This window comes from Carcharhinus amblyrhynchos, chromosome 4 (assembly GCF_965287045.1).
Source record: "Carcharhinus amblyrhynchos chromosome 4, sCarAmb.v2.hapA, whole genome shotgun sequence".
NCBI lineage: Eukaryota > Metazoa > Chordata > Chondrichthyes > Carcharhiniformes > Carcharhinidae > Carcharhinus > Carcharhinus amblyrhynchos.
In genome coordinates this window covers 99,389,905-99,678,262 of record NC_137327.1, presented here as the reverse complement: position 1 = coordinate 99,678,262, position 288,358 = coordinate 99,389,905, and the positions used below count along the sequence as shown (strand labels likewise).

Here is a 288,358-nt window from a genome sequence, read left to right as displayed (position 1 = left end):
CTAACCTGCTGGGCTGCATGTTGAGCACAGGCCTCTCCTGCCACCCATTACACCAGAGTGGCTTCAGAATGAGGCCCTAAAGTGTGGGAATTGAGAGCCTCAATTGGGCCATAGGTGGGTGACCCATTTAACACCTCTGCTATCACTCATAAAACCAGGGTAGGAGTAAGGTCAGGCAGGCATGCCATTGATGGCATGTGACTTAATTTACGGGTCCACATATCTGCTTTCCCATTCAAAGGTAGCCTGTAAAATTTAGTCCAAAATTTATTAGGCTGAATCTGTGGTCTGCTGGTGCAATTTCACAGAATTATTAAATGTTAGTACAACCATTGAAGGCCAAAGTTGACACTAGAGTTTTAACAGCCCAAAGTCGGGACGCTCATCCACTCCAATGACCCTAGCATACACCTACAATACCTCAGCCCAACATCACAATCATGACGGATGCACACATTCTAAAAATGCAAAGACTGTATGAAGGGAGGCTGTGCAGAAACTTGAGTGTTACTTTACAAGTAGAAAACTTTGAAGAACTCAGACCATGGAAATTCTGCCCAGGAACTTCTCGGGTCTATACCCTCTTCCCACTTATACAAGTGAATTGTCAAGGGGAATGCAATCCTTTATATGGAAAGAGAGAGCGAGATTTTGTTTTGCCACACAAGGGAAGAAGGTTAAGCTTTTTTCTCTTTCATTCATTATTGCCAGAAATGTCAAATTTTCTCACCATAAATGTGTGATTTGTTATTTTGAATATATTGAATTACTTTTAAAGTCTTTATTGGTTTACACACTTACATGCAGTTTTTAGAGAGCAGTAACAGAGCCATTCAAGATAAGACGGGGCATCACAATGAACCAATATTTTCACTCTGCTACAACATCAATATTTAACTGGACTGAGGATACCAGAGGCACATCTTAGCAAGGAACTGCCACTCACTCACATGCTGTACTGTAATATCAAACAACGAACAGACGAGTCTGTCCAATACTTCAGCCTCAGGCTAACAACAAACGTTTTGCTTCCAGCGGCATTTCAATGCTAGCCTGCGTTCTGTTTCCTAGAGAAACAAAGATCAAAGATGGGATATATTTGGTGGATGTGTAGGAAATAAAAGCTGCCTGACAAAAACTGTAATCATCACTCATTGTTCTTCAATTGCTACAGAACTGTCTTACTCTCAGAGAAATGAAAAGTGCACTGCACTGTCTAACAGTTTCTGCTAAGATAAAAGTATCAGCCACAAAACAACCTGCAGCTAACAGTAGGAGGTAAAAACAAGTTTGAGATCCAAGAGGATTTCTGACACTCACAGCAAAAATACAGACTTAAACAAGCTGATGACAATGAGATTTAAAGACTTGAATAGTATTTTTAACTTTTAACTGGTTTTATTCTGATGTTGCAAACAACACAAGACAACTGTGTTCTACTAAGTATATATGTCTTCGTGATTCTGTGATTCTGAGGTTCTATACCCAATCATTTTCCATTCACTTTCACTGAAGGGGTATAAACAGGAAACCTAGCACTGTGTACATTCAATCTTGGTACAGCTACATGTCTTACCCATGCAAGTAAATACGAAAGACACAGAATGTGCACACCTACACATAGACTTATGGTATATTTTAGAAATGTAAATGGACATGTTCAGAAAATATGTAAATGTATATTTAGGTATATAATTGTTTAATCATATGTAAATGTAATCTACTTGAATGCAATAATGAAAGTAGTATATCTGATTAATTTTAGAACATAATTTTTCATCTAGAAATGTACAGGAAAATGTGATTCCACTTGTATTTATCCATATTAAACAGACCAACCATACCATTGTTCCCCTAAATGCTGCCTGAACAGATATTCTTTCTCCCCATCACAGAAACAGCATCAATTTTTACAGAATCTTTAACATTGTTCCAATTGTTCCAACTCATTCCACAGAATAAGGTAAGGAATCACCCTGAACTGTTATGGAAAAGGAGGCCAAAGGATTGGTTGATAAATTGTTTTAAAGAAGGAGACCAAAGTACTGAGTCATATATTTTTAGAAAAGAGGCCTCAGAAAGTAAGTCCACGACAGACAAAGGCTCTACCACCAATGACGGACAAAGAACGGAACACACAGAAATGGTTAAGAGGCCAGAGGTCACAGGGGAAACCTTGAAGTTGGAGATAGTGGGGTGCAATGAGAGAGATTTGTAGATGAGAGGATTGTAAGGGGATTTTCAATCCTATGTATTTTGGGATAGGGAACCAATGTGAGTCTGCAAGGATTAGTGAACAGGATTTCTTACAGGCCTGAATCTGCAAGTGATAAAAGCGGGGACCAGGAGTTCAGCAGCAATCAATCTGAGACTGTGAGGCAAGTCATGTTGCAGCAATGGTGACAAGTTAGGAGATGCATTGTGAAGGTCAGCTCTGGCTCAGCAAAAACCAAGAATGGAATATCCTTCCTACACTTCTCTACTTCATTTTTTTCCTTTCAGATATTTATTAAAGTCTGCCTCTTTGATTGAGCTTTCCATCATCTGACCTAGCATCATCTCATATGACTCAATATCATAACGCTCACGTGAAGTGTCTTGGGATATCTTATTACATTAAAAATGCTATATGAATATAAGTTGTGATTGTTGTTGTTGGAGGTCTAGTAGCACAGTGGTGATGTCCCTACTTCTAGATTAGGAAGCCCAAGGTTCAAATCCAAAACCAGGACTTGTTGACCAGGGAAGGAGAGTTCATAATACAGTTCAACTGTTCAACATATTCAGCTCAGGAATCCTTCCCCACTATTTCCCAAAGGGAAAAAAAGTATACAAGTGAAGGTATGCTTTAAGAAAATTGATGTTGGTGTTTTAGTTTTGGAGTCGAGTCAAGCATCAGCAAGCAGTGATCGAGGGGAACTGAATCAATACTGAGAGAACAGAGAATAAAGAACAAAGAGCAAAAAAATTACAGAACAGGAACAGGCCCTTCGGCCCTCCAAGCCCATGCTGATCCTGATCACAGGGGGGCAAGGGGGGGTGCGACTCACTGTCAGTCTGCCAGCAGATCGGAAAGGGAGGGAGGGAGGAAGTGATTGGCCATCAGGGGGAGGAGGAAAGCTGGAGAAAGTCAGGGAAATCAAGGCTGACCAGGTTGGGGGGGAGACAGGGGGAGGCGGGATATAGGAGATGCCCTGGGGAGGTCCAGGAAGCCAGTGATGGGCACTGCGAGGTGGCTAGCGATCGAACTGACCAGCGATCTGGAGGCCATCAGTGGGGGGGCTATTGCTCATGCACTGACAGATCGGCACACCCGCTCAGCACCATGCTGCCAGCCTTTAGGGTGGGGAATAGGCCACACCCCCAGATTTTCTGAGTGAACCACACTAAGGCATTCTATGATACACAGAGTGTTGGAGATTCATTCTGGAAATCACATTAAAAAACCAATGGAATTTACTCCCATTTTCCCACACATTCAGAACTTAGAACTTCTTGGGAGAATCATGGCCATGGCCCTTGACGGAGTGAGGGCAGTGGGTGATTGCCTTGTGATATTATCACTAGAGTATTAATCCAGAAACTTAAGCTGATGTTTTGGGGACCAATGTTCGAATCATGCCACGGCAAATGGTGGGATTTGAATTTAATAAGAACAACTGGAAGTAAAAGTCTGATGATGATCATGCAACCATTGTTGTCATTTGTAGGAAAAACCCATCTGGTTCTCTAATGTCCTTTAGAAAAGGAAATCTGCCGTCTTTACCTAGTCTGGCCTACACGTGACTCCAGAGCCACAGCAATGTGGGTGATTCTCAACTACCCTTGGGCAACTAGGGATGGTCAATAAATGCTGGCCCACCAGTGATGGCCATACCCCATGAAGGAATAAAAAACATCTTATCACTTCCTATTCACTCACTCCAACACTTTGGTGTTTAACTGTATACAATAACTACAAACTGATTTGTAGAATTCTAGTGCTCTAAACTGTTTTCTGCTTATCATGCTCTACAACATTCCACTGTACCTTATAAGGCCCCATTCATTCCCCCCGTTCAACCTGTTACAGTTCCTTCCAATTTCTTATTGAATATCATTCAGTTGAACTAATCACTTTCCATCCATTCTTACTGTACAGAGCACTGTAGCAACAAACTGCTTTCCATCATACAGAACTATAATTTCCCAGTTGTCTCACTGCTAGAGTTGTGTTCCAACCAAACGTTTCCCACATCTGGAATTGCTATTTCAATTTTTAAATTATACATGTTTACTGTTCAGCAAACAGTGAATCCAATGGAAAACTAATTTCTCAGACAAATTGCTTAACTTTCCTGAAAGTAAAATATATTTGCTGACAATATCCTTAAACTGTCCTGGAACAACTATCATTGGAAACCCTGCTAGCTCTAATAGCTTCATACAAATCAGAATCCTAACTTTTAAATCAATGTCCACTGTCATGTTTCAAAGTTCGCCCCTCATTATCTGGGCAAAATCCATAATCTGTCAATTCAATTGCCCAGATTTGGGCCACAATTTCATGGCATAAAATGAGTGATAAGGAAAGAACATTTGGTCCGTCCAATGCATTACCGACATTAAACAGCCACATGTACCACTGACAGAACCCTGGGAGAGGCAAAAGAACATTCCATGCTTTTAATTCTCTTTAACTCTGTTTTACAGAATAGTGAATACTTAACAAAAACACACTATGAGGACAGGATGAAATTGGTATGTAAGTTTGTCTTTTACCTGGCTTTACCTCCTTATTGCAACATGGAGTCATAAGATAGTCTTTTAACCTGTTGCCTTAGCTTCAGTTCTTAGATGAGATCGGATTGCCAGGCTCCTAACAGTCCAGTCCTTCAGCATACTCACCTTCAAGCCTCAGCTGCAGCTCAGATAATTATGTAGTGATTAGGTTTCTTCTCCCTGCAGAGGTTGAGGGCATCCAAGTTGGGATTTAAGGCTATGGTTCATTATGTAGTAGTCCCAGTAGGAGTTGGCTTATTATTTATAACCCGAGCATACACTCTATCAGATATCTAAGAGGAGAGGCCAATTCTGAATTTATATCTTAATTATCATTTCTGCTTTCTTGGACAATCCTTCCTAATCTAGACTTAGTGGGGGGAAAAGCTGATGTTTCAGAAATGTTAATCTTTGAGAGTTTGTGTCATGGTGTCACAGTTGTCAATTAATGTCCTTGAACAAAATAACTATCCTGTTTAATTTGCTTTCAAAACTGTTGGGGCTGTTAGGTTGGATATTAATTTATTTACTGCAGCTGGCCTGAGCAAAGTTAAAATCATGACTTGAGATGAAGTCTTAACCTGTTATTATTTGGATATTTTCTCTGCCATGGTTCAATCTTTATGTCCAACCCAGCATATCAATGTAAACAATCACAGATGTGTGAACTGAAGATGACTGGAGGTCTGACTGGTAAAATGCATTATTTGAATGTGATTATGTGAATATTTTTGATGCACAGTAGAGCAAACATCAGCTCCTTTACTGAAAATGTGCCCCAATCACAATTCTGTTCGAGTTGTTGGTACTTCCATCAGCCTGAGGACTGTTATCCAGGTAGAAGATCTATGTTGTCTATGAGATGATAACTATCCAGGAATTTCAATAGAAATCATTGTTTTTAATGTTCTTGGGGAGTTTGTTAGGGATATAGGTTAATGTGGCTTTTTAATTAGCCCCAACAGACACTCAACGAACTGATTCCTACCTGTCTTGGGCTCTTTCAAGGCCTTATATCGCTTACCCTGACCTCCACAATCCTCTAACCTCCAGAGAATATTTTGCATTCTACTGAATTCTCCTTTCTCATTTTACTTATCTTTTGTTCTGACACTTTAGCTTAGAAATTATTGTCGGTGATTATTCACAGATATGATTAACTTAATCTGTATTCCTTTGTGCATTATTTTGATGAAATAACAGATGGAGGAACGTTAGGCAAATGTGTAAAGCATGCGACCACGATTATTACTAACAGTAATTTCTAAACTCGCCCTTATTTTCTAAACAGGAAAATCCTCTGAGAGCTTGTGTTGGTGATGGCTCTTGTGCAGATGTAGATACATGGGAGGCATAAGACCAAGGTGATCAGGACGTTAAAAATGGTTTAGTGATATTAAGTGCATCAGCCACTAATTTGCAAATGGATTCCAATTTTAATTAATTTTATATTTATGCTGATTTAGTTTCCACATAATATGTCCTATTTTACCACTTTGATTCGAAGTGCTGGGTGGGCTTAAAACTGGGACTGTTTCAGATTCGACTTTTAGACCTGTTCTGAGGTGCCTCCATACACACTCTCTCTGCAAAAATATCAGCGAGTCCAAATCACACTGCACAAACCTGTGGATGGGGCTTAATGCGCCCGAAACCGTGCAGCTCTGATCGGTACCTCCAACTGCGCATGCGCATACAAAAATATAATAGAATGTACCTCCCCTACAACTTCATTCCGGGTAATGTTTCCCCCAGCTGCCACAGACATTGCCCTACCCCCATAACATTACTGACCCCCTTATACCCTGATCCACCCACCACACAGAACAATCCCGGGACCCTCCCACCTTCCCCGCACCAGTCAGAGGCAGATTGGCACAGACTCCACTTCCCTCCCACTGATCTCAGGCACATTGGCAGCAGAGCCCCCCCTCTTTCCCCCACTGATCTCAGACAGAGTGGCAATGGACTCCCCTTCCTTCCCCCAATGATCTCCGTCAGAGTGGCAGTGAAGCTGTCCCCGCTTCCCCTTCACTGATCTTAGGCAGAGACATCCACCCTCCCCCCTCCAGCCAGAGTGATCCCCCTCACCCTCACCCCAAACCCTCCCATACAAGGCCCCCATCTCCTCCGGACTCCGATGGCTGTGTGACACCCCCCTTTCTCTCCCCTGTCTTCAATCATTAAGGTACTGATCCACAGTCCCCAATCCCCATCAGCGTAGCTGCAATTATTTACTTGCCTTCCCCTCAATGCTAACAAGAAAATTGCATGTTACTTGCTGGAATGCTCTGCCAAATTGCCTGCAGTTGATCTGCCCTAACGAGGGGCAGTTCCATTAAAAACCCAAGGATTGACAGGCAGGCAGGCATTCCTGCTCAAAATGTGCGCACAACCAGCCCCCTGATTTTTTTGAGGGCAACCTGGGGAAGCTGCTGGATGCAGCAGCAGTGAGGTGGGACACCCTCTTCCTCCCAGGAGGATACAGAAGTGGGGGGAGGGGGGCAGTCTAACAGAAATATGGCCTAGGAGGAAGTTGCCACCTCAGTCAGTGTCAGGGCACTGGCCCTGTGAACCGTGAAGCAGTGCTTCACGATGACCTCATCCATGCAGCAAGGGTGAGTGTTGAACCCCATCTTGCGCCTTTGCCAAATTTCTCCCAGATCCTCCTATCCCAAGTACCCTGCATGCTTCGAGCTCCTGATCCCCAAGAACCTCCTTCCTATCCCCCCCCAGGAGCCCTACTGCACTTGTCATCTAAGGGCCACCACCTGATTCTCTGAAGAAGTCATGCCATCATTTCTTTCATGGCTCCTTCTGTCTCCACAGGAGAAGACTAACCATAATACCCATGAGCGGACAAAGACAGGGGGTGGTGAGCCAGACCTCAGGATCCTCACTCCCTTTGAGGAGCAGGAGTGGCCTTCATGGAAGGCTTGACCACCATGGGTAGGACGCAGGTGGTCCTCCAGGGCTGACAGTGCCAGGTGATACCGCAGCTTCTGGAGTTCACTGCAGAAGCACTGCCATCCCATGGAGTGACTCAGGGGCTCACAGGAACCCCAAGGGAGGAGGAAGGGCTCAAGCCCACGCCAGGGACCTCCAGCCAGGCGACTGTGACTATGGCTACACATTCTGATTCCCCTCTTCCTGACATCAGGGAATCTCAGGGGCAGCGGGATGAAGAGGCTGTCATGGAAACATCCCAGACACCCGGAAGCAGGCCAGGGCCCTCAGGGTCCAAGGCCTCCAGAGGTCATCTGTCACATGCATTGCAGGCCACAGGATAAGTTAGACAGCTGACCCCTTCCACCTCCAATGTTCATTCTGGGGAGTCACAGTCGTAGTGGTAGGCCATGTAAAGTTAGGGAGTTATAGTTGCACTGAGATGGCACTGGTGAAGGACTGCATTAGTTTGAACAGAAACCATTAAGGTTCTTAAATATGTTTCTCAATACTTTACATTAGAACATCTTATTAAAAACCTTTATTGTAACTAAATGTTCTTTCATCACCCACCTGTGACTAATTTGTCTTGAATTGGAATCCTTTTCCATTGATGATCGCCGGAGGGGTGTTTTATGTTGATGTCAGTTGGGGAGGCCCTTCAGTGCTGTGTCACTGACAAAAGGCAGACATTGGCTCCCCAGAACACATGAGTGACTCCTCCCAGACCCCATCCCACCCACCGCAGAGCCCTGTATGGCGGTTTCAGATCCCTTACCTGCTACACAGACATGCGCCCAGGTGCCAGCGTGCATGTGGAGCTCAGATAGGAGTCAAACTAGTTTGCATCACAGCATCATCATCATGGTGCTTAGCGAGTTGTCATCACTAACATAGAGTACCCTGGGCCACCACCCTGGTGTAACAATGTTACAGGATACAGAAGGAATTTGGTGGGGGGGCGGGCGGAGGGGCAGGGGAGCAGATGGAACCCACAGCACAAACCCTAGCAACTGAACCGCATGGTGATCAGAGCCCTTGCTGCCCTTGCATGCCTCATTTGGGCTGCCAGCCCTCCAGCTCCTGGGTGGTGTTCCTCGGCGTGCTCTTCCTCATATTCATCCTCCTCCTCTTCCTCCTCCTGCTGGTCATCCTCCCCAGTGACGCCCAGGTGGTCAGCTTTCATGAGCTCCTCCTCCTCCAATATGTCACCTCTCTGTAGAGCTGGGTTGTGCAAGGCATAGCACATCACCACAATGTGGGAAGAGATCACTGGGTTGTATTGTAAGGCCCTGCCAGAGTGGTCCAGGCACCAGAATCGCATTTTAAGGAGCCCAATGCACCTCTCCACTGTCATACAGGTGGCCACATGGGCTCATTATAGCCGACCTCCGCCTCAGTCACAGGCACCATCACAGGCATCAATCAGCCATGCCCAAAGCGGATAATCCATATCACCCACGCAGCCTGGTCTCCTCCTCAACTGACTCCAAGATCCAGTATAATGAGGCCCATGTAGCCACGAGCTCCTGATAATGAAGCTGTCATGCACACTACCTGGATGTCTTGCACAAATGTGCATAATGTTCATATTGTTGCACACGAGTTGATCATTCAGAGAGTGGAACCCCTTTCTGTTGATGAATCTCCACGGATTCTGTAGGGGGGCCTTGAGAGTAATGTGTGTCCAGTCGACGGCCCCCTGTATGTTAGGCTGCGAACCCTGCAGCCTGGGTTTTCTGATGGGTCTGGTCCAGGTTAAATTTGATGTGCTGCCCAGCCCGGGCATACAGGCTTCTATGATCTCCTTGACACAGGAATGCACAACTGATTGGGAGATGCCACAGACATCTCTGTGACGGGTCTGGAAGGAGCCAATTACATAAAAATTCAGAACGCCCATCAATTTGACATCCACTGTGAGTGGGTACCCCCCCCCCCCACCCCCCTTCACCTCGAGGTGCTGAGTCCTGCAACAGGGGCATAGGTATTGCACTGTCTCCTTTTGGAGTTGGAGATGTCGGCGGCACACAGTGTCTGACATCTGTTCAAATGCCATTTGTGCACAAAACTGCTGGGGTCTCTCCTCCCTCCCTCTCATGCACGCCCCCTCCTGCAAGTGGTAAGGCCCGGGCCTCCTGTACCCACAATTCTTCCTCCAGCTCCTCCTCCTCAGCTCCAGCAGCCACCAAAAGAACAGCTAGATCTATTGATTGCATCGCAAAAGCCACTTTGTCACTTTGAAAGGGGAGGGGGAAGATGGAGAAGAACGCATGCAGAGTTAAGGAACAAGATTCATCGACAGGGGCACAAAAGGAGAGGCAGGAGGGCCAGAATGACTTAGAGGGACAGAAGGGGGCTGGCAAGGTGATAGTGGTAGGGGATGGGAGGGTCCAAGGCATTGATAGGAGGTTCTGTGGGCAGAGGCGTGACTCCAGGATGGTGGTCTGCCTCCCTAGAGCAGGGGTACAGGGCGTAACAGAAAGGGTAGAGGGAATTTTGAAAGGGGAGGGGACCCAGGCAGAGGTAATAATACACAGAGGGGAGGGGGACATAGGAAGGAGGAGTAGGGTAGATGTCCATAGGCAATTTAGGGAGTTGGGGTCCAAACTGAAGAGCAGGACCTCCAGGGTAGCATTCTCTGGGTTGCTGCCTAGTACCAGCAGGGCTAGGAATGACGAGATCATTCAGCTGAATGCATGGTTGAGGGCTTGGTGTAGGGTAGAGGGCTTTACTTTTGTAGACCACTGGGAGGTATTTATGAGAGAAGGGCAACTGTACAGGAGGGGTGGGGAGAATTTGAATGGGAGGGGAACTAGTGTCTTAGCAGGGAGGTTAGCTGGTGTGTTTAGGAATGGTTTAAACTAATAGGGAGGGGGGGTGGGGATGTGGCTGGGAGAGAGTTGGGTGAAAGGAAAATTGTCAGGGAGAAGGAGATTCCGAGGGACACTGGTGGGTTGGACTGTGTCTGTTTCAATGCGAGGAGTGTGACAGGAAAAACGGATGAGCTTAGGGCCTTGATGTTTGTGAGGCAGTTAGATGTGATGGCTGTAACGGAGACGTGGTTACGTGAAGGGCAGGACTGGCAGCTGAATGTTCCTGGGTATAAGTGTTTTAGGCGTGACAGAAGAGGGTTGAAGAGAGGTGGAGGGGTGGCACTGTTAGTAAAGGAAAACATCACAGTAGTGCAGAGGGAGGACAATATGGAAGAGATAGGGATTGAGTCACTGTGGGTGGAGTTGAGGAATAAGAAGGGAGAGATTACGATGCTAGGGGTATACTATAGGCCACCCAACAGCCCGAGGTCAGTGGAGGAAGGCATTTGCAGGGGCATTTTGGATAGGTGCAGGAAGAATAGGGTGGTTGTAGTGGGTGACTTTAATCTTCCTGGAGTGGATTGGAGGGGGCCTAGAGCTGGGGGTACGGAGGGAGAGGAGTTTGTAAAATGTGTTTTGGAAGGGTCCCTAGAGCAGTATGTAACTAGCCCGACTAGGGAAGGGGCTATACTGGATTTAGTGTTGGGTAATGAGCCGGGGCAGGTGGTTGAGGTTGAGGTAGGCGAACATGTGGCTAATAGTGACCACAAGTCCGTCTACTTTAGGATAAAAATGGAAGGGGATGAGTGCCAGCCAAATGGGAGGGTGCTGAACTGGGGGAAGGCGCGCTATAGCCGGATTAGGAGGGAGCTGAAGGACACTGATTGGGAGGGACTGTTAGCTGGCAAGTCCACGGTTGGCAAGTGGGAGGCTTTTAAGGGCAAACTGAAAATGTTGCAGGAAAGGCATGTTCCGGTTAAGCGGAAGGATGGGAAAGGTAGGATTAGAGAGCCGTGGATTACAGGGGGCATCGAAGACTTGGTTAGGAAGAAGAGGGAGGCGTATGTTAGGTCGAAACAACTGGGTACGGAGAGTGCGCTGGAGGAATATAGAGAGAGTAGGAGGGAGCTAAAAAGGGGAGTTAGAAGGGTGAAGAGAGGGCATGAAATGGCTTTGGCTGATAGGATTAAGGAAAATCCAAAGTGCCCTATGCATTCCACAGTATAGGGAATCTGATTTGAATGGGTCATCTGGACACTGTGATTTGATTCTTACATTGAATTACATTGTCTAATAATCATGTAGCGAACTGGGCCAATTTCCAGTGAACATGGGTGGGCTTCTAATCAGCTTGCCATTGCATCTGGCCTCCTCCATTCCCATTGTGAGCCAGCTTTGGAGGGAGGTGACCATGACTCCAGCTCGCCCGACTCTGGAAGTTGAAAATTCCATTGAATGAGAAGTCAGGGATGTGATGTTGGAAAATTGCTTGTCTCTCCCCTCCCCATCCCCCTTCCCCACCACTCCCATCCAGCTTCTTGTTTTGAAGAGGAAATCCATCATGTTGTGCTGGTAACCTTTGGCACATGACACTGGCTTTTGTAACTATGTAGTCTTCATCCTGTCCAGATGTGATGAGAGCCAAATTTTGGATTTCTCCAGTCAGAATTCTGTACGCATTAACACAAACTCTGCACAGATATCAACACACACGAAGACAGGAGGACATATACATTAAGTGCACTGACAGAGACAGAATAAGAACATACATAAGAACATAAGAAATAGGAGCAGGAGTAGGCCATCTAGCCCTTCGAGCCTGCCCCGCCATTCAATAAGAATGCTGCAGACAAACACGAAAAAAATACATTAATGACAACACTAACCACATAGATATGACTATGTACACAATATTTTGCACATAGAAAATGCACTTTGAGAACAGGACATCTGGTGTCTTCCTTAGACAGCACCTTGTAACCAACGATCTCTACCATCTTGAAGGACAAGATCAGTAGATTAGTGAGAATACCACCATCTACAAGTTCTCCTCCAAGCCTCACGCTATCCTTATTTGGACATATATTACTGTTCCTTGACTGTTGCTGAGTCAAAATTCTGGAACTCATATCCTAACAGCACTGTGGGTGTACCTACACCACCTGGATCGTAGCAGTTCAAGAAGGCAGCTCACTGATACCTTCTCAAGGGATATTGGAGATGGGCAACAAATGGGCCTAGTAAGCAGCGCCCACACCCCATGAATGGATTTTTAAAAATCCCCTCTCACTATCTGACATAAACAAACTAGCAATGTCGCTGAGATTGAGAAAACAGATGAAATTATTTATAAAGAATATAAATAAAAGAAAAATGGAATCAGAATTACATGGGATGACGTTACCTGGCACAATGTGTGCAATTTTGCTGAAAACCTCACTATTTGAAAGCTGAAGGCTTTTTGCAAGGAACAGCCATGACTATTGACTGCCTTTACCATTTGAAAAATTACTTTTTAAATAATTTAGAAATGTAATGAAATTGAAATGACCTCTTCAACAAACTGGCTAAGGTCAAAATGTGTTACAACAATTAATAAAATGTATATTTAATAATACATTTAATTAATCGCCAAGCTGTTTTATGTATATTGCTGAGTGTGGTTATGATACTGTGGTGCATTTTAGCAATTTTAAAATAAAAATCTTATGCACTGCGGCTAATCCCTTAATTAGGCAGGAATTACCCAACAGGCTGCTTCCTTGTGTCAGCAGACCTCAGTACAGCTGAGGAGATTTGTACCTTGGCTTCCCCCATGAACCTGTTGTTAGCATTCAGTAGGCTGGATTCAGTCATATTATTGATTTGTTAAATTCATTTCCCTGGTGCTTGGAGACAAGGAGCAGATGTGCTCTTTAGTTCATTATTATGTAACTACAGTGAAGCACCAACAGAAAGAGTACATTAATTATTTTGTCAATTATTAATTAGTCATCACCACAATCAATTGCAGTTTTTTGGAAATGAATGTGATTTGTCTTGTTTGGTCAATGGGCTCATAACATTGCTTATTATTGCTCCAAAAAAGAGTAGGTGGTGACATAGAGTGGGTCTTAGATCTGAACCTAGCCAAGCCAGTGCATCTCAAATTCTGATGTCTCCATTCTTATATTTAGCAGACTTCTGTTTGCACGAATCAGCAATCACATTTGGTGAGAATGAGTTTGATTGATGTGGGGAATGGAAATGTCAAAACAAATCTGTAAAGTTTGTGATTAGGGTGCATTCAGACAATGGAAATGGAGCTTGACCCTTCATCTGTCTTGTGCTTTATACAACATGTATTTTCTTTCAGAGACAGATTAGAGGAATTTTATCTAATACCTAACCCACAGAAAACATGAGTCCCAGTACAATACATGGAAAGGCAGAGAGGGAACAAGGGGCAAATTGAAGAGGGCAAGAATCCCAAAAACCTGGATAACTTGCCCTGCCAAATTTTACAGTTGTACCTCATATTAAATAAGAATCCAGGAAACCAGATTGGATAGATTAGCGGTGAACTGAAAATCCCAGGGGGGAATTAGAAGGCCTATGAAATAAAGAGGAAAGGACGGGAGAGGAGGTCGGAATTGAAAGGCCTGCAGAGATTATAGACTGGAGGTCACGCTTGAGGATCACGGGTGAGTTTCTCATCATGGGAGTGGGGTGTAGGGATGGGAGACAGTACAATCGTGGGGAGGGAAGTAAGTTCACATGTAGGAAAGGTGGGAGGTGGGATGTACTTCTGCTCCTCTTGGTTTTGTGCAGGACTCGTAGGACTTGTGCCTACATGAGCAAGTTAGGTTAATTGGCCATGCTAAATTGACCCAAGTGTTTAGCAGGGGTTACAGGAATCGGGCCTGGGTGGGATTGTAGTTGGTGTAGACCCGATGGACCAAAAGACCTCCTTCTGCACTGTAGGGATTCTAATTTTAAAAATGTAGCACAACTGCAGGCATGCAGCCTCTTAAAAATAGTTATATTGAGAAGCAGTCTCTGGAGAACTGATTAATGGCCACTTCCATTCAAATCACAATGCACTGAAGTCGGGGTTGGGCATCTAATTTTTGAAACTTTAACCTCCAGCTTCCAATTTGTGACCAACTGACAGGGCTCCCCAATCAATAAAAGTAACAACTTGCATTTGTAAAGCACCTTTAAGATAATTAAACATCCAGAGATGCTTCAAAGGTACGATTAACAAATAAAATTTGACACCAAGCATACAAGGAGCTAATAGGACAAGCTCGCTAATCTTTTTGGACCTGTGAGTAGGAAAAAAGGGAAGTTCACCAACACACGCAATACCGATTGCAAAGCTACTAATAAAACCTACTGGAAACCTGACCAATGAAACCAAGCAGGGTGACAATGGATTCCATATGGCCACCAGGTGTGCTCCAAGAAAATATAGGCATACTGAAGTTAGGTTTTAGCAGTCTAGATAGGGCATCATGGCAGCACAATGGTGCCTCACAATGCCAGGAACCCAGGTTCAATTCCAGCCTGGGGTAACTTCCTGTGTGAAGCTAACACATTCTCCCCATGTCTTCACAGGTTTCCTCCAGTGCTCTAGTTTCCTCCTACAGTCCAAAGATGTGCAGGTTAGGTGGATTGGCCATGCTCAATGCCCCTTCATATCAAGGAGAATGGCAGGGTAAATACATGGGTTTATAGGTATAAGGCCTGAATGGCATGGATGTTGGTGCAGGCTCGATGAGCCAAATGTCTTCTTTCTGTACTGAAGGGATTATATGATAGATCTGGAGGTAACCTTTATAGTGCCGTAACCTGGGCTGCAAAATGTGTGCTATGCTTTGTACAACATTGTGAAGATAAATGCATAGCACCAAAATGATAGCATTTTTACCATTTTTATATCACCACTCACAGTCCAAAGATGTGCGGGTTAGGTTGATTGGCCATGCTAAGAAATTGCCCCTTTGTGTCCAGGCATGCATAGGTTAGAGGGATTAGTGAGTATAATATGTAGGGATATGGGGGTATGGCCTGGGTGGGATTGTGTTTAGTGTAGACTTGATGGGCCGAAGGGCCTCTTTCTGCACTGTAGGGTTCTATGATTCTATGATTCTTGATTCTATGATTCAAAGCCACACACTGCTCTTGAAGAAGAAACCCCCAATGCCAATTGGTCATTTATAACATTTTCAGTCATATTTAAATTGTTGAATATTAACACTGCACTATCACCTGCAGGCAGCTCAAATGCACCTCCTGCACATTTTGGACTCCATTGCACAAATAAGATGCTACATATACCTCAGCTCTTAACCAAATGACCAAAGTCTAGCTTCCTGTCCCAGGAATAAGATTAGCTTCTAACTAATCACCTCAGTGAGGAAGGAAATAAGATAAACTAACATGACTTTAGACTGGAGGGCACTGCATTCTTTTTTGTTGGACCTCCATAAAGGAATCAAGCACTGACAATTGGTAACTATTTCCATTATCCATTAGCTTCTGTTTGTTATAATACCATTTACTGCCAAGTGGAAAATCTACGCTGCAATGTTTGGCATTAATGAATAAATCTGTGGTTTTATAATTTGTAAAGAAAGCTCTACAAAATATATAACTTACTGATATCACAGTGATCAACATTTCGAAGGCATGAATTAACAGTTAAAGTGGCAGAACTCCAACAATTTCGACTTCCTACAGTAACACAGGAGACTGGGAGGAAGTCAGCTTTGATAAGAAACTTTTATTTGGCAGTTAAGAGTTACATAAATGCTAAATTTTCATCGTCTGTAGTTTAAATGAGGATGAGAGTCAGTTCCCTTTTCAGAAAGTCAGCTTTGATAACATCAGGAAGATGACAACTTTTATAAAATGCAAAGCAGGCTCTGCCGAGAAAGTCATGTGAATATGGTTGCTATACCAGTGACAAGTAATTAGAGGGCAGGGTCAATAAGGCTTTCTTTTTATATTAGGAACAATCTGAATAGCTTTCAAGGAGAGGGCAAGATTCACCTCAGCTTCCCTGGAAAGCAGTTCATTAATTTCTGTGTTAGAAAAGTCTTGAAATGGAAATGTGTTTAAATGTCATACCAGGGCTGGGCCTCATCAACCTTAACGGGCCTTTGTGCTCTGCATAATTTTATTGGCACCATGCATTAATGATAAGATCTAAAAACTAAGGGAAATTTACCCTCAAATGGATTTTGCCACTAAAATGATGAATATTAATGATTTTCATTATCTTGACATAATTTTGATCTACTCAATGTGTGTCTTTCAAAGCAGAGCAAGCATTTCTCAAAATGGCAACAGGCCTGAACTCAGCATTGCAATTCTGGAAGCTCTGTGGAGACCACGGGACATAATCTGTCAACTGTGAAGAGTAGATTTTTCTCTTTATACCACCTAATTTTTCAAGAACGCAGGAACGGAAAATGGGGCAACAGCCTGTTTTGCCATCTTATTATCCATAACATAATCCAGCATCACTTTTGCTGAACATTAGAAGTACCCACACAAATAGGAGAGAGTATTTTTTAAATGGTGTGAGGACATGTATCCCACTTTATGCCATTACTATCTCAGTAACGCTCAACATAACTCGGCCATATATATTGCAGTCCAGTGTTACTAGGAATCACAAAAATGGCGGTAGAAAATTTAAAAGGTTACACCTGATAATTTAAGCTCTGAAGAACACCTATTTTTGATTTTTAATCATTTTACTTTGTAAAAAAATTATTCAAGAGTGGGTTACAGCTTGGATGTTTGCCTTTTTCTTCCAAATTAGGGGAGACTTCTATTTGCTCAACTTCTAATGGCTCTACCGCCTCAGGATGGGGTGGGGGCCAGCTATCAGCCCCCACCACTGGCCGTGAATGCCGGCTCCAATCACCTGGGTGTTAATGCCAGCTCCGATCACCGGTGATGAATGCCAGTCTAATCGCCAGGGGTAAATGATGGCTTTGATTGCTTCAGGTGAATGCTAGTGTGTGTGTGTGTTTGGGGGGGGGGGTGGGGGGGGGGGAGGTCGAGGGGAGCCCATTTAACCTTCCAATCTGTTTATTCCTATGCCAATTGACACATGGCTGAGATAAGACTCCAAAGATGATTACTTTGGAGGTTCATAATATTTGATGTTTTTAATTTGGACCCTAATACCTCAAACAGAAGGCATCTTTTAGTTCTTCCCATGCTGTTGATTCCCATGCAATCTACAACAGCTGGGTCCTCTCCTTCTATTCCAAGTTTTTATCCAGCCACAAGGAGATGCCTCTAACTCTGGAACTGGGCAAGAAACACAACATTCAGAAATCCTGATTACAGCCGCAAAGAACAGTACTTATTCCCCTGTACTGTGCCTCTCTACCACCTTTCTTTTCATTCTTTCCGTTTGAATGACCTCCTTGCCAATGTTGCAATGGTCACTTTGTCCATTCACCCTGCAGTCCTTGTTCTCATCCACATAGGTCACTGTTGGTCAAAGGCAAGGGCTGAGGTGATACCATGGCTGGAGTTTTATTGTCCTGCCTGCCATGGAAATTGGAGCGGGCGAGGGGTGGACCATGGAAAGATCCATTGACCTCAGGCAGGATGTTACATTTTGGGATGAATGTGGCTGTAAGATCACACCCCATCACTATATCTTGGTTCCCAATATATGGTTGATTAACAGTCATACCCTCCTGTCCCTGAACTCTGGGCAATTTCAAAGTTCTATTTAACCTATGGAGCATGACTGCCTCCTGGAACAAAACCCTCCCCTGATGCCCTACAATGTCTACAGCTAGGACACCAACTCAGCAACTCTTGAGTTGAAGTCCCTTGAGCTTCAAACACATAGCACAGAAGTTGTCTAGGATTGCAATGCTGTCCGCAATTTCCCAGAGACTGTAGTTACAGCACACAACCTACTCTCCATATTTATCTGACCATATTCATTTGATTAGTTAATTTGTTTATTAATTTTTTTTAATTGTGACCCCAAATTTAGGATAAATACATACCCACCAACATGAGGGCATTTGCACCATTGGGGAGGAAATAGAATGAACCCTCTGAGGTTCCTTAGAAGTTGCCCAATTCTTTTTAACTGATTAGCTTATCTAATCAATTTATCTATTATAATTTAGCAAAGTAATAGCAACTTACTTTCCTAAATTGGATCCAAAAGAATAACACTTACACCATTGGAAGATTCAATTACTAGGGAGCACAGGTTTATGGTGCGAGGGGCAAGGTTTAAAAGAGATGTACGAGGCAGATTTTTTACACAGAGAGTAGTGGGTGCCTGGAACTCGTTGCCGGGGAAGGTAATGGAAGAAGATACGGTAGTGACTTTTAAGGGGTGTCTTGACAAATACATGAATAGGATAGGAATAGAGGGATATGGTGTCTGGACGGTTTGGGGGTTTTAGTTAAGTCGGGCAGTATGGTCGGTGCAGGCTTGTGTAGTAATTTTCTTTGTTCTCAGTACTGGAGAAACAGCACCCCCTTGCCCCTCCACACCAAATTCCCATTTAGACCAAATTCCCAGATTTAGCATCCTACTAATGAAATACTCTTTCATGATAGCATGCCTGTTCAGAAACACTCCAGTTTCCTTGTATAGCCCAGGCCCAACTATAAACACAGCAGCAATATCTCCATTGCTGATCTGCGGCCTATCTGAGTTCAACCCCATCACCCTGGTGCTGCCGAATGGCCTGGTTTCCAAGACCAGCTACCTTAGATTTATAAGTTTATTTATTACTCACAAGTAGGCTTACATTCACAATGCAATGAAGTTACTGTGAAAATCCCCCAGTCGTCACATTCCAGTGCCCGTTCGGGTACACTTAGGGAGAATTTAGCTAACAACTGTGCCACCATACTACCAAAAGACACTCAAACTGCAAGTATGCTGTCTCTTGATCAAGGTCCCCCATTACACCCCCCTCCCCTCAGCACCACCCCTCTCCCCCCATCCATTCAGGCACTCTTTCCCTGTCATACTCCCTCACTCAGTCTAATGGCCATTGGCCCTTTTGTTGATGCCAGGTTGCAGAGGAATGGATCCTGGGCGTCTCTCCTGATTTTCCATTGGGTATTTGAACAGCTCATTCCATTTTCCGCATCCGCTTCCACCATGATATGCGGTAAAATTATACCCTAAGAATTTCCACTGGGAGTTAGGGTGAGTGTTGTCTTTTTACCCAAAGATAGGTGAGCCTATTTTGCAATTAATTGCAGATGATGATAGTACATTATGTGACTGATATATTTCATGTAATTTGTGCAAGAAGAAATCGTTTGGTCTGAGACACAGTAGCATTAGAAGCCAGTGACTTAATATTTACAAGTACCAAGGAAATGTAATCAGTTTTGAGCCTGGGCCAATTCTTTTTGTGTCTGGTCAAAATCAAATTCCTGGAAAGGAGGTCAAATTTTAGTTGCCCAAAGCTAGCTAATCCAATTAAAGAATGGTACACATTCAAGGCCTGCCAGAACAATTTACCTCCCCTCTTCTTCCACTTAGCTAACTCTCCATCCACTTACACATACTACACTTGGTGTGGGCTCTGCGACGAAGGCAGGAGTTTTGCTGTGAGCCCACCAAAGATATACAAATGGCTTACATGATGGGAAGGTGCAGTCAAAGGTGGCTTGGTGAATTGCTGCACTGCATCTTGCAAACAATATAGGCTGATGTATTGGTGGTCATAGATCATAGATCATAGAACCCTACAGTGCAGAAAGAGGCCCTTCGGCCCATCGAGTCTGCACCGCACACAATCCCACCCAGGCCCTACCCCCATATCCCTACATATTATACCCACTAATCCCTCTAACCTACGCATCCCTGGACACTAAGGGGCAATTTCTTAGCATGGCCAATCAACCTAACCCGCACATCTTTGGACTGTGGGAGGAAACCGGAGTACCCTGAGGAAATCCATGCAGACACGAGGAGAATGTGCAAACTCCATTCTCAAAATGGTGGAGAGAGTGAATGTGGCTAGGTTGTCAGTCAAGTGGGCTGCTTTGTCTGGAATGGTGTCAAGCTTCTTGGATGTTGTTGGAGTTGCATTCGTCCAGACAAGCAGAGAGCATTCCATCCCATACTTGACTTGGGCCTTGTAGATGATGGGCAGGCTTTGGCAATTCAGCCGGTGTATTGCTCCCCACAGAATTCCCAGATCCTGACCTGTTCCAGTAGCCACAGTATTTATATGGCTGGTCCGGTTCAGTTTCTGGTCAATGGTAACCCCTCAGAATGTTGATTGTATTCAGTGGATTGAATGCACTTGCAAGATTTATCGGCAGCTGGGTCTTTAACATCGCCACCACCTCAATCACTTGTGTCCCTGACAGTTTTCATGTTTAGTTGTTTGTGGATGTTCTCTTGCTCCAGTAAGATTGATAACAGAGGAAATGGACATCCTGCAGACACTGGCTGGACGCAAGACATAAATAATAAAATGGAAATCACACAAGAGTGACACGCAGTTGCACATTTCACAAATTCTGTGAGAAATGAACTTGTGGGCTCTGAGGTGCCTGTGTTAACCTCATACTGAACTCTACCTCACTTTCAATGTTATCATGTTTTCATTCACACGTATCTACATCACCGAAAGTAGAGTATTGTCACGTAGTACTGAGAGCTTTCAGTGGCTATACCCAGCCAATAGTAATTATATTAACTCTTTGTATAACTTTGTTTATCTCTGGAATCATAGAATCCCTACAGTGCAGAAAGAGGCCATCAAGTCTGCACCGATCACGATCTCACCCTGGCCCTATTCCTGTAACCCCATTTATTAACATGGCTAATCCCCCTCATACTAAGGTCAATTTAGCATGTCCAATCAACTTAATCCGCACATCTTTGGAGTGTGGGAGGAAACCAGAGCACCGAAGGAAGCCTACATAGAAATGGGGGAAAGTGCAAACTCCATACAGTGAGCCAAGGCTGGAATTGAACCCGGGTCCCTGTCGGTATGAGCAGCAGTGCTAACCACTGTGCTACAGTGCCACCCCAGTCTGTTATATTTAACAGGTGCCTCCTTCTCTTAATACTGATAACTATAGTAAGGTTCAGGGAGAATTTCATGGCAGTGTTAACTATAATATTGTCCAGAAAACACTTGTGGCTTTCTTCCCCTCCACCGGTGGCCCTCAGCAGATGTGTTGCTCCCTATACCTCTGGTCATTGTCAGAGCTGAGGTTCAGCACAGGTCATTCGCCTTCTGCCACCCAGTGGGAGAAATCAAAGCAACAGCAAGAAAGCAAGAGAGGAGTAGGAAAATATCTGGTCTGTACATGCCAACCTTCAAACCTAGTCGAAACTACGCATAAACTTTAAATAAGCTTATTTTAGTGTTTCTTCACTCACACACTTTCTTCCCCTTGGGGAGTAGTGGGCAAGTGGTGGAAGGATTCCTGAGCTGATTATCAGCCCATTGAACAATCTAGGTGTGCTCCTACCTTATTCAACAAATCCCAGTGTTGGACCTGAACCCAGAGCTGCTGGTCCAGAGAGAGATAGGGGGCGCTACCAATGTGCCACAAGACCTTCTTTAAATAAGCTGGTGTAGGAGAAAAATATAGCAGCTCAAAAACAACACAAGCATAGGTCAGTGATGCAGTGAGACACAGGCTGATTCTAGTTAGTAAAAGTTGACATGTTGGACCTGGAAAACACTAATACTTGTTATGTAGACTATCTCAAAATTAATTTTGATGTTAAAACCCTTTGAAACAATAGGATGGGTAGATTTTGTAGATTTTTTTATTCTTACTGGGATGCTAGGATAAGGTCTCTGTAGAAATCAGTTGCTTTCTCTTGCTGTGCAATTAAAAAGGAAAGATCAGAAAATCCCTGGTTCCATTTGAATTAGATATGATCATAGGTTTGGATGACTGGAAGAAGCACCACATTTGGCCTCCAGAGCTAAGGATGGTTCACAGCTCTGATCAATATACAGCAACATCTATGGAAAGCAGCCTCGCTTCTTCCTTTCTCTTATCATCTGGTTCTCTTTCACACACTCTATTGTTACACCTGCAAGATTTTTGAATTTATGTATTTCAATGGCAGCTGTGAACATCCATGATCTCCAGTGTCAATGAAATACATCTAGGTTATTTTGTTTGCAATAATTTTGGAGTAGCCAGAGTGTGTGTATCTGCCATTGTCTCTGGACCCACATGGACATAAACATTATTGTATTATACAATAATAATAATAAACAAGTTGATAATATCAAAAAAGAAATTCAGAACTGGGGAGAGCTGCATTAAGTGGAACTCAGAGATGAGATTAAGGGGTCCACAGATTTACTGGAAGATCAGTTCAAAGTTGAGTTAAGGTTTTGGAACAGTTCTTTCCAACAAAGGGTGGATGCTTCCTTGATGTTCAAAGGTCTGAAAGCTGTACATCATACATTGGCTTGTGTACATAAGCTGCATTGGTCACTCTGAGGCAGCCTGGGGACACCCTGGGAGGTTTAAATCCTTTGCTGGCTTTTGTCAGCAAGCACCAAGTGTCAGTGTTAAACGTTGATATTTCCAAACAGATGGCAACAAATATAAAAGACTCTAGCACACCAATACTTACCAAGTGCCAACATTCAGAAACTAACCATTTGTTTCGGGAAAGCACACAAAAGGGGCAATCAGTTCAGCAGCTATTAGAAGTCCCTTGTTCATTTCATTTCTTGTTCAGCACCAGGATTGCATATAACAATCTAGGAAGGTTTAACCTTTAAAAGGAAGGGCTTTAGAAGCATTAATAAATCATTTCAGTCAGAAATTTCCCCCCTACTGTTAAAGTAGAAACCTATGTAAGAATAAACATGTCAGCCGCAATCCTTCCATCCCGCTGTGCTAAACAATTAACGGAGTGGGCCAGGAAAAACTCATGGCGGGCAATGCGCGGGATTTATGCATGCGTTCCCACCATGATAGCGTCTCGCAGTGCCAGATTGTTGGCGGCGTCTGCTCTGCACCAGAAATTGGCGGGGAGGTGCATAAGGAATGTTGATCTCATTTTCCACGTGATTTAAATGCAATTAGTAGGCCCAGGACTGAAGTCTCCAAGCTAGCTTGCTTCTCCTCCTGCCCATCAGGAGTGTTTCACTCCAATGGAGTTTGAAGTAGCTCCCACTTTTGGGGAATTAGCAACCCAGCCGACTGGAGTGAAGGGAGGCAATCGGGGCCCCACAGAGTGTCAGACACAGAGGGTTGTCCCCTGGGCATTGGTACCTTGCCAGTGTCAGCCTGTGTCCCCTGGCACTGCACAAAGGGTAAAATGCCAAATCCCGGGGGCACCTTGGGACTCCCCATCGGACATGAGGCAGTGCCAATGGGTGGGTCATATGGGGGTGGGGCCTGATTGGGCAGGGCTGGGGGTGGGGGGTGGGGGGGGGGAGGTGGGGGGGGGGAGATGTGGGGTGGGCGATCGATGGGGATGGGAGGCCCCACTGCTATTCTACAGTTGGAATGGGTGGGAGAGGGAGGGAGGCCAGCAATCGGGCGGGCTGGGGGAGGGGGGGAGAACTATGGAAGAGTGGGGGGGTCAGACTACTGGGGAGGTCGGCACTGTGGTAGGGGTTGGAACTGGGGGAAGGGGGGAAGGGACAGGTAACTGTCAGGGGGGTGCTGCTGGAGATCAAGGATGGGTGGGGGGGGTGCGTGGCTGGGCCTGGGAATGAAATGCCGGGGGGCCAACGATTGGGTTGTGGAGGGGACGCAAAGACCAGGCTTTGCAGGAGTCACAGGGCTGGTCACCGATCGAGTTGGCCAGAGATCAAGAGACCATCCCGTTCAGGGCCACTATGCATGCACTGATTTCAGCACAGTCAGATCAGCACATGCACCGTGGTCTGCTCACCACACTGATTTCAGCCTCTCCAGCAGGGATAGGCCCTGCCACCTAGTTTTTAATGATATTCATATTGGTGGCCTCTGCAGTGCACAGAGTGTGGGAGATTCTTCTCTGAACTGCCACCGAAAAGACTAACGTGAATTATTCCAGGTTTCATGCAAATTTGACACTTAGAAATTTCTTGGGCAAATTCCAGCTGTAATTTTTGGGAATTCCTCAAAGAAAATTCCCATGTATCCAGGATATTAAACCTGCAGTCTATACACAGATAACCTCTTACTCCTCAGGGATCACAAAAGAATAATTTTTAAAAAGTGCCCAGTTACAAGGAGGATAGGCTTGCACCCAAAGTACATGAAGACAAAATGTTTCTTCGTCACCAGAGTGTCAGGTTGAACCATTTCTTTGCACTCCTGCATGAGTGAAAATTCCAAAGACTTGCACAAATTGCCATCCCCATCCTGGCGATGGTAAATGAACAAGAGAGATAATGGGAAGCAATTTCTTCACTTGGGCGTTAAGATCTGAAACACACAGGATGGGATTTACTAAGCAGTCCATCATGTCTTCTCTGGCAGCAGAAGGTGGCTCACCATTGGCTGCCCAGCGGGATTGTCTGGTCCCGCCATCGTCACCAGAGTTTCCCATTGAATGAACCCCTCACAACTAGGAAACCCATGGTGGGGTACATTGTTGGCAAGACCAGAAGATCCAACCTGTCTGAACAGCCGGAAAGTTCCAGCCACTATCTTAACTGGTGGTGAAATCAGATTCCATAGAAACTTTCGATGGTGATCAGACATGTACAAAAAGAGGATTAATTTAAAGGGTTACTGGGGAAAAGGTTGGAGATTAAATTGGATAGTTTGTTCAAAGGACTGGTATAGACAAGATAGGCTGTACGGCCTCCTTCTGTCTATAAGATTCCATACTGAGGGGAAGGTTCTGTTTCTGTTTGTTTCGAGGTAGACGATGTGACTGTTTCATTAGGGGAGAGGCCCCTGGTTTATGTGGCTTTTTGGAAGGGTGAGGAGACCACTGTCTCTGAGAGGAAGATTTCCGTACCTTTAATAGGCCTCCAAAGGGATGAGAATGGTTTCCGTGATCCTCCATTTGACATGGGGACAGAGTTTCTATTTCTCTGCCAGATGGACACGACAATTTCTATGCCCTTCTCAAATGAACAGGTACAGTTTCATTTTATTCTGATGAACAACTTTGAGGAATTGTACATTTTTGGTACAGTTTCCATTCCATATTGTTATGGAGAGCAGGTTGAATGGGGCTGCGAAATGTTCTCAATTACCAGTGAGGCAGTTCACAATGTCACATACAATTATGGTTTTTAAAATATTTCCCTTTTTTTGTGGGATTTAATCAGGCAATCTAATTTGGTGCAGCCGAGGATCATTGACTTTAATACTGATCATTTCAGAACAGGCTGTTTTAGACCTTAAGCCCTCTTAAGAGTGCAGGGTTTGGGTATAATGAGCTCTGTAGGGATTTCTGACACTCAAGATATACCATGAAAAAAAAGTGAATCCAAAAAATAATCATTGGGTGATTTTCCTGGAAAAAAGCAATCATTGTATCCTGATTTTCTTTTCTGCAAATCAATACTGCATTCTCATCATCTTATTTTATTAAAGACAGGGTGCATGGCATGTGCAGTTAGAAGGCATCAAATCAAATGCATGGTACAGTACTATCGTACAGTTCCATCAGCACCATATCCATTGTCAGAGTGTTATATCATCAGGAGTCCATTGCATGTTCACTGTTTAATTGCATCAGGACTGTTTTGCATGCCTGGGTGTGATTGCACCTGGATTACGTAGTCCTGCACTTTGGGGCAGGTTTTATCTTAGTGGGGCATCAACCCTATCTGCCATCAATTAGATTTGCCCTTACACCGTTCAGCTCTGAGCACTTCTGTCCACTAAATGAGAGCGGCACGGTAGCACATTGGTTAGCACAATTCTTCACAGTGTCAGAGATCTGGGTTCGATTCCCGGCTTGGGTCACCGTCTGTGTGGAGTTTGCACATTCTCCCCATGTCTGTGTGGGTTTCTTCCCATATTCTGAAAGACATGTTGGTGTAGGTGCATTGACCCAAACAGCTCCAGAGTGTGGCAACTAGAGAATTTAATCTTCATTGCAGTGTTAATGTAAGCCTTACTTGTGATTAATAATAAACTCAAGTTGCTGGAAGTATGAGCTGATAATGCCACAGCGAGAGGGAAACAGCCTTCCAGGGCCCGAGTGCACAGGGTGAGCAACTGTGTATTCTCCTTAACCAGGAATGAATGAGTGAGAAGGAAGTATCAATTAGAATGACTGAGTTCAATGAGAAATCAGCTGCATAAAGGGTAGAGGGAGGAAACGAAAAGTTCAATTGAGAGAGAGAGAAAAGAGATGATCACATTGCTGCCTGTGGGAGCTTGCTGAACACAAATTGACTTCTGGGTTTTCTACAATGCAAAGGTGATTACACTTCAATAATACTTCATTGTCTATTCAAACTGATTTAGGATGACTGGTAGTCACAAAGAGTACTCTATAACTGCAACTAATTTTTTTTAACATTCTGCACCAAATTTAACTCTTATCTACTGAGCAATTTTTTAAAAAATCTTTAATGGGGTGTGGGCATGGCTGGCTAGGCCAGCATTTGTTGTCCTCCCCTATTTGCCCCGGAGAAGGTGATGGTGATCTGCCTTCTTGAACCACTGCAGTCCCTGTGATGCAGCTTTGCCCACTACGCTGTTCAGGAGGAAATTCCAGGACTTTGTTCTAGTGACAGTGAAGGGACAGTGGTGTCAGGAAATTTAAGTCATTCAATGTCCATTAATGATGAGGCAGGTAGCTATGTGCGATTTTTATGAAGCTTACATAGCAGCTCTGAGTTTTTGGCACTTAGCTGCGCATCTCCTCCTCACATCGAGTCGCTGTGCTATATATGTCTGAATAAAAATGACTTCCATTCACCTCGTCATTATTTTACTAATAAAATCTGGGCCAATTTGACTACATCCAGATTGTATTGCATTGCAATTTAAGTAACAGGATGGCATTGCTAGCAAGTGAAAAACTGTCAGGACTGCAAAGTTTGTCAGGGTGTCACTGCCTTCAAATTGCATTTTATGTTGTGATGCGATGGTCTCAGAACTATGTTCAGCATCATTTGTGGTGTTTCTTGTTAGGAAATCACTATATCAGGTCTGCAGTTGTGTGGCACAGGATCTCTAAGGTAAACATATCGGCCATATCATTTCTAAATAAAGTTTTTTTATTTGTCACAAGTAGTCTTACACTAACACTGCAATAAAGTTACTGTGAAAATCCTTTGGTTGCCACAGTCCAGTGCCTGTTTGGTTACAATGAGAGAGAATTTAGTATGGCCAGATTACCTAATCAGTACATCTTTCAGATTGTGGGAGAAACTGGAGGAAACCCACACCGATGCAGGGAGAACGTGCAAATTCCACACAGAAAGTGATCCAAGTTGGGAATCGAACCCAGGACCCTGGAGTTATGAAGCAGCAGTGCTAATCACTGCACCACTGTGCTACACCTGTCTACTATGATGTTATTGTCTAATGCATTAATCCCCAAATGTCATTAAAACCATGCTTTTCTCATTAAAATTATTGGTTCCAGTAGGCATTTTACTTTGAACCATGTGATATTTGAAAGATTAGTCTTTAGTACAGCTAAATTTCATTATGACGCAATTTGGGCGGCGCGGTAGCACAGTGGTTAGCACTGCTTCTTCGCAGCTCCAGGGACCTGTGTTCGATTCTTGGCCTGAGTCACTGTCTGTGTGGAGTTTGTACATTCTCCTCGTGTCTGCATGGGTTTCCTCCATGTGCTCTGGTTTCCTCCCACGTCTAAAGATGTGCCGGTTAGGTTGGCCATGCTAAAATTACCCCTTAGTGCCCTGAGATGCATAGGTTAGAGGGATTAGCGGATAAATATGTAGGGATAAGAGGGTATGGCCTGGGTGGGATTGTAATCGGTGCAGACTTGATGGGCCAAATGGCCTCTTTCTGCACTGTAGGGTTTCTGTGATTCTAATTTAATTCAAGCCTATTAACAGAAGGATTTCTGGAGACTTTACTTTCTTCTGACTGAGGGATGATATATGGAAGGATCACTGCTTTTCTTAATTTATCTTAATGACCTAGACCTGGGTTTATGAGACACAATTTTGAAATGTGAAGATGATGCAAGACTTGGAAAACTGTGAACTGTGAGGAGGAGAGTGATAGACTTCAAGAGGATACAGGCAGGCTGCTGGGATGGGCACACATGTGGCACATGAAATTTAGGGAATTGTGGAATGGTACATTTTGGTCAGGAGAACAAAGGGAAGTGACACAAAATAAAGGATACAACTCAAAAGGAAGTGCAGGAGCAGAGGGATCTGGGTGTAAATGTGAATAGATCATTGATGGTGGCCGGGCAGATTGGGAGAGCAGTTAATAAATTATACTGAATCCTTCCTTTTATACAAAGGGGTACAGAGCACAAGAGCAAGTAAATTATGAAGTAATAAAACACTAGCTCAGCCTCAGCTGGAAGGATGTGACGATTTTAGAAAGGGGACAGAAAACATTTACAAGAATGGTTCCAGGAATGAGAGATCTCAGTTATGAGGATAGGTTGCTGAAGCTAGGGCTGTTCTCCTTAGGGAAGAGAAGCTTGACAGGAGATTTGTTTGACCCATTCAAAATCATGAAGAACATAGACAGCATAAAGGGGGAAAAATAGGTCCCATCAGCAGAATGTCAAGAACCGTAAAATGATTAACAAAAGAGCCAGAGGCTTCATGAGGAAAAACCTTTTGACATAACTATTGGTTCAGATCTAGAATACACTGCCTGAGCATGTGGTGGAGACAGATTCAACTGTGATTTTCAAAAGTAAACTGGATAATTATCTGAAAGAGGATTTTACAATGCCAAGTGGGACTCTCTGGCTGGAATTTTATCAGCACGCCCACCCCAATTCCGGGGGCGGGTGAGGCTCGGAGAATGGCATTGTCTGTTGGCCTTGGGTGGGATTGTACAAAACTTAGGTGGATGTGCCAGTGAAATATCGCCCTCTGAGTTGCTGTTGCAAAAAACCAACACAGAGATAATGGTTGGAACTCTATCACCTCGCCCACATGGAATCGGCACGGGCAAGGGTCCGTCAACTAAAATATCTGCTGACCTCGAGCAGGAATTTCCAACCTCGCCGGTGAAAACCTGCCCAAAGTGCTGAATGGTCTCTTTCTGGCTGTAGACATTCTATGATTTTTGTATGGATACATTGAAGGAACTTGATAAGCACATGAGGAAAAAAGCAGCTGAAGGTTATCCAGATGTGACCAAGAAGGTTGGGAGGAGGCTTGTGTGGAACTTAAACACCAATGTCAATGAGCTGGGCCAAATGGCCAGTTTCTATGCTGAAAATTCCATGTAAAGTTGCTGCAAGGAATATGAATTGTGTACCACACCTCACGTCCTCATATCATAGCACAGACAAGGTATTAATGTGGATCATTCTCACCACCCCCTTCTCTTCCCGTCTCCACACTTTCCCTCTCTCTCTCTCTATCTCTCTCTCCCCCACCGCACCCCCCCACCCCTGTCACATTCTCTCTCCCTGCTACACACCTTCTCTCCCCATTCTCTCCCACAGTCTGCAGCCATTCACTTACCCAGGCGGCAATGAACTCCACAACCCCAGTTGCCTCCCTGGGCCCTGCCCTGTCCCTCCAGCTGCCTCACCCGGGCCCTGCCCTGCCCCTCCAGCTGCCTCACCCAGGGAGTGCCCTGTCCCTCCAGCTGCCTCACCCGGGCCCTGCCCTGTCCCTTCAGCTGCCTCACCCGGGGAGTGCCCTGTCCCTCCAGCTGCCTCACCCGGGCCCTGCCCTGCCCCTCCAGCTGCCTCACCCGGGCCCTGCCCTGCCCCTCCAGCTGCCTCACCCAGGGAGTGCCCTGTCCCTCCAGCTGCCTCACCCGGGCCCTGCCCTGCCCCTCCAGCTGCCTCACCCGGGGAGTGCCCTGTCCCTCCAGCTGCCTCACCCGGGCCCTGCCCTGCCACTCCTGTTGCCTCACCCGAGCACTGAATTATCCTTTCAATGCTTACCCTCTCTCTCTGTTTCTTGTCCTCTCACATGCTGCTTTCATTCGGATTAGCCTATCAGCAGCAAATGAAGGGAGGGCACAGCCTATAATTGGATCTGAGCAGTTTTACAACAATTTTCAAACAACAGTGACTCAAATGTTCAGGTTTGACAGTTTACACAACTGCTTGAAATCGAAGGTGTCTCCAACTGCACTAAGAACTGCGCAAATATATTTCTTGTCAGCAGCTAACTCCATCGTGAACAGTAGTTACTTTTAAAGCTGTTTTGGCACTGTTAAGGCTCTGGATTTTCACTGGAAAGTAAAATTAACCAGACATTTGTTTAGCACTTGAAGTACTTGGTTGCAGAGATATTTTATTTCCTATTATGACATTAATATTTAACAACTGAATAATTGCATGCAGACCAGGCTGCATTTCACCATGGATTTTAAAAGCAACATCCTCATTTAAGCTGCAACTTTTAGTCAGAAAATAAAATGCTCTTGATCCCATTTCTTCTCAAGGGAAAGGATTACACTGTTTATGACTTGGAGTCATAGAGATCATGTGATAGACTCATACTCTGACCGTTGCCTATGTGATATTGGTTCACTATGTTGTAAAAGATTTACTAATGTTGCAAGCACAAAGTAAAATTTACTTTGTCAGTGATCTGCCAGGGTGTTTGAAGATCTCACTTTTTGGAGTTTAGCATCATCACTTGAAGTGAAATGGGCTGAAAAACAAACAAAGGAAACGTATTATCAAGTGCAGCAAAAGTAACTACCATCTGCTCTCTGAGTATCTGGCTAATTTGCCTTTTCCTTGAACAACATGAATGATCTTGTGCACTTTACTATGATTCAGGGGCCTGAACCGTAGCCCTGTAACAGAGGCAGCTGCACGGAATTTAACACGTTGGCCTCTCTCAGGACAAAGGCACGTCTGGATCCTTGACATCCCCTCGACCATTGTGCACTCTAATGCCAAAATGCCAGCAGGGCAGGACTGCATTGGGAGATGCTGAGATGCTGCTGTCTGCAGCTGCGTCCCTTTGGTCAAACTCTCGTCTCAGCCACAGAAGCTTTCCACCTCCCATAGGACTACACATGTTGCATGAATTGCAGGGTAAATAAGGGTTCATCTGAGAGAGGATTCTGTGGGCTCACATTTGGGTGATGTTAGTTGGTGGATATTTGTATAAGTCAGTAAGATCATGAACAGTTCCAATATCTTTGCGTGCAAGTTCGCCTAGTCACTGCTGACTCTGTAACATCAGGTGAAATGTGCATCGGTTGAGTCAAAGTGGACTATTAGAGGGTGGAAGAGGCTGGGAGTGATATTGGACATGACAGTTCATGCACCAGAGAAGTGGCTTGTTCAGTTCAAATTGCTGGTCTTCATACCCTCCTTGCTTCCACACCATCCTTGATGTTTCACCTTTGTTCTCTGAGAGAAGGACCATGTGTTATTCCCATTGCAAAGCAATATTAGGCAGTAATCCACTGATGTCAAATGCACTCTCTCAGTTCTATTTGATAAATTGGACAGATCTGTTCAGCCAGAACTAGTGGCCCAAGTCTGAACCATTGACCCTGACTCTGATCTGAGAACTGCCCACTTACCTGTATACGACTTTTCCAGCCAAAACTCCAATCCATAAGGCAGTAAAACTCCCTCCCTGCAAGAATCCACTTCCAGACCTGTAATGAAGATTAGTGTAGGGTACACACCCGTTTTAACGATATTAGCTGCTGTATTCAAATAAAATGTAAGAATAAAAATTACTGCAGATGCTGGAAAAATGAAACAAAAGCAAGAGTCATTTTGGACTCAATATGTTAAGTTTGTTTCTGCCTCCACAACTGCTGCCATACCTGCTGAGTTTTTCTAATATCACAATACTGGAAGGGAAGTGTGTCACGTGCTCTAGCCTTAGATTCACTTTTGACCTTGAGCAGAACACACACGCACAGCTCTCATGTGATGTCTTCAATCATTCTCCCCAGTTATAAATGTCTTCAATCATTCTCCCCAGCCTCGTCTAAACATGATATGTTTACCCAATCCCTAATGAGTGATTGGTGCTTCTATATCATATCATTGTACTAACAAAACATGGTGCTGACCAGTGGTCAAAAAATCTGGCAGCAAGATTAAGGAGCGGTACATCATGGTTAACATTAGATTGTGTTACAAAAACAGGAAATGCTGGAAAATCTCAGCAAGTCTGACAGCATCTGTGGAGAGAGAATAGGATGACCCTTCGTCAGAGGTAGGCCCATCATATCAACCTGTTCCTATCCCACCGAACTCATTTGTTTCAGGTTCCGGTATCCACAGTATATTGCGTTCATCTTAGATTGTGCTTGATGGCATGAGATGGCCCTTGATGTTCTGGTCAAATTGCAATGGAGTTGCAGCATTGGAGAGTGCTGTAATTGGAGCATGGTGATTGCAGAGAAAAACTTTGAAGACATGGTACCAAGCTGATGCCCAAATAAAGAGCTGGTAAACAGTCAGATCTCTCATGGTGAGATTGAAGTGCATGGTCTGTCAGTTTGATGATTGGGACCACGTGTTGACAGGAGAAGCACAGGTTAGCTCAGTTTGGAAAAGGCGAGTAATCAGGCTGTGGGCCGAATCAATAGCAAGCGATTGGCCGATATCTTTTTGAGGTAAGAACCCCCCTCCCCTGCGTCCCCGAAGAGCGGGAATCCCACCTCCAACCTATTAACGGCCAATTGGCGGTTAAATGACAGCAGTGTAGCCATTCTTCCCATGGGCGGGTTCCCCAATGAACAAAATTCATCCCTAAAACACAGTTAATTAGTTTAGCAGCTGAGTTTTACTAGATTAATATAGCAAACAAGTTTAATTATTTAATCTTCAAGCGAATGAACTCCTAGTTGAAGTTTTACAGTAACACTGTCTCTGAATGATCTGCAGTGTGATCCCAACACTCCACTTCAAAGCAGTTCAAAAACCAAAACACATGCCTTTAATATTTTATCATCATTACATAAAATCTCTAATAATCCTTAGAGATATGTTAGTTTCTTTTAAGATCCTGCTCAGTCTGTATAAAATATGTGATTCCACCACATCTTCAACTTTCAGCTTGTTAAGAAACTAACTGACGGCTGGCTGAGACACAGGGCCCAATTTTACCATCGCGTTGCGCCCATTTTCGGGTGCAAAAACTTGATAAAGTCGGGCATGATGTGAGTAGCGCGATCCATGCCCACCTCCACGCAGGTTTCCTCTTTACCAAGACCTGAAAATGGCCATGATCAGGACAGCACCCAAAATGGGCGCGACAGCCATTTAAATGCATTGGCATGCATTTAAATTGACATAGTGGGCTGCGTACCCAACCTCCCCCTTTACAATCACGTTCACCCATCCAGATGCGACACAAGCCAGACATGCTCTACAAAAGTCTGATTCAGGCGCTCCAGTTGGTGAGGAGGTAGGTGACTAGCGTCTGGTGGCTCTCTGCTTGAGATCGGTTGGGGGGTGGTGGGGTGTGGGGAGGTGGGTCCGATGGCTCTGTGGTTGAGTTCGGTGGTGGGGGGGAAGGGGGGTCCGCTGCCACTCTGCCTGTGATCAGTGAGAGGGAAGGGGGGGTCTACTGCCACGCTGCCTGAGAAGGGGGAGGGGCCCGCAATCAGTGGCGGAGGAGGTGGGTGGATAAGGGAGTCAGTAATGTTGTAGGTTGGGGCAATGTCTGTGGGGGCCAGGGAGAGGCATTATCCGGCCCAGGAAGGATGTGACAGGGAAGCCGCATTCTTTCATATATTTTTCTGCGGATACGCAACTGGAGAAGCCGATCGGAGCTGCAGGATTTCAGGTGTGTTAACCCCTGACCACAAACCTGTGCAGCGCAATTCAGAATTGCTGATATTTTTTCGGGCAGAGTGCATATGGGGACGCAGGAGAACAGGTCTAAAAGTCAGGCCTGAAACACTCCCAGTTTCACGTCCGCCCAGAACGTAGAATCAAAATGGTAAAATAAGGTCTGCAGTGGGATTTTACTGTCTCGCTCGAGCAAGACCAGAAATTCCCGCCTGAGGTCAACAGACATTTTTGTTTTCCGCCCATTACCCACTCCCATTCCATGGCGGGCAGAGCTGTAGAGTTCCAGCAAAACTGTTAAAACAGTAAGGGCAGGGTATGAAAACACAAAGAAAAAGATATTACATCCTCCTGCTCAGTAAATCATAAAATCGTACAGTGCAGGAGGCTATTTGGTCCATCAAGTCCACACCAACCATAATCCCACCCAGGTCCTCACCCCATAACCCCATGCATTTATCCTAGTTAGTCCCCCTGATACTAAGGGGGCATTTTGCATGGCCAATCCACCTAATCTGCACATCTTTGGACGGTGGGAGAAAACCAGAGCAAGCGGAGGAAACCCATGCAGACACAGGGACAAAGTGCAAACTCTACACAGACAGTGACCTAAGCTGGGAGTTGAAGCCAGGTCCCTGGTGCTTTGAGGCAGCAGTTCTAACCACTGTGCCATTGTGCTGCCCCTAATGTAGAGCTCTGTTATTGCTTTTGTGTTTTCTCCCTTGAAAACAATAGTCGAAATGTTACCGGCACGCCCGCCCCAATTCTAGGGGTGGGCACGGCTTGGAGAACAATATTCTCCTTTGGCATCGGGTGGGATTGTATGAACCCAGGGTGGACATACTGGTAAAATACCTCCCAGTGACTCTTACTGGAGATACAATATCAAGGAAGCCTTTGGTCAGTCAGTACCTCATTTCACATTCCCATTCTTCGATTCTGAGTTGGGATCAAAGCTATTAACACCCAATATTCTCATAAGCACTCTTAAGTAAGAGTCACTGGAGGCTGAAATACACCCCAGCCCAATTATGCAGCGGCCAACTGCAATACTCAGACTTCACCTCTCTGAAATCAACCAACTCAGTCCAAAATCTTTGATTGAATCTGGATCTGTAACTAACTGTAACTTTAGTGCTTAAGTGCATTGAACTAAACATTCCTCTGAATCAGTTTCAACGTAAAGTAAATCGCACATATCTGTGTAGTGCATTTCAGAATCAACGCCATTCCATTGATTCTCTGAGCCAGTTTTGCAGTCACTCTGTAGACCTGTGCACAGTCACATGGTTATCCCATAGAGCTGGAACATAAAAACATGGAAGTTTACATTGAATGGAAGGCCATTCAGCTCAATGCATCTGTCATCATTCTGCTCGGAGTGCTAGTAACCTTGTAGGCAAAGTGTATTTCAACACACAGTGCTCATACAGTCACACGATTGTTGCACTTGCCCTCCACGCTGCCATATCAATTTATTATTGTACATTGTACATTACTCACTAACTGATCTTTAAATTTTTTTTTGCACTGTATTATGAGAGTTGAAATTCAGTGCAAAATGGCACAGGCAGCAGAATATATACCTCAGTCGTTAGATAAAATCTACTGGCAGCAGGCACAGATATCAATGCAACATCATGTTCGAAAGAAAAGAGCCTCTTACTTAGCCCCTAATACCTTATATACTTTACAAGGTATAATGTTAGTTGAAAAGGGGTGCATTTCATTCAGGTCTGATTTGCTGTATTCTCTCATCTCTTCAGCCATCAGGGTTGTGTGCCTCCATTGAACTACATTACACAACTTGGCTGCCATTACTGCTGTTCTTCTGCTCCAGGCAACCATATCCATTCTTTACTGAAACAAAAACAGAAAAAGGTTGGAAAATCTCAGCAGGTCTGATAGCATCTAAGAGAGAGAATAGAACCAACATTTCGTGTTTAGGAGACCCTTCTGTCAGAGATGGATTATTCACCCGCAAATTTTACCCTTGACATCCACTCCTTTAAACCTATTCAGGGGCCTTTCATCATAGAGTCCATACAGTGCAGAAAGAGGCCATTTGGCCCATCAAGCCTGCACTAACAACAATCCCACCCATGCTTTATTGCCATAATCCCTGCTAATGCTAAGGGGCAATTTAGCATGGCCGATCTACAGATATTTGGACTGTGGAAGGAAACCAGAGCAATGAGAGGAAACCCACACAGACAAGGGGAAAATGTGCAATTTCCACACAGGCAGTCACCCAAGGCCGGAACTGAACCTGGGTCCCTGAGCTGTGAGACAGCAGTGCTAACCACAGTGCCACCATGCCATGCTGAACTTTAATACCAGAGATTTTCTGTGAAATGGTGGTGCACCACAACACAGAACTTTCCCAAATATATTTGGGATGCTATTGCCTCAACAAAGTCAAGGACACAAGTCAATCAGGATATCCCTCTTGACAGGTGTTTACTACACCTGTCCCTCTTGACAGGTGTTTACTACATCATTGCCTCACAGTGTCAGGGAACCGGGTTCAATTCCCAGCTTGGGTCACTGCCTGTGCAGAGTTTGCAGGTTCTCCCCATATTTGTATGAGTTTCCTCCGGTTGCCCTAGTTTTCTCTCATAATCGAAAAGATGTGCATTGGCCATGCTGAATTCTCCCTAAGCTCCCAGACAGGTGCCGGACTATGGCAACTAGGCGATTTTCACAGTAATTTCATTGCAGTGTTAATGTAAGCCTATTTGTGACATAATAAGTAAACTTTAAAAAATTGCAGGCAATCTTTAAGGTGGACCAATTTTATTCTTTTGCCAATTATTTATTTAATGTACGTGAGACTGTGGTTACATGAGATATGTTGTTGCCTTTTCATGAAAACAGGCATCATGTTGGCATTTTTCCTATACAACAGGACTTCCCCTGAATTTATTTCATAGATTTTTGCCCTAGTCTCATCTACCCCTTAAGTTACATCCTATCCATGCATGAGATTTATTGTTTACAGGTCAGTAATGTTCAATATTTTTGGTCTCTTGTAGATCCCCAGTTGTTGTATCACAGGTGACCGTGCCTCCAAATAACTGAGCCCTCCCCACCTCTCTGGGTTTCTCTCCTCTTCAGGATACTCCTTAAAATCCACCACTTCGACCAACTTCTTGATTTCCTGTTCTAGTATTTTCTGGTATGGCTCAGTGTCAAATTTTGTTTGAAAATGTGAAGTGCCTTGGGATATTTTACTGCTTAATAATTACAACTTATTGTTTTGTTTTAGAAACCTCAGAAATTTAGAATAAACTGTATTTGGAATGAATCTGTTCTCCAAGTGGGAGACGACATATGTTAATAACATCTTCCTTCTGTATGCACATACAATATGCAAATATGCAATACACACATGCCTACCCATGTAATAAGAATTAATAAGATGAAAATAAAAACAGAAAGATCTGATCAGGTGGAATTCTGTGGCTGAGGTATGAAAAATGTTGTGAGGCCTTCCAGCAGCCCAGCTGGGTTTGCATGCCAGATCCTATACACTCACTGCGCAGGAATCTGTGGGTGTGCTTTTCACTGCCATGGTGGTAGGACAGAACAATGCCTACTCTGCAGAAATGCGCACTCCAATCTCCAATACAAAATAATACTTCCCCTCCACCCATCAAGAGACCTGCCCCCACAAGCACCAGGATAACCCCGCACAGCCCCCTCCCACCCCCCCTGGTCACAAAGACTGGGGCAACCTCCTGACCCCACACCCCCCTCCCCCAATATGCATTGGTGAAAGTACCCCCCAAAAGCGCTGGGGCACCTCCTACCACAAGCACCGGGGTAATCCCCACAAGATAACATGGTCTGACAGTGGTTAGCTCTGCTGCCTCACAGTGCCAGGGGCCCGGGCTCAATTCCAGCCTCGGGTCACTGTCTGTGTGGAGTTTGCACATTCTCCCCGTGTCTGCATGGGTTTCCTCTGGGTGTCTAGTTTTCTCCCACACTCCAAAGGTGTGCAGGTTAGGTGGATTGGCCATGCTAAATAGCCCCTTAATGTCAGGGGGACTGGCAGTGTAAATACTTGGGGTTACGGGGATACAGCCTCGGATGGGACTATTATCAGTGCAGGCCCAATGGGCTGAATGGCCTCCTTCTGCACTGCAGGGATTCAATGATTCCATGATTCTGAGAACCTTCCCCCACAAACATTGGGACAACACTATCCCCACCCCCACCTCCCCAACCCCCCCCACCCCCACAAACCCCCCACCACCCCCCCACCCCCACATAGATGCCAGGGCAGCCATCACAAGAATGGTGAAAACCCCTAGTGTCACCCTTTCTGGGCAGGAACCTTGTTATGTCACTAGTGAAAGGCAGGGAAAATGTGAGAATGAGACCTCACCTCTGAGATTCTCATTCGTGCGGTCTCCTGAATTTTACACTGGTGCCCACAACAAACATCAGCAGAAAATCCCCTCCTGTATTCTCTGTGGAGGTTCGAGTCTGATATGACTTCTTCAAAGCTTCGAACTTCAAAACTGTGTATAAAACAAGAGTCATAATAGACTCAAAACATTAATATTGTTTTTCTGTCCAAAGATGCTGCTGGACCTGAGCTTTTCCAGCATTTTCAGATTTTATTTTTCAGATCTCCAGCATTCATAGTATTTTGTTTTTATTAAGACTGAAGACAGTCCATTTTGCAATATGTGGTGATAGAGCAATTGCATGTGAGTGCTTTCTCCTGCCAACATCCAATTGTGCACCCTTACTAAAAATTGTTTACCAGAAAAGTCTTTTGGCAAAGGTCAGGTGCCTCTGTGGAATTTTGCGTGTAAAGAGTGAACCGGTTCCATGGAACTGTTAAACTGTCGAGTTATTTAAATCTCCTGCCCTTCAAATCTTGAAAAAAATGAGCAAAATCAGTGTTTGCAATTTCTAAATGAATAAGCCTGACTGCCATGTATAAGCCTGACTGCCATCCTCATAGGATGGTAAATGGAGATCTTGTGAGGAATGAGGCAGTGTGAGGGTAAGGGTTTGAGGGCTGTTTTTGATTTTATTGGGGTTTTTTTGCAAATAGGATGAAGTCTGCACTCACAACTCAGAAGCAAAAATTTGGCCAACGTTTCAGTTCGAGGACCTTTCTCCAAACTTAAAGGAAGGTAGAAAGAGGGGATGAGGGAGGGAACAAAAAGGAATATCTGTGATTGGATAGATGGAAGGCGATTAAATGACAAAAGCTGCCATGAGAAGGCCTTGGCAGGCAAGATTAAGGAAAACCCCAAGGCATTCTACAAGCGTGTGAAGAGCAAGAGGATAAGACGTGAAGGAATAGGACCTATCAAGTATGACGGTGGGAAAGTTTGTATGGAACAGGTAGAAATAGCACAGGTACTCAATGAATGTTTCAGTATTCACAGTGGGAAAGGATCTTGGTGGTTGTAGTGCAGACTTGCAGCGGTCTGAAAAGCTTGAGCATGAAGATATTAGGAAAGAGGATGTGTTGGAGCATTTGAAAAGCATCAAGTTAGATAAGTCACCAGGACTGGATGGGATGTACCCCAGGTTACCGTGGGAGGTGAAGGAGGAGATTGCTGAGCCTCTGGTGATGATCTTTGCATCGGGAGAGGTTCCGGAGGATTGGAGGATTGGAGGATTGGAGGATTGTTCCCTTATTCAAGAAAGGGAGTAAAGATAGCCCAGGAAATTATAGTCCAGTGAGTCTAAGTTGATGGAGGAGATCCTGAGAGGCAGGATTTATGAACATTTGGAGTGGTATCGTATGATCAAGAATAGTCAGCACAACTTTGTCAAAGGCAGATCATGCCCTACGAGTCTGATTGAATTTTTTGAGGATGTGTCTAAACACAATGATGAACGAAGAGCAGTAGATATAGTATATATAGACTTTAGCAAGGCATTTGATAAGGTTTCCCATGCAAGGCTTATTGAGAAAGTGAGGGGGCATGGGATCTAAGGGGACATTGCTTTGTAGATTCAGAACTGGCTTGCCCACAGAAGTCAAAGAGTGGTTGTAGATGGGTTTTTTTTCTGCATGGAAGTCGGTCACCAGTGAAGTGCCCCAGGGATCTGTTCTGGGACCCTTGCTCTTTGTGATTTTTATAAATGACCTGGATGAGGGAGTGGAGGGATGGGTTGGTAAGTTTGCTGCTGGTACAAAGGTTGGAGGTGTTGTGGATAGTGTGGAGGGATGTCAGAAGTTGCAGTGAGACATTGATAGGATGCAAGACTGGGCGCAGAAGTGGCAGATGGAGTTCAATCCAGATAAGTATGTGGTAATTCATTTTAGCAGGTCAAATAGGATGACAGGATATAATACTAAGGGTAAGACTCTTGGCAATGTGGAAGATCTTGGGGTCCAGGTTCATAGGACGCACAAAGTATCTTCGCAGGTAGAGGCTGTGGTTAAGAAGGCGTATGGTGCACTGGCCTTCATCAATCGAGGAATTGAGTTTAAAAGTCAGGAGATAATGTTGCAGCTAAAAAAGACCCTGGTCAGACCCCACTTGGAGTACTGTGCTCAGTTCTGGTCACCTCATTACAGGAAGGATGTGGAAGCCATAGAAAGGGTGCAGAGGAGATTTAGAAGGACGTTGCCTGGATGGGGTGGCATGTCTTATGAGGATAGGTTGAGAGAGCTCAGTCTTTTCTCCTTGGACAGACGAAGGATGAGGGGTGACCTGATAGAGGTGTATAAGATGATGAGAGGTATTGGTTGAGTGAATGCTAAGAGGCTTTTTTCCAGGGCTGAAACGGCTGCCACAAGAGGACACAGATTTAGGGTGCTGGGGAGTAGGTACAAAGGAGATGTCAGGGGTAAGTTTTTCACTCAGAGGGTGGTGGGTGCATGGAATCGGCTGCCAGCAGTGGTGGTGGAGGTGGATTCGATAGGGTCTTTTAAGAGACTCTTGGATAAGTACATGGAACTTGGTAAGATAGAGGGTTATAGGTAAGCCTAGTAGGTAGGGACAAGTTCGGCGCAACTTGTGGGTTGAAGGGCCTGTTTCGTGCTGTAGTTTTTTTATGTTTCTATGTTTTGATACAAAAGGCAGACAGAATGGTGATCGTTGTAATAAAGAAACAAAGGGTTTATCCTGAGTTGCTGTGAATGGCAGAATGGCTCCAAAGACAAACACTTTTTCAAGCAGCACACGTGAAAAGGAAACAAAATGGGGGTTTGTGGGAATAGGTGACAGTGTTTACAGTCTGTAATTCTTGAATTCAATGTTGAGTCCAGAAGGCTGTAAAGTGCCTACTCGAAATGTGATGTGTTGCTCTTCGCACTGAGGTTCACAGGAACAATGCAGCAGGCGGAGGACGGAGATGTCAGTTCAACAGCAAGATGGAGAAATAAAGTGGCGGGCACCTGGACGGTCGGGGTCATCCTTGCAGACTGTGCAGAGGAGTTCTGCACCCAAATAGTATTGTGTCTCTCCAATGTAGGGAAGAGTACATTGTGAGCAGTGAATACCGTAGACTAAGTTAAAAGGAGTAGATGTAAATCACTGATTCACCTGGAAGAGGGTATTTGGGGTTTGGACAGTGAGGAGAGAGGAGGTAAAGGGACAGCTGTGACAGCCTCTGCATTAGCAAGGGCAGGTACTGAGCAAAGGAGATGAGGTGTTAGAGGCGATTGAGGAAAGGACCAGGGTGTTGGGAGAGGACATTCACTTCAAAATGCTGACGGGGAGGGGAGATGTGTTTGATGGGAGCTTCACGCTGGAACTAGTGGGAATGACAGAGGATGATCCATTGGGCAGCGCAGGCTTGTAGGGCCAAAGGGCCTGTTTCTTGTGCTGTGTTGTTCTTTGTCCTTTGAATGCAGAGTTAGCATGCTATATATATTTCACCTCCCTCCAAAGTGAATGCACTTTGGATAGAGGAAATGTGTAGGCAACAGTCTTGTTTCACTGGTGCGCATTATCGACATGCTGAGCTCATAGCTTACCTGATACTGCCACCTATTGGTGCATTCAGCATTGCAGAGCTGTGGGACCAACACCAGTTCCCTAAATAAAACCATGCCAATCGATATGTATTCCTATCAAAGTACATGTTCAAATATTTCCGACAGCCCCACATGACAGCACTTAACAAATACATCCCAATCTACACTACACTACAGTGGTCCACATTAATATAACTCGTATAGTATCCAAATAAATATAGGTCAAAGCAATAGTTCCTTGTCAACGTAAGGAACACATTTTAGTGACTTGTTGACATAGCTAACTCTCTGATGGTTTTGGTGATGAGTGCACTGCCTAATGTGGGATTGAGTTCCACAGAGCAGGGATTAGCTGATCTCAGGCAGACTACCGGTCCCAGGGCTTGTGAGGCAAAATTAACCTTTGCTCCTGATCGGTGACCCCTGCTAAAAGGTCTGCGTAGATGAGACAACAAATCTTAATGAAAAAAGAGTTGTTAATTGTTCTGGCTGACGGATTTTATCAAGAATCAATTGTTTATATTCTTTCAGTATCCACTCCATGATCCTCGGACGTAATATTATCACAAAGTCAATGTGTTGGCAGCTTCCTGTTTGAACCTCTCCAAACAAATTTCTGCCCCTTCCAGACCACTATGTTGTCATATTCAATTCACAAGTAACTATGACCAGGGTGCATTATTCCATCTCATTCTCTCTGACCTTGTGGGAGTATTTCTGAGAGCTGTGGATTATGCTGGCTTCATGTTGGAGATTCCTCTTTCTTAATACATCTCAATAAATACAAAGGACTCATTGGAGACAATAGTTTCTGATTGAAGATGTATTTCTTTGACACAGACTTGGTTTCCACTACCGAGGGAGAATAATTTAAGACAGCTCAAATCACTCGAATTAAATTATCAAGACATTTTGTAATTATACTTCTTCAGAAATCATCTGCCCGCTTACTCTGTCCATCTTAGTAGGATGGACTAATCATGTTAATATGGATTATTTACCTTGGCCAATTACATCCTACTCTCTCTGGCAACAATAGAATTCATTTGTCCACAGAATCTGGACAACCCACTTGCCTCTTAGCAGCCTCTATTACATAAGTGATAGAGCTCAAAGGTAACTTTCTCATTGTCTCTCCGAGCAGTTCAAGACTTGCCATTCTCACCATCTGTTAAGCATCTCTTTTCAGTCAGAAATGAATTGTCCCATTCATTTGGTGTCTGGGATCTATACTGATAACAACTATGCTCTGTGGCCATATTGTTCTTAAAGAATGTGGTTCATCTCACTTAGCTTTCATCCCATTATGCCTTGGGGCAGACTATATTTGGCCAAGATGTACAGAATTCTTTCAAAACACATATTTAAATATCTAACAGTGGTTATATGTGTTTCTATGTATCTGTACCTTTGTAATTTCAGGTGCGACATAATATATTTATTTCTAAATAATTCCACCCTGATTTTATTTGCCTTTTAATGCCAGATTTTCCTTATTTCCTCTTGTTACCCTCCTCTAATCCTGCTCAATTGTTCAGTTGGGCTACGCTTGCTTGGTGTCGCTCTTCCAATCAATAGCTAGAATATTTTAAACAAACAGCTTCCCTTGCCACCCTGCATCATTAGCTGTAGTATCGAACAAGGATGCATCCTCGGCCCTCTCTTCTTCCATATATTGCTGTTTTATCCACATATTGCCCCTTTACAACATCATTGTAGGCCTGGAACCTGAGTTTAATTTCAGGGGCAGAAAGCAGATGTCAGGATGATTTGCAGTTCTTGATCCACCCTGAGGAGAAGCATAGGCTCCCGTCATAACAGGGATTGACCGCTAATTGACCAGAGGACATGGTTTATGACTGCAAGGGTGAGAATGAAGGTGAGTTTAAAGCCACCATTGAAGCTATAATTATGGTTGCCATGTCAATGCACTCTTCGCTTGAGTAAGGATGGTGCAGGAGAGGGAGAGGCCTGAATCCCAAGCCAGGACCTGAGGATGTTTTCCTCAAGGTGATGAGGGAAAGAAGGGAGGACCTCACCTGGAGGATGATGGAAGGAGGTCACACTCCCAGGCCAACTAGCCTAGACTGGAGGAACTGACATGTTGAACTGAAAGAGCGTGATGCACAGAAACTGGCTGAGGCACTGAAGTAGGTTCAATTACCTTATTCAGTCTACCAATGCTAAATCCTCAGGACAAGCCTCTGGGTATTCAACCTTCAGCAGACACACCAGCTGAGGAGCCTGAGGCCACATACTGCTCCTGAACATGGGAGAAGCAAATGCCTAGGTTACTGACTGGTCTCTCAGCAAGACTCAGAGCTGTGATACTGTGGAAGAGCTGCTCACACTGATGGATGCAACTTCTTACTGCAATGAGCCATTGGCATTGGTCAGAAAGGCTAGTGGTGCCTAATCTCTCTCTTCTTTGTAAAACATGATGTGGAGTTGCGGCGTTGGACTGGGGTAAGAAGTCTCACAACACCAGGTTAAAGTCCAACAGGTTTATTTGGTAAGCCTGAGCTTTTGGAGCGTTGCCCCTTCATCAGGTGAGTCATCTGATGAAGGGGCAGTGCTCTGAAAGCTCCTGCTATCAAATAAACCTGTTGGATTTTGGTTCTTTGTAAAAGGCACATAATGTCCACAAGAGCACCCAAACATGAAAATGGGTTCCTTACCTGCATTCAATCACCATTATCACTGCAGCCAAAGACATTGTAAGAAGCCTCACAAAACCAGGTTAAAGTCCAACAGGTTTATTTGGTAGCAAAAGCCACTAGCTTTCGGAGTGCTGCCCCTTCGTCAGGTGAGCACTCACCTGACGAAGGGGCAGCCAGCGCTCCAAAAGCTAGTGGCTTTTACTAGCTGTAAATAAACCTGTTAGACTTTAACCTGGTTTTGTGAGACTTCTTATTGTGTTTACCCCAGTCCAATGCCAGCATCATGCCATGGACATTGCGAAAGCTGCTGAATAACAGCAAATTGGGAAAGATGTGATGGGCATGCCTAGTGGAGATGATGAATACAGACATCAGTGTTCATTAAGGGGATGCATAGCACTGCAGCCTATCTGATAGCTAACCAAAGACTTAACAGCAGAAAACCTCCACTCTGCAGAAGCTTCTATTCTCCAAGGCTGGATCTCATGGTCGTTTCATGTGTCTCAAATTGGTGCGGATGTCAAGATGCTCCAACAGACATTTCACCCTCATTGGTCCAATCATTGCCAGTGCAGAGCTCAGACAAAGCACTGTCACACCTCAGAAATGCAGCCTTCATCAGTACAGGTACAGACACTCTGGCAGGTCCTTGGGCACAGGAGGAGGAGCCAGAGACAAACATGGGGCAACCCCTTAGAGGAGGAAGGACAACTCTGCCCAGAGGAATCGTGGGAGTCACAAGGAAGGAGGCTGTACTTAGATCATCAACAAATGTGCTTCCTGTGTGAGCTCTGTGAGGGAGTGTGCAATCATGGACTAGAATGGAGGAACTCAAATGTACCAAAATGGATGGTATCTTGTTGAGGTGTCAGGGTCTCACCTACCGGCCGGTGAATCAGCGAGAGACCTGAAATGCCTCTTTTCAAGAAGACCCATCAAATCAAACCAAGGGGCAGGGTCTGGCCTACCAAATAACCTACTGACCAATCAGAAAGGCAAGCACCAGAATATCAGGATCGGGTTACTACCCAGGTCACAGGTTAGTAATGTTGGGGAGTTGGGGTTTCAGGGGGTGAGGGTCTCAGGGAGAGGGGTGCAGAGAATCAGAAGCAAGGACAAGGGAGGGTGGTTCACGGTGGATTACCCACTTCCCGATGTCCAGTCCCCAGAGCAGACACTGAGTGCCTTTGATAGAGGGCCCCAGAGGGCCCCATTTCCTATCCCCAGAGGTCACAAGCCAGTTACACAGTTTTAGCTGCCATGCGTGTTACATGGCACCAGTCCTCCCAGCAGCTGGGTCAAAACTAGAGCCTCTTAAAATCATCATTAATTGGCCACTAGGAAACTCAATTGAAGGTGGGGCAGGAAGATGGATCATGTGAGGTGGCTGGGATCAGACATACCACCATCCTGCCTAATTAAATACCGCTCCTACCTCCAAGCTCACCAACAGAAAGAAGGAAGATTCCTCCCCTGGCCTCAGGGATTCAAATATATGAGCTTCTCCATTGAGAAAGTGGCCAACTCATGGACAGCCAAATGTGACTGCACTTGGAGGGCATGCAGGGACAATGCTCTGACAGACACAGGATGTACACCACACTAGGTATCCTTGACCAGTATGTGGCCACGATGGCGCAGAGATGTTTGGGACAGATACTGAACAGGACTCACTAATACTCTGGTCTCAAGATCAGGTCAGAGGCAGGGAATTAATGGAGAGTAACTCATCTTCTGACTCCCAAAAACCTGTCCACCATTCGCAAGGCACAAGTCAGGAATGTGATGGGATACTCCCCGCTTGCCTGGATGGGTGAAACTCCAACAACACTTAAGAAGTTCTACACCATCCAGGACAGAGCAACCCTCTTGATTGGCATCTCATACGCCACTCTAAACACTTATTCCTTCCACCAGTGACATAGAATGACAGCAATGTGTACAATCTTGTGAGGTTCCTTCAACAGCACCTTCCAAACACACAACCTCCATCATCTAGGACAAAGGCAGTGGTTTCATGGTAACTCCACCATCTTCAAATTCCCCTGCAAGCCACACACCATCTTGACTTAGGACTATGTTGCTGTTCGTTCACTGTCCCTGCGTGAAGATCCTGGAACTCCTTTCCTAAAAGGACTGTGGATGTACCTCGACTAGATGGTTTCCAGATGTTCAATAAGGTGGATCACCACCACCATCGCAAAGGCAATTATGGATGAACAAGAAATACCGGGCTTGCTAGTTTACCCACATCCCATGAAAGAATTTTTTAAAAGCCTCTGGCGCTACCCTCCTGGCCACTCCATGACAAGGATAATCACCGTGTACATCTCAGCCACAAGCCAAGAAAACTAAACAGGCTGCTCACATCTCCACCAGTGCCTGGTAGAAGTGGTTGAGTGGAGGCCACTGCATTGGGCAGAGCACTGCACGGACCATTTAAAGTCAGGCACTCTAACTGTGCACTTATTGTCTTTTCAAGTTCTTTGCAAACATTGATATATAAAGCCAAACGTGTGAACTTTCTCTCCATATAAGGTTCTCTCACTCTCTCTCCCTCTCCCTCCACAGGGATATCTCTCTCTCTCTCTCTCTTTCTCCGCAGAGGGATCTCTCTCGCTCTCTCTGTCTCTCTTTCTCTCCACAGAGGGGTCACTCTCGCACTCTCTTTCTCTCTCGGGGCAATATGGTAGAACTGCTGCTTCACAGCTCCGGGGACCTGGGTTCGATTCCCGGCTTGGGTCACAGTCTGTGTGGTATTTGCACATTCTCCCTGTGTCTGCGTGGGTTTCCTCTGATGCCCCAGTTTCCTTCCACACTCCGAAGATGTGCAGGTTAGGTTGATTGGTCATGCTAAATTGACCATACCGTCATGAGGTTACGGGAATAGGGCCTAGGTGGGATTGTGGTTGGTGCAGAAGCGATGGGCTGAATGACCTCCTTCTGTACTGTAGGAATTCTAGGATTCTTTGAAGTTGTAAATTCCTCAAACCTGTTGGACAATTACAAAGGCTGCATCTCCGCCATTTCTACCTTCTCGATCTCCTTACCTGCCTCACTCGCAGTCACACCCTCCTGCCCCTAACCTTTGACCAAAACAGAAGAGTCTATCATAAGCAGTGTGACCGCCTCCTCAAACACGTAACATTCCCCCTTCCTGGCGTATCGCAGTGTCTGAAACTCAGCCTCCAGCTCAATGGATCTGAGCCAAAGCTCCTCAAGCCACAAACACTTAACTGCAGACCTGTTTGCCCAGGATCACACTGGCATCCAAGAGTTTGCACATTTTTGCATTTATCCTTCTGTTTCTTTATTGCTTCTTCCAGCAGATCAATGATGTCTGTATGTATTTGCACATGTGTTGCTGTGGAATAGGGGAAGCAGGGTAGTGCTGGGTAGGGTCATGGTGTCGTGGGTTAACTATTTGATATGCCTGATGGACTGGGCTCTCATTTCATTTGACAAGCGATGTTTCATTAAGTACCAGGAGATGGCACCATATATAAAGAAAAATGGCACAGTTGATAACTCCTGTCAGGTTAATAACTGATTGCAATCCAGTGTACATTAAAATTTGGGCCGTACCATTGCAACAAAACTACAATGGCCTGCTCCTTTGGGCTAAATACCTATTGATATTCTACAGAAATGATATACATACAAATCCCCAATTTATCAGAGGTCAGGAATTCCCTCTGTCAAGTTTGATCCCAGATATTTTGATGCCAGTGAAATAGATTTCTCTGTTATCCGAGCAGGAACTAAGATGTCAATTGACAGTATCAAGGATAATGGTATTAAAATTGATCTGCGATCTTCCATCATAACAGATAAAACGTAAAGTGCTTCTAGCATGTGGTCCAAATAGTAAAAGTAATTTCCTTTTCGAACCAGCAGCCAAAATGCCCTTTACATATATCCTGTCTTAAAGTAAAGTCATAGAACAAAATACTCACATCTGGGGCTGAATTTTGTTGGGAAAGGGGACATCCCATCAATGGGTCCGATTGCTGGGACGAAACCGTCTGGCAGTTTGGGGGTTCCTCCCTGGTTTGTGTTTTGGGTCTATGAGGCAGCTAATTATCTGGCAACAGGGCTCCTGTTCCGTTAAAACACGGGTCAGTGTCACCAGGTGCAATGGGCACTGCTGGGAGTATATCCAGCCAAGAGGATACTGTTCTCACAACAGGTGAGTGGGGTTGAAGAAGTGGTTGGGGGGGGAGGGGGGGTGACCCCAGTAAGGAATTCGAAGGAATTGTTGAGGATGTAGAGGAAGCCCACCAGTCAGTCTCCTCAAATGACAGTGGGCCCAGTCAGGGCAATGGGAAGAGACCCTTAACTGGCCACTTAAGCGGCTCACCTGACCTTTCGACAGGGTAGCTGCTTTCCACCTTCCCCATCACTGATCAAATGCCACAGTGGCAGGAATTTGGGCCCTGCCTTCCTTCGCCATTTTATACCCCGGCCTATCTCTAGAGGGTTAGTAAAGTCCAGTCTTTGACATATGAATTGCACATGCAAATAATTTAGGGTGTAAAAGCTATGTGAATCTAGTCATTCCTGTCTGTGGAGGAGGTTTTCAAAAGGATAAGCAACCTTCCTGGCATAAATTCACAAATTTAACAAGCTGTAAAAATGCAATATCAAATCAAAGTAAAAACTAACAAAAGCACAAAAGTGAATTTGCATTCTAAGTGAGGTCTATTAATCCCGATATGATGGAAAAACGGGTTTCCCAGAACAAACATTCAACACTCTTGTTCATTCCATTTGGAAGGAAAACCATTTGATGTCACGTGCAGGGTTTGAGAATCAGAGAGTTAGTTATACAAAATCAAAACGCTGTATGTTCTGGAAATGTGAAATCAAAGCAAAACATGCTGCAAATACTCCGCAGATCTGGCAGCATCAGTGGGGAGAGAAACAGAGTTCAAAGCGTCATATTGATGACCTATCACCAGGACTCAATTACGCTGCCACCCATAGTATCTGAGAGGCAGTGAGTTACTGAACAATTGTACAACATGTCAGGAATCTGAAAATTAGTGAGTTGGCCTCCATTGATTATATATCTTTTTCAGAGTAAATACTGATTCTATCACATGATTGCATATCCATTTGTAAAATGTTTCACTGATCCACATCTGTACCCACCTTTTTCTAATAATTCCAAGGTGTCACTGGAAGTCCATCCTGTGTGCTTGATGGTGCCAGAAAAGTGGCTGGAATAATAGAAGGATCATGTGGAAACCCCGTCCCTCAGTGCTTCAGGAGGAAAAGCCATCCCGATGTCTTTACCTCAATCCACAAGCGTTTTATTATCAAACTGATAATATAGAATTAACCAGTCCCCTATCTCCCTTGTGACTGTTTTAACAGGCCATGCATGCTGTTATCTGGGGTATTTAATATATTTTTTTAATCATGGAGGGGAAGGGTAAACTGATTGCCCAATCCAGGCTGACTGATAACAAAAAACTGATTCATACTGAGGGATAAGAATCCTGACAGTATTCAGCATACCTCTTGATAATGGTCTGTAACTTATATTAACAAATATGTTGTTTGAATTAATTTGTTTGCTGGGAGTGAGCAGAGATAGACCCAAAGTTTGATGGCCCCAATGTTGGTACAATGGTTACCATTGTTAAATCCACAGCTCCGGGATCCTGGGTTGGATTCTGGCCTTGGGTGATTGTGTGGAGTTTGCACATTCATGTGGGGCAGAGGGGGAGTCGGTGAAATTCCGGCAATAATCGCATTAAAAGCAGTCCAGAGAAATTTCACTTAATTGATTCCTGGGATGAAGGGGTTATAAAATCTTATAAATAAAGTTTAGACAGGTTGGGGCTGCATCCATTTGGAGCTTAGAAAAATGAAATGTGATCTTATTGAAACACATAAGATCCTGAGGGGACTGCTGACAGAATGCTTCCCCTTGTGAGAGATACTAGAACAAGGAGCCTTGATTTCCAAATAAGAGGTCCCCATTTTAAATGGAGATGAGGATAATTCTTCTTCGCTTAGAGGGGCATTAGGATGTAAAAATTTATTACCCGGAGACAGAAAGACAGGCTCACTGAATATTTTTACGGCTGAGTTAGATAGATTCTTGATTGGCAAGAGAGTCAAAGATTATATTGGATAGACAAAGAAGTGAGGTTGAGGTCAGAAGCAGACGAGGCATAATCTTATCAAATAATGAAGCAGGCTCGAGGGATCAAATGGCCTATTCCTGCTGTTAATCTATTTCTTAAACATATTGTAGAGTATAAGTGTAATTGCTCAGACTGCAAAAAGATGGAAAATGGTATTCTACAAGAATAAGTCATGTTCGTCATTTACTAAACAATTTGGACTCAGAAATCAAAAGTGTAGTTTCAAAACTTGTGGATATCACCCAGCCGGAGACAGTTAGTCAACAGTGATCCTTCTCACTCCATATATTTTCACTTTGAAAGACAACCTTCGGACCAGCACTTAAGGATGCCTATTGCCAGAAAAAATCTGTTCAAGAGGCTTTTTGTTCCCAGTGCTTACTAAACAACATAATGTAAATTCAACTCACTGTTTTTATTTAATTTATTCAACTGCAGTAAATGCTTTAATGGCAGAGCACAATGTGTTATGTTTGCATGGTAATGATTGTATGTTATATATTCATAAATGTATGAATGTAGGTATATATGGAGTATTCAATGATTTTAAGCTGATGAATTTATGATCGTATGTTATTCTGGAGGTGAAGACAAAGACAAATTTTTTACTTTTGTGTGGACAATAAAGTTCTATTTTGTTCTACATTGATGAGGGCTGTGACAAGATAAAGCATTAATAAACTTTCAGAATGGGGTGTAATTGTCAAATTAACTCCAATTTAGATAAGTGCGAGCTGGTACATTTGATAGCCATACAATCGCAGTTAATGTTGTAACCAGACAGAAAGATCCCAGAATGTAACCCTAGCTCAAAAGACCATAACTTTTGTTTTTTTTATCAAATCCGGAGGTACAGAGTCACAGGACCACTAATTATTTTTAACAAAAAGGAAAAAACATTTACTAAGTATGTAAAAATTGGATTATAATACAATACTCCTTTGCTTCCTTCCCCTTAACTTAAGAAATACACACAGGTTTTAAGATCAACACGGATGGCAAAGTACATTTGAAGCTAATATCGTCTCATTAGCACACAAAGCTCCTTTTAAGTACGCAATATGGCTGTGGTCAAATACACACTCCTCTCTGAACCCAAGTTAGTGTCTGTGGATTTCTCCTCAGAATTCCCAGTTGGTTATCACATGAGAATTTCCAAACTCCATTCCCAAAAAGATGGTTTGAAACCTTCTCTCATTGTAATGCTTTCACTCAGCACTTTGCATTCTGAAAATCCATTCCACATTTTGATCAGAGCTTCTTCTCTACTTCTTCTAGTGAGTCCACTCCAGGTTTTACACCAACCCCTTTAGGATTTCATTATCTTGACTGTTTTTACACACACATTCTAATATCCAGCCATTGCTGCACATGTCAATTAGCACCTCATAAACTGTAGTAAGATATCACAAACCTAAGAACCACTTCAGATATTGTTCTGACTTTTCAATAGTTAGCCCTTTTTCAGTTTCTATGACTTGAAATAAACAGCACCTGGTTTTATTCCCAGTTCCTCTTTGTTCCTTTAACTTCAGGTTTCTGGAAAACGCCTCTCCGTTCCTATAGATTCCTTAAGTAGCCATTCTATAGATTTCTATACTGGCTTTCTTAACGTTTACTCCCTTGTAGGCTTTGCTTCTCGCTCTACTGGAGAAATGTTCTCTCCCTGTCTGCCTGTGACCAACTGCTCTGGCTTCCAACTAAAAAACTAAAGTACAAAGAAAAGATCTTTTTTTGACACGGACTCTAACTGCTAGGAAACTATGTTTATTCTCATACCATAGCCCCCTCTAAGCATAATAGCATCACAGTTGGAACTTAATCAATCCCATTCATACCTGTGTCCATCATAAATCTAACCACAGGTCCCTTCTACATACAGGAACGTTAAATTAAATCCACCTAAAACTATATCTTATTTCAAATGTTTACCCATATAAATATAAATCCCTTAAAACTACCTTTGGTTTCCTAACAATATGAAGAATCAGTTGCCCACATAGTTCTTGGACAATAAACCTAAATACCACAGAGGAGCAGAGGAATTTCTGAGTACAGATACACAAATCCCTAAATATAGCAATGCAGATCAATAAGGTCATTAAAAAGCACAAGCGTGAGCAGGGATTCAGTTCCAAAGGGATAGAACTGAAAAGTAGAGATATGGGGCCCTATTTTACTATTTTGATTCTAAGTGGGGTGGGGACTTGAAACTGGGAGTGTTTTAGAATCGACTTTTAAACCTGTTCTCAGGTGCCCCCATAAGCACTCTGCCTGAAAAAATATCAGCAATTCTGAATCATGCTGCACAAGCCTGTGGGTGGAGCTTAACACGTTCGAAACACTGTAGCTCCGATTGACACCTCCAACTGCACGCACATAGAAAAAGATTATAGAATGCTGCTCCCCTGCCACATCCCTCCCAAGCTGGATAATGCTTCCCCCTGGCCCCCACAGACATTGCCCCACCCCCCTGCCATCCAGGCCGATCGCGAATCTCTCCCCCCTTCCACCCCACTGATCTTAGGCAGAGTGGTAGCAGACCCCCCTTCCCTCCACTGATCTCAATCAGAGTGGCAGTGGACCACCCCTTTGCCCCTCACTGATCCCAGAAAGAGGGGCAGCGGACCCTCCTTCCCACCACTGATCTCAGGCAGAGTGGCAGCGGATTCCTCTCCCCACCACTGATCTCAAGCAGAGAGCTGTCAGACAATATGTTCCTACCTCCTCACTGACTGGAGCGCCCGAATCGGACTTTTGTGGAGCATGCCAATTTTGGATGGGCGAACTTGGTGGTAAGGGGGGAGTGTCTGTAAGGTTTAGTGTGCAGCTCATTAAGTCAATTTAAATGCATGCAAATGCATTTAAATGGTTGTCACGCCTGTTTTGTGTGCAGTCCCAATCATGGCCATTTTCGGGCCTTGGTAAAGGGGGAACCAGTGCAGAGACGGGCGCAGATCATGCTACTCACTTCACATCTGATTTTACCAAGTTTTCACGCCTGAAAACGGGAGCAATACGATAGTAAAATAAGGCTTGTGATGTTAAGCTTGTATAGAATCCTGGTTAGACAATACACTTGGTGTGGAGTGAACAATTTTGGTCCCCGTATTATAAAAAAGGGGCCATAGAAGGACTGGAGAAAGTGCAAGAAAAGTTGACTAAAAATCAACAAGAATTGAGTGGTTATACCTAGCAAGAAAGATTGAACAGACTGGAGCTCTTTTCTATAAAATAGAGAAGATTGAAGGGTTACATGAGATTGACCTCAAGATTATGAAAGGGATTTTCAGAGCAGATGTAGAGTAATGTTTCCATTCACAGGGGACAACATAATTTATATATCACTGATAAATTCAGTAGAAAATTCAGAAGCTGCTTCGTTACCCAAAGAGTGATTAGAATGTGGAACTTGCCACCACGAGAAGTATTTGAGGCAACTGACATGGATCCATCTGAGAGGAAGCCAGGAAAACAGATCAGAAAGAAAGGAATAGAAAGATATGTAGATGAGGTTAGATGAAGTAGGATCTGAAGAGTCTTCTGTGGAGCATAAATGTGGCACAGATCTGCTGGGCGAAATGGCTTGTCTCTGTTCTGTAAATGAGAAATAATGCTAAGTATCCACTAACTGCGCCAGAAAATAAGGATCTCAATTTTAGTCCCTTTTCTTTGATCTTCAAGAGTGGCTAAGATTAAAATAAAATAAAATGGATACCTTCTAATGTAACAACCAATAACAATAACTAATGTTATAACTTGATGATTAATGAAATTAAAACTCTGTATAATCTCAATAGTTTACAAACTTGTGATATAGTAAGCTCATTGGGTATAATGAAAGAACATTTTTCAGGTGTTGTTGCGAGTGTTTAAAAATGTAGGTGAACTCACCCTTAGTCTTCTTGGGAGATGATTACATCTCTACCTGGTCATGGTGGGTGGGGCAGAGAGATGAGTGAAAATGCCAGATGATGTTTCTGACAAAGAACTTCTCAGTCACCTCTATACAGGCCTTCAGGACATTGGCCTTGGTTTTCATCTTGCAAGTGTTGGGAAAAAGTCTTCCTCCCCTTCATCAGGATCTCCAAGGAAGTATCAGAAAACCTGGAACCATCTGGCTTATTCTGCTAATGATCCTTCTCCCATCAACTGAACAAACATTAGGGAATTCGATTTGCTTAAAAAGTTGCATTTCCACTTTATTTAGATTTTGGACAACCAGTTGGAAATCATGCCATAAAAGTAGACATTTCCCAATTCCTAATGCCACCTAAACTCATAATTTATCATGCGTATCACATTAATCTTTAACATTGACATGATGTCATTCAGTGCTGTTTGCCAAATCTCTTTTTATAACATAAGCGTGACATTTGACATTTCAGGCAGAAAAGGCACCACTGAGATAGGACGCACTTCTGTCGTCAAACAGACTGTTATCTAATGTTGTGAACATTGATCTAGCTGGGGCACGCGAAAGGAAATCAAGTTCATTCCCAGTTCAGTGGGGAGAAAATGTATACAGGATTGGAGCAGAGAAAAGAAAAACATGCAGATTGGGCAGCATGTTGGTAAGCACTGCTGCTTCACAGCACCAGGAACCTTGGTTCAATCCTACCCTTGGGTGACTGCCTGTGTGGAGTTTTCACTTTCTCCCCATGTCTGCCTGGATTTCCTCCAGGTTTCCTCCCACAGTCCAAAGATGTGTGGTTAGGTGGATTGGCCACAATAAATTGACCTTCAGTGTCAGGGGAACTATCATAGTAAATAGATGGATTATCAGGGTAAATACATGGTGTTATGGGGATAGGGCCTGAGTGAGATCGTTGTCGATGCAGGTTTGATGGGCCGAATGGCTTCCTCCTGCACTGTAGGAATTCTTTGATTCAATGAAATCCAGATCCTGAAGTATGAGTTGCATGGGTTAACTTGTAAGTACCAAAGAAGTATCGAAGTTTGTTACTGCTGCACAGGATGTTGCAAAAAGTATGTTAGTAGTCTTCATGTAACACCCACTATGCTGAAACTTAAAGTGAAATGTCCCTGGTGACAAGAGGGGCACTTTGGGTAAGGAGCCCCAGCAGTTTGAAAGTCCAGAGGCTTTTGAGCCCATTCCCTTTTTCCTAAGAAAACTTTGTAATTTCACATGCATCACTGTTTCCCTGAAAGTGTGAAGAGAGTTCCTTGCCAGTATCTTATCCATGTTCATAATCATTCAGGACAGGAATACACTCAGACTTGTGTTGCACATGGATCCCTCTCATGATGCTTGCTTGATTCTGCCTGAGAAAATGAACTTTCTGTTAACAAAGTATTAAAGGTCAGTCTGGAATATTTTTGAAAACTCTTTATTGTGTGACATTCTTACTCTGTTGGCCATATGGTTAATTGCTTCACTTGAGAAAAAGAATTACGAATCAGAATGTAAATTCATCTTTTCTTGTAAATTTTCCAAATTTGGCTTCATTTTTGTCATCACTAATATCTGAACAGGAAAGTCTGTGGGCTCTATTTAATGGGACACCCATGGGAGGAAAACAGATGAGCGGACATGGTAATTAGGACACCATGCCACTGGCAGTGTGCTCCTGACCCCACCATAATTTTATAGGTGACAGGGGAGGCATCTGCTAGCCCAAAGCCCCATTGAGTGAAATACAAACAGAAAATGCTGGGAAAACTTACTAAGCTAAATCTTAGCAAATAAAAATGGCAGTGCTGATCCGGTGGGAAAACCGGTCAGTTGTCTCTCCAGATCTTACAAGCTCTCTGGCATCGTGCCAACCTGACAGTCCCAACTTGTGTCAAGGGGCAATACCAGGGGGCATTGCCAGGGCACTGCCTGGCCTTGTGTCCCTTGTTCCTCAAAGGCTATACTTACCTTTATGTCTCTGAGGACTCCCCCTCAACAGGTCCATATCTGGGTGAACCTGTTACAAACCTTGTTGACGAGCTGTCACATCGGCATGGTTTAAAAATATGGTGAGGGGTCATGATACAGTGTGAAGAGATGTTTAATTATATTAAAATGCATGCAAATCACATTCACGCCCCTTATGGGTGTCAACCTAATGACACCACCAGCGAGGGGCAGGCAGATCTGAAATTGCATTCTCACCGGTGAGAACTGTGGCTTCTAGATCTTGAGCTCCGCCAGCATTTGCACAGATAGTGAAAGTAATCCCAAGATTTCCCCCAGCAGGTCAGGCAGAACCTGTGGAGAGAAAAATAGAGTTAACATTTCAAATCTGTATGACTTGTCCTCAGAGATATAGAGAGGGAGAAATGTGATCGATTGTAAACTGTATAAGAGCGGGTGGAGCAGCTAGGCCTATCTGGTAAGATCCTGGACTTAGCTAGGCCTGCCAAGTGAGATTGCAGAAATACATAGGTTTGGGGACCCATGGTTTCCCTTCCTCCCAAGTCTCTTGCAATACCAGCAGTGGCCACCAGTCCTATTGTGGCACAGAACTATTGGCCTCTGATTGGTTCTATGAGGTACATCTTCCTCCTGGAGATGAATATAAGTCGTGCCTTGCATGAATTACTATTTAACCTGGAGTGTGGAGAACTCGCCCTCAGTATTATTATGGTTCAGGTTAGAAAGTCCAAAGTGTTTTATGAAGCCCACCTGAATCAAAAATTTTGTATCTTGAATTTGGCGAGGATAAGCATAATATGTTTCACTTTAGGTATGATTTAAGTGACCCGCTAGAGAGCTTTTATCAAACAAAATTTATTTAAGGATATAGTTAATATGTATAATATGAAAATTAGCAAGACTTTTTATTATTACCAACAAGAAACATACAATCTTGATAATGTATAACCCTTAACAAAGATCTCTATAATATTTCAATCAAACCAATCCCACAGACAAAAGACCCTTTTCACAGGTTTAACACAGCATAGGCAAACGCTCACGTGATACAGAAATTTGGGTTAAAGTTTGCAGTTCTCTGGGTTCACTCCGAAACAGTTTGAGGCCAGGATAGCTTCTCAAAACACCAAAGAGAATCTGGTCCAGGCCCCAGCAACATCAGATTTTCACCCTTCAGGAAAACAAGATCTTGCTTTCAGCTAACCAACAGAATTTTCAAAACAACAAGGAGAGAGGGAAAACATTTCATTTTAACTTGTTCTCCTTTCTAAAACTGAACTGCAGCTCAGAACTCAAACTGAAATGTTAAACTCACTGAGAAAAAAACCTGTCCAAAAATACATGACCATCTTCCTAACAATGTAGGAACGTAAAACTAATCCCAGAATCAACACAAACAACTCCATTTAAACCACCTAAGTAACAATAAAAGGACTCATCACAGCCACCCTGACAACAATGATATCACTGAAGCTGTGTGTTGTAGAAATCATGAAAAAGCTTTTCTTAAAGATACACTAACACCACAGTATATAATCCAATTCCATGGCCTTCTGGATTAACACTGGTCCACCAACAAACATCCATTTGCTGGCTTGTAGCTTGCTGTGTAGAACATGTAGAATGGTGCATCTCAGTGGTGCACTGGGGGTGATTCTCCCAAAAGTGCTGAATTGCCAGGAAAACTGTCCTAAACCCCACGTGTTTTGTCAGTTCACCTGAATCTCCGCACTCTGTGCATTGCAGAGGTCCCACTCATGAATATCATTAAAAACCCTGGGGGAGGGCAGGGAGGGGAGGGGTGGCTATCCGGGCTGGAGTTTGACAGTTCTGGAACTGCGCGTGCACAATGGTCCCAATCTGTCAGACTCCCCATTTGCTAGCCAGCTCAATCACTGGCCAGTCTGGACCCCTGCAGTGCTGCCCCTCCAGCTGCCCCCACAGCCCCACCGTGGCAACAATTCCCAGGCCAGCCCTGATCCTTCCCCCTCCTGTCCTGGAGCGCCCCAGTGCACAGCCCACCCCACCCCCTCCCAGCAGTGGTGATCCCCACACCCTCCTTACCCTGACAGAACCCCCCTGCTGTCAGACCCCCTCCCCTGCCCCCTGCGGTCAGACCACCGCCCCCCTCCTCCCCCCAGAGGCAGGCCTCCTCCAGCAGACCACCCCCTAGCCCACTCCAATCGCCGCTCTCCCTCCATCCCAGACCGATCCTGTCTGCAGAATTTGAAATACATGCTGGTTAGGTGCCATGCTAAAATTCTCCCTCAGTCTAATTGAACAGGCTTTGGAATGTGATGACAGGGGAATTTTTACAGTAACTTCATTGCAGTGTTAATGCAAGCCTACTTGCGACACTAATAAATAAACTTTAAAACTAAATGCACTCTGGGTGTTCATACAACATATGGATTGCAATGCTTCAAGAAAGCAGCACATCACCAATTTTTCAAGGGCATTAAATTCTGGCCTAAACAGTGATACCTACATCCCATGAACAAAAACATTCTAAAAAGTAATCTGGAGTTCAGTAAAATCAAAAGGCTACACAGCTCTTGAAGGCTGGTGACTCAGCTGGTTTCAGACTTAACTTGGTCTTCTGCTGCTTCCAGGTTTATGACTTTTATCACCTTGAACACCTAGAAGGACATGGTTTAAAGATGTGAAAGGGTGTTTATTGTTTTCCTGGAGACAACTGTGCTGAACTGATTTTTTTTTCAGATCTCTGCAGCGCTGGGTAGTCAGGGTTCAGACAGGGTTTAAAACTTTCTGGATGGATTTAGAGGGAGAGGGGGCCAAAGGCAAGAAAGCCACTCAGGAATTTTTCCTTGAGCATCTCAGCTGATTATGCGGCTCTTCACAGAATGCTGGTGCTTAAAGCACACAAAGGGAGATCTTCACCCATGTCTATCTCTCTCAAACTATTCAGTGACCCAAAAATGGTCATGGTTAGTGTTTCTCAGTTACCTTGATTAGAACATGGCTGGAAATTCCTCTCCCAGTCAGGATTCATTGTTCAAGTGAGTATGTCTAATGTTTTGATACCATCCAGTTCAGTACTCAGGTGCTAATCTGGATGCTTTGTTTAGGAGATGGAAGGGGCCTCTGTTCAACCCTATCAAGGCAATTGCATCTTGCTGTGTCTTTGCAGACAGGTTGTCTCCACTTCAGTAGTTTTGAAATGTAGAAGGTAGAGTGCTGCAAAAGCGCAGCCATCTTAGACTGCAATCTCAAATCACTGGGATGTAGTTTTAGTCTTTTTTTAAAGTTAGGAGTTTCCAGCCAGTAAATTCAAAAATCATTTTTTTGATATAAAGTATGACCCCCCCCCAACCCCCACCTGCATCTCACACACACACACACACACACACGCCATAATGAGCCTGGTTTTATTCTGTTCTGGTTATAGAACTTCTGGTGAGGTCAGGCATCTCAAGTCATCATAACTGTGTGGGACTGGTTGGATGGGTCAGTAGGCATTTTCCTCTCCTCATATTTCTTCATCAAGGGGTATAATCTTAAGTTTTTATTAACATTAAAATCTACTGCCGTTCTTTCACCTACCCATATAATTCCTCTAGATCTTTTTGAGTACAACCATTCTGTGCTATATCTGTGAACTAACTGTGTGACTTGTTATTAATAGCAAACTTCTTTCCTATAATTAAACTGTGTCTGATGCTCTTTCTGGCTCTGATGTGCTGCATTGCAATAACTGCAATCAGGCAGGTGCCATAACATATATACTGTAGGTGATCTAGTAGCTTGGTCCCCACTGTCACTAAAGATATCTTAATTCAGGGTTTCCCAAACTTTTCCAGCTCCCCTTGGAACCCCTTGTGATCTCCCAAGAGCATTGGAGAACCCCTAACGTTATCATGTCAATGAGACATTTTAGCACCCGCAACCGCACGAATGTCACCCCATAGCCCTCCCCAACTTACTGAATCCCCTGTCAACCTCCGCCTCGTGAATATCCTCCCTAAGCTCCTCCATGAATTCCCTGTCTTAGGACCCACCGTAACCCCTCACATTAATCTTCTGCCAAGTTTCTCCGCCGCAGCCACCACACCTTTACTGCATAAGCCGAAGTTTAGCTCACTCAGCCACTTTTCTGCCCAGCAACAGAAAAAAACACAAAATCAGGTTGGCCAATCAGAACCCTACCTCTTCAAGCATTGGCTACTTTTCACCTTACTAGTCAGCCTATCAGAAGTTAATGCTCAGAGAGGGGGGACATTGATTGGTCAATTCGATTTCTTTGTTCTTCTTCTATTTGACTGTTGCCCTTTCTGGACTCATTGCATCCTCAGCTGACTTACAGGTGCAATATAGTTTGTGCATTATTTTTCAGATTGTTTCCAAAAACGTTTTGTCAGAAGTTCCACGGCGACCCTGAAATTAGTCCATCAACAAACGAACGCACTGTCACGGGAATAGAAGTAGACCATTCAGCCCCTTGAGCTTGTTACACCAATTGCTAAAGGAAAATCTCATTGAAAAGTTCAATGATGGCTCTTTTTTATTGGTCAGGCATAGAGTTCTGGGATAGTAGAGTATTACTGTCAAAAACCCTTTGAAATTGAGTTTGAACAGATTTGTTGCTATGTTTGATCATATTTGATGTGTACTTCATCTCCAGTTTGAACCATATTATGGTGGCACCTTAGCATAGTGGTTAACACTGCTACATCACAGCATCAGGGACCTGGGTTTGATTCCCAACTTGGGTCACAGTCTATGTAGAGTTTGTAGGTTTTCCCCATGGCTGCATGCGTTTCTTCCGGGTACTCTGGTTTCCTCCCATAGTCCAAAATGCGCGGGTTAGGTGCATTGGCCATGCAAAATTTCTCCTCAGTGTGCCCAAACAGGCGTCAGAGTGCGACGAGAAGGAGATTTGCACAGTAACTTCATTGCAGTGTTAACGTAAGCCTGCTTATGACACTAATAAACAAAATATCTTTACCTAATAAAAATCTGCCAATTTCAGTCTTGAAAATTATAATTGACCCTACATTCTCTGCCAACTGGCACTCTATCCTTCCACTGTACTTTCTTTAAAAATTACATCCTGATTTCAATTCTCAAATGCTGTGCTCTTAAGATTGTGCCCTCTTGTTCTCACACTGCCCCACCAGACGCAATAACTTCTCTATATCTTTCAAATCCCTCTGTCTTTTATTTACACATCAGTTAAGGGACTTTTCACTTATAACTTATCTAACTTATAACTCATATATTAACTTATGTTAAAGCAACTTATCCTCATAATGTAACCCTTTAAATCTGGATTGCACCATCAGTGTTCTCAATATTGCATTGCTTTTTTCTTTATATCAACGTTGATTGCTAAAATAATCCATCCACTTCTGTTCATTTTTGGAAACTGGATTCTATCCAAACAGTGGTGGTACATTGTAGCGGCCTAATCCCTTGTGACTGGAACTGTCTCCTGTGAGATACTTAGATAAGAAGTCTTTATGAAACAGTGCTATAGGGTTCTACATGAAGCGCGCTTGTTGAACAGACTAACCCTTAAGTCAGATAAGCCCACTTGACTCTGGAATCAGGCATTCAGTTTAGGTGAAATAGCTTCGGGCTACTCTGCAGAGTATCAGTGCTTAGGTATTAAATATATGATTCCCTTTCTTCAAAAATTATTGTATTCAGTGCCAAACAGCGGCATTTAAGAGCATGACCTCCATAACTGCTTTGAAATACAGCCTTTGAAGCCCTGCCCTGCACCCCACTGTGGATAACAAGCACCACAAGCTAGTGCTTCAAACAAATTGATTGTTTTCATTGTGCTTCTGCAGTTTCTCCTCAATTGCACTGGAATCAATTTTGCCGGCAGCATTCAGAATCTATGCTAGTTTTGGCAGGCTAGTGGCTTTTTTCACATTCATATGCAGATCGTTCCCTCATTTTGCAACCCCTACCAGTCTTAACTAAACTTGTTACCAATAAAAAATACAGAGGGACTCGTTTCAGCAGCATGTGTCATGGAGCTCTAAGAAAAGTAGCACAGGGGCATGGACAGAGCTGGATCATGTGGATGCCACCATCATCATACCTCGCACCTAGAAGCAGCATATGAAGAAGTTTTAACCAGATTTAGGTAGGTGAACTCATTATTAACTGTATCAATGCATTGTAGAGCCAGGTACAATTCTTAACTTACCATTCCTTCACATTGTAAAAATTACTTCCAATGCCTCTTATAAACACTTATTATTCAACAAGGTGTACATTGCACCCAAGCCTTTTTTTCACTCACATCCTAACATCCCTTGGATGACTGTGTGGAGTTTGCACATTCTCCCTGTGTCTGTGTGGGTTTTCTCTGGATGCTCTGGTTTCCTCCCTGTGTCCCTAGATTAGGAATTGGCAGGGGAAATAAATGGGCTAAACTTGAGTAAGAGTCAGTTCAGACTCGATGGGCCGCTTTCTGCACTGTAGGGAGTGTCTGATGATTCTATGAGTCTTGGTCTCACGGTGCTAATGCAGAATATTTACAAGTTTGCTCAAGTAAGATAAATACACACTTTACTGAGAAATATATTACTGTGGTTCTGAAACAAAAACAGAAAATGCTGGGAAATCTCCCAGCCTGGGACAGCATCCATGGAGAGAGAATTGAGCCAACGTTTCGAGTCTGGGTGACCCTTCGTCTGGAGTATTTTCCTTTTATCTTACTGCGATTCTGTCTTGCCTTGAGATCAACAAGAGAGTAAATTGTTGCATCACTTCCTGTGAGGATGTACTTTTTTATTCTTTCACAGGATATGAGCGACACTGGCTCAGCCAGCATCTGCTGCCCATCCCTAATTACCCCTTGAGCTGAATGTCTAACTCAGCCATTCTAGAAGGGGAGTTAAGAGTCAATCACATCCCATTTATGTCTCCCAGCATGGCTTATTGCCAGAATCCCAAAAGGATGTGAATGTTGGATCAGTCTTAATGTTCAAGACTGACATGTCATCTCAGCCACTATGGGCAGCATGTTGACACATTGCTATCAGTACATCACCTTGGCAATTGGCTTCAGGAGATAAAACACAAACCAAACACTTAATGAAGCAGAATCCCCTTTACCATATAACCCTTTATGAAAGTGAAACCTTACAAATACTGGTAAGAAAGAGCGATGAAATAAAGGAGGAAAACTTTCAGCATTCAAGGTTCATGAAAGCATTCTCCTACCCAAATTCATTTTATTTTTCATTAACTTGCAGACAGTAAAATACTTGCTGAACCATTTTACTGCATTACACCTTCTAAAATCTATAACTGAAAAATACTCACAACTTACTTTTCTTCCTCCTCAGTCAAGTCAAGTCACAATACTGTCAGCAATTCACATGTTATCACTTACTCTTTCTGCCCAAGCATGAACGCTCCCAGCAACATTCACAGCATCTGCTAACACAGCACAAGGTCAATAGATGTGAGAAAAGCAAGGTAGATAACAGGTTCTTGGCTGAAGCCCATCTTTCCTGCAAGGACTTGACTGCTACTGAGGAATGGAAAACATACATGCATATCTCCAGAAATAGACATTACTGGAGTATACCCGCTAAGAAAAGTCATTCAGCTTTAAACTCCACAGTGTCTTGCAGTGAAGAAATGTGTGACCCAGCTGTCCAATTTATGAAAACAGGCTAGGATGTTGAATTGGGAATTTTTCCAGTACATGATATAAGAAATAAGAACAGGAGTAGGCCATTCAGTCCTCTGGGCCTATTCTACCATTTAATAAGATCATGGCTGCTCAAACACTGACTAAATCCACTTTCCTGCCTTATCTCCTTAACACTAAATTCCATTACTGATTAAACACCTATCAATCTGGGTCTTGAAAATATTCAAGGACTTGGCTTCCACAGCTTCCTGAGGTAAGGATTGAAATGGATCACATCCTCAAATTCTGAAGGCGTTAAATGTGAGACACCAATGTTCAGGAACCTATTAAACCTGGCATTAACTCATTGGAGAAATTAATAGAAAGCTTCGCTGAGGGTCAACAGAATGATCACTAGCTTCTTACAAGCAGCCAATGGACAAAGGTCAGTTCTACCACCATGACTGCTAGGGAAAGTGGCATAATGCTTAGCACTGCTGCCTCACAGTGCCAGGGAACCAGGTTTGATTCCAGCCTCGGGTGACTATTTGCGTGGAGTTTGCACATTCTCCCCGTGTCTGTGTAGATTTCCTGTGGCTGCTCAGGTTTCCTCTCACTTTCCAAAGATGTGCAGCTTAGATTGATTGGCCATGCTAAATTGATCCTTGGTGTCAGGGAGATTAGCAGGGTAAATACATGGGGTTATGAAGATAGGACCCGGATGGAATTGTTGTTGGTACAGGTTCGATTGGCTGAATGGCCTCCTTCTGCTTTGTAGAAATTCTTTTCTAGCTGAAGTCAAGAGTCATGAGGCACTTGTAAGCTGCAGCGTTGGATCAGCATTTGCAAAAATTAAACAGAGGAAGTTATTATTAACCACAAGATATTTCAACATTAGTGTCCTTTGAAACTTCTCTTAATTACTTTCTAGCATGCAACACTTCACCACTATCCTGGGCAGCTTCAAAATACCACTGACATGTTGCTCTGTTCACTCAGTGATACACAACAGATGAAGACAGGCTCTTCCATCTATGCATCTGATGTTGATCGTATACTTAATCCAAATCAATAAATAACTTTAAACAAGAGGTACAAATTATACAATAAATTTCTAATGCAAAGTGTTGCAGTTAAAATTAACAGATGATTCAAATTTAAGTTAATAGGATTAGACACTTTTAAAGCTTTGTTTCAAACCCAAAATATATTTTCTTAGAGGAGTCGTAAATATTTAATAGGTGAAAATGAAATTAGTTACAGGAAAGCCAATAGTACTTCTTAAGACATTTTTTTTTCATTAAGAATATAATCTTAGATGTGTCAGATATGTAAAATCTGTCACAAGTAGAATTCGGGTGAACAGGGAATTAGTTAATTGGCCAATTAATGCTCCCAAGAGGCCTGAACTGGAAAAGTACACTTGCGTGATTTGAATTCAAGTTTTACACTCATGGGTGTGAAGTTTTTCCCCACTGAGGTCAGGAGCAAAGGTACATTGGCTGCCATTGCTATTTTCGGACCCTATGTGTTAGTTTTCCAACAGCCTTTTTGGGCAAGGTGCATTTGAGGATTAGCAAGGCTGCTCACCTACACAAAGCAGGCAAACAACTATGCTCATTAAAAGCCAGTTACAGGAGTCCAACTTGAATTTTTCATTCAACTTTCCAGTTTTCTGACATAAGGGCAGGCAATTCAATGGGCCACACCACCACCTAAGCCACCACTGATGAAATACCAGTGGAAGTGAGAAGGAAATGGGAAAGGCACACTCCTCTATTCAACCTGATTTAATGCCCTTCCTGCCTGTCATCCCACTCTCAGGGTTGAGGGAAGGGGGTTAATAGAAGTTGTAACATTCCAGGCTTTGTTTCAAGTCTTATAATATAGAAGACAGCCATTCATCCAATAACACCTATGCTGCTCTTTAAAGGAGTGATCCAGCTGGCCTATTCCCAGCTCTTTCTCCATATACAACCATTCAATACATCACACAAGGCAATACCATTCATCAGCACAAATAAAGACATTTTTAAATACCTTGATCAATAATTATCCCTCAATACATTTCAGCTCTGAATGACAGGATAAAGTGGCCTTTTCTCATTCAAATTATTTTTTATTATTTTGTAAAGAAAAGCCTCTGCAAAGGTAATCATTTTCATTTCTGCGTGCAACATTGTGAAAAATGGTGGTTACTGTTATGAAGTAAATTATTGACAGTTATCACCAAATTCAATCAATAGACACAGAGCTGAAATGATCTATTCCATGTTATTTATATTTTTAATTTAATGTCCACAGCTTTGGAATAAAGTTTACATGAGACTGGATGGACCTAGAACAGATTGCAGTTCAAGAAGGCGCTCACGATGCTTCTGTTTGTCTGTTTATCATTTAATTTCCATGTCAACATCCTAGCGTATCTTTTTCACTGTCACCAGAGGCTACAGATCAACAAGCTGTGTACTAGGCACATCAAATCTTCTCAACATATACCCATATTAGTAGGATAATCTCATTCTCCATTAGGCACAGACACACATTGATGAATAATATAGTTTGGTAGTGAGCCCTCTTGAGTCACAGAGAGAAGAACAGAGAGCCAGCTGCTTCCCCAGGGAAGAAGGCCAAGCAGCTCTGGCACAGTGGGTGGTGACTGGTAAAAGGGTCTGGGCAGACAGCAGAGGGTCATATGCTTTATACTTGTGACCTCTTTCATTTCAAGCTATTTTCCAGAAACAGACAGGCTAGTGTGTGAGAATCAGGCCAATAAGCAGCACCACTCTCACATGTACTCCACCATCAATTATATGCGTGACTAACACACAAGCAGTAATTGAACTCAATAGTTTGCTTTCTATCTTGCTTCAGCTGCCTTGTTTTACATTTTTTAACCAAAAAATGAACTAATTTGTTTATGATGAATTATGAATGAGTAATTTATTATTTCAGATTTCAATAATAGTATTAATAAATAAATTGATGCCCTATTAATCCTATCAAGTCAGCATCCTGAAAATTACATTCAATAATTAGCCTTTTTTTATTAGTTACCCTGGCTACAGTTTAGTAATTTCTTGGGAGGCTGTACAGCCGAACTTGACCCTATCTTCAACCAATACTCTCACACACTTTATCCAGGGTGGATCACTGGTAGCACGAGGAACAGGAACATCAGCTAATGCTTTTCCTTCCCTCATCCAGTGGTAGAGAAGCCGATTAGTCTCTCTTTATTCGAGATCTTAACCAAATCAGCTAATTCATCACAGTCTGAGAACTGGACCAGGGTGTTTCTGTCCTGCCTGGCATAGCCACACACTCTCATACCAATTGAGGAATCGGGTGGACTCATATACAATGACAATTCAAGTGACCTTAACTAACAGCTAGAACAAGTGATTTGTAAATGTTTAGTTTTCAGTTAGTACAGACCAGATTTAACTGTAATGGACAATAGAGTTAGAGGCACGTCTATTTATCCAATATTATAGTTGAGTTGAGGAAAGGAAAGCATTCCCTTCCCATGGCATTCCACTAAATCCTCACCAGAAGATTCAATAGTTATTTCATTCTTTTGTGATACTCAGTTAGGAATACATAGATGATCTTCACTTTCTGTTGGAGTGCATGTTAGAAAACTGTGTAACATACCTCAGTGACATTTTGCAATGTGACAGTGCTATTAATCCTTAAAGCAGAGGCAGACTTGCAATGAAACACACAGTGCTGCGGCGCAGGGCCCCGGCAAATGTGGGAGCCATGTATTGAGAAATGGCTGTGGTAGCACCAATCAGAGCCTTGTAGTTCTGAATTTGCTGATAGGCTCAAGAAATTTAAATGAGCCTATTGACCCGCAATGCCAAACAACATTGGGGTCTGATTGTGGATTCATTTTAGAGTGAGAAGACACTGACCAAGACATTGAGAGCTGGTAATGACTTAAAAGTGGTTCGGACTTACCAGCTGGTTATCTGGCTGGAAGATTCGGAACTTGAGAGTGTGAAGGCAGGGCAGCAACTGAACCAGCAAGGGCAAGGCCGCTGACTGAGGGCGAGAGCAACTGACAGGGCAGATAAAGCCAGCAAAAGTAGCCAACCAACCAGGAGCATATACAGTCATCGAGGCTCCAAACCCAGCCTCCCAAACAAAAACTGAGGTGTGAGGCAGGCGGGGGCATAGATTTCATGGAGCAGAGGCCAAGGCTCATAGTGAGAAGGGCTGGGCAACCGGACCCTTGAGGGTGAGAGTAGAGGCAGACCAGATAGCTATCAGCAGCCTTCTTCAGTCAGCCTTGCAATCCAAGGAGGGCTGCTGTCATCCCTTCCTGATGCTCAAGACTCTGCCTTTGTGGCTCCAGCAGCTAAGGGATGACCAGAGCCAGGGGCAGACCATTGGCCAGAGGCACAGCAAGAGTCCTGGTCTCCAGTATCCCTCAGAGTGCCTGGGACACTCCAAGTATTTGCTCCTGCACTGGGCTTTTTCTGGCTCATTCTGTCCTGCCCTGGTTTGTGTCATGCTGCTATCATATAATTGACTGATTTCTCCGTCTCATTAGTTAATTGGCCCCTTCCATGTTTGCTGTCCTCAAGACACATAGATCGCCCCCAAAAAAAAGGACATATCGATTGCAGTAGTAAGCATCTCTGCAGTCATACTGACATGTAGGCTTGGATTTCAATTGATCAATTAGAGACTTGTTTTCATAAATTAAAAGTGCTAAAGAAGTTTAGCAGTGATTTGTCACTTGTATATTTTTTAATATATTTTTGAGGATTGAATTGTGAATTTGAATTTGAATGAATCAACCACAGCTGTGTTTTCATCAGTTACAAAGCACTGCAGCAATGAGCAGTGATTTGTGTACTTATACTTGGCTGAGTTCCTGTGGCGTGCACTTTGGATTTGACTTTATCCATTGTAGGCTTGTTTTCATAAGTTCAAAAGCTCTGAAACAGTGATTTGTATGCAGCATTTTTGGAGTTTGCATTGTGTGAGTTGATGGTGGGTGTGGGCAGGAGGGCAATTATGTCAGTTGGGTCAGGGCTTAACATCATTTGGGGTGGGGTTTGATACCATTTGGGGAAGTGTTTGATGTCACCGGGAATGCAGTACCATGTCTCGGGGAGGGTGGGGTGTGATGTCATGGATGGCGTCCCGGCACAGAGACAGATGATGGAATTTTACTGAAATGTCCGCCGGAGTTTCGCATGATCCTGCCCAAAGCCAATGGAGAATATCATTCTCCGAGTCTCGCCCGACCCAAATTGTGGTGTGTGCCAATAAAATTCCAGCCAGAGTGGGGACCTCCACAAGTGTAAGACTGCCTCTGCCTTATTGTGTGTGCTGTATAGATAGGTACATGTATTCCTTCGCGGCCATTGGGTCAATATCCTGGGATTCCCTCCCTAATGGAGGGCATGGACTGCAGTGATTCAAGAAGGCAGCTCACCACCACCTTCTCAAGAGCAACTAGGGATGGGCAATAAATCCTGGCCAGCCAGCAATACCCATGTACCACGAATGAATTAAAAAAAGTGTTTCTCCTCAATGCTTTTCCCGAATGAAAGATTATGAGCTGTGCCATCTATTTACTCATCTTATGTTTATTCTAAATTCTTCAATGGGAATGGAAAGAAGTAATTGCTGGACAACATGTTTTCCACAAAGGAGGGATTATGGAGTTGTCCTAATCTCTCCTCTTGCTGAGCAATAAATTGGCGCCATAGCTGCTGATGAAATGGTTTCCTGGGTTTGCACATTGAGCATCAGTCTTGAAGTCAACTGGTGTGTCATACCTTAGGCAACGGAATTATCTCTGCCAACTGTCACCATTACCCTGATTCTGGGCAGATTCCTCAGGATGCTGAGAGATTAGTGTGAAATAGATCTCTGGGCAGCAAGCTGGGAGTTGAAGGTTTATATAATGATTCAATCGGATTCTCCTGTTTGATCATTTCAAGGGACATAGGCTGTTGTAGCTTGCAGATCAAGAATTTCCTTAAGCTAGTCAATTCCGAAAGAAATGAAGCCTGAGCTTAGAACATCAACAACAGCTGCTTAGCTGCAAAGGGCTTTTCAGTGACCACCTACTCTCTGAAATGCCTATATATCATTCAAGCAGACATACTATGTTACTCAAATGCAGGTGCAGATTTGCACAGCTGCTAAGCTGCCCCCCATCTGTATAGGGTGCATGGCACTCTCCCATCAGCAAATATTTATAGCACACGTGTGTGACATGAGGCATTCGCTGTAATTTACATCATGTCTGCTTCATGATCACTTCATTGCAGTGTTAATGTAAACCTACTTGTGACTAATAAATAAACTTTAACCTTCAGTGGAAAAATTCATCTGGGCATTATCTAAGAAATGTCTTGATGAGATGGCCATTATGTTCTATTATTTATACTGAAGAAGACACTTAGTTTCTGGATGCCTTGTCTGGTAACAAGATGGGGTTCAATTGTTACTTCGAGAATTGGCCTACAATTTAGACAATGGCTTGTGTATTTATTATTTTCCTTCATTATTATGGAATTATATAAGCATATACGATTCTGAGAAGACTTAAGAAGAAGAATGTTTCTTCTTGTGGGACAATCCAGAAAAAGGGGCATAGTTTAAAAATAAGGGGTCCACCATTTAAGACAGAGATGAGGAGGAATGTTTCCGCTCAGAGGAGTGTGGTTAGTCTCTTCCACAGAAAGAATTGGAGGCTGGCCCATTAAATTGATCCAAGGCCGAGTTTGATAGATTTTTAATGGATGGGGGGTCAAATGTCATGATTGGCAGACAAGAAAATGGAGTTGAGACCACAATCAGATTATGATCTCAAAGAATGGTGGAGCAGGCTTGATGGGCCAAATGGCCTACTCCTGCTCTCAAGTCTTTGCTGACCTGTTCCTATGAGTTATTTTTGAGTTAAGAGACATAGGGCGGAACTTTACTGGCATGCCCGCCGAGGTTCACACAATCCCGCCTGAGGCCAACAGAGAATGTCATTCTCCGAGCCACACCCACCCCCAGAATCAGGGTGGCATGCCAGTAAAATTCAGGCCATATGGTTAAGTCTACTTTGTTCTAGTTCTTTTTTGAAAAGTATTGGACAGTCTGTTTCATGAAAATTTGGTAATCTAACTAAACTCATTAGAAGATACTTACACACTCACATACAAATATATCCATATGTATATTTATAAATGCAAGATTTTATAAGATGATTATGTTTTGGACTGTTTTTTTAATTTAAAGTAAAATGAAGACGGTAATGTGATCTCCTATGACTTCAGCCTGTTAACAAGCTAAGTGCCTTGGTTACCACAGGGATAAAGGGGTGCTTAAGTCAGAGGCTACAGAATCATATGTGCCATAGTTCACACCTGACAAGAAAGGCTGGAGTGCCAACCTTGGACAGACCTATGCGCTGGAATTCTACTCTCACGCCCACCACAGAATCATAGCAGGCGAGAGGCGGACAACAGAAATGTCTGTTGAACCCGGGCGGGAGTCTCACTCGAACAAGCCCGTAAAATCCCATCCATAGTCTATCAGTTATTTTGGACAGAAAGCGAGAGAGATCTCTCAAAGACAAAAAGGTGTGATCAATGGTGTAAAGAACACTACAATTCCCTGGTTAGCTACCAGGCAGGATACAGGAGGGAGGTCGGTCTCTGGTCAAAGAACCTGATACCGTAGTGCTTAAAAACACTGAAAGATTTTCCTAGGCAAAGCCAGGAGAAGAAATCACTAGATTTCCAACTGGTAGCCAGTTTGGAAATTCTCCAAGTGCTGACGGAAGTTACTTTTGATGATTATGAGACATTATGACTAGATGACAAGCAGTGTTGTGAACTTACTAGAAGCTAGGAGTGACTGTGAACTGTGCCTTATAAAGATTACAGCAGCACTTTCGGCGCAATCCCCCATGTGTTTTGCAATGGCAGAGGTGGCCTGCCACTGGCCAGTTGTGGGATCTTCTGGTCCCGCCATTGTCAATAGATTTCACATTGAATGCACCCATCACCACCATGAAACCCATAGTGGGGATATGCCACAAACGGGGCCAGATAATTCCAGCAGCATCAAAGCCAGAGAGTTCAGGCCCACAATCCTCAGAAGAGCACGTATGTATATGCAGCATGGATTTATCATTCACATCAAAACATTAATAAGAGTTAACTTTTCCGTAGTTTAAAATAATAGCTGCCCTGTCTCAGAGGGCACTTGCTGTGACCATTGACAGGTGGCCCCCGACTCAGTTGACCATCGCAGAGGGCTCGATCATCATGAGTAGCATGCAAGTGGTCCTCCAGGACTGCCAGGGCCAGATAAGGGCACAGCTTCTGGTGCACACTGCAAAAGCTCCGCCATCCCATGGAGTGACCCAGGAGCCCACAGGAACCCCAAGGGAGGAGGAAGCGCTCAAGCCCTCAAGGTAATATGTAGTCAAAGTTCCTTTAAGCTTGTTTGTTATGGTAAAAGTCTTAAAACTTGAACTCTTATTGTGCAAAGCCTTTAAGCTGGTCAATGAGAATTCAACTATCTTTTTAACAGTTATCCAACTCTACAGAGATCATAACAAATTATATGTGTACTATAAATACACATAAATAAATGGAGAAAGAGAGTGACTAGATGATCAGCAATTTCCCATCATGCAAAATTGTTGTCCACACCTTCATCACCAGGTCACTTACAGTGGGGGGCAGGGGAGTCGCTGTTGTTAGGACTAGAAGCTCCCACTAGCGAAATTGTCCGGAAAACTTTGGCCATGATGTTCAATTGTTCGGCCTAATTACCGACGTGCATTGCCTGCTCGCTGTGCTACATGCTGTTAAGCAAACCTGTGGGTACGGTTAGATAAGTTGCAACTAAACATGAGAAAGTAGGCATGAGATCATAAAAAATATTCATGAAAATGTTTAACCACTGTAAATCTGCAAGTTGCCATTGCTTCTGTTCACTTAATGCATCTGTTTGGATTACAGCCAAAACCTGCAGCCTAGTGAAATGTTTATTTTATTGCCTCCGGAAGTCAAGGAAAATCATGTGAGGGCACATGATAAGTTGTGGAAGTATTTTCAGTCTCTGGATCTAAGAAGATATCAAGTTTAAAATTCTATTGGTTACTGAATATATTCAAGGCCAATTTGGGCAAATTTTTGATCCTAATGAGGGCATGATGGGAATGTGGAATTACGACCACTAAAGGATGATGCCATGATCTTAATGAATAGTGGATCCAGTTTGATGGGCCAAATGGCCTACTCAAGCTCCTATTTCTTATGAGATTGCCACCACCCCATCCTGCCATGCCATAAAAACATCAAACATCCCATCCCATGGTCTTTCAGCCACTGACATATATCACAAGCTTTCGGAATGAGGCTCCTTCATCAGGTGAGTCGAGAATTAGATAGCTGGGTTAAGGACATTCTAGATCAGGGAAGAGACTGTCAGTAATCCATCTCTATATACTAAAATGGAACTTGTTTGTACAATCTACTGTCTGCACTGCATCAGCAACAAAAATCACTATAGCTTTTAACTTCTGTCACCCAAAGTATTTCTCTGGAAAAGTTCCAGAGTCATATTGGACTTCAAACATCAATCCTGTCTCTCAACAGATGCTATCAGGCCTATGTTTTCCATCACCTTGTTTTTATTATTAATGTTCTGTGGGATATGAGTTCAAATCCCATCATGACAGCTGATGAAATTAAATTCACTTAATAAAATCTGGAGTTGAAAATTAGTCTTAGTAATAGGTGACCACGCAACTGATGTTTACTAATGTCCTTTTGGGAAGGAGTTCTGTTTTCCTTATCTGGTCTGACCTACATGTGACTCCCGATCCACAGCAATGTGGTTGACTCTTAAATGCCCTCAAATGGACCAGCAAGTCACTCAAATCTATTGTAAATAGTGATGGACAACATGGCCAGCAATGTCCACATCCCACAAGCTAATACATTTGAAAGAAAGACTGTCTCCCTTTCTGGCTAACCTTGCTGAATCCTTTGGGGTTCAGGCAATAATAAGGGCTGCTGCACAGAAATAAATCAAACTTTCAACACCAGGAAAAATAAAACACCCCCTATTCCCAGTCAAAAGCCGCTCGCAAAAGAAGAGAAAAAACATTAAACTCTTATCATCTTCAAAATTAAGATCGGGAATAACCAAACAGCCAATTCTCGCTGGGGGGAGGGCCTTCCCACAGCAGTTGCCTCTCCTCTACTCTGCTCTCTGTCTCCCCGTTCCATGACTATATTCCTGCCCAGCTGTTGATAAAAATCATAGAGTTATAGAACCCCTACAGTGCAGGTGGAGGCCATTCAGCCCATCAAACCTGCACTGACAACAATCTCACCCATGCCCTATCCCCACAGACCCACCTACCAATACCCCAGACATTGAGGGGCAATTGAACATGGCCAATCAACCTAACCCACACACCTTTGGACTGTGGGAGGAAACCGGAACACCCGGAGGAATCCCTTGAGGACATGGGGAGAATGTGCAAACTCCACACAGTCACCCAAGGCCGGAATTGAACCTGGGTCCCTGATGCTGTGAGGCAGCAGTGCTAATCACTGTGCCACCATTTATTAAATCATCTGATTGACTGGTAGTGACAACCTCTAGGACTAGTTAATTTCTTTTGAGGAGACAAGTGCTCAGGGCCTAGATTTAAAGGTATTGTCATTCTCCCCCTCTCTTTACACATGCTTATTTTCCATACAACGGTGTAATTAGATACAGACTGGCTGTTAATTTTGATTTCTAATTAGCTGTATTCATCAGCTTCACCAGTAAGTCAATTGTTTCAAGTTTGAGTATCTTGCTCAAATAAAATAAACTCTGCCCTGTGGCTGACTTTCACGAGCTATTTCCAGCCAAATATTTATTCATTTTAAATAATTATGAACACATCCATGGAATGCAATTTAAATAGCTGAAAGACATCACAGACAAGGTCAGAGAATCCTGGTGCTCATGTTTATACTTCAGTCATCTTGCTCATTGATCAGTACCCAACAATATGGTCATTTGTTATAGCATAAAAATAAATGCATTAAGTCAGAATAAGTCTTTGTCTGCTAGTAATGTGGCATTAGTTAGTGTTCCTCTGTGCTCCATCTGAAACCACCTGCTACAGAGACAATTCAAACAAAGATGGTTCTACATTATTAAACTTAACCAGTCCTGTTTCCCCATTCCAAAGATCACACATGCTGTTTGTTTTTCTTCTCTATGCAATGTTTTCCAAGCCGCTCTTGGGAACAATATACAAAAGAAAATAGTCAGTTGGTGGCCTTTCTCTCCCCTTCAGCTTATCATTTGGCGCCATAAGTCTGTAGTGTCATTTTTATATGGAATTGATATTATTTGTGGCGGGTTCCAATGCTTTTGCTGCACTGAGAAACTGAAGAAACATCATTTGTGTTCTAGTTGTTACATCATCCCATGGGGTGGAGCATTATCATTTCATAACATTTCATTGTTACGAAAAATATTATTCCCTCAAAGTGCATTGTGTGGTTGCCACAACAGCAATTTTTATATAAACTTACCTTTGAATAATGCAGTTAACTAAACTGTCAAATATATCAATTATTGGCTGGTAGGGTTTACTTAATGTTGTTGACCAGTTTCCATTAAACGCAATACATGTTTTCAAAATCATTGCGCACACATTTGTTTAGTGCTAAGATTTATTTGCCATTGGACATTCCATTTGAGAGCTTCTTTAATTTTTCAGCTTTTGCAATATCTAGTGCACTTTTATTAAATAATTTTTATTTTTCAGTGAATATATTTTGATTATTTTCTATGTGTATTCAAAAGGAGCACCAACAGTAATTTTACACAGTACAATGCACAATTATTTGATTTTTTTCTTAATTAATTGACTATTTGATAAATTACTTTTCCGTGTGGTCCTGAAGAGTGAGAATCCGACATACTGTACGCCAAGCAATCTCAGAAGCTTGAGAGTGTCCCACAGAAACATTGATTTATCCTGCAATTGAATTTTAAATTGTGACGAAGAGAAAAATAGACTAGATACAGAACTAAGGGGAATCAGGGATTTGAATTGATTTGATTTATTATTGTCACATGTATTAGTATGCAATGAAAAGTATTGTTTCTTGGACGCTAAACAAACAAAACATACCGTACATAGGGAAGAAAAGGAGAGAGTGCAGAATGTAGTGTTAGACTCATAGCTAGGGCGTAGAGAAAGATCAACTTGGTGTGAGCTATGTCTATTCAAATGCCTGATGGCAGCAGGGAAGAAGCTGTTCTTGAGTCAGTTTGTATGTATCCTCAGGCTTTTGTATCTTTGTCCCGACAGAAGAAAGTGGGAGAGAGAATGTCCAGGGTGCATGGGGTCTTTAATTATATTGGCTGCTTTTCCAAGGCAGTGGGAAGTATAGACACTGCGGTGTGATGGACTGGGCTTTGTTCACGACCCTTTATGGTTTATTGCGGTCTTGGACAGAGTAGTTGCCATATCAAGCTGTGATACAATCAGAAAGAATGTTTTTCCTTGCATCTGCAGAGGTTGGTGAGAGTTGTAGTGGACATGCCAAATTTCCTCAGTCTCCCAAGAAAGTAGAGGGGTTGGTGGGCATTCTTAACTGTAACGTCGAAGGGTCATCCAGACTCGAAACATTGGCTCTACTCTCTCACCACAGATGCTATCAAACGTGCAGAGATTTTCTAGTATTTTCTGTTTTTGTTTGAGATCAGAAATGGATTTCTGTTGTATGTGAGTGATACACTAGGTTATCTATGTATTTGGAATGAATTACTTTCACTGGTCTCATGAGGCATTTTTGCATTCCATTCATTACAATATTCTCCATAAAACAAACATTAAGCTCAAAAAGCCTCACCCAACTGAACAGTAACTTTGAGATCACTGATCAGCCAGTAGGATGCTATGACTTGAGTTTAGCTGGACGCTATAATTCAGGTTGAGGAAAATTATTTTCCTGGGTTGAATATAAGAATTTGAGTGAGTTCAAATTATAAATATGAACACTTCAAATTCAAATTGCATTTGGAGTTACTGTATTGTTTGCTGACAGCACCTGCTCTGACACTTTACCTTAAAGTGACACTTTACCATCATGGCAACCTCAGAGTTCCTGATTAAAACTGGGTCCAAACTCGGAAACTGGGAAGGCTGCTTTATTTGCTGTTGACAGCAGTTTTATTTCCTGTTTTCGAAAAGCACTAGAACACCACCCCAATCATTGGCAGCATTTCCAGAAGCCCATATGGCTAAATCTCAAATGAAACAACCAGTCATCAAAACTACCATAAGAAAGCAGCAAGATCCAAATACCTTAACAAATCCAACCGTACCAGTGAGAGCTGCCATACTAAACATGACAATAATTGTTTTCCACCAAACAAGACATTTCTATGATAATTGATGATTTTTTTCTTAGTCAAACACTTCCATTAATCATCATCAGAGGGAAATAGCTACAAACTTGTTACATGTGGTATGCGTTTGTTACTTACTGCCCAAAGCGCTTAACTAAACAACAGAGGGTTACTTTGACCCCTTTCTCTTTTAGCAATTGATCTGTGTTGTTTAACTTGGAATGTGATTTCGAAATTGGCAGCCAGAAAGTGAATGTGTGGAGCTATAGCCGAGAGACTCACTTGTCTGCCAAGAGGAAGTCAAGCACTCTTTGCCCTTTCAATGCATGTTATTATTAATCCTGCCAGACTACGATAGAATTGACCTAGTGTTTTCAGTAGGAATGCATTCAAGGAGCAGAGAGCACATAATCTGAGGAGATGAAATCAAAAACAAATTGGCTGGAATTTTAGCGGAACACCTGCCACGATTCCAGGGGCCAGCCGAGACTCGGAGAGCAGCATTCTCCATTGGTCTTGGGTGGGATCGTACGAAACTCAGGTGGACTTGCCAGTAAAATTCCACCCATTGTGTCGAACATGAACGCAAATAACGACTTGGGCGCAATGTTCCAGTGAGAGTCAATAAGTGAGCATCTTGCCAGCAAGATCTTGTGACAAGATTGTCCCCACACCCCACCATTGATATAATGAGGTTCTTGCCTAGGGAAGTTGGGAAACTCATTTAAATAGATTAACATCTAGTTATAGAGCATCAGCATTGAACGTGATGTTGGCAAAGTTTACAATAGATTTTAAAAGCAGGAACCTGGCAAAGAGAACCTGCCAGGGTCACACAGCTAAGTACATTCCTCGGAGGAGGGAAGGGGGGAGAGGGGCATGCCCACGTGTATGTGTGAGGGGGTCTCCATGTTTGTGGTGGGGAGGTGGGGGTTTCATCCTATTTTTTATTCAAGATTAGGGACATTTTCCTTGCCTGAGCTAGCACTTACAATAAAAGGAAAATTTCGGCTATTCGGTGGAAATAACCATTGCCATTGGCAACAGAAGTCGTGTTGGATGAAGGCACTAAATTTGATGCAATGGAGTCAGTTTCCCACAAGTAGGAAATTATTTTGGAATTTTTGTTCTTCCAACTTTGACGGCGAGTGAAGGAGGTCAAGCTTCCTGCTGAACTATATCAAGAGTTTGTACATTGGCATTCATTTATATCTCATAAGTCTCATTAAATGGCCAACTTGCCAGAATTCCCCCTCCAGTGCCCCACCAGTGAGAATTTAGGCAGTCTGGTGGAACCTGATAGAGGTGGCAAGGCCGTCTCCACAGAGATCCGGGCGCCATCTTTAAAGGGGGCCTCCATAATCAGAGAGTTAGAACTTCCCCCGAACCCTCCTGACTCCATTACAAAGCTATCAGGTACACTGCCGCAATCGAACAATTATTGGAAGCTCCCCCACCCACAGAACAGTTCTCCGCATGCCCCCATCCTGTCCCCTCCCCCTTCCCCCGCATGGCAATATCATCGCGGGCTCTCAGCACCCCCGGCCATGGCACAATCATAAAGAGCTCTCCACACCTCCCCCCCCCACCAACCCCCCCCACACTCCACAAATATCGGGCAATCTGCCCCCTCCCCCATCCCCAACAGCACATTCTTCAGCTCTCCCCGCCACATCACAATCATTGGAGGCTCTTTCCTGCTGCCACCCACAGCAACCCCGGGGCAGTGCCAACATGTGCTGGGACAGTGCCAATGTCTGCTAGGGCAGGGCCAACATGTACTTGAGCAGTGTCAACCTGTAACAAGGGCCATGCCAACCTCGGCCAAAGCCAATGCCGACATGTGCTGCAGTAGTGCCAATGTGTGCCAAATGCAGTGCTAAACTGTCGAAGCAGTGCCAACCTGCGTCTGAGGTCAGTGCCAACATGTGATGGGGTAGTGCCAACTTATGCTGAGGGCCATGCCAATATACACTGGGATAGTACTGAACTGTGCCAGAGGCAGTGCAAAAATGTGCCAAAGGCTGTGCCAACATGTTGTGGGGCAATGTCAACCTGTCCCATGGCAGTGTCATCCTGTGCCAAGGAGTGGTGCCAACCTGTGCAAGAGTTTGAAGGAGCATTTTAAAATAGAACGGGAAGGCAGAAAGGTTTAAGAAAGAAATTCCAGATTGTTAGGGCACGACAGCTGAAGGCACAGCCAACAGTGGGATGATGCAGTGATGTACAAGAGGCCAGAACTAAAGGAGTGCAGATATCTTGGAGGGTTACAAAGCCAGAGGTATTTACAGAGCAACATTCCTTTTAAAAGACAGTAGTTGTATGCAGCCAGGTTTCTTAAGTGCATGATCCCTTCAATTTTTTTTAATGCAGCTGCAAATACCTGATATTTATCAGAGTGTAAGGTCACTGCTGTTCCTTCCAGAAAGCCGCAAGGTCATGTATTAACACAGCATAGGAAGAACGTTGCTATAGAGATCAAGACCACAGAAGAACTTAAACCTACGAGTGAGAACTTTACAATCAGCAAATCTAGAGACAATGAAGGTCAGAAAGCAGAGGGGTACAGGGTGTATGGGATTTGGTTTGAGTTAGTGCAAGGGCTGCAGTGCGCCAGATGATATCATGCTTATGGGGACAGAAGACCTGATGCTGGGCTGGAATAGGTTGGAACATTCAAATCCAGAGGTAAAAAAAGGCAGGGATGAGAGCTTCAGGTTAGATTAGACAAGAAGCTGTTGGCTGATGTTACCGAGATGGAAATGGACAATCATAAAGATGCTACCAGAAGGTGGACTTTCGAGGAGCTGTTGTAAAGGGCCAGTTAAACCCCAAATACTACTTCAGTGTTTCCCTCCCTATCTCCTGCTCTAACCAAAAACAGGTCACAATGAGGACCACAATCAAGGGAAAGGTGAGTTGAGATTCTTTTATCCTTTTAACTGTATAAGGGCAGTTAGGGCGGTGGTATGCTCCTCCTGTTGGATGTGGGAAATCAGGGAACAATCTAGTCTCTCTGACAACTTTGTCTGCAGGAAGTGTGTCCAGCTGCAGCTCCTCACAGACTGCATTGTTCAGTTTGGAGCAGCAGATGGATACACTGTGGAGCCTACAGGGGGCAGAAAGTGTGATTGTCATTGGTCACAGGGAGGATGTCACACCACAGGTTCAGTCAGGTAGTTGGGTGACTGCCAGGAGAGGCAGGCAGGTAATGTAGGAGTCTCCAGTGGCTATTCCCCTTTCAAACAGGTAAATAGCTTTGGATACTGTTGAGGGGGATAGCCTGCCAGGGGAAGATACCAGCAGCAGCCACGCCTGTGGCACCACACCTGGTTCTGCTGTTGACAAGGGTCGGACAAAGAGCAAGCGAGCAGTAGTAATAGGGGACTCGCTAGTTAAAGGCTCAGACAGGCATTTCTGTGGCTGCAATCGAGACTCCAGGATGGCGTGTTGCCTCCCTGGTGCGAGGGTGAAGGACATCTCTGGACAGTTGCAGGACATTCTTAAGGGGGAAGTTGAGCAGCCAGGGGTCGTTGTATATATTGGTACCAACCATATAGATAGGAAAAGGGATAAGGTCCTGAAGAGTGAATATAGGGAGACAGGCAGAAAGCTGAAGTGCAGGGCCTTGAAGGAGTAATTTCTGGACTACTACTGTTGCCACGTGCTAGTGAGAGAGTAGAAATAGGAAGATTAGGCAGATGAATGCATGGCTTGAGAGCTGGTGCAGGGGGCAGGGATTTAAATTTGTGGATCATTGAAATCTCTTCCAGCGAAAGGAGGTGACCTATTCTAGAGGGACAGGTTATATCTGAACTGGAGGGGGACTAATATCCCGGTAGGAAGATTTGTTAGAGCCACTCGAAGGGTTTAAACTTGTTTGGCAGGAGGGTGGGACCCAAAGTAGTAGGGAGATAGAAAAGAAGGTTGAGGATAGCACAGAAGTTAAAGGGAGCGCATTAAATAGTAAAGGCAATGTCAGTAATTCTAGTACTAAACAGGTCAGGCAAAAACAGAGCAGGGAGCAAGGGAAGTTGAGATTAAACTGCATTTATTTCAATGCAAGAGACCTGACGGGCAAGGCAGATGAACTCAGGGCATGGATGGGTACATGGGACTGAGATATTATAACTATTACTGAAACTGGCCCAAAAGTTAAAATTCTAAATTGGGGCAAGGCCTTTAGGCTGACAAATGGCAGATGGAGTTTAATTTAGATAAATGCAGGGTGATGCATTTTGGTATATCGAACCAGGGCAGGACTTGCTCAGTTTATGATAGGGAGCTGGAGAGAGTTACAGAACAAAGAGATCTAGGGGTACATACTCATAGCTCATTGAAAGTGGAGTCACTGGTAGACAGAGTGGTGAAGAAGACATTCAGCATGCTTGGTTTCATCAGTCAGAACACTGAATGTAGAGATAGGATGTCTCGTTGAAGTTGTAAAAGACATTGGTAAGACCATATTTGGAATACTGTGTACAGTTCTGGTCATCCTTTTATAGAAAGGATATTATTAAACTCAAAGGAGTGCAGAAAAGCTTTACTAGGATGCTACCAGGGCTTAATGGTTTGAGTTATGAGAGGCTGGATGGACTGGGACTTTTTTTCTCTGGATTGTAGAAGGCTAAGAGGTGATCTTATAGAGGTCTATAAAATAATGAGGGGCACAAATCAGCTAGATAGTCAATATCTTTTCCCAAAGTTAGGGGAGTCTAAAACTAGAGGGCATAGGTTTAAGGTGAGAGGGGAGAAATATAGAAGAGTCCAAAGGGGAAATTCTTCACACAGAGGATGGTGAGTGTCTGGAACAAGTTGCCAGAGGTAGTAGTAAAAGCAGGTACAATTTTGTCTTTTAAAAAGTGTTTAGACAGTAACATGTATAAGATGGGTATAAAAGGAATTTGGCCAAACAATGACAATTGGGATTAATTTAGTGATTAAAAAAAGGTGATGTTGCCAAGTTGGGCCAAAGGGCCTGTTTCTGTGCTGTAAACCTCTATGACTCAATGGTGCAGATATATAGTCCACAGCTCCTCTGAGGATCAAATAGACCAGCATGGTTTCAAATAGCTTCAGACACCTACCAGAGAAAGCAACCAGGTTGCTAGGGAGCAAAAGTTTTGGTGAGAACTGAAGTTAGGAGTTTCATTATTCCGAGAATTTGGAAGAAATTCCGTTCATTCAGTTTTAAATATTGGATAAACAAACAAACAATTGAGAATCAGGTTCAAAGAGAGATGATTATGGCACAAAATATATTGTCATCCATGTACATGTGGAAACTCACAATGTATTTTCAGATGGCATTGATAAAAGGCAGCATATAGATGAGAAATAGAAAGGAGCCAAAGACAAGGCTTTGGTGTACACCAGCAGTAACAATGTGGGAGCAGGGAACAAAGCCAATGCAGGTGATCCTCTGGATAGATGAGAATGGAATCAAAGAAAAACAGTCAAATCTAACTGGATGATGGAAGAAAGATGTTTGAGGAAGATGGTGTGGTTAACCTGTTAAACGCTGCAGGACACAACTTGGAAGGAACACTTAAGCAGCAAGGACAGAGAATGTATCCTTGAGAGACTTAATGTTCCACACCAAGAGTGGCTCTGTAATCCTGAAATATAAAACTGCTAGAAAGGGCGTGTGGTTGGTGGTGAGAGAACCAACATCAGAGAAATCTATTCGTTTCCATGATCACCAATCTACTAGACACATATGCCAGCATTCAACTGCCCTCGCCCACACCCCTCACAGACTTAGAGTGGATGAGGTGCAGCCAATGGAAATGTCCATTGACCTCGGGCAGGAATTTCTGGTCTCACTCGAGAGAGGCCATAAAATCCCACCCATATTTTCTTGACAGTATTTGCAGGAAATAAGTGTTTGATTAAGAAGGGGAAATTAAAGTATGAAAATAAGCCAGCGGGGAACATAAATCCACCTGTAAAAGTTTCGTCAGGTATGTGAAGAGAAAAAGATTGACAAGAATGAATGTCATTGGCCCCTCACAGTCAGAAGCAGGGGAATTGATAACAGGGAATGAAGAAATGGCTGAGGGACTAAATTCATACTTTACTTCGATCTTCACAAAGGAAGACATGAATAATGTATCAGAAGCTCTGATAAACACAAGTTTTAGTGAAGAGCTGAAGGAAATCAGTATTAGTACAGAAATAGCTTGGGGGGAATTAATGGGATTGAAGATGGATAAATCTCCGGGTCCTGATAATTTTCATCCCAGAGTACTTCATGAAGTAGCCCTAGAAATTGGTGGTCATTTTCTAAAATTCTTTGGACTCTGTACTAGCTCCTATAGATTGGGGGGGGTAGCTATTTTCAGCCGCTATTCAGAAACAGAGATTCAGAGAAAACAGGGAACCATAGATACCAGTGAGCCTAATGTCAGCAGTAGGGAAGTTGTTAGAAACCATTATCAAGGATATAACAACACAGCATTTGGAAAACAGTAGTATAGTCAGACAAAGTCAGCATGGATTTACAAAAGGTAAATCATCCCTGACAAATCTACTGGAATTCTTTGAGGATCTTACTCGTAGATTTGACTGGGGAGAACCGGTGGATGTGATCTATTTAGACTTTTCGACAATGTTTCACATAGCAGATTACTGTGTAACATTAAAGCGCATGGGATTGTGGGTAGTGTTTTGAGATGGATAGAACTCTAGTTAACAAACAGGAAGAGAAGAGTTGGAATAAATGTGTCTTTTTCTGATTGGCAGGCAGTGACTAGTGGGGTATCACAAGGATCTGTGCAAATTCACATTAAATATTAATAATTTGGACAAGAGAATGCATTATCTCCAAATTTTCAGGTGGGAGGGTGAGCTGTGAGGTAGATGCAGGGATCCTTCAACGTGATTTGGACAGGCTGAGTGAGTGGGCATATGTATGGTAGATGGAGTATAATGTGAATAAGTATGAGATTATCCATTTGGTTTACAAAAATAGGAAGGAGATTATTATTTGAATAGGTGTAAATTGAGTGAGGTGGATACCCAGTGAGACCTTAGTGTCCTTTGCATCGGTCACTGAAAGTAAGCTTGCAGGTACAGCAGGTAGTAAAGAAGGCAAATGATACATTGACCTTCATAGTGAGGGGATTTGAGTATAGGAATAGGGACATTTTACTACAATTCTGTAAGGTGTTGATAACGTCACACCTGGAGTATTGTGTGCAGTTTTGGTTTTCTTATCTGATGAAGGGTGTTCTTGTTATAGAGGGAGTGCAGTAAAGGTTTCCCAGGTTTATTCCTGGGATGCCAGGCCTGTCATATGAGAAGAGACTAAATCGGTTGGGATTATATTCATTGGATTTTAGAAGAATGAGAGGGGATCCCATAGAAACTTTAAAAATTGGATTCTTTCAACATGTCCATATTCTCCTACCTTCCCTCCTCCTCCCCTCTCCCTCACCTCCCATCCCCATTTACAAAAAGACAACTGAACAGCTGTGTTAAATATATATATTTATTGATCGTTGGGATAAAGAGAAAAATATATTTTGTTGTAAGAAGTTTGGAAAAGTTGAAGTAGTTATTAAACAAGATGTTATATTACAGCTGCTAACATTAAACATTAAGTTAAATGTTGACATGGTATCAGTTTTGTAACATTATTTTTGTTAAGTGTTTTCCATTAAACTTCACAAAACTTCTAAAAATGTCTTACTGAAACATAAAAACACAAATTTAAATATGACGCAATTATAAATAACATAATTGTGTTAAATAAGGCAGAAATACAATAATGATAAACACAATTCCAAAATTGTCTCTCCTTTGCTCAGGCTCATGTAGTAAGTTATCCAAACTATGGTCTGAGAAGTTCTGACCTCTAACCTTCCCCATTAAATCTTCAGTTGCCATATTCTAAATTAAAACATACAAACACTTCAAAGCATGCCACACATAAAGCTATATAATAACATATAATAAATTTATTATATAATAAATCGTAGTTTCACAGATTTAAAATAAGTAACTAAACTTATGTTCACTTAAAAAATGTTAAATAATAATCATCCTCAATCATAAAAGATAAAATTATATCTCACACTTCTAAAGAACCAATAACAATAGCATTGCGCATTCAAAATAAAGAAAAAAAGTTTGAAAAAATCTTCAACATATCTTTAAAACAACTGTGGAACATGTTGCTTGCTATACCGTTAACCCAAACCTGCAGTTTAAATCTCTAACCCCAGTGGGCATTTCCTTATATCCCCTAAACAAAAGGCAAAATTCTGTGAATGCTGGAACCCGAAATAAAAACAGAAAATGCTAGAAAAACTCAGCAGGTCTGATAGCATCTGTGGAGAGAGAATTGAGCAATGTTTCGAAACATTGGCTCTATTCTCTCTCCACAGATGCAGTCAGATGTGTTGTGATTTTCCAGCATTTTCTGTCTTTGTCCTTCCTATCACCTGTCACAAGGGGGCATGGCTTCACTCAGACTGCATCCGGTGTGGTCCTGCTCAGACTGTCCTGACAAAGGTTGCTGGAATTGGAAAATTCGTCTTGTTTTTTGAACACTGGTAGGTGGGCATCTATTTTAACTCAGTATCAGCGGACCACAGCTTCCCTTTGATTCGTAGAAGTTATGGGCCACTGTCTCCAGTACTCAGCTTACATGACTTGATGATGCATGGCAAAAACATTTTATATTACTTTTGAGGACCAGTTGATTGGATCTATATTCTAATGACATGACTCTTTAGCCTAAGCGATACAGCTCCAGGATGAAAAGCTCCTCTTGGCCAGATGTTTGCCCATTCCTGCCCTAAGGAGAATAATCACAGCTTCAAGGCTCTCCAGATCACTGAAGTCCCTTAACACTGGTACATACTGGTAAATCTCCTCTACCCTTTCTAATGCCTTCACATCCTTTCTAACATGTAGAGTCCAGAATTGGACATAAGACACTTACCGAAGCCTAATCAGAGGTAAAGCAGACAAGTGATGGGAGCTATTGAAATACAAAATAAATGATATAATGTATTTTTAAGGAAATCATAGATTGCATTTATAATGATAAATATTGTATATGTGGATTTTCAGGAGGAACTTAATAAAAATCATAAAAGAGACTTATTGCAAAGATGCCAGTAGATGGTAATAAAGGATCGACTAATGACTATAGAAGAGAAACCAAGAATGGGGCTAAACGGACAATTTTCAGATTGGCGAAACAAAGACAAGCGTGATTCTCAAGAGCTATTGCTGGGATGCCTTTTGTTTTCCATTTATATAAATGATTTGAACAACGGTGCAACAGGGGGTTTGCTAATGGAGCCCAATTATCATACATGGGAATCTGAGAAGAAGAATTCAGGAGGTTGCAAGAGGATATATTTTAGTGATATTTAGTGATTGGCAGTATGGTGGCAGAGAAACGTTCGGAGAAATGTGAAGTATTTGCAAAGAGAAACACTGACAGGAACTATACCTCATAGAACATAAAACATAGAACAGTACAGCATAGCACAGGCCCTTCAGCCCTTGATACTATGCCAAGCTATGTCCGAACCCAAGATCAAGCTATCCCACTCCCTATCATTCTGGTGTGTTCCATGTGCCTATCCAATAACTGCTTGAAAGTTCCTGAAGTGTCCAACTCCACTATCACAGCAGGCAGTCCATTCCACACCCCAACCACTCTCTGAGTGAAGAATCTACCTCGGTCATCCCTCCTATATCTCCCATCATTAACCTTATAGTTAATAACCTAGTAACAGTAACAGCTACATCCACTGAGGAAATAGTCTCTGCACGTCCACTCTATCAATCCCCCTCATCATCTTATAAACCTCTATTAAATTGCCTCTCATCCTTCTCCGTTCTACAAGAAAAGCCCCAGCTCCCTCAACCTTTCCTGATAAGACCTACCCTCCAAACCAGACAGCCTCCTGGAAAATCTCCTCTGGGTTGATATTCTATAGCATTTCAAAGAATGAGAAGCTGATTTCATTGAAACTTAAAAAGTTCTTAACAGGATGCAAAAGGGTAGACACAGATAGGTACTTACTCCTGAGTGGTGAGATGCTTCCACATTTTCCTTATAGTGAGGCGACCAGAACTGCACACAATATTCCAAATGTGGTCTCACCAAGGTCCTGTATAGTTGCAGCATAACCCCACGGCTCCTAAACGCAAACCCCCTATTAATAAATGCTAACACACTATAAACCTTCTTCACGGCTCTATCCACCTCAGTGATGAAATTCTTAACTGAGATATAAAGGAATCCAGGGGTACAGCTGTACAGATCTTTAAAAATGAAAGTGCAGCCAGAGAGGCAATAACAAGACCAATGGAATTCTGGGTTTTATATATACCAAGCATAAGAACAAAGAGGCACAAGCTGTTTGAATACTGGAATACGGGACAAATCAGTTTTTCCTTGCAATGGAATAGAAAATGAGGCAATGTGTAAAACTGGCGGCAATAGTATTTAGAGTTAGCTCGGTTGTCAGTTTGGAACTTGTATATAGTTTGATTGCATGGAGCAGAATTATCTTTTGCTGTGGCACTGATATAGCTCTCTAGATCCTCGGGGCATTCAGCTGCTGTACAAGTTCATCATTTAGAAAATCTTGAGACCCACATACAAGTTAAAAGTCTTGCATCATCCTTATTGATCGTTTTTTGCCTTTATTGTAAAACATAGCGATCATTGTGTACTGCAACTACCCCCGAGGTCTCCTTTAGGCCTTGTGACTGTGTTCAAACTTTGCCTGCTGACTCTTTACAGCTTGTAATTATAGTAATTATTTATATTTCACAGTTCAATTATCCTTTGCCTGTGTGATTAGAGAAAGCATGTTTTACAACAGAGTCAATAAAGAAATCAGGAGAGCAAAGCCATTCTTTTCAGTTGCCAACATCTTTCTGCCTATAAAATTCTTTATTTGTAGAAATCCAACGTTTTGCTACATTAACTGCCAAAATGATCAGTTAAGAAGTAGTAATAACCGTAGAGTTGAGAGGGAGGGTAAAAAGTGATTATTCAAATTGGAGGACGTTAGAAAGCGATGCTCCACAAGGATCAGTGTTGGAACCACTGTTATTCATAATTAACATCAATGGTGCCCATATCCCATGAATACATTTAAAAGAAATGATGGTAATGGTAGAATGAGGAAAATGTCACGAAACAAGTTTACAGATCATGATGCAACACAGTTCTCCTGCTGCTGTTCATCCACAGCACCACTTTGTTTGGTGACTGCCAGATTGTAACAGTTTAATGAGAGGTGTGGATAATTCTAGAACGCGAGTCTTCAAAATTACAGCCATAATGCTGTTGGGGCCAATGATCTTTGCTGTAGCCAGTGCACTCAGCTGTTCCTTCTTATATAGAGTGAACCAAATTGGCTAAGATTGGCATATGTGATGCTGAGGACCTTAAGAGGAAGCCACGATTGCTCACAGTGCCTGATGAATGCCAGGTCTGAGCTGATCAATTTTTAATGAATCTACCCTGTTTACCACAATATTACACAACACAATAGAGGATGTCCTCAATATGGTCTTCATCTCTGTAGTAACCGTGTCATACATAGAAACATATATCACAAATAGAAACGGGAATAGGCCATTAGGCCATTCGAGTTTTGGGCGCCGTACTTACGCAAGGATATTTTGGCCTTGGAGGGAGTGCAGAGGAGGTTTACTAGGCTGATGCCGGAGTTGACGGGGTTGAGCTATGAGGAGAGGCTGAATAGATTAGGCTTGTACTCGTTAGAGATTAGAAGAATGAGGGGAGATCTCATTGAGACGTATAAGATGATGAATGGGATGGATAGAATAGAGGTGGAGAGACTCTTCCCACTCAGAAAGGATAGTAGGACTAGGGGGCATAGCCTCAAGATAAAGGGGGGGCGGTTTAGAACAGAGTTGAGGAGGAACTTCTTCACTCAAAGGGTGGTGAATCTCTGGAATTCTCTGCCCATCGAAGTGGTGGAGGCTACCACGCTAAATATTTTTAAGACGCGGGTTGATGGGTTTTTGATGAGAGAGGGGATTAAGGGTTATGGGGAGAGGGCGGGAATGTGGAACTGAGCCACGACAGATCAGCCATGATCTTATTGAATGGCGGGGCAGGCTCGAAGGGCTAGTTGGCCTACTCCTGCTCCTATTTCTTATGTTCTTATGTTCTTATGTCTGCTCTGCCACTCGTTAAGATCACGTCTGATCATCAAGTTCAATACCCTGATCCCATCTTCCCCCATATCCCTTGATTCATTTAGCCCCAAGAGCTACATCTAATTCCATCTTGAAACCACACAATGTTTTGGCCTGAACTACTTTCTGTGGTAGTGAATTCCATAGATTCATCACAACCTGGATGAAGACATTTCTCCATACCTTAGTCCTAAAAGGTTCACCCCTTATCCTCAAACTATGACCCCTAGTGCTGGATTCCCCCATCATGGGGAACGTCCTGTCTGAATCTACCCCGAGCAATCCTATTAGAATTTTATAAGTTTCCACGATATCCTGCCTGATGATAATTCCATTCCATTCTCCAAATCATTAATATATAATGTGAACAGTTAGAGTCCTAGCATAGATCCCTGTGGTATCTCATTAGTCACTGCCGGCCAATCAGAAAAAGACCCTTTTATTCTAACTCTTCGCTACCTGTCTGCTAACCAGCTTTCTATTCATCTCAAGACATTACGCGCAATCCAATATGCTTTAACTAATCTTCTGCATGAGACTTTGTAAAAAACCTTCAGAAAGTCTAAATAAACCACATCTATCAGTTCTCTCTGGTCAGCTCTAACAGTTACATCCTCAAAGAATTCCAGTAGATTTGTCAAGTATGATTTGCCTTTCGTAAATCCATGCTGACTTTGTCTGATTATACCACTGCTTTTCAAATGCAGTGCTATGAAATCCTTAATAATGGATTCTAGCAACTTCCCTACTACTGATGTTAGTCTCACTAGTCTATGGTTGCCTGTTTTCTCTCTACCTCCCTTTTTGAAAAGCAGGCTTACATTAGCTGCCTTCCAACCTGTAGCAACAATTCCAGAGTCCGAAGAATTTTGGAAAATGACCACCACTATTTCTAGGGCCATTTCCTGGGATGAAGATTATCAGGCCCTGGTGATTTATCTGTCTTCAATCCTATTAATTTCCTTAAAATCATTTTTCCACTCATTGATTTCCTTCAGCCCTGCACAAAAACTTGTTTCTCTCAGAACTTCTGATACATTATTAATGTCCTCCTTTGTGAAGACAAAAGCAAGGTATGTATTTATTCCTCAGCCATTTCTTCATTTTTCCATTATAAATTTCTCTCATTTTTGACCATAAGGGGCCTATATTCCATTTTTTGTCAATCTTTTTCTCTTTACATACCTATAGAAACATTTACTGTCAGTTTTTATGCCCCCTTTATGCTTACTTCCAAACTCATTTTTCCCTTCTTAATCAATCCCCTTGGTTATCCTTTGCTGAATTTTAAACTGTTCCCAATCCTTAGGTCCATTGGCTTTTAATGCCAACCTGTATGCTGCTTCTATAAATCTAATACCGTCTCTAATTTCTCTTGTAAACCATGGTTTGGCCACAGTTCCCTTCCTGCTCCTGTGCCAAATAGGAATAAACAACTTTTGGAGTTCACCTATTCATTTCTTGAATGCCTGCCACTGCTTGTCCTCCCTTTCAGTAATGTTTCCCAGTCCATTATAGCCAAATTCATGCCTCAGACCATCATTGTTACCCTTAAGATTCAATCACAGAAGAGAGTTATAGAATCCCTGCAGATGCAGGAGGAGGTCATTTGGCCCATTGAGTCTGCACTGACCTCAGTCCCACCCAGGCCCTATCCCCGTAATCCCATGCATTTATCCTGCTAGTCTCCCTGACACTAAGGGGCAATTTAGCATGGCTCATCAACCTAACCCGCACATCTTTGGACTGTGGGAGGAAACCAGACCCTAGTCTCAGAATCAACTACCTCAATATCCATCTTGATATAGAATGTTATGGTCACTTATCCCCAAGGATTTGCTAACAAGTAGATTGTCAATTAATCCTTTCTCATTGCACAATACCCAGTCCAAGATTCGGTTCCCTTTGTTGATTGTTCAACATATTTGTCCAGAAAAAGATCCCATGTACATTCTAGAAATTCCATCTCCATAGTACTGTTAGCGCTTGCAACAATGAGAGTCTAGTTTATCCTTTGGTAAATTCACCAACTTGCTAACATTTGACATATGCTGCAATCTATTATATCGTCCCAGCTAGTGGCAGCTCAGTTAAACAAGGGGTAAGTTTGGTTTATTATAGTAATGTGATATTGTGGTATCTGGCTCTTTGAATGGGTAATCGACCGATAGGGTCTCAGGTCCAGTAGCTCAATCAGGGACCAGGGTTGGTGCTTACCCTCACAAGGGTGGGCTTTTGCTTCAGATTGATACCAGTCTCTCCAGCGAGATTAGGCCCCTCCCACAGCTTGATTCGTCACACTAGGGCTCTCTGTGATGCACAGTGTGTGGGAGATTCATTTGGAAAATCCCACTGAAAAAAGCAATGGGATTTACTCCAGTTTTTATGCAAATTCTGCACTTGGAATATTTTTGGGAGAATTATCATTGATAAACAGGAGAACTACCAAACTTTTACATATTGCAGAGCACTGAGAGGTTTTTGATATAATTTGTGCTCCAACAAGAGCAATAAACTTGTGTGTTAAAAATCAAAGGGCAGTGCAATTATGCAAATTTTAACATTATATTGTTCTATTTTATTATTTTAACACAGTGATAATTTTAAAACAGAATTATGCTACCCCCTGTTTGAATCTGAATTGTTCATTTCTTGAGCATCAATGGTTTGCTATACAGTTTCCATTTTAGATTTGACCCTCAGGCAGGTTTACCCAGCCTAGCCTCAGAGCAGAGCAAGTTAAGGGGTGTTTTGATCAGAAATGCTCATAATTATGAGTGGTTTTGAGAGAGCAAATAGGTCAGTAACCAAAGGAGACAGATTTAAAATAATTGGCAAAATATCCTGGGGTGGGGATAAGGAGACATTTTACTCTGCAGTGAGCCATTATGATCTGCCATCCACTACATGAAAGAGTGGTGGAAGCAAATTCAATATTAACCTTAAAAGGGAGTAGGACTAATTGGATAGCTCTTCAGACAGCCAGAATCGACACCGTGAACCGAAGTGCCTCATTCTGCACTCCAGTTCAACTTTACTTTTGTTTCTTCTTCTTTATATATATTCAGTATAAACCTAGTTAGGTTCTGGTCAATTGTTCCAATGTGTCCAATCTCCAGGCTGGACATTTCTCCTGATGAAGGGCTATAACTGGAATGTTACTTTTTCCCTTTTTTTACAGATGTCTGATAATAAAGTTCCTACTGTGTAGAAGAGGCTATTCGGCCCATCAAGTCTGCCTGACTCTTTGACGGAGTATCCTACCCAGACCCTCTCCCCTGCCCTATCTGCTGCGACTTTCCAGCATTATCTGTAATTTTTGTTCATTTCTACTTTCTGATTACCAAAAACAGATTTATTACAGGACCCTTTCTTATTCAATCTGCAATATATTGATTAAGGAATCAGCAATGGATGAACTTCAGAAATTCTCCTTCAGTTTGACCGCTTTAATTTGCCTTGGATGATTAAAGTGGGCCATTTAACAACACTGTACTCCAAATCGCTGTAAACTACAAATCTTTCCCAAAATTCCTTTCCTTTTATTTAGGAATTCGTAATCTAATCCCAATACTGTAACTGTTCCAATGTTTTTTAATTAAACACAGAGACCTCTGTGGCAGCACATGGTTGATAACGAACTTCCTCTCAATGATTGCAATGATGTGTTTAATCAATAAAACCACCATCCTTGTTGCCACTCAGTAAGGAATAAATTGGATAGCCCCTGAATTAAGAACAGGGATTACCATACCCAGTCTAAGTGATTAGCTATGAAGAGAGGTTGGATGAACTCGAATTATTCTCACTGGAATGACGGAGGTTGAGGGGGCGACCTGATAAAAGGTTTTCAAGATTGAGTGGCATGGACAAAATGGATAGTCAGATACTCATTCCTAGGGTAGAAAAGTCAAGTACTAGGGCACATAGGTTTAAGGTGTGTGGGGAAAGGTTCAGAGAAAAGCTTTTTACACAAAGTGTGGTGAATGTCTGGAACGCACTGCCCAAGGAAGTGGTGGGAGCAATTACGATAGTGGCATTTAAGGGGCATGGAGATGAATATATGAATAGGATGGGAATGGAAGGATACAGACTGTGTAAATGCATACGGTTTTAGTTTAGGCAGGCACCATGATCGGCACAGTCTTGGAGAGCCGAAGGGTCTGTTCCTGTGCTGCACTTTTTTCTTTGTTCTTTGATGTAGACAGCACAAAATTCACACTCCCTGTGAATGTCCATGCTTGTGATGTCCAACCCAATGCTACCTGCACTGCTGAGTGGCAGTAAACCTCAACAAGGACGCAAATTCACACAAGGAAGAGCAAAATACTGCAGATTCTGGAAATCTGCAATAAAAACAGAGAGCGCTGAAAATGCTCCACAGGCCTGACAGCATCTGTGGAGAAAGAAACTGAACTAATACTTTGAGCCAATGGCCTTTATCACAACACTATTCTGACAAAAGGTCATCAGCCTGAAATGCTGATGCCAACCAAAGCTAGCTTATACTAAAGGTGATGTACTTCCTAGCTGCTGCAGAGGATGAAATTGTTTGGGTAATTTTGGAAGAGCTTCCGGAAGACTCCAAATGTCACAACAGTGTGCTCCCAGATTTTTGGAGGCCATATTGGAGTTGCTGGTGAAAATGGGGAAGAAGAGGACAGAGATCCTTTTTCCACAGGAAGCTAGGAGATCCTCCAGATAAGTACTCAGAAAGCAATGGGAGAGGTTTAATCACACTTGTAAGAGTTCAAGCCCAGTGAATGCCAGGTCCTAACAACTGGATTGCTAGACTCACACATTGCTCCAATCATCACTCTCCCTTCACTTGCCTGCCAAGTCTATATAAACTAAGCTCAAAAATGACATATGCTTTACATCCCCTACACATGCTCAGCATTGCAGGAATCTGTCCACTCACATCTCACAGCTTCCACATTACTGCCACCTATTCAAGTATGACAGCCATATCTGCCAAACACATTGGCTTCCTTAATGATCACATTCCTTTTCTTGCAGGACAAAGTAGCCCATCATTTATGAGAGCGGATACAAAACAGCAATGAGGGTAGACACGACTGTAAGTGTTAAATCCTAGGGAGGGATGATATGGAGATAATTGGAGCTGCCGTGACCAGTGACATTGATGAAGGCATCAAGGATGGTTGTTTATTTCTGCCTTTTCTTTCTTCTCAACTCCCAGTTTACTCTCAACCCACTGTTATGATGTCCGAATTGCTGATGGTGTAACTGTGCAGTTAAGAACATAGCCACTGAAGGAGGCCATTCAGCCCACTGTGGTTGTGCCAGCTGAAAAAGAGCTAATTCCACTTTCTAATTCATGGTCCACAGTCATATAAGTTGCAGCACTTCAGGCACATATGAATGAAAGCGATGATGTTTTCTGCTAATATCACCTTTAAGACAGGGTGTTCCCTTTGGGTGATTTCAATGTTACCAGGTCCCTTGATGCCACTCTCAGTTAAATGCTGCCTTGATGTTTGCTATTCTAATCTCAATTGCATGGACCAAGACTGTGATGAGGTCTGTAGCAAGTGGTCTGGGCAGAAGCATCAGTGAGCTGGTTGTTGCTGAATAACTGCTGCTTGAATCATTGTCAGTGATACCTTCCATGCACTTTGCTGGTGATGGGACCAGTAATTTGCTGGACAAGATTTATCCTACATTGGTGACAACATGATCTAGTAGGTTTCTGTCATGCTTTGGTTCTCCAAACACCGACCACAAGCCCTTTCTAGCAATATTATCTTTCAGGATTACTGAGCCATTCTTGATGTTGAACATTAAATCTCCCAAGGATACATTCTCCGTCCTTGCTACTTCCAGTGCTACTTCCAAGTTACGTCCTGCAGCATTTAAAGGGTTAACCAAACCATCCTCCCCAAACAACTTTTGTCCATCATCCAGTTAGTTTTGATTGTTTATCCTGATTCTATTCTTCTCAATGCAGCAGTAGCCAGAGGGTCACCTGCAATGACTTCTCTTCCTTGTCTCACATTGTTACTTTTGGCGTACACCAAAACCTTGTCCGTGGCCCTTTTCTATTTCTCATCTGCATGTTACCTTGTATCAACAACAGCTGAAAACATGTGTGAGTTTCCACATGTTTGTAGATGACAATAATTCCTGTGCTATAACCACCTCTCTTTGAACCCTTACCTGACTCTAAATTGTTTGTTTGTTTGTCCAACATTCAATATTGAATGAGCAGAAATTTCTTCCAAATTTTGGGAAGAATGAAACTCCTACCTTCGGTCCTCACCAAAATCTTTTCTCCCGAGCTACCTAGTTACTTTCTCTGCTAGGTGCCTGAAGCTGAACCAGGCTATTTGAAACCATGCTGCTCTATTTGTTCCTGTGATGAGCTGCGGACCACGTGTCTGCACCATCTTTAAGATCGTCTATCTGGACCATTGGGATCTCTGCTGAGGCAGGTAGGACCTGTGCAGGAAGGATGGGTTGCATCTAAACTGGAAGAGCATAAATATTCTGGCTGTTGTGAGACTTCTAACCATGTCCACCCCAGTCCAATGTGACATCTCCACATTAAGACTATATCAGGCATAACCGGTCTTTGAGAGAGCTCTCCCCATTTTGGCACAAGTTCCCAGCAGCAAAAGAAGTTCTTCCCTTGGTCTATTTGACTGGATGCGCCTTTTCCAAGAACAAATCCAATGTCTAAAATCAATGTCAAGTGGTCTATCAGAGAAGCTGTTAACCTTTCGCCACCATTGAGCCTTCCAAGGCACCATTGGGATGTACCTCATTGTCTGAAAGTCCCTCAAAATACTTTGTTAGTTCTTAAAATTTTCATTTGAATTTAAATCACTTTAAACAAACTTGAACACTGGGAAGAATCTTTGCTGTGACCCAGTGACGAATTGATGTGTGTGGAAAGTTTGACATGTTTTGTCAGATTCTTATTCTCCTTTCTAACCATTATCATTCTTTAATTTCACTCCCATTGGATTCAAAAAAATGTCCACAAACATCAGCCAGATATTTCCATAGTTGTAAGGACACAAGATTAAATGAACTTGGACAATTTTATATAACTTCCTATGGATCCTTAACATAACATGCTAATGGTTTTTACGCATTCATTGATGGCAGGCTTGAAGGCAGAGGGCACATTAAATTTAGCCTTTGCACCCCGATCCAATAGTCATCCTCTTCCCCTCTCCAATCAGTTGGGAGTGGAACCTGTGGGTGGTCCCACCATGCTGAGGAGCCCAGTTGTGTCATGATTGGAGGTCTGAGGGGATTGGAGGGCTGGGTTTATGAGGCCAGGGGAAGGGAAGGATTAAAGAGAGGATGGCATGTTGCCTCCTGTATGCCCAGGGGGCTGAGAAAGGAGATCCCATCACAATTACAAACACACAGCTAAAACTACTGAGCTTTTTGTCAGGCCGAGGCTTCACACACCCCCACCTTCCCCCTCTCCCCCCATTCAGCATGGGGGACACGGTGCAGAGAATGATCATTATGCCATTAGAGGGGTACAGAGAGTCCCCAGTGATTGTGCCATTGATAGGGGGAGCAATTGTAGCACTGGGGGAGAGTCCCTGATACCTTTGTGTTGGGGTGGGACGGAGAGACGGGGATGTTACTGGGGAAAGTTTGAACTCATTGCTGATTGGGGTGCCCTGTAAAGATGGCACCCTCATCTCTGTGGAGACAGCTTTGCCAGCTCTATCAGGCTCCACCCTGCAGACTGACATCATAAACCACACCCCCACGTTAGAGTGTCAGAAAATCTGGTGTGAAACCTCAGCAGTGCATCTGGAGAGATCTACATCGGATTTCCTGACATTCTGCAAATTGTAGGAAAATTCCACCCGTTGTCGGGAAACCGACTGTTAAATTCTCGCTGGTGGGGGACTTAATTTGGAGGGGGAGTTCTGGCAAGTTGTCCTTTTAATAAACACTCATGAGATATAAGTTAATGCCAATGTATAAATTCTCAACATAGATCAATTGGTTAAAATGCCACGGCAAAACCCATTCCATAAACCTTCAAGCTTCCGGCCTATTGTCAGCCCACTCCACTTGAAGTGGGTCCAAAACTGTAAGTTCTGCCCTACATAACTGTAGCTATCATGTTGTGCAAAGTTTGACTCAAAACAATTTATTTTTAAGTTTTGTTGGGTTATCTACAAATCTTGGAGGAAGTACCCAATTAATTTCATGCAGGGGCAGACTGTGATTTGTTCAGTCACATGTATGACAGCCAAATATCTTTTCATCTGGTTAACGGATATTCAAAACTTCAGGGTGTCCATAAACTTACAGTCCAGTTCCTCTGTTCACAAGAATTTTAGTGACACTGCAAGCTCAGAAGAGCTGACTTTTCAAACTTTACAGACTGATATTATTCTTATAATATCATTTTGAAAAAAAAAGCTTGTATAATGCTGCGAATTACTTAAAGTTAACTGTACAGATTCTTTAACAGGGAGCAATGACATTAATACCAGCAGAAAATTCTGCATTTCACACATGCCCTTTGAAGAATCCGTATGAGAATTCCACAAGAAAAACTAATATGAATACTCCAATCGTTTCAAATGAACCGGTCTGTCACTTAGAATGAGAAGTCACAGCTTTATGCTAAAGGAATGAGGAGGAATTACTTCACTCAAAGGGTCGTGAACCTATGGAATTCTCGACCCCAGAGTGCAGTGGATGCCGGAACACTGAACAACCTTAAGGAGGAGATAGGTAGGTTTTTAATTAGTAGTGAGATGAAATAATCAGGAAGGTGGAGATGAAGCTGAGATGAGACCCAGCCTCGATCATATTGAATGGCAAAGAAGGCCCGAGAGACTGATTTGCCTACTCCTGCTCCTCGTTCTTTTATCCTTATGAAAGGAACAAGCATTCAGGAACAATATTACCCACAATTTTCCAAGAGGACAAGAGAAGAGTCAATGAGGATCTGTTCATAAAGTCAATAGGAAGAAAAGGAGGCAGCTAAGATAGGGCTCCTCCCAGCTGAAGCACATGAGACATCGGAGCTCCTGGAGTTAATTTGTGTAGAACTGGTGCTAATGTTCAAAGATCAGAAAAAAGATTACAGTTTTCTGACACTCATGCTCTGAGGAGGCTTTCACTCAAACAGCACAATAAGTTCTGTTTAGAACAGACCCTGTGGCAGGAAACTCGTTGGCCACAATATTTGGCTCATTAGTACTCAGTTTCTTGGTGTCATGAGGGTTATTTTGCTTCCAAAATAACATTCCAGGGCCCATACAAACTTCTGCTGCTGGCCACACTTGGCACCATTTTGGTGTGTGTACGTGCGTGCATGTGTGTGGTTTATGTGTGTGTGTGTGTGTGTGTGTGTGTGTGGACACGTGTATGTGCATGCGTGGGTGCGCCTGTGTGTTTCATGCTGAGTTTACCCAAGCATTTCAATTTTGGAGCTCAGTGCTCCAGCTAGCATCCTCTCTTAAACTCATATCACCAAAGATGTGTTTAACAATAGGAAGAACCCCCATTACTGCTAATTTAAAGGGTCATCTGCCAGATTCATGTTTGTTGCTGACCATTTTTCTACTGCCTATTGCTGCAATAGTTAGTGGCTTCTCAAGTTGCTTGAACTTGTCAAAGTCTACACGGAATGCTTTATCCTGACTTCAAGGTTTCCATATGGATGCTCCTTGGAGTACAACATTGCCAGGAAGAATGAGCCGAGATGACACAGAGGAGAAGGAAGAGGGGGATAAGGGCTTTCAGCTAGACACCATATTGCCAAAAAGTGTTCAGGAATCAATTCCACCTGAACCTTAGTGAGGAATGATGCATTATATTTCTCATCCTCTCTAAGGGTGCCCTCATTGAAATCTGCCAACTGCTCCCACAACAACAAAACTCAAGAAAGCTAACTCCATCTAAAACAAAGCAACTTTTGATGGCACCTTATTCACCATCATGTTAGAGCAGGGCAAAGATAGCCTTACAGTGGCTGTGAAGGTGAGCATGGCCATGGACATTTGTACCTCTGGCTTCTTCCAGGTTGGAGTGAGCAACATCTTCAATTTTGCCATCCATTGTTGCCTATAGAAGGTTACTGAGACTCTATATTCCAGGGCAGCTGACTACATTTCATTCTCTTTTGCCCAAGAAGAGCACGTGGAGAGATCACACAACTTCACAAGAATTGCAACCTTATCCATGATGCCAATAACATATTATTTTGTGCTCACCGTAAGTCAGCTCTGTGTGTTCTCCATCTGGAAGGCATTCCACTGCCTCGACGTCTGGTTGGTGGGTAACTGTACTCAGCATGGCCTGTAGGTCAATGCCCAGTACCCTACAGCTGTCAAGATGCCTTTACTCTACACTCATTCATTCTACCATTTGCATTTTAGCCACTGGACAAACCAGTGTGTGGCTAACAGACTACAAGGGCTATCTTTCAACAAGTGACTCATGACTCTGCAGCACAATTCATGCATGGATGCAGTACACGTATAATGAAAGCCACTCTGCCATATACAATGTGCTGCAGCAGGCTATTAGCATTCTTAACCAACATTTCTGCTACCTGGAATATGCTACAGGATCTCCACAATATTCCGCTGAGGGCATGTTAATAGATGCATGGTGGTTTGCTGTTTACTGCACAACCTCACCATCATAAGGGAGTCCCTGCCATGAGCTACATAAGGAGGAACAGGAAGAAGAGAAGGAGAAACAGAGCAGGCAACCAACACCATCCCTTTCTGGCCAGGTTTTCCATCATTGACTCACCCTACTACATACGATTAAATATAGAGCCATAGAGTCATTGAGGTTTACAACATGGAAACAGGCCCTTCAGTCCAACTTGTCCATGTCACCCTTATTTTACTTAAAACCCCTAAGCTAATCCCAATTGCTCGTATTTGGCCCATAATTCCTCTATACCCACCGTATCCATACAAAATTGTACCCGCCTCTACTACTACCTCTGGCAGCTTGTTCCAGACACTCACCACCTTCTCACCTTAAACCTGTGCTCTCTAGTTTTAGACTCCCCTACCTTTGGGAAAAGATATTGACTATCTACCTTGTCTATGCTCCTCATTATTTTATAGACCTCTATAAGGTCACCACTCAGCCTCTTACGCTCCAGAGAAAAAAGTCCCAGCCTATCCAGCCTCTCCTTATAGCTCAAACAATCAAGTCTGGATAGCATCCTAGTAAATCTCTTCTGCACCCTTTCTAGTTTAATAATATCCTTTCTATAATAGGGTGAGCAGAACTGTACACAGTATTCCAAGTGTGGCCTTACCCTGTCTTGTACAACTTCAACAAGATGTCCCAGCTCCTGTATTCAATGTTCTGACCAATGAAACCAAGCATGCCAAATGCCTTCTTCACCATCCTGTCCACCTGTGACTCCACTTTCAAGGAGCTATGAATCTGTACCCCTAGATCACTCTGTTCTGTAACTCTCCCCAACACCCTACCATTAACTGAGTAAGTCCTGCCCTGGTTTAATCTACCAAAATGCTACCAAGAATCTATCAATCTATCAAGAATCATAGAATCCTACAGTGCAGAAGGAGGCTGTTTGGCCTATCAAGTCTGCACCGACCACAATCCCATCCAGGCCTTAGCCCCTTAATGCATTTACACTGCTAGGCCACCTGACATTATGGGGCAATTTATCAGTAAGAAGTCTGACAACACCAGGTTTAAGTCCAACTGATTTATTTGATAGTAAACTCACAAGCTTTCGAGGTTCTCCTTTTCGTCAGGTGAATGAAGAGTTCTGGCCTCAGACAGAGCATATAAAGCACAGACAGTTTACAGATTACTGATTAGAATGTGAATCTTTACACCTAACCTGCTATTCAAGTCTTAAAGTGGCTAACAATGTGAGTGGAAGGAGCACTGATCACAGGTTAAAGAGATGTGTATTGTCTCCAGACAGCACAGTGAGTGAGGTTTTGCAAACCCAGGCAAGTCATGGGGGTTACAGATAGTGCGACATGAACCCAAGATCCCTGTTGAAAACATCCTCATGTGTGTGGAACTTGGCTATCAGTCTCTGCTCAGCGACTCTGCGCTGTCGAGTGTCATGAAGGCCGCCTTGGTGTTGTCAGACTTCTTACTGTGTTTACCCCAGTCCAACGCCGGCATCTCCACATCGCAATTTATCAGGGCAATAAACCTAATCTGCACATCTTTGGACTGTGGGAGGAAACCAGAGCACCTGGAGGAACCCCATGCAGACACTAGGAGAACATACAAACTCCACACAGACAGTCACCGAGGCTGGAATTGAACCCGGACCCCTGGAGCTGTGAGGCAGCAGTGCTGCCCCATTACTACATTATCTGCAAGCAGGATTATGGATTTAACCAGCTCCAAGCTGTGCACTAAACCCTGTATCAAGTTGATGTCAGGCACCACTATGCTCCCTGATTATTTTATAGATCTCTATAAGTTTACCCCTTGGCCTCCTATGCTCCTGAGAAAAAGTCCCAGTCTATCTAGTCTCTCCTTATAACTCAATCTATCAAGTCCCTAGGTAGCACCCTAGTAAATCTCTTCTGCACTCTTCCTAGTTTAATAATATTCTTTCTATAATAGTGACCAGAACTGTACACAGTATTAATCCATCAATGCACCAAGCATTTCATTGTGCACACACATTAGTCTTTTTCTGTAGGCTGCTCCATCACAGTGCTCATTTGAATCGTGTGCATCTGAATTCATGTGTGCCCCCCCTCCCTTACCCACTTCACTAGTGAGTTGGCTCCTGTGTTATACTTTTCCCCTACCCTGGGTGGAGGCCAGTTGCTCCGTGTCTCATCACATGCAAATCCTGCCTCTTTGTTATCCTTGAAACAGGCATTGTGGGTTGAAGCAGATGTGGAATGTGAGAACAAGGATTAGATACAAGGATACCATCAGCTGCAGAATCCACAGCCTCAGTCCTGGCTGATGGAGATGGAGATCTCCATCTTCTCCCTCAGAGTAAAATCTTGTGAGTGTGCATATTAGCTCCTGCTGCCCTCCAGATACTTGCCACTTTGTCCTACAAAAGAAGATGGAATGTGTGATGCAATATGTTTGGCGCAAAAAATCTTGGCACCCACCATCACGTTGTATCACTTGTGTTAAAATCACTTTTAGAATGACTTCCAGCACCTATTTCAGCCAAAATATACTTCTTCCCTTTCAGAGGTTCAAACTGTCTTGAAGTTGCACAGGCTAATGTGAGTTCATGCTAGCCTCTTATAATGTTACACCCCTGCTTAAGCTTGCAGCTATTGAACAGTACACTCACAGCTGGCTAAATACATATATAACATCAATTAGCAGACAGTAAGAGATTTGCTGCTGCCTGAATCAGATTAATAATCCAGGCCTGTTCTCAGCAATCAACATAGTTCACACCCAATAAGAGCTGTCCTGTTCCTTGATGAAGTTTGTAGAACTCCCTGTAGGATTATATAGTTCTTCACATTTAAGATTGCAGCCTCCTTACATTTAACTGTATCAATAAGATCTTTACAATACCGTGGCTTAGAGTCTAAGGGTAGAATTTTACCAAAGTTTGTCAGTGTCAGGTGCAGCCTAAAACCCACCAGGTATATCTCCAGGTGACAGCCGAGTTTTTAGACCAGATTTCCTGGCACTCAGTCCATAAAAAATCTGGGAGCGGGTTTGACAATGTCACTCTAGTGAGGCAGAGCCGAAGAGAGCCGACAAAACTGGCTCCACAGTGATCAGTGCGCCATCTTTAAAGGGACACAGAAGACACCCCCACAAACATCGAGGCACCAACCACCCCCAACATGCAAGAATTGGCGGACACTGTTTACCCACCCCACCACATAAGTATGAGGGCACTTCCCCCACCGCCATCCCGTAAGCAAACTCCCCTACCCCCTCATAGGCATCAGCCTTCCTCTCCCAACACACATAAAGTGAACCCCGCCATAGGGCTCCCAAGAGGACCCACCATGCTCTGCCAGGGTTGGCATGCCCAAGGCAGTGCCAACTTGTGCCAGGGAGCAGTGCCCAGGCAGTGCCAGGGCATGTCCATCTTCCCACAGGAGCAATACATATGTTGGAATGCCCAATGGGTTCCTCTGAATAATCCTACTTTTGTCTTATTGTTGTAAAGCTCGCCAATGTGACATCATGATGGTGAGGTGCAAATGTCCAGTGAGGGGGGATCATATGATTGGGAAGCCCTTTATTGAAGTTACAATTTACTAAAATGTATTAAAATGACATTACGTCACTGGCGAGGGGAGGAGAAAATCAGGAAACGACATCTCACCAGTAAGAATCCTATTTCCCAATTCTCCCTGGATTTTAGGCCCACGTCGCTATTTATGCGGACCGTGAATATGTGCTCAAAAGTAAACTAATTAACTTTATATATTAGTCACAAATGAGGCTTACATTAACACTGTAACAAACCCACTGTGAAATTCCCCTAGTCGCCACATCCAGCACCCAACCAGTACATCTTTTAGACTGTGGGAGGAAACTGGAACACCTGGACACGGGGAGAACGTGCAAACTCCACACAGACAGTGACCCAAGCTGGGAATCAAACCCAGGTCCCTGGTGCTGTGCAGCAGCACTGCTAACCACTGTGCCAATTCGCCCTCTAAGGTTGAGTCATAGAAATAGAATCATAGAAACCCAGTGCAGAAGGAGGCCATTTGGCCCATCGAGTTTGCACCAACAAGAATCCCACCCCATCCCTATCCCCACAACCCTATAGATTTACTGCACTAATCCCTTTAACCTACACGTCCTAGGACACTAAGGGAGAATTTAGTATGGCTGCACATTTTTGGACTGTGGGAGGAAACCGGAGTACCAGATGAAATCCAAGCAAAGACAGGGAGAATGTGCAAATTCCACACAGACGGTGACCCAAGCTGGGAATCGAACACAGGTCCCTGGAGCTGTGAGACAGCCATGCTAACCACTGTGCCACCGTGCTGCCCAGTCTTGAATCTTAAAGGTGAATACTGTGTGCCATTGTGTTGGAGTCCTGGCAGAAGAGAGCATGTAGAAACCTGACATTTGGGCTTGTTCCTGGGCCAGAGACTCTGTGGGTCCAGCCATTCCTGACTTGCTTTTAGCAACACCTTTATAAAGGAAAAAATCAGCACTAAAAATGCACATGGGTCATTCAGGTAACCGGGGGTCAGAAATTTAAATGCACCTCCCCTCTTGAGAAGCATACTGTAGTATAGGTACAGGGAATTTGGTAGAATATACCTTTCATTTTGTCCTTTTCTAGTTTTAGTAGCACATATTGTCTTGCTTTTTCAAAAATATTACACATTCTGGATTTTTGCACTTGGTATTTTCTTAGATCCAGGGACTGAAAATACTTACACATCTTATCATGTGCCCGCACATGATTTTCCTTGACTTCAGGAGGCAATAAAATAAACATTTCACTAGGCTGGAGGTTTCAGCTGTAATCCAAGCCGATTTATTAAGTGAACAGAAGCAGATTGTAAATTTACAGTAGTTAAACATTTCCTGAATATTAGAATTTGCATGCTCATAAATTGTTAATTGCCCGGAGACTGACTTTCTATATATATGTTAGAACAAAGAACAACCCAGCACGGGAAACAGGCCCTTTGGCCCAACGAGCCCGTGCCGCCGCATCACCCTACACCTATTCTACCCTGCGTGTCTACGAATGGAACCCCTAACTTAGCCAGATTCAGGGGGGATTCAGGGGAGAATAGTGTCAATGTTGTATTATATATATATATCTGACTCTCATATATATATAATTTGTTATGATCCTAGTGGAGTTGAATTAATGTCAAAAAGATATTTGAATTCCTGTTGGCTAGCTTAAAGGGATCAGATAATAAGATTTCATGTTTTAAGATTTTAACTGTAATAAACAAGCTTGAAAGAGCATTGACTAAGTATCACATGTAGAGAATGAATATTCTAAATTACAGTAAGTTAATTCTTTTTAATGTGAATGATAACTCCACAGTGTATATATGTACATAACAACACACTCTTCATAGAATTATAGCCTTGAAAGGAACAGTTCAATCACTCCCAACTTCCAGTTGGTTCACAGCTCCATGTTTTGTCGCGTCGAAACATCTCATAATGATCAAAAGGCACTTCCCTCAGTTTTCAGAGAATTTCCAAAATGACTACCAGTAAGTCCCACTCCTGTCATTTCTCCTTCTGGCTTCACCAGGGCAAAACCTCCTAGAGGTTTTAAAGCACCACGTGGTGTGTCTCTTGGTTAGCACTGCTGCTTCACAGAGCCAGGGACCCGGGTTCAATTCTCGGCTTGGGTCACTGTCTGTGCTAAGTCTGCACGTTCTCCCCGTTGTCTGATGTGTTTCCTCCAGGTGTTCTGGTTTCCTCCCACAGTCCAAAAGATGTGCTGGTTAGCACATGGTTGTACATGCTAAATTCTCCCTCAGTGTACTCGAAAAAGCACCGGTGTGTGCCGACTAGGAGATTTTCACACTAACTTAATTGACGTGTTAATGTAAGCCTACTTGTGACACCAATAAATAAAGTTTAACTTTAAAACTATTCGACCAAAGACATCCGTCCTCATATCCAGCCTGGTGATTACCAGGATCTCTTGGCCTTCTCCACTCCGTTGACCACACCAGCTGTCTCTGTGAGATCCCTCTCTCTTTCCTTTTGTAAAAAATTCAAGACTGAAGTTTGTCCACAGTTAGCCCAGCTGCTCATGCCTTTAATTTCAGGTGTGAAAAATGACACATACAAATTCAATACCTTTTACTGGGTCCCTTCTTGTCCCCATGAAAACCAAACCACACAGCATGTTATTGGACTGAAATTATAGGAGAGCACAAACAGCCTCTTCACTATTCCATTTTACATTCAATTGAAATTATAATCCAAAATGTACTCACCTGATAAAACCTCGCATTTGTAATGACATGTACGTAAAAAATTGGACCGCTCAATCTATAGAGTAACTAACACTTTTTTAAAAAGAACTGGAGGAATGGAATCTTAATGACGTGGCTCTGAACTCAAAACAGAGCAGGCACTCAAATCCACACACAAACAAATCCTACAAGATGCTTGTAATTGAACTGAGTAGGCTGATCCACACTCTCCACCCCCTTCCCACCCAGCCTCATCAAACTCCCTCCCCCAGCATTGCCAACAGCCATTGTATAACAGTGTAGAAATTTTGGCAGCCTTGTTGCACCTACAAACATACAATTTAGAAGCAGGAATAAAGCACTCAGCCCCACGGGCCTGCTCTGACATTCAATAAGCTCATGGCTGATCTGCTTGTAACTTCAATCCCACATTCCTGCCTACTGATAACCTTTCACCACCCCCCCCACTTGTGAATCAAGAATCTATCCATCTCTACCTCAAACATATTCACAGACTCTGCCGCTTGAGGAAGATACTCATGATCATCTGAGAGAAAACATTTCTCCTCATCTCCATCATGTATTTACAAGTGCTGCTTTGTCCCTGTCTCAACTCATTAACATCTGCAACTTGTATTTACATAGCACCTTTAACATGGTCAAATGTTCCAAGATGCTTCAAAGCAGCATTAGCAAACAGGAATGAGATGAGGTGTAATTCAATCATTTTTGGAGAATGGGACATAGCTTTGGGAACTGAGGAAGTGTCGAGTTTGAATTAGATATCACATTATTTTCATTGAATCCCTACGGTGCAGAAGAGGCCAGAAGAAATGTGCACTGAATCTCTGAAAGAGCATCCTACGTAGGCCCAATCCCCCACCCTAACCCTATAACCCCGCACATTTATCCTGGCCAATCCACCTAACCTACACATCTTGTACACCAAGGGGCAATTTAGCATGGTCAATCCACCTAATCTGCGCATCTTTGGGCTGTAAGAGGAAATAGGAGCACCTAGAGGAAACCCACACAGACATGGGAAAACATGCAGACTCCATACAGACAGTGACCCAAGGCTGGAATTGATACCTGGTCCCTGGCATTATGAGGCAGCAGTGCTACCCATTGTGCCACCGTGCCACTTCATTTGGTGAACAAGAATGGTGCAACATGGATTGTTCTATAATAATTGCAAAATTTCTAAATGCAGACAGGGCAGAATTTTACCTGCCAAAGTGGTTTGATAGAAAAGTTGCATCCAATATGATGGCCTTAAGAAAATGATGTTTTCCAGAAAAGATCCTAAGGTGGGTTAAAAAATTGTGGATCCTCAAACCACAAATATTAGAAGGCTGGGGAAAAGGCAACAACAGGATTGAAGATTGAAGTGCCAGTGTGGGAACTCACATGAGAAAAACCTGTATGTGTGGTTTTAAAAGAGGAACGGTTTTTTTCCAATCAGAGAAGGGTGAGATTTCAGGCAGTATCTGGCATATTGAAAAGATAATTTCTTTGCTTTATGGCTGGTGTCATTTGAAAAAAATACATCAAGTTAATGGCCTCCAGGGCAAAAAGGGGAGTACTGGAAAGACCATAAAAGATATATATGTGTACTGAGCAATTTCGAGTCGTAACTGCCTGCAAGAGAAATGGTGGGTCAATTAGAATGCATGGGAAAGAACAATGAAACAAATGATTATAGAGTTCCAATGTGGAGCGTTTTATGGAGGCAAATAAAATTTAAAATGTGTTGCGCATACCAGGTTTTCTCAGAAAAATTGGAAGTAAAACCTGCAATTTGTTCCAGAACCTGCTTCATCCAGCAAAGCCAGGAAACAAACCCACAAAATGAATTGACAAAGATCATTAAAGAGCATTACTCTCCAAAGCCATTGATCATCATGGAACAGTTCTGGTTCCACCAAGGAATCAAATGGAAAGCGAAAGCATTGCTCGATTTGTGGCAATCGTAAAGGTTTGAGGCCTTGGAGTTCGGTGAATGATTTGAAGATACTCTTCCAGATCATTTATTTGCAGTGTACAAAATGAGGCTATCCAGGGAAGATCAGTTATTGAACATACTTTGACTTTAAAGGCAGCAGTAGAATTAGCAATGTAATGGAACTGGCTTCTAAAAAGAGGCTTCGTGATTTGATGCAAGAATGAAGGTCTCCAAATTAGAAACTGCCCATAAGAAGTCAAAATAGCAATAAGCATGTCACAGATGTGCCAAAATGGGGTGTGCAGCAAGCGAATTCTGGAGCAAGAATGCAAGAGTTGTGGCAGTATGTGTCACATTGCAAAAGTTTGTTGGACAAGACCAACTTGCCCTCACAAGAAAATTCAGAAAGAGTATTTGGGCACCTTCAAAAAGAAAAAGTTGCATTTGTGCTGATACTGCACCTTTCAGAAGTGTATTTTATGTTAAGTTTCTTGATGGGTATGGTTAAAATTCAGCTCTGGTTTATTTTCTGCTGATCTGTCTGCAAACCAGGAAACCCCATGCTGAGAATGCAGGAAAATAACTGATCTTAGAAAATGCGGTGTTTGTTTTAATCAGAGCTAATGCATTTTTTATTTATTTTTAGTTTCACCTGGGGTTTCAGAGTGGGTTTAATTAGGTTGATTGGCAAAATACAGAATGATGTGAATGGACAGGCAAAAACAGTTTAGTTTCTGCTTGATCCTGAAAGAATCAAGAGTTGTACTTTTCTCTCTCTTTCTCTCTAGAAGCTGCTGTTTGAAAGTCAGAAGACAGATTTCTCTCTGTCTCTCCATGTTCAGAAGTGTTTAAAGGCTCTAGGACTGCTAATAAGTAAAAGTACAGAAGCATGTGTTGTTTGATAACTGGTTTTGAAAAGGAGTTTAAGTCTATGAGGAATACTGCTTAAATTGGAACTAATTGGTAAAAGTTAAGCTAATGTATTCATCATGGTTAAACTGTATGGTTAAATAAAGTTTGGTTTGATCAAAGGTTCCTAAAGTGTCAATAGAATCATACCTGGAGTGAAATAGCTTATTCTCACACTAATGCCGAAACCAAAAAAAAGTTGGGACCTAGTCTAACTTCAGACTATACCTTGGGGCTTCTGAACTGATCCCTTATGCATTCTACAAAAAGAATTTACAACATGGAAGAAAAGAATTACAACTGTGAAGGAGAATTTCCAGAAATATGATAAAGAGCTCTAAATGAACATTTTGAGCCCTACTTTACCATTTTGATTCTAAGTGCTGGGTGGACTTGAAATTGAAATGTTTCAGATCCGACTTTTAGACCCATTCTCAGGCACCCCCATATGCACTCTGCCTGAAAAAATATCAGTGATTCTGAGTCGTGCTGCACAAGCCTGTGGACGAGACTTAATGCGTCTGAAAACCCTGCAGCTCCGATTGGTGCCTCATAAGAACATAAGAAATATAAGAAATAAGAGCAGGAGTAGGCCATCTAGCCCTTCGAGCCTGCCCCGCCATTCAATAAGATCATGGCTGATCTGTTGTGGCTCAGTTCCACTTTCCCGCCCTCTCCCCATAACCCTTAATCCCCTCTCTTATCAAGAACCCATCAACCCGCTTCTTAAAAATATTTAGCGAGGCAGCCTCCACCACTTCAACGGGCAGAGAATTCCAGAGATTCACCACCCTTTGAGTGAAGAAGTTCCTCCTCAACTCCGTTCTAAACCGCCTCCCCTTTATCTTGAGGCTGTGCCCCCTAGTCCTCCTGTCTTTTTTGAGCGGGAAGAGTCTCTCCACCTCTATCCTATCCATCCCATTCATCATCTTATATGTCTCAATGAGATCTCCCCTCATTCTTCTAAACTCTAACGAGTAGAAGCCTAGTTTACTCTAACGAGTACAAGCCTCCAACTGCGCATGCGCAGAAAAAAAAGATAGACTGCTGCTCCTCTGCCAGCAGGCTGGATAATGCCTCCCAGGCTGGATAATGCCTCCCCCTGGTCCCCACAGACATTGTTTCACTGCCCCCCCAACATTATTTCAATGTTCACTCTCCTCCCCTTTAAATGCAATCTCCTTTTGCAAATTTTTTCCTTGTCTAGCAATTTCCTTGGCTAACAATTTTTTTCCTTGTCATCGCTGTAGTAAACTCAAAGACAACTTGTTGTGCCTTCAAGTATTAACCAATAATATATCTAAAACATATACACAAGAAAAAGATCTGACAGAACTGCAATACACGTTCATTCTCTTCTCCTCTCTGGCTCCATCTGAGGTTCCTCCCTATCACAGGACGTGCGCCCTTCCTTGTGATTGGTTCGGCTTCCTGTGTAACCTCTTCATCAGGACTGGCCCAATCATCCCCTTAAAAGGGCCACCTTACTACAAGAATGTTGCATTATCTCCCACAGGGTCACACTTTACTCAAATCCAGATAACAGGTCTAAAACTGGCAAAGCTAAGGTTTGAGATCAATATTCCTGATAGTTAAAAATCTACCAACTATCTAAAATCATCTATCCTACCAACATGAAAGGCTGATGAGCTTTCCATTGTTTGTCCAGCTAGGATATCTTTATCTATTAGGATTGCAGAAGGTCAGGGGACATGGAGTTGGGGGTAGGGTGTTAGCGTGGATAGAGGATTGGTTGTCAGATAGGAGGCAGAGAGTGGGGGTCAATGGGTGCTATTCAGATTGGCGGTTGGTGACTAGTGGAGTGCCCCAGGGGTCGGTGCTGGGGCGTCAGCTATTTACCATTTATATAGATGATCTGGAGGAGGGAACCGAGTGTAGGGTGTCGAAATTTGCTGATGACACCAAGATTGGTGGAACGGCAAATTGTGCGGAGGGTGTGGAGAGTCTGCAGAAGGATCTAGATAGGCTGGGCGAATGGGCCAGGAAATGGCAAATGGAATTTAATGTTGGCAAGTGCGAGGTGGTCCACTTTGGTAGGAATAATGGTAGGAAGGGTTATTACTTACGTGGCGAAAAACTGCAGCAGGCGACGGTGCAGAGGGACCTCGGGGTCCTTGTGCATGAGTCACAAAAACCCAGCTTGCAGGTGCAGCAGGTGGTCAGGAAGGCGAATGGGATGCTGGCCTTCATAGCGAGGGGGATCGAATATAAAAGTAGGGAGGTCTTGCTGCGGCTGTATAGGGCATTGGTGAGACCGCAGCTGGAGTACTGTGTGCAGTTTTGGGCGCCGTACTTACGCAAGGATATTTTGGCCTTGGAGGGGGTGCAGAGGAGGTTTACTAGGCTGATGCCGGAGTTGAGGGGGTTGAGCTATGAGGAGAGGCTGAATAAACTAGGCTTGTACTCGTTAGAGTTTAGAAGAATGAGGGGAGATCTCATTGAGACGTATAAGATGATGAATGGGATGGATAGGATAGAGGTGGAGAGACTCTTCCCGCTCAGAAAGGATAGTAGGACTAGGGGGCACAGCCTCAAGATAAAGGGGGGACGGTTTAGAATGGAGTTGAGGAGGAACTTCTTCACTCAAAGGGTGGTGAATCTCTGGAATTTTCTGCCCGTTGAAGTGGTGGAGGCTGCCTCGCTCAATATTTTTAAGACGCGGGTTGATGGGTTTTTGATGAGAGAGGGGATTAAGGGTTATGGGGAGAGGGCGGGAATGTGGAACTGAGCCACGACAGATCAGCCATGATCTTACTGAATGGCGGGGCAGGCTCGAAGGGCTAGATGGCCTACTCCTGCTCCTGTTTCTTATGTTCTTACATCAGGAATGTATCTCAGCACTCAGTGACAGATCTATCCCTGGAGGTTCCATGGATGAGTCATCTTGTGCGGCCAGTTGTCCATATGTATAGGCTGAGGAATCAGTGGTCAGTCTGGGGATAAACCTGGTTCTGTTTTCCAACAAACAATGTCACATTGCAGTCAACTTAAATCCTTCAGGCAACCTGCTCAAAACCAAAATAATTCCCCCCTTATATTGTAAGTGGCTTGAAAGATGTAATGTGCAGAAGTCAACTTCAAAATGCATTCTCCTTATTAATGCGGGGTTTCACATAACTAGGAATACCTGTTGAAAGAACAGAAACTCTCTCAAGGAGTAAATCGATTAAGCCTCAAGATCAAGTTATCTGATTAAATATTTAACAAGTAAATGCATTCCGACAAATAATCTTTCACAAAATAGACCATATAGCTTGTCAAATAATTCATCTGACAGTAAGTAGGGATTTGATTTTAGCAGAACAATAGTCATCACAAGCCCTTTTGTGATAAGATTACTAAACATAGTCCTATGACTGGTTTGATAAAGGATGTCTGATTTTGTTAAATGAAATCGGAGTCCCTAAACAAAACTGTCTCTGTGCAAATACTAGTAAGCTCAATCCCATGACTGCAACAACTACAAGAGTTTCACAAATTGATTTTATGCAACACTGTTTCTTTATAATAAACTATTCAAGAAGGATTACTATCAATATAGCCATCAAATATGCATTACTGGAGCATCAGTGTTTGAGTTAGATCCTGTTGAGGAAGAGGATTGCATTAAGATCTGCACTGATTTCAATTGCTGTTCTTTTTTTTATACCAGCTCAGTGGCATATGTTGATTGATCCCTTGGGTCTAAGGAATCAAAAGACATTTGCCCCAGTCACTGAAGAGACAGGTTTGCAGTTTAATGGAACAACTCCAATTTAAATCCAACAAAATCGATATCTTTGGTGAGTAGAAGGGTTGGCTCATTTTAACCACTGAAAGGTCATATGTCCAGGGAGTTTCAGAACTGTACCATCACCAGTTTGATACACTGGTGTTTTTGGCTACACAAAACACACTGTTCCACATTGGTGCTTTCAAAGACTGAACCACGAAACCATCATAAATGAGTTGGAATTCTTCATGGGCCTCCTACAGCTGGGATTGCCTCCAGAGCTGCCCCAAGTCAAATTCCCCATCAAGCCACTGGAAATTATTTGGAGTCCCCATGGAGCCATTCAAAAGATCTGCCTCAAGGGAGCTGCTCCTGACAAGGTGGAAATGTCCCTTGGATATGTGCCAACCTGGCTGGATGCTCTGAACCAGTCAGAACTTCACATTCTCAGCTTGTCCCATACTATGTTTTCTGTTCATGTCTGCCTAGGCTCCCTCCACCAAGAACTTATGACAGGATATGCCTTAATGTAACAATATCAGAATTCTGTAAACTTCCTGCAATTGGTCATAACTGCAATTCATGAGGAAGCCCATAAGACGCATTTTATTATCGACACAGATAAAACACTTGCTGTTGTCTTATGACAGAGGAAGTTCCAACCTTCCCTACAGAGTGAGAAAGAAGCAGGATTGTATTTTCATTTGGAAATGGACAAATAAAAGCATTCAGAAGATCCCAAAATGCTTCACATCTGATGAGTTGCTCTGTAAATATATTTACTGTTCTTCAGTAGGCAGTCATGCCAAGTCTCACAACAGCAATGAGGTGAATGGCAAATTATTTGGGTAAATTTCACTACATAGTCAGCAATCTGACATAACAGAATACCCACTCATTCTCTAAACTAATGTTTGCTAAGCAGTGTGTCATGTGTCATCAAGAACCCCGAAGTTGCCGCAAAAATTGATTCAAAATTCATGTAATTAAGCTGAAAGCAAACCTTGGTCTTCAGCTCTCTGTTTGGCAGCTACACAACCAGACGGATCTGGGACCTCCCACTCATGCGCTGACTGGGAAAGAGCCACATATGCATGGTTCAGATTTTTTACATTGGTCAACGGGACTCGGAGCTGAAGACAAATGTCCCATGCACCCGCACGAAAAGCAAAACCTTAAAGAGGGCACAAAAACCCTGGGAGAAATCAGAGAAACATGGAGAGGTTTAAAAAAAGAACAGGCAAAAAGACAGGGAGAAGTTAATAATTAAGTTTCCAGTAAGGGAAGAAGACAGAGAAAATAGGAGGTGTGCCTCAAATTTATTTTTATAGTATAAAAGTTTGCCATGAGATATAAAAGATTAGCGACCATAGCTCTAAACCATCTGATTTTCTTTCCTGCAAGAGAAAGCACATATATCAATTCTGTTTTTTCCACCACCTCTGGCCTGCCAAAGCACACACAGCCAATGAAGTACTTTTCAATTGGAGTCATTGTTGAAAAATGGAGAAATGCAGCAGCCAATTTGTGCACAGCAAGATCCCAAAATCCCAATGAGAAAAATACCAGAAAATTTATTGTAAAGATATTTGTCATCTTGTAAACATTGGCTAGAATATTTTTGTTCTTCTTCAAATAATGCCATACAATCTTTCTATCTCCTTCAGAGGACCTATGATTCAGTTTAAGTTTCAGTTTAACTTCAGTTTAAGATACAGTTTAACTTCTGACTAAAAGTGGCATTAGCAACAGCGTAATTTTTCCTCAATACTGTATTGGAAAGCCAACCTAGATTATTTGCTCAAATATCGAGCATGGGGGATGAAACCACAAATCATTTGACTAAGAGGTAACATTGTTATCACTTAGCCAAAAGTAGAAAGAGACAAATTATCATGGCTAGTCAACCTAACACACACATCTTTGGAGTGTGGGAGAAAACACACACAGACTCGGGGAGAACAAGCAAACTCTGCATAGACAGTTGATATGGTAGAAGACACTTCGCAAATGCAATGTTCTTTAAAAATCTTCCTGTTCTGAAGAACTCTTGGAACAAGTTTCCAGACAACATTCTGTGTCATTGATAATGAACATTCAACTTTGCTCATTGCATTAATATATTCCATGATCTAATGCAAAAAAAAAATTAAAATGAATTAAATATTGGTAAAAAAATAATTTTTTTAATGCTACAGACAGTAACTGAATTTAATTTTAGAAATCCTAAAAACCTTCAAGGTGGAGTTTTACCACCGCCATCACAGGCTGTAAAATATGGCAAGCCATGTAAAAAATCAACACCCTGGCTTCAACGAGACCAGAAAATGCTGTCAGCGTAAAATTCCACTCTGTGGGTGAGATTCTGTGGCCTCTGAGTGTCTCCCAATGATACACTGCATGCTGTTCGCAAGCGGCACGATTCTCCAATCCTGTCACTGTCAATGGCATTTCCCATTGATATCAACTCACACCTCCATGAATCCCATGGGTGGGGGTGCACTGCCAGCGGGACCAGAGAATCCCACTGGTGGGAATGCCTGAAGAATTCCAGCCCTGATGTTTTCTTCTTCCCAATCAAAACTTATAATTGTGTTAAAACAGAAGTTAAAAGTTTCGTAGTCCTTCCAGCTGAGCATTAGGCGATAAATGGGCCTCTCATAACTTGATTATCATGCTGCACACTTAATGAGGAGCCTGCTTAAAAGGAAGTAGGAGTAATTCATTTCAGTGCATAATGTTACAGACAGGAGATAGATGATAAGGATGATTCCCCCTTTTTTCACCTCATGACTGACTGAAGGGAGATGTGCTTTAAAAGGAAAAATATGTTATCCTCAAGTGCTGTGTCAGGAACAAATAAATAACAGGCTTTATTAAAAAAGAAAACTGTATTATTCAACAGGTGAATGTATTTGCAATCACACACACATGCGCAGACACAAAAGATTTTGATTACAAAAGGTAACATGCAATTAGGTTTTAAAAGTTTGAAAGTTCATTGTCACACTTGCTTCTCCTGAGACAAAGACTTGAAACATTGCAAGCTTTTACTTCCTTTCTGGTCCACCAAGTCCAGAGGTTTACTAAGATGAATTCATTGTGGATTACTATTGTCAGTAGCAGCTCTCTCTCATTCCACTCCAGTTACAACGCAACTGAAGCTCTGTAGCGAAACATGGTTCTGTTCCTCAAATAGAAGGGTGAAGGACAACCCTAATAATCTGCCTACTGTTGGTTCATGGGTAGGGTCTTTTTCCTTCCCTGGTCTGGACCTTTCTCCCTTTTCCTGCCCCAAATAGGTGCCTTATTAAATGTTTTTAGCAAACATCCAGGGCTGAATTTTACTCCCACTCCCCCACTCCCCCATCCCTGGGTGTGCTTTTGGTTGGGGGCACCTAAAATACAGGGTGTGGCAAGCGCCCCACCTTCCTGCCACCTCCCAATGTCTCGCATAATATAAGAAATGGGCATGGCCAAAATCGGCAGCCTCCTCACCATATTCAGATTGTTAACTAGCCCATCAACCCATATAATAATACACTGTCCACACCATAATATGGTTGGCATGGGCAGGTGGGTGGGAGCGGGCAAGCTATTTTTTAATTGTAAAAGCTGGGACAAAAAGGGCACATAATCCCAAGGACACTCTTTGTGCAGCAGGGCATTGGATGCTAACCTTTTCCTTTGTCCCTCTCTGCTTGCCCTCCAAAATACATCCTCCCACTGACTCTTGCAGTGGGGTGGGGGAGATGGAGGAGGGGGGGAACGAGCAGTCTGCCTACCACACAAAATCCAGCCCCAAGTTTCACTCATTCAAATATTATTACCTAGTTTCAACTCCAAAGTCGAAACGTGTTGTGAAAACAGCTTTTTATATTATTTGGAAAAGGGCAGACAATAGCCGCAGGAAAGGTCAGTTGCATTTTAATGACTTCTCAAAGATATACCCTTAAAGTTCATTTGCATTTTGATAACTTGTCCAGTGATGAAGGATAGCTTAGGGATCTTATGTTGTTTTATGTGTACTGAAATGAAAGGTCACCTGATCTCTCAACTCATTTTGCTTTAATGGAGCATTCATTCTCCAATTTGTTATTATGCAAAGTTCCCATTCCAAATCAACACTCCATAGTTCCATAATCTGTATGGTATAAGTGTGACAATAGCCCCACATGAAGTGAGTTGTATTTTCAATGGGAATGATCTGAAACCCCTAGCTACACAAATTCCATTGGTGATACTGCTCTGCACAGAATTCCCCAGACTGACTCTCAACACACATCTCACTGATTTGATTTGATTTATTATTGTCACATGTATTAGCATACAGTGAGAAGTATTGTTTCTTGTGCACTACACAGACAAAGCATTCCTTACATAGAGAAGGAGAGAGTGCAGATGTAGTGTTACAGTCATAGCTAGGGTGTCGAGAAAAATCAACCTAATATGAGGTAGGTCCGTTCAAAAGTCTGATGGTAACACTGAAGCTGTTCTTGAGTCAGTTGGTAAGTGATCTCAGCCTTTTGTATCTTTTTCTCGACAGAAAAAGGCGGAAGAGAAAGTGTCCAGGATGTGTGGGGTCCTTGATTTCTCTGGCTTTTTTTTCTGAGGTGGGAAGTGTAGACAAAGTCAATGAATGGGAAACTGGCTTTATTGATGGACTGGGCTTTATTCACATCCTTTGGTAGTTTCTTGCAGTTTTGAACAGAGCAGGAGCTATACCAAGCTGTGATACAACCAGAAGAATGCATTCTGCAGTGCATCTGTAAATATTGGTGAGAGTCATAGTGGACATGCCAAATTTCCTTACCTTCCTGAAGAAATCGAGGTGCTTGATGGGCTTTCTTAACTATAGCGTCAATGTGGAGGGACCAAGACAGGTTGTTGGTGATCTGGACATCTAGAAACTTTTCATTTCATCCCCATCGATATAGATGTGGCATATCCTCCACTACGCTTCCTAAAGTCAATGACAATCTCATTTGTTTTGCTGAGGTTGAGGGAGAGATTATTGTTGCCGCAACAGTTCACCAGATCCTCTATCTCTTACCTGTACTCCATCTCATCATTGTTTGAGATCTGACCCACTACAGATTTTCAGCAAATCTGAAAATCAAATTGGAGAGGAATTTGGCCACACAATCATAGGTGTATAAAGAGCATAGTAAGGGGCTGAGAACACAGCCTTGTGGGGCACTGGTGTTGAGGACAATCATGGAGGAGGTGTTGTTGAGTCTTTTTTGAAAATCATTTCCAAATTTGTGTTGACAGGCAACTTAAATATTTACCGAGGATCAGATTCTAGAATTTGTTAACTTTCAACAGTTAGTGATTTTTGTGAGCAAACGTCCCTATTTCTACACTTGGGCATAGCACATAAAGAAAAATTGCATGTGGATGAATGCACAGTCAGAAATGAATTTGTCTGACTTTTTGGCTACTAATTATAAGTAACAGAAAATTGGGCCAGCTCCTTTATGAATGTATGCTGCTCTAATTTGCCTCTGTTTGCAGGACCTAGGTAAATCAATATACCCAAGAGCAGGAACAAGAATACCTAGTCCTTTCCAACTATTAAATTTTATACCACAAACATTTTAATCAATAAAGTCAGACACAGCAATCCAAGTCTCTGATCATTGAGTATGGAGAGAACCCAAACACCAAATTGCTTCCTGGGATGAGAGGGCTGTCCTATAATAGAAACCGAAAATACTCAGCAGGCTGGGCAGCCCCCATGTCGAGGGAAACATATGCCGGAATTCTACTGCCCCACCCACCATGGGATTCAGTGCGGGCGAGAGGCGGACAATGGGACAGTCTGTTGACCTCGGGCAGGATTTTATGGTTTTGGGATGAGACAGGCCATAAAATCCCACTGATAATTAACATTTCAGCTTGTTAATCATTGATCAGAACTGGAAAAAGTTAGAAATGTGACAGGTTTTAAGCAAGTGAAAGAGTGGCGTGTACGAAAAAGAGTAAAAGTGATTGTGGTAGGGTGGATGACAGGAGAAATTTAATGACATTTGTGTCAGTGGTGTAGGGCCAAAGGAAATCTTTTTGGAGGCGAGAATGGCAAAATTTGAGTAACTTCTTTCCAAAAGCAAAAACAAAAGAAAATGAGGCTGGAACAATCTGAGAAGGAAAGGGAATCAACATGGAGAAAGAGATTGTGGTCTAATATTGTTGAATGCAGTGCTGAGTCCAGTAGAGTGTAAAGTACCTAGTCAAAAAATGAGGTGTTGTTCCTTGGGTACATATCCATTAAAACAATATTGGAGGCCCAGGACAGAGAGATCAGCATGAGAGCAAGGTAGGAAATTAAAATGACAGGCAACTCACAGTTCAGGAGTATGTTTGCAGACTGAATGGAGGTGTTCTACATAACCATGGCCCAATCTGTGTTTGGTCTCCCCACTGTGGAAAAGGCTACTGTGACGCTAAACTAAACGAAATATATAGAATCCCTAGAATCATAGAATCCATACACTGCAGGAGAAAGCCATTTGGCCCATCAAGTTTGCACCGACTCTTTGACAAAGCATCTTACTCAAGCTATGTAACCCTCGTGCCTACCCACTAGTCCCCCTGACCCGCACATCCTGGGACACTAAGGGGCAACTTAGCATGGCCAACCACCTAACCTGCATATCTTTGGAGTGTGGGAGGAAACTGGAGCACCAGGGGAATCCACCCAGACATGCGGAGGACTTGCAAGCTCTACACAGAGAGTCAGCCAAGGCTGGAATTGAACCTAGGTCCCTGGTGCTGTGAAGCAGCAATGTTTACCACTGTGCCACTCTGTGTAAACCACTGTTTCACCTTGAAGCAGTGATTGGAGCCTTGGACTGAGAGGAAGGAAGAGGTAGAAGAGCAGATTTGTATCTCATTACTTGCATGAAAACATGCCATGGAAATGGAAGCATGTATAAGGGTTGAGCCAGAGGGTCATGGTGGGAATGCATCCACCAAATGGAAAATCTTTGGAGCTACCAGTGAAACTCAGACAATCAATAAACCCTAATGATCTTTACTAATAGAAGGTACATAGAAAATCACAAGGTAAAGTTTTGAATGTACATGGATCACGTAACTCACAAGCACAGAAAGTCAGGGTCCAATGTTTTTTCCACAATATCAAATGACATAAATTAAAATATGAATATTAGTTTGTTTTCAATGAGTTCTGCAATAACAGTTGGGATGACAATATTGCTTGACAGTTTAATTCCTGTCTGTTATAAGCTGGTTTGGCATCTTTCAATAACAACTTGAATTATAGATGTGCAAACTGACCAGAGAAATAAAAGCAGCTTAGTATATACATGTATTAGTATGACCAGGATGTGGACATTCCTGTTAGATTCGGCTTCTATTGCCTATTCCTACTGCCCTCAGAAGGTGGCCTTTTACTCAAAGCGCTGAAGCAGTTTGACTGGCTGCCACATAGTAAACCAGCTTGGTCAAAGAGGTAGGTTTTAAGATATAAAAACAGAAAATGCTGGAAAAATTCTGCAGATCTGGCAGCATCTGTGGAAAGAGACACAAGACTTAACGTTGAGTCTAAAATAACTCTTCCTTGAAACTTTAAGTTCAGATCTCCAGCATCAGCAGTATTTTGGTTTTAATGACTGTTCAAGAAAAGTGAGGGAGAGAGGTGGACAGATTTAAGTAGGCAATTTCAAAGTTAAGGGCTATAGTGCTGAATGCTACCAATGGCAGGCCAAAGGAATATTTTCAAAATTAACTTATGGGATGTGAGCATCGCTGGCTATGCCAGCATTTATTGCCAACCCTGGTTGCCCTTGAAAAGATGGTAACGAGATGGCTTCTTGAAACATTGCAGTCTCTGAAGTGTAAGTACGCCCACTGTTCTTTTCTGGAGTTCCTTTACGCCATGACAGTAAAGGAACAGCAAAATATTTCCAAATCAGGATGGTGAGTGACTAGGAGGAGCACCATCAGGTGGTGGCGTTCCCTGGTATCTGCTGCTATTGTTCTTCTTGATGGTAGTGGTTGTGGGTTTGAAAGGTGCTACCTAAGGAATATTGATGACTTCATGCAGTGCATCTTGTGGATGGTACACATAGCTGCCACTGTTTATCAGTGGTGTGAACTGTTTATGAAAGGGGTACCAATAAAACAGGCTGCTTTGTGTGGATGGCAACAAACTTCTTGACTGTTGTTGGAGCTGCATTCACTCAGACAAGTGGAGAGCATTCCATGACACTCCTGACTTGTGCCTTGTAAACAGGCTTTGGGGAGTCAATAGGTGAGTTACTCGCCACAGGATTCCTAAACATTGATGTGCTCTTGTTGCCACAGGATTTATATGGCTCACCCAGTTCAGCTTCTGGTCAATGGTCACCCTTAGGATTTTGATCATGAGGAGATTCAGCAATAGTAATGCCACTGAGTGTTAAGGAGTGATTAGATTCTCTCTTGTTAGAGATAATCATTGCCTGGCATGTGTATGGCTTGAATGATACTTGCCATTTCTCAGCCCTGGCTTGGATATTGTCTATGACTTGATGGATTTGGGCATTTAGGGATGCAGAAAATGCCAAATTGAAGAAAGGTTCTCTGAGAGTTGTAGGGCTGGAGAAGATTGCAGGGAGGGAAGCAGGCAGGGAGGGGTTTGAACACAGGGAAAAGTGTTTTCAATTTGAAATGTGACTGAACTGGGCATCAATGTGGGTCAGCAAGCACAAGGGTAATAGATGATCAGGACTTGAGTTAGGATACAAGCAGCTGGCCTTTGGATGACTTCAATTTCACAGAGGTACCAACACCTTTTAATTGACATTAAGCAATGCAATTGTTATGTAGCAAAGTTATCTTGGCCAGAATTCTCCGGCCGTTCACTGGCGCTAGAATTTTCAGGCCCCATCGGCAGTGCGTGCCCACCCGTGAGTTTCCCAGCAACGTGGGATGGCTTCAATGAGAAATCCCATCGACAACAGCAGGACCAAGAGTCTCACCACCAACAAACGGCATGCCATCTCCCACTGCCAAGAAGCAAGCAGCTGGGAAGCTGGAGAATCCCACCCCTTATGTGAAAAGCAGAATGATTGAAGGAAGCATGTGAAAAAAAACAGTACGATGGAGATCGCAGTAATTAACTAATGGAGGTTCTTCTGGGTATATTGGGTTTCTGGTATTGTTAACTGAACCAGTTAGGTCAAAGCCTCATGAGGCTGTACAATGCACAAGAGAATTAGGCAACTTCTGCAGATTTGAGTTTTAAGTAGTGCACAGTTCACAGCGCAACAAATGGTTGTGTTTTGTTCGACTTCTCAGTCAGTATGTATCCAACCTCACAAAGAGTGACACCGAGTAAAGTTGTGCACTGTTAGTGACTGAAGGAAAATTTAACCTGTGTAATGTATATCTTAATTGTTCTGAATATTTCATGACGTTTAATATCATGGCTGTGTTCTCAGACTTGAATCCACCCCTCATGTGCTATTATTCATAACAGTGCTTCTAACCTTTGACCAACATTTTTATCGGTGCCTTTTAGCTGAAACATTTATCAGCAGAGTATGTTTGCCAGTGTACCAAAGGGTTTTTAGGGACAATTTTGTACAGGATTAGAATGAATACCATTCTCCAAACAGCATATTGAAATCATTGAGAATTCAAGGCAGCAATCTTTTTAAGTGTACATGTGTAGGTCTTTGAGGGGATACTGAAATACAGTTACGCCTAAACCACAAAACAGTTTCTTTAAATGATCTACAAACCTAAAAGATTTTTCAAATGTTTACTCACACCTGCCTCCAGCCCAGTAACACTACTTGGACATTACTAGCTCAGGACTCAGGCACTGCTATAGGATTTAAATGTCTGTTGCCAGTTTAAATGGATAGCCTTTGTGCTTTTTGACCATGAAACTGCGAGTTTTTTTGAGGAGAGTTCAAAGTGTCCTGAAGAAGTCTTGCAATGAAGAAAGTGTTCTTTTTTCTCACACTGAGCTGTAGAAACTGGGTTGTGCAGAATAAAGGCTAATATCTAGCATGCATCATTAATGATGTCAGACGATGTCATATCTCACGTAATTGAAACCTGAGCAAAGAGGTTTAGTGGAGTCCTGCTAAAGTCCATCTCTGTAAAATGTTTATAAATGTTCACTCGTTTGCAACAGCAGGGTTTCTGAGAGGCACCTAGAACCCAGTCATGACAATAACAGAAGTTACATGCAGTAAGGACAAACAGGATAAGTGGTACAGAACTCCCAATCACGTTACCCAACAAGGCTAGTACAAAATGGTATCCAGAATGAATATCATGAGCCCCATGCCAGCCACCGGAGCCAAAAAATGTTTATTGATTCAAATTAAGTCAAACAAGTTGGAAGTTGAATTCAGTATAATTGTTACCCTAGGCCTATGTAACTTGAGTTTTCCCTTTCCTCCATTTCCTCTCCAAATTCCTTCAATGTGTTGTCACCTCTCAAATCCATCAGCTATCTTCCCCAGAACTCCACATTTGACTCACTTTAATCAGATTTCCACCCCTGCCACAGTGCCAAAATAACTCTTATCAAAGTAACAAACGACATCCTATGTGAACGTGACAAAGATCTGACCTCACCCTTCTTGATTTCTCAATTTTCACTTATGATCCTTGTGGATGCTGGCTTGTACTAGCTATCAACCAACACCTTAATTTTTAAAAGTCCTGTCTTTGTTTTCAAATCTCTCCATAGTCTCACACCTCCCAACCTGTGTAATTGCTTCCAACCACACAACATTCTGAGAAATCCGAGCTCCTCTAATTCTGCTTTTTTGAGCATCACTGACCTTAATTACTCCATCAGTGTTGGCTCTACCTTGAGCTGCCAAGACCCTAGACTCTGGAATTACTTCCCTAAACTTCTTAGTCTCAGCACCTCTCTTCTGTCTTTTAAGAAGCTTCTTAAAATCTACCTCTTTGACAAAGTCTTTGCCTATCTGCCAATTCTATCACCTTATATAGTTCATGTGAAACACCTTTGGGCATTTTATCATGTTAAAGATATCATTTAAATAGAAGTTGTTGTGTTACACATCCATGGCGCTCATAATGAATTCTCCTTTGAATTATATGGCTAGCCTGCCTATCATTGCTTTGATTAGACATTGCCCTGATTGTGCAGTGCAATAATTAGACACTGCAGCCTAGACATAGTACTGCAATAGCCATGATTCACATCTTTGCCTCTTGGTTGCTCTCACTGGGTGCTAACTGCCCAGCATTGATTTTCCTGACTCTGTGGTTCTAGTTTGGTCCTGACTCTGCAGTGTCTACTTGTCATTTTTTGGGTTAAATGTAAGTAAGATTGCACCTTCAAACATTTTATTTCCATTCTGGTGGTTAATTTTCATCTATTAGCTACTGATTGAATAATAGCTTTGATTGGATTTGAGGGGCAGTTAAGTTTAGCACTGAGATTTACTGTTAGATTTGAGATTAGGTTGTTAAGGTTTGCATGTTACATGATCTCACCATCCAGGACAAAGCAGCCCGCTTGATTGGCACCATGTTCACAAACATCCACTGCCCCCACCACTGATGCTCAAAAACTGCAACTGTACTATCTATAATATGCAACACAGAAATTTACCAAAGATCCTTGGATAGTTTCTTCCAAACCCACAAACACTTCCATCTAGAAGGACAAAGGCAGCAGACATATGGGAACACCATCACCTGCAAATTACCCTCCAAGCCACTCACCATCCTGAATTGGAAATATATTGCTGTTCATTCACTGTTGCTGGATCAAAATCCTGGAATTCACTCCCTCGTGGCATTGTGGATCAATCCACAGCATTTCAAGAAGGCAGCTCACCACCACCTTTTCTAGCGCAACTAAGGATGGCAATAAATGCTGGCCAGCCAGTGATGTCCATGTCCTACAAAAGAATTTTTTTTTAAATTCAAGGACAAAATTCACAATGCTTACAGTGTGTGTGTAACAGCTTGGTACCTCTCAGATGACATCAAGACACTTCACAACAAAATCTTTTTAGAGATAAAGAGAAATCAGGTGTAATGGGTTGCAGCCCATGGCACAGCCCTAGTTCTTCTCCTCTTTCAAGGTCAAACTCAAACTAAATTAGGACAAAGTAAAAGGAGCAGCTCCCCAAAAGGAAGGGGAACAGCCCAAACAAAAACAAAAGTACAAAGGAAACTTAAGACACATCAAATCAAAATGATATTGTTGGGGTCTATAACGCACCCCAGCCCCTGTGGTGCCCAGCGGGCACGGAAGGTGAGCCCTAGTTCTTCTATACTTATTCCATGGCTGCTCAATGATTCTGTGTGAGAGAGGACTTCACTCTCTGGGGTGATGACTCACTCTCAGTTCCTATTCATTCCTCAAGCCAGGTAACTCTCTTCTGCTGTGCCATCTTAAAGAGACAGGGACCACACTCACTACAGTGTGTTACCATGTTTACGTAACCAACCTAATTAGATTTTAGTAGTGCAAGTGGTTTGGTGCAGTGTGATAGTCGGCAGCAAATCTATATATTTTTTCTCTTACAGCTGTAGATCAATTTGCTACCCCAGCACAATTACTTTAGACAAGCCCTGAAGAAAGTGAGCCACCAGTTTCCAAGCTCAAATGAATGGTACATCATCTGCTTTAGTTATCTGAATAGTGCCCTGTTCATTATTGAATACTTTATTATTTTGAAAAATCTGATCAGATCTCAGCAGCTCATTCTGTTTCTCTCCCACACCTCAAAAGACATTCACCGTTTAATACAGTTTAGAACTTATATTCTTTTTTAAAAGTTTTAATTGCATGTGGGAACATTCAATTTAATTTTTAAAGAAAAGAGACATTCACAGTGGATAGGAATCTAATTCAGATTGATTAAAGTGCAGCTGCGGGCAGTTCCGAACCCAACACATTAGTTATAGCCACCTGCTGGTGAAGAGCTATCCTCTCAAACAAATTTCAGGCTTGTTTAGCTATTGGTTCCAATAGTCTCAGCCCCAAGACTTTGAGGAACCGAAGTCTATAAAACCGTCTCAATTATTGCACATTATGTCCAGCTGATCCTCAGAGAAACACCACTACAAAGAAGTGCCTGCAAACTCATTTACACAGTGCTATAAGCACCCTGAGTTTTAATCAGAACTTTTGCTCATGAGGCAATTTAATGATGTGAAGTATATTGGAGTGGAATCTGTGGAATAACAGCAAGTTTGGGACATCGCTGGATTTCTCACCTCGAGCAGGACGAGCAAAAAGGTAAAAAGGCAACTTTTTTTTATTAGATTACAAATTTTTTTCCAGGTCAGAATTTTCTTCTCAGTAAGGAGAAAGCAGAACAAAAGAGCGTGAGAAAATAAAATAAATGAAGGGGTAGGGAAGAGGAAGTTACTTCAAGTTATAATTTGGATATATAAAATTGTAAATATTTATGCATGGAAACTCAGAAACAACTTAAATCAAAAAGGACAAGGGCGAGAACATTGTTTACTTTGTCTTATAATGCGGAATTTTCTCAAAGGCAAACTGTCAGAGTAAAAATATTGAAATGAGTTGATAAACTATGCTGAGGATTTGAAGAATGGATTATGTATTTTTAATAAAATTCTTCTCTGCTAACTCATCCTGTTGTGAGAAAACACAGATTAAGTACAATATGACTAGAACTAGGACTCCACAAATTACTACAGTATGGCAACACTAAGATATCTTACAAAAGCCAGTTTTTTTTTAATAGTTTAAATATACTGATATCAAAATTAAATAAACAGGCTACAGAAATCTCACTGTAAAAGTACAGTTTACAAATTAGAAATATTTGATTTATAAATTGTTTATGATGATGGTATCAATCATTAAAACAACATTGGCTAGGAATGTCTTCAGAACAGTTCCCACTGTGATATTACAACCTTGGCAAAAATGCATTCGACATTATGACAATGGAATCAGAGTTACTGCCGTACTTCTGGTAAAGCGACAGCAACAGAACAGGAGTAACTCTGGGGAAATTCCGACTAATGGGTGAAAATTTGCTATAGCAGCACATCGAATGGTATCTGTCATTAGTTAGACTTGCATTGCACAAAACATTATTTTCTTCCACAAAGTTGAAGAAAGCCAAAGATTATAACATTACAAAGGGGGAAAGTGAGCATCTGAATGGGGGGCAATCAAGCAGATATCTTGTTAAAAAATGAGATTTAAGGATTGGAAAATAAACAGCAGAAACACTGAGTAGGAGGCTGAATAAGTGGGCATGAATTCAGTGTCAAATTAGGTACAGGAATAGAAATATATACAGGAAAAGAAAGATTGGATCAAGGCAGGGTGTAAAAAAAGATTGAAAGGAAAAGTGCACTCAGGACATACTCTCTTTCACCTTCTTCCATCAGGAAAAAGATACAAAAGTCTGAAGTTACATCGCAACTGACTCACGAACAGCTTCTTCCCTGCTGCCATCAGACCTCTGAATGGACCTACCTTGCACTCTTTCTCTACACACTAGCTATAGCTGTAACACTACACTCTGCACTCTCTCGTTTCTTTCTCTGTATAGTGTGCATGAAACAATACTTTTCACTGTATACCTATGCATGTGACAATAATAAATCAAATATAAAAATCAAACCAAAGTAATAGTTTTTAAATCTCCCTGAAAGAAAACCTGAACAAGAGGCTAATTGGTAGTAATTAACTTTTTTATGAAAGTATACACACACTACTAATTACTAGCTTTAAAGATCTGCAACTCAGTTCATTCATATCTACTGGATTTTGAGGTCAGCAGCAAATGAATGACTCGCCATTCATTTTACCTGCACTTGCTCACAGACTTTCTGTGGTCTTTGTATGTTGATTTATGGTTATCAGTCATAGCATCAGAGTGCCCTCTGCAGACAAATACTCATGTGAACAGAAGTAACAGCATGTTTCCTCAACCAATCCTTGCTGAGATGCGCAGTGTCCAGAGTGTAAGTTAAAACAGTTAATTCAATGTAAAATTAAAGACAGATTAAGATGGAGTGAGATAAAATAAACAAAGAACACATTTTAAAACTACTTTTTCTTCTGATCTTAAATCAAAACCTAGAAGAATGAGACTCCACATTTACAGGTGTAGATTAAAGAGGCAGAGACACCATCTACCAATAATTAATCAACACACCATTCAAATATTGCTTAAATTGACAATCTCTAACATTTTCTGTTGCATCTAATGGCCATCTAGTGGGTAAATACCACAACTTCACGTCCATCATAGATTTGAATGTTGAGTTAGTGGTGTTAGCAAGACTTGAAAGGAGTAAGAGAAATTAGAGAGTAATTTCCATCTTTAACTACACTTGTGCAGAGGTTAAGAAGTTGTTGCCTGAAATTTATCTTTAATAAATGTGAATGCTCTTAACCTCAACATTATTCTTACTGCAAACTCCATCCCATTCAATGCATATCATGATGAGACAGATGGAAAAATGACTTTTCCTGAACAAATAGTAAAGTGGCACCATTCGGACAACAACTTCCAGATATTCACATTTAACTGTACAAATTGTGCAGCTTCTCCTCAGCTGAAGTTGCTGCATCATTTGCACCTAATAATCAACATCTAAAACGATAGCTGAATCTAGTGGCAGCTAGGGGATTTTCACAGTAACTTCATTGCAGTGTTAATGCAAGCCTACTTGTGACAGTAATAAATAAACAAACTTAAAACTTGCAGAGCAAAATTGAACTGTATGCTGATATTGGCATTGTTGGTGTGGACCCGATATGCCGAATGATCTCCTTCTGTACTGTAGGGATTTTATGATTCTTCTAAGAAGCTTCTATGAAGCATAAAATCTGTCTGTAGACCATCATATTAAACCCAAAACCCCTGAGGATTGTTGACATTAAGACACTACACAACGACAAGGCATCAGTCCTGGATTGCTAGGTGAAGCACTTTGAAACGTCCTGCCGCATCAAGTGCTCAGTGCATGAGAATGCCATCAGCACATCCAACAACAACTAATCAAAAAAAATTGGATGAGAAACCTACTCTAGAGGAAACTTGACTGCCATCAACCAATTGAACAGCAACAAAGCCCCAGAGTTAATGGGATTCTACTGAAGCCTTGATACAAGATGGCCCTGCCCTACATACCAAGCTCCATGAATTATTCCACAAACAGGCATAATTCCATGGGATCTTTGCAATGTCATTATTATCACCTTATATAAACGCAAGGGAGAAAAGTCGGACCGCATCAAATCAGATCAAAATCTCTGCTGTTGGAAAGGTCATGGCTAGGATACTTCTAAACAGGCCTTTGAAGATCCCCCCTTGGAATTCTCTCCAAAAGTCTCTCCCCGTCAGATGGCTTCAGCAACGGCCCACCTCACAATCTCATCTTCCCAAATTCCTTCTCCCTGGATGCCAAAAATAGATCCAACGTTTCAAGTCTGGACAATCCTTTGTCAACTCTGATGAAGGGTCATCCAGATTGAAACATTGGGTCTATTCTGTCCCCACAGATACTGTCAGACATGCTGAGAATTTGCAGCATTTTCTGTTTTTGTTTCAGATCCCAGCATCCACAGCATTTTATCATTTCTTTAATGATTACATTTCAAAAGTACAAAATATTAAGTGGAAAAGCAAATTGCACCAAAAACTCTTTGATCAGAACAAGTTGGTATTTCACACTGAGCCAAAAGGCAAATAAAGTCTATTTTTAATTTCCTACCAATAGTGGGCTGTGAAAGTTCCTTAACAATGAGTGTGGTCAGGAGTGTCTTGCAATTGAACTTCAAAGTCCATGTTCCAGGGATGAGGTTTACAAACTTTTGGGGAAGACAATGGTGAGCTGACCTTCTTCAATGTCTGCGACCTCTTCATTTCACCTGTATAATGTGTGGTCATGTAATCTCCTCAATATACTTGTTTTAATATCACCACGAGTTAGAAAATCATCTCAAACTTTATCAGCAAACGTTCAACACCAACACAGTACAAAATAGGATCATAATTATCAGAAAAGTGAAATGAAACCCAAAAGAGGTACAAAATCTCATATATTAAGTGAACGGATTTAATATCATTTATGGTTATCGGCACGTGCTTTTATCTAGACACAAACACATGTGAATATTTAAGGGCATGTTGCTCTAAACAAAAGTTGGCAAAATGAACAAAAAAGACAGTAAAAGTGCTCTAGCAGAAATATTCCAGTTTCAGAATTTTCATAAAAACTGTAAGTTGAAGATGAAGTATGGCAATTGTATTTTTTGCGCGATCTTATTTTGTTCTTTGTTCTTGTTTTATTTAGCTTCCTGCTGGAGGAAAGAGCTTTTCATCACTGTCATTTAAGGGCAAATCTATCCGTTACTTGTGAATCTGTGCCTGATTCCAATCACTAAATGGCTGTAGCGAACACTGCAATGCTTCTCACTCTTCTACTAACCTGTCAGGTTGTCATTACTTACGGGCAAGAAGCATTTTCCAAAAATAGTTCCAGTTTGAACTTTATTACAGAAAAATTAAAACCAAACAGATTTCCTATCCCAAGCCCACAGAGACCTAAATCTGTGTTGCCCTTTACAGCTGGATATCAGAATACAGCTATTCCTTCAAATAAAGCAGCTGGGTCTTCATATCCTCCTATGTGTATTAAACAGACAGAAATACGACATGCTTTCAAATACATCAACTCTGTGGTCTCCTGTATGATCTTCGTGGTGGGAATCATTGGAAATTCCACACTGCTCCGAATCATCTACAAGAACAAATGCATGAGGAATGGACCGAATGTCTTGATCGCCAGTCTTGCCCTGGGAGATCTGCTCTACATCCTGATAGACATCCCAATTACTATATATAAGGTATGATGGTTAACAGAGAAGGGGAAAATTGGCCATATAGAGAAAATGCATGGCTCTTTGATGGCTGAGGAACATAAACAAGTTTTAGCATGAGAAGGCTGAACTTTATTGTGTTGACAAAGCTGGGTAGACTGGGAATCCTAAGATCCTGTTAGAAAAGTGTCAGGCTGTTCTTTGCGAGCAATGAAAATTGAAACATTGGAACATGTTTACAGATTTTTATGTGGAGGGGAAAAGATCAAATGCTACAGATATAAAATAATTAGTCGGGTAAGAAGAATTAGCTCTTTATGGAGAAAGAACTAGACTATTTGGAGGAGCGGAAGGAATAGATCTGATAAAACAGTTAAACTTTATTTTAAAAATCAGGTTATATCAGGAGGAAGAGAAAGATTATCATTAGGAAAAAAGAACGAGAATTTTTTGTGACAAAGTCCTGCTTTATTAGAAAGAAGAAATAAGCATCTATTTGGGAAAGAGATTAGGCTCAATCAAGGAGTGGGATCATGGTCTATTAAATTGACTTAGAGTAAATAAAAGCAGAAAAGTTAACTACATAAAATTCAATGTTGTACGTTGTGAAAACAAGAGCCATGTCTAAACCATTTTCTAATACAGCCTAGTCATATATAGTTGAAAACAAAATCAGCTCATCCCCACAGAATGGTGAGAACTGCAACATACGTCAAGTTAAAGAATTGTGTTAAGATTCAAAGTAGCTGAATTAAAACCAATGGAATGTGCAAAGTCCATTCAATTAATCAGGCTAATTTCAGATCAAGTGGAATCCACTGATTCATTAAGTGTTATAGATCTGTGGAGACAGCTGTAGCTAACACTCAGTTTGTTTCACAATGGCACTGGCACCGAAAGTGATTGCAAGTGTGGACATTATTGATGGAACAGAATCATATTGTTGTAAAACTGTGTTAAGAGTTTGTTGCCTGCAGATCATCACATAACTAACTTGTGATTTCACTGCTGTGTGACTGACTACACATTTTTTCCAATGGCTTCTCCCTTTTTGTTGACTTTAACTCTATTGTTTCCATCCTGACTCCCCTTCTAATTATTTACATGTTACTTCATGTGATGTTATCCAGTGACATGGGATCAATTGCTACAAGTGTGTTGGCCTCACTCAATTCCACTTTCTGTTTGACTTCCAAGGCTATTGCAAACCTTTCCAATTGTCTGAGCAACATGAAGATTTAGATGAACTAAAATTTCCTCCAACTAAATACCGTCAAAATGGAACACACTCTTCACTTTCTACTTCCACCTACACATCTCTCCCCTTCACTCCATCAATCTTCACAAGTTGCCAACTCTGTCTTAGTCCACAAATGCAGAATCATAGGCCAAGATCTTAGGTCCCTGCCATGGTGTGTCCTGTCAGGGGATGTGATGGACCATTTAAATTGCCAGGAGGGAGAAGTCGTAAAATCCTGGCCAAAGAGTTCTTAATTATAAAATCCAACTTCCTCCTCCAAATCCTGCCTCTTTCCCAAATTGTTTTTAAGTTCCAAAGCATTGACTGCGTATCCCAGACTGCTGTCAAAAATCTCTTTATCACTAAAAACACCTTTATCACTAAAAGGTTTGATCTCTCCAGTACTTCCCTTGCCAGACTCCCTACTTCCACCATCCTCGAAACATTACTCATCAGAATGCCAGGATTCATGGTCCTACACAGACTAAAACAAATGTATGTTTTCATCCTTAACTGGCTCTCCATACCCAGCCATAAAAACATCCATTAACCACTACTCTCTGCTCCCTGTCACTCAGCCAAAATCTTATCCACATTGCTACTTTCCCTTTTATTCCATGAGCTATAACTTTGCTCACAAGACTTTGTGGAAGTCCATATACACTGTTAATGATATTGCCCTTATCAATCCTCTCTATAACCTCTTCAAAAAATCCAGCAATTAAACACATTTTTTCCTTATAAAATCCATGCTGACGTTCTTTCATTATCCCGCATTTGTCCATCTATTAATTTTGTCATCAATTCTCCAGTCCTCTGGCACCATGACTAAGTCTAAGGAAAACTGAAAAATTATGGCCATTGCCTCTGCAATTTATGCTTCCATTTTCCTTCATATCTTTGGATGCATCTCCTGTAGTCCTGTAGTTTATCCACTTTAAGTACAGACAACCTATCTAATACCTCCTCCTTATCAATTTCAAATACCTCTAGTATCTGAATTACCTCCTCTTCCTCTTGGGTAGCATCCTGAAACAGATGCAAATTATCCATTTACTATCTATTTACCATCTCAGCTATGCCCCCTGCCTCCAGGAGTAAAAATCCCTTTTTTGGTCTCTAATCGACGTGGCTGCTTCTTTTACTATTTATCTACCTATAGAAAACTTTGGGTTTTTTCTTTTATGTTAGCCATTTGGCCCATTGAGTCTGTACTGACAACAATGCCATCCATGCCCTATTCCCATAACTCACATGTTTACTCTGCTGATCCCCCTGATATGAGGGTCAATTTAGCATGGTTTATCAACCTAACCCACACATCTTTGGACTTAACCAAGAACCAAGTCAAGCAATATCTCCTTACTAGTTGAATTGGAAACACACTACTGCAGATTATTTTCCTGAACACATTCGAAGAACCCTCGCCCTTTACACTACTTCTATCCCAGTCCATATTCAGATAACTAAATTCTCCCATTCTCTATTATATCCTTGCAATTTTGTTGCTCTATATCTTTCCCACTAGTTGGTGACCTATAGACAACACCAAGCAATGTTATTGCACCTTTTTTATTCCTTAATTCTAGCCAAATAGACTCCATCCTTCCAGCCACAATAATGTGTTTCCACATGCACTAGTAACTCATCAGTCTAACTTACCATACTCTTTTCAACCACATACATGCACAGTAACCCTGATTTAGACATTGTTACTTTCTCCATTACATATTAATTTGCTATTCCTTATACTACTGATATCTATGTTTCTCAGTATTCTGTGCACTTCAGTATTCCCCTCATATTAAGCCTTTGTTCCCACATCCTGCCAAGTTAGTTTAAATGCTCCCTAATAACACTAGCAAAAGGGCAAGCAAGGAACTCAGTCCAGTTCAGCACAAACTGGCCCCATCTCCCACAGAGTTGGTTCCAACATTCAAAGAACCTAAAGACTTCCTTCCAACTATACATTCACCTATGTTAGCCTCCTATTTCTATATCCAAGTGTGTGGTGCTCGGTGTAATCCAGAGATTACTACTTTTGAGGTCACATTCACTAATTTCCTACCTACTCCCCTAAATTCTGACTGCAGGATCACATCCCTCTTTTTGCCTATATCATTTTTACCAATGTAGAGCACCATCAGGGTTCTCTGCAGTTGTTTAGTGATGTCATTGACCTTGGCGCCAGAAAGGTAGCATACCATCCTGAATTATTGTCTGCAGCTGCAGGAACACCCTAACTATTGATTCACCATCACTCTTGCTCTTCCTTTACCCTCCTATGCAGATGAACTATGTGGTACCATGTACCTGGCTCTGACTGCAATCTGCAGATGAACCATCACTCTCATCAGTACTCAGAACAGTATACTGGTTGGACAATTTAATGCACTCATGCAATGTTGACAGAGACTCAGCCTGATTGTTTCTTTAAAGGGAATAAGTGGTTTCATTTTCTCTTTTGAAGATCACTTATTCCATTTAGAAAGCTACTGCTGTCAATCTAGCTTAGGATCTTTGAAAAGATTGCAGTTCGGAACAACGGAAGTACTTGAGATGCATTCAAGCATGAAGGAAAATGTGAATACATAGCTGACTGGAGGCTGAGAAAAAATCCATTAAGCTGTAAAGAAGTCTCTTTAAATGCACTGCATTTTGAAATTGATGGAAGTTCAAGGTTTCCAGTGGAATACAGAGGGCTTCAAAGGTTTCAGCTTGCTAGGAAAGCTCAGAGATTTCAAATCAAAGTTATGTGAACACATTGGGCCTGTGTGCAGAGTTGTAGAGAATGGAACACCCCCCCCTGCACTGCTTCCCCACCACATCCCCTGCCCCAAATGAAACTGACATCTCCTCTCTTTCAAAGGACTTCTCACACCTGCAGCTTCTGACAGGGAGAAAGGAAATCTCTGCTGCAGAATGGAGTGTTGTAGTGATTTAAAAGCCTGCCAGGTGACCAGGGAGCAGAGAATAAAGTGACCTGGTCACTTCAAAATTTTCACAGCTGACAAGCAGGAATGAAGATATCGATCACAGGGCTGCCTGAATCCACCATGGTAGGGGTGAACTTCAGGTCTGCCAGGGCTAGGAGGGGCAGTCCAGCCACAAGACCCCCATTCCAGGGCAGAACAGTGAGTTCAACCTCTTGCCTCTAGTCCAAGCCCACCCAACCCCCAGGACCCTTCCTCATCAGCCTTGAAGAGGGGCAAATGGCTATTGGACATACCTCTGTGATTCCACCCCCCCCCCCCCCCCCAAACCTTGGGAACTAAGGCATGAGACTAGGGTGACAGTGCCGGGGGCAGTGCACAGTTGGCTTGAAGATGGGCCTGAATGAGGGAGAGAGGCTGAGAGGGGGCTCAGGTCATCCTCGTGTCTTTTGTGAAGGGAGAGGAGGTGACAGTTATTTGAGTGATAGGGTGGGATGAGGATCCTTTGTTTGCTGAGGAGTTGGTGGTGCTCCCCTGGACCCTCAATGTCCAATATGCCAGGTCCATAATGGTGATTACCTGCACCAAAGCCCATCAGGTGAACTTCCCACAATGAGGTCAGGTGCATGGCAGGGGGCAGGTGAATGGTCCATCAAGTATTACAATTAGCAGGTTTGCATAATAATCAGGCTGCTATCTGCTATGGGCAATAACCCAATTGGAACCAGTGGGACAGGTTGGGTGAATCCCAATTAAACAATATAGTACTTCAAGATTTGTTTTATAATTGAATATAGTTTCACTAATTCGCTCCAAAATCATATAAACTGGAGAACAATCTCATCAGCAGTACTGGCAGATAGTTACCAACCTCATGGTATGTGAGCAGGTTATCCTCCTAAGCCCTCTTCCCACAGAGCTCTTCACTGCTTGGAAATCTTTTCCCCCTTTTATTTCATGTATAGAAATTCTGCTCATAGACATTGGCTATTGATACCTTTCGTTTGAGAATTCCACATAAGGCATCTCCACTGGAAAGTGCAACTCATGTGGTTGTCCTTCCATGTAAACTGTACCTTCAGCTCCCAGGACAATTCAGCCAAGATTGAGAATTTTAGAATTGGTGGGACTAAAGTTATATAATTTATAAAACATCATGATACCACTGGAAGTGTCCTGAATATTATGGAACAAAGCTTTTCATGTATTTATGACTATTTAATAATCATAAAAATCATTTTAAAAAAATCCATTATTTATATGATTCTTCTGTCTTCCATTATTCATTACTCTCAAATAGACTATTCCAATGCACACTTTGCTGGTCTACTACAGCGGAAACCTGGGGTCATTAAAACTCTGTTGCCCTACGCCTTAACTCGCAGCAAATCTTCTTCCCAAATAACCCCTATGCTCGCTGACCTACACTGATGTCCAGTCATGCAACGTATCAATTTTGAAATTCTCATCCTTGCTTTCAAACTCTTCCGTGGCCTTATCCTCTCTATTTCTGTAATCTCCCCCAATACTACCATCCTCTGGAGGTATTTGAGCTCCTCTAATTCTGGTCTCTTGTGCATTCTCAATTCTAATTGCTCTATCATTGGTGGTCCTTTTCGTGGCCTCAGGTCCCTACGCCTCTCTGCTTTGCTTTCCTCCTTTAAAAAACGTCTTAAAGCCTACCTCTGATCAAGCTTTTGGTCAACTGACCCAGTGTTATTCTTCATGTTATAATGTTTCTGTGAACCACCTGGGACATTTCTTTACATTAAAGGCGCCACATGAATATAAGTTATTATTGTTTTAATATTTTAATAGAATTCAATTTTTTTTTGTTGTCTTAAATAGCTATTGGCTGTAGACTGGCCTTTTGGCGTTGAAATATGTAAGCTTGTACCATTTGTTCAGAAGGCATCTGTTGGTATCACAGTCCTCAGTCTGTGCGCACTGAGCATTGACAGGTAAAAGAACTTTTTCTTATTTTCATCTTGTTCAGACAATTAACTAGAGGAAGAAACAGTTATTACAGTGTTGCTCACAGGTTTCAACAGACATTTTATTACCAAATTCAATAAAATAGCAGACTGCCAATATTCCTAACAGCATTTGCCAAAAAAATGAACAAAACCTTTACTTGGATTAAATAGCCACTCTTAGTCCAGGTATTTGCACAATCTGATGGAGATTAAGGCAAAATATTTCAGAATTTTCCCTAAATATATTATAATTACTGGCCTAAGTCAAGACACTAGGCTTATTACCAAATGTGCCAAGCTACTGTTCTGCCTCAACATCAATAAAATAAAACACTTAGGCTTGAACTCAAAGGTTTACTTACAATTTCCTAAAACTAAATGTCATAGAATCATAGAATCCCTACAGTGCCGAAAGAGACTACTCAGCCCATTGAGTCAGCACCAACAACAATCCTCCCCAGGCCCTATATCTGTAACCCCACGTATTTACCCTGTTAGTCTGCCTGACACTTAAGGGGCAATTTAACATAGCTAATCCACTTAACCTGTATATCTTTGGACTATGGGACAAAACATTCTTTGTAAATAATAACTAAATAACATCTCATCCATTCCTTATGAAGTTCTGTAAAATAAGGACATTGCATGATTTTCATTGATGTTATGCATGTATTTGTGTACATTATATCAATATTCCAGTTACCAGATATTTGAAAAATAACAGTATGTTCCAATGTGCACATGTACTTTAAAAAAGGTCCTGAAAACTAAATTGCAATCCATAACAAACCCATCACGCGCTGGGAGATGAATAGATGATATCATCTTTGGATGAATTGAAAATTTGCTCCAATCTCCTGACTGTCAACTGGCTTGATCATACTCAGATGTCAGAAGTTAGTTGTTGGTGTTGTATTATGCATAACAGCACTTCATACACCATAAAAACATGATGACTTGTGCCTCCAATATTGATCTTAAAGTGGCATCGTGTCCATGCCAAATCCAAGCCAGAGCAGTCAGATGACATAAGAACCATCAAAGCCACAATTAAAGTGTTTCCATTGCAATCTATCACAGCACAGATTTCCTCCAAGCTTATGCTAAACAAATGTCTGTGTATTTGTGTGATTATATTCATTTGCCATTATTTGTGTTTGTGTGGATATGTTGGGCAAACTGCCAAATATGGTTAACTGTACATACAAAAGCATTTGTTTGTAACTTGCACATTGTACAAAAAGCACAGACAAGTGATGAACCAATTAGTCTTATCCTGCTTATCAACTCTGAATGTTCAGAAGAGACTACATGGTTATTGGGGATGAATTTTCAACACTATTCAGTAAATGTCATATGCTAAGCATGAACCAATCATCCCAATTTGACACCACACATACCAATCAAAATTCTAAAAGGATACACAAAGCAGGCAGCTTTCTAATTTCTAACCTATTACAACATTCTTTGAAAGCTCTTTTGCTCAGTCTAGCCCCATCTGTTCTGCCCATTTAACCTCTGTGCCTAATCTAACTAGTTGCCTTACCACCCAGCCAACACCAAGTCACAGCATTCTTGCAATCCCACCCCGTTTTGAGGGGCAGAAGTGGAATGGAGGTGGTTTGTCATCTGCACAACGTGGTTCATACAGGCAGCTGTACATGTCACAATGCAGCTGCCTTCAGTCAGATTCAACTTTATCTGGATAGTCACATGAGCAGACTAGGAATGGAGAGATACAAAAGAATGGTCTAGTTGGACTATTGAGGGGCGCAGGCTTGGAGGTCCGAAGGGCCTGTTTCCTGTGCAGTATTGTTCTTTGTTCTTTGGGTGCCCAAAGTATGATGTTTAGTCTTTACATTTTCAGGAGAAAATGTAAAACTGTTGGTTCCCTTTGGACAGTTAGGGTACCTTTTGGATAGGTCCAGAGACACCTTTAGGGGAGGTCAAGTGCCCTTTGGGATTTATAAAAGTTGACTTGAATATGCATAAAATATGGATAAAGCAATTGGAACTGTCAAGCTGATGAAAACTATTGAGCTGCTGAAGCATTTAACTTTTTGGGGGGAAAATAACTATCTGCAGTTCAAAAAAAAATCAGTGCTTGCGATTTCATTCTGTTTGTTGATATAAGCTTGAGGGTTATTATAAGAATTGGGCTGCATGACTAATTTCACAAGTTACATTCTCACAGTGAAATGCCTGTTAGTTCACAGTTTGATTGACAGCTTCAAGATCTTACGAAAGAGGGTGTGAGAGCCCATAACAGTGTGTGGCTGGCACAGATTGGTATGGATAGGGCGTGGGAGTTATGTGGAAGGGACGAGGGCTGGAGGGATGTATTTTATCCTTTTTTTGAAGCAAGGACAAAGTCCCAGACCACAGAAGCAAACCTTTTACACAGCTTGCATCCAAACCCTTTCCTGGGGCAGCAGGTCTGATTCTAGCTATCAACCCTAGGTACCAAAGTATGACCTTTCTCAGCACTTTCTTCTGAGCTGTGTCTGCAGAACAGGGGAATTTCCAAATTCTGTACCTCCAACTCAGTAGCAAAAATTCAGGCCCATGTTCCTGCTCCCTTATATGGCTTGGTGGTAGAGGTTGGTGGCTTGGGAGGTAGTGTCAAAGAAGCCTTAGTAAGTTGCTACAGTACAGTGGATGAGGCACCAATAAAGTGGGCTCCCCAGATTTTGTGTACTGCCAGATGGGGGCATACCCAAAATGCCACGTTAGGAAATCAGCCTTACAGTTACATGAAATCACAATTTATTTTGTCCATGAGCAGCAACATGGGAAAGCAATGAGTAACTTTTTAAAAATCTTTTTGTGGCATCCACTATGTTGGCACTAGTTATCAGAAGCATTCTGCTTTGTTGAGATGATCATCAAGAAGCAGGTCCATCACAATGTTTTTGTCAATATATTTCCTAAAAATGTTTTACCAAGAAGATTTTTACCTTGTAAAGAGGTTTATGGAGTTTTTTTTAACTTATGTTTTTTTGCAGGTACCGAGCAGTAGCCTCTTGGAGCCGGATCCAGGGTATTGGGATTCCCTTGAGAAAGGCAGTGGAAGTAACAGCCATTTGGCTAATCTCCATTGTTTTAGCAATTCCAGAAGCCATAGGGTTCGATATGTTCTCAATTAAATATCGGGGAGAAGAATTGAAAGTGTGTCTGCTCCACCTAACCAAGCCATCAGTATTCATGGAGGTATGTGTCAACGTGAAACTCTTCCAAATTTTGCTATTAACTTTTAAAATACATGGGACAAGAATGGCAAGACAATTAAAAATTTTGAAATGATAGTTTAATTTGTACTGGATGTGAATAATTAATCAACTTAGTAGTTCAGTTATCTGCATTATACAGCTTGATCTGCATGTCCAATGGGGAGGGAATGGAAAAGTTCTGAAACCAGATCCTGAAAAAGAAATAGTTGTAACAAAACTGCAACCCAAGGAAAAGTGCCCCAACATCAGCCATTAATCAACAGCTTGGAAGGTTGAAATTGACTGAAGAAGCTGACAAGTCCAGAGACATGGAGGCCCTACATATCTTAATGTTAAAGCCTCATTGGCAAACCATAAGACCACCTCTCACCTGCCGAATCATGGACAAGGTTAGAGATTGCAGAACCTTGCCTTTTTTTGCAAAATGACTGCCACCTCTCCCACAACAACGATTACATTTCAAAAAGTGATTCACTGACATCCTGGGTCATAAAATGCACTGTTCATTTGCAAGCCTTTCTTTTAAACTCAACTCCTGTTTGGTATGTAGCTTCATTGCAAATTAGGACACTCTAAACATAGACTCTAATTTGAATTCTTGTAGCATGTCCAAGCCTAACTCCAACCCAGGCTCAAGGAGCTATCGAATTTTCCTTCAAACTGGAAATGATTAAAACGTAAGCCTGATTTAAAGAGTGTGGGAGGAAGTGCACAGATGCAGTTCCAATCCAGTGTTGTACAGAAGAACTAGGAGCAAGAGTAGGCCATCTGCCTCCTTGAGCATGCTCCACCATTCTATAAGATCATGGCTGACCTTTTCATGGACTCAGCTCCACTTATCCGCCCGCTCACCATAATCTCTAATTCCCTTACTGTTCAAAAATGTATCCACCTTGCCTTAAAAATATTCAACGAGGTAGCCTCAATTGCTTCACTGGACAGGGAAATCCACAAATTCACAACCCATTGGGTGAAGAAGTTCCTCCTCAACTCAGTACTAAATCTGCTCCCCCTTATTTTGAGGCCATGCCCCCTAGTTCTAGTTTCACCTGCCAGTGGAAACAACTTCCCTGCTTCTATATTAGCTCATCCCTTCCTAATCTTATGTGTTTCTATAAAATCCCCCCTTTCTTCTGAATTCTAATGAGTATAGTCCCAGTCCACTCAGTCTCTCCTCATAAATCAACCCTCTCAACTCTGGAATCAACCTAGTGAATCTCTTCTGTACCATTTCCAACGCCAGTTCATCCTTTCTCAAGTAAGGAGACCTAAACTGTACACAGTACTCTAGGTGTGGCTCACCAGCACCTTATACAGTTGTAACATAACCTTGCTGTTTTTAAGCTCCATCCTTCCAGCAATGAAGGACAAAATTCCATAATTCTTAATTTCTTCTTAATTATATTCGATTTCTTTTTTCCCTGGTTAGGATCATTTAACCTCTCACCAGATATAGTATTTTACCTTTTATTAAACCAATATATAAGTTGTGTAAATGAGTCCAAAATGCTCTAATGAGATCCTGACAGTGAGGATGAAGTCCATGGTGTTTACTATTATACATACATAGATCTGCTTGAAAAGGACCTGGCAGTTCGTAACTCATGTCCAATAAAACCTGCCACACATTAGTTTGTATTCGGATTTCATTCAAATTTCTTTTCTCTTTAATGTAAAAGTAGTGGTGCTCTCTTGTTGACAGTGGAGTTTGGGTAGCTGTTGTTTTGCCAATTAAAAGCTCATACCTTGGGGACTGTATTTCAGTTCTACAAAAACGTGAAGGATTGGTGGCTGTTTGGCTTTTACTTCTGCCTACCTCTGGTCTGCACTGGTATATTCTACACTCTTATGACTTGTGAGATGCTGAGCAGGAGGAATGGAATGCAAATCACTCTCAATGATCACATAAAACAGGTAAGACAACTGCAATGTCACAGTAACTTCATTACCGTGTTAATGCAAGCCTACTTATGACAATAATAAATAAACTTTAAGATACATCAAAATACATGTGCAGACTATTCAGATTATAGAAGAGTAGGCTGGCACTCTGAAAATAAAGTTCCAAAGTCCTGCTAAATTTAGAGTCTGCAAATAAAAGCAAAATATTGTAAATTCTGGAAATCTGTAGGGATTCTATAGTTCTATGACACCATAATCTATTGCTCTATATTTCAGTTTCCTTTGACTTCAACATATTAAACCAAGCTTCACCAGGCACAACACGGACAACAGATGTCTTGAAACTATTGAAGGGAGGGGGCAAATATGTGTATTAGCCCAGAATCATCCTCAACAGTTATTAAACCAAGAACAGTGTTGAAACAGTTCCAACTGTGCAATTAAGTAAAAAGATTAAATGTAACAAAACTCCTCCAATCTTAAACTCTATCTCACACAAGCCCAAAATAAAAAGATGTATTTGCTCGTAAAGTAATAGGGACTGTAACATTAGCGTTTTCCCTTCCCTAGAAAGAAACATTTTATCTAATGACTGTTCAAACATCAGCACAATCTTACTAAGATGATCTTAGTTATTCTGTTAGAGCAACAGACGTAATATACATGGATAAAGGTTCACAGTTTCATAATTTTTTTCAGCGACGTGAAGTGGCTAAAACAGTCTTCTGTCTGGTGGTTATCTTTGCTATGTGTTGGCTCCCACTGCACTTAAGCAGAATCCTGAAGAAAACAATTTACGATGAGCAAGACCCCAACAGATGTGAACTGCTCAGGTAATTTTCCAGTATATTTTGAAAGATGCATTTGCTTCTATTTTGTGATTTCCTGCACTACGGATCTTAGTTTTTCACTTCAATTCTTCAGTTCAGATATAGCAGGGTTACCTTAGCATATGCCATGATTTTACCTTGGGGTAAGCCCTAAGTTAACTCAGCTGCTGGTGTAATGCTGAGCCATTGAAACATTGGAAGTATTTAAAGTTACATTGAAGGGGTCCTTGTGGGCTTCAAAAATAATGGCTGAATTCTCTCAAAACATTCTAAGTTTCCAACACGCAGGAAATTAGGAATAAATCCTGCCAGATTATTTTTAGCATGCTTACCAGACCGATTCTTGGACATTATGTGCATCACAGAGTGCCCTAGTATGATTCCCTCTGAAAACTGGTGGGCAGGGCCTTTTCCTGTCCAAGAGACTGGCATCATAGTGTTGAGCAGGCCACTGTGCATGTGCCAATCCTTTTGCTGGCCTCCTGGACCTCCTTGGGCCAGCCCCTGTACCTCCCCCTCTGCCCTGCCACCCCCACCCAATCCGGCCAGCCCCAATGACTAGTCCCGATGTTCTCTGCTCCCGACCCCCCACCCTTTCCCCCACCAGCCCTGATCTCGCTGCCTGGTGCACAGTGCCAAGGTGCCCCTTGGGCAGTGCCAGTTTGCATCATTGATGGTGCCAGGCTGGCACTGCCCAAGGGGCATCCTCCCTTACCCCCAATTTCCCGAGGGAGCCTCAATGGCCTCTGTCCCTTCCAGCACCAAGGTTGAACACCAGTTCCCTGTCTGGAGGGAGCAGTTGGAAATGCCGCTGGAGGAAACCAGTCCTGGTGGGGCGAAATAAGGCTAATAAGCCTGGAGAATTCCATCCCCGGCCCGCTAATCATATGGAAATGTCAATTTGAATGATAATTAGCTCTGCACCAATAATGTCAAAAATCTTAGCCTGGGAGGCAAGCAGACAATATGATGCCCAGCAAGAATCCAGAGAAAGGGCTGCCACTGATGTCTCCAAGCCTGCTGCAGCACTCAAGCAGCACAGCGGGCTGGGAGAATTGCCCCAAATACTCTGAGACCATGAACCACTCTTGGCAGCTTGCCAATGCCCTCCAGAACTGACCCTTGTACTGTTCGTGACAACTCCCCATTTACATGATTCCACTTGTCTCAACCACCATTTGTGCCTGTGTTAGAGATCATCTGAGCACCTTCCTTGTTAGGGGCATTGACTCAAACAGGCACGGGAATGTGATGACTCAGGGAATTTCACAGTAACTTCATTTCAGTGTTAATGCAAGTTTCCTTGTGACTAATAAATAAATTTCCAATGTAACAGTAACATGTCGTTATACATGTTACAAAATAATGAAACTGCCACATTAATGGATTAACATGCTAATCTTAAACTAACTCCCAACAACTTCTCCCATATCGGGAATTTCACACAGCGTTGGCTAGACCTGTCTGTCAGTGTTCCAGTCTCTGGTTCTTAATCTTCTCCCAACCAGAACCTAGGGATAGGGATTTACCAATCTAGTGCAACTGCAAATTACTGATGTGGGTTAACAATGTGTTTACTGCTTACAATGGAAGAACAAATTCAATCTCTAATGTTAGGGGGCTGGAGCAAAACTCCAAGTTAGTTAGGACACCAGATTAGACCCCAACAATTTTTCTATTTTAGCATAAATTTGAGAATAAGATGCACCACTCCAGGAGTAATTTCACTGACAAATTAACAATCTTTTATAGTAAAACTATAAAACTATTTGATCTTTTTAAAGTAAAACTCTAACAATTTGTGGTAATATAGTCAGGGCCCAGTTTTAAGGCTGACTAAATTGCATATCTTAAATTAAAGAATTGGGCATATTAAAATCAAACAGTCAAACCTCAGGCAGGCCAATTGTAGAAATACACAAACCTGTCTGGGCCTGACCCATCAATCACCCATAAAGGTCATTGCACTCTACTAATACTTAGCAGGAGATCATTGCACCCTACTGAAATGCACCGACCAATGGTTAGAAGCGCAGATTGGGCCAGACTTTCTGTCACCAAGAGTTCCTGCAGTTACCTTATCTGATAACAGGTTACATGTAAGCAACGGCATGGAGATGGACACCTAGGGGTGGACCCTGGTGTCCTGTCAGGCAGACATCAAGAAACCCACTGGGTTTTGGAACCACCTCCTGGGACCTCATTGGCTGGAAGCCAGAGAAGTTTCTGGAAAGGCAAGCAGGCAGGGGGATAAAGGGACACATTTCAGACACACCAGGGGCGAAGATTCAATGAGGGACGTGACCTTGACCATCCAGAAGACTAATCAGAGAAGGGAGGAAGGAAGGAAGAAAGAAGCTGCCATCAAGATTCACCTTCGTGACGACAGACCAGAGTAACTCAGAGAATTGAGCCTGCAGTCAACTAAACCATCTTTGCGGGTCATATACTTGAATCTAGGGTATCCTCTTGTTTTATGTGGGTAATTTAAGGGTTAATAGTGTTATTATTAATAAACTTGTTGAACCTTTCCTTGTGTTTGTCCTTTGTTCATCTTGCAAATAAGGGCACCGGAGTAAAACCTTGGAGTAAGCAAACTGGTCGAAAGCATGAGAATTAACAGGTTCATCAAATTGAACAATTATTGAAAATTAAAAGGAAACGACTTTACTTTCTAACTTATCATTGTTTCAATTCTAAATAAGCAACAATCCTCTTACAGACTTAAATGTCACTTTAGATACAGTTAGCAACCAAAATATACTTGCTATAATGAGTTAGGCAGTCTTGAGGTTTTCAGAGAGAGAGCAAGCTCCAGAAGCCTACAAATTCCTTCCAATTTCGACAAGGCTTCAGCTGCAAACTGAACTGCTTTCTGCAAAAAAAAAGTTTTTTGTCTGCTACAGACCCAGGACTGCACATAAACCACATCATCATATGACCCTATCAATCACTCTTATCAGAAATCCCGGGGAGCATAAGTAAACAAAAGCTCATTAACTCTACTTTAGCGCGGCTAAAATGAATAATTATCCTGAGGTTAATTGGTAGATTGGTAGAGGGATTGAGTTTCAGAGCCATGAGATCATGTTGCAGCTATACAAAACTCTGGGGCGGCCGCACTTGGAGTGTTGCGTACAATTCTGGTCACCGCATTATAAGAAAGATGTGGAAGCACTAGAAAGGGTGCAGAGGAGATTTACCAGGATGTTGCCTGATATGGTGGGAAGGTTTTATGAGGAAAGGCTGAGGGACTTGAGGCAGTTTTCGTTAGAGAGAAGGTGGTTAAGGGGTGACTTAATTGAGACATACAAGATGATCAGAGGATTAGATAGGGTGGACGGTGAGAGCCTTTTTCCTTGGATGGTGATGGCTAACACGAGGATACATAGCTTTAAATTGAGGAGTGATAAATATAGGACAGATGTCAGAGGTAGGTTCCTTACTCAGAAGGTAATAAGGGCGTGGAATGCCCTGCCTGCAGCAGTAGTGGACTCACCAACTTTAAAGACATTCAAATGGTCATTGGATAGACATATGGATAATATTGGAATAGTTTAGGTTAGAGGGTCATTAGATTGGTTCCAATGGTTGGTGCAACATCGAGGGCCGAAGGGCCTGTACTGCGCCGTAATGTTCTATGTTATGGCAGAATCTGAGCTGCATTCCTCCCAAACAGGCCAACTGTTTGTAACATAAAGCTGAATTTTTCAGTATTCCTCTTGGAGCCTCAGATATATCCATAGCAATTGCATTGTCACACTAACGTATGAGCATATTAGACATAGGCACAGAGCAAGCTTCTCCACATCCAATAAAATGGGAAGATAATGCATAATACACGCATCACACAATGGTGGTAATAATCATTATTAGCCATACTTCTTCAACTACTCCATCTAGACGTTTAAGAGAAGAGGATGCTTGTATAGACTTGAACAGCCTAGGTTATGTAGAAACATGGCAATGCACTTATTTAAGGCAAGTACACTTGATGGTGTAATGACTTCAAACAGGCCATTCAGGTTGGCCTATTGGGGTATGATTAAGGATCCAACTAATGGGCCAATCAGGGCATCTTTGCCTTGTGCTTAACCTGGAGTGCCAGTTTCTCTGACATCCCTGGAGGTAGACTTCTAACTGCTAGCACTCTGTGTACTGCTATTAGAGTTTGTAAATAAAAAGATTTTGATGAAGAGACTTCTGTCTCCAAAGGCTTATTACACATGGCAGCTGTTTCCAAATAAAATCGGACATTCAATTATTTAACTGAATTTCAGTATCACATGTCCAGTGAAGCAATGTACAATAAAGCTGTGGTGAAACAATTGAAATTATTGTGGCCACTTTTTTGCTCGCTTTACAGAAAACTAGAAAAATTCAAATTCTTAAATCAGTAAGCTAAGAGCAGCAAAATCAACTCAATTTTACCCATGAAACAGATTAAATAAATAGGAAATTAGGGCTGGGGTGGGATGATGAATTTTACGTTGTGTACTTTCAGCCATTAAGAATTGCAAAAGGATTAACCCATAATCATTTAATTTCAACCTTTTACAAATGCCAGAGAAGAGGTCATCATTCGATGCCTTTCAAGTTAATTGGAACCCACTTCCTGGATGGAAGAACAATGGGTTAACAGTATCTGACTATAATTGTATTAATTAGAAAGCAGGTAGCAAATAAATGATGCACAGGAAGCCCACAGTTACCTGCTACAATGTGCTGGGAATTTTTAAAAAATGTTCAATTGTTAACAAGCATATCTTAATTTACAACATAATTTTTTATGCTATTTCCATTTAGTTTTCTTCTGGTACTGGATTATATTGGGATTAATATGGCTTCTCTTAACTCCTGCATTAACCCAGTGGCGTTGTATTTTGTCAGTCAAAAATTCAAGAACTGCTTCAAGGTAAGTTTGAACTTTGAAAAATATACAAATAGTTATAAATTTCATTTGTTTTTTTTCTATGCAACTGCTTGACATGTTTCAAAAGGATGGCAGATAGCGACCAGCTACAAAGCTTTTCAACTAGATGTTTGGATGCATATGACAGGCCATTGGAACACTTCATTGGAAGTGTTCAGAATCCATTCAGCAGCTTAAATAAGAAACTTTCTAAAAATAGGACAGTTAATATTTGTTGTGGTACAGCACATCTTTTTAAAGTTAATTTATTAGTCACAAGTAGGCTTACATTCACACTGAAATGAAGTGACTGTGAAAATACCATAGTCGCCACATTCCAGAGCCTGTTCGGGCACACTGGGGGAGAATTTAGTATGGCCAATTCATCTAACCAGCACATCTTTGGACTGTGGGAGGAAACCAGAGTATCCAGAGGAAATCCACGTACACATGGGGAGGATGTGCGAACTCCACATGGACAGCGATCCAAGCCAGGAATCGAACCCAGGTCCCTAGTGCTGAGGGGAGCAGTGCTAACTACTGTGCCACCATGCTGCCCAATATCTAGCATTATTTACTATAAAAGTAGTTTTATACTGACAGATAACCAATTACAGCACCGCTTCATATTTGACCTTGAGAATGCAGATGACCCTGGTGAACTTAACACTTTGATCTAAGTTGAAAACATGTTTTTCCAGATTACAGTTCCATTTTGCACATCAAAGATTTTCTGACTGGTAATATATTCCATCTCCTTCACCCACTCTACCACCCCTTCCCTCACCAAACCACTGATCATTGGCACATTCCTACTGCCAAGTCTCTCCTAATTACCTGACACCAATTTCTCCAATAAGCACCTAAACATCTTCCATTCAAAGTATTTGTTATGTACAGCCCTCCGAATGTGGAGGCTAAAAAACAACTCCTCAGTTTTGGTGATTTCAACTTCTACCTTAATGTCCTTTGTCTATTAATCATATCATACAGGTTTACAGCATGGAGACAGGCCCTTCATGCCACCCAGTTTTTAACCACTAAGTTAGTCCCAATTGCCTGCAACTGGCCCATATCCCTCGATATCCATCTTACTCATGTAACTCTCCAAATGTTTTTTAAAAGATAAAACTGTACCTGCCTCTACTACTAATTCTGGCAGTTTGTTTCAGACATTCACCACCTTGTATGTGAAAATTGCACCTCTGGACCCTTTTGTATCTCTCACCTTTCACTTTAAACCTATGCCCTCTAGTTTTATTCTCCCCTACTTTAGGGAAGAGATGTTGACTGTCTAGCTGATCTATGCCCCTCATTATTTCAGGGACTTCAATAAGATCACCCCTAAGCCTCCACGCTCCAGAGAGAAAAGTCCCAGTCTATTCAGCCTCTCCTTATAATTCAAATCATCAAGTCCCGGTAGCTTCGTAGTAAATCTTTTCTGCTCCTTTTTCTAGCTCGATAATATTCTTCTAATATGCTCTTCTCCAATTTCTCTACTTCTTAACATTGCTTATCCTTACTCTAATGATAACTTCTGCATTCTGTCGACAGCCACACCCTAATCGCACCATCTCCTTGCCTGTTTCCCAGATCACAAGGCCATTTTCTGACTACCTCCTCAGCTCCCTAAATACCCAGAGCTTCCTCCCTTACCACAACCCTGTAAAACAATTCATCCACTTGCTCAAATCAATAATTCACTTGCAACTCTCTCAATCCCATAACATTGTTACTGCTCCATAAATTCCAACTTGTTCATAACTCAACCACCTATAATTCTGTTCCGTTTACCTCTCTCTCTTTGGGCAGTGACATACATTAGTTCCCCTCTACCCAAAGTATAGATTAAAATGTTCATTTTTATTGTCAAACCCCATCTCAGCAACCTCACGTAATTGTATAAATCCCTCTATACTCTGCAGTACCCCAACTTTAGCTTTAACATGCTCTTCCCATCCTTCATGTCATGTGGGTGGCACGGTGGTTAGCACTGCTGCCTCACATCAGGGACCTGGGTTCGAATCCTGGCTAGGGTCACTATCTGTGTGGAGTTCGCATGTTCTCCTCGTGTCTGCATGGGTTTCGTCCGCATGCTCCGATTTCCTCCCAGTCTGAAAGACGTGCTGGTTAGGTGCATTAATCCGAACAGGTGCTGGAGCACGGTGACGAGGGGATTTTCGCAGTAACTTCATTGCAATGTTTATGTAAGCCTTACTTGTGACTAATAAATAAAACTTAATTATTGCTGACAGGGCCATGTCAAATTGGCACTACACTTCCAAAATTCTTTCCCCAAACTTGTCCATGGATTCTACTGCTCCCTGCTGTGGAAACCCTCTCAGAATGTAAATTTTCAGCAATGTCAACTCACTTAGTCTCTCCCTCCATGACTGAGTTTACACCCTTATCCCCTGCAAAATGTTTCAAAGGCTTTTCTACATTAATAGTGCTACGTAAATGTAAGTTGTTACCAGATGCAGATTGGATTGATTCCTGAGTCAATAATTTCCAATATCATTCAAGCCCTTAAGAGATAACTGTAAGATGTCTGTCTGAAAAAAATAGAAAGCTGTGAACAAGGCAGCTATGTCTTGAGCAATGAGAGCAGGAAAATACAGAGAAAATAGAACCAAAAACAGAGCTTTTTTTTAAACTGGGCTTTGCTTAGGTTAGAATGTGAAGATTGTATCTGTTAATTTCCTCCCAATGTGTTTTCCTATTTACTATTCAGTCCTGCTTGTGTTGCTGGTGTCAGAGGCCAGCTCTGAGCACACCAATGGATGAGAGAATGGCTGTTGTCAAGTGGAAAGCCAACGGCCATGCAAATTGCCTGGATCGGAGCAGCTCACGTTTCAGCAACAAGTACAGTTCATCGTGAACTTCTTTCAAAAGTAGAAAAGCACTTCCATGTAACTCAGTCTCATATCTGAACGTTATTGCATTATGTTTTGGAAAATCCAAAGCAGATGTCTATCTACACAATACAAGTCTTTGAATGTTTTCAGTAACAGGAAGAACAAATGCTTTCTCTTGGGATCCCTGCATTTCATTATCAAGGTACTTCTTTCATTCATCACCCACTTAAATGTTTACTTACCAAAGAGATCATCAAACTAAAATATGAGTAGTAATCCTACTGGGCAGAAACTTACTTGGAATGACAAGACACTGGAAATCAGCTTACATTTCGTAAAGATTTCAAACCACTAGAAATTTAAGCACTGTTAAATTTCCAAGAAATCAGATGTAACTGCATTAATGTACCAATCCCCCTGCTCCTGGAAGGCATGCCTGCTTTTGTGTTTCGTAATGGCTACTTGTTATGCTTAGATCACATTCTGTACAAGATTATTATTACTTAGTTCATGAAATTCTCATTAAGTGCCCTCTGAACCTGTAACAATATTACTGATGACTTGTGCTCCAGAACTAGCCACATCCCTAGCCAAACTATTTCAATACAGCTACAGCACTGGCATCTACCCGATCATGTGGAAAACTGTTCAGGTATGTCATATCCACAAAAAGCAGGGCAAGTTGAATCCAGCCAATTAACGTCCCATCAGCCTCCTCTCGATTGTTAACGAAGTGATGGAAGATGGCATCAACAGTGCTATCAAGTAGCACTCACTCAGCAATAATCTGCATACTGATGTTCAGCTTCGATTCTGCCAGGTTATCTCAGCCACTGACTTCATTCCAGCCTTGGTCCAAATATGGACAAGAGAGCTGAACTCGCGGCAAGGCGAGAGCAATTACCCCTGACATCAATGCAGCATTTGACCCAATGAGACATAAGATAACCCTGAAAAAATTGGAATCGGTGCAAATCAGAGGAAAGCTCTCCTTGTTGTACCAGAGTTTTACTGCCTCGCCTGCCCACGAAGTGTAAGATCCTGCCCGAGGCCAACAGAGAATGCCTTCCTGCGAGCCAGTAAAATTCCAGCAGTTGGAGTCATATCTTGCACAAAGGATGGTTGTGGTTATGGAAGCCAATCATCTAAGTCTCAGGATATTGCTGCAGATATCCCTAGAAAAAAAAAGCCTATAAACGTTCAATATGGCACATTCTTAAATGCTGAAGCTAACTGTTAAGAGTTAGCAGACATCCGGAAAACTATATACACAGCTGTGCTACTCCAGGAAGGAGCATGTCGATTGGAAGTGGAAAAGTAAGCATGTAAAGAGGTCACTGGAACAGGTAATAGAGAAAGGCAATTGGTCATGATTAAATTCAATTTTATCCACATTAACCTAAATTTGTTAGATTGTCTTTTGTCAAGCCAGCTCTTATGATCAATAAAATGTTTTAATTTTGAATAACACAAATAATTATACACACTCATTCTACACACAAACTACATTCTTGGTGGAATGATAAGGGACTCATATTTTGTGCCATTCCAAACAGTGACAGAAAGCATATCTTAACATCCAACATTCCTCAAGAAGGTGGCTATTTTCCACTCAGCGTCCTATCATTCTAAAGTGTTTATGGTCTATCTATTTTTGTAAGTGTTGTGTGCATACAGTTGCCTTGTCTATTGATAGAAGGTCGGTGGCACATTGGTTAGCACTGCTGCCTCACAGTGCCAGGGACCCAGTTCGATTCCAGGCTTGGGTCACTGTCTGTGTGGAGTTTGCACATTCTCCCCGTGTCTGCATGGGTTTCCTCCGAGTACTTCAGTTTCCTTTCATAGTCTGAAAGACATGCTGGTTAGGTAGATTGGCCATGGTAAATTCTCCCTCAGTATAACTGAGCAGGTGCCAGAACATGGAGACTAGGGGAATTTCACAGTAATTTCATTGCAGTGTTAATGTAAGCCTTACTTGTGACCAATAAATAAACTTTAAAATACAAAAATCCCCTTATGTCTGCCAACTGACTCTATGTGTCGTGTGTTTAAAGCAGCCGGGGCTGGCAGGAAATATACTACAGAGAAAATAGGAAAATCCAAATGCAGGTAAATATAATCTTGAGTAGGACTCACAATGTATTTGGAATTGCAAATTAACAATTTGAGTTAAACCAAGAGACGATCGAGCTGAGAAACTAAACGTTTACTTACTTTGCAGCCAGAGAATCAGCTGCATCCAAATTGGTTATTTAAACTAAGTCATTTTAATTGATTTTTAAAATATGTTTATTTTTCAAAATATATAAAATGTACAGTATTAAACATGCATGTGCCTTATCATAATTGATCCATCGCTTCTTCCTGTTTATGCTGCTCTTTATATTCCTTTATACTGACCTGAAAGAAGAAATTATCCAGAATCAGTACTGTGACAATCAGACAGAATGTGTTGTAACAAGATGACAGTCCTGTGAAAGTATATCTCTGAACTGATGCATTCAAACTGGGAAGAATAATCACTTCCTGACTGTTGCAGTTAAAAGGTACGCTTTCACAATATGTACGTGTTGCAAATACACTCTTAGTTCAACTATGTGTGGTTAGCCTTCTTTCATTACACTGTATTTTCAATCTAAATTTAATAAAACAAGCTTTTCCTTCAATTTGAAAGATTTATTATGGCACTTTTTGATTACATCTTACCCAAAATACTGGGTGGGAATTGGGATAAATTGCACCATTTTCTGGGCGCTATGAGGGCTCTTATTGCTCAGGGGAGGCGGTGGTGGTGGTGGGTGGGTGGGTGGAATATGAGGTGGAGAATTAGGTATGGGGATACCATCAATTTCAGCCCCACCTTCAGAATGGCCAACATTTCATGGGGGTCAGAACTGCAGGTGCATCTATCCCACTCGGATAACTTCTGCTGTCTTCAATTGTGTGGCATCATGTCCTGCAACTCAGAGAGAAGTGTATGGGTATTGTGCAATCTATTTGGATGACGTGGCTGTCATGTTTGAATGGCTGGCAATATGGATAATTTGAGAGGTGTGAGTAAAGGCTTTCAGCACCACTAAATGTGCAAGGGTGAAATGATGCATATGGATGCAGGTACGAGTCTTGATTGATGAAAAATAAAGAATGATGTGCATTTATATAGCACCTTTCATAACTACCAGATGCCCTAAAGCTCTTCACAGTCAATTAAGTAGTTTCAAAGTGTAGTGACTGTTGTGCATAGCAAACTCCCATAAGGGCAAAGTGGTAAACATCAGATAATCAGTTTTTTTGTGATGTTAACTGAGGGACAAATATTGGCCAGGACAGCAGGAATAACTTCTCATACTGTCATAGTATCTTTTATGTCCAACCAAGGATGCAAATGGAGTCTCAACTTAATCAAATAAAATCAAGAAATCCCAAAAATGGTTCACACATTTATCAAGGGTACAACTAGGGCGTGTGTGTGTGTGTGTGTGTGTGCGCGTGTGTGTGTGTGACTTTCCCAATTACTTACTGTACGTACCTGCATACCTCAGCTGAGGCTCCTGTGTTCCAGTCCCCAAGTCCCCTTATCTGCCTCACTCACAGTCACACTCTACTGACCAAATTGGAAGACCCTACCCTACTCAGGGGAGTGTGACTGCTTCCTGGTACAAAGCATCCACATAGAACATAAGATCTAGGAGCAGGAGTAGAGAATTTAGCTCCTTGAGCCTGCTCTGCTATGCAATACCATCATGGCTGATCACATCTTGGCCTCATCTCCACCTTCCTGCCCACTCCGCATAACCCTTCTTCTTGCTACTAATTAAAAACCAATCTATCTCCTCAAATTTGTTTAGTGTTCTGGTGTCCACTGCACTCTGGGGTGGAGAATTCCACAGATTCATGGTCCTTTGAGTGAAGCAATTCCTCCTCATTCTGCTCCAAATCTGTCACCTCTTAGCCTAAAACCATGTTCTAGAATGTCCAACAATTGAAGAGAGATTGAGTAGTTTAAGCCTATATTCGCTGGAGTTAAGAAGAATGAGCTCTATTTGAGGTATGTAAGATGCAGGATAGATTTAGAGCAGATGTTTCCAATTGTTGGAAACAAGTCTAGTCTGTCATCCTTCAACTAGGTAACTTACCCCCTTATTGACGTAGTTTGTAGTTCAACCTCCAGTTTATAAACTGTAAGCTGTTCAAATTTTAAACTCTCACTGCAAGATTGTTTGCCCTGAATCAAATTGGCATTCAGGTGCTCCCACAAGCTACAGGTGTGACATATGACCTATCCTGCCATCTTAATGTGTTCTAATTAACTAATTAATTATTTTACTTTTGCTTTTATATATTTCATTAACCTCCGCTCCATGCTAGACTGTTTTGAACGCTAGGAATGGAGTAAAACTTCATCACTTACCAGGTACTCACCAAATAACTACCTTCTTTGCCTACAGCATTGTAAGACTACTTCCTGAAGGCTTAGAAAGTCGGAAAATAAAAAGCAAAAAAACCTTTTTTCCTTTCTTCCCCAACTCCCTTAATTACCCAACTCCCAGCACCCCATTCTAAGTTGCACTTCTTGCAGTAAGCCTTACCTAAAGCACTTCTTTTCCCCTGTACACCGGATTCTCATTTTGAATGAAATCCCCAAATATACTCATTCAGTCTCTGTCTCACTCAGGCAGGAGATTCCCCTAACTGCACATTAAAGTCAACTTCATTTCTGTGTTTCTGGAGTCACTTATAGGCCAGATTATACAAAAATGGCAGATTTCCTTCCCTGAAGGACATGAGTGAACTGGATAGATTTTTCCAGTAGTTTTGTGGTCACCATTACTAATACTAATTCAGTCTATTTATATAGGAAAGCTCTGTCTTGAACATATAGCTGCTGCAAGGCAATGATAACAATCAGTAATTGAATAGCCTCGGGCACAATCAAATGATTTTGGATAATTTGCAGAATTTCATATTCGCTGTTGCAGCCTTCTAACTTAAATAGTTAAGTGAATTTGAGACTCGCCTCGAAAGTATTCAGCACATGTTGACAGACAGCCATTAGTTCATTGAGACCTCTGCGGAAAGGTTCGACAGATGGAATTCGCCCTGGAATATAAATCACAATACATGGTAGATAACTCCAAGTCCACTACAGCATTTGCAATGTCAAATTCGCCATTTCCTACAGGCTCTTAGCAATTCAACTGTTTCCAAGTTTTACAACTTTTCCACTCTCCTCACAAACTATCAACATTCCTGCCAATTTTTCTACCTTTACAGTATGAATATTTAGTTACTGTTTTATGGGCAGATGTACAATTCCAGGAAGATTTGTGCTGTGAAAATCAGTATTGTTGAATTACTTAATTAGGTGCATGCCGTTGCAAAAAAAAGTCTTTTCTTGAACTGTAATGGTCCAGAGCACAGTGCTTTCATTTGAAACAATAAACTCAAAGAGCCAGGGCACTTGCTGAGGTACCAATACAATGGATAGTACAAAGCAATAGGAGTGTGAAGTCCTGATATAACTATTAGATTTTTTGATTGAGCATTGTGCCATTAGGATTACAATCTTCAGCCAACAGGACATAACACTTCAACTCATTTAAAAGGTACCTGGATCTGTACCCGAAGTGCTACAACTTGCAAGGTCAGAACAGGGGCGTGAAGATGAGATTAGAATGGGAGGTTCACTTTTTCCTCAGCTGGTGCAGATGGCACCATGGCACAGGGGTGACTGGGGTATAATAGCTGGAGCTTCTCCTCTACTGCATACAGCAGGCGGGTCTGCGCACTTTCACAAAATCTCCCCCCCACCCCACCTTCCACCACAAGAAAATCGCTGGCCTCTCCATTCCTTCACTGACCTGGACATCGCTGGTCTCCCAGCCTCCCAACCTCCATCCCCACTGACATCAGTGGCCCCCTGACCTCCCCATTCATCCCCACTTCACACACACAGCGCTGTGCTGCCATGCACTCCCCCTCCCTGTGAACATTCCCCCTCATTGAGTGACAGCCTCAAGTGTCTCTCCCCCTGGACACTGTATCTTGTTAAGTTAACCCAATCAGCACATTTGGAGATGGCTTACCTTCTAGTAACCAAGCTGCCTGTCTGTTATTCACAACGAAATTTAACGGGCCCATGACTGCCCCTGGATTCCCTTAACAAGTAAGAGCTGTATATATGCTGCAAGAATGAATAAACAGGCTATCACGCCAGGAAGATGGCCCAAAGAAATCTGGTCCCAGACTTTGTGAAAGTGCGCAGACCTGCCTGCTGTATGCAGTGGAGGAGAAGCTCAAGCTATTATACCCCAGTCAGGGCTGTCGCCCAAGAGGTCACGCAGCAAGCACTTTATGGGAGGCAGTGGCTGCAGAAGTGAATACCAGGACTCTGACCCCTTGGTCTGGAGACCAGTACCAGAAGAAGATGAACAACTTTCTTTGGGAAGCAAGGTTGAAACAGTACATGTGCTGTGTTTGCAATGTCTAACCATCTCCAGATACTTCAACTGCAGTAATCAATGTCTTCCCCTATCCCCACCCCCACCCAGTACTGACTCCAACCCGTGGCAACCCCCCACCAATCAGCACCCCCCAGTGTGGACCCATTTCCCCAAAAAGACCACACGAGTTCCCCAATTCTAACACTTATTGCACCTCATGCCCTCCCACACATTAAGCTTTCAATCCCCTTATGTCCCCACAGGAGAAAACCGTGCACAACTGCCATGAGAGGGAAAAGACTGCTGGGGGTGTTCTTGAGCTGAGGCTGTTGACCATCTGTGTGTAGCGTGCCCTGGACTTGCCTTGAATGGTAACTGACAGCCAGGTCAGTCCGGCATGCAAATGAGCATCAGCTGAACTCTATTCATAAGTCTTCTGTGAAGCCAGTGCCATGGTGAGCAAGCTGTTTTCTCCCCTCCCTCCCCCTATTGTGTGTTCTTTACAGTGCTGGATCCTGGTGTTGCAGGCCCCCTGCTGCTGCTCCTGAACCAACTCCCATGGACACCTCGGAGGGAGGCCCCGAAGAATCATCAGAGGACAGCACCAATGAATTGGCACAGGCATGAACCACACAACCCACCCACACGGAGATGATCATGATGGTGGGCCATGTTAATGATGAGGCTTCTGGGTCACTTACTGGTGAGCACATCACAGCCACTGATACACATCAGGTGGAGGCAAACACATCCGAGGACTCGGGCACATGCAAGTCTGCCGGTGGCGAGGATTCAGTTGGCCCCAAGCCAAATGCTGGGTCTCAGGGTGCGTTCATCCCAAAGTTGGTGGAGATGTATCAGGAAACCCGGGGACTTGTGGGTGGACTGTCAGCAACCATGCTGCGACCACAAGGCTGTTCAGGGGAATCACAGCACTATCGCAGGAAGTGGTGCCAGCATAGCACATTAACCAGGCCAACACTGCAAGGGTGGCATCCACAGTGGAAAGTCTGGCACAGGGATTTGGCCTCATGGGTGACAGAGTCCAGGCCATCTTGGAGGCATAGCATACCATGGCAGAGACAAGAGGGCCACAGTCGAGGGTGTAGCATCCTGGAGGCAAATCCAATGGCCACAAATGTCAAGGGCATATTGGAGACACTGCTAGCCATGGTTGGGGCTCTCTCTGGGATTCTGCACACACAGCAGGCTGTAGCTGTGGGCCTCAACAACGTAGCCCCTGTCTCAAAGGACTAATGCTGAGGGGCCCCAGTGCTTTGAGAGAGGGTGGGGGGGGAGAAGGGCCATGAGGGTTGAGGGGTCAGCTTTGGGTTGTGGGTTGGTGGCAGCTGCTGTGGTTCCTGAGGTGTCGTAGAAGGATGTGGGAAGCAATCCCATCACTGAAGCGAAGTGCTATTAGAGCCTTCCTTGAAACCTGCCCCGCTGGACCCCTGCCACTACCACCTGTCCTCCATCTTCCAGCTCCTCGTATAGCAGGTCATCCACTTCTGCCTGGTGTCAATTCTCCCCCTCCTCCAGGTGGTCTCCCCGCTGGTATGCGATGTGCAGAAAGCAGCACAGGATTATGATGTGTGAAGCCAGCACAGGGTCCAACTGGAGGGCATCCTTAGAACGGTCCAGGCAGCGGAACCGCATTTTCAGCAGGCCTATGCAACGCTCCACTAGGGACCAGGTAGCAGCATAAGCCTCACTGTAGTGGGCCTCGGACTGGGGCCACCGCACTAGTGTCATCAGCCATGACCTCAGATGGTAGCCCTTGTCTCCACGAGCCATCCCCACAGCCTGAGCTGGTCTTCAAATAGCCCAGGGATGTCCGATTGCTTCAGCACAAAGCTGTCATGGACATTCCCTGGGTGGCATGCGCCTGCATGATGTTCATCTATTGGTCACATACACTTTGAACATTCAGTGAGTGGAACTCCTTCCTGTTAATGAATGGTTGCCCTTCACCTTGTAGGGCCCGCATGGTGATGTGTGTCCCATCCACTGCCCCTTGAACACGGGGCATCCCGGCAGTGGCAGTGAAGCCTACAGCCCGGGTCTCCGGTTGAACCTGGCCAATATCAAAATGGGTGTATTGGCCAGCCTAGTATCTGTAACCTGGCGAACATATCTACGGACTGAGACCTGTGAGATTCCCAACTGGGTGCACAGAATAACGCTGTTGTGTAGAAGTTAAGTGCTGCCGTTGCCTTAACTTCTACTGGAAGTGGGTGGCATCCCTTCCCCTGAAGTGCCAGGTGTGTGATCACTTCACAGAAGTGTCGTACCATTTCCTTAGACAGGCAAGGCCAGCAACGGGATGGCACGTGGCCTCCGATAAGTCTCCAGTGACCTTCTGGTCTGGTCTTGCCTTGGTCTCCACATCTTCCTTCTCCTGGCCACGCTTTTGGAAGACTGCTCTCCCACTTCATGGGCATCACCAGCAGTCCTCTGCCCTCCTCCCACTGGGTCAGCCACTGGCTGCTCCTGGAGCGGCCTACCTCCTTTCCCCACCTCCTCAGCCGCCAAAATAATGGCCAGCTTTAAATCAATAAGACTGAGATTCCCTCTCCCAACAATTATCACAAGATGGGTTACCATTTACTGCAGAGCACACACAGAATATGTATTTAACATGACAACCTGTGCCTGGAGCAGCTGCAGGTTTGTGAGCCCTCAAGCACTCTCCTCCCACTCTCCCTAAAACCCAGCACTCAGTGCAGTCCACTGTGCTGGGACAATGGCACATCCCAGTGGCTGCAGACAGCAGCCTGACCAGCACTCAGTAAAGGAATCCACCCACCACACAGAGACTCCACGGAACATCACTGGGTCTGGGGACATTTCCAGCTCTCCAGGAATTTCCCCACACCAAACAGAATTTTTCTTGGCCTGCCTCCAACCTCCCCAACAGTTGAGGGGCTGCAGACCCACAAAACTTACCTCCTTACTACTGTCCAATGCTGTCACACCAGGTCCCAACTTTTATAGGACTGTTGTAAACCCTGCCAGCGTGACATTGCACCAGAAAAAGGGAAGACGCTAGCATGGATGAGATTTTAGACACAGACTGCTAATGGCATGCTAAGGTAAGTTAACGAATGCAAACCGCCATTGTGTTGATTTTCAGTGTGGATTCATTGACGTAAAAAATACTTAGGCTGGAACACACGCGAAGGCCTGGATGCCCAGTATGAATCCTGCAAATCAGCCGCCACTGATGTCTCCCAGCCCACTGCACTACAAAAGCAGCATAGCGGGATGGGAGAACTGCCCCCCTGGTGTTTGTCAGCAAGTATTGGGCAGATGGACTTAGTGTGGATATGATGTAAAGGTAACACTTTGGACAAGTTGAAACGTTGAGAAACCAGAAAGTAGGTCATTAAAACAATCATGCCTGAAGTTATAAAATAAAGGATATAGGTTTAGGGGCTGAGGTAGACAATGATGGAATAAGAAATCAGTGAAGGAATGGATGTCAGATTTGAATCTTAGATCAGGGTCAAACAGGTGCAAAGGTTTGTCATAATGTGATTCAGCACCAAACGGTCATGAAATGAAGCCTGATATTGGTGGAGGAAACCTGGCGTCATAAGCACACAAATAGAAACTACATGTTTGTGGGTGATGTGTGTATGAAGCATATCAGTAGGAAAAGGAGACAGAAAGCATGCTACTTTGGAAGACTTTTCAGATGAGTTTACAATGGGAAGTTTAGAAGCCATTCATGGAGTTGCACTCAATTAATCTTAGTACTACAGTCAAAAAATGCCAGTCCATTAGAACTTGACAATGAAAGAGACTGGCATTGTCAACTTATTCAAAAACTACAAAGAGATAGTGGAAGGCATTATGTGCCACAGTCACAGGAGCTGTAATGAAGGCCGGCACTGTTTCAGTGGACAGGAAGGCACAGTAAGAAGTCTCACAACACCAGATTAAAGTCCAACATGTTTATTTGGTATCACAAGCTTTCGGAGCGCTGCTTCTTCATCAGGTGAGTGGGTTCACAAACAGGGCATATAAAGACAGAGACTCAATTGCAAGATAATGGTTGGAATGTGAGTCTTTACAGGTAATCAAATCTTTACAGATACAGGCAATGCAAGTGGAGAGAGGGATAGACACAGGTTAAAGAGATGTGAATTGTCTCAAGCCAGGACAGTTAGTAGGATTTTCAAAAAAAGTCCTAGGGTTAGTAGGATTTTCCTAGTTAGTAGGATTTCCTGGTTAGATTTTAGTTAAATCTGGATAGGCTGAACGAGTGGGCAAGGACCTGGCGGATGGAGTATAATTTTAGCAAGTGTGAGGTTATCCACTTTGGTAGAAATAATAGTAGGACGGATTATTATTTAAAAGGCAAAAAGCTACAGCACGCTACGGTGCAGAGGGACCTCGCGGTCCTTGTGCACGAGTCGCAAAACCCAGTCTGCAGGTGATCAAGAAGGCAAATGGTATGCTGGCCTTTATAGTGAGGGGGGTAGAATATAAAAGTAAGGAGGTCTTGCTGCAACTATACAGGGTACTGGTGAGGTTGCAGATGGAGTACTGAGAGCAGTTTTGGTCGCCACACTTGCGGAAGGATATACTGGCCTTGGAGGGAGTGCAAAGAAGGTTCACTAGGCTGATACCGGAGATGAGGGGGTTAGCCTATGAAGAGAGACTGAATAGACTGGGTCTGTACTCGTTGGAGTTTAGAAGGTTGAGGGGGGATCTTATAGAGATGTATAAGATAATGAAGGGGATAGATAGGGTAGAGGTAGAGAGATTCTTCCCACTTAGAAAGGAAAACAGAACTAGAGGGCACAGCCTCAAGATAAGAGAGAGAGAGAGAGAGAGGGGGGGGGGGGGGGGCGGCAGTAGATCAGAGTTGAGGAGGAACTTCTTCACTCAAAGGGTGGTGAATCTCAGGAATTCTCTGCCCGTTGAAGTGGTGGAGGCTACCTCGCTGAATATATTTAAGTCACGGGCTTAAGCTTTTAAGCTTTCTGATAGACAGGGGAATTAAGGGTTATGGGGAGAAAGTGGGAAAGTGGAACTGATCCACTTCAGATCAGCCATGATCTTACTGAATGGCAGGGCAGGCTTGAAGGGCTAGATGGCCTACTCCTGCTCCTATTTCTTATGTTCTTAAATCCCAGTTAGGATTTAATCCTATTTAGTTAGGATTTAGGATCCTAGTGTTAAATCCTAGCGGACATGAGAGATTCAAAAACAAAGCTTTTAGTGAATGCTTTCAAAAACTTAGAAAAGCGAGGCTAGAAAAAGAAAGATGCATGGAGAGGATGGATAGTTTAAGCGAAATGACAAAACAATTTTACTCTGAAAAAGAGTTAATGCCTAAGTAAAGGAGGCCAATAAAATCAACAAGAGGTAGAGTCAAATAGTCAGAAGATGAATTTCATGGAGAGAATTGGGAAAGGAGATAAGGTAGATAGAAAAGAAACCGTGAAGTGACAAGAAATGAGGACTGGCATGGCTGGAAGACTCAATGGAGAACAGGAGCACAGGCAGCTACACCAATGACCCCAATCTCAGATGTAGAAATCAGTGAACTCCCCACAGCTGGAAGTAAGGGTGAGGAAATTTGATTAGTTTTAAAGAAGAGGAACCTTAGATTGTCCTTGTCCTTCAGGACGGGCCTGATATCCAAGTTCACAAAAAGTAAGTGTTAATGGGTAAGATACAATGTGCTGCCAGGTCACGTTCAATCACAGTCCAAGCATTACCCTCAGGAAGAGATGAAATAAGGTAGAAAATCAGAAAACTGAAATGTTTGCGATCAGTAGAAATTAATATATTTGCTAGAAATCCAATCATGATGGTCAGCATGCTGTGGGCATCTTAGGCCCTCCACCAAAACATTTGATAGCTTACTAACCAGTTGTCTGAATTTCTCAAATTCTTTAATATTGTTTACTGAATGCCAATTTTTCCTCTCCATATGTCCACCATAGAAGCAGAAACATACACTTGCTACATAGGCCACCAACAACACACAACCTCACTAAAATTAACGATAAGGAAATAAGGTAAATATATACATAAAACAAAAGAATAAGCAAATTCTTTAATGACTCAGAGATTCATAGAAACAAATAAATGCAGGAATTACCTCGTGTTTGAATTCTGAAGTTAATTTTGCTTTCTGACGGATGAGTGATGCTGTAGCCACAAAATTCTACGTCTGGGCTGAGAAAAAAAAAAGAACTTTATATTAAAAAATAGATATTAAAGATAAAGATACTATTTGTGTCCACAGAATAAAACTATTCTATTTTGAAAATAACTTTTATTTCCAAAAAAGATTAATGAACATTGGTTTAAGTAATCTTTGTCTTGTGACATTACACATTACATTTCTGCAAAGGAAATACAATGCAATCCTTTGCCAGAAAACACAAGGTAACCAAAGAGGAACTAAAAGAAAAACATGAGTAATGGCCATTTCTCTTTCAATTTAGGTTTTCATTGTATAGATACAGGGTACTGGATATTGTCACCTGACTCTTTCAATGCCCAACTGAAATGGTGTACTTCAGTCACTAAGAGTGGCAGAGCCAGATCTGAGGTTCTCCACTAAACCACATAGAGACTAGAGATGTTGCTGCAGTTCAGTAGCTTTATCACTAAATTGCAGCGACATTCCCAAACTGTTAATAGTTTGGTATGGAGACTGCAATCACAAGTAAAAATGAATGACTGCTGCATCAACAACTATTATCAACGTGATTATTTGATGACTCATTGCCACAATTACATTCACCTGATAGGCAATGCACTACAAGTTGTAGTTAAAAGACTTAAGTTTCTAAATTGGAACACATTTTAATTATTTTAGCTAGCTACTGGAAAAACTGTGAATCAGATCAGCTTGAGATGTTCACCAAGGTGCAGAGCTAGTTGTCACATAATGGCTGATTTTGCAAGACAAGATTAAAGGCGGCTGTGGTTATAAATCAGTGAAGGAATATTGGCTTTAAAGTTTGCATATAACTAACTTTATAAACTGCTTTTTGGTTTGAGCTGTTTCTAAAAACATTGTTCATATATTTTCCTCTCAGTCGGATCTAGAATGGGCATGGGAAGGAACTATATTAAGAATATAGTAAGTCCCTGATTAATGTCAACTTATTTAACAAATCTTGCCTCTTCTCTCTTGCCTACTTTCCAGCCTTGCCTCTCACCTCTCTCCCCACCTTGCCAACCCCTGACCTTGCTTCTCCAGCCTTAATTGCCTCTTCCCCCATCCCCTCTGCCTTCTTCTCTGCCTCCATGCCTATTTTCTTACCCAAGTCTTTGGAGTCTTGACTCTCAATTCTTGTTTCTGGCTCTTGGCACTATGTCCTAGACTCCATCTAGTGACAGATGTTGGTCAATGCAGGTAGCTGCTAACCACACCAACCATTGTATTCCACAAGATCAGTGGTGGGCAAACCGTGAACCAAGATCCACGTGTGGCCCACCTAGGTTCAGAGAGCTGCCCACCAGACATTTTGTTGACTGTTGCCCACACACAGGATTGCCACATTCCATGATTTCCATCGCATGGTTTTTTCCTACTGACATTACTGAAGCCATATGCAACTGGAGCAAGGGTAAATTAAGTGAAGTGCATCCTGATTGAAAACAACATTGCCTGAGAGTTGTGTGTTTTCTCTGCTTCCAGAGTATAAACATTTATTTTGTTTTTACCATTTGAAGTTAATGATAGTTGTATTAATGTATAAATGATTAAGCATTTCCTATAACTCATTATGAAATGTCAGGCATTAATTAAAGATATTTAATCTTATTCATGGGGCTATGGTTAGTGAATAAGTCTGATTTCAGTCTTGCCATCCACTGAGATGAAGGAGGGCCACTCATGTAGCCCACTCACTAGCATAGTTTGTCCAGTGCTGCACGAGATGAAACTTGGTCAATGTAGAAACGCGATTCAGGAATCCCAAAATGTTTCAAGGAGCTTCCCAGAAAAATTCCACTAATGGCCAAAGTAGAAATGCTTGTACGCCAAAGTTACAGGAAAATGACAGCTGTCAGTTTGACGCCCATGAAATGACTAGGGTCCAGGGAGTAACCTGCCATTCAAGATGATCAATGTCCAAAAGGAGCCAATAGGTACCTAGACCATCGCAACTGACAGGCTATTTGGCCAACAATTGCTATTGTTCTGACAACTGGCCAAATCGAATGCTGTTTGTCTCTCATCTTGTGATTGAACTTGAAGTTAGAGAGTCATCAATGGTCGGGTGTGCTGTGTCTTCTGCTTGGACCCAGGAGCGATGTTCTGCCCGTGCATGTAGGAGTGGAGCTTTTAGATGAATACCTACAATTTAATTTAACTCTCTGGCCAGTCACACTATGCACTCACTCACCCACCAAGAGTGGTCATTCCCCTCCACTTGACTTTCATCTATGAATCCTTGCTACTTCAATTATGTTTCCTGTGGCCCTGGAGTACTTCAGGATTTAGAGCTGAGGTTGGGAAGGGAAAGCCCTGAGCCACACATAGACACCATGATCCCACAATGACCAAAAGCCTAATCAGAATATTCCTCAATTTTTCTCATCAGAATACATCACATTCATAGCAAGAAAAAAAATTAAGTAACACTCATGTACTCCAATTGGATTTAAGGATCAAGCACTATTATATCATTAAGAAGCATCTTGAAAGAGACATGAATAGGCAAGGAATAGAGGGATACGGACCACACTGGGGCAAAAGGTCTTTAGTTTTAGAAAGGTGTCATGTGTAAGCGCAGGCTTGGTGGGCCAAAGGGCCTAGTCCCGTGCTGTATTGTTCTTTGAATCTGGCACAGAGTCTAGATTTCCAAACATAGATCTGGGTTGTGAAGCACTAAAAATGGTAGAAGGAAGGCTCTGTAGCCCAATCTTTCCAACAGCGTATTTTCAACTACTTTATTATAGAACAAAGAACAATACAGCACAGGAAACAGGCCCTTCGGCCCTCCAAACCTGCGCCGCTCATGCTTCCAACTAGACTGTTTGTTTGTATCCCTCCATTCCTAGTCTGTTCATGTGGCTATCCAGATAAGTCTTAAACAATCCCAGCGAGTCCACCTCTACCACCTTGCTTAAGCAGTGCATTCCAGGCCCCCACCACCCTCTGTGTAAAATACGTCCCTCTGACATCTGTGTTAAACCTTGCCCCCCCCCCTCACCTTGAACCTGTGACCCCTAGCGTTTGTCACCTCCGACGGTTTCCCACTGTTCACCCTATCTATACCTTTCATAATTTTATACACCTCTATTAGGTCGCCCCACATCCTCTGTCTTTCCAGGGAGAACAACCCAAGCCTACCCAATCTCTCCTCATAGCGAAGACCCTCCATACCAGGCAACATCCTGGTAAACCTTCTCTGCACTCTCTCCAAAGCCTCCACATCCTTCTGGTAGTGAGGCGGCCAGAGCTGGACTCAGTATTCCAAACGTGGCCTAACCAACGTTCTATATAGCTGCAACATCATATGCCAACTTTTATATTCTATGCCCCAGCCTATAAAGGCAAGCATGCCATATGCCTTCTTCACCACCTTCTCCACCTGTGCTGCCACCTTCAAGGATCTGTGGACTTGCACACCCAGGTCCCTCTGTGCATCTATACTTCTGATGGTTCTGCCATTTATTGTACAGCTCCCCGCTACATTAGTTCTATCAAAATGCATCACTTCGCATTTATCAGCAAAGAGAACCACCTACTTTTTCATAATCATGTAACGTAGGGCATTTCCTAGAGTGTGGTCCTCGTCATGCAGCACAAATGTAACGCTGGAGTCATCGCAACCTTCTGCCTGGACCTGGAAGAAATGAAGACCGTCAGTGATATGGCAAATAAACCATGAACACAAGACAGTGTTTTTCCTTCTTCCCACCTGCTGCAAAAGCAGCAGAAAGATTCCCTGTCTCCATAATAATTATTTCTCGCAATTACCGTTTATTACAATAAATGTGAGATCTCATCTTAGACAAACTCATCATAACTCTTTTCTGGCAAAACAACTTCAGCCATAACAAAACAGCAACATAACACAAACACCTGCCCACAAAACAACATATATCCCCAAGTGCACCGATTCTGAAACAGTTCTAAGTCATTCTTCAACAATAAGCAATGATGAAATTATGGAACTGCATTAAAAAAGAGTGAATATCGTGTACAAGATTTTCAAAAAATGTTTGATGCAATGCTGCTGAAATGGCTGATTAACACAATTAAGAATCATGATATTAAAGGGAATGTGACACCACAAACAGGAGACTGGTTCAACCGAGGCTCGTGATCATATTCGAATCTGGGTCCTGTGATGTGTTTTATGATGTGGAGATGCCGGCGTTGGACTGGGGTAAACACAGTAAGAAGTCTCGCAACACTAGTGGCTTTTGCTACCAAATAAACTTATTGGACTTTAACCTGGTGTTGTGAGACTTCTTACTATGTATTTATGAACCTGATATCAATTTGGAGTGACTCAATGCTGACACTTCTGATCACAGGTTGGAAATTACTTAAAGCAGCACTTGTCTGCTATAATTTAGATTGCTCGAATTGTTTGGTAGAGATCTTTTTTTTCTTTTCTCTGCAGTCATTGCACAATCTTCAGGTAACTCAAGGGAGCATTAGCTACATTAGGAAAAGAGCACAATTTTAAGCACTGCATTCTAGTTTAGAAAAGGCAGGAAGATCAAGTGAAAAAACTAGATTGGAGCTTCAGGAAGTCTGCAGAGGAAAAGTGGAAGCTCACAGTCATACACTAGAAACAGATCAATAGCAGACAAGCTCAGAACTCAGAAGTTGTGATCACCACCATTTGCATTCCCTTTGACTTTTTGTCCACGATATCTTTGTCAATTTCGCCCCAGCTTCCACCTATCGCTGAGCCTGTAACCCTTACAGCTCCACCTGCCATCCCCCCACTCCCCTTACAGCAGTATAAATATCATCCTATTTCTAATTCTCTACAGCTCTGACAAAGAGTCATTTAGGCTTGAATCATTAGCTCTGTTCTCTCTCCACAGATCTCAGCTGAGATTTTCCAGCATTTTCTGTTTTTGTTCCAGATTCCAGCATTTGCAGTAATTTGCTTTTAAGCTCAGAAGTCCACTGATCAGAAGGAGAACAGACAATGCTACATTCATGATGCCAGGGAAGCCTTCGATATTTACTTCTCTAGAAAAGATACAGGAAGGATGGAACCCACATTGCCCAAGAACATGAGCATTCAGAGATACATTATCATTAGTGCTAAAGACATCTTAGTTCCCTGTAGCGGCGTCCAAGTTTCCGTCCCATGTCCATTGCATTATTTCTACTACCTCTGGGCAGCAGTCCAATGTTGGAAATTAAAAGGCAGCTCGGGAGTTAAAATAATCTAGGACTTATTCTGGTATATTTTTGCATGCTTTCTTCCTGGCTAAGATGAGCACAGCATGCACTCTGCCTCAAGATAAAATCAGGGCATATGGTTTTTTTTCCAGAAGCAATATGAAAGTGCTGTAATATCACCAGAACGTTAACATAAGAAACATAATATTAGAACTCAGAGCAGCAGTGGGCAATTTAGCCCCTCTAGCCTGCTCTACTATTCAATCGGATCATGGCTGATCTCATCTCGGCCTCAAAACCTTTCAAACTATTCCTAATTGAAAATCTGTCCTCCTCTTCCTTACGTTTACTCGATGTCCCAGAATCTACCACGCTCTGGGTCGTGAATTCCTCAGACTCACGAACCTTTGAGAGAGATAATTTCTCCTTACCTGCTTTAAATCTGTCACCCCTTACCCTAAAACTATGACCTCTTGGTCTAGATTGCCCTACAAGAGGAAACATCCTCTTCACGTCTAGTTGTCAATGCCCTTTACCTTGTACATCTCAATTAGATTGCCTCTCATTCTTCTAAATTCCAGGGAATATAGGTTGAAACTGCCCAATCTCTCTTCCATGACAAACCCCTCATCTTTGGAATCAATCTAGTGAACCACTTCTGAACCGCCTCCAATGCAACTAAATCCCTCAAGTAAGGGGACAAAAAATGACCACAATATTCTAAGAGTGGTTCACTAATGCTTTGTACAGTAGCAGCAACACTTCACCACTTTTACATTCTATTCCTTCAGCAATAAATGCAAAGATTCCATTTGCCTTCCCTATTACCTGCTGTAACTGCATACCAGTTTTTTGTAATTCATGTATGAAGACACCAGATCTCTCTAGACCTAAGCAGTCCAAAGTTTCTCTCCATTCAAATATTTGCCTTGTTATTTTTCTTACCAAAGTGGATAATCTTACATTTAAACTCTATCTGCCAAATTTTAGCCATTAATTTAACCTATCCATATCCATTTGTAAATTTCTTATTTCATTATCGCAACTTCCTATCCCACCTATTTTAATGTCATCTGCAAATTTACCCATAGTACTCACCAGAGGCAAACTTACACTTTTGGGGGCTCTGCACTCTGCCTCTGTGCCGGGGCCCCACCCGTTATGGAACAGCCCCACACCCCACCATGACATGGCACTCCACCCTCGGTGACAAAGCTAAGTCCAACAGTCCCTCAAGGCCCTTCCCAGTGAAATTAAGCATAGTCCCAAGTGACATCAAGCCACCACCCCAAATTATATCCCACCCCCAAATGCCATCAAGCTCAGTGCTAAATGATATTAAGCCCTTTACCACCAATGCCTATACCTAGTCTGGTCTATGTATGTGACTCCAGACTCACAGCAATGTGGTTGCCTCTTAAATTCTCTCAGGGAGCAATAAATGCTGGCCCAACCATCAATGCCCACATCCCAAAAACAAATAAAAAGTAAATAAAAATAATTTAAAAATCTACCTATTGAAATACAATTACAGTCATCTCCCTAGCTCTCCTGCATAATTTTGGACGTTTCCAAAGTTGTGATATACAACTTAACGTTGCTGTTGTTGGCAGATCTTACCAAGACACTAACAAGACCAAGTTTTGCTGCAAAACAGGAATGATTCTGATTCTGAGGTGTCAGGCAGCAAAATAAAGTTAATTACATTACTAGTGTTTCAGTCTGCAAGTTTTCAATGCCATGATACAATCTATCATAAGATAAGATAAAGAAGGACCTTTGACCATTTAATACCATCCTTCCAATAACAATCCTACCATTCTTCCGGACGTTAGCCTGGGCTATTGGATTGCTCATCCAGTGACATTACCACTGCATCTCTGGTTGAATTCAAAGGAATGAACAGTAATACATTTGGCACTGCTTTGGCTGCAGGAGTTGCCAGAAAGATTACATATTCAGACATTAAAGTGCCTTTGGGCTCCACTCCACAGACAACTCAAATTTGAGAGAGATAAATTAGTACATAGACAAAAACGGAACTATCCAGGCGTCAGAGTTAAAGTACAACAGAATAACTGAGAAATGCAGATATCTCAAAATGCTGTAGGACTGGAAGAGGTTATGGAAAGATAAGGCGTGGTAATCTCATGGAGGAATTTGCAAACAAAGATGAAGGTTCTGAATTTGAGATGTTGCTGGATGGGAATTAATGTAAGTCAGAGAGCATAGGCTCGCTATATCGTATTTACCAGTACAGCATGACAGGGCCAGTACCTGAAATTTTGATTAAAGTCTTGTTACACCAAATATTTCCAGAGCCCTATGGACTTCAATATACCAGAATTAACCATAGCTAGTTCCTCACAGCTTACCTTAAAACTCCCCTGTTACTTTACAACAGCTTTTGATTACAAGTACACCAGTACGTAATCTATTCAAATTCACAATTCATAGAAAGTTAGAATCCCTACAGTGCAGGAAGAGGCCATTTGGCTCATCACGCCTGCACTGGCTCTCTGAAAGAACATCCTACTCAGGCCTTCCCATCCGGCCTATGCCCGTAACCCTGCACATTTACTATAGCTAATCCACTTACACCTATACATCATTGGACGCTAAGGGGCAATTTAACATGGCTAAGCCACCTAACCTCTACATCTTTGGACTGTGAAAGTAGACTCGAGTAGCAGGCAGAAATCCAAGGGAAGAACATGCAAGCTCCACAGTCACCCAAGGCTGGAATTGAGTCCAGGTCATTGGCACTACAAGGCAGCAGTGCTAACCATTGTGCCATCCCATGCATGTCTCACCACTCTAGCCTACATTGCTATTAGATGCATGTGTACACTATTACATACACCAGGATAACAGCCCACTAGATGATCAAAGTGGTAACCAACTTAAAGTAAATCAGCACAATATTAACTTATTAGCAAAAGGATATCGGGCATAAAGCAAAGAGGGTATTCAAAGATGGGCATCATAATTGTTGGGTTGATTAGACCTATACTCAGTGGAATTTAGAAGAATGCAAGGGAATTTCATTAAATAAAATTCTGACAGGGCTGGACAGACTTGATGCAGTGATGTTGTTTCCTCTGGCTAGAGGGATCTTAAACAAGGGGTCATGGTCTCAGAATACAGGTTGGCCATTTAGGACTGAGATGAGGGGAAACTTTTTCACTCAAGAGAGTGGTGAACCTGTGGAATTCGTAAAGTTAAAGTTTATTTATTCATCACAAATGGGCTTACATTAACACTGCAATGAAGTTACTGTGAAAATCCCTTAGTTGTCACACTCTGGCATCTGTCTAGGTGCACTGGAGGGAGAATTCAGCACGGCCAATGCACCTAACCAGTACGTCTTTCAGATTTTAGGAGGAAACTGAAGCACCGGAGGAAACCCATGCAGACATTGGGAGAACATGCAAACTACACACAGCACAGACAGTGACCCAAGCCAAGAATCGAATCCAGGTCTCCGGCACTGTGATGTAGCAGTGCTAAGAACCATGCTGCCCCAATAGGCCGTGGAGGACATCAATGAATATATTTGAGAAGAAACTCTAAAGATCTCAAGGGGTATGGGGAAGAGCGGGAATATGGTGTTGAGATAGAGGATCAGCCTGAACATATTGAATGGCGGAATATTACATTTTGTAGTCCAATTCACACCTCCATTAGAAGATTCAAATCCAACCCATGGTGTCAAAATTTACAGATAGCTCACCAGTCACCTCAGTACTTGGAGGCATTTCACTGAGTCATAGTCATAGTTTACAGCATAGAAAGAGGCCCTTCGTTCCATCATGTCTGTGCCATCCATCAAGCACCTAATTTTCTCTACTCTAATTTTCCAGCATTTGGTCCATAGCCTTGTATGTTATGATGCTTCAAGTGTTCATCTAAAATGCTTCTTGAATGTTGTGAGGGTTCCCTTTCAGGCAATGAGTTTCAGATTCCCATAATGCTCGAGGTGAAAAGATTTTTCCTCAAATCCCCTCTGATTCCTCTGCCCCATATCTTAAATTCATGGTTATGAATAACCCCCAGTTATTGACCCCTCTACTAAGAGGAGGAGTTTCTTTCTATCTACCTTATCTATGCTCATCATAACTTTGTACATCTCAATCAGGTTCCCCCCTCAGCCTTCTCTGCTCCAAAGAAAACAATCCCAGCCTAACCAGCCTCTCTTCATAGCTTAAATGCTCCAGCCCAGGCAACATCCTGGTGAATCTCCTCTGCACCCTTTTGAGTGCAACCACATCCTTCCTATTGAGTGGTGACCAGAACTGCACACAATATTCTAGCAATGGCTCAACAAGCGTTTTATACCACTCCATCATAACCTCAAAGCTCTTATATTCCATGCCTCAGTTAATAAAGGTAAGTATCCAATATTCCTTCGTATCCACCTCACCTAGCTGTCCTACTGCCTTCAGAGACCTTTGGATATGTCCCCCACAGTCCATCTGGTCCTCTGTACTTCCTAGCGTCCTATCATTAATTGTTTATTCCTTTGTTTTCTTAGTTCTCCTTAAAACGCATCATCTCACTTTTCAGGGTTAAATTTCAATAGCCATTGTTCTTCCCATCTGACCAATCCGTCTATATCATCCTGCAATTTAAGGCTTTCATCCTCGTTATTTACCACACCATCAATTTCATCTCTGATCTTACTGATTATACTTCCCACAACAATACATAGTACAAAGACCTGGCACCGATCTCTGCGGTATACCACAGGAAACAGGCTTCCAGTCACAAAAAAGCAGCCTTCATCTATACACCTAGGTACCTCCTCAAAAAATTCAATCAAATTTCTGCACATGTCTGCATGGGTTTCCTTCAGGTGTTCTGGTTTCTTCCCACAGCCCAAAGATAGGCAGGTTAGACGGATTGGCCACACTAAATTGACCCTAGTGTCAGGGATGGAGAAGCTGAATAAACTAGGCTTGTACTCGTTAGAGTTTAGAAGAATGAGGGGAGACCTCATTGAGACATATAAGATGATGAATGGGATGGATACGATAGAGGTGGAGAGACTCTTCCCACTCAGAAAGGACAGTTGAACTAGGGGGCACAGCCTCAAGATAAAAGGGGGGCGGTTTAGAACGGAGTTGAGGAAGAACTTCTTCACTCAAAGGGTGGTGAATCTCTGGAATTCTCTGCCCGTTGAAGTGGTGGAGGCTACCTCGCTAAATATTTTTAAGACGCGGGTTGATGGGTTTTTGATAAGAGAGGGGATTAAGGGTTATGGGGAGAGGGCGGGAATGTGGAACTGAGTCACGACAGATCAGCCATGATCTTATTGAATGGCGGGGCAGGCTCGAAGGGCTAGATGGCCTACTCCTGCTCCTATTTCTTATGTTCTTATACTAGCTAGAGTAAATGCACAGAGTTACAGGGGGATAGGGCCTGGGTGGGATTGTAGTCGGTGCTGACTTGATTGGCCAAATGGCCTCCCTCTGCACTATGGGATTCTAAGATTCAATGTTTGCTTTGTTTCAGACACTTAAATGGATTTGTTAAATGACAAAGATCATATTGTGCTTCCCATAAATGGCTGGTCCATGTTTTCTGATCTTTGTGGCCTGTAAGAAGCTGCACGTCATGCTGGTCTGTGTAGCGTTACACGTATTGGCCTTTTCTTCCATCACTTATTGTTGATGACTTCTATCATTCTCTGAGCTTTGGTTTTGAGTAATAAATATTCTCGATTCTGATGGATGTAGGGATGATTGAGTTTAAGCCAGCTGGGAGTCCATCCTGCTCCTTGCCTCCTGATTCCATACTCTCTGGCCTTATTCATTAGATAGGCCATCTTCTCGGAGGTCTCATGAAAATCCAGATAAATTACATCTACTACATCGATTATCCTATGTGTTTTTACCTCAGAAACGTCAGTAAGGTTAATCAAGTGAGGACATGGGATTAGAGCAGTAAACCAAAAGAGAATTTTGATTTTGCTGACGTTGAGCAAGAGAATCAACACTTTTGTGTGCAAGTCGAGGGCAATCCGAATGTAACTTTTAGTATGTGTCACAACTGTACGGTCGTCAGAATATTGTACTGCATGGATAAGCTGGAGAGGGTCACCCGAGTACTACTCTCAACCGGTTGAGATTGAAAAGTTTCCCGTCAAGTCAAAATTCAATCATAACCCTTCGTGGAACACCAAAAAGCTTACTACAGCAGTGAATCCGCAACACATACTCACCACTTCCAGCACAGGTTTCTTCGCTCCCTCCACCGTTGCCATGCTCACCTCTGTCACTCTCAGGCTCGAAGCGGGCCTGCTCTAGGCGACGCGTAAATTGTGCGTCACGCTGCATAGGATGCCGGAAGTTGTAGTCTCTGGGGGGGAAAACAGAGGACCGTCCGCTCACTGCGCTTGCGCAGATACAGGCCAGTGGCCAGCCTGTTCCACGCCCACCCAGTAAAAAGTCTGACAACACCAGGTTTTAGTCCAACCTATTTATTTGATAATATACTCGCAAGCTTTCGGGTTAGCCCCTTCGTCAGCTTGCGAGTATATTATCAAATAAATAGGTTGGACTAAAACCTGGTGTTGTCAGACTTTTTACTGTGTTTACGCCAGTCCAACGCCGGCATACCCACATCACGCCCACCTCGCCAGCTCCGGTTGCGCAGGCGCAGTGTGCGAGGACCTGCTTCGATCCGCGCAGGCGCAATGAGCGGGGACCGGCCTCGATTGGTGCATGCGTATGGTGTGGGCCCTGGCTTCGATTTGCGCAGGCGCAGTGTGCGGGGCCGGCCTCAAACTGCGCAGGCGCAGTGTGTGAACAGACCATGCCCATCGGGGCCTGCGCGGTGAACGGGGCCCAGCTGACCGGAAGTGTGGGAAGGTGGGAGGGAGCTGCTGGAGGATAACAAGGCCTCGGACGGGAGGAGGAGGAGGCGGCCCGGGGGGGAGGTAAGGAGCCTGGTAAAGGATGGGAGATAGTCCCGGTTAATTAGTGGTGTTATTTAGGGCGTGAGTTTCCTTTATTCTGTCTACTTTCACAATGAAAATGTCCAATATTGTAATTGAGCTTTCAGTTTAGGGAATGTTTCTTTAGCTTAGTGACTCAGTCAGGTGTCGATTAGGGGCGGGGGAGAGAGATCCCTCTCAGCTGCCCATTAATCCCATCGTTTATTCCAATTGTAAGATCCAGCACTAAACTATAACTAACGAGTTAACTGCGCGTAGCGAAATACAGATTGATTGTTCAAGGAAACTGGCACCCGAAAGATCAAGGGAGATTTGTTAAAAGACCTGTTAGACTTTTGAAACTTGCGGCGTAGCGGACAGCCTGAGTAAGGCAAAAGTGAGCTACTGATAATTATAGGTCTGACACTGTAGGTGGAAGTATTTGTGAGTATTGCATTGTGCCTTTTATCTAATTAAATGACTTTAGTTTTAGTGGGAATATGCTACGTATGTCTAATCCTCTTTCACTTTTCCCTAGCAACGTAATTAGACTTATACAATTGTACCTGTTTTCTATAATGTAACTTTTTGTTACTTGATCTTGAGCTTATGATCAACGTAGGTACAATTGCAGCTTGATATTAAGGCAGCAAAAGTAAAGTCCTCATATTTCCAGATGATCATAGGCTGCTCTCCCCTTTTGAGGAGCAGTGCAGACTGTTGTTGATTTAACCTGAAGATCATAACACCTTGGGTGAGGAGTAAGGTTGAGTAGGAGGGCCTTCATGAATAACCTCAGCTGGTATGGGAATTGAATCTATGCTGTTGCTCTGTGTCACAAGCCTGATGTCTAAGCCAACTGAGCTATCTAATTGTAATGGAGAGTAATCTTTCTCTTTTGGGTTATCAAAGGAGTCTTGGTCAAAGTAAAGTGTTTAAAGCCCTTCAATGCTGTTCTATCTCTATTTCTAACAACCTCCTGGTTCTACAAAATTCCTCAAACTTTCTACTAGTTTTAACCTCTCTTGTACTTTCCTTCCTTTACTGAACATTTCAGCTGTACCTATAGTTACCTAACCTCAAGTTCTAGAATTGTGCCTGACACCTCCAGACTCTCCTCTTTTCCCCATTTAAGAACCTGTTAAAGTAAAGTTTATTTATTAGTCATAAGTAGTTTACATTCAAACTGCAGTGAAGATACTGTGAAAATTCCCTAGTTGCTACGCTTGTGCCTGTTCAGTAAAAGGCCATGGTTTAAAACATACCACTGATCAAAATTTTTGGCATCCCCAAATATCTCCCTTAACTGGCATCCTTTTTTTTGTTTAAAGTTTTTTATCTGAATTGGTTTGGAACATTATACATTTGTGCATCGTGTTTGGGATATTCTTTGGTATAGAAAAGTATTGCTGTTCAATAGTATGCACTTTGTATTCTAGTTTGTGGCATGCACAAATGTTTTGACTCTGACTGTTCATCACTTTGCTTACCTGGATAGATATCAAGCGGCAAGTTGTTTTTAAAAAATTCTATCACATGTGAAAGTAGATGCAGTAAGATGTGGGAGTATTTATTCGGGAGTATGGTAATTGCACATTAACTGCAAAGTAGTTTTGCCTTATAGCACCTTTGAGGAGCCATGGCTATCTTGTTTGCAGTAGTTGCAAGAGGCACTACCATCCTTGCAAAGAATGCTTGGTGTGGAGGAAATTTTTTGGAAGTGACCGAACAGATACTATCAAAGATTCCATCAGAAAATAATAAACTGACCTATTCCCATGGAAAGTAAGTATCAAAATCTTGGATCTGGGAATTGTGTAAGTACTAGGACCAACAATACATATGGGAAGACTGTTCAGGTGGTCAATTATTCTTTCCAGTACGTTAACATTTTTCCTTGAACAGTTCATTCGATCAAAATCTCTTTGCTGTAAGCTAACCTCGTTGTGACCTGAAACTAGATTTTTTTTGCCTACTAAGATTGAACTTGTTTTTGTATCTTTGTATTCTTCTTTGGAGAATATAGTGCAGTGGTGACATGATTTGATAACACAAAAACAAGGTGCATTGCTTAACACTGAAGGATTGTGAATTAAGCACCTATTTACTTAAAGGTCATGATAACTGTTGGATGCTGAGTAAAGTTGTCTTGACTTTGCTTCATAGTATTTTTTGACGTTGGAAAAGTTGTACTCCTGTTGTACCAAGGTAACGGTTTCCATTTCAGCTTGTCTGTATCTTCGAGTAACATGCAATGTGCCCAAATTAATTTTACATAAAAATTTGGGAGGTGAGACTCTCATCCACACGCAGGTGAAGTTGAACATGGACCTAGAGGAGAAGGGATTGATGCACTATACTGCATCATTTAGTCTCATTTATGCTTTATAAATTTGTTTTAAAACATCTTATGTTTTGTAACTTAAACTCAGTAGTTTGTTAATCTGGAACAGTGGTGGAAACAGGATAGATTTGTGAGCCAGGTATTCACAATGCTTCATTTTTAAGCAGTGCATTTTTAAGCAATGCACTACTACACAATATTCTCCAAAGAAGAATGTGAAGATACAAAAACAAGATCAATCTTATTGCATGCATTTGTGGCTTTTAAGACGGCTTTGATTTTATAGAGTTAGTGTTATCTAACCCCTTGCAGTGTCACAACATTTGTATTGCACTCGATCTAAGTTTGCATCTGCTCTGTCACCAAGGCCACTGACTTCCACATTTGGAAAGTTATCTGCTTTATTGTTAACCACCTTTTGAACCCTACATTACCTAAAGTTTTTCTCATGCGTGCCCTCAATGACCACCTCCTCCTGGCATAAACGTCATTTATGTAAATTGTCTCGTTTCCTCCTGCAGTGAGTTCTACAAATTCATTGACTCTCCCTTTCCCCAGTGGCTCTACTGGTTCCTTGTGCCCCAGTGAATCAATTTATAAACCCCTCGCTCACCACAAACTATTTGGATATTCTTCAACCAGCTTTTCTGTCCTGAGGTTTACTAGGCTGATACCGGAGTTGAGGGGGTTGAGCTATGAGGAGAGGCTGAATAAACTAGGCTTGTACTCGGAGTTTAGAAGAATGAGGGGAGATCTCATTGAGACGTAATAAGATGATGAATGGGATGGATAGGATAGAGGTGGAGAGGCTCTTCCCGCCCAGAATGGACAGTAGGACTAGGGGGCACAGCCTCAAGATAAAGGGGGAGGGGGGGGGTTTAGAACGGAGTTGAGGAGGAACTTCTTCACTCAAAGGGTGATGAATCTCTGGAATTCTCTGCCCATTGAAGTGGTGGAGGCTGCCTCGCTAAATATTTTTAAGACGCAGGTTGATGGGTTTTTGATAAGCGAGGGGATTAAGGGTTATGGGGAGAGGGCAGGAATGTGGAACTGAGACACGACAGATCAGCCATGATCTTATTGAATGGCGGGGCAGGCTCGAAGGGCTGGATGGCCTACTCCTGTTTCTTATGTTATGTCCTTATGAGTCTAGATTAGTGTTTGTTCCCACTCTCTCCCTCAAAGATTGATATTTCAGCTGTTAAATCTCTACCTACTAGCATTTCTCTTAAAAAAAAATACGCTTTCTACATCTTCCTGCTATCAAAATTCTAAAACCTATCTCTATTTGCATCTTCAGTCACTCCGCTTAAATTAATGTGTGCGCTCCAAATTGCTCTTGAGGCATTTGTGAATATAGCTATAAAAGCACCTGCAGATGTTGCTGTAATACAAATGTATGAACTAATGTTAACAGTTTCAAAAAATATTTTCTTCCCATTGTCCACTGCAGATGGTTTATCTTGGATCATGCTTGAATCATTGCGAACTGTTCTGCCTAACTAGCTTTTGCACTTTAACCAATTTCTTCTTTTCCACAGTTACTTATTTCATTATATTTGTCAAGAGAGGATAATATACCTGTGTATCACAGATGATGTAAGTATGGAATCCAAACAAGTAACCTTTTGGGGGATTAGGAGCATGTGGTTAAACATGGTGTGAAAATTTGCAGAACCAAAAATGAGTGCACTTTGTACAACCAAGTCTGTGCTTTTAATGAATCGACTTTATGTTGACGGCTTTCTTTGCATGTTATAAGAATGTACTTTGATCCAGATAATCTAGATTTTAAATTCTAGGCATTTCAAATCTTTTGACTGATTTGTTATAACATTTGGGGGAGGAAGAGGATGGCCAATCTCAGTTGGTGATGAGGAAGGATCATGTTAAAACAGAAAAAAGCTGGAAAATCACAGCAGGTCTGACAGCATCTGAGGTGAGAAAAGAGCTGATGTTTCAAGTTCAGATGGGGTCATCTAGCCTCAACATCAGCTTTTTGCTCTCCTTACAGATGCTGCCAGCACTGCTGAGATTTTCCGGCATTTTCTCTCTTGGTTTCAGACTCCAGTATCTGCAGTAATTTGCTTTTATCCAATTATCATGTTATTTGTTCTGGTGCCTTTTCTGTTTAATTTGTACAGTCCTATAAAATTTAAATCTGTCAACTGCTAGAGCTTAAGTTGTTCTGTTTTTCCTGTTTCACATAAGGACTTTGAGCGATCACGAGCATTTACCTTTCTGAATGAAATAAAGAAAAGATTTCAAACAACATATGGTTCAAGGGCACAAACAGCATTGCCTTATGCAATGAACAGTGAATTCTCCAATGTGTTGGCAGCACAAATGGTGTGTATGTTGTAACTTTTGATCTGTAAATGCAAATGATTATATAGGAACCTCAAAGCCAGTTGTGTTCAGAGAACCCCTTTCCTCTGACTTAAAAGACTGGATAAACATATCTTTCATGTATTCGTTAGAAAAATACAGAAACTGTTCAGCTCCTATTTTAACTTTTTCATCCTGCACAACTTTGTTTACCACTGCTCTCTGACAAAAGCATTTTGTAATCTTCAAGTTTGCCTTAATTCAGACAGTATCTTTTGCCTCAATCCCTAAAGTTCTAATACGTAACATATTTGCATTTTAGTACAAAACTTTCTTACATTAATCTCTCCCTTTTATGTCACTCAAATATATAAATTTAACTGTTAATTCCTCGCTGCTTTGGTAATCTGAAGCCCATAATCTCCATGTGTAATGAGTCTCAGTATGGTATTCAACAACATGGAACATCAGTGAATAAGAATTATCTTCACCTATGCACATATTCTGAGAGAAATCAGTGGATAACATTCAAGAACCTAGGAACTCGGGTCATTGTTTTCCTTCCCAGGTACTGAATATGAATTCTATGAATATTCTATTTAGTTGCCACTAAAATCAACACTGAACATGTTGCTAAGTTCAGCCAATAGAAATTCTATGAATAGCCTCAGCACATCTGGGAAGGAAAACAGTGACCTGAGTTCCCAGGTTCTTGAATGTTATCCACTGATTTTTCTCAGTATGTGCACAGATGAGGATACAGTCATTATTCACTGTTGTTCTATGTTGATTTTTGTACTGAGACTCATTACACATGGAGAACAGGACCAGAGACCTTCTCCATAGTATTATTGGACCAGAACAGTATATGCCTTCAGGAAAAAGTGTGAAGAGAATCATCATTTCTCTGCTGTGACTGTTAGCTCTATTTTTCCTCCTGTCTAATAGCTCAACTGCCCCATACAATGTGTGTTAATAAAATAGTATGGTCAGTCTGTTATATCAACAGGATATGATAAACTATGGCAGATGAGGATTCTGATATTAACAAGGGAGATGGTGTGAGGAATAGATGGCATTAATAGATGGAAAAATTCCAAACGCATGGTATACAATTTTGTTGGAATACACCCAATCATTGACCACCTTTAGTCTCTCTTTCAAGTTTGCTTTGTTTCAGCAAATAGTCTCAAATAAGGACGTGACTCAGTTTGTGAATTTGCTCAATGATCCTATAATTGTTTACTGTAACAGTAGGTGTGAAAAGCCTGCATTTGAAGTTTTTACTTTACTGACCTAAGTGTGCATCGAGCACACTGAACAAATTCATACATTATTCTGGAATTTTATGTAAAACAGTCTTGAACATAGAACAAAGGAGACAGGCAATGCTGAGTTCAAACTGTAATCTAGCAGTCGCTCGATCTCTTTTGCAGTTGGGTGTCTGAATAAACAGCTTGAACATAGACCTACGTGGATGTCATGTGTGCATCTGACTACTTTAAATAGCAAATATTGAGCTTGTCACATATGATTTCAGAAATACTTGTCAGAAAACAGGAATTCAGATCGAGTTTCGGAGACTCAAGCACAAGTAGATGAGTTGAAAGGAATCATGGTCCGAAATATTGGTACGTATAAAATGGAGATATGTATATAGTTAATTTTTGAAAATCCAGTTTTCTTTCTAATTATTGCACACCAAGTTCTCTCAGGTTGACTGTTTATAAGTAACCACTAAAATTTGTAACAGCTCACTGAAATACACCTGTCCCAAGGGAGCTGTACAACTTATTGTGTTGATTCCCTGATAATGCCAACCATATGGCGCAATGCTGATATACTAATGTATTTAGTGTATCTATCAATCCTATTTTTTAATCATTGCATGTCGCCAGTGTTGATTGTGAACCTGTCAGAACAATCGTATGATTATAATTCATTTTAAATTCTTCCATGTTTATGTATGATTTTGGCTTGCTTAAACAAAAATACAAAACGCTGGAAGTGCTTAAGGTCAGACAACATGGAAGGTAAGGATAACATTTCAGTTAATTTTTTTGTTCAGTCTGAAACTTTAATCTTCTCTACAGATGCAGTCTGATTTGAGTGTTTCGAGAATTCTTTTCACACTTACAGCAAATACAGTATTTTGCTTAAGCTTTATGTACTCTTAGTCCTTTACTTTTGTTCCTAATCACAGGCATTAGTGGTTCATGCAAGGTGAAGCAATATCTGTATTAATGTGAGGTCTATGACTACAATTATAAGGTTGAAGCAATTTTCTTTATTTCATCTTTATAGTAATTCTTAAATACCCATGAGGGGCCTGACCTTTAGTCACTTGTGCATTTGTGTCTCAGATCTAGCATATGACTTCTGTCATTGATAACATGACTACTTCAAGGAAAATTAAATATGAAAGAGGAACTACTCTAAAACGTACCTTTTGATTTGTTCAGCTTGGAAAATAAACCATAAATAGACATTTTGTCTAATTTCTGCTTGTTATGCAAGATTTGATCCAACTTCTCTGCCTTGTTTAATCTCCCCTTTATATAAACTGTCCCATCCATGACCAACTCAACTTTGCCATCTCTTGTGACCTCGTTAGCTGACTCCTGACAATTTTCTCTAACTTCCGTCCCTTACCTAAACACCAACATCTGTACCAGTGAAAACCTCATCAACAAATGCCCTCATTTGTTCACTCGTGAATTTGCCTCCTTTTCAGATTGTCCACTAATATTTCACTACTGTTATAGACCAGATCAGAAACTCCAAGGTATGATGTGAAGTTAGCCTAGGCCTAGACCTAGCCTTTTTGATTTTTGGCATTAAGGCAAGCATAAGGTGTTGTGCTTCAGTTATGATTCGATTGACGCCCTTGGGAACTTTACAAAGTTTGTAATAAAAGGAATTAGGATAACTTTTACCAATTGAAATATTTAAACATATATCAATTCACAGCTAATTATCTCTAATTTTGATGCAAGAAATATTCCCATAGATATACATCCTCCTTCAAAATCAGCTCAAAAACAGATATGCTCACATGGGTGTTGCCTTTTCGTCCCTCTTGGTAGATATGGAAAAACACACATCTTATGACAGCCTACAGAGAAAGAGACTTGTTTCCTAGCAGATTTGTCCCCAAATCCAGGGAGAGAAAGAGAGGCACTTCTCTGACAATTCCAAGTTGCAATTGGCCTCTTATTACTAACGTATGCATATTTCACTTTTTACACCTTTTTATCCCATCCTTCCGGCAGATGGGCTGTCTTTTATCACTTTCTCCAGCTTAGTTAAATCATGTGCATGCAGTAGCCTTTACTCAATGCTACCATATTCCCAAAGTTTCAAAACAAAATTCATCTTCACACTGTTCTGTTCCCTCAAAATGCCTTTCCTTTCATCCCAACAGATATGTTCTGCCCTTGCTGGTTCCTCTACTGTAGTCTTGTCTTCTCTCTCAATCCTCCATGGTCAGGTGTGTCTCAGCTGTTACATGCTACTCATCCTTCTATGCCAGGATGATAAACACCCATGTTACAATTTTACAAAATCTGCCTTGTCATCACTGCACACTTGAGGTCCTCTCCTACCCTGACTGACTCTGCTTTCTAGCAATGTATTAAGTTTTAAACCCTTTTCCAAATCTTTCTACTGCCACACACCACTTCATTTTCTATCATGTCCTGCACCTTAATGTTCCCTTGCCACTGCCCTCTTCTCTTTCTCTCTTCTCCCACCACTAACCAAATTCGGTAACATTGTTTTTAAACGGCTAATGTTACGCCGTTGTTTAAGAAGGGTGCCAGGCAAAAGGCGGGGAATTACAGGCCGGTTAGTTTAACGTCTGTGGTAGGTAAAATGTTAGAATCCGTCATTAAGGAGGAAATTGCGAGGCATCTTGAAGGGAATTGCTTGATAGGGCAGACGCAACACGGTTTCATTAAAGGGAAGTCGTGTCTGACAAATTTACTGGAGTTCTATGAGGATGTGTCTAGGGCGGTGGATAGAGGAGAGCCGGTGGATGTGGTCTTTCTGGATTTTCAGAAGGCGTTTGATAAGGTACCTCACAAGAGGTTACTGCAGAAGGTCAGAGGACATGGAGTTGGGGGTAGGGTGTTAGCGTGGATAGAGGATTGGTTGTCAAATAGGAGGCAGAGAGTGGGGGTCAATGGGTGCTATTCAGATTGGCGGTTGGTGACTAGTGGGGTGCCCCAGGGGTCGGTGCTGGGGCCTCAGCTATTTACCATTTATATAGATGATCTGGAGGAGGGAACCGAGTGTAGGGTGTCGAAATTTGCTGATGACACCAAGATTGGGGGAAAGGCAAATTGTGCGGAGGGTGTGGAGAGTCTGCAGAAGGATCTAGATAGGCTGGGCGAATGGGCCAGGAAATGGCAAATGGAATTTAATGTTGGCAAGTGTGAGGTGGTCCACTTTGGTAGGAAGAATGGTAGGAAGGACTATTACTTACGTGGCGAAAAACTGCAGCAGGCGACGGTGCAGAGGGACCTCGGGGTCCTTGTGCATGAGTCGCAAAAACCCAGCCTGCAGGTGCAGCAGGTGGTCAGGAAGGCGAATGGGATGCTGGCCTTCATAGCGAGGGGGATTGAATATAAAAGTAGGGAGGTCTTGCTGCAGCTGTATAGGGCACTGGTGAGGCCGCAGCTGGAGTACTGTGTGCAGTTTTGGGCGCCGCACCTGCGCAAGGATATTTTGGCTTTGGAGGGAGTGCAGAGGAGGTTTACTAGGCTGATACCGGAGTTGAGGGGGTTGAGCTATGAGGAGAGGCTGAATAAACTAGGCTTGTACTCGTTAGAGTTTAGAAGAATGAGGGGAGATCTCATTGAGACGTATAAGATGATGAATGGGATGGATAGGATAGAGGTGGAAAGACTCTTCCCGCTCAAAAAAGACAGTAGGACTAGGGGGCACAGCCTCAAGATAAAGGGGGGGCGGTTCAGAACGGAGTTGAGGAGGAACTTCTTCACTCAAAGGGTGGTGAATCTCTGGAATTCTCTGCCCGTTGAAGTGGTGGAGGCTGCCTCGCTAAATATTTTTAAGAAGCGGGTTGATGGGTTTTTGATAAGAGAGGGGATTAAGGGTTATGGGGAGAGGGCGGGAAAGTGGAACTGAGCCACGACAGATCAGCCATGATCTTATTGAATGGCGGGGCAGGCTCGAAGGGCCAGATGGCCTACTCCTGCTCCTATTTCTTATGTTCTTATGTTCTTAAATATGGGAAACATCCAATTTTTAAAGAATAGTTCTGAAAGTTGTTAGTACAAACAAGTTGTTGCAAGTTATGCACTGGGCAAGAATAAAATTACATTTCAGCCTGAAAATTGATTTCATGAATTGCTTTGATTTCTTTGTGATTTTGCAATCTGTAGATTTGGTGGCACAAAGAGGAGAAAAACTAGAGTTGTTGATCGACAAAACTGAGAACCTAGTGGATTCTGTGAGTATCGTGTTTTTCCATCTTGCACTGAAAACACAAAGCAAACATTGTTTTTTAAATGATTCACTCAGGTAGGTGCATGCCACAACTGAGTGAATTGTATCCAGTGCTCTTGAGAGAGTGTATTCAGTGCTGTCCATTTATTGGGTGGAGGCCACTTTCTATTCAATTCAGGTGTTCAATTCCTCAGTAAAATTACTCTTCACCTCAAAACCTACATTTGAATGGAGGAGGACAAACTATAATGACATCCTTTTTGTGGCCTTTGTCTATTTGTCAGCTGCCAATGTAATGAGATGGAACCTGTGCTTCTTGAGGTGTCAAGAATTGTCTGTGACTTTGCCTTCCACCAAATCCATAGAGACCAACCAACATCTGAAAGTATAAACATCATACTAGTTTTCCAAATTTTCCCTCGGCCCATGGAAGTTTTTGTCAGAAATCAAATTATCTTCTGAGACTACTAACTGCATGATCTATCTGTATACTAAATTGGTCAGTTTTTACATTTTTTATCTATTTTGTAGTGCATTCCTGCTCTAGACACAAGAGGTGAGAAGTGTGTTTGAGACTGCAGCTGTCTGCTGTATTATTTGTACGTTTTCAATTTTTTTTGTCAGCTGTGGTTAGCTAGCACTGAGTCACAAGATTCCAGATTCAAATCCTATTCCAGGACTTGAGTACAAAAATCAGAACTGACAGTCCAGTGCGGTACTGTGGGCGTGCTGCACTCAGGTGCTATCTCTAGCATGAGACTTTAAACCAAGGCCTGCTCACCTGCCCAACATTCAATCCCTCAATCAACATCGCAAAACAAATTCTGTGATCATTATCACTGATGTTTGTGGGAACTTATTCCAATATTGACGACCCAATTTTTTGACTGTGTATCAGAAATACTTTGGATGTCTCCTTGCACTTTAAACAAGTCAGTGATTTGTAAAATGTGTTTTTTTATGCAAATAGTTGTTTTATTGGCTTACTTTGGTTTTTCAAGCACTAAAAGAAAAAGTAGTGAATAGATCATCTGTCCAACCAAATCCTTCCTCCAAAGCATTCATGTTACATTTTTCTGCTCAGCTTGGAATCACATGCAGCTTTTATTTCTTTTTGTAGTCGGTCACATTTAAAACCACCAGCAGAAACCTGGCCAGAGCGATGTGTATGAAAAACCTCAAGCTTACAATCATAATTGCCATTGTAGCGATCGTAAGTATATTTCTGTCTTTGCAGCATGGGAGCCTTTAAGACAGGTGGCGAACTTGCATATTGGACCATGCTTCTCTGACCTGAAATTCATTTGTTTAAAATGCTCTACCTAGGCCTTGTATATGATGTTTGACAAATAAGTTTTAAAATGATTGCTCAGCTGCATTACAAAACTAATGCATCTTTCCTCTTTGTAATTTGTAAAAGAGATTGAGTTGCTGGTGGAGAAAAGGGAATTAATTTTTGACAAACAGCGATGGGTTCAGTCTCCTAATTTGTACAATTATCAAGGAATTACTTACAGTCAAGAAATAAATCTGTATTTCAGTCAATTTCCATCAGTCAAAAGTGCTGCATTGGATGTTTAGCAATTCAGGTTTTCCAAAGATTGTAATTCACAAAATATTGCAAGTTTCATGATTTTTTTTCATTTTAATTTCCTTCTGTCTGTGGCTTAAAATCCAATTTGTTTTGAATGTGGGCTGTAGGATTTCCACAAGAGTCTCATTCAAAATGTTTGGAGGGTAGATGAAAATTTAAAGAATTAACTCTCATCAAAAGACTGCCTGCTTCAAGTGCAAACCTCCACAAAATGCTAGTTATTTCATATGACTCTTGTACACTTATATTTGTGCCCTTCTCGTTATGAGATTGCTTGTTGTTTTTCTTTTTCAAATAGACTGATTCATTGTTAAACCATTTGTATGCTAGTTGATAACCTATTCAACATGTTGGGCTTTCCTATGGTGTAATCAATATAGATTGTGATTTTTATATTGCAACTGAAAACAAGGAGCATTAGAAGATGAGAAAAGGCCCTTTGGTTCATTACGACTGTCAGCTCTTGGTCTAACACTGGGCTCTTCAAAGAACTGCCATTCACTCTTAACGGCCAGCAGTAGAGGCAACTAGTGCTTCACTGAAAGTTTTTTTTTAAAGTTCTTTATCAGGGACCTTTTTTACTAAGGAAAGAAAGCCTATCTCTTTGAAAGGCACCTATGAGTTAATATTGCACAAACTTCACAAATTATTAGTGTCGTGGAACTTGTGTATTGAAGTTACACAATCCTGTAACTTCCAAATATACACTTGTTTCTGTTTGACATGTAATGTTGGCACATGCTTTCCTGCTCTGCCTTTTCTCTCCAGTATGGTGTTCATCTGTTCTGAGTGCTGTTATGTACATTGGAGGAGAAATCTACTTTGTAATGCCAACTAAATATCTTGTGTTGCAGGTTGTCATTTATATCATTGTGTCAGCAGCATGTGGAGGTCTTTCATGGCCGTCTTGTGTCAGAAATGAGTAAGAGCCATAGTTCTATTCATTGGAAGGAAAAATGAAGAAATCTAATTTTAACCACTGGCACGAGGATTTTATTGGAGATCTGCGTGTAATATTTCATCTTTTCTGCTTCTGAATACCATGCATTGAAAGGCTATGGTTTCTGCTTGCCTTATTTCAGACATTTTTATACTTTTCATATTAATTGAAGGAGTTACTGCATTACAACTGAAATACAAACCATATTTTATTCTTGAGTATTCAGTGATTGTGAAATAATTGTTCTAAACTTTTTTAAATTAATATAGTGCATTATTTTGAGTGACTTGAATCAACCTGTTGAGCACTTTCTAAAATTGTGTGCAGGGATAGTCCCCTGTTGTCACTCCTTTAGAGTAGCACTAAGTCAACTGTGATTGCTTTTCTTTCTCTTCTTCGGTGCCCCCTCCCTAACCCCAGTAAAATCTGAGAATGCAACATCCTGAGTTGTCTGAATGGAAGCTGATAATACCACTTCCTCTGGACATCCAGGGATGTTGACCATCTATCCACCTCAATGTTAAATTGTTCCATTTCTCAACAGTTTGCAAAGTGAATGAGTGTTGCATATCTTCAGAACTGAGGCACAGTATTAAGCAAAAGGGATGTGTAAAATGGAGCTGTAATTAATGGAAATCCTTACTGGACCAATGTAAAAATGTAAATAAGTTTATGCCAGTTGTGGCCAGTATTTATGTACAGTACATCCCAGGAAACAAATCATAGCAGAAGTGGTGCAAATACCATGCTGATTGTGTACCATGGTTACTAGTTACGCTGCTCTATGTAGTGTTTTTGTCAGCCAGACTTCTTGGTATTTTTTTTTATGGTTCACATTGTGTACTAATGCAGCTTTGATCCCTTTGCAGATGGAATAAGTGTCAGTTTAAATGTTTTTAATAAAACCCACAGTTTGAGCAGCCTCTAGGATGCAGTTTCTGGACCCATAGGCAGCAGGCTTTTAAAGTCGTAAAACCATAAGTTCCTACCCCTTATATGAACTTCCATCTTTCATAGATGGGGATTATGCAGGGGCTCATGGTTTCACAGCTTTTAATAAATATATTAGACTATATATATTTATTTATGGGTGACTGTGGATAAGAACACTGCTCAGATGTGTGGGATGTGGATTTATGTCCAACTCAACTGAGATGGAACTAGTAAGGCTCCTAGCTACTATGTGCTTGGGCAGTTTGAATTCCTAGTGTTTATATTGACACGAATGCTGACATCTCATCAGGCCTAAGGATGTAAGAGTTTTTGTTCATTTGATTTGTATTGCCAAACACTTGGGTCACTTGTGCCAATTGTTGGATAAAAATGCTGTGCAGAATGGTTCCACTTAATCCATGTCCAGTAAGAAATGTGGCATAAATACTGTTTTCTATCAACACTGGAGGATTAACAAGGTGGGAGGGATGCATCAAAGTATCAGCCTGTGATTATAAACATTATTTCTTTAAGAGCTATTATCAAGTATAAATATAGCCTCTTGCAACTGGGTGTTCTCAGTTAGAGCTAAAACAACACTGTTTTTCACAAATGTTGTGCTTGTATTTTAGCTTGATGTTTTTATGGCAAATCTGTTAATGAACACCCACTTCTAAGGAATCTGCTCAATGGGCTGTCATTAGTGCTGCAACTTGCGTTTGCTATCACATCCTTGTCTTTAACAAGCGCAAATGTACAGAAGGAGGGCTTTGTTTAAGTTAGCATGTGATTTCTGGAACAAGTGTTACTTAGTGACTATTTATTTTATCAAGATATATACTTGGGTTCCTTTTTGTGTTCTCTCTTCATACTTGGCATTACAAGCAGTTGTGTAGATGGATGTCATAAACTGTCCTTAATTAACAGGGTAATAACTGCAGTAGCTCACTATTACATCCCATGCCTTGTGCCCACACTCTTCACTCTAATGCTTTCCAATAGACTCTATAGTTTATGGAGTATGGTCTTCTCACTAATAGAAGATTCATGTGAAATACTGGCCTCTAAGCAAACTGCACCTATCTCACACCAGGTTCCCAGAGAGGATGCATATTCAGATCATTGTCCAGGTTTTAAAGTGCAGAAAATGGAAATGTATTAAAAAATCTTGCTAAAGTGTATTAATCACAATTGTAATTATATATAAATTGTGGCTGTGTATAAGAAGCTTTTGCTCTTGTACTTTGCGTTATATTAGATGGTAAAAATAAATTGTTTAACCATTGAATCACATCTGCATTGGATTTGAAAAGGTTTCTTGTTTTTAGTGCTGTACAGCATTTAAAAGTAAATGTTTTGAAGTTAGAGCATAGCCCCATCTGAACTCAATTCTCCAGAATATATCCAAATCTTTATTTATTACACACAATCATTTGTGATATTGATTATTACCATCTATATATTTTTGGTTATTTGTAATTAAAATGTCAATTGAGGTACTTTAACATTAACCAACAATATTTTCTGTATTAAATGTGAAGTATAACAGTAGGATTTATTATTATTGCCTTTAACATTGCATTTATATAGTGCATTAACCAAGCAAATGAGCCATTGATTCCTCATGCTTAACAACCTGAAGCATATCATGTTTTCATTTGGGATAATTGATTGTGAAGGTCAATTGCTAATTGGGGGGGGGGGGGGGGCAGGAGAGAGGTGGATATGATTTTCGTCCCACTTGTACCTCTAACTTGGATTAAATTAGGTTACATGAAACTAGGCAATATGCCATTAGACTACTTTAAAATTGTGATTAAGGGTTCATGGGCATCTTCACGTTTTCAAACTATTACTGTAATTAAACTATCTTTTCAGATTGCTTATTCTTTAAACCACTGAAATACCTCTTGCTTTTAGCATAAGTGAGAAAACACATTTCACAGAGATGTTACTGTCCTTTTTTTAAGTAGACATTGAATTCTGCCAACATTAGTTCAGAGTAGGTCTTTGCTCCTGAGGCTTTAATTTTGTTTTTCTTAGTCTGACTTCTAACCCCGAAACTGTCCTTCCCTGTGAAAATGTTCCTGGAGATTCTCACTTCAGTGCAAACTAGGTGAATCTTCCAACTTTTTCAACTCCATGAATTTAGTAGCTTCAGTCCCAGTGCCTTGGTGAAACTGGAGAACCTGGGTTCTAGTTCCAGCCCCTTGGAGCTGAACATTATAATTTGATATTTTTAATAGACATCAGCATTAATTATCAAGCATAAAACCTATAAAGGCAAACAGCAATTGTCTCAGTCAAAGACTAAGGAACTCTATATTAAAACAGTAATGAAATCCACAGCACAGCAACTGAAAAATCTGGTATTCTCGTATACAGAAAATGATTAAAGCAAAAACATTGCATGTGATTGCTAAGGAATGGATGATGTGTGCCTTTTAAATCAAGAGATGTGTTTGGAGACAAAACAACCATGGACCTGAAACAAATCAGTGTCAAATGACTGTCAAGCAACATAGATTTAATGGCAGAAGACAGGTTTGCAGAGCATTGACTGTATAAGTCAAACAACCTGATCAATCCACAGTTTGAAAATGTTGTGCATATATTTCATATGTGTGAAATCATTTTGCTTTGGAACAGCTCAAGTCAGACAATATTTTCAGATTTGGATTATTTCATGCCTTCACATTATTGGACTAATTGCATTGGATTGTTAGTGCATCATCAGCATAGAGCAGCTTCCTTGGATTTCAGGCAAACAGCTGAAAAGCTTTCTAGAAGTTCTAGGATATAAGTAGCCACCCTTTTGTGTTACCTAACTGCATAAAACAGCAAAGCCCTCCAATATGGTGAATTTGGGTCACAATCTCCTGGGAATCCATACCTCTGCTGCAAGGACATTTTCAACTGAGATATGAAAATGGCAGATAGTAACATCTGAAAGAGTTACTAGTGGCTGTGGCCACTGGAGATTGTTTGGAAGGACGTTGGAAGAGTTGAGCAGGAACAAAAAATTCAGCTGGTGAAGAAAGCCCAGAGGAAACAAAGTTCAGTGAATCATGCACCTTCTCTTTCAACACAGCAGAAACTGCTTTGCAAGAATGGAGCTTCTGAATCATGCCAGGTGATGCTTAACACAAGACACCAACATGTCACAAACCATCATCCGGTGCAAGATTGCCATCAAAATTTTTGGGATCTGCATTGATAGAGCTGTCTCACAACAGGTTTTAAAAACCTGGTGTTGAGACTGCTTATGCCTACCCTAGTCCAAAGCTGGCATCTCCACGTCTTGATGGAGCTGCAGCAGTGATTAGAAAGCATAGGTTTTTTGTAACAAACAGCTGCACCTTACACAATTGAGACATTATTTTCCTCCCTAAGCCAAAGTTACTGAACCAGATTGTGTTTGTTTTTTTTGACATGTAACATTTTATAAATTTCATCAAATCCAAAGCAATCCAGTCCCTGAATTGGGGGTAATTTATGCCATCAGCTCATGAATGGAGATTTCACAAAGATTAAAAGTTAGTAGGTGCAGAAGCTGGCAAATTAAGGGTGGCAGGTGTCAAAGTACTGGTAGCTTGCTGAAGTGCCATTAAGATGTGCAGACAGGCTACATTGGAGGCAGCAGAGGAACAGGTTCAAGAGGAAGGATTGCTCTGTGATTGTTTGCAAGTAGTAATGACAAAAGAGAGATGTCTTGTTTTCAGGAGGAGGAGACTAGCAAATCTAATTAAAGCATAGTTAGATATGGATTGCTTTCAAGAACTTGGATTGAGTGCAGATAGAAGTTTAATAGCCAGATGCAGTCTGGAAAAGTGTTTAGAATCTCAAACTGGAAGCCCCTGCATGAATTGAGGTCAGATGGTTGGACACGGGTATTGAGGAAACAACAGGCACCAATATCCACGTTTGGACAATCTAGTTCACACCCCCAAACCACATGGTCTGTAATTGGCTGCACGACCATGCCATCCCAGTGGCAGGGTACCCCACACAAAGCATCAGTGAGCAATACGGATGGGCTATGAGGCAGGAGTGATGCTGTGTTATTCCATGTTTGCAGCAGAAATGCATTCATTCTGCTAGGGAGTGTCAATGAACAAAGTGTGGTGCCATGTGACACCGATGGGGGAGCCATGAAGACCAGACAGGTCACTTGAGGCAGGAGTTGACTGTATAAGTCAAACAACCTGATCAATCCACAGTTTGAAAATGTTGTGCATATATTTCATGTGTGAAATCATTTTGCATTGGAACAGCTCAAGTCAGACAATATTTTCAGATTTGGATTATTTCATGCCTTCACGTTATTGGACTAATTGCATTGGATTGTTAGTGCATCATCAGCATAGAGCAGCTTCCTTGGATTTCAGGCAAACAGCTGAAAGGCTTTCCAGAAGTTCTAGGATATAAGTAGCCACCCTTTTGTGTTACCTAACTGCATAAAACAGCAAAGCCCTCCTTACTACAGAAAATTGTCCATCGTTCCCTGGACCATGTCTAAGCTGTTGCACCTTCTGTGATTGGGCTTTCCAACATTACTGGAAGATTGAAGTCAAGGGGATTCACCTGGGGTTAGTTGGAGCAGCAGCTATTTTTAACTAAAATTTCCTCGAGGTATGGTAATGGATGAGAGCTTCAGCTACACTAGAGGATGCAGCACCATCAGTAGGTACTGATTTTGATTTATTATCACAAATATACAAAGTATTGTTCCCTGCATGCTGTACAGACAAAGCATACTGGTCATGGAGAAGGAAACGAGAGTGCAGCATATAGTTTTACAGACATACCTAGGATCAACTTATTGCAAGGCAGGCCCATTCAAAAGTCTGACAGCAGCAGGGAAGTTGTTCTGGAGTCAGTTGGTAAATGATCTCAGACTTTTGCATCTTTTCTGATAGAATGTGGAAGAGAGTGTGTTCAGGATGCATGGGTCCTTAATTACACTGGCTGCTTTGCTGAGGTAGCGGGAAGTGGAGTCATTCAAAGGATGAGAGGCTGGTTTGTGATGGATTGAGCTACATTCATGACTTTTTGTAGTTTCTTGCGGTCTTTGTTAGCCTTTTATAGGAAGGGGTATAGAGTACAAGAGCTGGCGTCTAATGTTGCAGTTGTATAGAACGTTGGTTAGGCCACATTTGGAGTACTGCGTCCAGCTCTGGTCGCCTTACTACCGGAAAGATGTGGAGACCCTGGAGAGAGTGCAGAGGAGGTTTGCCAGGATGCTGACTGGTATGGGAGGATTGGGTTATGTGGAAAGATTTAGGCAAATTGGGGCTGCTTTCCCTAGAAAGACAGACTGAGGGGAGATCTAATAGAGGTATATAAGATTATGAAGGGTATAGATAGAGTAAACAGTGGTAAGCTTTTTCGTAGATTGGAAACGCACATTACGAGGGGCCATGGGCATAGCGGGGGGGGGGGGGGGTATAATTCAGATGTTAGAGGGAGGTTTTTCAGAGGGTAGTGGGGGTATGAAATGCTCTGCCAAGCAAGGTGGTGGAGGCAGGCACGCTGGAGTTGTTTAAGAATTACTTAGACACATGACTGGGATGGAGATGGAGGGATATAGGAGACTGTGTTTTAAATAAGGTTCAGGAGCCATGGGACATCCCTGGAAACGAATTGATTCCTATGGACCTTCCAACATATTTTCTGGCTCACTTGTTTTTACTTTTGAGCTTCTAGGGGTTCCCTTGAATGTTTGTTTGTATAAGGATGTGCATGGTATTGATGTTTTCCTCTTAATCCACAGGTACTTCAGTCCGCTTTGTTGCCCAACAAGGGGCATACACGTGATGGGTCATACGAGGGCTGCTCTTGAATGTTTCGAGAGTAGCCTAGTACTTCACGTCGTTAATGTACGCTTAAACTGGACCAGGATGCTGGGCAACACGACAGTTCAGTGACTATCACTGTTTGCTGTGCAGATACATGGATTTTGGCCAGTGTCTGCGGGAGTTTGCATATTCTCCCTGTGTTTGCGTGGGTTTTCTCCAGGTGCTCCAGTTTCCTCCCACACCCCAAAGATGTGCTCTTAGGCTGATTGGTGTAACAAATTAGTATTCCCTCAATGTGGAATGCCATCAGCATAGACAAGGGTCATGGGTGGAGAGGGGACTCGATGTTAAAATGGTGGCATGGGCTCGTTGGGCTGAAGGGCCTGTTTCCCATGTTGTGTTGTTCTTTGTTCTTTAGCAAACTAAGAGTCACAACTAGAAAAAATGCTTTCTGTAGTGCATCTATAAAAGTTGGTAAGAGTCGTAACATGTCAGCAACTAAAGTTGTTTAACAATTTAAGAAAGCCTGAGTCTTCTGAGAAAATAGGTGTTGACGGGCTTTCTTAATTGTGGTGTTGGCGTGGAGTGGGGGAGAGCCAGGACAGGGTCGTTGGTGATCTGGACAACTAAAACATAAAGCCCTCGACCATTTCTACTTCGTCCCTGTTGATGTACCCAGGGCCATGTTTTCCACATGCTTCCTGAAGCACTGCATTACTTAATTCCAACACACCTTCTGCATATGCTCACATCCATGGGTTTTGTTGCACATGTAGAACAGTGTCATAATGGGCAGGAGGTAATTAAGAAGGCAAATGGAATTTTGTCCTTCATTGCTAGAGGGATGGAGTTTAAAGACAGCGAGGTTATACTGCAACTGTGTAAGGTGCTGGTGAGGCCACACCTGGAGTACTGTGTACAGTTTTGGCCTCCTTACTTGAGAAAGGATATACTGGCACTGGAGGGGGCGCATAGGAGATTCACTAGGTTGATTCCAGTGTTGAGAGGGTTGGCTTATGGGTAGACTGGGGCTATACTCATTGGAATTCAGAAAAATGAGGGGAGATCTTATAGAAACATAAAATTTATGAAGGGAATAGATAGGTTAGAAGCGAGGAAGTTGTTTCCACTGGCAGGTGAAACTAGAACTAGGGGACATAGCCTCAAAACAAAGGGGAGCAAATTTAGGACTGGTTGAGGAGAATTTTCTTCACACAAAGGTTGCGACTCTGTGGAATTCCCTGCCCAGTGAAGCAGTTGAGGCTGCCTCATTTAATGTTTTTAAGGCAAGGATAGATAAGCTTTAGAACAGTAAAAGAATTAAGGATTATGGTGAGCGGGCAGGTAAGTAGAGCTGAGTCCACAAAAAGATCAGCCATGATCTTATTGAATGGTGGAGCAGGCTTGAGGGCCAGATGGCCTACTTGTTCTTATGTTCTTAATTGGTCAGTGGAATTGCTCTTGGAGTGAAGCATCCTTTCCTCACATTTATGCCAAAATAAAAAATTGTTGGGTCTAGTCTGGATTCATAGTATACCTTTTTTGGGGTTCAGGTCTGTGATCCTAATACACGTCTGTGTTCAGTGTGTCCTATGACACCATCTTTATAAACTGGTACCTGTTGAGGATATGACTTGCTCAGATTCTTCTTTTGGTTCCAACATTGCACAAGCTGGCACAGGGAAGTAATGTGTTCAAACAACAGTGATATTAATTCATAGGCCAGAGCTCCTCCAAATCAAAGGCCAATGGTCTTTTTACATGTACTCATGGAATCTGGGCATCACTGTCTATGCCAGCACTTATTGCCCATCCTTACTTAACCTTGAGAAGGTGTTGGTGAATTTGAACTGTTGCAGTCAATGTGGTGCAGGTACACACAGTGTGCTCTTAGGGAGGGATTCCAGGATTTTGACCCCGCAACAATGAAGGAAATAAGCCTTGGCATGTTCCTGCAGTGCATGGTTTAGGTGGCACACACTGCTATCACTGTGTTGATGGTGGAGGAAGTGAATGTTTGTGAATGGGGTACCAATCAGGTGGACTGCTTTGTTTTGAATGGTGTTGAGCATCTTGAGTCTTGTTGGAGGTGAATTCCTTCAGGCAAGTAGAGAGTATCCCATTACACGTCTGACTTGTACCTTTTTATAGATGATGGACAGACTTCAGGGAATCAGGTGGTGATTGCTACATGATTCCTACCCTCTGACCTGTTCTTGTAGCCACAATGATTTATATGGCTAGTTCAGTTCAGTTACTGGTCAATGGTATACAGCCCCCCACCTCCCCAGATGATAGGGGACTCAGCAATGGTAATGTCATTGAATGTTGAAGGATAGTTTCTCTCTCCATGGAGAAGATCATTGTTTGGCACTTGTGACTTGAATATTACCTGCCACACGTCAGTCCTAGCCTGAAAATATTGTCCAGGTCTTGCTACATTTGGATATTGACTGCTTCGGTATCTGAGGAATTGCAAATGGGATTGAACATTGTGCAATCATCCCCACTTCCAACCTTATGCTGGAAGGAAGGTCATTGAAGCAGTTGACGATGGTTGGAGCATGGAACACCACTTTTTTTAAGTAGGCTTATATTAACACTACAATGAAGTTTCTGTGAAACTTCAGAAACTAAAATAATTTATCTCCAATAACAGCAGCCATCTTCGTTTGTCATAGAATCATACAATGAAAAAGAGGCCCTTCAGCCTATTTGTGTGCAAGTTATAACTCCATAGCTGGCTACTTGTCAGCTGCTGCTGCTCCTGGTATGCCCTCCTATGCTCCTTATTAAACCAGGGTTGATGCCTGGCTTGTTCCCAGGGCAGAAATGACACAAGGGAGCACGAGTTCAAGATAAGGTGGGGAAAGGTTCAGTGGAGGTGTGTAGGAGAAGATTTTCACAGAGCATGGTAGGGGCCTGCAATGCACTGCCATGTGATGTGGTTGAGGCAGTTACTTTATCCACATTTTAAGATTTATCTTGATACACATGGGAACAAATAAGGAATGGATGGATATAAGTCGTTGGTTTAGATAGGACAAAGTGATCTGCGCAAACTTGGAGGGCCAAAAGGCCTGTTTCTGTGCTATACTGGTTTTTGTTTGTTGGTAAAGGTAGAATGGGGGATATGCATAGGTCATGAGGTTACAGATTGTGGTTGTGCACACAATTCTGCTACTGATGGCCTACAGCGCCTCATGGAGGCCCAGTCTTGAATTGCTAGATCTTCTTAGACTCTATCACATTTAACATGATGGCAATGCCACACAACACAATGGAGGGTATCCCACTGTGAAGATGGAACTTTGTTTCCACAAGAACTATGTGTTGGTCACTCTTACTGGTACAATAATGGACAGATTAAATTGGCAGGTTGGTGGTGATGAAGTCAGCTATGTTTTTCTCTCATTGGTTCCCAAGCCACTTGATGAAACTGAGTGTCTTTTAACTCTTTGGACATTGAAGTCCCCCATCCAGAGTACATTTTACACCTTTGCTACCCTAGGTGCTTTCTCTTTGTTGTTCAACATGGAGTATTGATCATCAGCTGCCAGGGACAATAAGTAATCTGCAGGAGGTTTCCTTGCTCATGCTTGATCTAATGTCATGAAACTTCAAGTGGTCCAGAGTCAATGTTGAGGAACCCCTAACTCCTCCGATCTGCATAGAACTGTACCGCTACCTCTGCTGGATCTGTCATGCCGGCAGGACAGGCTGTACCCAGGGATGGTGTTGCTGAAGTCTGGTACATTATTAGTAGGATATGATTCCATGAGTATGACTGTCAGGCTATTCCTTGACTAGTCTGTGGGACAGCTCTTCCAATTTTGCCGTGAGCTCCCCACACTCCTTTGCAAGGATGATGGGGCTGAGATTGGCATTGTAGCTTTTGGTGTGGAGGTTGATGTGGGTGGCCTGTCCAGTTTCATTCCTTATTGACTTTGTAGCAGTTTGATATAACTGGCATGCCAGGCCCTTTTTGGAGGGTAAGCTGCACAGATTTTGATTGAATTCAAATTCTGCCATCTGCTGTGGTGGGATTCAAACCCAGGTCCCCAAAGTATTATCCCACGTCTCTGGAGTCCTAGTCCAGTAACAATACCAATGCAGCACTACCTCATCCTAAAGGGTCTGCTTGATAATGGTCTTTATAGCCGTATGGCTGTGGCCAAATGTGCTCTGCTTATGAGGGTTCGCAACCATTTCTTAAATGGATACCCTTTGTCTGCCAGGATCTAGCCAAGATGGCATTTAGCTAGCCTGAAGCATTGACAGCCTTGATGTAGGAATCCTGGTCACTTCCCAGAAACCTCAAACACTTTGACCTAGTTATGATGGATTCAAACAACTTTTAATAGAGTGGAACTAATTCCTGTTCACCAAAGCTCTTAGCTGCTTTGAGGGAGTCTTGATGACTACATGAGTATGATCAGTGATCCACTGCAGCTGGGGAAATCTGGACATGCCCTTGAAGCCCCTTGGTCTGATCAGTTGTGAATGTGACATACTGGATTAGCAGATACATTACATGGCATCCATATCCTCCTCTATACAGGATTGAGCCATGTAATTCCCCAGACAATCTCCGGAATGAACCACAGATGAAGGAATTGAATGCCAGCATCAACTTTACTAATAGGCATTGGGTCACTTTATCAGTGGCATCAACACCTGTTGCAGCACGTTGCATGGAAAAACCACCATGTTGCCTGGAGAGATACCATCTTTGTGGGCATTGATATTCAGACATCTCCAAGAAGCCAGGCCTCTGACCTTTCACCTGGGTAGTATCTCCTGACTGAGGCTGCCCTTTTAACACCCATGCCCCATCATGTGGCCTTCTCATACACAACTTGCTGGAGATCCCTTGTTCACTGCACAGCTGCTCCATGTATCTACATTCCTCCTGTGCTATCCTCCTTATTGGAACAATCAAAGTCTGAAAGCATTGACCCCAGACCAAGATGAAGCTTTCACAGCAAGTCTCAAGAACCTTGTCCTGTCTCCAGTGGTTGCAGTGAATTTGGGAGACATAAACCATAGAATCCTACAATGTAGAAGGAGGGCATTTGGCCCATTGAGTCTGCACTGACCACCATCCCGCTCAGGCCCTATCTCTGTAACTCCATGCATTTACCCTAGCTAGTTCCCCTGACATTAAGGGGCAATTTAACATGACCAATTCACCTAATCCCCACATCTTTGGGCTGTGGGAAGGAAACAGGAGCACCTGAAGGAAACCCATGCAGACACTGGGAGAATGTGCACACAGATGGAGATCCAAGCTGGGAATCGAACCTGGGTCCTTGGCACTGAGACAGCAGTCCCCTCCATATCTTAATACCTGCCAAAATCTCCACCTTTGAGGACGAGAGAATCTAAGCCTGTTGTTCATACTATAGGAAGAAGGTAGGAAATTGTTTTGACAAGGTGGAGAGGTGAAATAGGGAAGAGCAATACTGAGGGAGGAATCATTAGTTAGAATAGAGGTCTTTCTGGCTGTGGGTGTAACACCATGATGATACAATGCCTGCCTGGTGCTGAGGTCAAGGATATCACACAGAGCGGCTGCAAGACATTCTGTGAACAACCAGAGGTCATGGTCCTCATTGGTTAAAATGACTTGGGTAGGAAGGGTGATGAGGTCCTGCAATTAGAATTTAGGGAGCTGGGCATAAAATTACGATGCAAGATCTAACTGTAAAGTCTGTAATACTCCGTGTCATATGAAAGGAATTTGTGGACTGTCTAAGATGGCTTTTTGGAACACCTTGTGACAGGCCTACAAGGGAACAGGCAATTCTGGATTTGGCGATGTGTAATGAGGCAGAATTGATTAGGGAACTGTAACCACAATATGATAGAATTTACCCTGCAGTTTGAGAGGGAGAAGCTGGAATCTGATGTAACGGTACTACAATTAAATAAAGGTAACTACAAAGACGTGAGGAAGAAGCTGCCCAGAGTTGAGTGGAAAGGGAGGCCAGCAGGGAAGACAGTGGAACAGCAATGGCAGGAATTTTTGAGTTATTTGGGAGGCACAACAGAAATTCATCCCAAGGAGAAGGAAGCGTCCTCCCCTCGTCAGCCATTGTTGCCTCATGCTAAGGGAAATTTGAGGATAGCGTAAAAGCAAAAGAAAAACCGTACAAAGTAGTGAGGATTGGGAAGCCTTTAAAAGCGAGCAGAGACAAATTAAAAAAGTAATAAGGAGGGGGAGAAGATAAAATATGAGTGTAAACTAGCTAGTAATATAAAAGAAGATAGGAAGAGTTTGAGACAAAAATAGCCATTGGACCACAAGAAAATGACGCTGGAGAAGCAATAATAGGAAACAAAGCAATGGCAGAGGAATTGAGTAGTTACTTTGCACCAGTCTTCACGATGGAAGGGATTGATGGGATGCCATAGCTCCAGGAGAGTCAGGGACACAGGTGAGCATCGTGGCCATCGCTCAGGTGAAGGTTCTGGAGAAACAAAGGTCTGAAGGTGAATAAATCACCTGAATCAGATGGAGTGCACTTTAACGTTCTAAAAGAGATAGCTGAGGAAATTGTGGAGGCATTGGTGGTGATCTTTCAGGAATCACTGGAGGCTGGGAGGGTGCCAGAGAACTGGAAAGTAGCTAATGTAACGCTGCTGTTAAAGAAGGGAGGGAGGCAGCAGATGGGAAATTATAGGCCAGTTGGCCTGACTTCAGGCATTGGAAAGATTTTAGAGTTCATTATTAAAGATGAAATTACAGAGTACTTGGAAGTGCATGATAAAGTTGGACTGAGTCAGCATGGTTTTGTCAAGGGGTGTCATGTCTGACAAATCTGTTAGAGATCTTTTGAGGCGGTAACAAGGAAGTTAAAAGAGAACCAGTGGATGTGATTTATTTAAATTTCCAGAAAGCCTTCGACAAGGTACCAGGAGACTTTTGAATAAGTGCCCATGATGTTAAGGGTAAGATCCTGACACAGATAGAGGATTGGCTGACTGGCAGAAGGCAGAGAGTGGGGTTAAAGGGGTCTTTCTCAGGATAGCAACTGGTAACTACTGGTGTGCCTCAGAGGTCAGTGCTGGGACCACAACTTTTCACAAGATACAGTAATGATTTGAAGGAAGGGACTGTTGCTAAGTTTGCAGATGATACAAAGATATGTAGAGACAGGTAGTATTGAGGAAGCAGTTAGGGGCTGCAGAAGGGCTTGGACAGGTTAGGGGAATGGGCAAAGAAGTGGCAGATGGAATACAATATGGAAAAGTGTGAGGTTATGCACTTTGGAAGGAGAAATGGAGGGTTTTGAGGTAGCTGGACAGAGGTAGGGAGAAGCATAAAAGGATCTAGCATAGGCTTAATTTTCAAAAAGAATCTTTTTCTCACAGCCTGTGGTTTGGGTCTAGTTTGCATTGCCTGGAAATGTGGTGGATGTAGGTTCAATCTGGACATTAGCTGAAATGTGCGGGAAAAGGCAGCAGAATAGGACTAGTCATCCTTGTTTGGAGAATTGGTGCAGAGATAATGGCTGGAATTGTACCACTCTGCCCACCACAGGAATTGGAGAGAGCGAGGGGCAGACAATAGAAAGGGCTGTTGACCTTGTGAGATTTTGTGGTTTCAGGACATAAGAGGATGGGTCAAATGGCCTCTTCCTATGGCATAACAATTCTGTGAAGAAGCAAGGATGCAGATCAGTATGGCCTGGAGACTTGCCAGTCTTCCAAGTCTAATGCTTTTCCCTGGTAATGGTTATAATTTTAAGTACTCTGTTTGTATCATTGGATGTTAGCAATAAGGTATCGACGTCGGTGAGTTTAAACATGGTTCTGGATGAGAAGAGGTAATTTTTTTTTAAGAACATAAGAAATAGGAGCAGGAGTAGGCCATCCAGCCCTTCGAGCCTGCCCTGCCATTCAATAAGATCATGGCTGATCTGTCGCTGCTCAGTTCCACTTTCCTGCCCTCTCCCCATAACCCTTAATCCCATCTCCTATCAAAAACCCATCAACCCGCGTCTTAAAAATATTTAGCGAGGCAGCCTCCACCACTTCAACGGGCAGAGAATTCCAGAGATTCACCACCCTTTGAGTGAAGAAGTTCCTCCTCAACTCCGTTCTAAACCGCCCCCCCTTTTATCTTGAGGCTGTGCCCCCTAGTCCTATTGTCTTTTTTGAGCGGGAAGAGTCTTTCCACCTCTATCCTATCCATCCCATTCATCATCTTATACGTCTCAATGAGATCTCCTCTCATTCTTCTAAACTCTAACGAGTACAAGCCCAGTTTATTCAGCCTCTCCTCATAGCTCAACCCCCTCAACTCCGGTATCAGCCTAGTAAACCTCCTCTGAGATTTCACAACATGCAAATATGAGCTTGGAGTTGCTTAACAACTGGCATCACTTAAGGAAAGACAGACCTTGGGATTGTGTTAACTGAATTCATAGCAGTTAGAGTTAGAAACTCAGGGTGAACAGCTTTCTGCTCTACTACAATTGGGAAAGCCATATAATGGACTAATGGGCAAGAAAGCTAGTCCCAAAACTCAGTAATGAAAAGAGGGATTTCCATGAAGACTGAAGTAAAAAGGAAAACAGGAACTGGAATGTGATCAGGGTATGCCATTCATTAAAGCTAAAATTAGAAGTGGGAAGAGTAAGTGGGAGTGAAGGTGTATTAGCTTTATTAAACAGGAAAAGTTTGGGTAATTAGCAGTCCTGTGTTGTCTTCTGCGTCATCCACATTTTCTAAAAGCAAAACATAATGGTTTTTGAACCAGGGTTCACATCCAGCAGCATTAACCAGGACTGTAACCACCACAGAAGACCCAATACTAACCAAACTTACTCTTTTTCTACTCATAGAAACTTTATTTGCTTTTTAAGAGTAGTAGGTAGCCTTAAGTACATCTATAGTTCTGCAAATTGGGGAACAGGTACCAGGATTTTGACCCAGTGACAGTGACGATATGATACTTGATTGAAATATAAAAAAAATCCTGAGGGGTCTTGCTGGAGTGGATCATATGGAAGAAGCCAGAACACTGGTTGAGAGAGGGAGGAGGCACCCAATTAAAAAGGAGATTGTAATTTTTTTTCCACTGAGCACCTGGAGTCTTGAAAAAGTGGTGTAAGCAAACTTTGAACTGAGTCCTTGAATATTTCTATAGCAGCTTCTGGTCTCTGCCTTGACTTAGGCTCTCAATGGACTGCCAGTATTAGCCTTTCCCCTTGCTTTTGTGGCAATGATACATCTTTCATTCCCTCACCCTGCAATATGTCTCCCATTTTCTATGCCTTTTAGCTTTGACAAAAGGTCATCTGGACTCAATGTCAGAGGTGGCATAGTGATTAGCGCTGCTGCTATACAGCACTAGAATTCACTGTGTGTGGCATTTGTACATTGTCTGCAGGAGTTTCCTCCCACAGTCCAAAGATTGGCCATGCTAAATTGACCCTAGTGGCAGGGGATCAGCAGGGAAAATATGTGGAGTCATGGGAATAGGGCCTGGGTGGGATTGTGGAGCACTGACCACAATGGGCTGAATGACCTCCTCCTGCATTGAAGAGATTATGATTTTCTCTTTTAGATACTGCCAGACCCACTCATTTTCCAGGGCAGCACAGAGATATAGTGGTTAGCATGGCTGACTCACAGCACCAGGGCCCCAGGTTCAAATCCCAGTTTGGGTCACTATCTGCATGGAGTTTGTATATTCTCCCAGTGTGAGTTTCCTCCCACATTCCCAAGATGTGGAGGTTAGGTGGATTAGATATGCTAAATTGCCCCTTGATATCAGAGGGACTAGCTAGGGTAAATGCTTGGGGATATGGCATTGGATGGGATTGTGGTTGGTGTTGACTCAATGGGCCAAATGGCCTCCTGCACTATAGGATTCTATGATTCTTGTGGTTTGATTCCAGCATCCACGGTAATTTTATTTCTACAGTAGGTGTGGATGGATTTGTGGTATGCAAGTGGGAGTAGATTTGTAATTACTATCAAATCAGTCATGATTTTATCAAAAGGGGAGCAGACTTGGAGGAGCTGAATAACCTACTCCTTCAGTTCCAAGTCAGGATTAGAAAGGAATGTGCAAGTGGTGCTGTTTCCTGCATGTAGCTGCTGCAGGTTTGACTCAAGAACTGCAACTTCCATCATTAATGGGTTAATATGCAGGAATATATAACCACTGCAAAAACTCCAGTAGTTCCAGACCCTTGCAAATGAGTGAGCAATAAATGCCTTTCCAGCATTAGCAGAGAGGGATGGGGAAAATTTAGCTTGCCATATTAACAATCACTTTTCTGTTTATGCCCATGTGGAAATTGGGTCCATGTGTCAATATTCAAAAGGTCCAACTGAAGGGTTTAAAACTAAAAGCAATTGCTATACATCAGATTAAGAAGCAGATTCATGGAAAATTTAATCTAAAAAGTTTCATTTAATTAAGAAATAGGAAATGGTATGCTGTTTACACGTAGACATTTACCCAATGAATGCCAGCCATTGAAAAAAAACCATACATGACTTAATGCTAGTATACAAGTGAATATAAGCAGACTGTTAACGCTTCTATCTTATAAAGACTCCGCAATACACAAATTCAAAGATCCTTCAATAAACGTCCTATAAGAACTAAAATAGAAAACAAAGCTAGTTGGGTAAATTAGCTGCTTGAGAATGGCAAGCTAGAATTCACATCACAGCACAGACCTTACTACTAATTCAAGGGAGATTAGTTGCCAAAGAAATGGTTTGCAGAGAGTGTTTCCCATATTCCAGCCAATTTGCTACTGACCACACGAATACTTCTCCCCACCTCCAAGGAAATACTATAATTGAGGCATTCTACCCTCAAAACCCAACTGGACAAGGTGAATGTGACTAGCATAGCCCAAATTAATGCCTGGTTTGGGCAGTTTAGGATTACAATGTGCTATAACTTCCTACATCAAAAATGTTTCCCTCTGCCAAGCTAAATGAAAAGCTTAAACTACTAAGCAAGGTAACTGTACCTATTTCTAACTACAGCAAGTTCAAAGATGACAAATCTAGTGCCATTGCTTTTATTGAGATGATAGTTTCAGCATTTCATTACTCATTCCCACACTTAACCAGCTTCTTAATTCAGATTGTCTTGTGTGCAGAAGGCAATAAATGAGCTTGAAAATAGGTATTCCATCATCAGGTTAAAAAAAACCTTTGTGAATCTAGTAACTAAACATGAGTGGACAGGGCAGTACAACACAGATGTGGTTGGGAGGTCTTCTAAAATACCGTCTTTAACTAAAGACCAAAAAACCCATGAAAAGCTGATGCCAAACTGATCTTTTGAGATGATTTGGATTGTCAAAGTTGTAATACAATCCATTTAGGTACAGCCAGCCAATTAAATATTTGCCAATGGTAATAAACTTGGATTGTCATATACTGAAGTGGTATTGGTCAATTACTTAAAGTTAAATACATTGAAAATTTACTTTCATACTGTAACAAAGATCGATGGGAGAGATTTTCAGTCTTTCCCAACATTTCATTTTTTAGGTTTAAAAATTGTAATCCCAACTGAACTTCCTCAGACGTATTCCAACTGAACTTCAGATAGTGAGCATGATGCAGTCAACTTCCCCTTGGGTTGAAAGCACACTCTTTAGAAATTGTGTACAAACATGAAACATCTTTCTTGTATATGTGAGGACCTTGGCACAAGGCAGATTAGAAGTCTGATGTGCCAAATAACAGTAGCTTGGCAGTAAGAAATAACCAACTTTGGTTGGTACCACCACAGAATTCAGGATACAGTGCATCATTTAAGCCCTGATCTCTCAATTCAGTAGGTGCAAGTGCCCTTGGAATCATTAAGGGTCAGTAGCTTAACATTTTTGAAAATATTTACTGTAATGTCTCAATGAATACCTATTTTTTTGAATTTCACACTTGGTGGTTAACAGTAAACATTGCAGTGTCTAACCGTACAAAGGAATGTTCCCAGTTGCTCCTCTACAATGTAACAAGCACGCAAGGAACATCAAGTCCTGTTCATGCAACATGTCCTGGCTAATTGCAACACTAAAAAAAACGCTGTAGCTTTTGTGAAACAATCTTTACATAAATCGCAAGCCTCAATAGAAAAGGAATGTTCAAAAAGTTGGCAACTACAGACACCTCTGAACACTGACCCCAGTTATTTTGCCTTCTGTTACACTTTCATTTTAAAAAAGGAATGAAAAAAGGTTTAGATAAAGCATCAAGGCAAACAGTGATTGCTTTTGCTATTTAAAGGTTTTGATTGTAACATTATTTTACCTCAAGTTCACAGTCAGTTGGAGAGTTTGGGTTTGCAATGCATAAATATGTAAACTAGTAGATTTAAGGTACCTACATGGCACAACCTGGCTTTATACAACTGGGCTGATTAAATCAACAGGAGCCCAGTTATCATAATCCTGGCAAGATGACCACTAGCATTTAAAACGAATCTTTACAAAATATTGTCCCATCGCCAGAAAATTCAATTATTACTATGTTTGATTTAAATTGGACTTCTGCCCAGCCAGCTGGGCTTTCACTTCGTCAGGTGCCAGCAGAATCTTTGGGCTTTCTTCAATAGCAGCCTTCTTTCCACTTATCTTCTGTCACAGTGCTGTGTGTCTTCGGTAGCTGCAGAGTTCTGATAATAAAGCCATTCAATTAATTTCAATTATTTTAAAAGGAAACAAAAACAAGCTTGCAAAACTGGAGCATGTTTGGCTTCAATAAATTATAGTGTCCATGATAGTGTCGGAAGCCACAGTGATGGTCTGTCCCCAAGCAGCATGCACCCTCTTCCTGGCACAGTATCTAGCCCACACATACTTGCTGGATTATCTTTTCCCTGCATCTCAAAGCAACTTGCTGTACATCAATGACATGATTATCTGGATATTTCCCAATTAGACCCTCAGTGTCATTTCCAAATTCGTCTCTACCTCCCAATATTTGAAACTTTTCATAACTCAAAATTAGTTCCTTTTAAAAATGAAACAAGATGGACAAAGTGTTATGCACACAGAAGGGTGGAAATTGTTTGCAAGTTATTGCTTGATTAGTCAGGTTTACAATATGGAAACAGGCCCTTTGGCCCAACTTGTCCATGCTGCTCAGTTTTTAACCCTTAAGCTAATCCCAATTGCCCATTTTGGGGCCATATCCCTCTATACCATTTAACCCATGTAACTGTTTAAATGCTTTTTAAAAAGACAACTGTACCCACCTCTACTACTACCTCTGGCAGATTGTTCCAGACACACTCCACCCTTTATATGATAAAATTGCCCCTCTGGACCTTTTGAATCTGTCCCCTCTTACCTTAAACCTATGCCCTCTAGTTTTGGACACCTCTTTGTTTGGGAAAAGATATTGACTATCTACCTCACTACACCTCTCATTATTTTGTAACCTCTAAGATCACCCCTAAGCCTCCTACACTCCAGAGAAAAAAGTCCCAGTGCATCCAACCTCTCCTTGTGGCATCCTGACAAATCTTCTCTGCACTCTTTAATATCCTTTCAATAATAGGGCGACCAGAACTGTACACAGTATCCCAAGTGTGGCCTTACCAATGTCTCATACAACTTCAACAAGACATCTCAACTCCTGTATTCAATGTTCTGACCAATGAAACCAAGCATGCCAAATGCCTTCTTCACCTCCCTGTCCACCCGAGACTCCACTTTCAAGGTGCTATGAAACTATACTCCTAGATTTGTCTCTTCTATAATTCTCCCCAACATCCTACCATTAACTGATTAAGTCCTACCTGAGTTCAATCTACCAAAATGCATTTACCCAAATTAAACTCTGCCATCCATCAGCCCATTGGCCCAAATGATCAAGATGCCATTGCAATCTTAGGTAATCTTCACTTTCCACTATGCCAATCCTGGTGTCATCTGCAAACTTACTAACCAAGCTGCCTAAATTCTCACCAAATCATTAATATAAAATGACAAATAATAGTGGATCCATTGACCACAGCCTCCAGTTTGTAAAATAACACCCTTACTACCACCATATCTATTGTCGTCAAGCCAATTTTGTATCCAATTGGCTCCCTCATCCTGGATCCTGTGAGATTTAAACCGTATGCAATAACTTATCAAACCTTGTCAAAGGTTTTGCTAAAGTCCATGTAGATAACATCAACTGCACTGCCCTCATCTACCTTTCTGGTTACCCCTTCAAAAAAAAAAAAGATCTTTTGAAATCAACAATCGAGCACATCAGTGTTTTGGAAAGCAGAGTTTCCATGTGATGATTCTCTAAAGAGCCCCCTGCCCGCTTGGATAAAGCATGCCTATAAAAAGTGGCAATACATCAAATTGGATTAATAGGCTGCTCCTCTTATCTTAAAGCAGCTGGATCTAGGAGGCTCTATTTTTAGAATAACCAAAGTTAATATGGAAAAACAACAATGTTTTCCAAGAATTCACATTATGTACTGTATGTTAAGTACCTCTTGGGTAATCCAATTGTTTTTGGCTAAGGCAGAAAAATGAAAATAATTAAGTTTCAACTACTTAAACTTGAGCTAGTCACCAAACCCTTTATCATCTGGAGATATTTGGAAATTTGCTTTTCACAAAATTTTTATTTTGACTAAGTTGACCATTTCCCATTCTTATTTCCAAGGTCCAAAATACTTAGCATTAGTCACAATCCCTAATAAAGCTCAAAATGTTTCCCGATTAGCTATTAAGAAAAGGAAACCTTAACACCAAAAAAATCAAGTTAGGATAAGTTCAATCATGAGATCGCAATAAACGCACTTAAAAAAGGTGCTCCTTAAGAACTTCAACCATTAAGTTATACTCTTATCTTCAATCTGAAATAACCAATATATTAGACTTGCCTCCTTGCTGGCTGCAAAAGCTTGCTCTTGGAAACTGTGGCAGTGCAAGTGTTAGCAATGCGAGACTTTGTGGGAGTGTTCCGAAGGACAGGAGCAGAGCTAAAGGATCTCCCAGTTGAGGCAATGCCAGTTGGTGAAGAACTGCTTGAACAAGTGGGAGACTGGATTCTACGAACAGTGCTTCCAGAATTTGGGTATCCTGTAGTTTTCATGGGATGCCTTGTTGTCAAGGGAGAGTTATTGTTTACTATAGCCTTCACTGGCTGTCTGTTTGAGGGGGAAATCTGGTTGCTGTTACTGGTAGTGTACCTGAGTTTACCAGCTGATGGACCTAGACGAAGAAATTAACAAGGCAGACTCATCATCGTTTTCCTTTGGAAGCATTTTCCATATAAAGCAAAATAGATTGGATTAAAATTTCACAGGAGGTGAATAGAATTATCACATTTCCACCATAAATAAGGCAAACATAGTTGTGATACATTAGATAGCATATGTTACTTCAGCACAAATTGAAGTTTATATTAAATATATACCAGGGTAGGTTTCCATATTACAAATTTTTGCAAAATATTCAAGTCTAAAATGTTGTTTGCTTTACACATTATTCCTAAAACTAAGAAAACTGTAACTTGGTCAAACTGGACTCCTTTAAAAATTAAAATTTACATTACACAGGCCTACAAGTATCAATTTAAAATGCTGCAAGATGGGCAAAAACATATGATTGTAATTGTGCTCAATATGAATGAAGTCAGTCAGTGCTGGACAACAGACCACTTTTTCGCTACTGAGTTATTGAACAGGATAGAACATAAGAATAGGAGCAGGAGTAGGCCATCTAGCCCTTCGAGCCTGCCCCGCCATTCAATAAGATCATGGCTGATCTGTCATGGCTCAGTTCCACATTCCCGCCCTCTCCCCATAACCCTTAATCCCCTCTCTCATCAAAAACCCATTAACCCGCGTCTTAAAAATATTTAGCGAGGCAGCCTCCACCACCTCAACGGGCAGAGAATTCCAGAGATTCACCACCCTTTGAGTGAAGAAGTTCCTCCTCAACTCCATTCTAAACCGCCCCCCCTTTATCTTGAGGCTGTGCCCTCTAGTCCTACTGTCCTTTCTGAGCGGGAAGAGTCTCTCCACCTCTATCCTATCCATCCCATTCATCATCTTATACGTCTCAATGAGATCTCCCCTTATTCTTCTAAACTCTAACGAGTACAAGCCTAGTTTATTCAGCCTCTCCTCATAGCTCAACCCCCTCAACTCCGGTATCAGCCTAGTAAACCTCCTCTGCACTCCCTCCAAGGCCAGAATATCCTTGCGTAAGTGTGGCGACCAAAACTGCACACAGTACTCCAGCTGCGGCCTCACGAATGCCCTATACAGCCGCAGCAAGACTTCCCTACTTTTATATTCAATCCTCCTCGCTATGAAGGCCAGCATCCCATTCGCCTTCCTGACCACCTGCTGCACCTGCAGGCTGGGTTTTTGCGACTCATGCACAAGGACCCCGAGGTCCCTCTGCACCGTCGCCTGCTGTAGTTTTTTGCCACATAAGAAATAGTCCTTCCTACCATTATTCCTACCAAAGTGTAGGCTGGCTGTAAAAACTTTTACATTTTCCAGCTTTGGCTGCTCTGTAGGCATGTTATTCTTTACCTGGCCACCAGAGGGAACCTGAAATAGTCTACAGAGGATGCTGTTTCCCATTCCCTACAATATGATTCTTCTTCGGAACTCTAAGACTGATCGAGCATTCGTCTGCCCTCGCACTGTGTTCTCACATGCAAAAACCATACTGTTTTAAGTTGGATATATTATATAAGTAAATGCTGCTAACACCTGATGCACACAAATGTTACTCAAAATAGGTTATGAAGAGTTGAGCTTAAATCTATACAAGTTAGCTAGTGATTCATTGTTGGTTCATTGGACAATATTGTCCTTAGCAAAGAAAAGTGCTGACAGGTCATTGGTCTGAAATGAAGTCTTTCCAGTTTCTCTCTCCACTGATGCAGCCTGACCCCCTTGGAGTATTTCCAGCATTTTCAGTTATAAATAGTGCATAGATTTATTTACACTGTTGTTAATGACTGTCACTGCCAAGGACACTGTTTTTCCTTCTTATTGACTACACTTCTGCTTATTTTGAAATCCTATTCACATATTTGCTGTTGGTTCTACTTTGTCAACAGCTTCCCTCATAAGAGTGCCATCTTGAAACAAGTTTTTGTAGAATGGTCAACTGGTTAATACCTTGATCTTTGACCTTTTTCATGATACTGATTGAAAATTTTGTCAAAGCCACATCAATCTCTCAAATCCATCCAGACTTGCCACCTCCAGCCTTTGGCTCCAACCTTGCTCTTTCCCAATTTGTTGACATTATTTGCCCCACTACCTGTTTTGATGTTAAAGGATTGACAGGGACGCCATCTCACCATGTTTATCTAATCAGCAGAAGGCTGAGAATCTGGTCATTTGAAACACAGGAATAGACTTCCTAAGAAGAATCATATTGGACTCAATTATATACATCTTTTTCTGTTCTTAGTTCAGATCTCTAGCAGCTGCATTATTTTGCTTTTATCGTTTAGGGACAGAAGAGGCATATTCAGCCTTTAAGCCTGTTCCACATTTCAAATGAATGGCTAATTTGTATCTCAACTTTGTTTATCCACCTTGGTTCCACAGTTCTTGATATTCTTGAATGAATTTATCAATCTCAGTTGAGAATTTCAATTGACCTAGTTACATGTGTTTTGTGGTAAGAGTGTTTAGCTACGGAAACATGCAGAACAACAGTTCAGCATGCACTTTTACAAGTGACAACTAAGGAAAGAAAATGCAACTTTAACAAACAATACAAAGTAAAAGGCTGCAGGTATTGCAAATCTGAAATTAAAGTGTCAGAAGGCAGCATCGTCAGTGGAGGGTTAAAGTTTCAGATTAATGACCTTTCAGCAGAGGTTTGCAATGTTAACCCTGATTTCACAGATGATACCTGACCTACTGAGTACTTTCAATTCTGTTTCCGTTTTAAAAATAGTCCCTTCTTTGCCATATTTTTATTTATTCACATTAAATTTGACTACATCCTGCAACCTTCAATTTGATATCCAATATCTTTCAAATAAAATTTGCACAGCAACATGAGCCACTTGCTGACAACCAAAGCCGCTAGTTCCTCTCTAGATTACAAGTTAGTTGCTGTGGTAACTAGATATCATGCTGGGAATACATCATCCAAACCCAAGTTGCCACATCAGCTGGCAGAGTCTTACTTTGCACACAATAATACTGAGCTAGTTTTTCCTAAAACAAAGACCAACTGCATCAATGAGGGAGATATTCGCAGAATCCTTTCCAGTTGTTAGATATGAATTCAGTCAGTGCAACGTTAGCTCTGAGGAAAGAAAAACTAAAAAAAGCATTGTTGCAGGAACAGCAGACCATATCAAACCTAAAGCTGCCCAACCCAAAAATCCTTCAGATCTCCAATCCCCCACATTGAGACACCAAGTTCCACAAACTGACACTACTGTGACTCCTTATGTGGATTGGCCATGATTATAGAGAAGAAATGAAAAGGAACTCCTTTTGATGTTGAACCTTTGAAATTTTCAGTAATTAAAACGAAAGGCTAAGGAGTCAAACAAACCACAAGTTTAATCTAATTTCAAATTTGAGAAAACTGAAGATTTATGCTTAGCATTGGTGATCAATTACAGTTTTTTCCCATTTCTCTGAATTGATTCAATGTAACATACCAGGAGATTGCTGCAACCTTGAAATCCGACTGCCAGGCATTTGCAGGTTAGATTCAAAGCTTCTACTGTTTCTGCCCGAGTCAGAGCAACGAATCCCAGACTTGGCCAGATTGGGCATACTACGACGCATTTCCTCTGTAATGAGAGTGAAGTGAACCTGGACTTAGCTAATCCAGTCTGCATGTAACTCCCACCCAAGACAATGTCATTTACTCTGGGTGACCAGAGATGGACAATAAATGCTAACTCGTAAAAGGTGTCACATTCCACGAAAAAAAGTTATTTTACACATGCAACATAAAAATCCTAGGATAAAAGATGAGCATTTTGTCCATTAAATAACTCAAAGTGGAGAAGACTCTTCAGCGTACCAACAATACACCAAATTCCACACTCAAGTCCAAAATAGAATGAAAAAGATGTAGAAATTTTCACTCCCTCCAGCAACCTCCCAATTTAACTATAGATTTGATACCTTGATTTTTTGTGTAATTCATCAGCTCAGACATGCGACCCTGTAAACAGCGTCGTGAAGGCCGAACTCTGCCTGCAGTTGCTGCTCCTCTAACTGGAGACTGTGATCGAGGTGAATTTCGTGGAGAAGGTGAATATCTATGCATATTGTGCTGGGGTAAAGAGTATTCATATTCATCTTCATCATCCAGACTATAAGTGTCAAACTCCTGATCACTGTAAGTACCTCTCCTGAGGGAATTGAGAGAGGCACTGGAGCTACGGCGGGAAGCTGATGCTGAACTGGAGGCATAATCCTGACGAAGACCTTTAAAAATATAGCAGAAGAGTTTCATAAATAACTACAGTTTTGTTTCTCTTCTTCAACAAACTTCAAGCTTAAAGTATACCCATTGATATCAGATACAAGAATCAGGAAATCTGCCTACAATTGTACAGAGGTTTTGTAAGACATGGCCCAGTAGCTCAAAAAGGTAAGGAAAGGACGAGGAAGGCAGTGTTAATCGGGGACTCTACGGTGAGGCCGGGGGGGGGGGGGGTGGAGAGAGAGAGAGAAGAGAGAGAGGAGTCAAATAGGTGTTTTTGTGGACACATACGGGAGTCTCGGATGGCGGTTTGCCTCCCTGATGCCAGGATTCGGGATGTCTCTGATCACATCCCAGAAATCCTGGAGGGGGAGGGAGAGGAGCCGGAAGTTGTGGTACATATAGATACCACTGGCATAGGTAGGAAGAGGGAAGGGGTCATGAAAAGAGAATATAGGGAGTTAGATAGAGAGCTGAGAAGGAGGAATGCAAAAGTAGTAATCTCGGGATTGCTGCCTGTGCCGCGGGAGAGTGAGAGCAGGAATGGAATGAGGTGGAGGATGAATGTGTGGCTGAGGGACTGAAACAAGGGGCAGGGATTCAGGATCCTGGACCATTGGGACCTCTTTAGGGGCAGGTGTGACCTGTACAAAAAAGACGGGTGGCACTTGAATCCCGGGGGACCAATACTTTGGCGGGAAAGTTGACCAAGGCTACTGGGGAGACTTTAAACTAGAAAGGTTGGGGGGAGGGAATTGAGATGAGGTGACTGAGAGCAAGGAGGTTAGCTTGCAAATAGAGAAGGATTGTAGATGGTGTAAGACGGAGGATAGACAGATGATGGAGAAGGGGAGCGCTCAGACCAAAGGTCTGAGATGTATCTATTTTAATGCCAGGAGTGTAGTGAATAAAGTGGATGAGCTTAAAGTGTGGATTGCTGCTTGGGAATGTGATGTGGTGGCCATTACAGAGGCTTGGATGTCTCAGGGACAGGACTGGGTACTTCAGGTGCCAGGATTCAGATGTTTCAGGAAGGACAAGGAGGGAGGCAAAATGGATAGTGTCACAGCTGTAGAGAAGGTGGATGCCACGGAGGGATTATCTATGGAGTCTCTGTGGGTGGAAGTTAGGAACAGGAAGGGATCAGTAATTTTGCTGGGTGTTTTCTATAGGTTGCCCAATAGTAACAGGGATGTTGAGGTGCAGATAGGGAAACAGATATTGGAGAGTTGTAGTAGTAACAGGGTTGTCATGATGAGAGACTTTAATTTCCCTAACATTGATTGGAATATTCCTAGGGTAAGGGGTAACGGAGGGAGAGGAGTTTGTTAGGTGCGTTCAGGAGGGTTTCCCTGACACAGTATGTGGATAAGCCTATGAGAGGAGAGGCTGTACTTGATCTGGTGCTGGCAAATGAATCTGGACAGGTGTCGCATCTCTTGGTGGGAGAGCATCTTGGGGATAGCAATCATAATTCTATTTCCTTCATGATAGCATTAGAAAGAGATAGGATCAGGCAGGCTAGCAAAGTGTTTATCTGCAGTAAGGGGAAATATGAAGCCCTAAGGCAGGAAATTAGATGAGTAAATTGGAAGGATATATTCTTGGGGAAGAGTACCGAATGAAGGTGGCAGATTTTCGAGGAATGTTTGTCTGGAGCTCTGCACGACAACGTTCCGATGAGACAGGGAGGTTTTGGTAGGTTACGACGATAATCTTTGCGTCGATGAAGTCGGGAGAGATTCCAGAGGATTGCGAATGTGGTTCTTATATTCAAGAAATGGAACGGGGTAGCCCAGGAAATTACCGACCGGTGAGTCTAACCTCAGTGGTTGGTAAGTTGATGGAGAGGATCCTGAGGGACAGGATTTATGAACATTTAGAGAAGTATAGCATGACCAAAAGTAGTCAGCACAGTTTTGTCAAGGGCAGGTCATGCCTTACGAGCCTGGTTGAGTTCTTTGAAAATGTGACTAAACACATTGACAAAGAGCGGTGGATGTGGTTAATATGGACTTCAGCAAGGTGTTCGATAAGGTCCCCCATGCAAGACTTATTGAGAAAGTGAGAAGGCATGGGATCCAAGGGGCTGTTGCTTTGTGGATCCAGAACTGGCTTGCCTGCAGAAGGCAGAGAGTGGCTGTGGATGGGTCACCAGAGGACTGCCCCAGGGATCTGTTCTAGGACCCTTGCTGTTTGTAATTTTCATACATGACCTGGATGAGGAAGTGGAGGAATGGGTTGGTAAGTTTGCCGACACCGTGAAGGTTGGTGGTGTTGTGGATAGTCTGGAGGGATGTCAGAAGTTGCAGTGAGATATAGATTGGATGCAGGACTAGGCGCAGAAGTGGCAGATGGACTTCAACCCAGATAAATGTGTAGTGGTCCATTTTGGCGGTCCAACAGGATGAAGGAGTATGATATCAAGGGTAAGACTCTTAGCAGTGTAGAGTATAAGAAGGACCTTGGAGTTCGGGTCCATAGGACTCTTAAGTCGGCCTGGCTGGTAGAGAATGTGGTGAAGAAGGTGTATGGTGTACTAGCCTTCATCAATCGAGGGATTGAGTTTAGGGGTCGGGAGATAATGCTGCAGCTTTATAAGACCCTTGTCAGACCCCACTTGGAGTACTGTGTGCAGTTCTGGTTGCCTCATACAAGAAATGTGTGGAAGCTATTGAAAGAGTGCAGAGGAGATTTACAAGGATGTTGCCTTGATTGGGTGGCATGCCTTATGAGGCTAGGTTGAGGGAGCTTGCTCTTTTCTCCCTGGAGAGACAAAGGATGAGAGGTGATCTGATAGAGGTTTATAAGATGTTGAGAGGTATAATTTGGGTGGATTCTCAGAGGCTATTTCCCCAGGGCTGAAATGGTCGCTACGGGAGGACCCAGGTTTAAAAGGTGCTGGGGAGTAGGTACAGAGGAGATGTCAGGGGTAAGTTTTTCACTCAGAGGGTGGTGGATGAGTGGAATTGGCTGCCGGTGGTGGTGGAGGCAAACTCCCTGGGGTCTTTTAAGAGACTTCTGGATGAGTACATGGGATTTAATGGGATTGAAGGTTATAGATAGCCCTAGTAGGTAGGGATATGATCAGTGCAACTTGTGGGCCGAAGGGCCTGTTTGTGCTGTAGTTTTCTATGTTCTATGTGGTAGAGTTTTGGTCTCCATACCCAAGTAAGGATATAATCTTGCCTTGGAAGCAGTAGTGAAGATGCACGATACAAGATAGCCTTTATATCCCAGGAATCTATGAGGAGAGACTGATGAAATTGGACCCTTAACTCTGGAGTTTAGGAAACATAGATGGGTGCAGGAGGCCATTTGGCCCTTTGAGCCTGCTCCGCCATTCATTACGATCATGGCTAATCGTCCAACTCAATAACCCAAATCCTGCCTCCTCCCCTCCCCCCGCCCCTTCCCCTATAACCTTTGGTCGCATTCACCCCAAGTGCTGTATCCAGTCATCTCTTGAATACATTCAATGTTTTGGCATGAACTACTTCCTGCGGTAATGAATTCACAGGCTCAGCACACTCTGGGTGAAGAAATATCTCCTCACTTCATGCTAAATAACCTACCCTGAATCCTTGGACTATGAGCCCTTGGGAGATTGAGAGATGACCTCATTGAAACATACAAGTTGAAGGGGGTTGACAGATCATTTCACTTGGCTGGGGTATACAGAACACGGGAGGAGTCTCAGAATGAAGGGGCCAATCATTTAGGATTGGGAGGAGAAATTTTTTTCAAAGAGTTTGTGAATTTTTGGAATTCTCCACAGAACTGAGTTCTGTTGAATATATGCAAGGTAGAGATCAGATATTTGCTCTCACAGGGAATGAAGGGATTCAGGGAGCGAGCAGGGAAGTAGAGTTAAAGCAAGAACTCAGCCATGGTTGAAGGGCCATATGGTTTCCTCCTGTTCCTATAATGTTCTGAAGTAGTGTTCCACCTGCCACAGCCTAGCTGTGCCACTGTAGACACAATACACATTGAAAAGTTAATACTGTGCTTTGTATATTTCCACTTACTTTCTTCCTGTAATCGAGCCATAATCTGGACATCTGTCAGATCTTGCAATTTATACCCCATGGAGATAGAGTCATCAGAAGTACTTAACTCACTGTCAATGGATGACTGGGAACTCAGTGCTGAGTGAATGGTTGGATAGCCTTCAGGATCAAAGAAACGGGCAGAACAAAAACATGAAAAGTAATAATTAGCTAACAAAATCAGAGTTACAGGAACTAATTTACAGAAGTAGTCAAATCCAATGGACAGGAGGTAAGTACAATTTTCTTTAAAATGCAAATTCAATTTGGTGCTTAGTTTGCCATTTCCCTGCTGGCTTCAGGTTTTTTAAAATTAGCCTTCAAAATCATTAGTGACAATGAAATAAAACACAATTTGGTCCACTACTTATTTTTCTCCAATGCATGCTTGTCACATACAAGGTACATCATCATGGATGAGCATTCAAAATCTATTGTACATGCCAAATATCCAAGTTCGAGTCCTGGCAAAATACCAGTTGAGTTGATGTGAATATTTCACTTTGACATGTCACTCCATGGGATTTGAGATTGTTGGATAAAGCCACAAAACCAATGTAGCCAAAAGACTCACTTTAGGGAAAGCAGGAACGCTAATCAAAACCCAGATTTGATTCAGTCAACTATATTTGGTGGTATTAAACTGGAGTTGATGATCATTGCTTTTACTTTTCTCTATGATTTGTTGTAGGGTGGGAGACATCTGGAATTGCATAAACCTATGACACGCATTTCTAAAGAAACAATTTCACAATTAAAATTGGATAAATGTAGATGGGATTGGTGAATTCACTAACGTGCTCCAAGCCTTTATATTTACAGGATTATACACATTGTTTTGCAACTCAGCAAGCTGCCTGGGCAACTTAAAATGTTTTCCAATATTGACTTACCAATAAATCCTAAAGCACGCACGGAAAGAAAATATTTTTGGGTTTCCAACTGCTGAGAAAATGAACCAATCATTCTTTTTACGAAAGGACAAATTCCACTTCCAAATGCGGAGAGGAGTTAAAATCAAGTTGGATCATACTGGCAAAATGAACACTAATAGCATAGTTTTAAAAAGGTACTTTTCCCTTTGCTAGTGTTCAGTTTGAAATATGTAATTGACAAGTTTGGGATTTATTTTCATTTAATAAACTCATTCAAAATCAATGCATTTTGATGTATTGGAACCCTTGGACTTCCCACTGTCTAGTGAGGCATGATTGAAGAAAGAGGCGTTAGAACAATGATCTCCAGTATTAAATAGAGTTCAACTGCAGACACGAATTTGAAAGTCAAGACTGACTTGAACAGTTTGCAAATAAGACTGCCTTAGGATGCAATCTGGGAAGAAACTTCTTTTGCATATAATCTTGCAAACAAAACACATCTTGCTGTCTCTTGCTTTTAAAAATGTATTTATTAACCAAAACAGAACTTGCTGGAAAATCAGGTCTAACAGCATCTGTCGAAACAATGCAGAGCCAATATTGAGTTAGGATCTTTATCTGAGCTGCAACATCCTATTTCCTGTCTTCAGCTCTGACTAAGGGTCATCAAGACTCAAAACATTGGCCCTATTCTTTCTTCACAGATGCTATTAGGCTGGCAGAGATTTTGCAGCATTTTCTGTTTTTGTTTCTGATTCCAGTATTTTGCTTTTGTATCAGGTTGGAATGTGGAATCAGCTATTGGATGCTGCCTCTAGTGAACTTCAAACAAAAAGAACATGAAAGTAGCCAAAAGTAGAATAGGCCAAACTACCAGTAAATGCAAGTGAAGCACAAAGTTTAAGAAAATTTAACTATAGGAGATTGCTTTTAAATAATTTAGAATGATTTTTAGATACATGCATTTTTAAGATATAGATTTTTTTGTCTCTATCAGTATTTATGACTGAGTGTTACAGAAACTTCAGTCTTGCTATCTTTCAAAATCCCCTACCTGCTTGTGCCCTCAGTTACTCTATTTTAATTCAGATGTTTTTAAAAATACACACTGCTCGAAAGGGGAAAAACAAACGAGTAACTCTTTTCCTCTCCAAATTACGTGGCCAAACAAAAAATCACAACTTTGCAATTAAAACTGGAAATGTGGGGAAGTTATTGGAGAGTTCCTGACATCAGGAAGTGACCTCAATAAAAGTCCTTCAGGAGAAAACAGGGTCAGAAATTTTACCCGAGTCATCCCTTTTTTAAAAAAAAAGTTGCACAAAATAAAACACTACTATCAAGAGTCACAAGTCAAAACTTTAGCATTTTGAAATTAAATATTTGGCAGTTTGCAAAAGGACTGAATTACGTATCTGTAGAAATTTTAGGCAGTTCAATCTGAGCCATCATGCATTTAACGATCAGAAGAGAAGTGACTTTTAAAATTAATTTTAACCAAACGTGTAAGATTATGATAATTGCTTTGGCAATTTATTCCCAATTTTTAAAAAGTTACCAAGAGGGCACTCAAAGAATTAATAGTATAATCATTAATGGTCCCAATGCTGGGGCCTCAGCTTTTTACCATTTATATAGATGATCTGGAGGAGGGAACCGAGTGTAGAGTGTCGAAATTTGCTGATGACACCATGTTCTTATGTTCAACCATAAAACCTATATCTTGAAATCAATGACATTACCTATAACCATGGTGCAGCTACACCACTCAACAGGTCTAAAAGTGCAGCATAATCATTAATCTTTTATTCCCAGGATAAAAAACACAGCTCTTAGTTTTTTTTTCATTTTAATTCATCCAACAGGAAAAATCTGGGAGCCACAAATAAGATGTTAAAAGAACCACTCGTGGCTCTGGAACTCTTGGTCCTAACCTCAAGTAGCTGGAACAAAAACCTAGAACCTTCTATCCCAATTACTGTCTGCTGTTTTTATCCCCCCAAAAATAACGTATCAATGTTGGACAAAGACTGTACTAGACTCTGATGTAGGTTTCTCCACTGAGGCTCACATAAGAATAAATACATTGACTGTTATTAAATGACCTGTCTGTAGGACCATACTACATGGAAGAATCAAATATTTGAGAAGACTTCATTAAACAAACTTTCTTGATTCTAATGTACAAGACAGTTCAACAGTCTTGAAGGATAGTGCAGGGAGACAAGCTATTAAAATTAAGGATACTTTAATACAGGCGGAGACACATTATGCACTGTACATAATAGTCCGCTACCTTCCCAGACCCTTCTGAATGGCACCAAACACTTCGCAAAATTGAGTCTGGATTTCAATATCGGCACTGCTATTTCCTGCCTTTCCGGCATGGTCACACTAAGAAGTCTCACAACACCAGATTACAGTCCAACAGGTTTATTTGGCAGCAAACACCACTAGTTTTCAGGGCTCTTGCAACATCTTACCCACTGTCCTGTCAATGGGTGAGATGTTGCAACAGACCCAAAAGCTAGTGGCGTTTGCTACCAAATAAACCTGTTGGACTTTAACCTGGTGTTGTGAGACTTCTTAGTGTGTTTACCCCAGTTCAACAACATCATCTCTGGCGTGATGTCATTACACCTCCATAAAAGAGGGATGGTTCAGGCACAGCAATAACGCAGGAGGGCTAGGATGCACGTGTGAGGAGTCTCAGCTAAGAGGGCGTGCAGGATGGGGTGAAGGGGGGCATGGCAGTCTGGAGGTTCTCATGTCAGGTTGAATCCCCCCGATGCTGCCCCAGTTGCTGTCAGCTGGACAGGCTCAGTGGTTTATTGCTGCCTTCCACCCCAGGTCCCACTAACAGTTACAAGCACCAGGACTAGCTGTTGCCCCAACCACAAGAGCTCTACAGGTGTCAACACAGCTCCTCTCCTCACACAGCATGGAGTCTGCATTGTCACGAAGGAGCAACCTGGAAGAGGGTGCTTCTCAATTGTCAGCCTGAACTACAAGCAATTCCTGGAAGGTAGTGGACCAGACATCCAGGTGGGTGCATGCAGATCCCTGACTCAAGGATTCCCTATGGTGAAGATATGGCAAGGGTCAGCAGCCTACTGACATGGCACCAAGTATTGTGTTGGGCTGCCAGCAATCAGACTCAACTCACAGGTTGCTTGGAGAGAATGAGCGGCCACGGCAGTGACAAGGACAACCTGGGCTTGAGGCCATAGCAGGGGTACGGGGGGGGGGCCACCAGCTGGGGCAAGGACCAAGCCACTTATCTGCAATTACATTCACTTGAGGTGCACCAGGTCCAGCAGAATGTCTGGGGTGCCAACATCACAGTATGCCCATGTGCAGGGGGCTATCATCAACAGCATGCATGTTGCTCTGTGGGCACAGTATGATCAAGCAGTGTTCTTTATTAAATCGAAAGAGGTTCCATTCAGCCAATGTTCAGATTGTATGCAACACTGAGATGATCGGAATACCATGCATGTGTGCATGCCACCCAGGAAGCGTGCACGTTAGCTTCATCCTGAGGACCTTGGACGTCCCAGGGTCTTCAGGGGCCACTCCAGGCTGCCAGGACGGTTCATTTAGGGCGCAGAGGGGGTGAAGACAAGGGCTATCAACTACATATGGTCATGGCTGATAACGCCAGTACGGAGGTTCCACATCGATGTAGAGACCTGTTACAATGAGGCCTACGCTGCCACCTGGTCCATTGTTGAGCGGTGCAGGCGGTCCTGAAAATGCGGTTCTGCTGCCTAAATCACTAAGGTGGTGCCCTGCACTAGAGCCCAGAGGATGTCCCACATCGTGGTGATCTGCTGTGTACTTCACAAGCTGCTGCAGCAGGTTGACATCCTGGAGGAGGAAAAGGCAGATGCCCCAGTGAAGGATATGGAACCCAAGGAGAAACCAGAAGATGAAAGTGACTACAAGGGTTCAGCAGGACATGATGGCAAGGGAGACCCCGACTAGGTGGTGTGGTGTACTGCAGACTCTAAGCAGCACACTGTGATACTGCCCTGGTGAAACACAAGTCTCACACCTACCATTTCTCTGGCTGCACAATGCCATCCCAGCCCACATCTGAATGAGGATCAGGGGCATCATGGGGGTATGCCACCCAATGCTGTCACTGTGGGCCTACATAGCAAATTTGTAAGTGGACAATTACGAAAATACCAATTAGTGCATGCCTTCACCCATGTCTTCTTGGTGACCCTACAACTTCTTAATCTTGCATGGCCTATCACCATGTCTAGGTGCTTCTCTCACACACACACACGAGGTGGAGGCAGTCAACTGTCTTCCATCCTCTTTGGCCTGTGAAGGGCTTGGCACCCCCTAGAGGGCCTAGATCTGGAAGGCCCTGGGTGACTTAAAACAAAGAACATCACAGGACAGGAACAGCACTGCACCAACCCATGATGCCTTTTTAAACTAAAGATCTTTTGCCTTCTTGTGGTCCACATCCCTCTACTTCCTCCCTATTAACCCACCTGTTATGATGCCTCTCAAATGTTGCTATTGTATCTGCTCTACAACCTCCTCTATCAGTGCATCCCAGGCACTTATCACCCTCCATGTAAAACAAAACTTGCTTCTCACCTCTTAAAATTTCCCCTTTTACCTTAAACTTATGTAACCTAGTAACTGACATTTTTACCCCAACTCTTGGATGTTCCCACCTCCATCTAATGTACATCTGTGGTTGTGTGGCAATCTCAGAAGATCAGCACTAAAATGTTCCACTGAGATGACTATCTGTGTTGATAGGTGCATTCCTTGGAGCTTCCCTTCAGGATATTGACAAGGTTCACAGTGGGAACACTAACTCCTGATGGACCTACCTCAGTGGGGCTGTTTCCTACAAAAGACAACACATCTGGGCAGGTGTGCATGTCTGGGACTGCGCCAACATGGGCATTCCAGATGTGATGGACAGGTTGGGATGGACATTCACCCTTGCTGCCCAAATCAAGGTTGTTTATTTTCTTCCTGTACTGGCCCTTGGTTCTCTATGTCAGTGCATACGCATTCACTGCCGGTCCCACCACTGACCGGGTCATATTGCTAGCCCAACCCCTAGGTCCCCAATCATCTCTGAGGAAGATGGCCCTCCTCTCCTCCACCACGCACAGCAACTGTCCCAACTCTCCCTCCATGAATTGTGGAGCAGCTCTACAAGGTGCCATTTTCCTCATGTGATTGACTTTGAGTGCAGTTAGTGTTTAAATGTAACTGTGGTCACTTTGGTGAGACACACCTGGAGCTCGATGATGGTGTGATTCACATGAACTGTCTTTCATTGCACTAAGCGTCAAAAGATTGCAATGCAGCGCACTCCCAAAAGACTAGTGCAGAACACCTGTTTTCTTGCTGTTAATTCTGCCCATTGTTATTTACTTTTTTCATCCTATTTATTACACAATTCATTAATTACACAAAAAAATTGGAGAGATCATACATGACATCCATGCATACCTCTCAATTCCACCTTAAACAGCAGCTGTACAAATCTTGTATTCTTCACCAGTCACTTTTAAATCTAGTGTCGAATTTTGGTACAATAGCTATCCATCATGTTCTGAATATTTCAATGCATTATGTGTTTGAACCCCGAATTACTGCAATCAGAGGCCCTACGCTCAATTCTTAATCTGAAAAATGACAAATTTAATTGGTTGCAAAGCAGAATAGCAATGGAAACAGCACAATTTGTATTAGCATTCACATGATCAGGGATCCTGTTTTGTTCATTAGGCTATATTCCCTACTAGAAATTACATGTCAACATCTGAAGACAGTATTATATTAAGAAATAATGCCTCAAGAACAAACAGCATTTCCCACATTCCCAACTCTTCAGTTTCTGAAGATTTTGGAAGGACTTCAGAAACATTAACACATGCATCAGAGATATAGAGGTGTGGGTTTTGAGAATGGTTTTCAATTTAGAAAGAAATTCTTCTGGAGGAGGAACTGACCACTAAATTCATGAAACTACTAATAATTTTGTCTCGATCCGTTTTGCTGAAATGCATTCCATCTAATGTACCTCTGGCAATGTTATCAAAATAATCAATCCCAGTTCAACTAAAGGAAAAGTTCCAACTGCCAATCAGTGCTACTACAGTCTGTACTTTTAGCTTCTAATTTCAGATATTTTGAAAGCAAGATAATGTGCACAATATATAGTATGCAAACTCAAAATAATAATTATTTTGAAAGAATATGCAAATGTCCTGTGACTTACAGATTAATAAGTATTCATGAAAGCCATGCAGCTAAGCAACAAGCAACATCCGCCATGCATTTATTTAAAAAATCTTGAAACTTGGCAGAGGTTCCAACAGAACATGCACGAGTCTGTACAAAGTTTTTTTTAAAAGCATTGTTAACAGTTCAAAATATTTTTAAAATTTGCACTTGATTAATGGACAGGTGTACCATACCTGAACTGCCATGGGTTAGTACTGGTTTAGTAGATGTTTTGAGGAAACCAGAAGAGTTTAAAAGATTGCTACACGAAGTGACATCTGTATTGGAGCTATAAGCACAGGCTGAAGAAAACGGAGTGCAATAGATGTTTCTCCATCTGTTGGCTAGAATGGAAAATCAGAAATGCATGTACAATTAGACAGGCACGATGGTTGCATTGACACTACTTAAAAAAGTAATCTGAACCAAACACATTAGTATTCTCCTGTTTTTTTTCTGTATTCATATACAGAGAAATGATCATCCTGTACTGTACAGGCTTTGAGGGCAAGTTGCTTTGTCTGTAGAATGGAAAAACTCTACTAAAAATATATTTAAAAATTAACCCAGCTCTGGTTCAGATCTACTTTTAGATTAATATGGAGGGACTCTCACTGCCCCGATGTTGAAATGAGTTAGTTCATGATTGTTGAGTTAGGTTATGTTTGAAAAACTTGGCATTCCAACTTGGGAGACAATGACTAAAATGGATTATTAGAAAGGAGTGGACTAACGCCATTCAGATTGCCACTCAATGGAAATGTTGAAGCAACAAAACAAAATCTATTACACCGCACCAGGTAAGATACTTATTAGGAGGCTATCTCCCATACACCACTGCAAATATATCATTCATATTTCTTGGTGCAAATTCAGATTGGCTGAAATGGTGGTACACTCCATAGAATCATAGAACCCCTATAGTGCAGGAGGTGTCCATTCAGCCAATCAAGCCTGCACTAGCAACAATCCCACCCAGGCCTTATCCCCTTAACTCCACATATTTACCATCCACTTTCCTGCCAGATCAAAAATCTATCTCTCTCAGCTTTAAATATACACATGGATTCTGCCCCATCACTCTCTGTGGCTAGGAATTCACAACCCTAGAAGAAATTGCTCCTCATTTCAATCTTAAAATGGCACCCCTTTATTCTATGGCTACGCCCTCTGTTCCTAGACTCTCCCATGAGGGAAAATATACTAAGTATTTATCCTGACAAATCCCTTAAGAATCCTATATGTATCAATGAGATCACCTTTCATTCTTCCAAATTTCAATGAGTAAAGTCCCAACCAGTTTTACTGCTCATAAGACAATCCTTCCAAACCAGGGATCATCTGAGTGAACCTCCTCTGAACTGCCTCCAATGAAATATATCTCTTTATATAAGGGGATCAAAACTACTCAATACTCCTGATGTAGTCTCACCAGTACCTTGAACTGCAGAAAGATTTCCATACTCATATGGCAACTCCCTTGAAATAATGGCCAACATTGCATTATCCTTCTGAATTAACTGCTACACCAGCTTTGTGTTTTGTGCACAAGTACCTCCAAGTCCCTTTGTGTTGCAGCTTTCTGCAGTTTTTCTCCACTTAGATATTGTTCTTTTAATCTCTCATCCAAAAGGAACAACTTCATATTTTCCCATATTATACTTCACTGGCTGACTCTCTGCCCAGTTACTTAACTTATCAATATCTCTCTGTAAGCTAAGATTAAAACAAAATACCATGCTTGTTGGAATCTGAAACGAAAACAGAAAATGCCAGACCTACTGAGAATTTCCAGCATTTTCTCTCTCTTTGTAAACTGTTTGGATAAAATACTAAAAATATTTATCAAAAGTATTACACATTTGCTATCTACATCTAATGACCTGGTCATCCAAAGACCTGGGCCAATCTACCTTCCACTTGAAGAAATGAAAACTATTACACTTTCCCCACTAGATTAAAAAAAATGCATATTGTAATATAGTAATACACAACATTTAAAACTCCCTTCAGGACATGAAATAGTGCTTATAACAATTTTGTTCAAATGCCAAATCAAATTTCATTGTTTTGAAATTCGCTGTCATTACTTTAATTCAGACTGTGCATATTCAAAGCTTCTACATTAGTCATTTCCTGCTCTCGTCCAGTTGTTTTGAATATGCTTTACATGCATTTACATATTAGCAACAAAGTCACATATGCTAGGTTATACTTCTAAACATGTAGTTCAAGCTTAGCCTAAAATCTGGCAGATACCCCATTCACAAAAACGTAGGCATCTGCACCTTAAACTCACATTGAACAGGAAACAAACGGAATGAAATGTTCAGACAGCATTCTTGTACATTTCTAGTTTGCAGTGCACTGTCACCACTCATGATTCTTAGTGACCAGAACACACACAACATAGGCAACCCAGAAAGCTTTCAAAAGCTCACATTGCTTCATCCAACTCAAATGACAATGTCCACTCTTCAAGAAAGAAAGTGATAAAATGGGAAACTAAGGGCAAAGTCAGACTTGCACTTATTTTGCACAACTTACGAGCACCAGATATCAAAGCCAATGATGTATATAGTCACTTCATTATATCCATGATCTTAATTATTTGACAGTTGTAACATGGCCAGTACACTTATTTCTTATTTTTGAAGAGTGGAATCACTTTGCGCATTGGACAGCACAGTGGTTCGTGTGCTGCCTCAGCACCAGGGGTCTGGATTCAATTCCAGCCTCAGGTGACTTCCTGTGTCCTCCCATGCCGGCACATTTTCCTCCGGCTGCTCCGGTTTCTCCTACACTCCAAAGTTGTGTGGGTTAAGTTGATTGGCCATTGTAAATTGTCCTTTAGTGGCAGGGAGATTAGCAGAGTAAAAACATGAGGTTATTGGGATAGGGCCTGGATGGGATTGAGAGTACAGGCTCAATGGCCGCCTCCTACACTGTAGGGGTTCTATCATTCATAACAATGCAACTGAAAATTGTCAACTTTGCTTAGTTAATAGCAGCCTTACTGTTAAATCACAGGATTTTCACAGAAACTGCATTGCAATGTTAACATAAGCCTACTTGCGACTAAACTAAAACTAAAAAATCATTGGCGAGGATGAAGAAAGCGCTGTATTGAAGGCCTCCTCACTGCTCATTGAGGCAAGAAATTCAAACAGTACGCACAAATACTACCAAATTCTTGTCTGTTGACTGTGGGATAGTTCAACTAAAGATCTTCTTAATAGAAATAAATGAGGAGCCATTGAGAAGCATTGGGAATTAGATCTGTGTACAAAAATTTAAGAAGTTTCACCCTACTTAGCGATAAAATTAAATGGAATCCAAGGGAAAAACTCCTTAAAAAAAGGGGAATCTGTTAAAAACTGGTATCAGGAATATCAAAGCAAGCAGATTCATTCCTGAGACTAGAGGGTGCAATGCTGATACATTAAAAGTTTCAGAACTGACTCCATGCACTAAAGGAACTGTTGCACTATACTCTGCGGTCACTGAAGTGTACTAACAATTGACAAAGGTTTCACCGTAACTTGTAGAAGACTTGTATGCAAGAGACAAAATGACTAGATAAAATAAACTGACTTGTAAAAAAATCTATTAAACAGTCTAGAATTGCAAATATCTGCTGCAATATCAAGACCATACTGATTAAGTATAGATATTTACAGGATTAGGAAAAATCAGACAAGATTATTTTAAAATGCATCCATTGGATGCGGGCCTGGGTTTCATGATCACAAGTCCAGTGACATTACCACTACTACACTACCAGCTTAACATCTGCAAATCAAGACATCAAAAACATTTTATAAAGAGACTTGTAATTCAGACATATTTTTATATTTGGTCAACCTTCCAATTACAAGGGACCAGAAAGCTAGAAATGTTGCTACTCAGGCAATGTCTCAATGAAGCATGACAATTTCTCCTTTAAGATCCACCAAAAAAGATACATAACTCTAACATCTAAATACAGTATTACATCTATGCACAACTTACCTTGATCGAGTCTGCAAATGAGACTGCGGCAGGCAGCTTCAGTCTCTGGGCTTGGGTGATCAAGCACCTGTCTACACCACTTCAGAGGGTTTTGTGACTTCTGATCTGTGTCTGTTGCTGCAGTCTTCTTTGGTGAAACATATAACCTTTTTCATTTAAAAAAAGAAAGGATATTAAAAACTCCTTCCCCAGACTCACAATTTGCATTAAGTGTGGACAGCAGGAAAGTACAAGAATAATCTTGGGATTTATCTCAAGCCCAATATCTTTACCAAGCTTCCCTTGTTGATTTTGATTGCTTAATTTTTTTGGCTGCACAACTGAATTTATGGATCAACAATTAAAATTTTTAACAATTCAAATGGATTATAGAAAGACAAACACGTTAAGAAATTCAGTGTTCATGCTCCAAATCTGACAATGTAAACTTCTATTGACAAACCTCTCCTTTGCCAAAGCTAGAAAGAAAAAAATGTGTTGAGGAGATAAAAGCATAGGGAGTCTAAAGACCTACATTACATTAAACTTTGAAGCACATTGAGGCTATATGTTAAATGGTGTTGTTATATATTACACAAAAGTTATACTGAGTTACATTTTGGCAAAAACCACAATTTTACTATACCAAAAGACTGTTTCAGAGCATTACAAAGTTAAACATCTTTGGAATCAGATTGTATTTATACTTGAATTCATCCTAAACCCCATGGTTCCTTAATAATTATTTTGTTCTGAATCTAATGAGGGGTTTGGAGCGTGGTCAACAGAAGTAGGCCCAATTAATGGCCCTGATTTTGTGTCTGAGGCTATGAATGCTCAACTGTAATTATGGCGTAAATTGGACAGGAATTGCGAGAGTATAAGAGCACAGTTAAACACAAAAACCCAGAAGCTGTGACCCAAGCCATTCTTCTCTACAGAAGAAATAATAATAAATTCTGTAGTTAAATTAATGTACAGGGCACAACATTGTGGTACTTACCAACTAGTCATAGCAGAAAATGTTGGGACTGTTACATTCATGTGGAAGTGAACTTTTACTAGCATGATCAGTCATAATTATGGTCAAATAAACATTCTGGCCCTGAAATTTTCCTTTGACAAGTCTCATTCTTTGAGGATCCAATTAGCGTTGAAGTTCTTTTTTGCTTTGTCATATATGTTGTGAAGATGAGTAGGGTAGCTGTAGATTGGTGCTCGTAAGATGCTAAGCAAAGGACTGCATGGTCCCTTTAAAAGGTGGTGCTTTTTCTGCAAGTACATAGAGTACCCAAAATGATATAGTTGTATCGAAAGGCCAGGCAGCAGTATTACCAAGACAACAAATTTGAATCAGGCACTTGGATACCAAGAACCAATTGTGGGGGATATTGATAATATATATAAAAAAAAGGGACAGTGAGCAATTGCCGTTGGTAGTTATTGCCAGAGACAGAGACAGAACTGTTAGCTCTCGTGGGAAAGCACCATCTCGACAGAAATGGTACCAAAACAGAAAGTAGTTCCATACAGAAGAATCAAAGGCCCAGAATATTCTGGAAGAGACAAAACTTGGGTGCAACTTAGAGAGTGAGTGAATTTCTATTTTTTTGTTAATGACTAGGAATTATATTTATCTGAATAATATTCTATTAGAATCATGTTTTATTTAGTTTAATAGTCTAGTTAACTTGTTCACTGTTTGTTAGATAAATAAATTGTTACTTGTTGACTTTAGAGTGTCAGGGAGTTATTCTGACTTAACCACTAAACATCGCCGAAGAACAGATCATACTACTTCTCACACTTTTACAGATCATGAGACGAGTAACTCCTTGGAGTGATTAGGCATTAGTTCTCGGGGGAAAATCCACCCCCACTTTATAACAATCTCTCTCTCTCAACCCATCTTTATTTTGTTTGGAATATGGTTTAGATCCAATTTGTGTATGTTGTTTTATATTTCCTGGTTTGGATTCTGCCGGATCCACAGAAGATTCTTCAATTTTGTTGGGTGAAGAACTTTGTTGTTTCTTGCCCTTCTCACATTTACCACAGATCCTGCGGAGGATGCTGCCCAATGAAGGCAAACCTATTCTCAAAAGTCCATGGATAAACTATGGGCAGCTGTCAGAGTAGCAATGTATAAGTGCTCCTTCACTGCTGATCACAAAATCCAGGGATAATATCAGGAACTAGGAAAAGAAAATAAATTTGATTGACTACTTTTTATATCCTCAGAAAATTGCACTTCATGGAAAAAGATTTCCTTCTGATCAATTTGCATACAATAAGGCCAATGAACAACTAAGCGATAAAATGGTAATCTGCTAGATAAGACCCAAAAATATGCTGCACAAATCAGTGTGGGAAATACACCAGAGCCATACTCAAAGATGTGGAATGGGAATCACTATAGAAAAGGAGGGAAGAAATAGACTAACCACCCTCTATAATATGGAATGGACTGTTGGGAATTAGGAGAAACAAGTAAGTGGTGCCCTTTGGCAAAGTAGAAAACAGGCACCCACATAAAGACCATGGAACTGGAAATCCCTGACCAAACAGATTGATGGTTGGTCTGGCAGATTTTCAGCCCCATCAATGACAATTACCACCATGGGAAGGATTGGAAAGTTCCAGCCTATTTGTTTCCAAGGCAGCACATCAACAATCTTCATTCCCAAGGACAATACCACAATGTAACAAGCTGTCAAAGGAAGTGGTCACAGCCCTATCACTTGAAACCTTCAAGATCTAATTTTAAATTATTTCTATAAACTTCCATTCCCAGGGCTGTCATTTTCAGCAGCTCATGTCTGGTCTGATTAGTGTTATCTATACAAATGTTGGCAGAAGACAGTATGAGTCAGTGATGCTTACACAACTAAAAGCACAGGAGGAATTAAAATAAAAGAGAACTGGAAAAACTGAAGAGGGTCTAGCAGCATAGTTAGTACATGACCCCTTTAGAACTGGACAAATGTTGAAAAAGATATTGAAGAATTCACTGTTCTTCAAAATAAATGCCAAAATATTTTACATTCCATTTGAACTAATATGCATGGCTTCAATTTAGCATCCCAGCTAAAACACATTTTACTGGCCCTGATCTTTCAGTCAGCGGCAGGGCAGCAGTACCTTTTTACACTAGGGCAACTGGATTATGTCGACTCCAGTACCAAGTCAAGAGGCCTAGCAACAAAGCACAACTGCAGCAAAGCCAGTCCCCCTTTTGTTATCACAAACTGAAAACATGCCTCTTGAGATCGGTCACGTCCAGTGAATTTCACTACTTTGTTTTTGTTAGATACCCACTCCCCCTCCCCGATTATATTCAACTGCACCCCAACTAAACAATGCCCAAACCCACACTGGACAACAATAAAAACCTTTAAGGCCATCCTAACAACAAGTAGCTTGTCAACATAGGTCCTAGTGTATTCTGCATTAAATTTCTGAGCAAGTTTCAAGCATCAAGATCAAGTGTCTGATGCCAAGGTCAGTGTCAGAGACATTCTCTGAGGGATCTAAACAATGCAGCTCTGCCTATTGGAATCTTAAAATTCCCAGCTAAATATCGCACATGCGTGAGTTGGGGCTGCTTCAGGGTCCTGCCGTACAGAGACGAGCACTTAAACGTTCACTGTGTTTCTATTAGACAATACAACTTCTTCAGCATTTCATGAAGCATTACCTAGATTTCACGCTCACAGACTGCAATTGGAAAGAAATACTATCAAGAGGAAATCAAATTTCAGCTTTGCACACATTATAGCTTATCTTTGATATCTGCATTTTGGTAGACTCTTACAATATGGAAAGCACTAAATTTAGTATTTCAGTCCTTTATCTCCTCCTCCCAATGACTTTCACAGAAACTAAATCCTGCTCTGTCAATCATTTTGATCATGGCTGATCAAATTCAATATCCTGATTCCCCGCCCCCATATCCCTTTAGTCCCAAGATTTAACTTCTTGAAATCAAACAATTCAAAAAACAATTCAAGTCTGCAGTTACCATATTTTGGACGACTACATTCCGAATAATAGAGCAGCCTACTGAAGGACGAACTATTAAAAACGTTTACTGGGCAACAAAAGCAGACAGCCACAGCTACCTTTTGTATTCTACCAAGACTGCATTGTCCCTTTAGAAAAAAAAAATCAACTTCAATTGTTGCATTGTTCTCACTATCCAATGTGCCTGTGGGGCCATTCACCAACCTCATCCTTGCCCACACTGCCACTCTGGATTGCCAAACCACTACTGCCATATTTAACTCCATGCAAACCAATCATGTTGCTCCACATTTTCCTCCCAATATCTGCTCATGTGAACAAGACCTAACAATCTTCTCGGGTTATTTTAAAGAGCAGGGGGAGTTCATCCTAGTGTCCTGTTCAATACTGACTACTATCAGTAAATAAATTAATTTGTACAGCTTTTGTAGAACCTGTAGCAGTCCAAAGATGTGTGGGTTAGGTGGATTGGCCATGCTAAATTGCTGCTTAGTGCCAGAGCACTAGTAGGGTAAATGAATGGGGTTACTGGGATAGGGCCTGTGGCCAGTGCCCACTTGATGAGCTGAATAGCCTCCTTCTGTACTGTAGGACTCTATGGAACTTTTGGATAAATTAGTTGCCATGGTTCCCTTCACACTGATCTCTACACTTGCAAAGAACGTAGTTGTGTACTGACGGAAATTCCTCATTAATACATGCTGCACATCTCCCTCTTTAAGACACTTCCTAATAGGACAATTTTGGTCACTCGTTTTAGTGTCTCCACGTCAAATTTTGTCTGATCTCACCCATGTTACCATGTGAACATCATTATGGGAATGCATGTTGCTGCACCCAGTCACTTATATGACCCAAGAGACTTCAACTGATCGTTTTAATTGATTGCCTAAAAATCAATTAATTAAAATTTACTCAGCAAACTTCTTCCACAGTGCTATAATTGAACATAATTAACTGAAAACTACTATCATCATAAATTTATCGCCGCATCCAATATGAGCACTATAACTTTCCCGCCAATACTTCAGTGTTACCTTTGTCTCATAAAGGTCAATTTACGCTTTTTATTAAACGATACTTCAAAATCTGCAACCGGATTAAGACACTGTGAAAAAGGGAACAAGTTATCCTCTAGTTACTTAATGGGAAATAACGCGGAAAGTTTATAAATGATCCGAGGCGACTCTAAACATTTAATCGGTGAAATTCCTGCCAAGGACGTATTCCTTCGGCAGAAATGTCCTAAAACTAACCGGGGAAGATACTGCACCAGGATTTCACAGCAGGGATTACAAATTAAAGTTTAAATTGTCGGGAAATGAGTAGTGAGTACAGACTGGTTAGTGCAACCAAGCCATCGTGTATGGACAGCGCTTACCAGCTGTCCTCCTCCACGGTGCCCAGGTCCGGCTCCAGATCCAGGACATCCTCCTCCAAGTAAACAAGAGGCGGCGGCTGCTCCTCCCCCGCCTCCGGGCAGCACCTGGGGACACCCGGGAGGACGCTGTCCACCTTCCAGCTGCTCAGCAATACTTCACAGTCCTTCAGCAGCGGGTGGTCCGGGCTCAGCTCCACATCCAGGATGTCGGCTGCACACCCACTGAGGGCCCCGTTAGCGGGAGATGGCGGCAGCCCGTCCCCACCGCCACTGAACCCCTTCCCCCCGCGGCCGCTTCGACACCGGAGCTGCTCATTCTGCAGCTCCAGCTTCTTAACCAAATCCTGCAGCTTCTTCACCTCTTTGTCCGCATCGGGCAGCGGCGACACGATGGCGGCCGCGCATCCCGAGCCGCCGACTGGTGCCCCGGGATCGGTTCCCCCCTCGGACTCGGCTGCGCTCGGCCCCACCATTTGTGAGAGTCGGCGCACCTCACGCTCCAACCGCCCGCGTCGCCATTTTAGATAAAGGCGACCTCTGACCGCGCACCTGGTGCGCATGCGCACTAGCTGCCGGCGGGCGTCGGCGCCAAATCGGTCCATGGTTTCAAAAAAATGAATGAACATGTGGGCAACAGCCAATCAGGAACGGCGCACTGTGATACTGCGCCTCCGCCAATCACTGCCCTTGCTGCAAACAATGTCTTTGTGCCCTTTGCTTCAACCACTCCAAGGTTGAGTTCCACATTCTCACCACTCTTTGGGTAAAAGATGTTTCTTTTGCTTTACGTACTGGATTTCTTGATAACGATTTACAATGATAGACTCTAGTTATGTTTATCCCCACAAAAGAGAAAATTCACTCTGGGTTTCCACATGACCAAAAAAACTTCCATAACTTTAAAGATCTCTTTTAGGTAACCACTCAGCCATCTTAATTTTAAAGAGACAGTGCCAGTCAATCTTTTCCTGTACCTTTGTGGTATAATTCTTGTAAATCTGTGCCCTCTTTATCCCTTTTTAGAAATATGGTGAATAGAACTGCACACAAGTTTGTGAATGTGGTCTAATCAAAGTTCGAAACAGTTTAGCATAACTGCCCATTTTTCTTTGTACTAAGTTCCCTTCATTCCTCCACCCATTAAGCTCATGCCTTCCAATAAAGTCACCATTCTATTGCTACCTCACATTTACCAATTATTTGCCCATTCTGCAGGTTTAATAATGTCCTGTTATTTGTTGTATTCTTCTCACGTACCTACTATCCTCCCCTAATCTGTGTTTTTGATTCCATAGTCCAATTCATTGATGTAAATTGTGAACAGCAGAGGTCACAGCATTCATGTAGGAATGTCACTACTCATCTTCTGTCACTATAAATAGCTACTCTTTACTCCAACTGTGTTTTCAGTCTCGAATAACAATCCATTTTTCCATGTGTCCTTTAAATCCATATTCTGACTTTATACATTAGTCTATAATAGGGCATCTTACCAAAGGCATTTTGATAATCCAGATAAATTGCATATATGGCACCGCTTTGACGAAGGGTCATCTGGACTCAAAACGTCAGCTCTCTTCTCTCCTTAGAATGCTGCCAGACCTACTGAGGTTTTCCAGTATTTTCTCTTTTGGTTTCAGATTCCAGCATCTGCAGTAATTTGCTTTAATACTGCAATTGTCTACTCTGTTTCTCCTCAAACATTTACTAAGGTAATCAAGTAAGAATTTCCCTTTTTAAGATTCATTATATTTTTCTTTTCTGATGTTTTTCTATTCTCACCTTTCATTGGAATCCTATTGCTTTTCCTATTATTGATATTAAGCTGCCTGGTCTATAAAATGAAAATACAAAACTCCATTTGTGCCAGGCTTGTGTTCTCAGCATCCTCCTTTACTGTATTGAGACATGGACGGCTTATGCAAACTAAGGAAAGCAGCTGAGCAGCTTCTACCTCTGATAAATAAGAATATTCTGGCAAGACAGAGAGCTGAATATTTAAGTGTGTCAGCATACAGGGATCCCCAGCATGTTTGCTCCCTTTAGTCAGTAGCAACTCCATTATCTGGGTCATGTGAGCAGAATGAATGACTGCTGCATCCCTAAAGATATGAGCTTGTTATTGATTCAAGACCAACAGATCTTAATACAAGGATGTCTGCAAGTGATTCCTTGAGTTGATTAGGATCAGAATATCAGAGTTGATGCAGAGGAAGTCCTAGTTGCTGACCAGAATGAAAGTAGACAAGCCATCAGGGACAGAATGGAATAAGCAAAGGTCAAGAGAAATGATCAGATGGCCAAAAGGAGAAACTGCTTGAAGAAAAAAAAGTATCAGTCGATCTCAGACCAACACCTTTCATCAGTGCCAGCTGCAAAAGGGACAAACCACTCATTAATCAGCTTGTACAGCCATAACAGACGACATTTGATACAGAAGTGACATACACCCTAGACACAGTTCACCATCTCCAGAAATACACAGATTAAAATAATAATCTAGAATTCCCTGTGCATGCATGTTCCCCTTCTTTATTTAAGAATGCTTAGCCATTCACTAGTCCTCTGGCACTACACCATTTTCTAATGAATTATTAACTGTGTAGTAATGCCCTGCTATCCTGATCCCTCAATTGCTCCCTTAAGCCTTTTTTTATCCCATTAGTATTTAGTTCTTTATTTTTGGCAGAATATATTTTTCCTGCACTCTGTTGAGCAGCATTTTAAATGTTTGATACAATTGTTCTACATCATTGCCTATTTTGTTTTCTGAAGTTCTATTCTGCTAACATCATCTAAGGTCATGGTGAATGCTTGGCTTCTTGATTAGAGAGAGGTATGTAGTGCTGTGCCTCAAGGTCAGGGTTAGGGTTAGGGACCACTGTTCTTTTTGAAATACATTAAAAATCTGGATTTGGGTATACAGAACACTATCACCATTGCAGATGACGCAAATCTCAAATATAGTAAACAAGCATTTCCTTTTTTAATTGAATGCTCTCCACCAGACTCTCATTATTTGAGTCACAGAGTTCAAGGTCACCTCCCACAAAATGCAAAACATTCAATAACCATGGACAGCTGCTGAATACAGATTCATGGCAAGCCCAAAACTACTTTCCCAGTGCACAATATACATCTTGAAGCATTTCTTGCTGGGTTGAATGGCATTGTACACTATAGGCGGAACTGTGTCCCCAGGGGCATTGCGGTTTGCACAATTTTGGAATACAATGAGGAATAGCTGGAGCACCCAGATGAGGTAGAAGATCTAATTGCTGAAGTCCCTTTGTGGGCTCGAAGTATATGCCAGATTCTCTATAAGATCTTTTCATAAGTGTAGGATAAGACTGCAACACAGGACAATAACTGGACGGCCAAAACATCTAGAGGACTAGTAAACTGTGCAATTTTTTTTTAAAATCAGCTAAAGGAAAATGCTGTTGTATAATTGATACTGTAATAACTGGATATGCTAAGTTGCTGGAGTTCAGTATTTATGATGACCGGGCTCCAGCAGGCAACCATTTTTAAATGGGTCAAGCATGCATCTCTGCAATGACACTGAACATCTACATTGTAGTAAGTAGCACTAATTCCAAGTCCTGGTTTGCAAAAAAGTTCATGCTGCCTTGTATGTGTGTCAGGGATGGGATGGAATGGAAGGGGACAGTAGATATACAGTAAGCAAGGCCTTTTTATGAAGTCAGTGGCTCCAAGATGACAGACACAGTACAAATTTTCAGACTCAAGTCAATTTTCTGTGGCACACTTAAGACATCTGAGTCTCCCACCAGAATAAAGAGTCTCTACTAATCTACTCTCAACCTCCAAAAAAAGTTCAGGTATGTTACAGTAGTGAAAAAATAGTTTCTCTCTCTATTGGTCCTTCAAAGTTTTCTAATGTGGATTGTTAAAAGGTGCAAACACAAGATATTAATACAGTTTTACTTGTTAGAAGGCAGCACAGTGATTAGTACTGCTACCTCACAGCGCCAGAGACCCGGGTTCAATTCCAGCCTCGGGTCACTGTCTGTGTGGAGTTTGCACATTCTCCCCAGATCTGCATGGGTTTCTTCTGGATGCTGCAGTTTCCTCCCACAGTCCAAAGATGTGTGGGTTAGGTTGATTGCCCATGCTAAATTGACCCTAGTGTCAGGGGAATTAGCAGGGAAAATATGTAGGGTTACGGGAATAGGGTCTGGGTGGGATTGTGCTCAGTGCAGAATTGATGGGCTGAATCGTCTCTTTCTGCACTGTTGGGATTCTACGATAATAGAACAGCAGAAATAAACATTTATAACACAATCATAATTAACAATTAGTCTGTGCCATTTTACTCTTTTGTCTCATTTTCAGAGTACTGATCATTGGATGCCTGCTGGGATTTACCTCTGGAACTGATAATCCAGGAGCTCTCAATATACATCTCATGCCCAATGTAGAAGTCCTCTTTTATAGGCATGCCCTTGTTCGAAGATGCAAAATGTGACCATATTCATAGAATAAATTATATCATAGTGAATTTTTTATTGTTACTGGATCACACATATATGACTACCATTACATTTGACAGAGACATTTTCTATAGCAATCCCAAAAAATAAAGTCTTATTTATGGTACAATTACTAAAACATGTCACCAATACTTCTGCTTCTGTAAATCAGTTGAAATACAGCATCAGAAGTCACTTCACAAAGGACCAAATAGATAAACGTTTCCTATCAGATTTGGAATAAACAGACTGTTATGACAGTTAACATCCTCAAGAGAACAGAATAAGCACTTTCATTATTTACATTGGATTTTTTTCCGGTTCAGAATATGCCAAACTAAGAGTAGGGAGCTCACAAGAGATTCACATAAAGGATTCCTTTGAGCAGCAGTTAATTCTAGTGAGAATGACAAAATGATGATGCAATAGATTGAAAGATATCAATCTTTTGAATAATACCCAAGAAGTGTTCTAATGGAATGTGACATTTAATATCCTAATATTTTAGCTGTTATGGATCCTTAAGTATTTTCAAAGATTTAATATAGTCCTTCCATCTAATTTTAACCATGTCAATATTTAAAAGAATGCATTATTTCCACCATACAAGTATTTTTTAAATAAATTCAAACTGCTGCATGCATTAAAGAACAAACATGATCAACAGGTTGAAATTTTGTCAGAAAAATGGAAAAGGTGTATCATCTCTAAAGGAATATTTAATAAATGAGGAACATTATTAAACTTCAGACCAGAAGTAACCAAACATTTCATGGCAATATCGCAAACCACGTTGGACCAAACTACTTAGATATTAAGTACAGCATCGCAAAAAAGGGGGAAAAAAGTGAATCATTTTCTGCTTACATCAGAAATAATGTAGACATTGCTAGAAACAACAGCAAAAGTGCTGATGTTAAAAGCAAAATTCAGTTCAGTAATTTCAGCAGACCTCGGGGCAACACAGCAGCATACTGCTTAGCACTGCTGCCTCACAGTGCCAGGGATCCGGGTTCAATTCCCAGCTTGGATCACTGCCTGTGCGGATTTTATACATTCTCCTCGTATCTACATGGGTTTCCTCCGAGTGCTCTCGTTTTCTCCCATACGAAAGACATGCTGCTTAGGTGCATCGGCCATGCTAAATAATCCCACAGTGTACCCGAACAGATGCCGGAGTGTGGAGACGAGGGGGATTTTCACATTAACTTCACTGCAGTGTTAATATAAGCAGACTTGTCAAAACTAATAAATAAACTTTATTAGAGATAAACTTTATTAGAGACTTTATAAAGAGTCAAGAGAATCTCAGACAGTTCACCTGTAAGACCTTACTAATAAAGTCTCAAAGCTGACAGTGAGCAAAGATGCACCTTTCAATTTACAAGTCAAATAGTAAATAATTTCCTTTAAATAACATTTGAATGATCCCCAAAATTTATCAAAATAGATACTGTATCATGCAAATTTCTTCCCCCTCTCTCCATCCCAAGACCTCTGTGTTCACCAAATATTTTCTATCTAGAGTATTCATAGGGAGTACAGAATTTGCATCTGTTGCCATGAAACACTACCAACAAATAAAGACAGATATTATTTTTCCTTCCCACGAATGTCAGAAGTCACCATATTAGCATTTTACCAATTTTTGGTTGGGTTATATACCTTGCAACCCAGTCAAGAATGTCAAGACATATTTCAATTATGGCACAAATAAGAATCATGAGTAATTTAGATATCCAAATCCACTTGCTGCCATCTGATTGAAAATCCAAAATATAACGAGTGATGGGTTGGCTGAAACTGTAGCTACCTTGATCTACTAAGATGTGTGAAACTTTGAATTGTATACTTGATTCCTTCACTCAGGCAGACAACAGGCGTATATCCTAGATCTTTCTTTGCTCTTTCACAACTGTAGTAGTGGAATGTTCCAGCCAATGCTACCCGCATGGGAGTGAATGTAGGTTTAATGGTCACAAATGGCTTTAATAGCAACACCAAAATTGAAAGCAAAAAGGCCAAATAATAAGCCAGCAGGTAGGGTATGTGATACTTCGGAGGATCATAATTCAATCCAACTAAAATCTCAGACAGGAAGGTCCAGAAAGGAATCGGTTCATCATTTGTGATATGATAAGCCTATTGGAATTAAAAAAGGAGGAAGTCAAGAAAACAAAGCTGATATTTCAAAATACACATTCTTCCAAATTAACATGCGAACACTACTTTAATTTTGTTCAATGACAACATGGATTATGATTCTTTTTCTAACTATCTTTTTTACCTACTGTAGATAAGGGTGGCTATGAGAGTTGGTTGGAAACAGGGGGCAACATCAGAATCTACCAAAGTAATTTTAGGAAATATTTAATTTATTTGATTCAGTGATATCATTCTTGACTAAGGAGGCCTTGTAGGGTAGTGGGCAGTGTCCTTGCCTCTAAGCCAAAAGCTCCAGGTTCATATCTCATCCCAGGATTTGATGGCCAAGGAAGGTGCATTCATAACACAGCCAAACATCACCTGAAAAATCCTTCTAGCACACCAATGACACCTGCTAAGAACAGAAGGAACTCCTAGACAGCACCCCCTCACTATAAGCTGGTGACAGGCTACTGATCTGTTCCAGCAAAACAAAAACACTATGGGAACAGATGAGAACTTGCCATGTGCACTACTAGCTGTGGGAAGAGAAACAACAATCTCAATTAAGTCTTCTAGAGCCATTCCAGATATTTGAGTATATAATTTATATTGGTAACATCAAAGGAGTACAGCATGGTCAAATGTTAAACAGCAGTCCATCTTCTCAGGTGGATGTAAAAATTTCATGATACTATTTTGAAGAAGAGTAGGTACATAAATAAAGTTCTCTTGTCCAATATAACAACATGAACTATTCAATTATTTGAGGTACTTGGATTAATGTATCAGTAACTAATCGTTTTGTGATCTCCAGAGATATATTATGCGGAATCTATCTAGAGATTTAATTCCAACGGAGTTATTTAAAAGGGAGTTAAGATGAACCTGTGCGAACACTGGTTTTGCGTTGACTGGAATATTGTGTCCAATTCTGGGCACCACATATTAGGATAATTTAAAGGCACGAGGATGCAGAAAAGATTCACAAGAATGGTTCTAAGGATGATGAAGATGAACTTCAGTTATGTAAATAAATTCACACAGTGACAGCCGTTCTCTCGAGAGCAGAAGAGAAGATTTGGAAGAAATTTTATAGAAGTGTTCAAAAGTCTGAAGATAGGGAGAAACTGTTCCCATAGCCAGAAATACAGATAATCAGAGAGCACAGTGATTTAAAGTGAGTGGCAAAAGAACCAGTGATTCTTTCATGCAGTGACTGGTTAGGATCTGGAATGCACTGAGATTGTGGTGGAGGCAGATTCAATTGAGGCTTTCAAAAGGGAATTGGATAATTATGAGGAGAGAACAATTAGAGCTATGAAGAAAAACTGGTCAAATGAGGCTCAGTGACTCTTGCAGAGTGCCAGCATGGACACAACAGGCCAAATAGCCACCTTATTGTGCCATCACCATTCTATGGTCTTACCACCTACATAACAAGGTCAGGTCTACTAATAAGAGTGCTATCTCAAAGAATTTTGTAGCAGGTTTCGTAGGTAATTGGCTTGCATGAGTGGTCATCATTCAATTACCCTTTTAAAGGCCCAGTGACAGACAGATCCCACTAGTCAGCTATGAAAGCTAACAATGGGTTTCTTGCCTTAATAAACCATTTCCATTTTTCAACTGTAATCAATTATTAAAGTTCAGTGTCTTGTTATTACTAAATGGTCCCTGCACCATCAATGGAGCAGTCAGCATGAAAGGGAAACACTAACAGCAGATCTAACAGACGAGATTGATCAAAGAAAGATTGAATAGGCAGAGACAGATTAATGTCAACCGTTACCTTTCCACAGATGTGTGACTGTGGGTGAAGATTTTCTGCTGCCAGGATCAGCCCATGCACAACATTATCAACATAGGTGAAGTCTACCAGATTCTTGCCATTGCTGTAAAAAGTACAAGCACAGTTTTATCAGGCGATGAAATTAACCGAACAGCAGAATACTGTAAATCATATCCAGAAAATTCCAAGGAATGATAATTAACAATTAAACTGTACCTTCAACTCAATCTATAGAGTTTTAAAAACAAAAAACATTTAAAAAATCAAGAGTGGATTCTGCCAGGCCCTAATATCAGATGCATGACCCATCCATTCAACCTCATGTAAAGGGAAATATGCTCCCCATTTCCATAGCTGATGGTGCCCCACCTTACTTTTGACACTAATATTTCCAGAAAACATTTGTTGTTTTGAATACAGATCAAAATGGTACTATTTATCAATAATAAAGCACAGAGGGAAGTAGTAGTAGGAAGGAATCATTTGGAAAGTGCATTGTGTTTTCATGTAATTTGCCACTCAGATGGTCCCACACCCAAAAGACGTAAATCGCAACACATTGTCAATAAGAAAGTTACTGTTAGCTTCTGACTTATTACTGTTCTTTCTCAAGTTCAATTATAGTGTGAAACATTCAGTACTATTGATCTAGCTATACAGTACTAACCCAATCATAAACTTCATCTTGCCACTCTTCGCAGCCTGTACAAGAACAGGTACTAAATGCGGGTCATGAGGTCCAAAAATGCCATGAGGACGAATTGCAATAGTCATGAAGTTCTGATCTGGATTATTAGCACCAAGAATTTCCTGCCATAGAAAAAAAGTTAGTTGTGAACATCAAATAGGGAAGAAACAACAGCCACTCCCATTGTAATATTTTGGTATACAACCAATGCAATTGCCAAAATACTTTAGAACAATATTTTGCAGTTACTGGACAGTCAAGTATACAATATAACAGTCAGAGTGCATAAACGCTCAAAAGAGCGAGAATGCATGAACGTATGTGAGAGAGGAAGTGTGTTAGCTCTCTCCCCCACAACAGAAAAAAATTATACAAATACGTCAGGGGACCAGCAACAAAAAATTACTTCCACTGGGTGGCCATACTAATGAGTCTCTTGGCTGTGGGTCAAGTGAGCCTTAATACGGTGTTTGCACAAAGCAGCACAGATTACAATCTCCGATCACAAACTTATTGGTGTGGCAAATAGAAATACTGTACATGTCTTCCACAAAGGGGTTATAAGCACATTGTTATGGCAAAGGGGTGGGAAGTGAAAAGAACCATTGGAGTTGCAATTATATTTTTCATGGAGCAAAGTACTTGCACACTTTCTCAATGTAGAAAAATATAAAAGCTTGAACTTAAAAATGTACAATTAAGTATGTCAGTAAAGTTTACATCACTTAGCTGTACCATATAGGCCATCACAAATGCATTACTTCAATTTCACTTAAAGTGATGTCAAAGCTATTAAACCTACCATCTCCTGTAAGATCTTTGTTTGTGAATAGTAGTCAATGGGATTCTTAGCATATGGTAGATCTTCAGAGCCATTCTTAAGGTCTGAGCCTTCAAATACAACACTAGCACTACTAGTCAGCACCAGTTTCTGTATGCAAAAATGAAAGTTAGTCATGAAAGGTTGGCAGAGCAGGGAAGAAGAGTCAAACAGTGTTAAAGTGGCAATGCACCATTTTTTACCTGAACACCTGCTTCTTTACACGCTTCAATTATAGTTTTGGTCCCTGTGTAATTCACTTTATAGAAGAGTTCTCGGTTGTCACTAGAAGGTGCTGGAGAGGCACAGTGAAATACAATGCTCACACCCTTAACAGCTGGCAGTATATCCTAAACAAATAATCACAGTTTATTAATATGCAATTTCATTGTTTGAAGTTTTCCTTTAAATACACTGCAGACAGTTAATACCAAAACTAATTAAACTGACAACCTGTGGAGAGTTGCTGGACAACAACTTCCTCTTAGTTGCATATAGGCTGAAAAAAAATTCCAAATGTTTGCATTATTATAGAAGTGTTAACACTAACATAATTTTCTCCAACCTGACTATTCCAGGATACTCAGATACCATCCAACAGTGCACATGAAATACAGCAGACTAATCAAGTAATCATATCACTATTAAATAAGATAAATAAAATACAAATATTTGACCCCTGGTAGGTGGTCCCTGCTGTACTATATTACACTAGCACACTGCTGGGGAAGTGCTCCATTACACTAAATGTAGATTCACCTCCTATGAATCCCAATCTCAATATGAATCTTGTGATGCAATTAGGCATACAGCACTCTTTAAAAAAAAACAGCGTGGGAAAGAACAAGCCATTACATCAATTTAATACATTCCTACACATATTTTGTGTGACCAGAGTCTCACAGCGCAGAAAAAGTACTTTGGCCCATCAAGCCTGTACCGACAATAACTACCACTAAAGCTGTACCAATCACATTTTCCAGCAATTGTCCCACATCATTGAAGTTATGATGTTTCAAGTATTCATCCAAATACATTTTAAAAGTTATATGACTTCCAGCCTCCACTACCTTCCTAGGCAGTGCATTCCAGATTCCCATTACCCTCATTGAAAAATGTTTTCTCAAATCCCCTCTAAATCTCTTGCCCCATAGCTTAAAACTATGTCCCCTCAACCAAGGCGAACAGTTGCTTCCTATTCGCCTGGTCCATACCCCTCAGTCATGCTCCCCTCAGTCTTCTCTGCTCTAGAGAAAACAATCCAAGCATATCCAGTCTCTCCTTATAGCTCAAATGCTCCATCCTGTTGAACTTCTTCTGTATCCACTCTAATGAAATCACAACCTTCCTAATAGCAGAACTGCACACAGTATTTTAGCTGTGGCCTAACCAACATTCTGTATAGCTCCAACACTACCTCCTTGCTCTTGTACTCTCTGCCACAACTGATAAATGCAAATATCCCATATGCCTTAACTATCTTATCTGCCTGCTCTGCCACTTTTAGGGATCTGTGAATAAGTACCTCAAGATCTATCTGTTCCTCTGAGCTTCCTGATGTGCTGCCATTCACTAAACATTCCCATCTTGTTGTTTCTTCCAAAATGCATCACCTTGCACTTATCAGGGTTAAATACCATCTGCCACTGCTCTGCCCAACCCATCTACATCTTCTTGTAACCTATGACCACCTTCTTCACTATTAATCTTTGTGTAATCTGCAATTCTGCTCATTGCTCCCTCTCCCCCCACATTATCATCTATATCATTTATGTATATGACAATCAATAAGGGTCCCAGCACTGAACCTTATGGTAAGCCACTGGACCCTGGCCTCCAGTCACTAAAACAGCCTTTGACCACCACCCTTTGTATCCTATTACTAAACCAGTTTCAGATTCACCTTGCCATGTTTCCCTTAATTCCATGTGCTGCAACCTTCTCAGTCTCCTATGTGGGACCTTACTTAAGGCTAAAATCTATATAAAAGTTACATAAACTGCACTTTGCTCATCCGCACGTTTGATCACAGTTTCAAAAAATTTCATCAAATTTGTTAGGCATGACCTTTCTCTGAGTATCCCTCATTAAGCCATGCCTTTCCAAGTGGAGATTAATATTTACCATCAGAATTTACTCCAATAGTTTCTGTACCACTGACAGGAGCCTCACTGGTCCTCGTTCATCTCTACTACCTTTCTTGAAAAGTGGAACAACATTAGCCATCCTCCAGTCCTATGCACTTGCCCCACGGCCAGAGAGGAATAAAAAAAATTGTCAGGGCCCCTGCAATTTTGTGCCTCACCTCCCAGAGCAGCCTACAATGCAGTTCATCTGGCCTGGGAATCTGCCCACGTTTAAGCCTTTCAGAGCCTCCAATATATGCTCATTTCCTATGTCAAACTGTGCAAATTCCTCACAGTACCTTTTCCTGAATTCTTTACCTACGTTCTTCTTTTCCTAAGTGAAGACTGAGAAGAAATATTCATTTAACACCTTTCCAATGTCCTGTTGCTTCACACACACATTTCCTTGTCGGTCTCTAACTGGCCCTATCCTTCCCCTGGTTAACCACTTCCCCTTAAAATATTTTAGGATTCTCGCTAATTTGTTCACAGGTCCTTTTTAAGCCCTCTTTTTCTTTTCTTAAATTCTCTCTTTTACTTCCTATATTCCTCTAGGGCTACATATGAGTTGTTCTCTCAGTAATTGTTTATCCAGTCCTGAATTGTTCGAGACATCCAGGGTTCCCTGAACTTATTGCTCCTATATTTCCCCCTCTAGGGGGCATGTTGGACCTACACTCTTGCCAGTTCCTTTTTGAAAGGCTCTCATTGCTCCTCTGTAGATTTTCCTACAAAGGTGCTGTTCCCAGTCAACTTTGGCCAGATCCTATGTTATTTTAATAAAATCTTCCTCCCCCTAATCCAAAGCTGTCTTTTGCAGGCTGTCTTTCTCCTTGTCCATAACAAGTTTGAGGTGCAAGGATTGACAGCAATATGGTCATTACCTTTCCGAAATGGACCACAGATTAAGGATATCACATATGCACAGATTAGCATGAAAATCCTGACTTTGGTGTTTGTCACTCAGGGTTCCAACACAGGCATTTGCTTCTTAATAAACTGCCTGTTCTCAGCTGTTTTGAATAATTTGTGACCCTTGGTCAAATCTTACATTGCTGGAGAAAATGTCTGTCCATCCAGTACTGGATGTTGGAAGTCATCCTGATAGCTTATGTACATTGGTAGTGGTGGTGGAGATGGTTGCGGGGGGGGGGTCGTTGGTTGCTATCAGTTTACATGTTCTCCAAGAATAAATCAAACCAAACTTTATGACCATAGGTACATCAAAATAACTGCTTGAAAAATGTTATGATTACTATAGCAAGATCATAATTGATGGCTGATTTGTTTGTTCTTTTCAATGAACATTCAAAGAAGCACTGTGTCCCTCTAGCATATCATTTGCAATTCAAAATGTCACAAAAGTAAGCTTTTTCTCTTTTCGCATGCAGGTGGCTTCATGTCACAAGAAATAGAGAATGTCATTTACACCAACCTGTTTAGAGCACAGATCTGCACTGAAGAACTGAACTCCATCATCCTCAAGTGGTTTTCGGACATCCAAAATATTAACAATATAGCCTTTCTCCAGAAGCTTCTTCACTAAATGTTGGCCCAAGAAACCAGAGCCCCCAATGACAGCACATTTCTTATTGTGCTAGAAAACAAAGCAAAAAGTATTGTACTACAAAACAAAGTGCAAAGTACTGCAGATGCTGAAAATGCTCAGTAGACCTGGTAGCATCTGAAAAGAGAGAAACAGAGTTAACAAAGTTATGACCTTTCAGGGGAAAATCAGATTGTTACTGTACATTGAATAGAGTACAAGTAAATTGCCATTAGTGTCTTGGACCTTGGATGGTGTAGAGGAGGTAAAAAAAAAGGACGGTTGTTGCATCTTCTGCACTTGTATGCTGTAGTCTGTCATGGTATAGAACACAGAAAGGAGTGATTAAATGACAGAAGGGTTCATGGTACAAGGCCGAAAGATGTGATAATACAGCAAGTAAAGGAATAAACAATGCTTCTAGAGAACATGAGAAAGGCCAAGTCATGACCACATGCCAGACAAGAGCAAAAACAAGGGAGAGGCAAGAAACAAATACAAATAAAAACAAATTAGAGTAATGGTTGAATTGTTCAATTTAATGTTCTGCCAATTCAACTTTCCATACTAACATTCCTGATAGGTTTTCCTTTTCAGCAACCAAAAACTCTCCCCACACCAATAATTAACAGAGCTTGCATCCTTTTCTCTGGACACTGAGGCTCATCAAGGGGAGAGAGGGTGCCCCTAGACTGGCTAAATCTAAGGGTCAGGGACAAAAGGGGGCTGCTGGGAGGAGGAGGAAGGGGGGTGAGGAGCGGAGGCCTCAGCCTCTTAATCTGCATAACAGGTTTGAGGTTCTTGCTTCCAGTCTGGAAGAGGACGAGGCAGGTGAGGTTGGTGAGCAAACTGCACACGGTACAGTGATGCAGCAGGCCATAGGCAAAGAGAAAAGGAAAAGGAACGTAGTAGTGATTGGGGATAGTGGGGTGAAGGGTATTGACACTGTCCTTTGTCACAATGACAAAGTGCACAGAAGGGTGTGTTGTCTGCCTGGTGCTCGGGTACAGGATGTCACAGCTGGGCTGCAGAGGAACCTGGAGTGGGAGGGTGAGAACCCGGTCGTTGTAGTACATGTGGGTGCCGGCGACGTAGGCAAAGTGCGGACTGAGGATCTGCGGAGGGAGTATGAGAAGCTGGGAATGGAATTAAAAAGTAGAACCGACAAGGTGGTCGTCTCTGGGCTACTGCCTGAACTGAGTGCAGACGGGCATAGGGTTGACAGGATAAAGGAAGTGAATGGGTGGCTCAGGGATTGGTGTGGGAGGAATGGGTTCGAATTTATGGGGCATTGGCACCAGTATTGGGGTAGGTGGGACTTGTTCGGGCGGGATGGGGTTGGTCTGAATCGTGCTGGGACCAGAGTGTTGGCGAATCGAGTAAAGAGGACTGTAGACAGGGCTTTAAACTAATTAGGGGGGGGGAGGGTGCGAGGGTAGGTGACGCTACAAGGTCTAAAGTTAAGGATAGGGTACAGGTAAGGGAAGAGGCCGAAGATGTCCCAATTGGTGGCGTTACGGCAAATAGGGTCCAGGTGAAGGCTGGGATGAAAGCGCTTTATCTGAATGCACGAAGCATTCGGAATAAAGTGGATGAGCTGGTGGCGCAGATCGACACAAATGGATACGATCTGGTGGCCATTACAGAGACGTGGCTGCAAGGTGACAGGGACTGGGAGATGAATGTACAGGGCTATCAAGTGTTTAGGAAGGATAGGCAGGAGGAAAGAGGGGGTGGCGTAGCTCTGCTGATTAAGGATAGTATCAAGGTGGTAGCAAGGGATGATATCGGAGCCAAAGAGCAGAACGTGGAATCGTTGTGGGTGGAGATTAGGAACAGCAAAGGGAGGAAGACGCTGGTGGGTGTTGTCTATAGGCCCCCGAATAATGATCTGGAGGTGGGGCGGGCTGTTAACACGCAAATAAGTGCGGCGTGCAGGATTGGGACGGCAGTAGTTATGGGAGATTTCAATCTGCATATTGATTGGTCGACCCATGTTGGACGAGGTGGGCTCGAGGAGGAGTTCTTGGAATGCTGCCGGGATAATTTCCTTGAACAGTGTGTGTTGGAGCCGACGAGGGAGCAAGCTATCTTGGATCTGGTGCTATGTAATGAGGCGGGTAGAATTAGGGACCTTGCGGTGAAGGATCCTCTTGGAGAGAGTGATCATTGTATGGTGGAGTTTCTGGTGCAGATGGAGGAGGAGAAAGTGGGTTCCCGGACGCGCGTCCTTTGTTTGAATAGAGGGGAGTATGGTAGGATGAGAGAAGAATTGGCGAATGTGGACTGGGGAATGTGTTGGAAGGTAGGTCTGCTGAGGAGCAGTGGAGGATCTTTAAGGAGATCTTTCTTGGTGCTCAGCAGAAATTTATTCCGATGGTTAAAAAGGACAGTAGGAAGAGAGGTAATAAGCCGTGGATAACGAAGGAGGTGAAGGAAAGTGTTAAATTAAAAGCGGAGGAATTTAGAGTAGCTAAGAGCAGTGGGCGAGAAGAGGATTGGGAAAGGTTTAAATGTCAACAAAGATTGACAAAGAAGTTGATAAAGGAGGGTAGGAGAAGCTATGAGGCTGGGCTAGCACTTAATATAAAAAAGGATAGCAAGAGTTTTTATAAATATATAAAAAGGAAGAGGCTGGCTAGGGTGAACGTTGGTCCTTTAGAGGATGAGAAAGGGGAGCTAGTGGTAGGGGATGGGGATATGGCGAAGGTCTTGAATAACTTTTTTGTTTCTGTCTTCACGGAGGAGGACGTGAATAATTTGCCGGGTGTTAGCGATGGAAAGGTGGTAGGAATGGAGGGTCTTAATGACATTACTGTTACTAGAGAGGTGGTGCTCGACAGACTGGAGGGGCTGATTGTGGACAAGTCCCCAGGACCGGATGGAATGCATCCGAGGGTTCTGAAAGAAATGGCGGAGGTGATAGTGGATGCCTTGGTGGTTATTTTCCAGACGTCGCTGGATTCTGGGGAAGTGCCGGAAGATTGGAAAACGGCTAATGTTACGCCGTTGTTTAAGAAGGGTGCCAGGCAAAAGGCGGGGAATTATAGGCCGGTTAGTTTAACGTCTGTGGTAGGTAAAATGTTAGAATCCATCATTAAGCAGGAAATTGCGAGGCATCTTGAAGGGAATTGCTTGATAGGGCGGACGCAACACGGTTTCATTAAAGGGAAGTCGTGTCTGACAAATTTACTGGAGTTCTATGAGGATGTGTCTAGGGCAGTGGATAGAGGAGAGCCGGTGGATGTGGTCTTTCTGGATTTTCAGAAGGCGTTTGACAAGGTACCTCACAAGAGGTTATTGCAAAAGGTCAGGGGACATGGAGTTGGGGGTAGGGTGTTAGCGTGGATAGAGGATTGGTTGTCAAATAGGAGGCAGAGAGTGGGGGTCAATGGGTGCTATTCGGATTGGCGGATGGTGACTAGTGGGGTGCCCCAGGGGTCGGTGCTGGGGCCTCAGCTATTTACCATTTATATAGATGATCTGGAGGAGGGAACCGAGTGCAGGGTGTCGAAATTTGCTGATGACACCAAGATTGGGGGAACGGCAAATTGTGCGGAGGGTGTGGAGAGTCTGCAGAAGGATCTAGATAGGCTGGGCGAATGGGCCAGGAAATGGCAAATGGAATTTAATGTTGGCAAGTGTGAGGTGGTCCACTTTGGTAGGAAGAATGGTAGGAAGGACTATTACTTACGTGGCGAAAAACTGCAGCAGGCGACGGTGCAGAGGGACCTCGGGGTCCTTGTGCATGAGTCGCAAAAACCCAGCTTGCAGGTGCAGCAGGTGGTCAGGAAGGCGAATGGGATGCTGGCCTTCATAGCGAGGGGGATTGAATATAAAAGTAGGGAGGTCTTGCTGCAGCTGTATAGGGCATTGGTGAGGCCGCAGCTGGAGTACTGTGTGCAGTTTTGGGCGCCGCACCTGCGCAAGGATATTTTGGCCCTGGAGGGAGTGCAGAGGAGGTTTACTAGGCTGATACCGGAGTTGAGGGGATTGAGCTATGAGGAGAGGCTGAATAAACTAGGCTTGTACTCGTTAGAGTTTAGAAGAATGAGGGGAGATCTCATTGAGACGTATAAGATGATGAATGGGATGGATAGGATAGAGGTGGAGAGACTCTTCCCGCTCAAAAAAGACAGTAGGACTAGGGGGCACAGCCTCAAGATAAAGGGGAGGCGGTTTAGAACGGAGTTGAGGAGGAACTTCTTCACTCAAAGGGTGGTGAATCTCTGGAATTCTCTGCCCGTTGAAGTGGTGGAGGCTGCCTCGCTAAATATTTTTAAGAAGCGGGTTGATGGGTTTTTGATAAGAGAAGGGATTAAGGGTTATGGGGAGAGGGCGGGAAAGTGGAACTGAGCCACGACAGATCAGCCATGATCTTATTGAATGGCGGGGCAGGCTCGAAGGGGTAGATGGCCTACTCCTGCTCCTATTTCTTATGTTCTTATGTTCTTATGTTCTTTTTCACAGACCTGCTGTCTCCCCTTCCCCTCCCTCCCAGAATCATTAGAATTTCCCCTTGTTGTCATTGTGTACTGTACTGTACCCACCTCCACATTCACCATTTCTGCCACCTCTAGTGTGATGCCACAAAACACATCTTCTCCTGCTCTACCCTTTCAGTGTTCTAAAGGGACCATTCACTCAACATTAGCCTGGTCCATTCCTCAGTAACCCCAGAACCGCACTTCCGTCAAGGCCTTTTCATACAATGCAGGAGATGAAACACCTGCCCTTCTACCCCTTATAGTAATGCACACTCAGAGATTTCATCAGGAACACAACAAAAAATCATTTAGGAAAACTGCACGTCCTGAGGCTGACAGCCTCCTGTTGACCTAGAGCAGCCTGTTGGCCGCCCCAGTCCCTACATGTCTTCAGATTGCCTTCTGTCCAAGAAAGAACTCCACCTCCTAGTGTGATTATCCACTCTCAGTCCCTATTGGTCCCCCAGGCAAGGTGACCCCCTCTTCTGCTCTGCTGCCCTTAAAGGTACAATCACTATTCTTCCTCTCTTTGCACCAAAGTCCAAAACACATAACAGTAATTTAAAGAAGAAAAGTGCAGCACAGGAACAGGCCCTTTGGCCTTTCAAGCCTGTGCCAATCATGATGCCCTAATTAAACTAAAAAAAACTTGTACTTCTTTCAATGTGCTATTCACAATGTGGTCTACTCCATACTTGGCAAACTCAAATTGGATTATCGTTTTGCAAAACTTCTATTCTGTCCACAAGTGTGACCCTGAGCTTCCAATTTTCTGCCATTTTTAATTCTGTACCACATCCTCACTCTGAACTTTGTCCTGGCCTCCTGCAGTATTCCAATGAAGCTTAACATAAACTTGAGGAACAACACTTAATTTTTTCACTGAGCACTTTCCAGACTCAACATAATTTTCAATAACTTTTGATCCCAACATCAGTGGTTAGCACTGTTGCCTCACAGCGCCAGGGACCTGGCTTTGATTCCCAGCTTGGGCTACAGTTTGTGTGGAGTTTGCACATTTTCCATGTCTACACGAGTTTCCACCGGGTGCTCTGGTTTCCTCCCACACTCCAAAAATTTGATTTATTGTTGTCACATGTATTAGCATACAGTGAAAAGTATTGTTTCTTGCGTGCTATACAAACAGAGCATACCGTTCTTAGAGAAGGAAATGAGAGAGTGCAGGATGTAGTGTTACAGTCATAGCTAGGGTGTAGAGAAAGATCAACTTAATGCAAGGTAATTCCATTCAAAAGTCTGACAGTAGCACGGAAGAAGCTGTTCTTAAGACAGTTGGTATGTGACCTCAGCCATTTCTATCTTTTTCCTGATGGAAGGTGGTGGAAGAGAGAATGTCTGAGCATGTGGGGTCCTTAATTATGCTGGCCGCTTTGCCAAGGCAGTGGGAAGTATAGACAGAGTCAATGGATGGGAAGCTGGATTGCGTGATGTTTTGAGCTACATTCAAGACCTTTTGTTGTTTCTTGCAATCTTGGGTAGAGCAGGAGCCATACCAAGCTGTGATACAGCCAAAAAGAATGCTTTCTATGGTGCATCTGTAAAAGTTGGTGAAAGTTGTAGCTGACATGCCAAATTTCCTCAGTCTTCTGAGAAAGTAGAGGCACTAGTGGGCTTTCTTAACTATAATGTCAGCATGGGCGGCAGTTGCGGGGGGGGGCAGAAAAAGTTGTTGGTGATTTGGCCACCTAAATAAAATTGAAGCTCTCGACCTTTTCCATTTCATCCCCATTGATGTAGATTGGGGCATGTTCTCCTTTATGTTTCCTGAAGTCAATGACAATCTCTTTCGTTTTGTTGATACTGAGGGAGAGATTATTGTTGGTGCACCAGTTCTCCAGATTCTCTATCTTATTCCTGTACTCTATCTCATCGTTGTTTGAGATCTGACTCACTACGGTGGTGTCGTCTGCAAACTTGAAAATCAAGTTGGAGGGGAATTTAGCCACACAGTCATAGGTGTATAAGGATTACAGTAGGGGGCTAAGGCACAGCGTTGTGGGGCACCCGTGATAAGGATGATTGTGGAGGAGACGTAGTTGCCGATCGTTGTTGATTGTGCTGGTCAGGTGGATTGGCTATGCTAAATTCACCCTCAGTGTACCTGAACAGGCACCAGAGTAGGGGATTTTCACGTAACATCATTGCAGTGTTAATGCAAACCTACTTGTGACTAATAAATAAATTTTACTTTTATTTTATTTCCTTTATCTTTGCTGGTTTTAGATCTTCTCTCGTTTTATTTTTACATTCAGATGGCAGCCTTCGTGATTCGTTGAAAGATATGAAAAACTCACATACTTTAAATGCTATCTCTATTTCCTCTCTTCGCATAATTCAGAAATAAGGGAACTCTTCTGATTAAAGGTCAGTGATCTGTTTTGCCCTCGCCCATATTTGCTAGGATTGAATATTTGCAGTATTGTCTGCTTTTATATGAAAATATCAGATAGATTTCCCACAAGATCTTATCCAAGCAGGTTTGAGACCACTGTAGGTTGCAGTCTGCACAATGCACCAATATCTCCCCGTCCTTTACTTCCCTCCCCTCCTCCATTCAATCAAGTCTACAAACAAGCATCGCTCATTCCTTACATTACACTACCTCACACATTGCTAATTGAATACTCACCCGCGAACGTGTGTTCATTTTACTCAGCAAAGCAGGTTTTACTTGGGAATTTCGTGCTGAAAAGATGTGCACAAGACTGCGATCAGAACGCCGTCAGCTCCGCCTCTTGAACACGACTGGGCAAAAGAAGCGCCCTGCCTCTTCTGATTGGTGCCAATGCTCCCTTCCGGCGTAACGTTACCCAGGTGACAGATTCTTCATCCAATCAGATTATCGGATGATCATGGTCTGGTGATGGCACGTGAAATAATGACCAATCGAAATTGACTTGGGCTCCAATTGCGATCTCATTCATCACCTAAGGCCATTCATTGAGTCATAGCATTAAGAATTGGTAGAAGAATGTTAAAAAGGGAGCTGGATATTTTTGAGACAGATGAGACACAGATATAATTGGTCCATAACTTCCTACTTCCCCAGCGTCGCATTTTGGGGGTGGGGAGCGGTAATCCCAACGATGCACTGGGGAATCCCTCTAAGAAATTCCCGGTAAATGGTTTACCCGGAAATTGTCCAGAAGGATTAAATCCCCTCGACAATTGGACCGAGTGGCAGCAAATATCAGCACAGACTCGTTGGGCCGAAAGGTCTTTTTGTGCTGTCAAAATGTAATACTTGCTGAAGTTTTCATTTCACAGCTGTACTTTTCACCAAGCTACTCAGGCCACTACAGGGGTAGTATTGCCCTACGACAACATGAATCAGGTCAACTTTTACACGCAGACAGATAACATCTTTACTGCTTACCCAATATTCGGTCCGAGGTTATGTTAAATTTCCTCCATTTGAACGACAAGACTAAAGCCCTAACTACGCCATTATCACATTCATTACTTATTTCATCTCGTTCTCTTGTCACTCTGGCAGAAACAAATCGATCATAATCTCAGCAACCTAGTCAATCCCAAAATTGCTTCTAATCCCATATTTCACAATCAAAGATCACCATTTTTTCTCTTCAGCATCACTGAGGTCAGCTTTTTCCCTTTCCTTCAACAGCCTCATCCTGATTTCTCCACCCATTGTTTCAAAGGCTGGTAAGTGAGGCCACTAGGCCAATCAACTATGCGGTCATATCATATGCAGAAATCTCCGTTCTCCAATCCATTTTCTTTAAGGGGTTTGCTTACTTTCAAAATTGATCTACAAAAATAAGGATGAGGAAAGATACTGCCTGTCTGCCTCTCTATTTATCTAATCAGTTTTGGAAATTAGAATCTTTGCCCTACAAAACTATCATTGTAACAAATACAAATAATGTTTTTCCAAAAAAGAGCTAACATTAAATAAAGACATAGGTCACCCTCCTTTCACATTCCATTTAATCAAAAGAATGAAGATTACAACAAGTATGTAAACAGAACAATTTTTTTTCAAAATGCGCAACTTCTTTGCAAATGACACGAATACATAATTAGCCCAGTTTTTCTTAATTGTAAAAAAACTGCTGGAAGTTAAAAAAAACATCTGTGTATAGCTATCTCAATGGTATTAATACATTTGAGGAAAATAAGCAAACTACAGATTCAGCCTCCAAACTCAGTTTGGTGTCACAGTCCTAAGCAGAGATATCACAGTTAAGGCTTTTGGGAAAACTGAAACATTCAAGTAAAATCTTCAAAGAAACTACTAAAAGATAATTTAATGGGTAATTGTAAACACACACACACATATATATACATACATACATATACATACATATACACCCTTTGTTTAAACCCTTCTTTTTGACACTAGAGGGACAATATTCCTACAAAAATTCTAAGTGTCATTAAAGTCTGAAAATGAGAGCGTTCCACACCTATTTTGTGGGCAAGTTCAGCACCACAATCTTCCCACACACTGTCAGTTTTTTTGACAGCAGGGAAAGGGAGCCTATGTATGCCAGGGAAGCTAGCTATACTGTGCTTGGGCACCATTGCACAGGGTGCCCCAATCTCTCAGTGAGCTGGGAGACCTCCTTCCACACTGCCTCACAGACATCAGAACCCTCCCCCCATATCATTGGCAGCATTTTCTCCCACCACATCAACATGGGTCACCAGCATCAGGACAACAGGATCCTTGCAATAAGTCCCCTGTCTGAGCCCATATGACCCCCCCCCCACCAACATTTGCACCCTCTGCAAAAGCCCCCAACCTACCCTGGCCACAGCTCCACCCTTACTTAGGCTCCAACACCATGTAGCCCACAAATTACACTACTGGCATGGCACTGCCCCTGGCACACTTACAGTGCCCAAATTGGCAGGTGCCAATATCATATGCAGAAATCTCCCTTCTCCAATCCATTTTCTTTGATGGGTTTGCTTACTTTCAAAATTGATCTACACGCTGGCACTTTACAGTGGGCACTGGCCAGACATATCCCCAACCACCCAGTGGCTTCAGTGGTTTCTGATCCCCCCAGCGTGGCAATCATGGTGACACCTGAGGAGAGAAGCAACTAGGAGAGTGGAAGATTCTTCCTGGAAGTGTTAATTGGATTGAAATGAAGTCAATCCCAAGCAAATCAGCTTTATGCCCATCTCGCTGCAAAACACAAGCGAGGAGATTATATGTGAGGCCAAAAATCCGGTTCACATCTGGTGCAAACCGGACTTTTGGCCTCACATGCAATCTTACCAGCTCACTGCACCCTAGATTTCAAAAATACACAGACATTTTAAAAGATTTGCATCATCCTGACAGCAGATTAAGTAAATTTACAGAATAAATGCAGCTTTAAAAAATAAAAGTGTAACAAAAATCCAACAACTGGAAGTCAGAAGGTGGCATTATTCTTCTAAAAGTACAGTAAAAAGTCTCACAACAACTTTATTTGGTATCACGAGCTTTCGGAGCACTGCTTCTTCATTAGGTGAGTGTTACCAGTGATTCTAAAGGTGATTCATTTGTTACTACACAATTCATCTGTGAATTTGTATCTCTAATTTTAGCTGTGTGATAAAGTCCAAGATTTTCATTTTGATTTACACATTCTAATTCTCCGTATAAAACAGGAGATGCACATGTATACAGTGAGAGTTTTATTTGACAGATGAATGGCAACAGAATATCAATATTTCTCTCATCAAGTTAATTCAACAAGGTTGGAGAAATGAATTTAAATTATTTCATGAAGTGAAATATACTTACCAAGATGCTTGCAGAATAACCAGTAGGTAGTGTTGTTTCCCAGGGACCCACACTTACCTAAAGATGATCCGAAGTTTTCTGTTGCTTGTGTCCATTGTGTCTGGGCTAGCCATCAAACAGCTATCTATGCTAATCCCATTTTCCCCTCACTTGGTCCATAGCCTCATATGCTATGATATTTCAATTGCTCATCTAAATGCTTCTTAAGTGTCGTGGGGTTTCCACCTCTACCACTCTTTCAGGCATTGAGTTCCAGGTTCCCACTACACTCCGGATTAAAAGTTTTTTCTTGATGAGGTCCCACCAACCTCCCCCCCCCACCCACCTCCCCCTCCCCCCCCACCCCCTCCCCCCCCTCCGCCTCACCCCCCCACCCACCTCCCCCTTCCCCCCCACCCACCTCCCCCTTTCCCCCCACCCCACCCACCTCCCCCTTCCCCCCCCACCCACCTCCCCCTCCCACCCCCACCCACCTCCCCCTTTCCCCCCCCACCCCCACCCACCTCCCCCTTTCCCCCCTCCCCCTTTCCCCCCACCCCACCCACCCACCTCCCCCTCCCCCCCCTCCGCCTCACCCCCCCACCCACCTCCCCCTTCCCCCCCACCCACCTCCCCCTTTCCCCCCACCCCACCCACCTCCCCCTCCCACCCCCACCCACCTCCCCCTTTCCCCCCCCACCCACCTCCCCCTTTCCCCCCCCCACCCACCTCCCCCTTTCCCCCCCCCACCCACCTCCCCCTTTCCCCCCCCCACCCACCTCCCCCTTTCCCCCCCCCACCCACCTCCCCCTTTCCCCCCCCCCACCCACCTCCCCCTTTCCCCCCCCCCACCCACCTCCCCCTTTCCCCCCCCACCCCCACCCACCTCCCCCTTTCCCCCCCCACCCCCACCCACCTCCCCCTTTCCCCCCCCACCCCCACCCACCTCCCCCTTTCCCCCCTCCCCCTTTCCCCCCACCCCACCCACCTCCCCCCCCACCCCCTTTCCCCCTCCCCCCCACCCACCTCCCCCCACCCCAATCCCCTCCCCCCACCCCAATCCCCTCCCCCCACCCCAATCAGCCTTCTCTGCTCTAAGGAAAATAACCCCAGCCTATCCAGCCTCTCCTCATAGATCCTTCACCCGTGGCAACATCTTGGTGAATCTTCTTGGCACCCTTTCTGTTGCAATCACATCCTTCCTATTGTGTGGTGACCATAACTGCACACAACATTCTAACTGTGGCCTAACATGCTTTTACACCGTTCCATCATAACCTCCCTGCTCTCATATTCTATGTCTCAGCTAATAAAGTCTCCACCACATTAGAATGATTTTAATCCTGTCTCCACATCATCAGGTGAGTTGAATCCAGTCTCTCATATTATCCGAGGAGTTTAACCCTGTCTCTCCACGTTATCAGAGTTAAACCCAGTCTTTCCACATTATCAGAGTTGAACCCAGTCTCTCCATATTATCAGAGGAGTTTAAGCCTGTCTCTCCACATTGACAGGAGAATTTTAACCCAGTTTCTCCAGATTATCAGAGGAGTTTTTTTTTGTTTTTATTCGAATTCAATCCAATTAAATCAAATCCAATTCAGAGTCCCAACAAGTTGCGACATTCCCGATCCAAGCTGACAAGACAGGGCCCCCACCTCCTGTCTTGGGCTTGATCTACATGATCCAACCTGATTGGAGTAGGCACAGCTCTTCGCCAAGACTTGATCTTATTTGCATCTTAGCCAACAGGTTGAGATGCTGTTTTAAGATATTGCTTCAAATGAAGCTACAATGTAACCTAATGACTTCAACCAAGTACAGCATGTCGCTACTTTACTTGATCTTAGCCAAAAGGCCGGGAAGGCCCAAAAACAGAGTTTAACCCAGTCTCCCCACATTCCGGGCTTCAGCTTTCCAATACTGTCGCTGATTCGCCTTTCCACCAAGAACTGGACGATAATTATTCAAATATGTCACATATCTGACCAATCAGGAGCAGGAGGCGGGGCGGCTACCAGCCAATCCATAGTAGATGATTTACATGGAGGCGGGACCTGCCATCTGATTGGCGAAACGGTCAGACCCCGCCCACGGGTCAGGATGATTGACAACCAGCTGCGCCCGTCGGCCACTAGTTGCCGGGCTGTGATTGGCGGAGCCGTTGTCATGGTGCTCGGAGCCCGGAGTGTGTGTTGGTGATGCGACAGGTCGGACATCGCAAACCCGCTCCCTACACGGTGCCCAGAGCTCGCGAAATGGCTGCGAAGGTGAGTCAAAGGCCCTTGTGATCCTACACTCCTGCTAGGGGAGGCCAGAGGGCCGCTAACAGTGGCAGGTGAATAGTGAGAGAGGGGGGCGGGGGTAAGAATTATGAGGGTCGGTGTGTGTGGGAGTGAGAATGGAAAATGAGGGGAATCTGATGGGGAGAGCAGAGGGATTTTTTAGGCCTCCGCCTCATCAAGAAAAGATAAAATAAGACGATTAACATGGATAGTTAGATTCTATCAAATTGTACACTTACAGGGTTTTGAGTGTGGTTCTAACCCCCTCATATGGCAAGCTGGAATGGGCAGGATTTTCTGTTTTATACATTTCAAATAATTTAGTTATCTTTGAATCACCCCACATAAACTGATAGATTAAAAACACTATTCTGTTGCCAGCAGAAGCACAGTTTCCTGGAGGAAACATCATCTCTGTTGTCTCTGAAATGAAATGACTAACTAACTAGACTAGGCCATCCACTTTTGCTTACATAGTTTGAAGGAAGAGGTACGACAAGGTTACTGAGAGTGTTCTGCAAATAATGACTGGGGAGAGAGTCCCCAAATAATGACTGCTCACATCCCCCCTATACAGTTACACCTGTGACGTCTCAAAAATCCCATTTAGTTGTGACATGGTTAATTAGGGAATTGTGCTGGATTATGTTCCAAAAATGAATAATTGACATTAGTCAATAGGAGTTATCATCATTAGCACAATAGTATATTTGTTGTTCTATGCATTAATGATACACTATATTATGCCATTAAATGCCTGGGTTTAAATTATGCACCAGCAACTTTTTTTTATATTGCCATCTAACTCTGATGGATCTTCACATTTAACTCTGTTACTTCGGCGATATAAGTACACAAACATACATCAACTCAGTCCAAGTTCCAAATGGCTGCTAACAATTCCATCTCTATTTGCAGTGACTCAATGTCATTTTTTGTCCGAGTATCCTGAGTATCTTTGTATCCTCACTGGTTACAGGGGAGGTTCCAGGGGATTGGAGAATAGCCAATGTTGTTCTTTTATTGTTCAACGTTATTCCTTTGTTTAAGAAGAGTAGCAAGAATAATCCAGGTAATTACAGGCCAGTGAGCCTTACATCAGCGGTAGGGAAGTTATTGGAGAGGATTCTTTGAGAGAGGATTTATTCCCAATTGGAAATAAGTGTACGGATTAATGAGAGGCAACATGGTTTTGTGAAGGGGAAGTCGTGTCTCACGAGCATGATTGAGTTTTTTGAGGAAATGACAAAGATGCTGGATGAGGGTAGGTCAGTGGATGTTGTCTACATGGATTTCAGTAAGACCTTTGACAATGCCCCTCATGCAGAAGGTGAAGTTGCATGGGATCATAAGAACATAAAAAATAGGAGCAGGAGTCGGCCATCTAGCCCTTCGAGCCTGCCCCGCCATTCAATAAGATCATGGCTGATCTGAAGTGGCTCAGTTCCACTTTCCCGCTTTCTCCCCATAACCCTTAATCCCCTTGCCTACCAAAAACCTATCTACCCGTGTCTTAAGTATATTTAGTGAGGTAGCCTCCACCACTTCAACGGGCAGAGAATTCCAGAGATTCACCACCCTTTGAGTGAAGAAGTTCCTCCTCAACTCTGTTCTAAACCGCACCCCCCTTATCTTGAGGCTGTGCCCTCTAGTCCTGCTGTCCTTTCTGAGTGGGAAGAACCTCTCCGCGTCTACCCTATCCATCCCTTTCATCATCTTATACGTCTCAATAAGATCCCCCCTCATCCTTCTAAACTCTAACGAGTACAAGCCCAGTCTATTCAGCGTCTCCTCATAGCTCAACCCCCTCAACTCCGGTATCAGCCTAGTGAACCTCCTCTGCACTCCCTCCAAGGCCAAAATATCCTTGCGCAAGTGCGGCGACCAAAACTGCACACAGTACTCCAGCTGCGGCCTCACCAGTGCCCTGTACTGTTGCAGCAAGACCTCCCTACTTTTATATTCAGTCCCCCTCGGTATGAAAGCCAGCATCCCATTTGCCTTCCTGACCACCTGCTGCACCTGTAGGCTGGGTTTCTGTGACTCATGCACAAGGACCCCCAGGTCCCTCTGCACCGTAGCATGCTGCAGCTTTTCGCCCTATAAGTAGTAGTCTTTCCTACTATTATTCCTACCAAAGTGGATAACCTCACACTTGCCAACATTGTATTCCATCTGCCAGGTCCTCGCCCACTCGCTCAGCCTATCTAGATCCCTCTGCAGACTTTCCACACCCTCCGCACAATTTGCTGTTCCACTTATCTTTGTGTCATCAGCAAATTTCGACACCTTACTCTCGGCTTCCTCCTCCAGATCATCTATATAAATGGTAAATAGCTGAGGCCCCAGCACCGATCCCTGGGGCACTCCACTAGTCACCAACTGCCAATCTGAATAGCACCCATTGACACTCACTCTCTGCCTCCTATTTGACAGCCAATCCCCTATCCACACTAACACCTTACCCCCAACTCCATGCCCCCTAACCTTCTGTAACAACCTTTTGTGCGGCACCTTATCAAACGCCTTCTGAAAATCGAGAAACACCACATCCACCGGTTCTCCTCCATCCACCGCACTAGACACATCCTCATAGAATTCCAATAAATTCATCAGACACGACTTCCCTTTAACGAATCCGTGCTGTGTCTGCTCTATTAAATAATTCTTCTCAAGATGCCTCGCTATTTCCTCTTTGATTACGGATTCAAGCATTTTTCCTACAACAAACGTCAAACTAACCGGCCTATAATTCCCTGCCTTTTGCCTGCTACCGTTTTTAAACAGCGGCGTAACATTAGCCGTTTTTCAATCTTCCGGCACTTCCCCGGAATCCAGCGAGGTTTGGAAAATAATCACCAAGGCATCCACTATCATTTCTTTCAGAACCCTTGGATGCATTCCATCCGGTCCTGGGGACTTGTCCACCATCAGTCCCTCTAGTCTGTCGAGCACTGCCTCTCTAGTAACAATGATCTCATTCAGGCCCTCCACTCCTACCATCTTTCCATCGTTAACACCCAGCAAACTATTCGTGTCCTCCTCCGTGGAGACCGAAGCAAAAAAGTTATTCAAGGCCTCAGCCATTTCCTCATCCCCCACCACTAAATCCCCCCTCTCATCCTCTAAGGGTCCAGCATTCACCCTAGCCAGCCTCCTTTTTATATATTTATAAAAACTCTTACTATCCTTTTTTATATTTAGCGCTAGCCTAGATTCATCGTCTATCCTTCCTTTATTTATCAACTTCTTCGTCATTCTTTGTTGACATTTAAACCTCTCCCAATCCTCTTCTCGCCCACTACTTTTAGCCACTCAAAACGCACCAGCTTTTAATTTAATACTCTGCTTTATCTCCTTCGTTATCCACGGCTGATTATCTCTTCTCCTACGATCCTTCTTTACCATCGGAATAAATTTCTGCTGAGCACCAAGAAAGATCTCCTTTAAGATCCTCCACTGTTCCTCAGCAGACCTACCGACCAATCTGCGCCCCCAATCTACATTTGCCAATTCCTCTCTCATCCTATCGTACTCCCCTCTGTTCAAACAAAGGACACAGGTCCGGGATCCTACTTTCTCCTCCTCCATCTGCATCAGAAACTCCACCATACAATGATCACTCTTCCCAAGAGGATCCCTCACAACAAGGTCCCTAATTCTACCTGCCTCATTACATAACACCAGATCTAAGATAGCTCGCTCCCTCGTCAGCTCCAACACACACTGTTCAAGGAAACTATCCCGGCAGCATTCCAAGAACTCTTCCTCAAGCCCACCGCATCCAACATGGGTCGACCAATCAATATGTAGATTGAAATCCCCCATAATTATCGCTGTTCCATTCCTGCACGCAGTATTTATTTGCGCGTTTATAGCCTGCCCCACCTCCAGGTCATTATTTGGGGGCCTATAGACGACACCCACCAGCGTCTTCCTCCCCTTGCTGTTCCTAATCTCCACCCACAACGATTCCACGTTCTGCTCTTTGGCGCCTATATCTTCCCTTACTACCACCCTGATACTATCTTTAATCAGCAGAGCTACCCCCCCCACCTTTTTCCTCCCATCTATCCTTCCTAAACATTTGATACCCCTGTACATTCAGCTCCCAGTCCCTGTCACCTTGCAACCACGTCTCTGTAATGGCCACCAGATCATATCCATTTGTGCTGATCAGAGGTGAGCTGGCAAAGTGGATACAAAACTGGCTCGTTCAAAGAAAACAGAGAGTAGCAGTGGAAGGGTGCGTTTGAGGGCTGTGACAAGTGGTGTTCCTCAGGGAACAGTGGTGGGATGTTTGCTGTTTTGTTATATATATATAAATAATTTGGAGGAAGATGTAACTGGATTGATTAGTAAGTTTGCAAACGACATAAAAGTTGGTGGATTTTCAGATAGTGATGAAAACCATCAGAGGATACAGCAGGATATAGATCAGTTGGAGACTTGGGCGGAGAGATGACAGATGGAGTTTAATCCGGACAAATGTGAAGTAATGCATTTTGGAAGGTCTAATACAGATAGAAAATATACAGTAAATGGCAGAACCCTTAAGAGTATTGATAGGCAAAGGGATCTGGGTGTACAGGTACACAGGTCACTAAAAGTGGCGATGCAGGTGGAGAAGGTAGTCAAGAAGGCATACAGCCGGGATATTGAGTTTAAAAAGTGGCAAATCATGTTGCAGCTTTATGGAACCTTGGTTAGGCTGCACTTGGAATATAGTGTTCAATTTTAGTTGCCACACTACCAGAAGGATGTGGAGGCTTTGGAGAGGGTACAGAAAAGATTTACCAGGATGTTGCCTGGTTTGGAGGGCATTAGCTATGATGAGAGGTTGGAGAAACTTGTTTGTTTTCACTGGAGCGATGGAGGTTGAGGGGAGACTTGAAAGAAGTCTACAAGATTATGTGAGGCATGGGCAGTGTGGATAGTCAGAAGCTTTTTCCCAGGGTGGAAGAGTCAATTACTAGGGGGCATAGGTTTAAGGTGTGAGGGGCAAGGTTTAAAAAAGATGTATGAGGCAGATTTTTTTTTACACAGAGCGATGGGTGCCTGGAACTGGTTGCCGGGGGAGATAGTGGAGGTGGATACGGTAGTGATTTTTAAGAAGCGTCTTGACAAGTACATGAATGAGATGGGAATAGAGGGATATAGTCCGTGGAAGGATAGGGAGTTTTAGTTAAGTTGGGCAGCATGGTCGGTGCAGGTTTGGAGGACCGAAGGGCCTGTTCTTGTGCTATTATTTTCTTTGTTCTTTGTTCTAGAGTATGTAAAAAGTAATACAAAAATGAGTAATATAAAAACATATCATAAGAGTTTCTATAAGTATTTAAATGGGAAAACTGTAGACAAAGCTAGTGTTTGTCCTACTCTGAAAAACCCCAGGGGAAGGACCGTAGGAGGAGAGGTAATAAGCCGTGGATAACGAAGGAGGTGAAGGAAAGTGTTAAATTAAAAGCGGAGGCGTTTAGAGTAGCTAAGAGTAGTGGGCGAGAAGAGGATTGGGAGAGGTTTAAATGTCAACAAAGATTGACAAAGAATTTGATAAAGAAGGGTAGGAGAAACTATGAAGCTGGGCTAGCGCTTAATATAAAAAAGGATAGCAAGAGTTTTTATAAATATATAAAAAGGAAGAGGCTGGCTCGGGTGAACGTTGGACCCTTAGAGGATGAGAAGGGGGACTTAGTGGTAGGGGATGGGGAAATGGCTGAGGTCTTGAATAACTTTTTTGTTTCGGTCTTCACGTAGGAGGACGTGAATAATTTGCTGGGTGTTAGAGATGGAAAGGTGGTAGGACTGGAGGATCTCAATGACATTATTGTTACTAGAGAGGCAGTGCTCGACAGACTGGAGGGGCTGATTGTGGACAAGTCCCCAGGACCGGATGGAATGCACCCGAGGTGAAATGGCGGAGGTGATAGTGGATGCCTTGGTGGTTATTTTCCAAACGTCGCTGGATTCCGGGGAAGTGCTGGAAGATTGGAAAACGGCTAATGTTACGCCGTTGTTTAAGAAGGGTGGCAGGCAAAAGGCAGGGAATTATAGGCCGGTTAGTTTAACGTCTGTTGTAGGTAAAATGTTAGAATCCGTCATCAAGGAGGAAATAGCAAGGCATCTTGAGGGGAATTGCTTGATGGAGCAGACGCAGCACGGTTTCGTTAAGGCAAGTCGTGTCTGACAAATATATTGGAGTTCTATGAGGATGTGTCTAGGGCGGTGGATAGAGGAGAGCCGGTGGATGTGGTCTTTCTTGATTTTCAGAAGGCGTTTGACAAGGTACCTCAAGAGATTATTGCAGAAGGTCAGGGGACATGGAGTTGGGGGTAGGGTGTTAGCGTGGATAGAGGATTGGTTGTCAAATAGGAGGCAGAGAATGGGGGTCAATGGGTGCTATTCAGATTGGCGGTTGGTGACTAGTGGAGTGCCCCAGGGGTCGGTGCTGGGGCCTCAGCTATTTACCATTTATATAGATGATCTGGAGGACGGAACTGAGTGTATGGTGTCGAAATTTGCTGATGACACCAAGATTGGTGGAACGGCAAATTGCGCGGAGGGTGTGGAGAGTCTACAGAAGGATCTAGATAGGCTGGACGAATGGGCCAGGAAATGGCAAATGGAATTTAATGTTGGCAAGTGCAAGGTGGTCCACATTGGTAGGAATAATGGTAGGAAGGATTATTACTTACGTGGCAAAAAACTGCAGCAGGCGACGGTGCAGAGGGACCTCGGGGTCCTTGTGCATGAGTCGCAAAAACCCAGCTTGCAGGTGCAGCAGGTGGTCAGGAAGGCGAATGGAATGCTGGCCTTCATAGCGAGGGGGATTGAATATAGAAGTAGGGAGGTCTTGCTGCGGCTATATAGGGCATTGGTGAGGCCGCAGCTGGAGTACTGTGTGCAGTTTTGGGCGCCGTACTTACGCAAGGATATTTTGGCCTTGGAGGGAGTGCAGAGGAGGTTTACTAGGCTGATGCCGGAGTTGAGGGCGTTGAGCTATGAGGAGAGGCTGAATAAACTAGGCTTGTACTCGTTAGAGTTTAGAAGAATGAGGGGAGATCTCATTGAGACGTATAAGATGATGAATGGGATGGATAGGATAGAAGTGGAGAGACTCTTCCCGCTCAGAAAGGACAGTAGGACTAGGGGGCACAGCCTCAAGATAAAGGGGGGGCGGTTTAGAACGGAGTTGAGGAGGAACTTCTTCACTCAAAGGGTGGTGAATCTCTGGAATTCTCTGCCCGTTGAAGTGGTGGAGGCTGCCTCGCTAAATATTTTTAAGACGCGGGTTGACGGGTTTTTGATGAGAGAAGGGATTAAGGGTTATGGGGAGAGGGCGGGAATGTGGAACTGAGCCACGACAGATCAGCCATGATCTTATTGAATGGCGGGGCAGGCTCGAAGGGCTAGATGGCCTACTCCTGCTCCTATTTCGTATGTTCTTATGTTCTTAAAACCTTAAAATAACAACTGCAAGAATTCAGATTAAAACAAGCATTCCAGCAATTAAGGTCAATTATACATATGTAGTATCAACAGATACAGACAATTACAGACAAAGCGGCACTGGTTATTAGATCTGACTGCTAAGACAACTCCAATACAAGAAATATGACAGAAATACATACCTTAAAGGCAAAGTATCGTTACAACAGCTACCAATGGACAAATGCACCTGCGACAGATAGATGAATTCCAGAAGGTTTTATTTAACCTTTCGTTGGTCCTCACCTCCCAATCTATTAGCTGTGATCTTTATGAATTTGCCAGCTAGGGCAATAGTGGTGCTGTTGAGTCAGCAGATATTGAAGTTTCCTATCAGAGTATATTTTGCATTCTTCCAAGCAGTGTTCAACATGAAGGAATACTGATTTCGTAGCTGACACAGGGCAGTAGGTGGTAATATGGAGGTTTCCTTGCCCAGGATACGATGAGATTTCCTGGGATCAAGAATCAATATTGAATATTCTCAGGGCCATTCCCTCATGAAAATATACCACTATTCCTTCATCTGATCAGTGGGAGAGGACATACTCAGGGATAATAATGGGTTCTGGGATGTTGACAAACACGAGGGATTCTGAGATTATGACCATGAATTCTTGACTAGCCTGTGGGAAAGCCCTCCCCCAAATTTGACACAACTTCTCAGATGTTAATGAGGAGGATTTTGCAACGTTGATTGGGTTGCCTTTGTCATGTCCTGCCCAGGTCAGTGTTGGGAGATCATTCCTTTTTTTTGTAGTAATAGTTTCACAGAGTGGCTTTAATGAGTGGCTTGTTAGGCCATTTCAGAAGTCATTTGAGTCAACCACATTTGCAGTAGACCTGGAGTCATACACAGGTCAACTAGGTAAGGTTGCTAGATTTTCTTCCCTAAAGGACATTTGTAATACGAATTCTTTTTCATGGCACCCATTACTTATCATAATGGTCTTTCAGTCCAAATTTTATTTAATTAAACTTAAATTCCCTAACTGCTGTGGTGAGATTTAAACGTGGGTCTTTGGATTGCTTCAGGATTACTAACATAAACACTAAGCTGCATATCCTCTGGTTTTGGAAATAATATCTACTTCACTCTCTTCACTCCCCCTCATCCATGTCTCGCAACTCCCTTTCCCTAAGTACTAGTGAGAAATATCCTGATGTTAAGGAGGCTAAGAGGGGATCTTATTGAAACATATAAGATGATTAGAGGTTTAGATAGGGTGGATAGTGATAGCCTTTTTCCTCGGATGGAGAAAGCTAGCATGAGGGGGCATGGCTTTAAATTAAGGGGGGGTAGTTATAGGACGGATGTCAGGGGTTGGTTCTTTACCCAGAGGGTGGTGAGGGACTGGAATGCCCTGCCTGCTGCAGTTGTAAATGCGCCTAGTTTGGGGGCGTTTAAGAGATCTGTGGATAGGTTTATGGACGAAAAGGGATTGGTTTAGATTAGTGGGTCAGTGTTTTTTTTTTAAAAAACTGGTCGGCGCAACATCGTGGGCCGAAGGGCCTGTTCTGCACTGTAATGTTCTATGTTCTATGTTAAAGAAATAGTTTTGACCATTTGGCTGAGTGTTAATATCCTATAGCATTCAGTCTATAGCAGGGTACCAGATAACTGTTATAAGTGGAGCAACGCTCCTCCAGGAGTCACTGCCTGTGGGCAAAGCAATTCCTATTAACTGCGATGTTCCTGTGGGCAAACAACTGAAAGCGCACACAAGAAGTGTGAAGGGAATCATTTTGGCAAGAAAAATTAGGAGAGGCAATATGAATTAATGGTGCAACTTGAAAGAGAGTGCAAAACAGAAACATCTGGACGGTTATCTAACAAATCTTTGAAAGGGACAGAGTTGCACAGTGGTTGTATTGCTGCCCACAATGCCAGGGACCCAGGTTTTATTCTGGCCTTGGCTAACTGTCTGTCTGGAGTTTGCACATTCTCCCTGTATCTGTGTGAGTTTCCTCCAAGTGCTCTGGTGTCCTCCCATGTCCAAAGATGTGCAGCTTAGGTGGATTGGTCAAGGTAAATGCACAGGGTTATGGGAATAGAATGGAGGGGAGGGCCAGGGTGGGTTTCTTTTAGAGAGTTGATACAAACATGGTGGGCTGGATGGCCTCTTTCTATGGTTCTATGTACAGGACAAATTGAGAAGGTTGTTTCAAAACAAAAACAAGACAGACATTGTTATCATTAGAAACATACACTACAAGAACAAGGAAACTGGACCTTTATCGAACACTTGGGTCAGTCCCAGGAATGAGACAATTCAGTTATGTAAGAGATGTCTGAGGTTGTTCTCCTTGTAAGAAGTCTCACAACACCAGGTTAAAGTCCAGCAGGTTTATTTGGTCGCAAAATCCACTAGCTTTTGGAGCGCTGCTCCTTCATCAGGTAAGTGGGAGTTCTGTTCACAAACAGGGCATATAAAGACACAAATTCAATTTACAAAATAATGGTTGGAATGCGAGTCTTTAGAGGTAATCAAGTCTTAAAGGTACAGACAATGTGAGTGGAAAGAGGGTTAAGCACAGGTTAAAGAGATGTGTATTGTCTCCAGACAGGCCAGTTAGTGAGATTTTACAAGCTTAGGCTAGGCGTGGGGATCACACATAATGTGACATGAACCCAAGATCTCAGTTGAGGTCGTCCTCATGTGTGCGGAACTTGGCTATTAGTCTCTACTCAGTGACCCTGCATTGTCATGTGTCATGAAGGGTGCCTTGGAGAACGCTTACCCGAAGATCAGAGGCCAAATGCCTGTGACCGCTGATGTGTTCCCCAACAGGAAGAGAACATTCTTGCCTGGTGATTGTCGAGCGGTTTTCATTCATCCATTGTCGTAGCGTCTGCACGGTCTCTCCAATGTACCATGCCTTGGGACATCCTTTCCTGCAGCGTATCAGGTAGACAACGTTGGCCGAGTTGCAAGAGTACGTACCGGTGGATGGTGCTCTCACATGAGATGATGGCATTTGTGTCGATGATCTGGCACGTCTTGCAGACGTTGCTGTGGCAGGGTTTTGTGGTGCTGTGGCCACTATTCTTCTGAAGGTTGCATAGTTTGCTGCGGACAGTGATCTGTTTGAGGTTGTGCGGTTGTTTGAAGGCAAAAAGCGGGGGTGTGGGGATGGCCTTGGCGAGATGTTCATCTTCATCAATGACATGTTGAAGGCTCCAGAGAAGATGCCGGAGAAGATGTCGTAGCTTCTCTGCTCCATCCGCCGTGTCCCGTGTTTGTCTTCTGAGGAGGTTGGTGCGGTTTTTCGCTGTGGCATGTCAGAACTGTCGATCAATGAGTCGAGCGCCATATCCTGTTCTTATGAGGGCATCTTTCAGCGTCTGGAGATGCCTGTTGCGATCCTCCTCATCTGAGCAGATCCTGTGTATACGGAGGGCTTGTCAGTAGGGGATGGCTTCTTTAATGTGTGAAGGGTGGAAGCTGGAGAAGTGGAGCATCATGAGGTTATCCATGGGCTTGCATTACAGTGAAGTGCTGAGGTGACAGTCCTTAATGTGTCCAAGAATGCAACTGATTCTGGAGAGTAGTCCATGGTAAGTCTGATGGTGGGATGGAACTTGTTGATGTCACCATATAGTTGTTACAGTGATTGTTCAGCCTTGACAGAGCAGGTTAAGAGGAGATTTAGTAGAGATGTTCAAATCATAAGTTATTATGATGTAAATGGGAAACTCTTCCAGTCACGGAAGGATTAATAACAAGGACATGGATTTAAGGTGATAGTCAAAACTATCACCAAGGTGACATTATGGTCAGCAAAACGTCATGGTCAGGAATGTACTGTCTCAAAGAGTGGTGAAAGCATATTCAATAATAACTTTAAAAAGTGAACTGGTAGATGCCTAAAGGGAAATTAATTGTAGTGTTATGGGAAAAGAGCAGGGAATTGGAATTAATTGGATAGTTTTAGCAAAAAACTGGCACAGAAACAATGAGTTGAATGGTCTGTACTGTATCATTCTATAAAGAATAGCCATGTCAGTAAAGTAAGGTAAAGTTGCCATAGGCTTCTCTTCCCTTTGAGGGGGAGAGCTGACTGGTGGTGATTTAACCTGAGGATCACCACACTTCAGGTGTGGTTCAAGATTGAGAATGCAGGTCCTTCATGAATAACCTCAGCCAGTATGGGAATTGAATGCACGCTGTTGGCATTGCTCTGTGACACGAACCAATTACCTAGCCAACTGAACTCAACCAACTTGGATACCTGGCACTCATGAAACCACATCCTAGCAAAGAGACACAACTTAACGAAAATTGAGGTGGGGTGTGGAATTGGCAGAGAAAGTTAACAAGATATAGGGAGGTTGGAGAAGGCTTCCAGGTTCATCAAGCTGGTTCCTTCCAGAGGAGAAACACAGTACACTATTTCTCTGTCAATTTTCTATGAAAGTCTTTAAAGTTCCTGCCTTTCCACTCCCAAATGATTGTATTTCGAAGAATTCTGGAATACATATAGAATAAAACTTGCATGCAACATTACAGTATGATCTTACATCTTCAAACGGAGCTACGCTTTTTTGAGTGAATCTTGTGCAGTACAACTGTTAATTCTGTCTGCTTCTGCCTGTGCTGTAATGTTCTATGTTCTATTCAGAGGGTAGTAAGGGCGTGAAATGCCCTGCCTGCAGCAGTAGTGGACTTGCCAACTTTAAGGGCATTCAAATGGTCATTGGATAGACATATGGATAATATTGGAATAGTTTAGGTTAGAGGGTCATTAGATTGGTTCCACTGGTTGGCGCAACATCGAGGGCTGAAGGGCCTGTACTGCGCTGTAATGTTCTATGTTCCTCTGTGGGCTGAGAAATATGCAGAGCAAGTGTTTCATCACATTACCTTTCCAGGTAAGTTTCTGCATGTCATTTGGAGAAGCATTGTTCTGTACTTAGATAACTGGACTGGATGACATATAGTCACATTGAGATTTTGTTTTGAAGATGCCAAGTTGAACATAAACCCTTATCCATGCCACTGACTCCGTCCCTTGGCCACTGTTCAGATTGACCCACACCATACACACCCTTAACATGCTGTTCAACCCTGAGTCTACATTCTGATTCCATATTCTTTATATCATACGGACCATCTACTTCTGCCCTTGTAACATTGCCTGTCCTTGTCCTTATTTCAGCCTATGGGAATGGGAACTAAGGTTCCCATTCCTGCTCTTGCCACCTCCAGATTTAACTATCCTAATCTGTCCGAGCCAGCCTCTGAATCTCCACCCTCGCATTTGAGCTCATCCAAAACTTGTTTCTGGAATTGTAGCTCAGACTGAATACTGCTTAACTGATTTATGATTTACATTGGCTTCTGATCACTCAATGCTTCAAGCTTCATCGTGTGTTTAACTATCTCCATGGCCTTGTTCCATCCTGTTTTGTAACTGCATCCCTTCCAAACTCTCAATTCCTCTGACTGAAGACTTCTGTGCATCTCCTCACCCTTCACCCCACCCTTGATGATTGTACTTTCAGCCACTGAGGCCCCAGATTTTGGAATTTCTTCTCTAAACCCCTTCTCTGTAGTCTCCTTTTAAGATCCCCTTTAAACTCCCAGCTTTCACTGTGCTTTTCGTTGCCTTTACCTTTCTGTACCTTGGCACCATTTTTTCCATTCTTTCTTACTGTACCTTGGGATGTTTCTCCCTTGTCAAAAACATTATTTCAAAATTTGCATTTATATAAAGAAAAATGCTTCCATTCAAAAGTATTGATGGGATATTTGGTATTCTTTTACTTTAAAAAAAATTATTGTTTGCAATCTTGCAGACCTCTGCCTATAAAAAATCATCTTTGAGTGCAACAGCCCAGAGGAAGAAACCTGGACCAAAACCAGAAATTACTGAAGAACAAAAGCAGGAAATACGAGAAGCATTTGACCTGTTTGACACAGATGGGGCTGGATCTATTGATGTCAAAGAATTAAAGGTATCGACTGCTCTTGCAGATATACTGTGCATTTAATCCTTTTTTTAAGGATGTTGATGTTTCTTGAAAAATAACCTTGATGCAACTAAAAAACCCAGTTCTCATGCCAATATACAGTTCATTTTTATGTAATAAACTTCTTCTTGCTGTCTGTAACCAAATGTTCTTTTGTCTCAAGTAATGCCAAAACTTACATTTAACTTGTGTACCATGTATTGTGTTGCACCTGGGGAACTTGTAACTCAAGCGACAGCTGGGTAAGAACAAGGGAAAATGTAAAGAAAGATATTTGGATTAGGTTAAATGAAGAGACTCACGTGGAGAATCAGTACTAGTATGAAACCTGTTGGACTGAACAATGCTAAATACTTAGTTATTTTGTACCAGGTTTAGAATCTGTTTACTTCTGTAAAAGCGTTAATTCACAGAAGAACATTTCTTTTCATAGAATCACAGAATAAAATTTCATATGAGTTACGTTTTCTCAAATACTTGTGTAGGATGTTGCTGCACTGAATGCCTCACAAAACATTTGCAGCATAACATTACCTTGAATGACACAATTATTATTCTTGACTGACACAAATCAATCATGTGACTTCCCAGGTTTGTTCTGAATTATGGTGGATCATAAGACCTGAGTTTTCTTGGTTACAGTGCACACTGTTACTTGCAAGTTAAAAAAATGCCTTTGTTTGGTTTGTTGAATGAATCCAATTGGCTAAAAAAAAAAGCTATCAACCTTTGTTCTCAAAAATCAATTGGCCACAAGATATAGAATTACAGTACAAGTTCCTTTTCAGGTTGCAATGAGAGCTTTGGGATTTGAGCCCAAGAAAGAAGAAATAAAGAAGATGATTGCAGAAATTGATAAGGAAGGCACTGGGAAGATCGACTTTAATGAATTCCTGGCTGTGATTACGCAAAAGATGGTAATTCTTAAAGCAAAAATGACTTTATTGCATTTGTTCCTGCAAAAAAATCAACTAAAGGAGTTAAGCATCTGGTCTGTAGAACTGGATTTTGCTTCAATATGTTGGAAAGTTCCCATCTGGAAGGAGTGCCATTTCTTCCTTACTTGCTATCTTTTATCCTTCACAACTAGTAATTAATTAATTTCTGACTCCCAAATTATGTCCACCACGTACAAGGCACAAATCAGGAGTGTGATGGAATACTCTGTACTTACCAAATGAGTGCAGCTCCAACACTCAGGAAATTTGGCACTACTCAAGACAAAGCAGCCTGCTTGATTGGCATCCCATCCACCACCTTAAACATTCAGTCCCTCCCACTGACACTGACAGTGTGGTACCATATATAAGATTTACTGCAGCAACTGATCAAGGCTTCTTTGACAGTGCCTTCCAAACCTGCAACCTTTACCACCTAGGTCAAGGCAGCAGATGCATGGGAGCACCACCACCTGAAATTTCCCCTCCAAACCATACACTATCCTGACTTGGAACTAATTATATTGCTATTCCTTCTTTGTCCCTTCCTGAAAGCATTGTAGCTCAACCAGATGGCTTTCAGCATTTCAAGAAGGCGGCTCACCACCACCTTCTCAAAGACAATTAAGAATGGGCAATAAATGCTGGTTTAGCCAGTGAGACCCATCCAGGAAAGAATAAAGTCAGAAAGAATCGTGGAAAGAAGTCTGCATGCACAATGGCTGTTTAACCCCATCATGCAGTCTTCACCAAGTTAGGAGCCACTGTATAAATATAAAGAGAATATCAAGTTGCTGGAATTGTGCAGGGTTTGCAATGCACCCTGCTGCCAATTTTCATATATAGTGAAACAACCTGTAACAGAAGTGTAGTTGAGCTTGGGTTTGTCCACTGATAATCCCATTTTGAGCAGCATAATAACATCATCTCAGTTGTGTGACAATGCCTGTTTATCTGATTTATGGAAATTATTTTAATAATTAGCAAACTTGTAAACAGAATCTTTGCATTTGGCTGCTTTATTCAGGCTGAGAAAGATACAAAGGAGGAAATTCTGAAAGCTTTTAGGCTGTTTGATGATGATGAGACTGGACGAATCTCGTTCAAAAATCTGAAGCGCGTGGCAAAAGAACTTGGAGAAAATCTCACAGATGAAGAGTTGCAGGTAAGCTGATTGCATATTTGATAGAAGAAAGAATCTTCATTTATATAGCACTTTTCACAGCCTCCTTGTCCCAAAGTACTTTACAATCAATTCATTACTTTTAAGTTTATAGTCACTTCTTTGTGGGCAAAAGCAGCAACCAATTTGCACACTGCAAGGTCTAACAAAAAATCATAAGATTAATAAGCTGTTGATCTGTTATGGTGATGTTGGAATGAATGGTCGCCAGGACATATGGAGACCTTGAGAGAGGTCTGTTATGTGCACCTGAACAGGTGCAGTGGTTTCCAAAAGACGGATTTAATCATTTAAATGTATCTCTAGAGGATTAAAACATTTCAGTTTCTGCAGCATGATGACATATGGTTAGCACTGCTACCTCACAGCACCAGTGACCCGGGTTCAATTCCAGCCTCGGGTCACTGTCTGTGTGGAGTTTGCACATTCTCCCAGTTTTGCATGAGTTTCTTCCGGGTGCTTCAGTTTCCTCCCACTGTCCAAAGATGCGGGGGTTAGGTTGATTGGCCATGTTAAATTAACCCTAGTGTCAGGGGATTAGCAGGGTAAATATGGGGAGGTTACAGGAATAGGGTCTGCACTGTAGGGATTCTATAATTCTAATGGTCATCCACCAGAAACATTTACTCTGTTTCTTTCTCCATGTGTGCTGCCTGTCCTGCTGAGATTTTCCAGTATGTTCTGCTTTTATTTCAGATTTCTAGTACAGTGCAGCCCCGTTGTAATGCGATGGTTGGAGTCCATAAAATGTTATCGCGAATGTTATCAGGATTGCGCTAAATCACTAAACCGGAAAGAGCAAAAAAAAGGGTCTATCCGTCATGTTGGGTCATATCTGATTTCGCGCTAAATCGGGGTGCATAAAATTGGGGTTCCACTGTATTTGTAGGCTCGTGCCACCATTTTGTTTGTTTGCTGTTCATATTTGTTACATAGAATTTGTAATTCACTCCATAGCTTTATATATAAAATAATGTTATGACCGATCCTCGGGCGAGGTTCCCAGTTGCTAAAAACCGGAACGAGATCCCTAATTTTGTTATGAACCCAGGTGAGGAGGAATGAGCTGGCTGCCCTTGGTTGGTTGCAACAAGGTTAATTTAAAAATCCTTCCCCTGTGGATACCCTTTCCCAATCCAAATGTATTTACTTCTTAGAAAGACCCAATTTAACATGCTTATTGAGTCAAAGAAGGATTAAGTTTGTCAGTTACTAAAACCCAAGACAAATAATAAAAATGCAATACGTACACAGACTGATCAGAAATGAGAAGAGTTCAAATAGAAGTTTTAAAAAATGTATAAATCAATGTATTGACCCAGGCCAGAAATTCCAAGGTTTTTATGAAGATAGCCTAGACCTTAAGTTTGTTACATTTGAATTTGGCATGGGTGAGCTCAAAGTGTTTCACCCCAGGTATGATTCAAGTAACCCACTTGGAAATTTTAATCAAAGTTTATTTAAGAACACAGTTAAAATATAACCAAAAGATATTAGCGTAACATTTACCAATTACAAGAATTAAACGTGATACAGTATAAACTTTAATAACTAGCTATCTACGTTGTTCCAAGTCAACAACATCCCATACACAGACACTCTTTTCTAGACTTGGCACAAAAGGCAAGTATGCTCACGTGATGCTGGGTTTTCAACTTTTTCACATCTTAAGTGGATTGGTCCTTTGAATGTTGGATTAAGTCTCTGAGGCTTCTCAGTCTTGGAACTTTCCAAAAACCTCTGGAGAGAGAGAAGGACAGAGAGAGAGAGACAGACAATGACACTACCTGCTTCCACCAGCTTCTAACAACAACTAAACCAAATCTAAAAACTTGGACTTTTCTGTGGATAGAAAAACTGTTCCTAGGTGCCACAGACCTGTCAATAATCCCCAAAAGGTCCATAAAACCCCAAGATCCTGCATTAATCCAGATTAAAAATGAACATGATGTCCATTATATTGCTTCAGTAACAATTAAAAACATTGGCTACAGACCAAACGCAGCCAACAAATTCTAGGGCCTACCAGAAACATCCTGCAGAGGAACATGATTAAACGCATTGTATCATCACAATCAGTCCTTGGCTTGTCCTTGAGGCGATGCATCTGTTAAGTTGTTTCAGTAGAGCTGACTTTGACAGATTCGCAGTTAGTTGGAGACATTTATCGGCCAGAAGGTGAGATCATGGTTCTGCAGGGGAGCTGAAGAGGTTGTCCAGTTTTCTTTCTGGTTATGATTTCTGCTAACCCTTGCCTCCAGCAATAGTGAGTCAGAGGTTAAAAAAAAAGTGCATGCCTATGTGGGGGTAATGGGTTTTCCTTGTTGTCACATACACAGCTCAGGTCTACAGCTGGCTTTTCAAGTCATTTTTCCCTGTCTATTCCCAGAAAGGGAGGGAGGGGATAGCATGTTTTGCACCAAATCTGTTTTCTTTCATGTCAAATCATTTGAGATATTCAGAGATATAAATTAACAGGAAATAATTTTGAATAACTGCTGAGATGTGGAACTCAGTCTTCACAACCACAGGAAATTAAAGATCAGCCATCAAGTATCTCTGTCTGAAATGGCTATGATGCTCTTCCAGATGCGACATTCCGTGTTTGCTCAGGTCTGGTCTGCCAAGTATAATCCACATTTTTTCCAGAAAATGGTCACTTTACATTATCAGTCACCTTTTACTTGTACTTCATTACAAAAGAAAAGGACTTCCTAATATGCTTGTTAGCAGATGGTAGCTACTTGACAATCAATAAAACTTCACAACTAGAGGGCTAAAATGTAATGAAGTCAAAGAGGTTTTGCCACAGTTATTTAAAGCCTGATTTGATCATGTCTAGAATAATGTGTGTAGTTCTGAACATCAGGAAAGATATACTGGTCTGCAGTGCAGATTCACCAGAGGGTTACCAGAGCTTCAAGTTTGTTTTTATTCATTCGTGGGACATGGGCAACTCTGGCTGGCCAGCGTTTATTGCCAATTCTAATTGCCCGAGGGCAGTTGAGAGTCAAACACATTGCTGTGGCTCTGCAGTCACGTGGGCTGGACCAGGTAAGGACGGTAGCTTTCCTTCCCTAGAGGACATTAGTGAACCAGATGGGTTTTTCTGACAATCAACAATGGTTTCAGGATCACCATCTGTCATGTCAAACCCGGGTCACCAGAACATTAGTTGAGTTTTTGGATTAATTATCTTGCGACAATACCACTTAGTCATCACCTCCCCATAACTGTTAAAGTTTATTTATTAGTCACAAGTAGGTTTACATTCACACTGAAATGAAGTTACTGTGAAAATCCCGAGTCACCACACTCTGGCACCTGCTCGGATACACTTTTATTCACCCAACTTGCACATCTTTGGGCTGTGGCAGGAAACCGGAGTACCTGGAGGAAACCCACACAGACATGGGGAGAACGTGCAGACTCCACACAGTTGGGAATTGAACCTGGGTCCCTCATGCTGAGACAGCGGTGCTAACCACTGTGCCACTGTGCCGCCCTGTGTTAGATTATAATAGATTTTATAAACTAAATTTGTATTTTCTAGCATATGGAATAGAGAGGATTAAAGATAAGAACTATTATGTAACCATGCCTAATTTCCTAGTGTTCAGTCATGTACATGTTTTGCAGTCACTCAGAATCCAGGCTCGTTAATTCTTTTTCACTTTTTCTTCTTTTATTTTCATTCTTCCTGACATCATGCTTCATTCCTCCACCTTGCATATTCTACCATCAAAAATCCTTATTCTTCAGTACTCATTGTCTTTCATACTCTTCTGCATTCCATGATTGACTCCCAACTAAATTATATGACAGCTTCCCTTCATGGGTGGGATTCTCCCAAAAAAGCTCTAAATGCTGAATTTGTGTAAAACCTGGAATTTTTTCAGTGGGATTTTCAAAATAAATCTCCCACACAGCGCATCACAGAGCACCCTTGCGCAAATCTCATTTAAAAAGCTGTGGGCGAGTCCTATTCCTGCTAGAAAGATTCCTGCAGTAGCCCCAATTTCGCAACGCTGACCATGCGACACCCCCACTCACCACCTGATCGCTGGCCTTCTTCCCTCCGTCATCAAGCCTGAGTGCGGAATGGCAGTGGGACCTTCCATCTCCACTAATTCTCCCCCTCCCTCCCTGGCAGTGCCCCTTAAGCATTGCCCCTTGGATAGTGCCAGGGGACAGGCTGACAATGCCTAACCGGCAATGTCCAAGGGCGCCTCCCCCTTACCCCCAACCTCTACTCCAGCAGGGTCGGGCTGCCAGCTCCCCACTTAGTGGGTGCCGGGGATCAGTGAGAAGCACTATTGCCTTACAGCATAGTGCCCAGTGAAAAGCCTGCTACATGGCCTCCGCTTGAGTTTCCCCACCCGCTGCACGGCTAGAGCAGTGCAGTGTGCTGGGAGAATCACTCCCCCCATATCTCTCTTGGCAGTGACAACAATGGCATGTATCAGTGTCTCCCAACATGCAGTGTTATGGCTGAGGGAGGGATCAACTCTCATTTTTCCCATTCCCAATTCGGCTTTAGCAGAGATTTTCAATTTTTAACCAGTGCTGCATATTGCCAATTTTGTCTGAACTTGACTGTATGCAGCTTGTAAGAAATAAGCCTTCAGTTAAACACAAAACTTTATTATACTAAAACCCATTCAAGTAATAATACCAAAAATGTACAAATACATCCTACTTCCCACTATCGTGTGTAAACATACGTATCAACCTCCAACATGCAACAATATACAACTTTACAAAGTATTAGAGGTTGACTTGGCCAAGTTAAAGTGCTGATTGAACAAAAACAGGAAAGTTAATTCAAGATTCAGTTTGCATCCAAAACAGTTGGTTTAATGTTGTGGCTGGTATTTCTTTCTGGACTAGTCATCACAACAAAATACACTTATTAGGGCAAACCGAATGATCTCAAGGCCATTTATCATCCACTGGTTTTTCATCACAGCTGTTAAAGCAACCCACTCAGGTATTTATAAGACCTGGTTCACCACTGGCATCAGTACCAACTTACGGAATCCAAGCAAAAGGACTCTCCAAATCTGGAAGCAGCAGGGTGATTTTTAACTTGCTGTCATCTGCTACAAAAGTTCTGATCTCAGCCACACTGTGTGGGAAGGTACTGAATGAGTCACAAACCTTGCAAAGGGGGAAGAACAGGTGCAATGACTAATCAGGTTATTCTTTAACACTTCCTAAAAATTTAGAAGAAGCTGAGCAAAGATAGAGACCTAACCTTTTTCCTGCCAGCTATTAACATTGAAATATGTATTGTTGTGGTTCAGGCTAGAAACTCCAAAGTATTTAATGGAGCCTGTCTGGATCATGTTTTCCCTCTTGAATTTGGCTAGGATAAGCATAGTTTTCACTTCAACTTTGATTCAAATGATCTACTTGAGTTTTTAATCAAACAAAATTTATTCAAGAATATAGTTATCACGTATGGGGAAAAATAGCAATAACTTATATCAATGCAAAAAACAAAACAACTGCTATAATGTACATCCCTTAACATATATATCTAAAATGTTCCAATCAAACAGAACCTTTGCCATTGACAAAACCTTTTAAACAAGTCCAACACAGCAAAGACTAATGCTCATGTGATATTGGAATTGAGTCCTTTAGTTGAAATCTGCAGTTTTCTGAATACACCTAGAACAATTTGAAGTCAGAACAGTTTCCCAGAACCCCAAGTAGACTCTGGTTAAGCCATCAAAAGCAGATTTTCTATTCCAGAAAGGCCTTCAACTAACCTGCAGAATTTCCAAAACCAGGAAGAGAGAGACTTCTTTCAGCTTGCTGTCCCTTCTAAAACTGCATTCTAATTGCAGCCAAACAGAAAATGAAACCTTAAACTCACTGCAAAGAAAATCTGTCCAAAAACACATGACTGTCCTTCTAACAATGCAAGATTGTAAAACAACCCAGAATTAAAACAAACAGACCCCATTTAAGCTATTGACATAGCAGTAAAAGGACCCCTCATAGGTAACTCGGCAGCAATGAAACTAAACTGAAAAAGGTCTGCTTACAACTGCAGAGAACAGAATTTTTAAAAATCTTCTTAAAAGTACACAAACATCATCTTTACATAAGAACAATTGGGACATAAAATCAGTCTATGAAAACTGTTTAGGAAATTTTAGCAGCAAGCTCTACATAATATTTTATGGGAAGAATAACTTGTATTACAGTTAGGGACTTCATGGTGATCTGAGTATGCTTATTATGTTGCTTTATCTCCATAGTAAAGATTCTTATGGATTAGAGAAGGATATATCAAATTGATTATTTTTAACGATATAATTTAACTTTTCAATTCTTTCCTTTTCTATTCTGCCACCAACAATCTTCACGTACAATTTTATACTTAAATTGCAACACAGCATTTTTTTTGATATTGTTTTTCAATGTCTGCTTTACCTTTCTTTCTGTCCTTATTCAGGAAATGATTGATGAAGCAGATCGAGATGGAGATGGGGAAGTGAACGAACAAGAGTTCCTTCGAATCATGAAAAAGACAAGTTTATATTAATTTAACAGTTTTAGGCAGTCATTTGTGTTTCATTCTTTTGCTCTGTACACGCTTACTGAACAACAGGCAGTGGATAAAGGCAGCCTTAAGATAATGGATATGGAAGAGAATACTTAATGGCTTTCCACTGCATACAAGAAAAGGAGACAGGTTACCTAAGTAAATTGTGTTTTACCTCCTGGGAGGTAAATACTATCACTGACAATTATATTCATAGGACGGGATGCAAACGTGATATTAAGATGTATTTCATTTTTATGTATATCTGTCATAAGCATGGCGCCTTAATACCATTCATTGCCTTTTTGTGAAACAGCTTTAATCACACCAAGACTTCAGTATTCATGAAGAGACCTGTTGATATTGTTCAAACCACTAAGCATGTTTAGTATACTTTAAATTTTCAGTGAGTTGGTTTAGATTTCTAGCTCTGGAGTTCATTTATACTCTGCCTATTTAAAGGAATGGAGAGCAGAAACTTGGAATTAAGATATAAGAACACTTACTCATTGGAAGCTGCACAGAGACTTATTAGGGACATCATTTGGAATATGCATTTTACAATTCCAGTTGGATTAAGTTATTCTGTCAAAGAACCTTCAGCAGATGACTTGCCTGTAATACAGTTTAAAATGCCTAAACATGTGATAAGACTAAGAGGATAATTTTAACCCCATACAAGAGGATTTGGATCAGGCAAGAGGTTGGAAAATTTTCAAACACAAGCCCAACTCAGAGTCTATCCGTTTCTGGTTTTAAAGGAGGCAGGATGTGAGTATGGATGACCAGCCCGCTGCCAGGAAGTAAGTCAGTCAATAGAAGTTTTTCAGGAGGCTGTGTGCTTCTGTTTTAACAAGCTTTTATTTTTAACCCAGTTTGGGGCCTCAGGAAATGCAGCAGGTAAAAGGTCAGCAGGACAGATCAATCAGGTAAATGTATTCACAGTTTTTTCTGACCGGAGGAGTCAAAATGTTTTCACCCCATTCGACAAGCTTACCTGTTCCCAGTTCCACATTATTAATTCACTCCAATCTCTACACATAACCTCCTCTGGCTCACCTCTTCTCCTTCCCAACCCTAACTGATCACGGGTTCTCTTTCATTCTTTACTCTTAGATGTGGGGGTGTGCTGCAGTCTTTCCAACCCAGCAGCCAGCCAATCTGTTCATTGTGAGGCACCAGATAGGCATTTCTTGAAGGAGTGAAAATGGATGGGACATCCTGAGAAGGGTTTGTGCTCATCTCAGATGTTCTGCCATCCTCTTTCCAGGAACAGGGGAACATAAGTCCTATTTGGCTGTGATGAGCAAAATGGAGGAAATCAGTGGCACCTTCTGACCACTGAATTTTCAGCTTGTCCCTAGGACCTGATGGGATCTATCCCAGAATACTGAAGGAGGCAAGGGAGGAAATTGCTCTCATCTTGCATGAAATCTTTGCATCCTCTTTAGACACAGGAGAGGTCCCAGAGGACTGCAGAATAGCTAACATTGTTCCTTTGTTTAAGAAGGGCAACAGGGAAATCCAGGAAATTATAGGCCAGAAAGACTTACATCAATGTAGGGAAATTATTGGAGATGATTCTTAGGGATAGGATTTACTTGTATTTTGAAAAATATGACTTATTATTGATGGGCAGCATGGCTTTGTGCAGGGGAGATCATGTCTCTCAAACTTGATTGAGTTTTTTGAGGAAGTGACAAAGATGATTGCAGGTAGGATGGTGGATGTTGTCTTTATGGACTTTAGTAAGGCCTTTGTCTCATAACATCAGGTTAAAGTCCAACAGGTTTATTTGGTAGCATGAGCTTTCGGAGCGCTGCCCCATCATCAGATGAGTCCTGACTCAACTGATGAAGGGGCAGGACTCTGAAAGCTCATACTACCAAATAAACCTGTAAGACTTTAACCTGGTGTTGTGAGTCTTCTTACTGTGCTTACCCCAGTCCAACGCCAGCATCTCTACACCAAGGTCCCTCAATGCAGGCTGATACAGAAGATGAAGTCACATGGAATCCATGCTGAGTTGTTAAGATGGATACATAACTAGCTTGGTCATAGAAGACAGAGAGTAGTGGTGGAAGGGTGTTGTTCTGACTGGAGACCTGTGATCAGTGGTGTTCCACAGGGATAAGTGCTGGTAACTTCTGTTGTTTGTAATATATATAAATGACTTGGAGGAGAATGTAGGTGGTCTGATTAGTAAGTTGCAGATGACACAAAGATTGGGGAACTGCAGATAGTGAGGAGAAGTGCTACAGGATACAGCAGGATGTAGATAAGCTGGAGAATTGGGCGGAGAAATGGCAGATGGAACTTAATCTGGATAAATGTGAGGTGATGCATTTTGAAAGGTCTAATACAGGAGAGAACTATACAGTAAATGGCAGAACCCCTAGAAGCTTTAACATACAGAGGGATCTAGGCATGCATGTCCACAGTTCTTTGAAAATGGCAATACAAGTGGATAAAGTGGTCAAGGAGGAGTTGGGGAAGAGCATAAAAATTGCCAAGTCATGTAGCAGCTGTAGAGAACTTTAGTTGGGCTACATTTGGAATATTACATACAGTTGTAGTCACCATACTATTGGATGTTGGAAAGGATACAAAAAACGTTTACCAGGATGTCGCCTGGTTTGGAGAATATTAGCTGTGAGGAGAGGGTTAAACATCGGAAGTTGAGGGGTGACTTGATAGAAATTTACAAAATTGAGAGGCATGGATAGAATGGATAGTCGGAGTCTCTTTCCCAGGGTAGAAATAAGAAGTTTAAGGTAAATGGGTAAGAGTTTAAAGGAGGTGTGAGAGGCAGTCATTTACATAGAGGGTAGTAAGTTCCCAGAATATGCCGTCAGATGAGGTGGTAGAAGCAGGTACAACAGCAATGTTTAAGAGGTATCTTAACAGATACATGAATAGGCAGGGAATAGAGGGACACAGACCACATAGAGACAAAAGGCCTTTAGAAAGCTGTGATGTGTCAAAGGGCCTGTCCCTGTGCTGTTTTGTTCTTTGTTCAGTCTGCAACAGACATGAGTCTGTGGTCTACTCAACTGACATATGTGCCTACAGGCAAGCCACAACAATTGGTAGCAGCTACACATGAGTTTCCATGATACATTGCAAACTGGAGAAACATATGGTTGAATTAGACTCCTTATGGACAATATACCTGGTGAGACAGCTGATACCTCCTATGATTGTCGCTGTGCCTCAAACCAGTTTTCATTATTAGTGTGAGAAAATATACTCTTTTTCAACTGATCCTGAGAGCAATGGCTGGTCCTGGTCACTTATGTCAGGCGAGTCATCAGGTCTGCACATTTGTGTAAGGGGCCTAACTGATATGCTGGGATCTGCACTGGTTTTCTTGATCTATTTTGGGCCTCTTCATGCATTTTGCACTTTCTTTCTCTGCAAAGGTTGTATGACAAAGATGAGTAACTTTCAGGAATATGCACAACCAATGGATAGTGTATATGGCAAGGGTGAAAATCAGGCATAAGGAGTGGGAATGACATGGTATAAGCAGAGTGGGTGGATTGAATAAGATCAAGTGACTTGAGGTTAGGGGATAATGCAAAGGGCTGAAGGAAGTGATGTGGTGGTGATGAATGCTGTGAATAGAGCAGAATTGCGAGATTTGGGTAAATAATGGCTGCCAGCTGACCAAATGGGGTTCAGTGAACCACGTATAGTACTGAATACATGGCTTCATCATCACATCCCTGCTACTGACTTGGGGTGGTGGAGAAATGGGGTGACGTTCCTTCTTTTTCTCAAAGAAGATTCCCCCAGACCTCTGCTGCTATTCAAGGCACCGAGCCTTGAAGTAAGTACTGGAATTCTTCACATGACTCATTGTCACCACGCTCAAGGCATGAAACGCTTGCTTCCCCATTGCTCATTAACCACCACATAACCCCCTCCATCCTATGATCTTATCTCCAGGTTAATTGATGCTGCCTACTGGCCCTGCAATGAAGATATTAAAATTGTGGGAACTACAGGAACCTTAATAACCTCTTACTCATGAAAATTAGTTTCTACAACCCTATTACTTGAGGCATGAATCTAGCCAAACTTCATTTAATCAGGATGCATTAACACAGGGCAAGTTAAATAAGATTCCAACATAACAATCTCCAATTTACAGGTCAAGTTTAGCAAAAGTATTTCTTAATTCAACTGAATGCTTTTCAGCATTATAGAGGACTTGAAATGGTGTGAAAACAATTCATCCAGTGTACTAAGAACACAAAGAAATAACTTGTAATTAGTTAAGTCCCAAAGTCCTTGATGTCAAAGTCGATGAAGTACTTTTGAAGTGTGGTCAGTGTGGTAATGTAGGAATCTAATCCTACTTTAAGGTAGATCCATCCTAACTAGGCTAAT

At 42.3% G+C, this 288,358-nt stretch overlaps 6 protein-coding genes across 10 annotated transcripts; 3 read left to right on the top strand and 3 right to left on the bottom strand.

The window, feature by feature from the left end:
* The first annotated feature begins 120,821 nt into the window (after positions 1-120,821).
* Positions 120,822-154,169, top strand: LOC145342249 (endothelin receptor type B-like). Of its 2 annotated transcripts, none has more exons than XM_080187655.1 (8): positions 120,822-127,041; positions 131,097-131,649; positions 137,644-137,756; positions 140,777-140,981; positions 142,766-142,915; positions 143,603-143,736; positions 148,540-148,648; positions 151,380-154,169. In XM_080187655.1, the coding sequence occupies exons 2-8, from the start codon at positions 131,188-131,190 to the stop codon at positions 151,524-151,526; spliced, it is 1,320 nt and encodes a 439-aa protein (XP_080043781.1). In that variant the 5' UTR covers positions 120,822-127,041; positions 131,097-131,187; the 3' UTR covers positions 151,527-154,169. The 2 variants fall into 2 exon arrangements, with proteins under 2 accessions (XP_080043781.1, XP_080043783.1); XM_080187657.1 differs by lacking the exon at positions 120,822-127,041 and adding an exon at positions 129,558-130,629.
* polr1d (RNA polymerase I and III subunit D) lies at positions 151,602-175,651 on the bottom strand. The gene is made up of 5 exons (XM_080187658.1): positions 175,523-175,651; positions 167,676-167,773; positions 164,065-164,141; positions 156,521-156,603; positions 151,602-153,903 (listed from the first exon to the last, which is right to left on the bottom strand). Exons 1-5 carry the CDS (start codon positions 175,562-175,564, stop codon positions 153,844-153,846), a joined length of 360 nt encoding a protein of 119 aa, XP_080043784.1. The 5' UTR covers positions 175,565-175,651; the 3' UTR covers positions 151,602-153,843.
* A 505-nt stretch (positions 175,652-176,156) lies between these two features.
* On the top strand, positions 176,157-191,137 carry sybl1 (synaptobrevin-like 1). 2 transcript variants are annotated; one of them, XM_080187649.1, is made up of 8 exons: positions 176,157-176,239; positions 177,861-178,021; positions 180,122-180,179; positions 180,792-180,929; positions 182,449-182,539; positions 186,314-186,381; positions 187,498-187,590; positions 188,826-191,137. In XM_080187649.1, the coding sequence occupies exons 2-8, from the start codon at positions 177,876-177,878 to the stop codon at positions 188,895-188,897; spliced, it is 666 nt and encodes a 221-aa protein (XP_080043775.1). In that variant the 5' UTR covers positions 176,157-176,239; positions 177,861-177,875; the 3' UTR covers positions 188,898-191,137. The 2 variants fall into 2 exon arrangements, with proteins under 2 accessions (XP_080043775.1, XP_080043776.1); XM_080187650.1 differs by lacking the exon at positions 176,157-176,239 and adding an exon at positions 176,280-176,299.
* Positions 191,138-206,054: 14,917 nt separating this feature from the next.
* LOC145342246 (SLAIN motif-containing protein-like) lies at positions 206,055-236,210 on the bottom strand. 3 transcript variants are annotated; one of them, XM_080187645.1, is made up of 8 exons: positions 235,673-236,210; positions 230,290-230,435; positions 226,473-226,622; positions 219,107-219,247; positions 214,775-215,080; positions 214,300-214,434; positions 210,524-210,854; positions 206,055-208,303 (listed from the first exon to the last, which is right to left on the bottom strand). In XM_080187645.1, exons 1-8 carry the CDS (start codon positions 236,143-236,145, stop codon positions 208,237-208,239), a joined length of 1,749 nt encoding a protein of 582 aa, XP_080043771.1. In that variant the 5' UTR covers positions 236,146-236,210; the 3' UTR covers positions 206,055-208,236. The 3 variants fall into 3 exon arrangements, with proteins under 3 accessions (XP_080043771.1, XP_080043772.1, XP_080043774.1); XM_080187646.1 differs by lacking the exon at positions 214,300-214,434; XM_080187648.1 differs by lacking the exon at positions 226,473-226,622.
* A 3,982-nt stretch (positions 236,211-240,192) lies between these two features.
* nsdhl (NAD(P) dependent 3-beta-hydroxysteroid dehydrogenase NSDHL) lies at positions 240,193-256,525 on the bottom strand. Its single transcript, XM_080187644.1, has 7 exons — positions 256,423-256,525; positions 249,175-249,336; positions 245,817-245,963; positions 245,596-245,724; positions 244,773-244,915; positions 244,106-244,208; positions 240,193-242,310 (listed from the first exon to the last, which is right to left on the bottom strand). Exons 1-7 carry the CDS (start codon positions 256,438-256,440, stop codon positions 241,978-241,980), a joined length of 1,035 nt encoding a protein of 344 aa, XP_080043770.1. The 5' UTR covers positions 256,441-256,525; the 3' UTR covers positions 240,193-241,977.
* A 5,186-nt stretch (positions 256,526-261,711) lies between these two features.
* Positions 261,712-285,776, top strand: LOC145342244 (centrin-1). The gene is made up of 5 exons (XM_080187643.1): positions 261,712-261,809; positions 275,110-275,268; positions 276,072-276,200; positions 277,249-277,386; positions 283,874-285,776. The coding sequence occupies exons 1-5, from the start codon at positions 261,741-261,743 to the stop codon at positions 283,961-283,963; spliced, it is 585 nt and encodes a 194-aa protein (XP_080043769.1). The 5' UTR covers positions 261,712-261,740; the 3' UTR covers positions 283,964-285,776.
* The last annotated feature ends 2,582 nt before the right edge of the window (positions 285,777-288,358 follow it).

Coding starts and splice junctions, on each gene's coding strand:
- LOC145342249 (XM_080187655.1), top strand. CDS start 131,188: ATGGCTGTAGCGAACACTGCAATGCTTCTCACTCTTCTACTAACCTGT. Junction 131,650..137,643: donor TCCCAATTACTATATATAAG/GTATGATGGTTA, acceptor TGTCTTAAATAG/CTATTGGCTGTAGACTGGCC. Junction 142,916..143,602: donor TCAATGATCACATAAAACAG/GTAAGACAACTG, acceptor AATTTTTTTCAG/CGACGTGAAGTGGCTAAAAC.
- polr1d (XM_080187658.1), bottom strand. CDS start 175,564: ATGGCAACGGTGGAGGGAGCGAAGAAACCTGTGCTGGAAGTG. Junction 164,142..167,675: donor CGTTACATGATTATGAAAAA/GTAGGTGGTTCT, acceptor TTTTTTTCTCAG/CCCAGACGTAGAATTTTGTG. Junction 153,904..156,520: donor ATGTGCTGAATACTTTCGAG/GCGAGTCTCAAA, acceptor TTCTTCTTTCAG/GTCAGTATAAAGGAATATAA.
- sybl1 (XM_080187649.1), top strand. CDS start 177,876: ATGGCTATCTTGTTTGCAGTAGTTGCAAGAGGCACTACCATCCTTGCA. Junction 180,180..180,791: donor ACCTGTGTATCACAGATGAT/GTAAGTATGGAA, acceptor GTTTCACATAAG/GACTTTGAGCGATCACGAGC. Junction 182,540..186,313: donor AATCATGGTCCGAAATATTG/GTACGTATAAAA, acceptor TGCAATCTGTAG/ATTTGGTGGCACAAAGAGGA.
- LOC145342246 (XM_080187645.1), bottom strand. CDS start 236,145: ATGGTGGGGCCGAGCGCAGCCGAGTCCGAGGGGGGAACCGATCCCGGG. Junction 230,436..235,672: donor ACCGTGGAGGAGGACAGCTG/GTAAGCGCTGTC, acceptor TAAATGAAAAAG/GTTATATGTTTCACCAAAGA. Junction 215,081..219,106: donor GGCTCGATTACAGGAAGAAA/GTAAGTGGAAAT, acceptor ATATTTTTAAAG/GTCTTCGTCAGGATTATGCC.
- nsdhl (XM_080187644.1), bottom strand. Junction 245,964..249,174: donor CAGATCTGTGCTCTAAACAG/GTTGGTGTAAAT, acceptor TTATTTGTTTAG/GATATACTGCCAGCTGTTAA. Junction 244,916..245,595: donor CAAAGATCTTACAGGAGATG/GTAGGTTTAATA, acceptor TTTCTATGGCAG/GAAATTCTTGGTGCTAATAA.
- LOC145342244 (XM_080187643.1), top strand. CDS start 261,741: ATGCGACAGGTCGGACATCGCAAACCCGCTCCCTACACGGTGCCCAGA. Junction 276,201..277,248: donor CTGTGATTACGCAAAAGATG/GTAATTCTTAAA, acceptor TGCTTTATTCAG/GCTGAGAAAGATACAAAGGA. Junction 277,387..283,873: donor TCACAGATGAAGAGTTGCAG/GTAAGCTGATTG, acceptor GTCCTTATTCAG/GAAATGATTGATGAAGCAGA.